This window comes from Balaenoptera physalus (genome assembly GCF_965194825.1).
Source record: "Balaenoptera physalus genome assembly, chromosome: 15".
NCBI classification, from domain to species: domain Eukaryota; kingdom Metazoa; phylum Chordata; class Mammalia; order Artiodactyla; family Balaenopteridae; genus Balaenoptera; species Balaenoptera physalus.
This window is the reverse complement of record NC_138894.1, coordinates 27140574-27428931: the sequence shown is the minus strand read 5'-3', so window position 1 is coordinate 27428931 and position 288358 is coordinate 27140574. Positions and strand designations below refer to the sequence as shown.

The window sequence follows — 288358 nt, the reverse complement described above, 5'->3', positions numbered from 1 at the left end:
CAAGTATTAGAGTGGGACTGTACAAAGTCCATCTGGAGGAGGGGATTCTAATATTGTGCACTTATGCCAGTGGACTAGCTATGGCCATGTAAGTATAAATGGAATTCTTGCACCTGGCAGGCCACTGTATTTGCTGATACATAATGAGGGTGCTCAAACTTAGATTGTGTATTCCCTAGAGTCTCATTAAACTAAATATACTTGCCTTAAGCCACCTGCCTTTGGGCATTTTCAATAGAAATAAAATCAGATTCTTTTCCCATCTTGATAAATTGGCATTAACTTCTACTTTATCTGAAATAGGTTCAATAATTAGTGTCTCTGATTACATGGAGAAAACTGTTGAAACTTTTAGAATGCTTTTTAAAAAAATACAGTCTTTCTAAATTTGGTTCAGTTGAGGGAGGGGATTTGAAAGCCCTGAGCCAGTCATAACTGTGATTAGTGTCATTAAAATAGCAATCTTTTTTTAGTAACTCATCTTGTCCCAAATAAATGTGATTTAAGAGTATGGGAACAACTCTTCTAGGGTGGCAATTTTTACCTCACGGCTCTAATATCCATGAAGGCTGTGAGCTAGGGAGAAACACATGGATATTAAGAGTGAAATGTCTAATTCAAGAATTAAGAGAAAGGATCCCTAGGAAATGGACTGTCCTAGAACCATGGCCCAATTATATGTCGAGTGTATTTATTACCAAATAACTCACTTCAGATATATTTCCATCAATAACTATTGCTCATATACGGTGAGCTGAGAGTTGTTCAGACTCTGGGGCAGGTCTCCCTCAATGTTGAGGGAAGTTGTTTCCCACTTGGGTCTTGCCAGCTTTCCAGAAGGCAGACATAAAGCAGAACCAGGTCCTTGCTGCTCCAGGGTCCCACAAAACTTTACCTTCTGGCCTCTTCTCTGCTAGCCCAGATGGGATTTCTATTTAGACTATAGGAAACACTTCTTGCATGTTTCTTAAAGCTCTGTTCAACACCACACAAATTTTCCTAAGGCCTTTGACTTATGTCAAGAGACTGGCCAGATAATTCTGCTATCCTGCTCACCATATATTATACCTACCTGCCTTGGAGAAATAGACACAGAGCTCTGACCATAGGGAGACATGTTGCAGGCTGACAAGAAGAAATAATTTGCAAGTCCCCTGAGTACAGAGAAAGAAAAAAAGGATAAAAATAATTATAGGAGAAAAAAAAAGTAGATTTTCTCTTTTTATCAAACCAATGTTAATGATAATGCTAATAATAAGAGCTAACATTTCTTGAAGACTTACTTGGTTCCTGGCTATGATAAAAAGTGCTATAACTAGAGTGATTAAAACTTCATATCAATACTAATGAAGTAGAGAATGACTATGTTACTTGGCCCTTGGGAGAGAATAGTATCTTCCCCAAGTGAGTGGCAGAATAGGGATTGAAATGACAGTCTCTCTGACCCCAGAGGCTTGGCTCAGCCCCGGGGGTGACTTTGGTCTCTGTGTTTACACTATGATGAGGTCATGGACATTGTTCTGAAGGAATGTGGAGACTTTGCTAGGTTGCAAGAGTGTCTGTGATACAGTAAGACTTTTTGACATTTACCTGGTGATTATATGGACAGCGATTTAGAAAATGTTTAAATTGGATATGAGATCTGTTATTTCAACAGCCAGCATGGTGATCTGAGCCTGAACAGGGATAATGATAGAGGTGTCTGAGAAGAGTAAATTTATTTAAAATATGTTTATAATGCAAAAGTTAAAGGATTTGGTGAGTCATTTGATTTGTAAGCTGAGGGAGAGGGAGAAATTGAGTATTTCTAGACCATGGCCTTTCTAGAAAACAGTAAAGAACTACTATTTAATTCAAGATGACAGAGTTTTGAAAGTATTCACATTCAGTCTTCTAGATTAGAGTGCTGTGTCTGAAGGGCCTTTAACCTCTCTTTTGGTGACAGATCATGTTGTCACAACAGCAGGTCATGTGAATCTGAAGGGCCAGGAGACTCTGAGAGAATCCTCCAGAAGCAGGCTTTGGATACTTATCTTTGATTTACTCTGTTGCAATGCTTGCCTTATTTGGGGATTGTACAGACTTGTTTAACTGACAAATCAAAGCTTAGACCACTCTCTTCCCAAGAGAATATTTTGGAGCTACAACAAAATAATGGATGAATAAATAGTCTTTAGTCTAAATTCTGTACTCAGGAAGAATTTTTATTTGTTTTTGGCTTGTTAATTTATATATCTTTCAGAAAATAGTGAAAGCACATTTCTCAGAGTCCCTAAAAGGAAAGGACAAGTGGAGACAGTCAGAACCAGAACCTGATCTGGTTCTGACTGTCTCAGCACATGCCCAAGACTGCACCCAGTGCTGGCTTCAGCATCTTTTGCTTCAGTGCTTCTCCCTTCTGGGCTGAAGGTGCCATTGCTGTGAAAGAGAGAGTGAACAATTAGATGGAAAGGAACCAGCTCAGATGCAAACCTCAGGTCTTCTGTGCCAGCACTTTAGGGCCTGACCTTGTCCCCAAGAGGGTGGTGAGGGCCACTGAGCATAGGAGAAGCCCTGGCTCATACCTGACTCTGGCTTTGTCCCCTCCATCTCCAGCCCCACTTCTCAAGATGGCGATAGGTGCCAGCAGACTCTGGGGGAAGACACGACTACTTCTCACTTCAAATCCAACTCTCCCAGCAAAGCTGCTGAGCACACATAGATTGTATAGGGAAGCTCCCACACAAGGACACCACTTAAAGACGGTGATAGGTAACTGTTTCACCTAATTTCATAAAGACAGAAAAAGCTAAACAAAATGAGAAGACAAAGATATTTGTTTCAAATGAAAGGACAAGGAAAAAACCATAAAAACTAATGAAAAGAGATAAATAATGTACCAGGTAGAGTTCAAAATATTAGTAATAAGAATACTAACTAAACTTGGAAAAATAATAGATGAACACAGTGAGAATTTTAACAAGGAACTAGAAAATATAAAAAGAACTACTTAGATCTGGAGAATACAATAACTGAAATGAAAAACACACTAGAGGGATATAAAAGCTGATTAGGTGATACAGAAGAATGTATAAGTGACCTGGAAGGTAGAATAATTGGAATCACCCAATCAGAACAAAAAGTAAAACAAAACAAAAAACATGAGGGCAATGTAAGGGACTTTTGGCACAGCATCAAGCATACTAACATCAATATTAGAGGGGGCTCAAAAAGAGAAGAGAGCAAGAAAATTTTGAAAACGTATTTGATAAAATTATGGCTGAAAGCTTGCTGAACCTGAATAAGGAAACATATATCCAGGTACAGGAAGCACAGACTCCCAAACAAAATGAACCCAAAGAGACCCATACCAAGGCAGAAATTAAAAATAAAGAGTGAAGTCTAAAGACAGCGAGAGTTAAACAAAGAGTCACCTACAAGAGCACCCACATACGGCTATCAGCTGAATTTTTGCAGAAACTTTGCAGTCCAGAGAGAGTGGCATGATATATTTAAAGTGCTGAAAGAGAGAGAAAAAACCCTGTAAGAGTGATTTTCTTCTATCCAGCGAGATAATCGTTTAGGATAGAAGGAAAGATAAAGAATTTGTCAGACAAGCAAAAACTAAAAGATCTTATCGTACTAAACTGACTCTAAAAGAAGTGTTAAAGGGTCTTCTCTAAGTGAAAAGACAAGACTATGACAAGAAGTAAGAACTTACAGGGAAAAAAATCCCTCTAGTAAAGGTAAATATATAGTAAAGGCTGTGGATCAATCACTTAAGGAGCTAGTACAAAGATTAAAAGACAGAAATTATAAATTCAACTGTGACTACAATAAGCAGTTAAGGGATAAACATGACATCAAAAACATGTAATGTGAGGGAGGAGATGAAAATGTAGATCTTTTAGAAAGTGTTTGAACTTAAAAGATTGTCAGTTTAAAACAAGTATATGTAGTTACAGGTCAACATATATGAACCTCGTGGTAACCACAAATAAAAACCCTCCAAAAGAAACACAAAGGCTAGAGAGAAAGGAACACAAACAAAACACTAAGGAAGATCATCAAATCACAAGGGAAGAAACAAAGGAAGAAAAGAATATAGAAGAACTACAAAAACAACTGGAAAACAAGTCATAAAAAAAAAACATATAGACCTATCAATAATTACTCTAAATTTCAATGGAATAAATGCTCCAATCAAGAGACATAGGAAGGCTAAGTGTATTAAAAAAACAAACCCATCTAAATGTTGCTAACAAGAGACTAACTTCACAGCTAAATACACACACATACTAAAAGTGAGGGGATGGAAAAAGATATTTCATGCAAATGGAAATGACAAGAAAGCTGGAGTAGCAATACTCATATCAGACAAAGACTTTAAAACAGTCTATAACAAATGACAAAGAAGAGCAGTATATAATGAGATCAAAACAAGAAGAGAATATAGCATTCATTAACATATATGCACTTAATATAAGAGACCTAAATAATAATACAATTGTAGCAGAAGACTTTAATACCCCACTTACATCAATGGACACTTACATCTAGACAGAAAATCATTAAGGAAACAGTGGTCTTAAATGACACATTAGACTGATTGGACTTAATAAGAGCCAATGGGACATTCCATTTCAAAACAGCAAAATACTCATTCTTTTCAAGGACACATGAAACATTCTTCAGGATATATCACATACTAGGCCACAGAAAAAGTCTCAACAAATTTAAGAGGATAGAAATTATATCAAGCATTTTTTATCTGATCACAAGGATATGAAACTACAAGTCAACTATAGAAAGAAAAATGGGAAAAGAGCAAACACGTGGAGAGTAAATGACATGCTACTATAAAACCAGTGGTCAATAATTGAAATCAAAGAGGAAAACCAAAAGGAAAATAAAAGGGAAGACAAAGGAAAATAAAAAAGCAACTTTCCAAAATCTATGGTATGCAGCAAAAGCAGTTCTAAGAGGGAAGTTCATAGAGATACATGGTTTTCCTCAAGAGACAAGAAAAATATCAAATAAATAACCTAACGTTACATCTAAAGGAATCAGAGAAAGAAGGACAAAAAAAGCCAAAAGTCAACATAAGGAAGGAAATAATAAAGATCAGAGAGGAAATAAATAAAACAGAGACAAATAGAAAAGATGAATAAAACTAAGAGATGAGGTTTTATTTTTATTTTTATTTATTTATTTATTTTTTGTGAAAGATAAACAAAATTGATAAGTCTTTAGCCAGGCTCATTAGCAAAAAAAAAAAAAAAAAAAGAGAGAGACAGTGAGAGAGAGAGAGAACCCAAATTAATAAAATAAGAAATGGAAGAAGAGAAATTGAAATCACAAAATTTTTGAATATCATAAGGTGATTCTACAAACACTTATATACCAACAAATTGGACAAGCTAGAAGAAATAGATACATTCCTAGGAGCATACAATCTTCCAAGACTTAATCAGAAAACAATAGAAGTCTGAACAGATCAATCAGTAATAGTGAAATTGAATTTGTAAATTAAAAAATCCCAGAAAACCAAAGTCCAGGACCAGTAAGTCTCACAAGGGAACTCTATCAAACATATAAAGAAGAATTTATACCTATCTTTCTCAAACCATTCCAAAAAATTGAAGAGGAGGGAACACTCCCAAGTTCATTCTATGGCACCACAATTACTGATACAGAAACAAGGCAAAAACACTACTAAAAAGAAAATTACAGGCCAATATGTCTGATGAATATAGATGCAAATATCCTCAACAAAATATTGGCTAAACGAATTCAACAATATATAAAAGGATCATACACCATGATCAAGTGGGATTTATTCTAGGGATGCCAAGATGGTTCAACATATGCACATCAGTCAATGTGATGAATCACATTAACAAAAGGAAGGATAAAAATCACATTATCATCTCAATAGCTGCAGAAAAAGCATTTGACAAAATTCAAAGTCAATTCATCATGAAAACACATCAAAGTTGTTCTAGAGGGAACATACTCAACATAATACAGGCCTTTTATGACAAACCCATAGCCAACATTATACTCAATAGTGAAAAGCTGAAATATTTCCTATAAAATCAAGAACAAGACAGCAAGACATGGATACCTGCTCTTGCCACTTCTGTTTAACAAAATATTGGACGTCTTAGCCACAACAATCAGACAAGAGAAATAAATAAAATGCATCCAAAATGGATGGAAAGAAGTAAAATTATCACTATTTGCAGGTGGCATGATACTATAAATAGAAAACCCTAAAGTCTCCACCAAAATACTGTTAGAATTAATAAATGAATTGAGTAAAGTTGCAGGATACAAGATTAATATACAAAAATCGGTTGCTTTTCTATACACTACTAATGGACTATCATAAGGAGAAATCAAGAAAACAATTTCATTTAAAACTGAATCAAAAAGAATAAAATACCTAGAAATAAACTTAGCCAAGGAGGTGAAAGTTCTATACTCTGAAAACTATAAGATATTGACAAAGGAAATTGAAGTTGATACAAATTAATGGAAAGATATACTGTGCTTATGGATTGGAAGAATTAATATTGTTAAATTTTGATACAACCAAAGCAATCTACAGATTTAATGCAATCCTTATTAAAATACCAATGACATTTTTCACAGAACTAGAGCAAATAATCCTAAAATTTGTATGGAATCACAAAGTACCCTGAATAGCCAAAGCAATCTTGAGAAAAAAGAACAAACCTGGAGGTATAACTCTCCCAGACTTCAGACTATACTACAAAGCTACAGTAATAAAAACAGCATTATATGGACACAAAAACAGACACAGATCAATGGAACAGAATAGAGAGAAATAAACCCATGCACTTATGTTCAATTAATCTATGACAAAGGAAGCAAGAATATACAATGGGGAAAGAAAATATCTTCAAGAATTTGTGCTTGGAAAACTGGACAGCTACACATAAAAGAATGAAATTATAGAATTTTCCTCACACCATACACAAAAATAAACTAAAAATGGATGAAAGATCTAAATGTAAGAATGGCAGCCATAAAACTCCTAGAAGAGACCATAAGCAGAACACTCTCTAACATAAATTGTAGCAACATTTTTTTTTCTTTGGATCTGTCTTCTAAGGCAAAGGAAACAAAAGCAAAAATAAACAAGTGGGACCTAATTAAAATTAAAAGCTTTTACACAGCAAAAGAAATAATCAACAAAACAAAAAGACAACCTACTGAATGAGAGAAAATATTTGCAAATGATATGATCAATAGGGGATTAATATCCAAAATATATAAACGTTACTTACAAAACAATTTCAATAAACAAGCAACCAAATTAAAAAATGGGCAGAGAATCTGAATAGATATTTTTGAAAGAAGACATACAGATGACCAACTGGCACATGAAAAGATGCTCAACATTGCTAATCATCAGAGAAATGCAAATCAAAGCCACAATGATATACCACCTCATACATGTCAGAATGGTTATTATCAAAAAGAACACAAATAATAAATGTCGGTGAGGATGTGGAGAAAAGGGAACACTTGTACACTGCTGGTGGGAATATAAATTGGTGCAGCCATTGTGGAAAGCAGTATGGAGGTTCCTCAAAGTCTAATAATAGAACTACCATATGATCTGGCAATTCCACTCCTGGGTACATATCCGAAGAAAATAAAAGCACTAATTTGAAAAGATATATGCACCACAATGTTCACAGCAGCATTATTTACAATAGTCAAGCAATTTAACTGTTCTTCAACAGATGAATATAAAGATAAAGAAGTGTGGTTTATATATGTAATGGGATATTACTCAGCCATAAAAAATGAAATTTTGCCATTCGTTAAAACATGAATGTACCTGGATGGTATTATGCTTAGTAAAACAAGTGAGACAGAGAAAAGGCAATACCATTTGTTATCACTTATATGTGGAATATAAAATAATGCAACAAATGAATTAATATAACTAAACAGAAACAAACTAACAGAAAAAGAGAACAAACTAGTTGTTACCAGTGAGGAGAGGGATATGTAAAGGAGCATGATAGGAGTAGCGTATTAAGAGGTACCAACTACTATGTTTGAAATACGTAAGCTACAAGTATATATTGTATAGCACAGGAAATATATTCAATATTTTATAATAACTTGTAAACGAAGTATAATGTATAAAAATATTGAATCACTATGTTATATACCTAAAACTAATCTATTATTATAATACAACTATACTTCAAGAAAAAATTGTTTCCTTTTTAATGCTTTCCTAGAAGAATATTTGAATTAAAAAAATCCATTCCACAATAGTTTGAACACATGCCTATTAAAGTATTTACATTATTTATAATATATGTCTCAATGCCAGGCTGTGACCTAGGTTGTGACTTTATTACTATTACCTTTGTATTTCTACACATTGAACAGTCCTCAAAACATGGAAGATCCTCAGTAACTGTCTGTTGAATAGTAATTCATTTTCATTCCTATTTGAAAGTTTTGGTTACAGATGAAGGTATCAATCTGTTTTCTCCTGGGGGAAAAATGTCCTCTCTCTTTATACCTTTCTGGATATTAAACATTTTTTTAAATTGTAAGTTGATGCTAAATATAAAAGCAGGGATTTTTGGCTAACTGAAGTAGTAATCACATGAGTTATGTTTATAAAAAACTTTTCACATGGTAGCTTATTCTCATCACTACACTTAAGTTCACCTCATTACCTCTACTTAAATTCTCCATTTTCTTTGCCCTCTTGGCCTTTCACTTTTTGGAATAAATGTTTACTCTAGTAGATATTTGAAAAATCTTGCATTGTTGCCAACATTTATATTTGAAGGTTATTAAATGTAATTAAACTGTTAAAAACTGTAATGTCTATTTATATTTTAGAAGAATGACAAAATGAATGGACTCAAAAATTTGAGACATACATAAGAAATGAAATTAAATGTATTGCTTTTCTTGCTGTGGAGTGTAATACTCACCAACAATTTCAGTGTTTTCTTTGCCAGCATTGGACTCCCCAGGAGAGAAAATTGTATTAGCATTTTTTTACTGTCACATGCTCCAATTGCCAACACTCTTCTCATTTAGTGATAAGAACTAGCTATGCAGTCTTATTCTACAAATTTTTCTCTCACATTTTTTGTTGAGGTAAAACTTGTATACAGTGAAACGTACAGGTATTATGTATGCAATTTGGTCAGTTTTGACAAAATACACCTATCAGTATAACGAATATCCCAATGAAGATATAAAATTTCATTGACTCCAAAACATTCTCATCTGCGTCTTTCTAGTTAATCTCCAACACCCAAAGGCAACACATGTTTGATTTCTAAGACAATAGATAGTTTTTGGGTTATTGTAGATTTCATATAAATGAAAGCATACAGTATGCACTGTTTTGCATCTGTTTTGTTTGCTCAACATAATGTTTTTCAGACTATGTTGTTGTATACAATTTTTTTTAAAACATCTTTATTGGAGTATAATTGCTTTAAAATGGTGTTCGTTTCTTGTTGTATACATTGATTAATTTTTTAAATGGATGTGTATATTCCATTGATTTTTATTGTTGAATATATAACACATTTGTTTATCCATTCTCTCAATTCTTAATAGTCATTTGGGCTGCTTCTAGTTTTACAGCTAGTATAAGTAAGGTTACTGTAAGTATTCTTCTATGTCTTTTTGTGACCATATGTTTACATATCTCTTGCATACATACCTAGGATTGGAATTGCTGGGTCATAGGATAGATACACATTTAAATCTTTAAGAACTTGCCAAAGACATTTCCAATGTGATTTTACCATTTTACACTCCTTGCAGCAATGTACAGGAATTCTATATAGTTACTGCATAGTCTAGTTTGGTATTATCAATCTTTTAAAAAATCTTAGGCACTTTAGTGGTTTCTCATTGCAGTTTTAATTTGCATGTCCCTAATGACTAATGATATTGAGTATCTTCTCATGTGCTTGTTGGCCATTCACACATCTTCTTTTTTGAAATGTTTATTCAGTGCTTTTGCTTAACCTTTTAATTAGTTTATTTGTTTTCGTAAGAGTTTCATATGTATTCTCGATATGTACTATATCAGAACATAGTAGTGAAAATATTTTATCTCAGTCTGTACTTTGTGTATTAATGATAACTATATCATTTGATAAACAGAATGTTTTCGTTTTGTATGAAGTCTAATTTATTTTGTGGTTAGTATGTTTTGTGTCCTCTTTAAGAAGTCTCTATTCCTAGGTCAAGAAGATGTTCTACCATGTTTTCTTCTAAAACCAGATGGTCTGGGTTTTTTATGTGTATAATACCTCTCAAATTATTTTCTGCATATGTTGAGATGTAGGCTTATACTTATTCTCTATATATTTACTCAGTTGTTACTCCACCATTTGTTAAAAAGACTTCCCTTTACCTGCTGAATTTACTTGGTACCTTTGTTAAAAAATCTGTTGAACAGTGGTTCTATTTCTAAACCTCTATTGTGTTCCTATGACATAGTGTTCTAACCTAATGCCAGTCCCACAGTGTCTTAATTACTCTGCGTTTATAGTAAAGCTTGAATTCAGATAGTGTGAGTCCTCTAACTTTGTGTCTTTTTTTTTAAAGATTATTTGGCTGTTGTATATTCTTGATTTTTTACACACATTTTAGAATCAGTGTGTTTTTTTCTTCAAGAAAAGATAGTGGAATATTGAGAGTAGGTGTATTGAATCTATGTACCAATTTAGAGAGGATAGACATTTTAAAAATACTGAGTTTTCTGATCCATAATTATAGTTTTACTTTTTTAGTTTATTCAGTCATGTTTTATAATTTTCAGTATAGATGTTTTCCACGTTTTGCTATATTTTTTCTAGAATGTGATGTTTTTTATGTTAATATAAGATTTTTTTCCTAAAATTTGTTTTCCAATTCTTTGTTACTAGTATGTGGAAACATTAGTGGATTTCATATATTGACTTTGTATCCTGTGGTCTTGCTAAATCCACATAGTAATTTTTGTAGATTCCTTAACATTTTCTATTTAAATGATCATATTTTATGTAAATAATGACAGCTTTACTTCTTTTTCAAACTTAATTATTTTTACTTTTTTTGTCATCTCACTGCACACATTAGGACTTTTAGTATTGATTATTAACAAAAGTGGTGAGAGTGAACATACCCTGTATTGTTCCCAATATTAGTAGAAGAGCATTTAGTCACAGTTAAATGTAATATTAGCAGTAGGTTTTTCATTGATTCCTCTTATAATGTTGAGAAATTTTCTTTATTACGAGTTTTCTGAAAGCTTTTATCATTTATTAAAGTGATTATATGGTTTTCTTGTTTTATTTATTTATTTTTATTCCAACATTCCCCTACACTGTAAATCCTTTGGCATCACCTTTCAGTTCTCAGTTCCTTATCAGCTATCTCTGCTATGGTTTGTGCAGTCCCACCTTCCAAATATTCAACTCAGCCTCAGCTAAGTATCTGCAGTGAATATCCACGTGTACTTCTGCCCTCACTTTCACCCTGCATAGCTCTTCCTCTCCAGTGTCCTGCCTTGCAAATGCCAGTCCTTCAGTGTCTTGAAACTCTTTTCTCTACCTTTTCAGCTCTGAGAGATTCTTGGCTCTGCCTGAGCCAGTAGCCATAAAATGCCCCAAGATGGAAAGCTAAAACAATCTTGGGGTTCTGTTTATGTGTTTCTATTCTATCCAGGACCAAAGTCCTGTGCTGCATGTTGTTCAATACCTTTCAAAAATATGACCACTAGTGGAAGAGAGTGTGAAAGGGAAGGAAATATAGAAGAGTAAAATGAGCCTCAAACATAAAAAAATATGTGAGCATGTGGAAAAATCTGATGTTTAACTAATTATAGTATGAAGCACATAGTTATGAGCATTTTGAAGCTTATAAGAGTTGTACTTGATCATCTCAGCATTGTCTAGTAATTTCAAAATAGCAGAATTTTATCATATGTGGTTTATCATGGTAATGCTATATTATAGAAATAAAGTGTGGAAAAAATTAATACTGGTTTTGGAAGCAAATAGATACGATTCTAAGAAGTGGCAAACATAATTTAATATGTTGGAGTTCAATTTTATTATCTGTTAAATAAGGACACTATTATTTTCTTTTAAAGATTGCTTTGAGTATTCAAGATAACAATGTTTGTAAAAGACTCAACATCATTGTTTGCCTGGAATTTAGCAGGATATCATTAGTTGAAGCTAATGATAATAATAGTGATGAAACAGTCATTGTTAACTTATAAACTAAAAAAAAAAGTGAACTTTCTGGGAGTATCTGCTTTGAGGAAGGGTCAGTAACTTATTTACAGTTTTCCTGGCACTGCATGAGAAACTGGTAAAAATGCTATCTGGAGGAAACCCATGGAAATCTTTTTAACTCTGCTCCTGGCCTATTTAATCAATTCATCATGGAAAGTGCTTTATGGAAAGCAGCGGTAATGCCATTATCCCACATGGACAATCCTTCTTTCATAATTTGATTCCAAAAATGTCACATCTTTGATGACTTTAAAAATAATCTTTATGGGAAGTGCATTGCTTAATATACAATACTGAAGAAATCTCCCCCTTCCCAACAATCATACATTTATGGTGAATAAAGGGATGTTCTTTCTTTCTCTAAACAAAAAGGGAACACAAAGCTGAGGAATGAATATTTCTAGAGAAGTGAGGTAATTAGAACAATTAGAAGCAAATGCAGAGTAATTGCAGTACATTTTTCTTTCAGCTATTTATACAGTAAAAGTTCTAGGGCAAGAACTATGCTTTACATGTGCTAGCTTTAGCATTGGGTGCACTATTGGTATTACATTTAAAAAAAAAAAAAGGTTGCAAGTAAACTTTGTTAATATTTCCAAAGAAAATTCACTAGAAAAAGAGCATTGAACTTATATAGCTTAATAAATATTGCAATTTCTACAATATTGAAAAACTGATTTTAATCTTTAGGTTATTTCACTGAAAATCATAATTTACTACTCTTGAAGAAAACTATTTTCTCTGAGATCCAGATGTTTGTCAGATCTTTGATGTGTGACCTATGATTCAATAGGAAAATAAGTAAAGGTAAAACATTATATGTATCTCTGTGTGTATCTCTATTTGTTTATTTATAATTTATACAGTACAGTTTATATAACACAGTCTTCAAAAAGGATTTCAAAGAATTGTGATCAAGATTACAAAGTAAGAGGACATGGAGATCACCTCCCCCTACAAACACTTTGTTATACAGCAGAAACTCACACAACAACGTAAAGCAATTGCAGTCCAATAAAGTTGTTAAAAAAAGTACATCTACATGTGGAATAATTCTCTTGGGAAACTAACTTTAAACTGGCAGAAGAATTCCTATACAGCTAAGACTGCAAGAAAGAGTCTCATGTAATCAGATGGGATAGGAAGAAAAGCATCTGGTCAAGACCTGTGTCCCTTTGAGGGGTCTAGGAGGAAAAGGAAAATTGCATGGGCAGGCACTCACCCTCGGGGGTAAGTGGGTTGAGCCATGGACTGGGCATCCCAGTCCTGGAGTCCTGTGCATAGGAGACAAGCCCTTGGTTGCCTAGAGAACCACTGGACAGATAAAAAGTCTAGAGAAGCCTAGACTCCACTCATGAGAAGTGTGAAAATGCTGGCTTGCCACCAAGCAGGGTGGAGACAAGTCTACCTTAGTGGCTGCTGCCTCACGCCACTCCACAATCTGAACTGAGTGAAACACCCTGGCCCCATTCACTTCATGCCACAACTTGGCACTGGACCTAGGGCAGCCAGGTCCTGGGAAAAGATTCAGTGTAGGGACACAGAGGCAGACTTGGTGCCTGGAGTGTGGCCTAGGTGGTGGAGAGGCAGCCATTGTTGGTGCTTATTCACAAAGCACTACAGAAAAAGCCCAGATTTCTGAAAGCAGTGCAACTGGTTCAATTCCCACAACCACAACACTGTGATCCCCAGTCACAGCCTAGTAAGTGCTCCATTCCTGCCTACAGTATGCCACAACCTTGCACTAGATCTGGGATGACAACAACAGGGGAAAAGATGAGAACTTGGGCTGCATCTGAACAGAGCCACAGACACCTACACAGGCAACTCATTGGACCTCTGTAAGTACACGAGCCCCACTTACTTCAGCACTCCCATCCTGTGGGAGGAAATAAAACAGACACTTAGCAGAACAGAGCCAACTTGAGCCAAACCCTCAGGGCTTCTGCTCCAGCAACTTGAGAGCAGAGCCAACCCTGGACAGGACAACTGACACTGAGCAGAAAGGAAGTCTCCCTTCATACCTTGTGCATGCTCTAGCTGCTCCAACACCAGCCATGTGCCTTATCAAGTGGTCAACACACTATGAGGAAACACATGGCTGGTGTCCACATCAAATCTAGCCCTCACACCAAAGACACTGGACATACATAGTCTACACAGGGATGTTCCCACATAAAAACACACCTTCAAGACCACAGCAGATAATTGTTTCACCTAAATTCATAGATGCAGACAAAGGTAGGTGAAGTGAAAAGGTAGGCAGACTACTCTCAATTGAAAGAAGTTGGTAATAAAAATGTTAGCTGAATTAAGACAGAGAATTGCCCTAAACACAGATCATTTTAACAAAAAATTAGAAACTATAAAGAAGACCTGATAAAAAATAGATAATTCAATTTCTGAGATAAAAAGCACTCTAGAAGCAATGAATAGCAGATTAAAGACACAGAAGAATGCATAAGTTTTCTGGAAGATAGAGTAATGAAAATCACCCAATCAGATCAGGAGGCAGAAAGGCAAATTAAAAACTGAAAATGACATAAGATATCTAAGGGATAAGATAAAAACATGCCACATCCACATTATAGGGGTCCAAAAGAAGAGAGAGGAGGGGATCAAAATGCATTTGCAGAAATTATGGGTGAAAACTTCCCAAATCTAAGGAGGGAAACAGATACCCAGGTATAGGAAGCACAGAGGGTCCCAAACAAGATGAACCCAAACAGACCCACACCAATACATATCATTATCAAAATGGCAAAAGTTAAAGATGAATAAAAAATTTTAAAGGCAGCAAGAGAAAAAAAAAAAGGCATATACAAAGAAATTCCCATAAGGATATCAGCTGATTTCTCTGCAGAAACTTTGCAGGACAGAAGGGAGTGGCATGATATATTCAAAGTCCTGAAAGGAAAAAATCCTGCAAGCTAGGATACTCTATCCAGCAAGATTATCATTTAGAATAGGAGGAGAGGTAAAAATTTTTCTCAGATAAGCAAAAACTAAAAGAAGTCAGCAATACTAAACTTATCCTAAAAGAAATGTTAAAGGGTCTTCTCTAAACAGAAAAGAAGCAAAAATCTATAGAAAAGGTGAAATACCAATAGGAAAGGCAAATATAGAGTAAGAATTAAAGATCACTTATATAAGCCAACATGTAGATTAAAAAAACAAAAAATGTAAAAGCAAATATAACTACAATAAACCGTAAAAGGATAATGATGAAGACATAAAATATGACATTAAAAACACAAAATTAGTAGAGGGGAGTAAAAAATTTGTATCTTTTAAAACGTGTTTGAACTTAAATGATTATCAGTTTAAAGTAAGTAGATATAATTATGGGTCAACATATATGAACCCTATGGTAACCACAAATTAAAAACCTACAATGGATACACAAAAACCACAAAGGAACTCAAGCATACTACAAAAGAAAATCATCAAATCATAAGAGAAACAAAAAGAAGAAATAAACAAAGAAGAACTACAAAACAACTGGAAAACAAGTAATAAAATAGCAATAAGTACATACCTATCAAAAATTACTTTAAATGTCAATGGATTAAATACCCCAAACAAAATACATAGTGGCTGATTGGATTAAAAAAGACCCTTCAATATGCTGCATACAAGAAACTCACTTCAGGGCAAAAGACACACACAAATTGAAAGTGTGGGGATGAAAAAAGATATTTCATGCAAATGGAAACAACAAGAAAGCAGGGGTAGCAATACTCATATCAGACAAAATAGACTTTAAAACAAAGTCTATAATGAAAAATGAAGAATGGCATTATATAATGATAAAGGGATCAATACAAGAAGAGGACATTACACTCATTAACATATACATACCCAATATAGGAACACTTAAATATATAAAGCAAAACCAACAGACATAAAGTGAGAAATTGACAATAATACAACAATAATAGGTGACTTTAGCACCCCACTGACATCAATGGAAAGATCATTCAGAAGGTAAATCAATAAGGCAAGAGAGGTTTTAAATGACCCAATAGACCAGTTGACTTAATTGATATCTATAGGACATTAAATCCAAAAAAAAAAGCAGAATACACATTCTTTTCAATTGCACATGGAATGTTTTGCAGGATAGATCACATATAGATCACAAAACAAACCTTAACAAATTTAAAAGGATAAAAATTATATTCTGCATTTTTTGTGACTACAATGGTATGAGACTACAAATCAACTACAGAAAGAAAAATGGGAAGAGAACAAATGTGGAGATTAAGCAGCAACAACAACAAAAAAACCCCACAAAAACACAATGTGTCACTGATTAAATCAAAAAGGAAATCAGAAAATACCTTGAGAAAAAGAAAAATAGAAACACAACTTTCCAAAATCTATGGGATGCAGCAAAAGCAGTTCTAAGAGGGAAAATCATAGGGATATGGGCCTTCCACAAGAAACAAGAAAAATCTCAAATAAACAACCTAACTTACCACTTAAAAGAATTAGATAAAGAAGAATAAACAAAGCCCAAAGTCTGCAGAAGGAAGGAAATAATGAAGGTCAGAGAGGAAATAAATTAAATAGAGTTTAAAAAAAGAAAAAAAAAAAAGTAGAAAATATCAGTAAAACCAAGAGTTGATTTTTTGGAAAGATAAACAAAATTGAAAAACCTTTAGGCAGGCTTACCCAGAAGAAAAGAGAGATGATCCCAAATAAACAAAATAAAAAAGAAAGAGGAGAAATAACAATGAAACCACAGAAATACCAAGAGAATGTTATGAACAGTTATATGCCAACATATCGGACAACCTAGAAGAAGTGGACAAATTTCTAGAAACATACAGCCTGCCAACACTGAGTCAGGAAGAAACAGACAATTATAACAGACTAATCACTAGAAATGAAACGGAATCTGTAATTAAAACAAGACAAAACTCTCAGCAAACAAAAGTCCAGGACCCTAGACAGTTGCACAAGGGAGTTCTACCAAACTTATAAATAACATCCATGCTTTTCAAACTATTCCAAAATGTAAAGAGGAGAGAACACTCCCAAAGGGTAACTATAGTTACCATGTAGATATTTATATCCTTCCAGAAAAAGAAACAAAAAAACAAACAAAAAATAATAATATTTCAAATTGCTTTAAAATGCCAAATGGCAATTAGGCCATGTTATGAACTAATCCCTTGCCAAAATTAATGTTTTAATTAGATATGCCCTATGAGAAAAGTAACTCAAGCCAGTAAGTATTGGTTTTAGTATTAATGAAAATGAAACTGGCTAAATCAATCATTTTGGTTTGCAAAATCTCCCTTTTCACCTTCACCATATCAGGGAAATTCCATCTCAGCTTGTGTATGAGTCAAATTTTATACTAGGATACAAATGTTAAAATATATCAACTGTCTCAAATTGATTTTTTTAGGTAAAATAAATCAAATCTCCCCTTCCTTTTAAAATGAGAAATGCCTCAAAAATGCTGTTTTTATAATGATTACTACCTGGTATAGAATTTGTGAGAAATGTCTGGTGATGGCATCATAAGAAGAGTGTCAAATTTTAATTCACATTTGGTGACACAATGAATAGCATGGCTTAGTCAGGAGCACAGGTTTATATATCAGGCATATTGAAGTTCAACTCATCTGTACTAGCTGAGCCCTTGGTGGAGTCATTAAGCATATGTGCCTCTGCTTCTTCATCTGAAAAATGAGGTCTGAATGACCTTTGGCCAAGATCAATGTTGGAGTGAAGGGAAACACAATACATATGTGTGTGCATGTGTGTGTGTGTGTTTGTGTGTGCACATATATAAATATCTGACATGGCACTTAATAATAGGAATGCAGATTAATTCATAGCCATTAAGTAGTCCAACATTTAATATTTCTTTCCTTCTTTCTAATGATACTGTTTTTATTTTTGATGACTATGACTAAGACCTGTGATTGATCCATATAAAAAAAAACTACCATAAATTTTTTATAGTGAGTTCAGGTAAACTTTAGCTTTGTGTGTTATAATCACAATTTAAATAAATATGGAAACAAACAAACATATAAATAAATAGGTCAGTATATATATATATATATATATATATATATATATATATATATATATATATATATATAATATATAGTTTTTAAATTAGCAATATACAAAAAGAAGTGTTTACTAAATTCACCCAAAATACAACCTGCTAATTTTGGATGGTAAAATATGGGTGATTGTTAGATTATTCTTTTTTTTTTAATTTTCAAAAATTTTCCAAAAATAAAGGTGCCAGAGTTTAATTTTGTCTTGATGTATTTTACTGTTCCATATATTCATATTTTAAAAGTTATCTCTGCAAGATTGGAGGTTCTTATCCTTTGTGTGGATGCAGTTAAATTCATATTAAATTTACTTTGAAAACAAGAAATTGAATTAAATTAAATTAATTGGAAAATAGGAAAAATGGTAAATAATATTTATTGAAGAATCAGAGACAAGAATATATTTGGACAGTTCTTGGAAGGCATGGGACAGAGTATCAGATCATTGGGGCACTGGGTCCAGCAGTGAGACCTGGTAGGTTGGCTGTGAGGAGCCATTTGAAAGAAGCAGATGGCTCCTTTCTAAGGCTATGAGAAAAATATGTTCATTTCACTGTTTTTGTAGGAGTTACCCTGCTTGATATTCTCCTCCTCAATAATATTCATTTTTTTCCACAGTGGAAAAGTGAGAGAAGCTTATCTAATTGAAGGTCATCTGTAGGATATAAAAAGGTAAAGGATACAATCTGTGATACTGAGTTGTCTTGGTACACACTGCAAGTTTAAATTTGGGTTCTGATATTACCTTACTGTAATGCATATATAAGCAGATACGGAAAGGTAGTAAATATGTGTGGAAACAAAATAAACAAAGAAATGTGGTATCATTTATTTATCAAGCACCAAAAACTTTGAGACATAGGACAAGTAATTAATTTCTAAATAACCACAGTAGATCAGACAAAGGGGAGTGACAGATAAAAGAGGTGAAAGATAAAAGCTAGAGTTCTACCCAGTTTACCCTAAATATCTGATGCAGTCTTTTATGTAATGTTGTGGCTTTAAGGAGACTTTAAAAATACAGTATAAACTCCCCAAAGTGTCACTGTGCATTTAGCCAATTGCCCCTCTCTGAGACCTTGGATATTGATATACAGGGTTTGGTTTATACTTTTGACATCACAGCCAAAAAAATGTCATGAGACTCTGTGAGAAGTTTCTGAAGTTAGCAAAGTGAAATGTTTAACACTTAAGTATATTTTAATGTAAGAAAAAGAATCGAGTTGAGGCAATATTATAACTGGCTTCAGATTCTACTTATTTGGTTTGTCTATGGTTTATTATTGAGACTCTGATTTGAAGTACTCATAACAAGAATAACTCGTGCAATGAAGAATTTGGGAAATCTCTGAGAAAGTACTGAGCAAATACTCTTCATTTAGTTGAGATTAAGTTGCCTCATTATTGTTTCAAGTTGATTATTAACTCTCATGCACATTTCATTTTAGCTCATTCCTTTGGACAGAATCCTTTATTAACACAAGAGACCATTAACCTTAGAGTTTAAAAATTTTTAAATTATTTTTAAATGTGATTTCTGCTGACATTTAACAATACACAGCAAAGGTGTTTATTTTCTCTCCTTTTGGGATACATGGAAGAGTCATCTAATTGGTAGTGTTTCAGTCAGGGAAAAACAAGGTAATTACACTTTGATTTTCCCATTTGATGACCCTGATTTCATATACATAAATTAGTAGCTAGCTAGATATATCTTGTTTACATATATTGTTTTCATGTTCCTGAACATCAAAGAAACTACATTGTACTGTACACATAAATCAACCAAAACATCCAACAAGTAGCATCATTTTCTTATTGAAGATACTCCTATTCATTCAAGATATGCCAGTGATGGATAAGTGGAGGTGGGCATATCCTTTCTCTTACCTGCAGCTCAGACTGCTGGAGCCATAATCATTGAACACAATGGATCTGTAAAGAAAGGAACGTGGCTCAGGGTAGGAAAAATCTTCATGTAAATTGAAGACTTTGTTTGCTCAAAGTCTGGCAGTCAGAAGAGTCAGAGAAATATTCCTGAGTCTGACAGTGATTTTGCAGAGGTGTGGCACAGACAGTGAGGAGAGAGATGAGAACTAGAAAACTAATAAAATAACTGGTCCTTTAGTGACAAGTATTTCCCTGAATATAAGCCCAATGTTAATTGTCTGAGTCATCAATCCCTTAGTCATCAGTTATGAGGTGTAGTGTGTTTGTATATATTCAGTTTAGTAAGACTGTGTTTTTTTGAAAATTCCTGTCTCAAAAGACTTAAGTAAATCTTTTGACATTTAAAGAGCTAAATTTGAGTTCAACTGACACCACACGGCCTGAAAAGATGAGGAATTCCCATACTCTATAACAGTTTTACAAGTACTGTCCACAGTTTGTAAAAAATCTTGGTCAGGAAAATAGGAAATGGCTTTTCCCATCTCTTTAGACAAACCACTCCTTCATTCAAGCTTAATTTGTTCTTAGTCTTTTGACTTATTATTATTATTTTTGTAGAAGTAAACCATAGCTGAACAGCAGGAAAAAAAACCAGAAAAAAAATACATGAACAAAAATAAAAAATAAGCACTCCATTTTCAGGCAAATAGAGCTAACTCAGAAAAAAAAAAGTTTACATTTGTCATTTAAATGAAATTATTCATCAAATCACCACCTGGTTTTATTCTTGGATAGGTATTAAATAATTCTTATTAAGCTCTTGGATAAGAATTAAGTTTTGCCCTTTTCTAAGTATATTGTATCCTAACAAGGAATTATTGAAATATCTGTCAAAACTTGAAGAAATAAATAGAATAATTGTCAAAGCAATGTTTCTAAAGAAGTTGGTAAGTGAAAGCCCCGTGTAAGGGTGAGAGCTTTGCGTGAGGTTACATAATCAGGAATACCCAGAGGCTTTTTCAAAGTACACTCACCTAGCAACACCCTTCCGCATGCCACCTGGGCCCTCTAAACAAGCACCTTAAGGTGAATCAGAGTCAACAGTGATGAAGGGGAAATTGCTGGGAGATGTATATTTGAAAAAATATTTTATAATCAAAAAAAATCAATGTGAAGAAGCTCTAACTGTGGTTTGAGGTTCAGATTTGTTCCTCATTCAATCTTTAATCCTGTCCTGCTTGAGATAAACTGCTCAGACAGGAGGGTAAGGGATTGAAAAACACAAACATTTCAATCATTCTCATTCATCATGTTATTAAATAGCAAATTTTTAGCAATCACTATAAAATTTTGGCATTTATATCACACCTGGCAGTGGGCTGGACGTTTCACAAGTATTGTCTCATCGAATGTTCGCACACGTAACATGAAGTGAATGTTTTTACCCTCTTGTTTCACAGAAAATAAATCTAAAGTTCAGAAAGATTCCATTACCCTTAATCACAAAACAAAGTCCAAAGTTTTCTTCCCTGGATTTTTTTGTAGGATCAAAGAAATTTCCATCAACTCTTGGAAAGCAGCTATGTATATATTAACAGATAACAATTCATAAGTGAGGATTCTGAGTTGTAGCATGTACTTGGTTGTCCCCAACAGCTCACATCCTGAATTAACACTGGAATACATTTTATTAGAAGCATTGGATTTTGTGTAGCACCATTATTACCCCATTTTTTATGCAGTGGTATAATAGATAGATATTAGAAATTAATAAATAGAGACTTCCCTGGTGGTCCAGTGGTTAAGACTCTGGGCTTCCAGTGCAGGGGGTGTGAGATCGATCCCTGGTCAGAGAACTAAGATCCCACATGCTGTGTGGCATTGTCAAAAAGTAAAAATAGAAAAAAAAGAGAAATTAATAAGTATATCATTTTTCTTGCATTATTAAAAAAGTTTTCTGAATACCCATTTTTAAGATAAAAATGTTAATTGTTTATGCAGCATACGATATTCACCATTGCTTATCCTTCAAATCTATTTCCTTTTTGCTTTAATCATTTTAAATTTATTCCACAAATACTTATTGTGTGCCTGTGAGGCACCACACTAAATTCTGGGAATCCTTACATGAAAAAAACAAGCCTCTCCTTTCAAGTGACTTGCATTCACATGGGAGTAGATTGAAAGGTAAAATGACAACTGGGTATGTGTTAGGCTTGCATTTTGCCAGTAAGGTATTGGTCATTTTGGGATCATGAGTTTAACTGGTACATTGAGCTCATTTTGGAATAGGTTAGGTAGAGAGAAGATTTTAATTGAACTTAAAAATATATTTTTTACTGTCAGTTTTTGGAGTAGAAAGGGATTGGCTTACTGGTTTTAATATGATTATTTATCTAACTATCTAGCTATAATTTATATACTTATGTGTTTTTGTGCAGGAGATTTTCTATAATAATTGCAGTAGAATATGGTTAGGCACATTTATATTGGAAGATCACATGTTAAGCAACTAGAAGTACTGGGTTTTCACTTACTGAGATGGGTGAGACAGCATAAAAAGTATATTTAGAGAGCTTTTATCAAGAGGTTGCTTTTTGGCAATGTTAGGTTTGTGATGGAATTTTGGGTTCAGGTGGGTTGTCCAGTGAACAATTGGATAAATGAGTTTAGAGTTCCTGGGAGAACCCTGGGTTAGTGATAAAAATTTAGAAGCTTATAGTTCATATTTATAATCATGGGGTAAGTATATATAGACCAGAAAAGATGGGAATGAAAGAAGAGATGTTTGAGAACTGAGTTAATATAAAAGGGTCAGCATTGGGTGGGAGAGGAAGGGGAACCAAAAAAACACATTCAGAAGGAGCAGCCAGTGAGGCAGGAAAACTGAGGCTGGCAAACCAAAAATCAAGTGAAGAAACTGCTTCAAAATCGAGGGGTGATTACCCAGGCCAAATGCTTCAATAAAATGGGGGCTTGACCAATGGATTAATGAGCAACCTTGACAAGAGCAGTTTCAGTGCTATGAGGTGAAAGCTTGACTGGTGTGAGTTTAAGAGAGAATGGGAGAAAGAGAAACTGAAGCAGAGAATACAGACAATTTTGCATTCCATGTGTTCTTCCATTACAACATCAATGATGACAGTGAAAATGATTTCAGTGGGCTTATGTTAATGTGCAATAAAAGTACAGACACTTTAGAAATGGAAACAGACCAGATGGGTGCTGTCTGCTTATTTGGACATCCATTTTAATTCCACTGAGCTCAATTATGACTCCCTAGTAAATCTCTCAAAATATGCATTTCATGACATTCTTACCAATGTGAAAAATATGTTTTACATGTGTTTTTTATTAGGGAAAAGTCCTGTCACCTTTCTTCACTTTCAAGTTATGTCATATTTTGTATTGATTTTATTACTCTTTAATACACTAATGGTTTATCTTGAGAGGCAGCATAGTTTCATTGTGATTAACAGTGCAGACTATGGGGTTTCAAATCCCAGCTCAGCTTCTATGGGTTTTGTGGCCTTGAGAGGTTTATACCCCAGTTTTTTAATTGGTAAATGAAGATAATTATAATGCATACCTCATAGTGTAGTCTCAGGGGGCAAATGAGTTAATACATATTAAAAAAACTTAGAAAAGTACCTGGCATGTAATAAATACTCAATATGTATGTTTTTATTAATAATTATCAGTAAGTCTTTTAAATAATAATATTTATACATAATAAACTGGCAAATGAGAAACAAGTAGACTGGGCTCTAAAGATTTGAAATAGAACTGAACCAATTTGAAATACTGTGCTTTACAAATTGAGAAGTTCTTTTTATGTATATATTGAAATTGTCAAATTTCAAAATCAAATAAGTAATAAACTTGCAATAAAAAATTAGTGTCCACCCCTGTAAATTGGAGAGATGAAGGGTATTACATGGCCTACCTCATAGAATACTTGGAAAAATTAAGGGATATATCACATGTAAAGTATTCAGCACAGAGCTTTGAATATAATAAACACTGAAATCTTGGCTATAATAATAATTATTATTATATTAATTTTACTTTTATTATTTTATTATTAATATTGTTATTATTATTCTTTCCTTCTGTAGATGATTTTCTCCTTGGTCTTTTTTACAACATCCTTACCTATAGTGTTGTGGCAGAGGATGCTAAGGTACCATCAGTACTAATGTTTTCCTTTTGGTAATAAAACCTTCTGAGTTTTAGTTAGGCACACATCTTCCTAGCTAGAGATTACATTAACCACTTTCTCTGCAATTAACTGTGGTTATATAAGCAAGTTCTTGAATAAGACATATGTGCAAAAACATATATATATATGTTATATATTATTACATATATTATATATATATGTAAGTTCCAGGTCTTTCCATGAAAACAACTGAGCAGAAGCATTCCCCTTTCTTTTTATCCCTTTCCATGGGCTGTGAAGGATAAAACATTCTGATGAGTAGTTTGGACCAGGCAGAGTAGGCCAACACTCTAGGACAGTGGTTTGTAAAATGTGGTCCTTAAAACAGCAGCATCTGTTTCCTCTAACATGTGGGAACTTGTTATAAATGCAAATTTCTGGGTCTTATCCGAGACCTACCAAATCAGAAACTCTGGGGGTGAACTCAGCAATCAGTCTGACAAATCTTGCAGGAGATTATGTTACATATATTTTTCAGAACCACATCCTTAGGGAATAACAGAACATAAGGTAGAAGGCCCCTGGGTCTCTGGATGACCTCATAGAGCAGAACCACCTGACCTCCATAGACTGTCTATCTTTACATGAGAAAGAAATAAGTTTCTATTTTGCTTGAGCAACTGGATTTTTATGACCTTTTGTTGCAGCAGCTTAGTGGATGCTCTATTTAAAATAATAGGGTAGTTTTTTAAGTAACCTCCATATTGTTCTCCATGGTAGCTGTATCAATTTACATTCCCACAAACGGTGCAAGAGGGTTCCCTTTTCTCCACACCCACTTCAGCATTTATTGTTTGTAGATTTCTTTGATGATGGCCATTCTGACCAGTGTGAGGTGATACTTCATTTTGTTTTGATTTGCATTTCTCTAATAATTAGTGATGCTGAGCATATTTTCATGTTTTTGCTGGCCATCTGTATGTCTTCTTTGGAGAAACATCTATTTAGGTTTTCTGCCCATTTTTTGACAGGGTTGTGGTTTTTTTTGATATTGAGCTGCGTGAGCTGTTTATATATTTTGGAGATTGATCCTTTCTCATTTGCTTCATTTGAAAATATTTTCTCCCATTCTGAGGGTTGTCTTTTTGTCTTGTTTACAGTTTCTTTTGCTGTGCAGACTTTGAAGTTTCATTAGGTCTCATTTGTTTATTTTTGTTTTTATTTCCATTACTCTAGAAGGTGGGTCAAAAAAGATCTTGCTGCGATTTACGTCAAAGAGTGTTCTTCCTATGTTTTCCTCTAAGAGTTATAGTGTCTGGCCTTACATTTAGGTCTTTAATCCATTTTAAGTTTATTTTTGGGTATGGTGTTAGGGAGAGTTCTACTTTCATTCTTTCACATGTAGCTGTCCAATTTTCCCAGCACCTGTTATTGAAGAAACTGTCTTTTCTCCATTGTATATCCTTGCCTCCTTTGTCATAGATTAGTTGACCATAGGCCAACAACCCCACTACTGGACACATACCCAGAGAAAACTATAACTCAAAAAGACACATGCACCCCAATGTCCACCACACCATTATTTACAATAGCAAGGTCATGGAAGCAACCTAAATGCCCATTGACAGACGAATGGATAAAGAAGATGTGGTACATATATACAATGGAATATTACTCAGCTATAAAAAGGAATGAAATTGGGTCATTTGTAGGATGGACCTAGAGACTGTCATACAGAGTGAAGTAAATCAGAAAGAGAAAAACAAATATCATATATTAACGCGTATATGTGGAATCCAGAAAAATGGTACAGATGAACCTGTCTGCAAGGCAGAAATAGAGACACAGACATAGAGAACAAACATATGGACACCAAAGTGGGAAAGGGGGGTGGGATGAATTGGGATCTTGGGACTGACATATATACACTAACTAATATATATATAAAATAGATAACTAAGGAGAACCTGCTGTATAGCACAGGGAACACCACTTCACTATACAGTAGAAACTAACACAACATTGTAAAACAAATATAGCCCCTCAAAAATGTATTTGAGCCTGAGGAAATGATAAAAATAAATAAATAAATAAATAAATATTAAAAATAAATAAAATGGTAAGGTACTTTTTGGTCTCTCTGTTTATTATCAGCTAGTAATGGGCACTAACAAGTAATATTTTACATGAACATATATTAATAATCAAATATGATTTATTGAAGAGTGGGAAACATTGACTGGCTTTCAATTTGCTGGACCTACTAATCAAAAACACACTATATACAAGAGGACATTGGACACTGGAAAGGACAGCAAGGATCCCTGCGTGGCTGGGTAGGATTAAAGAAAGAAGAAGGGAAAAAGAAGAAGAGAGGGAACAGTACAGGACCTGGGCCCCTGGGGGGGAGCTGAGGAGGGAAGATGCTCCCACATCTGGGGAAGCCCCCTCACCAATGGGGGAATCAGTTGGGACAGAAGAGGAGAATCTGTGGCTGTCAGGGAAGGGTGAAACGGCTTGTCTGTGACAGACAAGACAGAGTGACACCTACACAGACAGTCCAGGCCACAGCCCTGCACACCCCAGACTGGGATGTGTGTCTGCCGGTGCACACAGGGGCTGGGACCTGGAACATGGGTATTGGAGAACAAATCCAGGGAGAGGACTGCTGTTGGCTGTGAGGACACAGCCTGAGGGAATGGCAGGGAGGAAATCTGCAACTGAGAATGCTTGTGAAGGAAATCCAGGCTACCATAGAAACAAGGTGCCACTGCTGAGTGATACACAGGGAGTGGAGCTGCCATTGCAGCCTCTCTCTCCCCACGAGCCAGCCCTGCTCCCCCCAGGTGCTAAGAAAGGCCCCCACCAGGGTTGGCTTTCATGCACCTGCTGCTGGGCACTAAGAAAGGCCCCTACTAGGGCTGGCCCACACATGCCTGCCACTGGGCACTAGGAAAGGACCCTGACAGTGCAGGCCCACACATGCCTGTGGCCAAACACTAGGAAAGGCACCCACTGTGGCTGGCCCTCCTGTGCCTGCCACCAGGCATTAGGAAAGGCTCCCACTCTAGGGATAGATCTCTCATGCCCATGGCAGCCTGCTTCCCCACACACCTCTTCATTGACGGGACCAGATCTTTCGTGGCCACTGACTCCCCCATACACCTGTTGCTGTTAGGGCTCCCACAACCCTGGAAGCCATACAACCTCTGGGACCCATCCTCACTTAGGCAGACATGAGTGCTCCAGGGCAGCCTCAGGAGCAGTCACCTGTGGGTGGCCCAGATGCAGAGGTGGGGCTAAAACCACTGCTTAATCCCAGGGGCAGGGCAACTAAGGAAGAGGAACAAAAATCTTTCTGTGCTCCTGCACAAGCCACAGATTAAATCCTCATGATTGGCTTGGTAAACCCTGTGTCTATGGAATATCTGAACGGACAATGAGTGTTCCCACAAGTTAGAATTGTCTAGCCCTAGCAGTTGTGGAATTTGGAAGCAAGCACATGTGGGAGTTGGGACAGGTCTGAGTTGAGCTTCCCTCAAAGTTCCCACAGCAGGTCCAGAGGCCTACCTAGAGGTATTGGAGGGCCTCGGGGGAGGAGGAGGTTGGCTGTGGCTCACTATGAGGACAAGGACACTGACAGCTGAGACCCCAGGAAGATATTATTATTATTATTATTTTTATGTTTTTTTTTTGTGTTGTATATTATTTACTTTTCATATATTTTTATTTTTCTATTTTTACTTTTTTATTGTTTTGTGTTTTTTATTTTTTCTTCTTTGTTCTGTTTTATCTTTTTTGATCATTTTTGTGTGTTTTTTTATGTTTTCTTTGCTTTTCTTAGTTTGCATTCTGCTTTTGTTTTGTTTTTATTTTGTTAGTTTTGTTTTGAATTGTTTGATTTTGTTTTTGAGTTCTTTTGTTTGGTTGTTCTCTTGTTTTCCTTTGCTTTTCTTTTGTTTCTTTTGTGTGTGGGTGTGTTTCTCTGTTTTTGTTTTTATTTGTTTGGTTTTGCTTTTACCATTTGTTTTGGGGTTTGGTTGTCTGTTCATTTGTTCCCTTTTTTAAAATTATTGTTGTTCTTTATTTTTGTCATTGTTATTTATCTTGCTCTTTGTTTCTCTGTTTATTCTCACCCCACCCCCCCTTTTTTTTTCCACACTGTGTGGCTTGTGGGGTCTTGTTTCTCCAGCTGGGGGATGGGCCTGAGCCTCTGGGGTGGGATTGCCAAGTCCAGGACACTGCACCACCAGAGAATTTCCAGCCCCAGGGAATATTAATGAGCTAGAGCTCTCCCGGAAGTCTCCATCTTGACTCCAAGACCTGGCTCCCCCCAACTGCATGTAAGCTTCAGTTCTGGATGCCTCACACAAAACGATAAGCAAGACAGGAACACAAACCCACCCATCAGGATACAGGCAGCCTAAAGTCATACTAAGCTCACAGACACCCCAAAACACACCACCTGTTGTGGCCCTGACCATCAGAAGGACAAGATCCAGTTCTGCCCACCAGAGCACAAGCACAAGTCCCTCCCACCAGGAAGCCTACACAAGCCACTGGACCAACCTCACCCACCAGGGACAGGCACCAGAAGGAAGAGAAAATATGACTCTTCAGCCTGCAGAAAGGAGACTTCAAACACAGTAAGTTAGACACAATGAAAAGACAAAGAAATAAGCTACAGACGAAGGAGCAAGGTAAAAACACATAAGACCAAATAAATGAACATAATATAGGCAATCTACCTGAAAAAGAATTCAGATAATGATAGTAGACATGATACAAAGTCTCAGAAATAGAATAGGGGCATGGATATAGAAAATAAAAGAAATTTTAACAAGGACTTAGAAGAACTAAAGAACAAACAAACAGAGATGCACAACACAATAACTGAAATTAAAAATACACTAGAAGGAATCAATAGCAGAATAACTGAGGCAGAAGAGCAGATAAGTGACCTGGAAGATAGAATGGTGGAAATAACTTCCAAGGAGCAGGATAGAGAAAAAAAAATGACAAGAAATAAGGACAGATTTAGATACCTCTGGGACAACATTAAGTGCAACAACATTTAAATGATAAGGGTCCCAGAAGAAGAGAAAAAGAAAGGCTCTGAGAAAATATTTGAAGAGATTATAGTCAAAACCTTCCCTAACATGGGAAAGGAAATAGCCATCCAAGTCCGGGAAGCACAGAGAGTCTCATACAGGATAAACCCAATGAGAAACACACAAAGACACATATTAATCGAACTAACAAAAATTAAATACAAAGAAAAAATATTAAAAGCAGCAAGGATAAAGCAATAAATAATATACAAGGGAATCCCCATAAGTTTATCAGCTGATTTTTCAGCAGAAACTCTGCAGGCCAGAAGGGAGTGGCAGGATATACTTAAAGTGATGAAAGGGAAAAAACTAAAACCAAGATAGCTCCAACCAGCAAGGCTCTCATTCAGATTTGACAGAGAAATCAAAAGCTTTACAGACAAGCAAAAACTAAGAGAATTCAATACCACCAGACCATCTTTGCAACAAATGTTTATGGTAAGTCTCTAGGCAGGAAACACAAGAGAAGAAAAGAGATCTACAAAAACAAACACAAATCAATTAAGAAAATGGTAATGGGTACATACATATTGATAATTACCTTAAATGTAAACGGATTAAATGCTCCAACCTAAAGTCACAGGCTGGCTGAATGGATACAAAAACAAGACCTGTATATATGCTGTTACAAGAGGCCCACTTCAGACTTAAGGATACATACACAGTGAAAATGAGGAGATGGAAAAAGATACTCCATGCAAATAGAATTCAAAAGAAAGCTGCAGTAGCAATACTCATATCAGAAAAAACAGACTTTAAAATAAAGACTGTTACAAGAGACAAGGAAGGACACTACATAATGATCAAGGGATCAATCCAAGAAGAAGATATAACAATTATAAATACTGATGCACCCAACATAGGAGCACCTCAATATATAAGGCAAATGCTAACAGCTATAAAAGGGGAAATCAACAGTAACACACTAATAGTGGGGGACTTTAACATCCCACTTACACCAATGGACAGATCATTCAGACAGAAAAATAATAAGGAAACACAAATGACACTTTAGACGAGATAGATAAATTGATATTTATAGGAAATTCTATCCAAAAGCAGCAGAATACACTTTCTTCTCAAGTGCACATGGAACATTCTCCAGGATACATCATATCTTGGGTCACAAATGAGGCCTTCGGAAATTTCAGGAAATTGAAATCGTATCAAGCATCGTTTCCAGCCACTACTCTGAGATTAGAAATCAATTACAGGAAAAAAAACTGTAAGAAACACAAACACATGGAGGCTATACTACTAAATAACCAAGAGATCACTGAAGAAATCAAAGAGGAAATCAGAAAATGCTTAGGGACAAAAGACAATGAGAACACGATGACCCAAAACCAATGGGATGCAGCAAAAGCAGTTCTAAGAGGGAAGTTTATAGTAATAGTATCCTAACTAAAGAAAAGAGAAAAATCTCAAATAAACAAACAAAACGTACAACTAAAGCAACAAGAGAAAGAAGAACAAACAAAACCCAAAGTTAGTAGAAGGAAAGAAATCACAAAAATCAGAGCAGATGAAATAGAAACAAAAAAACAGGAGCAAGGATCAGTGAAACTAGAAGCTGTTTCTTTGAGAAGATAATCAAAATTAATAAACCTTCAACCAGACTCAACAAGAAAAAAAAAAAAAAGAGAGAGGGCAAAAATAAATAAAATCTGAAATGAAAAAGGAGAAGTAACAACTGACACAGTAGAAATACAAAGGATCAGAAGAGACTACCAGAAGCAACTCTATGCCAATAAAATGGATAACTTGGAAAATATTGACAAATTCTTAGAAAGGTACAACCTTCCAAAACTGAACCAGGAAGAAACAGAAAATATGAACAGAGCAAACACAAGCAATGAAATTAAAACTGTGATGAATCTTCCAACAAACAAAAGTCCAGGACCAGATGGCTTCACAGGCAAATTCTATCAAACATTTAGAGAAGAGCTAACACCTATCCTTCTCAAACTCTTCCAAAAAATTGCAGAGGAAGGAACACTCCCAAGTCATTCTATGTGGTTGTCTTCACCCTGATACCCAAACCAGACAAAGATATCACAAAAAAAAGAAAATTACAGACCAATATCACTGATGAGCATAGACGCAAAACTCTCCAGAAAGTGGGCACAGAGGGAACCTCCCTCAAAATAATAAAGGTCATATACAATAAACGAACAGCAAACAACATTCTCAATGGTGCAAAACTGAAAGCTTCTCCTCTCAGATCAGGAACAAGACAAGGATATCCACTCTCACCACTTTTATTCAACATAGTATTGGAAGTCCTAGCCATGGCTACCAGAGAAGAAAAAGAAATAAAAGGAATACAAACTGGAAAAGAAGTGAAACTGTCATTGTTTGCAGATGACAGGATACTATACATAGAAAATCCTAAACGTGCCACCAGAAAATTACTAAAGCTAATCAATCAATTTAATAAAGTTGCAGGATACAAAATTAATACATAGAAATCTCTTACATTTCTATACACTAACCACAAAATATCAGAAAGAGGAATCAAGAAAACAATCTCATTTACCATTGCAACAAAAAGAATAAAATACCTAGAAATAAACCTATCTAAAGAGGCAAATACGTATACTCAGAAAATTATAAGATACTGATGAAGGAAACAAAGATGATGGAAACAGATGGAAAGATATACCATGTTCTTGTATTGGGAGAATCAATATTGTGAAAATGACTATACTATCCAAAGCAATCTACAGATGCAATGCAATTTCTATCAATTTACCAATCGCATTTTTCACAGAATTAGAGCAAAAAATGTGCAGTTTGTGTAGAAACACAAAAGACCTGAATAGCCAAAGCAATCTTGAGAAAGAAAAATGAAGCTGGAGAGATCAATCTCCCTGACTTCAGTCTATACTATAAAGCTACAGTAATCAATCCAATATGGTACTGGCACAAAAACTGAAATATAGATCAGTGGAAAAGGATAGAAAGTTCAGAGATAAACCCACACACCTCTGGTCATATAATCTTTGACAAAGGAGCCAAGAATATACAATGGAGTTAAGACAGTCTCTTCAATAAATGGTGCTGGGAAAATTGGACAGCTACATGTAAAGAATGAAATGAGAACACTCCTTAACACCATACACAGAAATAAACTCAAAATGAATTAAAGACCTAAATGTAAGGCTGGACACTATAAAGCTCTTAGAAGAAAACATAGGAAGAAAACTCTTTGACATAAATCACAGCAAGATCTTTTTTGACACACCTCCTAGAGTAATGAAAATAAAAACAAAAATAAACAAATGGAACTTAATGAAACTTAAAAGCTTTTACACAGCAAAGGAAACCATAAACAAGATGAAAAGACAACCCTTAGAATGGGAGAAAATATTTGCAAACAAAGCAACTTACAAGGGATTAATCTCCAAAATATACAAGCAGCTCATACAGCTCAATAACAAAGAAACAAACAACCCATTCAAAAAATGGGCAGAATACCTACATAGATATTTCTCCAAAGAAGACATACCGATGGCCAAGAGACACATGAAAATCTGCTCAACATGAATAATTATTAGAGAAATGCACATCAAAACTACAATGAGGTATCACCTCATACCAGTTAGAATGGGCATATCAGAAAATCTACAAACAATAAATGCTGGAGAGGGTGTGGAGAAAAGGGAACCCTCTTACACTGTTGGTGGGAATGTAAATTGGTACAGCAGCTATGGAAAACAGCAAAAAACTAAAAATAGAGCTATCATATGATTCAGCAATCCCACTCCTGGGCATATATCTAGAGAAAACCATAATTTGAAATGATACATGCACCCCAATGTTCATTGCAGCACTAATTACAATAGCCAGGACATGGATGCAACCTAAATGTCCATCAACAGAGGAATGGATAAATAAGATGTGGTATATATATACAATGGAATATTACTTAGCCATAAAAAGGAATAAATCTGGGTCATTTGTAGAGACGTGGATGGACCTTGAGACTATTACACAGAGTGAAGTAAGTCAGAAAGAGAAAAACAAATATCGTATATTAACTCATATATGTAGATTCTAGAAAAATGGTATAGATGAACTTATTTGCAAAGCAGAAATAGAGACACAGATGTAGACAATAAATATATGGATACCAAGGGGAGAAAGAAGCAGCAGATGGATTGGAAGATTGGTATTGACATATACACACTACTATGTATAAAATAGATAACTAATGAGAGCAGACTGTATAGTGCAGGGAACTGTACTCAGTGCTCTCAGGTGACCTAAATGGGAAGGAAATCCAAGGAAGAGGCAATATATGTATTCTTCTGGCTGATTCACTTTGCTGCACAGCAGAAACTAACACAATATTGTAAAACAATTATACTCCAATAAAAAATAATACAATAGCCAAGACATGGAAGCAACCTAAATGTCCATCCACAGAGGAATGGATAATGAAGATGTGGTATATATATATAATGGAATATTACTCAGCCATGAAAAAGAACAAAATATTGCCATTTGCAGCAACATGGATGGACCTAGATATTGTCATACTGATTGAGGTAAGTCAGACAAAGACAAGTATCATATGATATCACTTATATGTGGAATCTAAAAAAAGGGTACAGATGAACTTATCCACTTCTACATATTTTTATCTAGAAGTAATTTCAAAACTGTGCAGCTGGTCTCAAAATTTAGGAACACATTTTTATGTACAGTCAACAATGTGCAAAAATATGTAAGTTTCTGCTTGAAACTAATGCTATACGTTTCCAGCTCCGATTCTTCATCCTTTTCAGCTATTCTTCTCAGAATCTATAAAAATAGGTGTGTACACATTGAATTAATGTAGTTACTGGATTTCACAGGAAAGTCATTGAAATGAACTTAAACATATGTGTAGCTGATGAATCACAATTTTTCTTTAAAATAAAAAGAAGCAAAATTGTCAAGTAGTGAAAGGATTGTGTCTGAACAGAGAGGAACACTTCCTTTAGAAAGCCCACAGGTGGAGTAGCAGTCATAACTGAATTCGAATATTGACAATAGTTGGGTTTCTTTAAAGGCCATAAGATGGCTTAAGACTGTTTATCATTATTTGTATTTGTCTGATAAAACTCAATTCCAAGAAAACTCAGAGGTAATTGCTTCCACGTTTGAAATTTGTGTAATAAATTGCTGATTGAAAGTTAATGACATTCACATGTCTGATTATTTTCCTAGGCCAGTTTCTTTGAAGATGTATTGATGTTGAAAAAGTGATTCAAAACTTTGAATGTAATTCAACATTATATATGCAATTCTCAGTTCATTGAAGCAGAATTGAGCTCAAATATGTGGATTGATATTTAAATCTATAGGCAGGGGAATGTCTGCCTTTCTCTTTTAGGTTTTAATGTACAACGTATTTTGACTACTTAGATACATTTCTCTTAATCAATTTTGAAGATAAATTAAATCAAAACTTTTGCTAAAATTATTGGAAACTTTTAAAATCTATTTCTGATAAAGAACTTGACTCCCTAATGGATATCAACATAGTAATAAAGGATACTTAGTATTTCTTGAGAGAAAAGCGGAGACTATATTTGTAAACAACCACTCCTAATAATTTAAAATATATGTAAAAACAATTAAAAAACACACTATATACAATCATAATCACTCACAGAAACACATTACACTTACATTTTTCAATAATAAAAATGTACTTCTCATAAGTAATCCAGAAGTAAATTACATACAATCAGAATGATACTCAACTATATTTAAATAATTTTACAAATAATATCTTACAACTGAAATTTACATTCTTATTTAATTCATTTGATTCTGTGAAATTCAATAAACTGCAATAAATATTTTATAAGAGGATTTTATGTTTCAGAAACTATAAAAAAGCAGTGGAAAAACAAAGATGATTAAGACATGAAAACTGCCTTAACAGAGCTTACAGTCTCAAGAGATGATTGCCATTGCATTCCCAGAAGCAAATTATGAATGACATGCTTCACAACACCCTCCCTAGCCCATTCATTTTTAAATCTTTGTCAAAGTAATATGTAAAAAAAAAAAAAAAAAAACTTAATTTTTCCATTAATTTTCTTTAACACTTACTGATGGTACATATTTTTGCATCTTACTGTATCTTATAATTAATATTAATTAATATTTTGATTGAGGTGTCATTTATATATGATAAAATGTCCCCATCTTCAAAATGTATTCCTAAACTGAGGTAATGCTTGAGAGTGTGGTATAATGGGTTAAAGTGAATTTTGCAAAGATTTTGAATCCTAGCTCTGATATTTACTGTGTGGTCTTGGACAAGTTACTTAACCTCTACAGTTTGTATATCCCTAAAATGATGGCAATAACACGTAACTTCCTTTGTGTATGTGTGAGAACTAAATGCCTCAGTTGCTGTCCCTTGGTGTTTACATTTCCTTATGTCCCATTTATTACAGTGGATCTCATTCCCATCACCACACTGAAATTCTCCTCACTAAGTCAGCCTGCCCTCCAGGTTGAAAATCAATGGGCATGTGTCAGTCTTTTTCATATGTGAACTGTCTAAAACACTCCTCATGAAAGTCACCCTAGTTTCCAGGTTTTTGGAATAAATGGACATATTTCCATCTTTTACTGTGTTTGAACATGCTGAATCATCTGGGATCTCCTTTAAAAGAGACTCTTTTCTCTTTAGTTTTTGTGAGCACATCCTCTTGTTTTTCCTATGTATCTGAATGTTTCTTCTTACTCCTGCTCCTCTCCCTGCCCTTCAGTGTTTATGAATAGGGTTTTTTCCCTTGAGGTGCTCTTGGCTTGTTTTATCCTAACTTGTCTTTTCTTCCCCCTTCCTCCTCTTCTTCTATTTCCTCTTCCTCCATCCCTTATTTCTCTCTGCCTCTCTCCTTACATCAGTCTAATTCTAGAGGATCTCATCTATTCCCATTGTTATAGACAGCATACTACAGACTCTCTATATTGCTATCTCTAACCCAGTGCTTCTTTTGGATACCAGATATGTCCATTATATTGGCTATCTCCATTTTTTTTTCTCATAGGATATTCAAATTCAACAAGCCCCCACATTAAATATATTATCTTCCTCCTAAGACCTCTTCTTCACTTGCCAGTATTCTTTTTTCAGTATGTTGCACTTGTAGTTATGTAATTGTTTAAAACCCAAATAGTGATCATTTTCATTCATCTATTTCTTTTACTTTGCAAACTCTTGTTGGGACTGTGGTAACACATTTGCTGATTGTTCTCCCTGTGTGGACTCTACCCAACATTCTAATTCAATCTCTACCATGTGGCAAGAATAATTATTTCATATTTGTTTATTCATTTCTTTAAATTTGTTTATTTATATTATTTATATACTTATTTTATTTATTATTATATATATCACCATTTCATGCTCTCTGTGAATCCAAAGATTTCATGCTTTTTGAAATTTTGGGGGATGGATGTATGCTATCAGAGTCATGTGGGTTCTAGTTCTTGTTTTGGCAGAGGCTGTCTCCTTTTTACTTTAGGTTACTCAGATGTGAAAATTGATCCTTTAATTCCCATCAAATATCCTATTTCCCACTACAAGAAGTGTGTGTATAGCGATAAAGATGGTAGAGTAGGAGGATGCTGGGCTAAGTTCCCCTCAGGAACACATCAAAACCACAACTACATATGGAACAACTTTTGCTGAAATCAAGCTGGGGACTAGCAGAATGGCTCTTTACAACCAAGGCTGTAAAGAAAGATCCACAGAGTCTGATAGGAAGAGAGGAGAAGCAATCTGATCAAGACCTGTACCCTTATTGGGTGAAAGAGAAGAAGAGCAGGATATCACAGGCTTGGGGATCCTTTCCAGGGAATGAGGGTTTTGAGGTAGCAAAAAGAAAAACAAATTTTAAAAAATGAGAATAGTTTAAGGGACTTCTGAGACAGCATCAAGCATAATAACTTTTGCATTATAGTGGTCCCAGAGGGAGAAGAGAGAGAGAGAGGAAGTTGTAGAAAATGTATTTGGTGAAATTATGGCTGAAAATTACCCTAACAAGAAGAAAGAAACAAATACCCAGGAATAGGAAGCACAAAGGTCTCAAAGAAGATGAACTCAAACAGACCAACACCAAGACATATCAGAATTTAAATGGCAAAATATAAATATGAAGAGAGAATTTTTAAAACGGCAAGACAAAAACAAAGAATAACATACAAGGGAACACCCAAAAGGCTAGGAGCTAATTTTTCAGCCAAAAATTTTCAGGTCAGAAAGGAGTGGCATGATATATTTAAAGTACTGACAGTAAAATACCTAAAACCTAGGATGCTCACCAAGGTCATCATTCAAAATTGAAGGAGAGAGAAAGAGTTTCTTAGACAAGTGAAAATGAAGAGTTCATCACTACTAAACTGACTTTACAAGAAATGTTAAAGGCTCTTATTTAAACAGAAAAGAAAAGGCTACAACAAGAAATAAGAATTTATAGGAAATTTAAAAATCTCACTAATAAAAGCAGATATATAGTAAAGGCTGTGGATCAACCACTTAAATAAGCCAGTACAAAAGAAAATAAAATCACCTATAACTACAATAAACACTTAGGGGATAGAGACAAATATGTAAAGTATGACATCAAAAATACAAAATGTGGTGGGGAGAAGTAAAACAATGTAGATCTTTGAGGATGTGTTTGAACTTAAATGACTACTAATCTACACCAGTAGATATAATTATAGGTCAATATATATGAACTTCATGGTAATCACAAATCAAAAACTTACAATAGGTATACAAAAATTAAAGAGAAAGAAACACAAACACAACACTAAAGAAAATGATCAAACCACAGGAGAAGAGACTAAAAGAAAAAGAACAGAGAAGTACTACAAAACAACCAGAAAGCCAGTAACAAAATGGCAACAAGTACATACTTATTAATAATCACTTTAAATGTCAATAGACAAAATGGTCCAATCAACAGACATAGTTTGACTTACTGGATGAAAAAAACAAGACTAAATAACGCATCACTTTGGAACTAAAGACATACACAGACTGAAATTTAGGGTATGGAAAAAGATATTCCAAGCAATGGAAACAAAGAGAAATCTGGATTAGCAATCCTCATATCAGATAAAGTAGACTTTAAAACAAAGTATTTAGTAAAAAACACGAAGGGCATTATATAATAATAAAGGGATCAATACAGGAAGAGGATATAAGATTTATAAACATATATGTCCCCAATATCATAGTGCCTAGGTATATAAAGCAAATATTAACAGCTATAGAGGGAGAAACTGACAATAACACAATAATAATAAGGGACTCTAACACCCCACTTACATTGATGGTCATCCAGACATAAAATTCATAAAGAAAGAGTAGTCTTAATTGATACCTTAGACCAATTGGAATTAATACATATATACGGGACAGTCCATCAAAAACAGTAGAATACATATTTTTTCAAGTGCACATGGAATGTTCTTAAGGAAAGATCACACGTTAGGCCACAAAACAAGTCTCAACCAAGTTAAGAGGATACAAATTATATGAAGCATCTTTTCCAACTGCAATGGTATGAAACAAAATCAACTACACGAAGAAAAATGGGAAGACAATAGTAACACGTGGTGACTAAACAATAGACTACTAAAACACCAGTGGGCCAATGAATAAATCAAAGAGGAAATCAGAAAATGCCTGAGACAAATAAAAATACAGACACAACTTTCCAAAACCTATGAGAGGCAGCATAAGCAGTCTAAGAGGAAATTTTATAGCAACACAGGCCTATCTCAAAAAAACAAGAAAAATCTCAAATAAAAAACCCACTCTACCATCTAAAGGAATTTTAAAAAGAAGAACAACCAAAGCTCAAAGTTAGCAGAAGGAAGGAAATAGTAAAGATCAGAGAGGAAATAAATAGAGACAAAAAAAAGAAAAATAATAGAAAAGACCTGTTTTTTTTGAAAAGGTAAACAAAACTAATAAGCCTTTACCTAGGCTCATTAAGAAAAAAAAGAGAGGACTTAAATAAATGAAATAAGAAATAAAAGAGGGGAATTTATAATCAAATCACAGAAATACAAATAATCATAAGAGAATACTAAAAACAGTTATATGCTAATAAATTGGACAACCTAGAAGAAATGAATAAATTCCTAGAAACATAGTTTTTCAAGATTGAATCAGAAAGAAATAGATAATTTGAACAGACCAATTACTAGTATTGAAATTGAATCAGTAATAATAATTAAAAAACTCTCAACAAACTAAAAGTCCAAGACTGGACAGCTTCACAGTGGATTCTAACAAACATATAAAGAAGGGCTAATGTCTATCCTTCTCAAAGTATTCCAAAAAATTGAAGAGGAGGGAACATTTCCAAATATATTCTACAAAGCAACAATTACCCTGATACGAAACTAGAAAAAGACAATACAAAAAACAAAATTACAGACCAATATCTCTTATGAATACAGATGCAAAAGTCCTCAACAAAATATTAACAAACGTAATTCAACAACATATAAAAAGGATCGTACACCATGATCAAGTGGAATTTGTTCTAGGAATGCAAGGATGACTCAACATCCACAAATCAATCAATGTGTACACTAGATTAACAAAGTGATAAAAATCACATGAGCATCTCAATAAACACAGAAAAGGCATCTGGCAAAATTCAACACCCAGTCATGGTAAAACCTCTCAACAAATTTTGTATACAGGGAACATAGCTCAACATAATGAGGGCTATTAATGACAAACCCACTGCTAATACCATACTCAATGAGGAAAAACTGAAAGCTTTTCCTCTAAAATCAGGAACAAGACAATGATACTCACTCTTTGATTATAACATAGTATTGAAAGTCCTAGAAGAAATATTTTTTAAAAACTTTTATTCCAAGAAAAATAGAAATAAAATGTATCCAAATTGGAAAGAAGGAAGTAAAGTTGTCATTATTTGCAGATGACAACAGAAATGACCAACAGATGACCAACAGAAAACTGTTAGAACTAATAATAAATTCACTAATTTTACAGGATACAGTATCAGTATACAGAAATCTGTTGCTTTTCCATACACTAATAATAACTGTCAGAAACAGAAATTAAGAAAACAATCTTACATACAACTGCATAAAAAAAGAGTAAAATACCTAGGAATAACTTTAATGAACAAGGTGAAAGACCTGTACTCTGAAAATTATGACCTTGCTGAAAGAAATTGAAGATGACACAAATAAATGGGAAGATATACTGTGCTCAAGGATTGGAAGGATTAATATTGTTAAATTTACATACAACCAAAGCAATCTATAGATTTAATGCAATCCATATAAAAGTACCCATGACATTTTTCACAGAACTAGAGCAAATAATCCTAAAATTTGTATGGAACCACAAAATACCCTGAATAGCCAAAGCACTCTTGAGAAAAAGAACAAAGCTAGAGGTATCAAGACTTCAGACTATACTACAGTAATCAAAACAGTGTGATACTGTCATAAAAACAGACACATAGATCTAAGAAATAGAATAGAGAGCCCAGAAATAAACCCACACATGTATGCCCAGTTATTATATCACAAAGAATGTAAAAATATACACTGTGGAAAAGACAGTCGCTTCAATAAATGATGTTGGGAAAACTGGACAGTTACATGTAAAAGAGTTAAATTAGAGCATTTTATCACACCCTATACAAAAATAAACTCAAAAGTGATTAGAGACCTAAATTTAAGACCAGAAACCATAAAACTCCTAGAAGAAAACATAGGCAGTACACTCTTTGACGTAAGTCTTAGCAATATTTTTTTGGATCTGTGTCCTTAGGCAGGGGAAATGAAAGGATTAAAACCATGGAACCTAATTAAACTTATATGCTTTTGCACAGCAAAGGAAACCATCCACAAAAAGACTATACAACCTATAGAATATATTTGCAAATATTATGTCTAATAAGGGGTTAATATCCAAAATATATAGCTCAAATAACTCAATATCAAAAAAAAATAATAATCTTAAAAGCCCAATTAAAAATGGGCAGAAGACCTAAACAGACATTTTTGAAAGAACATCCGATGGCAAACAGGCACATGAAAAGATGCTCAACATTGCTAAGCATCAGGGAAATGCAAATTAAAACCACATTGACATAACCTCACACCTGTCAGAATGGTCATCATCAAAAAGACAACAAGTAATAAATGTTGGCAATTATTTGGAGAAAAGGGAACTCATGTACAATGTTGGTGGGAATGTAAATTGATACATCCATTATGGAAAACAATATAGAGGGTCCTCAAAAAATTAAAAATAGAACTACCATATGATTTAGCCTTTCCATTTGTGGGTGTATATCCAAAGAAAATAAAACCACTGATTTGAAAAGATATATGTACTCCAATGTTCAGAACAACATTATCTACAAGATGTGGAACCAACCTAAGGGTCCATCAACAGATGAATGAATAAAGAAAAGGTGGTATATATATGCAATTGGATATTACCTAGGCATAAAAAGAAAAAAATTTTTCCATTTACAACAACATGGATGGACGTGAAAGTTTTATGTTTAGTCAAGTAAGTCAAACAGAGAAAGACAAATACTGTATGTTTTCACTCATGAAATCTAAAAAATAAAACAAATGAATATAACAAAACTGAAAAAGACCCATAGATACAGAGAACAAACTAGTGGTTTCTAGTGGGTAGAGGTGTAGGTAGAAGAGCAAGATATCAGAAGGGGATTAAAAGGTACAAAGTACTAAGTATAAAATAAATAAGATACAAGAATGTAATGCACAGCAAAGGGATTATAACTAATATTTTGTAATAACTTTAAATGGAGTATAATCTATAAAAATATTGAATCACTATTTTGTACACTTACAGATAATACAACTTTGTAAATCAACTGTATTCCAATAAAAATAAAAAAAGAAGTGTGTGTGTGCACATGCGTGTGACTGTGATTGAATTTACTAAAGGTTCTCATGAATGTGAGAGGTGGTAGTGATGAAGAGCAAGGCTTAATTTATAGTAACTCATAGTAATCAAATTGTGTATTAGTCTTTTGAATTTTCAAGTTTTCTCCCCCTCTTCATACCTGAGGTTCTCATGAATCTGTAAATCTCTATAGTCTCAAATATTTATAATTTGGTTGATTTAACAGTAGATACTACTGTGCCCTATGCAACATTGTCATAGTACCTGGTATCATGCAGATGTGGTGGATAGCTCTGTGAATCTTTTCAAGATGTCGCATTTTTTGACTTCAGGCTTTCTCCAGTGTCTTGGGAAGCTGCTCAGTCTATGTGCAGAAGGAGGAAAAAGTGTAGGGTGTTAACACTCTTGAAGGAAGCTTTTAACAGAGATCTTCTGAGATGTATTCTTCAGCGTTTCTCAGAGAATCCTGGCAGGATGCAACATGGTTACACATCATAGCTATCAAGTCAATAACACTCCTTTTATTGGCTTTCCTTCCTTACCCATTCCCATCCACTCCACTTCCTTAGTCTGTTTTCTGAAATCACCTCCCAAATAAACTCCCATGTTTAAGACCATGTCAAGAGACCTGCTTTGGGGAAATGCAACATAAAACAGTTTATTTGTCCTCTCTTTCTTCTATACACTTTTCTTCTCATATCTTCCTTATTATACCAAGAGAAAAAAAGAAAAAGGTAAAAAGAGCCCCACTTTCTCCTCTGCCTTCAGTGGCTTCATCTCCATATCTACTGGCTAATCAAGGGTCTTCTCCAGACAAAGATATTTTCTTTCCCAGAAGGCACTCTGGTACCAGTTAAGTAGGATATTATTCATCTATTCACACATTGCTGAAAATGTAATTTGTAATATTTCCTTGCCTCCTTCATAGATTCATATAAAATGCCCCATTCCTGTATTCATTCTGCCCTAGCAAGACATGTTGATTTAGTTTAGTTCCTTAAATGTAATGGTCTTTTTCACATTCTGTTACAGATGCCCACAACTCCTCCCTGCTTGACCAATTCTTATACATTTTTCAAATCTCAGCTTAAATATTACTTCATCAGGGAGTTATTTCTTGACCTCCTTAACATATGCTTCCATATCATATAAACTTTCACAACCCTCATTCCACTTTTATTTTTTTCACACTCAATATAAACTTCATAAGCAAAAAAACTCATGTGCACTCTAGATCCCATTGCCTGGTGTATAGCAAATGTCCAGCCAACACTGTTGAATGGAAATGGATTAATAAGTTTTAACTGAATTGCAAGAGAGAAGACTAAGATTAAAACCAAATTTGATGGGCCTCTTGCCTTCCAAGATGGCCCACACTCTATGGAGTGTGTATCTCCCTGAATAAACACTGTTTCAATTTACTATGGCATGCTGTTGAATTATTTCCTGTGCAAGGCCAAGAACCCACACTTGGCGGCCGTCCCAGGGACTCGTCTGAGACTTAGGATGTAACCATCCTCTCCAGCCCAACGTTCTTTCCTGCAACATCTTTTCTGGTGCCCAATGTGGGGCCTCAAATGGCATAATCTTAATCCACCTATTGGACTACCGCTCCCCTCTAGAGGGTGGCTGGTACTTGTTTCGGACTGTGTAGATTCAAGTAGTCCCTTGGGAGGTGACTGATGCTGCCTGCAGGATCAAGCAGAGACCAGTTCTCTGGCTGTGAAGTAGCCCACCAAGGTCAAGCCTTTTCTCCTCTTGATCTTTCTCATTCTCCTATTGCTCTATCTCTTTGGACTTGGGAAGATCCACCCAGATGACTAATGGACATCCAAATTAAGACCAGGTGGCAAGTGATTGACAATTTGCTTGTGTGAGTTTCCCCTGTCATTCCTTGAGGCCAATTCTGACCTCCCTACTCGTTCTTAGTCCCAGTCTGGTTCTGGTATGCTGCAACTGTGTCAGAGGCCCAAATTTGGGGTCTCCGTGAGCCCTCTAGATTTGAGGCCCAGCCCTCCCTGAGTGCTCTAGGGGCTTATGGCCTTATTGCACCCCCAAACAGATATTGTGGGTGAGCACTTCCCTCAAGAGGGTTGCAGTCCCTTCCCTCCTAGAAACGTCATGGCTGTGCACATTCTTAGTCACACTCAGTATTCTTCCTTATTTCAACTCCTTCTTTGACTGTGATGCCAAGCTGGGCATCATGCTCCCTCTTAAGGGTCATATCTTGTGGGGAGCCCAGACACTCCTGAGTGGAAGTGTGGGAGAGAACTTCTCTCATGAGGTTGCAGGTGGACTTTATCAACACCTGAGCAGAGGTAGTGGGCGAGCACCTTTCTCAGGGGGCTTATGAATCTCTGGCCTGGGAAGCATCATGGCTGTATACCTTCCCTCCTGTCCTAGATTTTCCTTATATCCTCCTTCTATCCTGACTTCTTGGACTGTCTATTGATCCTTGAGCCTCCTTGCCGGCTTTGCCAGAAGATTGGGTGTTGCCTCTTTTACTTCTGTGGAGAGGTAGCCCTCCTCAGCATCACAAGGACCATATCCAGAGGGGAGATTTTGCCTTGTATTGTTATCACTGCCTTGTGGTGCTCCAGCCTTACGCTTTGGTTATATTTGTTTCTCTTTCTTTTGTTACAGTGATAAAGGTAATCTGTTTTGTTGGTTCAGGGCATAGTTCTCCTCCTTGCCTCTCTGAAGGATTTAGGTCTTGGGACTCTGGTTGCTTTTTCTCCCTCTGGCTCTTGTTCTTTTCCTTGACTAATCCAAGGGGCTTCCTCAGGCTTACTGACCAGGCAGATTTTGGGTGCTCACAGGGACTCCATTGTTGACACTGGGAAAATGCCAGGACAAATAACTCCCATCTGGCCAGGATCCATCAGACACCTGTCTTGTCAAGACACCCCAATAAAAAAATGGAGGCAACTGCAAGCATCCCAAAGGACTCCCTGCTGAGATACATATTAGCAAATTGGGGAAAATTAAGACAGGATGGTTTAAGAAAAAATAAATCAATATTCTTTTGCAATACTCCATGGCCCCAAGACTAACTAGGGGACCAAGAAATCTGGCCAGAAAATGGGTCATTGAATTACAATACCACCCTGCAGCTGGACCTATTTTGTAAAAGGAAAGGCAAAGGGGGGAAGTCTCATCCATGCAAATGTTCATGACCCTATTGCAAAACCCAGGTCTAAAGAACTCCTGCTGTGTGTGCCTGGTTCACATACCTTTCAAAGTAACTTCTATCCCCACAGGAGCCCGATGTTTTAGAGGATGTCCTTATAAGTCAACCTCACCAAGGCCCACAACTGGGAACACCTACCTCCCCCAATTCTGAGCAGGGACCATCTTCCAGACCATTTACCCTTAATGTCCAATCTGGGGAGCTAGAGACCACAGCCCCTCCTTTAAATCAGCTCATGGATTTGGCCTTTGGAGTATTTAACAATAGAGATAAGGTTGAAGAGGCAAAAAGGATTCAGGGACAACAGCTAACAGCACAATTACTGGAGGCAGTCCTAACACTTGCACCACCTCAGGGTTACCATCCCTTGCGAACACACATGATGAGGAGAGGATCCAGGAAGCCTGAATTAGAACCACTGTCTCACTGAGAAAATATCTCTTTTAAGTATGACCAAGAGGGCCACTGGAAGAATGAATGTTCCCTGCATGGGAAGAGTCCACTGGGATCCTGCCTGATATGCAAATGAGAGGGCCACTGGAAGCAGGACTGCCCCCAGTCCTGAAGGGGCTCAGGGTTCCCAAACCAATGATGGCTGAGAGGACTGTAGACTGATGGGGCCTGGGACCTTCCCTGGCTCCCAAAAACACCTGGTCATTTCTCCAGAGGAACCTCTGGTAACCCTTGATGTGGCACAGTTATTATTGTACGCACAGTCTGATGTTCTTAGAAAAGTGTTTCATCTTCAAGAAGATTCACAGGAAGGCTACAGAAGCAGTTACAACAGTTCCACATCAAGATGATAGCTATGCAAGGATTCCAGCCTACACTGACTCAAAACAAGAAGCTATACTGCCCCTGGGACCCCTAGATCAAACATGCAGAGATTTTTACTCCCTGACAGGCAGTGTCAATGCCCCTACTCAATCCTAAAGCAGCTACAGAAGACAGACTGTTGCCCTTCTGCTTCCCATAAGATTATGGGAGTAAAATCTCTGAGTGGGAAATGGGACAGGGAGAGGGCAGAGCACAACTTTTAAAAGAATCAAAGTCATTGAGGACACGACCTAAACTGCTTAAAACCAAGTCTAAGATGGCAGACGATTGACTTCCACTCACCTTGAATCTCAGTATACACTCACTGTAACACATCAGCAAGCTAAATGACATACCCACAGGTGCCATGACAGTTCCGAGGCCAACCATAAAAGGCCAAAAATTGGACAGTGACCCAATTCCTGGGAATCCTGCCCCTTTCCAAAAATAGTGGGAATAATCCTCCCACTCATTAGCCTATGAAATTACCTACCCTTATAAAAATTGGCAACCTTGTACCCTGGCACCTCTTGTCTTTTGAGATGGCCCACACTCTGTCTCTGGAGTGTGTATCTCCCTGAGTAAACCTTCTTTCACTTAAAAAAATTTTTTTTGATGGTTGCAAAAGTAGTCTTTACATCATAATTTCTTGTGAAATTTTTAAAAGTAATGTTCCGCAAAAAAATAATTTAAAAAATGAAAGGAAGGAATGGTGATGTTTGCAAAGGTAAACAAGCAAATGGAATCCTGTGAACAGAAGCAAGAGAAGGATCTTGTTAGGAGGTTGTCAAATAACAATTCTCTTCTCCAAGTTAAGTAATTTTACTTTTGACTGCATGAAAACCTGTTTCTATTTTAACTACTAGCTTTGTTGCATCTCTCTTTATTTCCACCAATAGTTTCTTATTTAAACACTCTGAGATCCCTGAAACAATTACCCCAAGTTGTGGGACTCTTGTGATAACTGGTTACTTAAGAAAGAGGTCAGACAGAGAAGAGGAAGAAAATAAAGAGTTGTCATACTAATTAAAGTTCTGTGAATCTAATTTATGTTCGTAAGTGATTTTTCTCTACTAGAAGTAGTCTTTCTTGGCAGAACAATGCTTAATTACAATTATGCCTTGGGAAAATTATTCTGGGCATTTGGACACTGTAAGAAACAGATGAGATGAAAGGACACTGAATAGAACAATTATTGCCTTCTGACTTATAATTAGTGGATATCATGGTTATTTCCTTTAATCAAATATTTCTTTCTCCTAACACATATTAATTTTCCTGATATTTTGGACTTTGCCAGTAAATCCTAAGCATTAACATCACACAGTGCAAAACATTTCCATTTCAATTCTTCAATGTTATTAGCTTGTTTAAACTTCAATTTATACATTTTTCAAAAGAACATTTTACTTTTTGTTAATGATAGATTGAGCATGAAAATGACCCAAAGGAATATGAAAGTAACAACAAACTTTTCATTCTGAAGATCAGACAAAGAAGTATGGTGTTAGTGTGCCAGAAATTGTTAGGAAAATGTATATAAGACGTATTGCAAGAAAGGCAAGAGTGAACTATGGGAGCTTATACCTAGTGATATGCCACATAAGGCATTTCTTGAAATGGATACAAAAATGCTCATAAGTATTTTTAAGATTCTGCCTGAAACGGGGTTAGATGAATGAGGTGGTAGCAGGAAAGAAAGTGGGATCAAAAAAGACTTATGCAGATGATTCAGTGGAGAAGGGGGAAAAAGATGTGAAAGATAGAAAGAGGGAAAGACTGAGCATAGAACTACAGGTGCCAAAAGGTAGGCAGTTGTGACAGGAGCTTATGGAGAGTCTTGTCTCATTGTTTCAATTTTCCATAAATGAGAATATGAGAAATAGTGTTTGGTGTTTGAGAAAGAAGTGGTATGAGGTAATTGGGTTTAAGAGTGGGAACATGAAAAAGCTTGAAAATATTACAGAAAGTTTAAGTGAATGATGAATAAGACGTATATATATATATATAAAACTCAGAAATATAAAATTAGGTGAACAATGCAAGGTACAGAAGTATACAGAGTAGAGTATTTATGAAAATTTAAAACATTTATCCATGTTCATAGGAAGATGTATATGAGTGCAGAAGTATTAAAAACAAAAACAAAAACTTCTTGCAGAATACATACTCAAATGATGGCAGTGATTGACTGGGTAGAGGAGGGCATCCAGGTAAAGGACCATGCAAATGGTGAGAAGGTGGATGCAAAGAAGTGAGCCTAAAGATTTAGCTGTTTCTGAAATGTTTTATTTCTTTAAAAAAGATTTGTAGCAAAAATGTCAAAGATGGACAACTATGAATTCAGATCACAGAGATAAAAGTATTGAAATATAATCTATTTTATATATTTTGTTATCTTTTCAAACTAAAATGCGTATAAAATGGAAAGAAAAGTTGATAGAAACAGAAAAATCAAAAATTTTACATTAAACTTTCAATTTTAAAAATATCCAAAAGACAAAAATTAAACAAGTATTTAGTTATTCAAGATAGTATAATTAACTGTTAATTTATGAAATAGTTGTTTCACATGTCCCTGGTTTCCTTATAGTAAACATTAGATCCTTAGTAAATTGTAAAAGTCAAAATAGTACAGACCATGTCTTCTTGAAAACATGCAAATAAAATATTTTTTTAATGACACTGCTATAAACAATAATTTAAAAATTCAATTGCTCAGAAATTTTAAAATACTTCCCCCACAAAAATAAGACAAGATAAAACAAAATTCTTGAGTATAAGAGGAAAACAAATTGTAAATTATGAACTGTCTAAAAAATCATGTTAATGGAGACAACAGCATGTCAAAATGTTTGTAATGTAGCCATATTTGCACTTATAAGCATACTAATGGTCTTATCTTGTTTTCTTTTTAAATAAGAAAATCAAGAAGAAGAGGAAGAAGGAAAGAAATGAGGGAGGAAGGAAAGAAAGAAAGGAGAGCAGTAGGAAGGACTGGCTTTCATATCAGTTCAGAAAACAAGGAACAATGAAACCACCTCAAGGATGTAGGCAAATGTGTTAATATCAATACAAATTTGGCTTAATGAGTTAGAAACATAGGAAGAAGATAATAAATAATATACAATTTCAAGATTCATAACATCAATGTATTTATGTAAATTGACAAATATTTATTAAAATTAATTAAAAATAAAATAGCCAAATAGTGAATATTAGAAATGAGACATTACATTACACTGAAGTATATGTTCCTTGAGTGTGAAGATTTTTGGCTAAGTGCCTCAGATCAGTGCTGACACATAATAGGCCCTTAATACATCTTTGTTGGATAATTGTACATCAGATTTTAAACATAAAAGGGAAACCTAACATCAACTCTTTATGAATAACTATTGAAATTTAGATGTAAATAGTAATATTAAAGAAGAATATAAATCACCTACAGAAGTAGAGACATAAAACACAATAATAATGGCAAAAATTATTTAAAAACTATTGTCTCAATGACAGGAATTGGGCTGAGAAGGTCTTAGGGTCTTTCTTCTTTCAAACTTTTAAGAAACATAATTTCCATGCTTTGTATATAGTTACAGAACTTTGAAAAAATGGAAGCCTTTCTAATCCATTCCATGAAAGTAGCTTAATGTGGACACCAAACCCTGGAAAATATTGCAAAGACATGTGGGAGTAAGTATCAATCTTATTATAGTATGTAAAGGCAGATTTTCCAAATAAAATCTTAGGTTTTTAATATTTAAAAGAGAAATTGAAGTAAAAAGAACACTTCAAAAAAAGATTATTCTTTCTCCAGTACCTCTCTTGAGTAAGTATGCTCTAAGTCTTAAAACTGTTGTGGTACTCTATGCAAATTGATTGGACAGTTAAGGAAAAGTTGTCTCTGTATTTTCCTCTCTGTCTCTGAGTCTCTCTTTCTCTCTCTCTCTTTTCTCTTGCTGTCTTTCTCTGCTTCTCTTTCTCTGTGTGTGAGTGTGTGTGTTTAATGTGTGTGTGCTCACAGGTGTGTGATGAGAAATGGTATTCTATACCAAGGACTCAAGTCTGCATCTGCTGCACTTTATTCAGTCTCTATTTGAAAAAGCACCCCATATCACCAAAGACGTGAAACAATGTTTATTCATCCATGTACTGACATTAAGTGAGGACCTATCATCAATAGCTGCCAACATGCAATCCACTGACTGTCCAATAAGATTGATATATATCAATAACAATCTCAGTGACTTAGGCTGCTAAAAAAGCCTTCTAAGCCACAATTTGAGGATTGTTGGTGGTGTAGAAGGAAAAGCTTCAACCGCTGTGACCCCATATCTGTTTTTCTAGGTTACTAAACATACCTAGCTTGAGATCACATGACAGGGCAATGTTGAAGCACATACATGACAGAAAAGAGAATAGTGGTTAAGATGCAGATTCAAGGTTTTATTTCAAATCACAGCAGGCCCATTTACTAGATGTATGCAATCTTGAAAACATTACTGTACCTTCTTCTACCATCAATTTTTAATCTAAAATGAGAGTACCATAGGATTGTTTTTAGAATTAAGAGAGTTAAACACTTAGGAAAATGTAAGTTCTCATAGAATGTAAATTAATGCCTTATTACGTTTTTTCCATTAAAATTATAATATACAGAGAGATTTCAGTGGCTTTACTTTAACTTCAGATTCCTGACTTAGATTTCTTTCTGAATTACTATAACATAGAGAAGAAAGAAGTAATTTATATGTAGTTTTCCCATTTCTTTTATGTCTATCTCTTACCTTCAACATGCATCTCTCAGTGGTGTTATCTTTTGGGTTTTGGCCAGACTTCTCCACTTCCTAAGAAAACACATTTTGATATTGGTTCAAAATGGTGGAGTAGAAGGACGTGTGCTCACTCCCTCTTGCAAGAGCGCCAGAATCACAGCTAGCTGCTGAACAATCATTGACAGGAAGACACTGCAACTCAGCAAAAAAGATACCCCATATCCAAAGACAAAGGAGAAGCCAAAATGAGAAGGTAGGAGGGGCACAATCACAATGAAATCAAATCCCATAATCGCTCAGTAGGTGAATCACAAACCAGAGAACAATTATACCACAGAAGTCCACCCACTGGAGTGAAGGTTCTGAGCCCCACGTCAGGCTTCCCAACCTGGGGGTCCAGCAACAAGAGGAGGAATACCCAGAGAATCAGACTTTGAAGGCTAGCAGGATTTGCTTGCAGGACTTTGGCAGGACTGGGGGAAACAGAGACTCCACTCTTGGAGGGCACACACAAAATAGTGTGTGCATCAGGACCAAGGGGTAAAGAACAGTGACCCTATAGGACACTGAACCAGACCTACCTTCTAGTGTTGGAGGGTCACCTGCAGAGGCAGAGAGTGGGTATGGCTCACTGCAGGGACAAGAACACTGGCAACAGAAGTTCTGGGAAGCACTCCTTGGTGTGAGCCTTCCTCGAGTCTGCCATTAGCCACACCAAAAAGCCTGTAGTCTCCAGTGATAGGTCACCTCAGGCCAAACAACAAACAAGGAGTGAACTCAGCCCCACCCATCAGCAGACAAGCAGATTAAAGTTTTACTGAGCTCTGCCCACCATAGCAACAACCAGCTCTACCCACCACCAGCCCCTCCTAACAGGAAGCTTGCACAAGCCACTTAGATAACCTCATCCACAAAAGGGCAGACAGCAGAAGCAAGAAGATCTACAGTACTGCAGCCTGAGGAACAAAAACCATATTCACAGAAAGGCAGACAAAATGGAAAAGCAGAGGGCTATGTACCAGATGAAGGAAAAGGTAAAACCCCAGAAAAACAATTAAATGAAGTGGAGATAGGCAACCTTCCAGAAAAAGAATTCAGAATAATGATAGTGAAGATGATCCAGGACATTGGAAGAAGAATGGAGGCAAAGATGAAGAATATGCAAGAAATGTTTAACAAAGACCTAAAAGAATTAAAAGAACAAACACCTAGAAGAAGTAAAGAACAAACAAACAGAGATGAACAATACAATAACTGAGATGAAAAATACATTAGGAGGACTCAATAGCAGAATAAAAGAGGCAGAAGAACGGATAAGTGACCTGGAAAGCAGAATGGTGGAAATCACTGCCATGGAACAGAATAAGAAAGAAGAATGAAAAAAAATGAAGACAGCCTAAGAGACCTCTGAGATAACATTAAATGCATGAACATTTGTATTACAGGGGTTCCAGAAGGAGAAGAGAGAGACAAAGGACCCAGGAAAACATTTGAAGAGATTATAGTCAAAAACTTACCTAACATGGGAAAGGAAATAGCCACCCAAGTCCAGGAAGCTAAGAGAGTTCCAGGCAGGATAAACCCAAGGAGAAACATGCCAAGACACATAGCAAACAAATTGACAAAAATTAATGACAAAGAAAAATTATTAAACACAGCAAGGGAAAAACAACAAATTACATACAAGGAAACTCCCATAAGGTTCACAGCTGATTACTCAGCAGAAACTCTACAATCCAGAAAGGAATGGCACGATATTTTTAAAGTGATGAAAGGGAAGAACCTACAACCAAGATTACTCTACCCAGCAAGTATCTCATTAAGATTCAATGGAGAAATTAAAAGCTGTACAGACAAGCAAAAGCTAAGAGAATTCAGCACCACCAAACCAGCTCTACAAGAAATGCTAAAGAAACTTCTCTAAGTGAGAAACACAAGAGAAGAAAAGGACCTACAAAAACAAACCAAAAACAATTAGGAAAATGGTAATAGGAACATAGATATCGATAATTACCTTAAATGTGAATGGATGAAATGCTCCAACCAAAAGACACAGGCTGGCTGAATGGATACAAAAACAAGACCCATATATATGCTGTCTACAAGAGACCCACTTCAGACCTAGAGACACATACAGACTGAAAGTGAGGGGATGGAAAAAGATATTCCATGCAAATGGAAATCAAAAGAAAGCTGGAGTAGCAATACTCATATCAGATACACAAGACATTAAAATAAAGACCTTTGCAAGAGACAAGGAAGGACACTACATAATGATCAAGGGACCAATCCAAGAAGAAGATATAACAATTATAAATATATATGCACCCAACATAGGAGCACCTCAATACATAAGGGAAATGTTAACAACCATAAAAGGGGAAATCGACAGTAACATAATCATAGTACGGGACTTTAACACCCCACTTTCACCAATGGACAGATCATCCAAAATGAAAATAAATAAACACAAACTTTAAATGATACATTAAACAAGACGGACTTAATTGATATTTATAGGACATTCCATCCAAATATAACAGAATACACTTTCTTCTCAAGTGCACATGGAACATTCTCCAGGATAGATCATATCCTGTGCCACAAATCAAGCCTCAGTAAATTTAAGAAAATTGAAATCATATCAAGCATCTTTTCTGACCACAGCACTATGAGATTAGAAATAAATTACAGGGGAAAAAACGTAAAAGACACAAACACATAGAGGCTAAATAATACATTACTAAATAACCAAGAGATCACTGAAAAAAATCAGAGGAAATTAAAAAATGCCTTGACACAAATGACAATGAAAACACAACAATCGAAAACCTATGGGATGCAGCAAAATAAATTCTAAGAGGGAAGTTTATAGCAACGCAATCCTACCTCAAGAAACAAGAAAAATCTCAAATAAACAATCTAAACTTACACCTAAAGGAACTAGAGAAAGAAGAACAAACAAAACCAAAAGTTAGCAGAAGGAAAGAAATCATAAAGATCAGAGCAGAAATAAATGAAATAGAAACAAAGAAAATAATAGCAAAGATCAATAAAACTAAAAGCTGGTTCTTTGAGAAGATAAACAAAATTGACAAACCATTTGCCAGACTCATCAAGAAAAAGAGGGAGAGGACTCCAATCAATAAAATTAGAAATGAAAAAGGAGAAGTTACAACAGACACTGCAGAAATACAAAGCACCCTAAGAGACTACTCAAAGTAACTCTATGCCAAGAAAATGGGCAACCTGGAAGAAATGGGCAAATTCTTAGAAAGGTATAACCTTCCAAGACTGAACCAGGAAGAAATAGAAAATATGAACAGACCAATCACAAGTAATGAAATTAAAACTGTGTTTAAAAATCTTCAAACAAACAAAAGTACAGGACCAGATGACTTCACAGGTGAATTTTATCAAACATTTAGAAAAGAGCTAACATCCATCCTTCTGAAACTCTTCCAAATATTTGCAGAGGAAGGAATACTCCCAAACTCATTCTACGAGGTCACCATCATCACCCTGATACCAAAACCAGGAAAAGATACTACAAAAAAACAAAATTACAGACCAGTATCACTGATGAATATAGATGCAAAAATCCTCAAAAAAACACTAGCAAAGAGAATCCAACAACACATTATAAGGATCATACACCATAATCAAATAGGATTTATTCCAGGGATGCAAGGATTCTTCAATATACGCAGATCCATCAATGTGATACACCATATTAACATATTGAAGAATAAAAACCATATGATCATCTCAATAGATGCAGTAAAAGCTTTTGATAAAATCCAACACCCATTTATGATAAAAACCCTCCAGAAAGTGGGCATAGAGGGAACCTACCTCAACGTAATAAAGACCATATACGACAAAACCCACAGCAAACATCATTCTCAATGGTGAAAAACTGAAAGCATTTCCTCTAAGATTAGGAACAAGACAAGGATGTCCACTCTCACCACAGTTATTCAACATAATTTTGGAAGTCTTAGCCACAACAATCAGACAAGAAAAAGAAATAAAAGGAATCCAAATTGGAAAAGAAGAAGTAATACTGTCACTGTTTGCAGATGACATGAGAATGCCCTAAACATACATAGAGAATCCTATACATATACATACATACATGTTTAGAGAATCCTAAACATGCCATCAGAAAGCTAGTAGAGCTACTCAATAAATTTGGTAAAGTTGTAGGATACAATTTAATGCAAAGAAATGTCTTGCATTCTTATGCACTAAAAATGAAAAATCAGGAAGAGAAATTAAAGAAACAATCTCATTCACCACTGCAACAAAAAAATAAAATACCTAGGAATAAACCTACCTAAGGAGGTAAAAGACCTGTATTCAGAAAACTATAAGACACTGATGAAAGGAATCCAAGATGACACAAACAGATGGAGAGATATACCAAGTTCTTGGATAGGAAGAATCAATATTGTGAAAATGATGATACTACCCAAAGGAATCTACAGATTCAATGCAATCCCTCTCAAATTACCCATGACATTTTTTACACAACTAGAACAAAAAATCTTAAAATTTGTATGGAAACAAAAAAGACCCCTGGTAGCCCAAGCAATCTTGAGGGAGAAAAACGGAGTTGGAGGAATCAGACTCACTGACTTCAGACTATACTTCAAAGCTACAGTAATCAAGAAAATATGGTACCATCACAAAAACAGAAATATAGATCAATAGAACAAGATACAAAGTCCAGAGATAAACCCACGCTCCTATAGTCAGCTAATCTCTGACAAGGGAGGCAAGTATATACCATGGAGAAAAGACAGGCCCTTCAATAAGTGGTGCTGGGAGAACTGGACAGCTACATGTAAAATAATGAAAGTAGAACACTCCCTAACATCATACACAAAAATAAGCTCAAAATGGATTAAAGACCTAAATGTAAGACCAAACACTATAAAACTCTTAGAGGAAAACATAGGAAGAACACTCTTTGAAATAAATCACAGCAAGATCTTTTTTGAAACACATCGTAGAGTAATGGAAATAAAAACAAAAATAAACAAATGGGACCTAATGAAACTTAAAAGCTTTTGCACAGCAAAGGAAACTATAAACAAGATGAAAAGACAACCCTCAGAACTCGAGAAAATATTTGCAAATGAATTGACGGAGAAAGGATTAATCTCCAAAATATATAAACAGCTCATGCAGCTCAATAACAAAGAAACAAACAACCCATTCAAAAAATGGGCAGAATACCTACATAGATATTTCTCCAAAGAAGACATACAGATGGCCAAGAGACATATGAAAAGATGCTCAACATCACTAATTATTAGAGAAATGCAAATCAAAACTACAATGAGGTATCACCTCATACTGGTTAGAATGGGCATATCAGAAAATCTGCAAACAACAAATGCTGGAGAGGGTGTGGAGAAAAGGGAACCCTCTTGCACTGTTGGTGGAAATGTAAATTGTTACAGCCACTATAGAGAACAGTATGGAGGGTCCTTTAAAAACTAAAAATAGAATTACCATATGACCCAACAATCCCTACTGGGCATATACCCAGAGAAAACCATAATTCAAAAAGACACATGCACCCCAATGTTCATTGCAGCGATGTTTACAATAGCCAGGTCATGGAAGCAACCTAAATGCCCATCAACAGACAAATGGATAAAGATGCGCCACATATATACAATGGAATATTACTCAGCCATAAAAAGGAACAAAACTGGGTCATTTGTAGAGATGTGGATGAACCTAGAGACTATCATACAGAGTGAAGTAAGTCAGAAAGAGAAAAACAAATATCATATTTAACGCATATATATGGCATCTAGAAAAATGGTACAGATGAACTGGTTTGCAAGGCAGAAATAGAGACACAGATGTAGAAAACAAACGTATGGACACCAAGGGGGGAAAACGGTGGTGGGGGTGGTGGTGGAGGGATGAATTTGGAGATTGGGATTGACATATATACACTAATATGTATAAAATAGGTAACTAATACGAACCTGCTGTATAAAATAAAGAAATAAAGAAGTAAAGAAAAGAAAAGAAAAAAATAAAACACTGTTTTCCTCAATGAGAGTTTTAAGTTAGTCTTTGATTTCTTCTTTCACTTTGGTTATATTCACAGAAACTCCTCTAATATCTTTGAAAAATCATATCATTTGTTTAACAAATATTTTTTATGTTGACAAAATATTAATCAATAGTCTAAGAAAGAAATGGACAACTTTATTTGAGCCAACCTGAGGATTATAACCCAGGAGACAGTCTTTCAGAAATTTCTGAGGACTGTTCTGTCAGTTAGAGGTCAAAGCAGAGTTATATAAGTTTTTGAGATAAAGTAACATATTGACAGTTCAACAAGATAAGTAAGGGGTCATAGTGACCCCTTATAGAACTGAGAAAGAAATGATATCTCTTAACAAGTTACCTTGTTGGCAACAGGAGAAATTTTCTTTTTTTGTAGCAAGCAGGTATTCCTGTGTCTTCTAAAGGAATCTAGTCAGTGTATAATGCACATGCACAATACACACTAAAGTGTAGGGAGTAGTGGCTCAAAAGGTAGAGAAAATTTTATCTTAAATTTTTCTTGCCCTGCCTTAAAATAACTTTGTTTCATCAAGTATATACGATATGACTGGTACTAGAGAACAATACTAGAACAATAACTGGTACTAGAACAACAAGACTTGCCCTCATGGAGCTTACACTACAATATTGCAGACAAACAATAAACTAGTTAACTAATATATAAATATGAAAATATTTAATCATTGTATGAGTAACATAAATGTTTTGCTATGATAGAGGATAGATTGATACAAGAGTAGGGGGGATGAGTTTCTTAATTGGGGAAAGATGGTCAGAGGAAAAACTCTTTGAAGACGTGAGATTTTATCTGAGAACTGCAGGGCGGAAGGGTAGTCCAGATTACAAGAAGAGACTATTAGCACTTGCATGTTGCCAGAAATGGGAAAGACTTTGGTGTGCTGTAGGATCCAAGTCTGGTATAAATGGACAACAGTAAGCTAACAGAATAGCTCCACTTGAGGTTGGCAGATTTGGTGAGTCAAGTCACACAGAGCCCTGTAGTCAAGTGTAAGGAGTTGGATGCTTTTATAAGTGTGATAGGAAGTCACTAAAATAGTTTAAATATTGATGTAATGTTATTCAATTTATATTTCAAAGATATAATGCTGGCTGTTGTATGGTGAATAGGTTATAGGATGATGTGTTTGGACATCTATAGTCTTTGTCTAGGAGAGAAGGGATGGTGTTTTAGGCTAGTATGATCACAGTCAGAGAAAATTGGATTTTTGATTTAAGTCTATGGAATCAGTAAGATTTGAAAATCAGTTGGATGATGGGCAGAGGGAAAGGAAAGAATCACTGCTTCTTTCTAAATTTCTTGCTGGGTCAAGATGGAGCTATCATGTGGTAAGATGAGAAGGATCAGAGAGAAACATGTTTTCTGAAGAAAGAGAAGTAAACCTTTAAATCTTGGGCATGTTAACTTTGAGATTCTTATCAGACATTTGCACCCATTTGTATTAATTGCTCTCAACAATATGCTGTCCCTTCCTGTGGGAAGGTTGTGTTCTTCTGTTCCACTGTTATCAGCATTGGCCATATGATTTCGCTGATGAAATGTGAGTAGAAGTGACATATGCCACTCAGGACAAAAGACTTTAAGAGTTATTGTGTGGTTTCCCCATCATTCTTTCCCCTCTATCATGAGAGCAGCATACCACAGATAATAGTCATGATTCAAGGATAAAAAAGACACATGGATTAAAACACTTCAGCTAACAAAGAGGCATTTAATGAGGGTGTAAATAAACCTTTGGTGTAATATGCTGAGATTTAAGTGTTGTTTGTTACTATATTGTAACTTAGTTTAAGCCAACTAATTCAGTATCCTAGTGGATATGTTATGTTGGAGATACAATTTTGGGTCTTAAGGAAGAGGTCAGGTTTGGAGACATAAATTTGGAATTCAACAACAAGTAGATCTTATATAAAGCCAAGGTATTATATAAAGTCATCTCATAGATGATTTTATGTGTGTTCATAGAAAAATGAATGGGTGGGGAACTCAGTTCCAGTTGCTATAACAGAATACCACAGACTGGGTAGCTTATAAACAGAAATTTATTTCTCACAATTCTAGAGGCTGGGAAGACCAAGATCAAGGTACTGGTGTCTGGTGAGGACCCACTTCCTGGGTTATTCACAGCCATCTTTTCACTGTGTCCTCAGATAGTAGAAGGGATGAGAGAGTTCTCTGGAGTCTCATTTACAAAGACAATAATCCCAGTCATGAAGGCGCCACTCTCATGACCTAATCATCTCCCAGTGGCCTCATCTCCAAATACCAATCACATTGGGAATTAGGTTTCAGCCTATGAATTTTGGGGGACATGAACACTCTGTCTGTAGCAGGAACTGAGTCCAGTGACATTCCAACACTAAAGTTTTAAAGAAGAGACATAGTTGCAAAGAAGCCTGAAAAGGAGAACATAATGAAAAAGCAGAAGATAAGATAAATGATTCAGCTGTGTTTAAAGCTGCAGAATAGTTAGAAAATAGAAAGTGTCTTTTTATTTATTTTTTATTTTTTATTTTTCACACACACACACACTGTATTTTATTTTTACAAGAGATAAATAAACTGACACCAAGCATTGTAAATGGAGAAAGTGTCTTTTTAGCTCAGAATCATGGATGTCATGTCCTTTGTGAACCTGAAAAGATCAATTGTATTTGAGAGGTAGAAATAGATTTAGACTGGAGTTTACTGATTGTGTGATGCAGATTCCCCCTATTTGGATACTGTATATCTTTTGGTCATTTCAGTTAGGATTTAGGACATGAATAGTGACTATTTTCAAGCCTCCAGTTAAATTTACCACAAAACAAGGAATTTTAAATGTATTAGCAGGGTGGCATAATAACCTTTGGAAAACTCCCTTTGTCAATATTTTGTGTATGTATTTTTCTAAATAAAAATGGTTATTAGGGGGTTTTGGAGAAGATGGCGGAAGAGTAAGACGTGGAGATCATCTTCCTCCCCACAGATACATCAGAAATACATCTACACGTGGAACTGCTCCTATAGAACACCCACTGAACGCTGGCAGAAGACCTCAGACCTCCCAAAAGGCAAGAAACTCCCCACGTACCTGGGTAGGGCAAAAGAAAAAACAGAGACAAAAGAATAGGGACGGGATCTGCACCAGTGGGAGGGAGCTGTGAAGGAGGAAAGGTTTCCACACACTAGGAAGGCCCTTCGCGAGAGGAGACTGCGGGTGACAGAGGGGGGAAGCTTCAGAGCCGCGGAGGAGAGTGCAGCAACAGGGATGCGGAGGGCAAAGAGGAGAGATTCCCGCACAGAAGATTGGTGACGACCAGCACTCACCAGCCTGAGGGGCTTGTCTGCTCACCTGCCGGGACAGGCGGGGGCTGGGAGCTGAGGCTGGGGCTTCGGTTGGATTCCAGGGAGAGGACTGGGGTTGGCGGCTTGAACACAGCCTGAAGGGGTTAGTGCACCACAGCTAGCTGGGAGGGAGTCTGGGAAAAAGTCTGGAGCTGCCCAAGAGGCAAGAGACGTTTTTTCCCTCTTTGTTTCCTGGTGCATGAGGAGAGGGGATTAAGAGCGCTGCTTAAAGGAGCTCCGGAGACAGGCGCGAGCCATGGCTATCAGTGCGGACCCCAAAGACGGGCATGAGACGCTAAGGCTGCTGCTGCCGCCACCAAGAAGGCTGTGTGCAAGCACAGGTCACTCTCCACACCTCCCCTCCCGGGAGCCTGTGCAGCCCGCCACTGCCAGGGTCCTGTGATCCAGGGACAATTTCTCTGGAAGAACGCATGGTGCACCTCAGGCTGCTGCAACATCACACTGGCCTCTGCTGCTGCAAGCTCACCGTGCATCCGTACCCCTCCCTCCCCCTCTGAGTGAGACAGAGCCCTTGAATCAGCTTCTCCTTTAACCTCCTCCTGTGTGAGTGAAGAACAGACGCCCTCAGGCGACCTACACGCAGAGGCAGGTCCAAATCCAAAGCTGAACCCCGGGAGCTGTGCGAACAAAGAAGAGAAAGGGAAATTTCTCCCAGCAGCCTCAGAAGCAGCGGATTAAAGCTCCACAATCAACCTGACGTACCCTGCATCTGTGGAATACCTAAATAGACAACGAATCATCCCAAATTGAGGAGGTGGACGTTGGGAGCAAGATGTATTATTTTTTCCCCTTTTCCTCTTTTTGTGAGTGTGTATGTCTATGCTTCTGTGTGAGATTTTGTGTGTATAGTTTTGCTTTCACCATTTGTCCTAGGGGTCTGTCCATCCGTTTTTGTTGTTGTTGTTGTTGTTTTTTTATGACTTAAAAAACGTTTTTTTAATAATTATTTTTTATTTTAATTATTTTATTTTATTTTGTCTTCTTCTTTCATTCTTTCTTATTTTGCTCCCTTTTATTTTAAGCCGTGTGGATGAAAGCTCTTGGTGCTCCAGCCACGCATCAGGCCTGTGCCTCTGAGGTGCGAGAGCCAACTTCAGGACACTGGTCCACAAGAGACCTCCCAGGTCCATGTAATACCAAACGGCAAAAATCTCCCAGAGATCTCCATGTCAAAACCAAGACCCGGCTTCTCTCAACGACCAGCAAGCTACAGTGCTGGACACCCTATGCCAAACAACTAGCAAGACAGGAACACAGCCACATCCATTAGCAGAGATGCGGCCTAAAATCATACTAAGGCCACAGACACCTCAAAACACACAACCAGACATGGACCTGCCCCCCAGAAAGACAAGATCCAGCCTCATCCACCAGAACACAGGCACAAGTCCCCTCCACCAGGAAGCCTACACAACCAACTGAACCAACCTTAGCCACTGGGGACAGATACCAAAAACCAAAGGAACTATGAACCTGCAGCCTGCAAAAAGGAGACCCCAAACACAGTAAGATAAGCAAAATGATAAGACAGAAAAACACACAGCAGATGAAGGAGAAAGGTAAAAACACACCAGACCTAACAAATGAAGAGGAAATAGGCAGTCTACCTGAAAAAGAATTCAGAATAATGATAGTAAAGATGATCCAAAATCTTGGAAATACAATAGACAAAATGCAAGAAACATTTAACAGGGACCTAGAAGAACTAAAGAGGAAACAAGCAATGATGAAGAACACAATAAATGAAATTAAAAATACTCTAGAAGGGATCAATAGCAGAATAAATGAGGCAGAAGAACGGATAAGTGACTTGGAAGATAAAATAGTGGAAATACTATTGATTCTGCTACTAGTGGAAATATTTATTGATTCTGCTACTGCAGAGCAGAATAAAGAAAAAAGAATGAAAAGAACTGAGGACAGACTTAGAGACCTCTGGGACAACATTAAACACACCAGCATTCGAATTATAGGGGTCCCAGAAGAAGAAGAGAAAAAGAAAGGGACTGAGAAAATATTTGTTAGAGATTATAGTTGAAAACTTCATTAATATGGGAAAGGAAATAGTTAATCAAGCCCTAGAAGCACAGAGAGTCCCATACAGGATAAATCCAAGGAGAAACACGCCAAGACACATATTAATCAAACTCTCAAAAATTAAATACAAAGAAAACATATTAAAAGCAGCAAGGGGAAAACAACAAGTAACACACAAGGGAATCCCCATAAGGTTAACATCTGATCTTTCAGCAGAAACTCTGCAAGCCAAAAGGGAGTGGCAGGACATATTTAAAGTGATGAAGGAGAAAAACCTACAACCAAGATTACTCTACCCAGCAAGGATCTCATTCAGATTTGATGGAGAAATTTAAACCTTTATAGACAAGCAAAAGCTGAGAGAGTTCAGCACCACCAAACCAGCTTTGCAACAAATGCTAAAGGAACTTCTCTAGGCAAGAAACACAAGAGAAGGAAACAGCCTACAATAACAAACCCAAAACATTAAGAAAATAGGAATAGGAATATACATATCAATAACTACCTTAAATGTAAATGGATTAAATGTTCCAACCAAAAGACACAGACTGGCTGAATGGATAGAAAAACAAGACCCATATATATGCTGTCTACAAGAGACCCACTTCAGACCTAGGGGCACATACAGACTGAAAGTGAGGGGATGGAAAAAGATATTCCATGCAAATGGAAATCAAAAGAAAGCTAGAGTAGCAATTCTCATATCAGATACACAAGACATTAAAATAAAGACCTTTGCAAGAGACAAGGAAGGACACTACATAATGATCAAGGGATAGATTCAAGAAGAAGATATAACAATTGTAAATATTTATGCACCCAACATAGGAGCACCTCAATACATAAGGCAAATGCTAACAGCCATAAAAGGGGAAATCGACAGCAACACAATCATAGTAGGGGACTTTAACACCCCACTTTCACCAATGGACAGATCATCCAAAATGAAAATAAATAAGGAAACACAAGCTTTAAATGATACATTAAACAAGATGGACTTAATTGATATTTATAGGACATTCCATCCAAAAACAACAGAATACACATTTTTCTCAAGTGCTCATGGAACATTCTCCAAGATAGATCATATCTTGGGTCACAAATCAAGCCTTGGTAAATTTAAGAAAAGTCAAATCGTTTCAAGTATCTTTTCCGACCACAATGCTGTGAGACTAGATATCAATTACAGGAAAAGATCTGTAAAAAATACAAACACATGGAAGCTAAACAATACACTACTTAATAACGAAATTATCACTGAAGAAATCAAAAAATACCTAGAAACAAATGACAATGGAGACACGATGACCCAAAACCTATGGGATGCAGCAAAAGCAGTGCTAAGAGGGAAGTTTATAGCAATACAGGCCTACCTCAAGAAACAGGAAACATCTCGAATAAACAACCTAACCTTGCACCTAAAGCAATTAGAGAAAGAAGAACAAAGAAACCCCAAAGCTAGCAGAAGGAAAGAAATCATAAATATCAGGTCAGAAATGAATGAAAAAGAAATGAAGGAAACGATAGCAAAGATCAATAAAACTAAAAGCTGGTTCTTTGAGAAGATAAACAAAATTCATAAACCATTAACCAGACTCATCAAGAAAAAAAGGGAGAAGACTCAAATCAATAGACTTAGAAATGAAAAAGGAGAAGTAACAACGGGCACTGCAGAAATATAAATGATCATGAGAGATTACTACAAGCAACTCTATGCCAATAAAATGGACAACCTGGAAGAAATGGACAAATTCTTAGCAATGCACAAACTGCCGAGACTGAACCAGGAAGAAATAGAAAATATGAACAGACAAATCACAAGCACTGAAATTGAAACTGTGATTAAAAATCTTACAACAAACAAAAGCCCAGGACCAGATGGCTTCACAGGCGAATTCTATCAAACATTTAGAGAAGAGCTAACACCTATCCTTCTCAAACTCTTCCAAAATATTGCAGAGGGAGGAACAGTCCCCAACTCATTCTACGAGGCCACCATCACCCTGATACTAAAACCAGACAAAGATGTCACAAAGAAAGAAAACTACAGGCCAATATCACTGATGAACATAGATGCAAAAGTCCTCAACAAAATACTAGCAAACAGAATCCAACAGCACATTAAAAGGATCATACACCAGGATCAAGTGGGGTTTATTCCAGGAATGCAAGGATTCTTCAATATATGCAAATCAATCAACGTGATACACCATATTAACAAATTGAAGGAGAAAAACCATATGATCATCTCAATAGATGCAGAGAAAGCTTTCGACAAAATTCAACACCCATTTATGATAAAAGCCCTGCAGAAAGTAGGCATAGAGGGAACTTTCCTCAACATAATAAAGGCCATATATGAAAAACCCACACTCAACATCATCCTCAATGTTGAAAAACTGAAACCATTTCCACTAAGATCAGGAACAAGACAAGTTTGCCTACTCTCACCACTATTATTCAACATAGTTTTGGAAGTGTTAGCCACAGCAATCAGAGAAGGAAAGGAAATAAACGGAATCCAAATCAGAAAAGAAGTAAAGCTGTCACTGTTTGCAGATGACATGATATTATACATAGAGAATCCTAAAGATGTTACCAGAAAACTACTAGAGCTAATCAATGAATTTGGTAAAGTAGCAGGATACAAAATTAATGCACAGGAATCTCTTGCATTCCTATACACTAATGACGAAAAACCTGAAAGTGAAATTAAGAAAACACTCCCATTTTCCACTGGAACAAAAAGAATAAAATATCTAGGAATAAACCTACCTAAGGAGACAAAAGACCTGTATGCAGAAAATTATAAGACACTGACGAAAGAAATTAAAGATGATACAAATAGATGGAGAGATATACCATGTTCTTGGATTGGAAGAATCAACATTGTGAAAATGACTCTACTACCCAAAGCAATCTACAGATTCAATGCAATCCCTATCAAACTACCAATGGCATTTTTCACAGAACTAGAACAAAAAATTTCACAATTTGTATGGAAACACAAAAGACCCTGAATAGCCAAAGCAATCTTGAGAACGAAAAATTGAGCTAGAGGAATCAGGTTCCCTGTCTTCAGACTATACTACAAAGCTACAGTAATCAACACAGTATGGTACTGGCACAAAACCAGAAATATAGATCAATGGAACAGGCTAGAAAGCCCAGAGTGAAACCCACGCACATATGGTCACCTTATCTTTGATAAAGGAGACAAGCATATACAGTGGAGAAAAGACAGCCTCTTCAATAAGTGGTGCTGGGAAACCTGGACAGGTACACATAGAAGTATGAAATTAGAACACTCCCTAACACCATACACAAAAAGAAACTCAAAATGGATTCAAGACCTAAATGTAACGCCAGACACTATAAAACTCTTAGAGGATAACATAGGCATAACACTCTATGACATAAATCACAGCAAGATCCTTTTTGACCCAACTCCTAGAGAAATGGAAATAAAAACACAAATAAACAAATGGGACTTAATGAACCTTAAAAGCTTTTGCACAGCAAAGGAAACCATAAACAAGACCAAAAGACAACCCTTAGAATGGGAGAAAATATTTGCAAATGAAGAAACTGACAAAGGATTAATCTCCAAAATTTACAAGCAGCTCATGCAGCCCAATAACAAAAAAACAAACAACCCAATCCAAATATGGGCAAAGATCTAAATAAAATGAAATCCTATCAAACTACCAATGGCATTTTTTATGGAACTAGAACAAATCATCTTAAAATTTGTATGGAGACACAAATGACCCCCATAGCCAAAGCAGTCTTGAGGGAAAAAAATGGAGCTGGAGGAATCAGGCTCCCTGACTTCAGACTATACTACAAAGCTACAGTAATCAAGACAATATGGTACCTGCACAATAACAGAAACATAGATCAATGGAACAAGATAGAAAGCCCAGAGATAAACCCACACACATATGGTCAACTAATCTATGACAAAGGAGGCAAAGATATACAATGGAGAACAGACAGTCTCTTCAATAAGTGGTGCTGGGAAAACTGGACAGCTACATGTAAAAGAATGAAATTAGAACACTCCCTAACACCATACACAAAAGTAAACTCAAAATGGATTCAAGACCTAAATGTAAGACCAGACACTATAAAACTCTTAGAGGAAACATAGGAAGAACACCCTTTTACATAAATCACAACAAGATCTTTTTTGATCCACCTCCTAGAGTAATGGAAATAAAAACAAAAGTAAACAAATGGGACCTAATGAAACTTCAAAACTTTTGCACAGCAAAGGAAACCATAAACAAGATGAAAGGCAACCTTCAGAATGGGAGAATATATTCGCAAATGAATCAACAGGCAAAGGATTAATCTCCAAAATATATAAACAGCTAATGCAGCTGAATAGTAAAGAAACAAACAACCCAATCCAAAAATGAGCAGAAGACCTAAATAGACATTTCTCCAAAGAAGACATACAGATGGCCAAGAAGCACATGAAAAGCTGCTCAACATCACTAATTATTAGAGAAATGCAAATCAAAACTACAATGAGATTTCACCTCACACCACTTAGAATGGGCATCATCCGAAAATCTACAGACAACCTATGCTGGAGAGGGTGTGGAGAAAAGGGAACTCTCTTGCACTGTTGGTGTGAATGTAAATTGATACAGCCACTGTGAAGAACAGTATGGAAGTTCCTTAAAAACTAAAAATAGAATTATCATATGATCCAGCAATCACAGTGCTGGGCATATACCCAGAGAAAACCATAATTCAAAAAGACACATGCACCCCAGTGTTCATTGCATCATTATTTACAATAGCCAGGTCATGGAAGCAATCTAAGTGCCCATCGACAGACGAAAGGATAAAGAAGTTGTGGTACATATATACAATGGAATATTAGCCATATAAAAGAACGAAAATGAGTCATTTGTTGAGATGTGGATGGATCTAGAGACTGTCATACAGAGTGAAGTAAGTCAGAAAGTTATAAACAAATATCGTATATTAACACATGTATGTGGAACCTAGAAAAATGGTACAGATGAACCGGTTTGCAGGGCAGAAGTTGAGACAGATGTAGAGAACAAACGTATGGACACCAGGGGTGGCAAACTGCGGTGGGGTGGGGATGGTGGTGTGCTGAATTGGGTGATTGGGATTGATACATATACACTGATGAGTATAAAATTGATGACCAATAAGAACCTGCAGTCTAAAAAAACAAACAAACAAACAAAAACAACTAATACTAAACTTTCTTTGGTTTATTTGTATGGAATTATGTTAATATAAATGTTTCAGACATTATGTGAACTTTCTAAAAATCTTATATGTTCTGCTATAATGTTATAAGTCATAATTCTAGTTATTACGTTAAAATGTATATCTCAGAAATAACTAAATTTCCTTGTCAACTGCATTATTATGAACTTTCATCAAATCTTTAACCGTGGTCATTTTTAAGACTTTTGTCATTTACAGACAGTTCTGGGTGTACTCTGATGCTTTTGCAAAAATGTTCCTATAAAAGGTTTTCATCTTCAAGGAATTCATGGAAAAGACTGACAAGTACAGGTTTCTGGTAACTGACTATACTGCTGAACTAAATGAATAAACATTTTCAGAACTCTAATGGAAAACTGATGAATTCATAAAAGTGCTAACAAAAGATCAAGATGAACAAAAGAATTAATTACATGGGACTGATTGAACTGATGAGGATGATTATAATTTTTGTGACTTTCTGTTTGAAATAAAAAAAAAAATCCCACAAGGATTGAGAGGCCAAAAATATACAAATCAATTTTCACTGCAAAGTAAAGAAGCTGTTAAAGTGGAGGATTACTGGACTGAATGTCAATATTATGACATTGTATGAGTGTGTTTCACGTTTGGTAACTGCAATCATTGTTGCTTTTGTTGTGGTCATCCATTTACAATGCTTGGTGTCAGTTTATTTATCTCTTGTAAAAATAAAATACAATGTGTGTGTGGGAAAAAAAAAAAAGAAAATGAAAAAGTAAGCCACAGACTAGGAAAAAATATTTGCCACATGTTGACAAGGATATTACATGCAGATTTAATTTTTTAAACTCTTGCAGTAATTAGAAGAGAGAATCTTAAAAACAGTGAACAATTTTGAACAGACACTTCAAAAAAGGAAATATATTAATGGCCAGTAAACACATAAAAATATTCAACATTGACTATCATCAAGGAAATGCAAATTAAAATACTTTGAGATATCTCTACACAGTCATTAGAATAATTAAATACTGGCAATACCAAGGGTTGATGAAGAAGTATAGCAAATGGAATTCTCATACACTGCTGGTAGGATTGTTAATTTGTCCAATCATTGTGGAAAGCAGCTTGAAAGTTCTTTATAAAGTTAAAATACATCTATCATAAAACCCAGCAACTCCATTCATTTATCTGGGAGAAAGGAAGTTATATTTTCATGCAAAGACTTTCACTATAATGTTCATAGCAGCTTTATTCATAACCTCAAACCAGAAGCAACCCAAATAGTTATCAAGAGTTGAACTGATGAATAAATTGTGGTATGCATAAAGTGGAATACTACATCAATTAAAGTGAAGAGACTACTGACATATGCAGCGACATGGACCCAAAAGATTTCACAAACTGTATAATTCCATTTATATGACATTTAAGAAGTATTGAATACAGTTAAGCAGACTGGTGGCTGCTTGGGGCTAAAGGTGAGGAGTATTGTTTGCAAAGGGGCACAAGGGAACCTTGTAGGGTTATAGAAATGTCTTAAATAGTTACTATGTTTGGAATTACATGATTGTATATGTTTGTCAAAACTCATCAAACCCGACATTACAGGGATTCATTTTATTTTATATAGACTATACCTCAATAAATTTGATTTAAAAATATGTATATGACTTGAGTCCTTAAGATCCTTTCTTGACCAACCAGCCCTAATCTTCAGTCAACCTTTTCTGATTCTGATTTATTCATGTCCTATTAATCTTGCGTATCCTTCAATATTTTTCCATCTTTGAAAATTTGGCTTACTTGTATCTCCAGTCACTGACCAGTCTTTAATCTTTCAGTTCAGTTCAATTCTGTCTTGTCTTTAAAAGACTCACTTTGGAAACTCAAATACGGTGGCCAAATGGATTTGGTTTAAATTGTAGGATGTTAGATTCTGATGAAAATAGAGGCTCAAACACCAAGTATATCGATTGAAAAAATTAGTTTAAAAATTTGTATGGCATTTGCACTATGTGATTTATGGGAAATAGTTTAATTTTTTAATTGTTTCAAACTTTTAGTGCATACCAGAATCATCTGGAAAACACCTTACAATGAAGGTGGTCTTAGGTAGGTTCTGAAATGTTGGTTTTTAACAAGTCTCCCAGATGATTTGAATGATTTAAAATATGGTTTTCTGACCATATTTTAAAAACACTGGTTTACTGGAAAGAAGTTAACTTGGCCTGTTTGAGGGTAGAATGTGTGTGTGTGTGTGTATGTGTGTGTGTGTGTGTATGGTGATCCTGAGGGTTAGGGAGTATTTTACCCTCTAAATTCATATTCCAGCTCTGCCATTTTCAAGTTGAGATACATTGATAAATCACTTAAACTCTTTGAACATGTTTCCTTCTTTGTGAGGGAAAATGATTATACTTATTCTTGAGGTTTGTTGTACTGATTAAAGGTGTGATGTCTGTTAGGCACACAGAACTCTGCCAAGCATATAATGCATATTAGATATTACTTACCTTCCTTCTTTAGTTTGTGGTAAAGACATGTGCGTTCTTAAACTTTGTTCAGGTAATTAACATGGAGATGGTACCTACATTAAAAATATTTTATTTCTATATAGTTAGCCATAAATTTCAAATTGAGGAAAAGTAATAATTTTTCCTTTGTTATCAGCAGTACCTCTTACCTGTTTTACAGTGAAGAGTGTCTATTTTTTGTGATATAAATGGCTAAGGTATGGAATGGCTGAAAAAGACCTTTCATTTCCTCTCTTTTTCTTTCCTCTCCTCAGGTTTCCTCTTCTTTCCTTTCCCTCTTTCCCTCTCCCAACCGTTCTTTCCTTTCTTTTCTCCTTCTTTCCTTCTTTCCTTTCTTCCTTCCTTCCATTAATTAGTCTGAATAAAATTTGAACTATGATCTAAGCCTCCTTGTTTCCAATTCTCTTTAGCACAACTACACTGAAGATTGAATGATGATGCCACTTTTCTATTTTTGCTGGCATAACACTACCCAGCAGGTACCGTCCTGGTACTGGTCAAGCCCTAAAAACAATTCATATAGATTATTTTATCTATGCTGCATAGTAGGTTTATTGAAACCCACTAAAGTGATATTTCACAGCCATAAAATGAATATATAGTAGAGTTATGAATTCACCCTAAATTCCTCAATTCAGACTTTCGCTCGGTTTCCAAACACTTTTATAAAATCTAGGGCAGAATATCATTGCCATTACTAAATTTGGATTTCATTTCATTCACCTTCAGGTGCTTATTTATTTCCTATTTATTATTATTATTTGCTTTTGATTCAGGCTTATTTTTCACTATCCAGTAATCGGCACAGTCAAGTTTATCTATCATCAGTCACTCTACATACATCTTTTCTTCCTGCTTCCTTGTTTTGAGTCATGCAGTTTCTCCAATCTGGGATAATCTTTTTTGCCAGTTTAAATTCTTCCCATTACTCAATATGCTATTCAATCTCCACATTTCCTCTGGGAAACTTTCTTCAATTATGCTAACCTTCTGAACTCCTGCCGCGGTTATAGACAGATCTCAGTGCAGCATTCTAATTACACACAGAATGTCAGAGCTGGAAGGGACCTTAGGAATCATTAAGCCTAATGCCTCTGTTCACAGAGAAGAAAACAGAGTGCAGGATACAATCTGGCAAAGTGAAGAACATGATTTTAGAGAGTGGGTAGGGGTAGGGACAAGATTTAGATGTGACACTGATGCTATATGTTATGATTACAGTCTGGATGCAAGAGGGAAGGAAGAGTAATCAAGGTTAGATGCATACAGGAGGGAGAAATGGGACTGGTAGTTAACTAGAGATGCACTGGTGTTTGGAGAGGAACATTGAGGTTTGGATGATGATCTGTATGCCCTGCCAGCCACAGTAACACTCTAGAATGTTGGCACCTTACTGACAGTGTCAGAATTATGCAGAAGCAGAGGGCAATGACAAACAGGTTCACTGGACATATTTACCCTTTTTAAAGAATCATATTTTAGAGCTAGGTGTTTTTCAAGTCAATCATTCCAATTTTCCAATCAATATTTGTTGATGGAATATAACCAAATTTACAAAGCTGTAGAAGTAGAATTTCAAGTAGAGAAAAAATAAGGAAAATCCATGGAAGAAAACATCATTCGGTCCAAGGGAAGACAGTCAAGCTAGCTCAGACTTGAAGAGGATCCAACCAGAATGGTGTAAAAGAGGAAGCCAAGGACTTGGACTGTATTTTTAGGTCAAAAGCAATCCATTGAGTGTAATTTAGCAGAAGAGTGATAAAGACACAAATGCACTTTACTCTGTGTGGGCTACCAATAAAAGGGGGACAAAACAGGGACATTATCATACAAGTGAAGAGATGTTCAACTCCCTGGACCTAAACCACTTTCCTTTTGGTTTCTATGACATCACTTTGCTGGGTTTCCTTCCACCTTCCTGGTGCCACCCTCTCAGTCTCTTTCCTGAGTCCTCAGCCTGTGTTTATTCTGTGTTTAGAATTCTTTTTTTATCCTCTAGCTCTATTCTTTCTCTAAGTGAAACTCTGTAATACTAAATTTTAGAAATGAAAATTAAAAATTGTCTGTATGCTAAATATTCACTGTTGTATATCTTTACACCTGGATTCATCTCAATACAAGGCAGTTATAGATACAACTGCTCTGTTAACATACTCAGTTGAAAATCTCTTTAGACATAATAAGCTTTGATGTCTCTTCTGAAAAATCTTGCTGTGCCTTTATCATTTTAGTAAGAACACTGCATCCATTATAACCAGAAACCAAAAATTTATCTTTGATTTCTCCCAGTTCTTAATTCCTCATATCCAATAAATTAGCAATCTTGTCTATCTCTAAAATGTATCTTCAATTGGTCTATGTATCTCCATCTTCCCTGATACCAACCTAATCCAAGTCCCTCTCATATTTTTCCTGCAGGGCTCTACTAGCTCCATACCTAGCCTCACTGCTTGCACTATGACCCCTCTGCAATATACTCTCCACAGTACTGTCAGAGTACTCTTACATAATACTTCTTATTATCATTTCACTATCCTATTTAAAACCCTTCAACAGCTTCCCATTGCACTAAAGATAAAGTCCAGGCTCAATACTCTAGCTTAAGAGGCCAACCTGATCTGGCCTACTGTGTCTGTCCTTGATTCTAATAAAGTTCCATTCAGGCCTGCTCTCTCATTCTTCAACAACTCAGTTATTGACTGTCTCAGGACTCTTGAACATGATATTTCCTCTACTTAGTGTGTTCAACTTTTGGTGCTTCTCATGGCTAACTTCTTCTCACACTTCAGATCTCAGTTAAAACATCATCATCTTTTGGAGAGGGCATTCCTGAGGGCCCTTTCTTAAGGTTGGCATCCTTACCATACACATATACACACAAAGTTTTTCCCTATCACCATTCTGCTTTTTCCCTGCAGGGCACTTATACAAGTCTTCAATTATCTTATTAACTTATATATTATATGTTTCTCCTGAGTATAACATAAGCTTCGTAAGGGACTAGGTTCATCTGTTTTGTTCACAGAGACATAAAACAGAGCCTGAAACAAAGTATCTGCTCAGTAAGTACTTAGTGAATGAATTGGGAAGCCACGAGCTTCCATTTTAGAAGAAATTTTGACAAGAAAACTTTGGCATATACAATAAAAGCTAGAAACAGGAAGCTAAACATGAAAACAACAGAAGTGGATTTGAGCTTAAACTTACTTTAATATGAATTACCTTATTTTTAAAACACCAGGCAAAACTTTTATTAACTAATGCTGAAGGATGCAGCTAAATGGAAAAGTATTGAAAAAGGAGGGGTTACCGCATGTATTTTAAGGCTTAAAAGAAGAGGTTCAAGATATGTCTTGTATAAGCCACTTGCCAAATGTCAAACTGCAAAGTTCTTTGAAGGGGGTCCCATAGTTAACTTACAGGGACCCAAGAATCCACAATTCTTTATTTACCCTGAGGACTCAAATCAAGCACCCGTAGCTCAAAATTTCTTGTGTTTCTATTCTATTAAGTATTACCCAACCCCAAACATTTTTGGACTTCTTATAGCCATGTACCTATGGCTTAAATGGATGCAAAGTGGAAATGCCCTGTGAAGGTTAAGCCACACTATGAAAGACCAGCAACTTCTCTGGGAATAGGCTGTCCAGAGACCCATCTGCACCAGCAGGTCAGGCCTCTCTGACACTCTGAGGGCAAGGAAATCTCTCCTTTCCCTGTGGGTTAGCCTTGGTATGAGCAGGACCTAGGAGTAGACGGGCCTTACTACAGGCTTGATTTAAAGATGGTGGCAATAAAAATGTTCCTTATTTGAAATACGGGATGCATAAATCATTGATTGTCTCTGGATTAAACACAACTCTGAGGTCAAGATGATTTGTGGCTCCTTGCCCGAATAGCAGTTACCCTTTGGTGGCTGCCTAAGACTACACATTGAATATTTGTTGAACTGCATTAAGATTTTTTTTTTGTTTTTGTTTTTTTGGTAAACATATTGTAATTCTGATATGGTGTGATAAAAAGTTTCTTGTAGAAGAAAAGTTAAAATTTTTTCTTTATTTTGTAAAAACCTTTTTATTATAGATAATACCAGTTACATACAAAAGTGGAACAAACATAATGAATTTTTATGTATTTATCTGTCAGGGTAAATGATTTATCAATTTATGTTTACTCTTATTTCATTGGTACACTGACCAGCTTCTCCCCTCTTCACCAATAATTTTGAAGCAAATCCCAAATACAACTTTATTTTATCAGTAAATATGTCAGTAGTATATCTTAAAGACAAAACTTATTTTAAAAACTCACAATACTATTAACCCACCTAAATAAATAAATTATTTAATATCAGGAAATATTAATTAACATGGTTTTAAACATAAGGAGGAGATTCTATCTGAAGTAGAGCTCACAAACATTTAGGAACAAAGATTCTCTTCTTCTATGACCTCCTAAGTTTGATGTCTCTGTTGAAACAGAGGCATAATAAATACTCATATTTATAATAATAAAAACGCAATCTTTTATTATAGAGTTGTTGTTTCTCATTTCATGGAGGTAAGGTTTATTTATTTTCCAACAGTGTGGAAACATTTTAAATCTAGTTAGTTCTTGGAAAATTGTGGTTGCCAATAATTAATTAGTGAGTTCAATTGGATGAAGTCATAGAGAGTCACAAACAGGACATGGAAGTAAGTCACATACAAATTCATATGTTGTCAGTATGTCAGTAGACTGGCTAAATGTCTTGGGGAAAAAAAAAGGCAACAAAACAAAACAAAACAAACAAACAAAACTAAGAGCTTTGAATTGCCAGGGGCTAACGTGATGAAGATAAGGTTCAAAGTTATCAAAAGGAAAAAGCCCACTCATCATGTTTTTTTTTTTTTTTTTTAACATCTTTATTGAAGTATAATTGCCTTACAATGGTGTGTTAGCTTCTGCTTTATAACAAAGTGAATCAGTTATACATATACAATATGTTCCCATTTCTCTTCCCTCTTGCATCTCCCTCCCTCCCACCCTCCCCATCCCATCCCTCTAGGTGGTCACAAAGCACCAAGCTGATCTCCCTTTGCTATGCGGCTGCTTCCCACTAGTTATCTATTTTACATTTGGTAGTGTATATATGTCCATGACACTCTCTTACCCTGTCACATCTCACCCCACCCCCTCCCCATATCCTCAAGTCCATTCTCTAGTAGGTCTGTGTCTTTATTCCCTTCTTGCCACTAGGTTCTTCATGGCCTTTTTTTTTTTTTTTTTTTTTTCCTTAGATTCCGTATATATGTGTTAGCATACTGTATTTGTTTTTCTCTTTCTGACTTACTTCACTCTGTATGACAGACTCTAACTCCATCCACCTCATTACAAATACCTCCATTTCATTTCTTTTTATGGCTGAGTAATATTCCATTGTATATATGTGCCACATCTTCTTTATCCATTCATCTGTCAATGGACATTTAGATTGCTTCCATGTCCTGGCTATTGTAAATAGAGCTGCAATGAACATTTTGGTACATGACTCTTTTTGACCTATGGTTTTCTCAGGGTATATGCCCAGTAGTGGGATTGCTGGGTCGTATGGTAGTTCTATTTGTAGTTTTTTAAGGAACCTCTATACTGTTCTCCATAGTGGCTGTATCAATTTACATTCCCACCAACAGTGCAAGAGTGTTCCCTTTCCTCCACACCCTCTCCAGCATTTATTGTTTCTAGATTTTTTGATGATGGCCATTCTGACCGGTGTGAGATGATATCTCATTGTAGTTTTGATTTGCATTTCTCTGATGATTAATGATGTTGAGCATTCTTTCATGTGTCTGTAGGCCATCTGTATATCTTCTTTGGAGAAATGTCTATTTAGGTCTTCTGCCCATTTTTGGATTGGGTTGTTCGTTTTTTTGTTATTGAGCTGCATGAGCTGCTTGTAAATCTTGGAGATTAATCCTTTGTCAGTTGCTTCATTTGCAAATATTTTCTCCCGTTCTGATGGTTGTCTTTTGGTCTTGTTTATGGTTTCCTTTGCTGTGCAAAAGCTTTTAAGTTTCATTAGGTCCCATTTGTTTATTTGTGTTCTTACTTCCATTTCTCTGGGAGCTGGGTCAAAAAGAATCTTGCTGTGATGTATGTCATAGAGTGTTCTGCCTATGTTTTCCTCTAAGAGTTTGATAGTGTCTGCCCTTACACTTAAGTCTTTAATCCATTTTGAGTTTATTTTTGTGCATGGTGTCAGGGAGTGTTCTAATTTCATACTTTTACATGTACCTGTCCAATTTTCCCAGCACCACTTATTGAAGAGGCTGTCTTTTCTCCACTGTATATGCTTGCCTCCTTTATCAAAAATAAGGTGCCCATATGTGTGTGGGTTTATCTCTGGGCTTTCTATATTGTTCCATTGATCTATATTTCTGTTTTTCTGCCAGTACCAAACTGTCTTGATTACTGAAGCTTTGTAATATAGTCTGAAGTCAGGGAGCCTGATTCCCCCAGCTCCATTTTTCGTTCTCAAGATTGCTTTGGCTATTCGGGGTCTTTTGTGTTTCCATACAAATTGTGAAATTTTTTGTTCTAGTTCTGTGAAAAATGCCAGTGGTAGTTTGATAGAGATTGCATTGAATCTGTAGATTGCTTTGGGTAGTAGAGTCATTTTCACAATGTTGATTCTTCCAATCCAGGAACATGGTATATCTCTCCATCTATTTGTATCATCTTTAATTTCTTTAATCAGTGTCTTATAATTTTCTGCATACAGGTCTTTTGTCTCCTTAGGTAGGTTTATTCCTAGATATTTTATTCTTTTTGTTGCAATGGTAAATGGGAGTGTTTTCTTAATTTCACTTTCAGATTTTTCGTCATTAGTGTATAGAAATGCAAGAGATTTCTGTGCATTAATTTTGTATCCTGCTACTTTACCAAATTCATTGATTAGCTCTAGGAGTTTTCTGGTAGCATCTTTAGGATTCTCTATGTATAGTATCATGTCATCTGCAAATAGTGACAGCTTTACTTCTTCTTTTCCGATTTGGATTCCTTTTATTTCTTTGTCTTCTCTGATTGCTGTGGCTAACACTTCCAAAACTATGTTGAATAATAGTGGTGAGAGTGGGTAACCTTGTCTTGTTCCTGATCTTAGTGGAAATGGTTTCAGTTTTTCACCATTGAGGACAATGTTGGCTGTGGGTTTGTCATATATGGCCTTTATTATGTTGAGGAAAGTTCCCTCTATGCCTACTTTCTGCAGGGCTTTTATCATAAATGGGTGTTGAATTTTGTCGAAAGCTTTCTCTGCATCTATTGAGATGATCATATGGTTTTTCTCCTTCAATTTGTTAATATGATGTATCACGTTGATTGATTTGCGTATATTGAAGAATCCTTGCATTCCTGGGATAAACCCCACTTGATCCTGGTGTATGATCCTTTTAATGTGCTGTTGGATTCTGTTTGCTAGTATTTTGTTGAGGATTTTTGCATCTATGTTCATCAGTGATATTGGCCTGTAGTTTTCTTTCTTTGTGACATCTTTGTCTGGTTTTGGTAACAGGGTGATGGTGGCCTCGTAGAATGAGTTTGGGAGTGTTCCTCCCTCTGCAATATTTTGGAAAAGTTTGAGAAGGATAAGTGTTAGCTCTTCTCTAAATGTTTGATAGAATTCACCTGTGAAGCCATCTGGTCCTGGGCTTTTGTTTGTTGGAAGGTTTTTAATCACAGTTTCAATTTCAGTGCTTGTGATTGGTCTGTTCATATTTTCTATTTCTTCCTGGTTCAGTCTCGGCAGTTTGTGCATTTCTAAGAATCTGTCCATTTCTTCCAGGTTGTCCATTTTATTGGCATAGAGTTGCTTGTAGTAATCTCTCATGATCTTTTGTATTTCTGCAGTGTCAGTGGTTACTTCTCCTTTTTCATTTCTAATTCTATTGATCTGAGTCTTCTCCCTTTTTCTCTTGATGAGTCTGGCTAATGGTTTATCAATTTTGTTTATCTTCTCAAAGAACCAGCTTTTAGTTTCATTGATTTTTGCTATTGTTTCCTTCATTTCTTTTTCATTTATTTCTGACCTGCTCTTTATAATTTCTTTCCTTCTGCTGGCTTTGGGGTTTTTTTGTTCTTCTTTCTCTAATTGCTTTAGGTGCAAGGTTAGGTTGTTTATTCGAGATGTTTCCTGTTACTTGAGGTAGGCTTGTATTGCTATAAACTTCCCTCTTAGCACTGGTTTTGCTGCGTCCCATAGGTTTTGGGTCGTCGTATCTCCATTGTCATTTTTTTCTAGGTATTTTTTGATTTCCCCTTTGATTTCTTCAGTGATCACTTCGTTATTAAGTAATGTATTGTGTAGCCTCCATGTGTTTGTATTTTTTACAGATCTTTTCCTGTAATTGATATCTAGTCTCATAGCGTTGTGGTCGGAAAAGATACTTGATACGATTTCAATTTTCTTAAATTTACCAAGGCTTGATTTGTGACCCAAGATATGATCTATCCTGGAGAATGTTCCATGAGCACTTGAGAAAAATGTGTATTCTGTTGTTTTTGGGTGGAATGTTTTATAAATATCAATTAAGTTGATCTTGTTTAATGTATCATTTAAAGCTTGTGTTTCCTTATTTATTTTCATTTTGGATGATCTGTCCATTGGTGAGAGTGGGGTGTTAAAGTCCCCTACTATGATTGTGTTGCTGTCGATTTCCCCTTTTATGGCTGTTAGTATTTGCCTTATGTATTGAGGTGCTCCTATGTTGGGTGCATAAATATTTACAATTGTTATACCTTCCTCTTGGATCGATCCCTTGATCATTATATAGTGTCCTTCTTTGTCTCTTGTAATAGTCTTTATTTTAAAGTCTATTTTGTCTGATATGAGAATTGCTACTCCAGCTTTCTTTTGATTTCCATTTGCATGGAATATCTTTTTCCATCCCCTCACTTTCAGTCTATATGTGTCTCTAGGTCTGAAGTGGGTCTCTTGTAGACAGCATATATATGGGTCTTGTTTTTGTATCCATTCAGCCAGCCTGTGTCTTTTGGTGGGAGCATTTAATCCATTTACATTTAAGGTAATTATTGATATGTATGTTCCTATTCCCATTTTCTTAAATGTTTTGGGTTTGTTATTGTAGGTGTTTTCCTTCTCTTGTGTTTCTTGCCTAGAGAAGTTCCTTTAGCATTTGTTGTTAAGCTGGTTTGGTGGTGCTGAATTCTCTCAGCTTTTGCTTGTCTGTAAAGGTTTTAATTTCTCCATCGAATCTGAATGAGATCCTTGCTGGGTAGTGTAATCTTGGTTGTAGGTTTTTCTCCTTCATCACTTTAAGTATATCCTGCCACTCCCTTCTGGCTTGCAGAGTTTCTGCTGAAAGATCAGATGTTAACCTTATGGGGATTCCCTTGTGTGTTATTTGTTGTTTTTCCCTTGCTGCCTTTAATATGTTTTCCTTATATTTAATTTTTGACAGTTTGATTAATATGTGTCTTGGTGTGTTTCTCCTTGGGTTTATTCTGTATGGGACTCTCTGTGCTTCCAGGACTTGATTAACTATTTCCTTTCCCATATTAGGGAAGTTTTCAACTATAATCTCTTCAAATATCTTCTCAGTCCCTTTCTTTTTCTCTTCTTCTTCTGGGACCCCTATAATTCGAATGTTGGTGCATTTAATGTTGTCCCAGAGGTCTCTGAGACTGTCCTCAGTTCTTTGCATTCTTTTTTCTTTATCCTGCTCTGCAGTAGTTATTTCCACCATTTTATCTTCCAGGTCACTTATCCTTTCTTCTGCCTCAGTTATTCTGTTATTGATCCCATCTAGAATATTTTTAATTTCATTTATTGTGGTTTTCATCATTGCTTGGTTCCTCTTAGTTCTTCTACGTCCTTGTTAAATGTTTCTTGCATTTTGTCTATTCTATTTCCAAGATTTTGGATCATCCTTACTATCATTATTCTGAATTCTTTTTCAGGTAGACTACCTATTTCCTCTTCATTTGTTAAGTCTGGTATGTTCTGACCCTGTTCCTTCATCTGCTGTGTGTTTTTCTGTCGTCTCATTTTGCTTATCTTACTGTGTTTGGGGTCTCCTTTTCACAGGCTGCAGGTTCGTAGTTCCTGTTGTTTTTGGTATCTGTCCCCAGTGGCTAAGGTTGGTTCAGTGGGTTGTGTAGGCTTCCTGGTGGAGGGAACTAGTGCCTGACCTCTGGTGGATGAGGTTGGATCTTGTCTTTCTGGTGGGCACGTCCACATCTGGTGGTGTATTTTGGGGTGTCTGTGGCCTTATTATGATTTTAGGCAGCCTCTCTGCTAATGGATGGGGCTGTGTTCCTGTCTTGCTAGTTGTTTGGCATAGGGTGTCCAGCACTGTAGCTTGCTGGTCGTTGAGTGAAGCTGGGTCTTGATGTTGAGATGGAGATCTCTGAGAGATTTTTGCCGTTTGGTATTACGTGGAGCTGGGAGGTCTCTTGTGGACCAGTGTCCTGAAGTTGGCTCCCCCACCTCAGAGGCACGGCTCTGATGCCTGGCTGGAGCACCAAGAGCCTTTCGTCCACACGGCTCAGAGTAAAAGGGAGGAAAAAATAGAAAGAAAGAAAGAAAGAAAGAGGCTATAATATAGTGAAGTAAAATAAAGCTATTGTAAAGCAAAGCTATACAGACAAAATCGCACCCAGAAGCATATACATATACACTCACAAATAAAAGGAAAAGGGGAAAAATTAATATATCCTGCTCCCAAAGTCCACCTCCTGAATTTGGGATGATTCGTTGTCTATTCAGGTATTCAACAGATGCAGGCACATCAAATTGTTTGTGGAGTTTTAATCCGCTGCTTCTAAGGCTGCTGGGAGATATTTCCCCTTATCTTCCCTGTTCGCACAGCTCCTGGGGTTCAGCTTTGGATTTGGACCCGCCTCTGCGTGTAGGTCGCCTGAGGTCGTCTATTCCCCGCCCAGACAGGATGGGGTTAAAGGAGCAGCTGCTTCGGGGGCTCTGGCTCCCTCAGGCCGCGGGGAGGGAGGTGTACAGAGGAGGCGGGGTGAGCCTGCGGCGGCCGAGGCCGGCGTGACGTTGCACCAGCCTGAGGCGGGTAGTGCGTTCTCCCGGGGAACTTGTCCCCGGATCACGGGACCCTGGCAGTGGCAGGTTGCACAGGCTCCCAGGAGGGGCGATGTGGAGAGTGACCTGTGCTCACACACAGGCTTTTTGGAGGCGGCAGCAGCAGCCCCAGCGTCTCACGCCCGTCTCTGTGGTCCGTGCTGATCGCCGCGGCTCACGCCTTTCTCTGGAGTTCGTTTAGGCGGCACTCTGAATCCCCTCTCCTTGCGCTCAGCGAAACAAAGAGGCAAGAAAAAGTCTCTTGCCTCTTCGGCAGCTGCAGACCTTTTCCCTGTCTCCCTCTCAGCCAGCTGTGGTGCGCCAACCCCTTCAGGCTGTGTTCACGCCGCCAGCCCCAGTCCTCTCCCTGCGATCCGACCGAAGCCCGAGCCTCAGCTCCTAGCCCCGCCCGCCCCGGCGTGGGAGCAGACAAGCCTCTCGGGCTGGAGAGTGCTGGTCGGCACCGCTCCTCCGTGCGGGAACCTCTCCGCCTTGCCCTCCACACCCCTGTGGCTGCGCTCTCCTCCGTGGCTCCGAAGCTTCCCCCCTCTGCCACCCGCAGTCTCTGCCCGCGAAGGGGCTTCCTAGTGCGTGGAAATCTTTCCTCCTTCACGGCTCCCTCCCACTGGTGCAGGTGCCGTCCCTATTCTTTTGTCTCTGTTATTTCTTTTTTCTTTTGCCCTACCCAAGTACGGGGGGAGTTTCTTGCCTTTTTGGAGGTCGGACGTTTTCTGCCAGCGTTCAGTGGGTGTTCTGTACGAGCAGTTCCACGTGTAGATGTATTTCTACTGTATCTGTGGGAAGGAAGGTGATCTCCGCGTCTTACTCTTCCGCCATCTTCCCGAGGCCCCCGACAGAACACTCTCATCATGTTTTAAAATAAATATCACCAATAATCTAGAAAAGTGCTTGTCACATAGTGATTATTTAATAATGTTATTAATAGATTGATAAATTTAAAGTACTTTTAAAGATGCAGAAAGTGTATGAGAAATTACAAGACATTGACATTAAATGTATGAGTCAGTAATGTCTTGGGAAATGTCCTAAAAGGAGTAACAAAAATTTAATGAGCTTTTTGTGTTTTACTATGTTTTTGGTGTACGTTTGTATGCACTTAACATGTGAATGGGTTAGAATAACTAATGCCACAATCAGGCTACCAAAAACATCAGCCCAGAAAAAATCTGTCAAGGTACACCTCAATACTCACACCCTTCCCTGAGCCTAGCCCCAGGATCGAATGTGTATTCCATAACCATAGTTTCATACTTTTGAGAATGTTTCGCAAAAAGAGTCATACAATATGCAACTTTTGAGACTGCTTTCTGACACTTGAATCAATGCATTTGAGATCCATGTTGTTGTGTGCATCAATAGCTTGTTCCTTTTCACTTCAGAGTAGTATTTCATTGTATGGATATATCACTGTTTACCCATGCACCCACTGAAGGACATTTATGTTTTTTCCTGTTTTGAGAAATTGTAAATAGAGTTGTTATAAACATTAATGTACAGATTTTTGTGTGAACATTTTCTTTTAATCTAAGGTAAATACCCAGAAGTGGGTTTGCTCAGTCATATGGTAAGCAATATTTACTTGTTTTCTTTTGGCCGCGCCACATGACATGTGGGATCTTAGCTCCCCGACCAGGGATCGAACCCTGGCCCCCTGCATTGGAAGCACAGAGCCTTAACCACTGGACTACCAGGGAAGTCCCAGCAATGTTTAACTTTATAAGAAACTGCCAAATTGTTTTCCAGAGCTGCTGAACTATACAGCATACTTTTCAGCAATGTAAGACAATTCCAGGTGCTGGCCAAAACTTAATACTTTCTATTTTAGATATTCCAATAGGTGTGTAATTGTGGTTTTAATTTGTATTTACCCAATGACTATTGATATTGAGTATCTTTTTGGTGTGCTTATTTGCAGTCTTCACTGCAAATGAAGTGCAAAGTGAAGTGTATATTCAAATCTTTTGCCCATTTTTGGAGCAAACTGGGTTGTTTCTTTTCTTACTGTTGAGTTTTTAGAACTCTTTATATGTCCTGGATACAAGTCCTTTGTCAGATGTGTAGCTTGCAAATATTTTCTACCAATTGCTGTCTTGACTGTTCATTCTCTTTTGCAGAGCTAAAGCTTTTATTTTGACAGTATCCAATTAACTTTTTTTTTTCTTTTATGGATCATGCTTTTAATGTTATACCTAATTTTTTTCACCTAAACCTGGGTGATTAATATTTTCTCAAGTGTTTTATTCTAAAAGATTTATGGTTTGACATTTTACATTTAGATCTATGATTCACTTTGAATTAAATTGTGCATGAGATTTGAGGTTTAGTTCAAGGTACTTTTTTGTTTGTTTTTTGTTATATGGCTGTCCAATTGTTCCACTGGCTTTTGTTGAAAAGATTATCCTTTCTTCACTGAATTGCCTTTAACTTTATCAAAAATAAATTGGTATGACATACACATAGGGAAAAAGTTAGGATGCAAATATGATAACATGCCAATTGGTGTTAACCCTGAGTGGGGAAATAGGTAGGCTGTAGTATTCATTGTACTTTTCTGCAAATAAACCTTTTCCAAAACAACAACAACAAAAAAATTGGTATGTTCATATGCATCCACTTACGGATCCCAATTTGTGTCATTGATTGATGTGTCTACCTTTTTGTGAATTTCATACTTTTTATTATTATAACTTTTTGGTAAGTCAAAGTCAAGTCAAGTCGTATGATAATTCCAACTTTATTTTTCTTTTTTTCAAAATTGTTTGCTCTCTTCAAATTTCTTTGCTTTTCCATGTAAATTTTAGCATAAGCTTGTCAATACTACAGAAATCCTGGTTGAATTTTGACTGCAACTGCATTTAGTGAATAGATAAATTTGAGGAGAATTGACACCTTTACTTGTTGACTCAAAATTTATGAGCAAGATATGTTTCTTAATTTATTGAAGTATTCTTTGATTTCTTTGATCAGCTTTTGTAGTCTTCAACATACAGATACTACATGAGTTTATTAGATTTATAACTACATCTTTGAGGGGATGTTATTCTATTGGGTTGGCCAAAAAGTTCATTCGGGTTTTCCATGTTACAGAAAAACCCGAATTGACGTTTTTGCCAACCCAATAAATAACATTAAAAAAAATTTTTTTTCCAATTGTTCACTGTTAGTATATAGATTTTTAAGAGTTGACCTTATATCCTATGACATTATGAAATTCATTTATTAGTTTTAGATGATTTTTGTAGATTCTTTTTCTTTTTATCTGTTATTTCTTCTCTATTGATTTCTGGCTATATCAAGGGTTTGGTAGACTGTAGATTCTTTTGGATTGCCTATGTCCACAATCATGCTGTCTGTGAGTAGGGATGATTTTGTCTCTCTACTCCAATCTGCATGCTTTTTACTTTTTTTTTTTTTTTTTGTAGTCTATTGTATTGGCTAAGACTTCTAATATGATGTTGAACAGTAGTGGTGAGGGTGGACATCCTTGCCTTATTCTCAGTCTTAGGAGAAGAGCATTCAGTCTTTCACAATGAAATTGTTAACTATAGATATTTTAGAGACACCCTTTATCAGATTGAGAAAAATACTTTGCATTCCTATTTTTTCAGAGTTTTAATCATGAATGGATCTTAAATTTTGTTAAATGTTTTTTCTATATCAATTTATATGATCATGTAGTGTTTCTTCTTTAAACTGGCAATATAATGGATTGCATTGATTGATTTTTGTATGTCCCACCAGCCTTGCATTACTCAGATAAACCTTTGTTTATTATGGTATATTGTTCTTTTTCTACATTGCTATGATTTATTTTCAAGGATTTGCTTTTTGTGTGTGTCTGTGTTCATGAGGAATAATGGTCTGTAGTTTTATGGGGGTTTAAATAACATATATTTAACATTTTGCAGAATCAGGTCTTTCTGAATAAATTTTGCCAAGAACATGGCATCCTGGGGAAAGAGCAAGTCTTGGGAAGTTAATTTTGAATTATATAGATAGAGTGAGATCACCAGAGGGATTTACCTAACTCTGCAGGTATGTGCTTATATTTCCTGGGACCTTGGACAAGGTTCTATGCTGTAAAATCTGGAGACACCAGGGATTTCCTGGCCTTGGGAGGGATGTGTTAACGTATTGTGTGTAACTGTAGTTCATTACTTTTTATTGCTGAGTATTATTTTACTATATACACACACTTACACCACAATTTGTTTATCCTTTCATCAGTTGATAGACATGTGAGTTATTTCCTGTCTGGGGTTATTATGAAAATAATCTTTCTTCTCAATAGTTAATTACTTAATTTGTTTTGTTGTTGTTGAAATGTGAATCATCTCATTTTATTCTTAAGCATTGTGATTCTGTAGCATTTCCTGAAAGGACTCATTGCTTTCATTCTAGAATAATTTTCCCCACCTTAATGACCTTAATTAAGATGTAACCATCACCTTATCCAATTTCCAGCTTAAGTTCCATATTACATTTTCTTTTCTGGTGTTCTTTTTTTTTTTTTTTTTTTTTCTATTCTTGAAACGATTAAGTCTTCTGACTTCTCTCTCATTTGATTAAAATACATGCCCTTTTGGGAGGGGTAAGTGGGATACTCTCAGATAAATTTACCTAGGTACCTTATACAGTCATGCTTGGACTGTGAGGTGCCTTGTTGTATGCTTCCAGGCCTACACTAAAAAAATACATTCCATAGGTCTGGGATCCCCCAAGTTCCCTTGGGTTAAATTGTTTCTTCTCCCCCCAGATCTTTCCCAAGATATTTAAGCAGGAGTAGAATAGGTTGGTAGGTTTATACTTTCTAAGATCTTCCTTAATGTCTACACCCAACTGTCCTTCACATATTATTCTCTAGTCTATATCAGAAGAAAATTACATGGGTCAAGTTATCTAGAACACGATTAAGTTACATGAAATAAACGAAGTCTTTCTGTCTTGGATTTGGACCTGAGATTTTAGCATGTGAAAGCTAGCTATATTTTTGGTTACTGCCCACCATGAGGCAAAATGAAACTTATTTCTCTATGTCAAAGGGGGCAGGCCCTAGAATTAAATATATGAAAACATATAATACTCTACACATCATCCTGCCACAATTATAAATAACTGGTGATAGTATTGCTAAGGTGTATTGAGTGCATATTCAAAAGTTTTTTATATGTATAAATTCTTTTAATCCATACTGTAACCCTATGAGGTAGGTAATATTTTCATGGCTATTTCACAGATCAGGGCACTGCATTAATGTTGCAACCTAGATTCAAACATTGGCATCTGGCTCCAGAGCTTAGGTTTTTAGCCATTATTCATTAAAGTACTGTCTCTATAGATAGAGCCATACCTGGATACAGGTATCTCCTTGCTGTTTCAAAACCACGTTATCAACATTCAGACATCTCAGTAAGGATATGGTTTATGGGGGATGATTAGCTTTTCTTCTTTCTCTCCAACCTCAGAAAGGATATTTTTCTTTTGTTTGATAATGGATGAAGAAAATCAGCAATAATTCTTGGAGAAAAAGAGTGTTTGGAGTATTTGAACTGTACAGAAGATCAAGAAATATATATGTTGGGACCAATAAAGTCAACGTCAGACTTGAATCAGGTCAGATTTTCTGTGTCCAGGGTTCATTGTTTACAGAGAAAACATCAAGCAGGCTTATAAATAGACTGTGTTTTTGCTTGAGAAAACACAGAAATATAACAACTTATAAGAGGAGAGAGAGAGGGAGGGAGGGAGGGAGAGACTATAGTCTGAATAAATTGTTTGAGAGGAGATAAATATTTGAATAAAAACCTTCTCTTTTGAGGGGATTTTGATTTTTCACTGTGAATACATTTGTCCTGACCTAAAAATGCCCACTTACCTGGAACTCATAATTTATACAGTGTTGAGATGCTCATACATTGAACATTGTATGAGAACGTTGATAATGTATGAATTCATTTACATTCAGGGCTGTTTCAAGGCTTGAAGGAAAAGGAGAAATGTAAAATGTGAATGGTCATTAGACCCAGAAAAAGAATGTGTGCCAGTGCTTTATTTTTTTTTTGAATTTATACAATATTTTCCTTACATTATTTTTTTCAGCTTTATTGAGGTATAATTGATTAACCAGTGTTTTAATAGAAAAGAGTGTGAGAGTTTGTAAAAGGGAATAAAAAAAAACAGGTTTTGAACTTTCAGAGACTGAATCTCACTGATGGCATAAAGGTATTTGTGCACACGAAGTAACCAGTCAATTACCATGCCAGCTCTATGTCAACCCTATTTTCAATGATGTAAAAACATCATTTATATCTAATAATGGTGATTTAAAAAAAATATTAAAAACAAAAACACAACAGATACAATCTACTTTTATATTTTATTTTTTTAAAATTTTTAACATCTTTATTGGAATATAATTGATTTACAGTGTTGTTAGTTTCTGCTGTATAATAAAGTGAATTAGCTATATGTATACATATATTCCCATATCCCCTCCCTCTTGCATCTCCCTCCCACCCTCCCTATCCCACCCCTCGACGTGGTCACAAAGTATGGAGCTGATCTCCCTATGCTATACGGCTGCTTCCCACTAGCTATCTATTTTACCTTTGATGATACCATCTACTTTTAATTTAAAATGTTTCTCCAGACATTCTCTAATTGCTTAATTATTCTGTATTTTTATCTTTCCCCATTCTTCCTTCATGTAATTCAATAGAGTTACTATCTCCTGAGGTGAGGGAGGGATAGTGCTGTAAGGGTCACATGGCCCAGGCTAAAACTAGTCAGAATATTGTGTTGTCTCTGGCTTGACATTATGTAAGTGAGCTTGTCAGAAGCAATAATATTCAATGGGACTGGTACTGGTGATTCTTGTTAAATCTATCTGAAATAACTCTAGAATCAAAAAGAAAATATATTGCATTGACAATTTATGAACAATGATAGTGATCTATTATATATTAACATTTATGGACTATATGAGGGAAATAGGGAGATGTTGGTCAAAGGACACATAGTTGGAGTTATGTAGGATTATTAGATCTTATGTATAGCATGATGACTATAATAGATAAGCTATTGAATACTGGAAATTTTCTAAGTTCATACATTTCAGGTGCTCTCACTACACACACACACACACACACACACACACACACACACACACATACACACATACATGCACACAGAATGGTAACTATATGAGGAGATGGATATGTTAATTAGTTTGACTATAGGAATGATTTCACTATATATATGTATAATAAATCATCATATTGTATACCTTGAATATATACAGTTTTTATTAAAAAATAAATTTAAAAAAATGAATTCTGAATTAAGAGCACTGCAGAAGATAAAGTCTGGTACTGTACTGAGTTGGAAATGGTTGGGGAAGGGGCTGTCTTAGCTAAGATAGTCATGGAAGATGTCTCTGGAGAGCTGACATTGACTTCAGATTGAGTAGGGAGTTGGAAGTCATGTCAAGGTCTGTGGAAGTAATGTCCCCAGCAGGAGTGGCAGCAAGGCAGAGGCTATAGTATAAAATAATCATTCTGTGCTTAATTGCCAACAAGAATGTCACTGTGGCTAGAATATGGAGATTGAGGGAGTGAGGCACAAGGGATTACCAGTGGGAGCTCCCCTGGCATTGGAAGCTGGCCTGACATTCACCACTAGACTGTAGTGTCCTTTTTTTGAGCATTAATAATTTCAGTGAACACCAACAGCAAACAAGGTTTCTCTATGACAATAAATGGAGGAATAGAGAAACAAGTCTACTCCATAATATATATAATTACAGCTGAAAACAAGAAAACTGTCCAACCCACAAAAATGACCCACAACCATCTTTCCTGGCTAACATGAGTGGCTACTGCTTCTCACCAGTCACAGCTTTCACCCTGATTTATTCCTCTTGCCTCCTTCTTAAGATTCATTGAGATACCCAATCATAATAGAATCAACCCTGCCTGTTGATAGCATCTGGCATAGAACAAAGCCATGCTTTCTTAAACACTCTTCAAAATCCTGATATAAGACAATATCCTATATCGTGTCATATCTAACACCTTCTTACTGAAACATTCCATGGTTCTCCATGGTATGTTTTCTTTCTTACTTTAATGAGTCCATAAAATCAACTTTGTTCAAATATAGGTGGATTTGGGCTAGATGGTACCAACAAGATTCTGTTGATGGAAGAGATTGGCTGAAATAAGAAAGAGATTGGTGACAAGTGAGAGGCAGTTTTAGTTTTACTAAAATTTTGATAAAAGTATTTTCTACTTATTAGCAGATAGTAAACAGAAAATTGACAGTAGATAGATAGATATAGATAGATAATCTTGAAGAATGTTACTCCTCCCCTTCCCTATAAGAGCAATATTCTTTACATTTATCTTCTGCCATTATCACCTATTGAGCTTAAAAACAAAACAGAGGCAAAACAATACTTGGGTACCTGTCCCTGCCAACCCTCAGAGATTGTCTGAAGAGAGTCCTGGACATTCTAGTGCTCAAAAGCTGCCCAGATGATTCTAGTGTGTAGCCAAGGTTGAGATCCACTGCTCGAGAAGAAGATGATGGTATATTCAAAGCTTAATTACTGCCTTACAAATTGTGATTTCAAAGCTTCTACAGGTTTTGAAGTAACTATAAGAGTAGTTATTTAAGAGGAATGCTCTGCAATCTACAGATTCAATGCAAACCCTATCAAACTACCAATGGCATTTTTCACAGAGCTAGAACAAAAATTTTCACAGTTTGTGTGGAAACACAAAAAAACTCGACTAGCTAAAGCAATATTGAGAAAGGAAAATGGAGGTGGAGGAATCAGGCTTCTGGACTTCAGACTATACTACAAAGCTACAGTAATCAAGACAGTATGGTACTGACACAAAAACAGAAAAATAGATCAATGGAACAGGATAGAAAGCCCAGAGATAAACTTATGGTCACCTTGTTTTTGATAAAGGAGGCAAGAATATACAATGGGAGAAAAGACAGCCTCTTCAATATGTGGTGCTGGGAAAACTGGACAGCTACATGTAAAAGAATGAAATTAGAACCCTACCTAACAGCATACACAAAAATAAACTCAAAATGGATTAAAGACCTAAATGTAAGGCCAGACGCTATAAAACTCTTAGAGGAAAACATAGGCAGAATACTCTATGACATAATTCACAGCAAGATCCTTTTTGACCCACCTCCTAGAGAAATGGAAATAAAAACGAAAATTAAAAAATGGGACCTAATGAAACTTCAAAGCTTTTGCACAGCAAAGGAAACCATAAACAAGATGAAAAGATAACCCTCAGAATGGGAGAAAATATTTGCAAATGAAGCAACTGACAAAGGATTAATCTCCAAAATTTATAAGCAGCTAATGCAGCTCAATATCAAAAAAACCCCAAAAAACCCAATTCAAAAATGGGCAGAAGACCTAAATAGACATTTCTCTAAAGAAGATATACAGATTGCCAACAAACACATGAAAGGATGCTCAACATCCCTAATCATTAGAGAAATGCAAATCAAAACTACAATGAGGTATCACCTCACACCAGCCAGAATGGCCATCATCAAAAAATCTACAAACAATAAATGCTGGAGTAGGTATGGAGAAAATGGAACCCTTTTGAACTGTTGGTGGGAATGTAAACTGGTACAGCCACTATGGAGAACAGTATGGAGGTTCCTTAAAAAACTAAAAATAGAATTACCATATGACCAGCAAACCCACTACTGGGCATATACCCTGAAAAACTATAATTCAAAAAGAGTCATATTCATTGCAGCTCTATTTACAATAACCAGGACATGGAAGCAACCTAAGTGTCCATCGACAGATGAATAGATAAAGAAGATGTGGCACATATATACAATGCACTATTACTCAGCCATAAAAAAGTAATGAAATTGAGTTATTTGTAGTGAGGTGGATGGACCTAGAGTCTGTCATACAGAGTGAAATAAGTCAGAAAGAGGAAAACAAATATCATAGGCTAACACATATATATGGAATCTAAAAAAAAAAAGGTTCTGAAGAACCTAGGGGCAGGACAGGAATAAAGATGCAGACATAGAGAATGGACTTGAGGACATGGGGAAGGGGAAGGGGAAACTGGGATGAAGTGAGAGAGTGGCATGGACATATATACACTACCAAATATAATATAGGGGAGCAGCCACATAGCACAGGGAGATCAGCTTAGTGTTTTGTGACCACCTAGAAGGGTGGGATAGGGAGGGTGGGAGGGAGATGCAAGAGGGAGGAGATATGCAGATATATGTATAAGTATAGCTGATTCACTTTGTTATAAAGCTGAAACTAACACACCATTGTAAAACAATTATACTCCAATAAAAGTGTTAAAATATATGTATATATATATATATATACATATATTTAAAAAAGCTAAAAAAAAAAGAGGAATGCTGTATAATAGTGGCCCAGTTTCCTTATTCTCAGAGCAGGGAAGAAGAAACTAGAGCACTGGTTGCAATAAGTAGTATAAAACTCCCTGCTCTGGGAGTGTAATGGCCTTGCAAACCACTGCATAATTAGAAAAATTATGGGCTTTGTGGGCTGGTTGTATTTTTTCTGGGAACTACTGTTTGTCCTTAGGAACTATGTGACTGATCCAATAGTTAATAGCTGGAGGCTTAGTGGTAAAAAGAATTATATCCCCTATTCATACCTGCAGGAAGAACTTAAAAGTTTCCTTACCATGCCCTCACTTGTGAATTATATTTCATACATTTCCTTTAGTTTCCTGGCACCCTTTATGAAAGCCAGGTGCATCTCTCTAACTTTGTGCGGTGGTGCTGTAGAGGCTACATATTTGAGGCTGCCAACACACTTTGTCCAACTGCTTATTAGTCCCCAAAATAGTGAATAAATGTGTTCACTCAGTCACTTATTAGTAAAGCTGATAATTCACTGGCAATTATGATAATTCACTGGCAATTATATCTTTTGTGAAATCTCTCTTTCATAATTTTCTCCTTTATTTAAAGGGGATGTAATTTTTTTTTTTAAAAATCAAGAAATTCATGCATATTAAATCTGCTAACACTATCTTCTTTATAGGTATTCAAAATATATTTTTCTGTTTGTCACTGTTTTTGAAACTCATATTTTTGGTGAGATTTTGGACACTGTTTTTATATAGCCACATCAATTAATATTTTCTTTTTTTGTTTTGGACTTTGGGTCAGTATTTTATTAGACTAAAATTATACAGGTATTTATATATATTTTATTTTTGTGATTCTATGTTATTTTTGAATTTGGAAAATTTTATGCTATTTAGAAATAAATTTTAGTAAACAACAAAAAAATCAAGTAGTCTGTGAAAAATATTTACGACACATGAAAAGGGGATAAGTTGGAAAATATATAAAATATATTTCATTTTAAAAAGGAAAATAAAATAATAAATATTTCAATAGAGAAAAGTGGTTCTAAGATATAAATAAGCAATTAGAAAAAGAACAAATTAATATATTTAATGATTTATTCAGTAAATATATATTAACTATTCACTATTTGCTTTGCTCTATGATAGATCTTGAAATGGATAGTAGTATACAGTCAAACTCATTGATCTCATGAAGTTTACTAAAAGTCATTAACACATGGGTAAATGTTTAGCCATGCCTAAATTCAGTTATATTCAAACTATATCATTAGTTATATGTATTTTTCCCAAATAAAATTTGTAAAAATGAGAAAAAAGGAATAGGCTATAATATACAAAATTGGCCACTCAGTGGGAAGCTATCTCAGTAAAATCTTTCTGGCCTGCAATTTGATAATGTTATTCAAAATAGTATAAAGTCAGTTGATTTTGAAAATGTATCCTAGGAAATAATAAACATAAACTATATAATATGTCCATTAAAATAACTTTTATAAATATATAATAATATATTTATTCACATATAGAGAAAAAGCAGTTTTTACAAAATATATAATATATTCACTATGCTTTGCTTTATTTCTTTTGCTTTTATTTTATTTTCATAGGAACTTGTTATCCCCCCTTCATGGTTTACCATTTCAGACATATTCATGTGACTAAACATGAAAGGGGTTGGAATATTGTCCAATAATGATCTTGTCCTTAGGGAAAGTTAGTAGGCTTGATGCTGTTTTGAATATATATTCACAAAAGAACTGAAAATCCATCAATCCACCACTAAGTACTTATAAACTTTACTATATGTTTACATCGATACATGAAATCTACATTTGCACTTTTTAGAAGACAAGGTTTGCTGATTAACCCAAAGCACATTCCCAATTATTATCTCTCTTATCCATCTCCTACTATACAATATGAAAGAGTGATATACTGATTCTCTCATCATCTTTTGTAGCCAGGGGTGATAATATGACCCAATTTTGGGCAATGACATTTTCTGGGGGTTTCTGGAATTTTTTTTTTTTCTTGGTTACATGCACCCTCCATCTGGGCTTGGAAATATCAGGATGTCTGGACCTGTGGCAGCCATCTTGAAATCTCATGTGAAGGGACATACATGAGCAATAAAATCCATGATGCTATGGATGTTAGAGAGGAAAGATAGAATCTAAAACCTTGAGAGCATTGCTGAGCCAGTGAACCATTGACAACACTGCCTACTCCCAGACAATTTTTGTGAGAAAAGTAAACTCCTATATTTTAAGCCACAGTTCATCAGTTTTTTGTTACTTATATTTAAACACTGTCTTAATTGGTTACCTTCCTTAACATTCATTTGTTAAATAAATATATGAGCATCTACCAAGAACAAGGCATTTTGCTTGCCCTTATGTTTGTGATTGATTATTAACAGACCTGAGTCCTCATTTCAGGAGTGTTTAAGAGGTTATATATTAATATGAGAATTGTCACTAAATAAATCAGGACACAAAGAGATCCTATCACAGAGAGAGGTAACACATAAATTGAAATCTGCAAGCTGACTAGTACCTGGCTAGGCAGATACTGAAGGGGAAGTATTCCAGGCAGAGGGCAGCATATGCTCAAGCATGAAAGTCCAGAACAGGAAGGAACTTAGCAAATTTTCAGAGAAGAAAAGAAAAGTAATATTGCTAAGTTAGACATAAATATATCATTGTTTATATGGCAAGAGCACATTCATTAAGTAATAGGAAACTATTCAAATTAATGTATTCTCAATATAAATAATAGAGTTAGAAGAGAATTTTGGTCTTAAGTGCTTTTTTTAAGATGGAGGTATATTTACGTTCCTCCCTTAATAAGAATATCTTGAAATGAAAGAAAAGAAGGAAAAAGTTCATAAAAACAGTGCTAATAGGAGAGGTAATATGAGACAGCAACAGAATATTACAATATAGTTGTTACAATCCTCTATACACCTAACTCTAATGTGTATCTAAGTTATATTTTATTTTTAAACAATTTCATGACTTTAATAAATTTCCTCCTGAGTCCTCATTCCAGTAGATTGGAGATGTGGAAAAGTGAGTTCAACCTATCCGTTAATACTATCTTATGTGCAGCATAAACACAGAAAAGTGCACGAATCTTAAACACACAATACAAAAAATTACAGCAAAGTAAATATACTCATGTAACCACAACTCAAATTAAAAAAAAAACACACACAGAATAATCACAACACTGTAGAAACATTCTTTATGCCTCCTTCCAGTAACTAACCCCACAACTTTATTTCTAGATTTCTTTGCTTTTGAACTTGAAGGAAAGCACATAATATGTATTTTTTATTTTTGCATTTGGATATTTTTTCCTTATCATGTTTTTTTTTGTAGTAGTAGTTCACTCATTTTCCTTGCTATATAAAATGTAAGAAATTGAATAAATAGAAATTTATTTATCCATTCTACTGTTGATGGGCATTTTGTTTCCACTAATAGATTTCAAATATTTTCAGTAATCAGCTATTACAAACAATGCTACTATTAATGATACTGTACATATGCATATTGTTGGGTCATTGTGCTAGGATTGGTGGGTTATGATGATTGAATACCTTCAACTTCATATAAAATACCCAACTATTTTCTAAATGACATCTACCAATATACTTTACTACCAGGAAGATTTGAGACTCTGGTTAATCCATATTTTTGTCAACATTACTATTGTCAATCTTTACATTTTAGCCATCCTGAAACATGCTTAGTAGTATTTCAATGTGGTTTTAACTTGCATTTCTTTGATGACTAATGAGGTTGAGCACTTTTTCATTTGACGTTTGTCCATTTGGATAGACTCTTGTGTGCATATTCTGTTCAAATATTTTGCTCATCTTCCTATGGGATTGTCATCTTACAAATTCATAGCTTTTTATTTTTAATATTCTGGATAACAGTACTTTTTGGGTTATGTATTATAAATGTTTATATATATAAAACATCTTCTTTATCCATTCACCTGTTGATGGATACTTAGGTTGCTTCCATATCATGGCTATTGTAAATAATACAGCTATGAACATTGGGGTGGATGTATATTTTTGAATTAGGAATTAGTGTTTTCTTTTGTTTTTCAGATTTATACCCAACAGTGGAGTTGCTGGATCTTGTGCTAGTTCTATTTTTAGTATTTTGAGGAAACCCAGTAATATTTTTCATACAGACTGCAACAATTTACAATCCCACCAGCAGTGTTTTACAGTTCAGATTTCTCCACATTTTCACCAACATTTGTTATTTGTAGACTTTTTGATTATAGCCATTTTGACAGGTGGGAAGTGATATCTCATCATGGTATTGATTTGCCTGTTAGTGATTTTGAGCATTTTTTCATGTGCCTATGGACATCTGTATATCTTCTTTGGAAAATGTCTATTCAGCTCTTCTACTCGTTTTTTAATTGGGTAGTTTTTTTTTTTTTTTTTTGATTTTGAATTGTATGAGCTCTTTATATAGTTTGGATATTAACCTTTTATTGATCACACCATTTGAAAATATGTTCTCCCATTCAGTAGGTTGTCTTTTCATTCTGTCAATGGTTTCTTTTGCTGTGCAAAAGCTTTTGAGCTTAATTAGGTCTCATTTGTTTATTTTTATTTCTACTTCTTTTGTCTTAGGGAATTAATTGAAAAAAAATCCAAGAAAATATTGCTATGGGAGAGACCTTCAAGAGGGCAGAGGAGTAAGACATGGAGATCAGCTTCCTCCCCACAAATACATCAGAAATACATATACATGTGGAACAACTCCTACAGGACACCTACTGAACTCTAGCAGAAGACCTCAGACTTCCCAAAATGCAAGAAACTCCCCACATACCTGGGTAGGGCAAAAGAAAAAAGAAAAAGAATAGGGACAGGACCTGTACCTCTGGGAGGGAGCTGTGAAGGAAGAAAAGTTTCCACACACAGTGAAACCCCTTCACTGGCAGAGACGGGAGGTGGTGGGGTGGAAGTTTTGGAGCGACGGAGGAGAGTGCAGCCGTAGGGGTGCAGAGGGCAAAGCGGAGAGATTCCTGCACAGAGGATCAGTGCCGACCAGCATTTACCAACCTAAGAGGCTTGTCTGCTCACCAGCCAGGGCGGGTGGGGGTTAAGAGCTGAGTCTCTGACTTTGGAGACCAGATCCCAAGGAGAGGACTGGGGTTGGCTGCATGAACACAGAGTGAAGGGGGCTAGTGTGCCACAGCTGGCTGGGAAAGAGTCTGGGAAAAAGTGCAGAACTGCCTAAGGAACAACAGACCATAGGTTCAGGGCGTGCAAGGAGAGGGGCTTCAGAGCCATGTCTAAAAGAGCTCCAGAGATGGGTGTGAGCTGTGGCTATCAGCGCAGACACCAGAGATGGGCATGAAATGCTGAGGCTGCTGCTGAAGCCACCAAGAAGCCTATGTGCAAGCACAGGTCACTATCCACACCTCCCCTCCTGGGAGCCTATGCAGCTTGCAACTGGCTGGGTCCTGTGGTCCTGGGACAACTTCCTGAGGAGAACACACAGTGCACCTCAGGCTCTTGCAACATCATGCTGGCCTCTGCCACTGCAGGTGAACCCCGCATTCTGTACCCCTCCCTACCCCTGACCTGAGCGAGCCAGAGCCCCCTAATCAGCTGTTACTTTAACCCCATGCTGTATGAGTGAAGAATAGATGCCATCAGGTGACCAACATGCAGAGGCAGGGCCAAATCCAAAGCTGAACCCCAGGAGCTGTGCGAACAAAGAAGACAAAGGTAAATTTCTCCCAACAGCCTCAGGAGCAGCAGATTAAATCTCTACAACTAACTTAATGTACCCTTCATCTCTAGAATACCGGAACAGACAACGAATCATCCCAGAATTGAGATGGTGGACTTTGGGAGCAACTGTAGACTTGGGTTCTGCTTTCTGCATCGAATTTGTTTATGGTCTTATGTTTATCTCAGTTTAGTATTTAGAGTTTATTATCATTGGTAGATTTGTTTATTGATTTGGTTACTCTCTTCCACATATATATATATATATATATATATATATATATATATATATATATATTTCCTTTTTCTCTTTTTGTGAGTGTGTATGTGTATGCTTCTTTGTGAGATTTTGTCTGTATAGCTTTGTTTTTACTATTTGTCCTAGGGTTCTCTCTGTTCCTTTTTTTTTTAAATAAGTTTTTAGTGCTTGGTATCATTGGTGGATTTGTTTTTTGGTTTGGTTGCTCTCTTCCTTCTTTCTCTCTTTTTTTATTACTTTTTAATTTTAATAATATTTTTTATTTTAATAACTTTATTTTATTTTATTTTTTCTTCCTTTCTTTTTTCTCCCTTTTCTTCTGAGCCATGTGGCTGACAGGGTCTTCGTGCTTCGGCCAGGTGTCATGCCTGTGTCTCTGAAGTGGAAGAGCCGAGTTCAGGACACTGGTCCACCAGAGACCTCCCAGCTCCAAGTAATATCAAATGGGGAAAGCTCTCCCAGAGATCTCCATCTCAATGCTAAGACTCAGTTCCACTCAACAACCAGCAAGCTACCAGGCTGGACACCCTATGCCAAACTACTAGCAAGACAGGAACACAACCCCACCCATTAGCAGAGAGGCTGCCTAAAATCATAATAGGGTCACAGACAGCCCAAAACACACCACCAGATGTGGTCTTTCCCACCAGAAATACAATATCCTGCCTCATCCACCAGGACACAGGCATAAGTCCCCTCCACCAGGAAGCCTACACAACCCACTGAACCAACCTTAGCCACTGGGGGCAGATACCAAAAACAAAAGGAACTACGAACCTGCAGCCTGCAAAAAGGAGACCCCACATACATTAAGCAAAATGAGAAGACAGAGAAACACAAAGCAGATGAAGGAGCAAGGTGAAAACCCACCAGACCAAACAAATGAAGATGAAATAGGCAGTATAACTGAAAAAGAATTCAGAGTAATTATAGTAAAGATGATTCAAAATCTTGGAAATAGAATGGAGAAAATAAAAGAAACATTTAACAAGGACCTTGAAGAACTAAAGGGCAAACAATGATGAACAACAAAATAAATGAAATTTAAAATTCTCTGGAAAGAATCAATAGCAGAATAACTGAGGGAGAAGAACGGATAAGTGACCTGGAAGATAAAATAGTGGAAGTAAATACCACAGAGCAGAATAAAGAAAAAAGAATAAAAAGAATTAAGGACAGTCTCAGAGACTTCTGGGACAACATTAAACACACCAACATTTGAATTATAGGAGTCCCAGAAGAAGAGAAAAAGAAAGGGACTGAGAAAATATTTGAAGAGATTATAGTTGAAAACTTCCCTAATATGGGATAGGAAATATCAATCAAGTGTAGGAAGTGCAGAGAGTCCCATACAGCATAAATCCAAGGAGAAACATGCCAAGACATATATTAATCAAAATATCAAAAATTAAATACAAAGAAAAAAATATTAAAAGCAGCAAGGGAAAAACAACAAATAACATACAAGGGAATCCCCATAAGGTTAACAAATGATCTTTCAGCAGAAACTCTGCAAGCCAGAAGGGAGTGGCAGGACATATTTAAAGTGATGAAAGGGAAAAACCTACAACCAAGATTACTCTACCCAGCAAGGATATCCTTCGATTTGACAGAGAAATTAAAACCTTTACAGACAAGCAAAAGCTAAGAGAATTTAGCACCACCAAACCAGCTTTACAACAAATGCCAAAGAAACTTCTCTAGGCAGGAAACACAAGAACAGGAAAAGACCTACAATAACAAACAAAAAACAATTAAGAAAATGGTAATAGGAACAAACATATCAATATCTACATTAAATGTAAATAGATTAAAAGCTCCAACAAACAGACATAGACTGGCTGAATGGAACAAAAACAAGACCCGTATATATACTGTCTACAAGAGACCCACTTCAGACGTAGGGACACATGCAGACTGAAAGTGAGGGGATGGAAAAAGATATTCCATGTAAATGGAAATCAAAAGAAAGCTGGAGTAGCAATTGTTACATCAGACAAAATAGACTAAAATAAAGACTATTAAAGAGACAAAGAAGGACACTACAGAATGATAAAGGGATCAATCCAAGAAGAAGATATAACAATTGTAAATATTTATGCACCCAAAATAGGAAAACGTCAATGCATAAGGCAAATGCTAACAGCCATAAAAGGGGAAATCGACAGTAACACAATCATAGTAGGGGACTTTAACACCCCACTTTCACCAATGGACAGATCATCCAAAATGAAAATAAATAAGGAAACACAAGCTTTAAATGATACGTTAAACAGGATGGGCCTAATTGATATTTATAGGACATTCCATCCATAAACAACAGAATACACTTTCTTCTCAAGTGCTCTTGGAATACTCTCTAGGATAGATCATATCTTGGGTCACAAATGAGGCCTTGGGAAATTTAAGAAAATTGAAATTGTATCAAATATCTTTTCTGACCACAATGTTATGAGACTAGATATCAATTAGAGGAAAAAATCTGTAAAAAATACAAATGCATGGAGGCTAAACAATACAATACTAAATAACCAACAGGTCACTGAAGAAATCAAAGAGGCAATCAAAAACTACCTAGAGCAAATGACAATGAAAACACGACAACCCAAAACCTATGGGATGCAGCAAAAGCAGTTCTAAGAGGGAAGTTTATCGCAATACAATCTTACCTCAAGAACCAAGAAAGATCTCAAATAAACCACCTAAACTTACCCCTACAGCAATTACAGAAAGAAGGAGAAAAAACTCCAGTTAGCAGAAGGACAGAAATCATAAAGATCAGATCAGAAATAAATGAAAAAGAAATGAATGAAACAATAGCAAAGATAAATAAAACTAAAAGCTGGTTCTTTGAGAAGATAAACAAAATTCATAAACCATTGGCCAGACTCATCAGGAAAAAAAGGGAGAAGAATCAAATCAATAGAATTAGAAATGAAAAAGGAAAAATAACAACTGACAATGCAGAAATACAAAGCATCATGATAAATTACTACAAGCAAGAATATGTCCAAAAAATGGACAACCTGGAAGAAATGGAGAAGTTCTTAGAAAAGAACAACGTTCTGAGACTGAACCAGGAAGAAATAGAAAATATAAACAGACCAATCACAAGCACTGAAATTGACACTGTGATTAAAAATCTTCCAAAAAACGCAAGCTCAGGACCAGATGACTTCAAAGCTGAATTCTATCAAACATTTAGAGAAGAGCTAACACCTATCCTTCTCAAAAACTTCCAAAATATAGCAGATGGAGGAACACTCCCAAACTAATTCTATGAGGCCACCATCAACCTGATACCAAAACCAGACAAAGATGTCACAAAGAAAGAAAACTACAGGCCAATATCACTGATTAACATAGATTCAAAAATCCTCAACAGAATACTAGCAAACAGAATCCTACAGTACACTAAAAGGATCATACACCATGATCAAGTGAGTTTTATCCCTTGAATGCAAGGATTCTTCAATATACACAAATCAATCAATGTGATACATCATATTAAAAGATTGAAAGATAAAACCAAATGATTATCTCAAAAGATGCAGAAAAAGGTTTTGACAAAATTCAACACACATTTATGATAAAAACCCTCCAGAAAGTAAGCATAGAGGGAACTTGCCTCAACATAATAAAATCCATATATGACAAACCCACAGCCAACATCATTCTCAATGGTGAAAAACTGAAACCATTTCCTCTGAGATCAGGAACAAGACAAAGTTGTCCACTGTCACCACTATTATTCAACATAGTTTTGGAAGTTTTTGCCACAGCAATCAGAGAAGAAAAAGAAATAAAAGGAATCCACATTGGAAAAGAAGAAGTAAAGCTGTCACTGTTTGCAGATGACATGATACTATACAAAGAGAATCCTAAAGATGTTACCAGAAAACTACTAGAACTAATCAATCAATTTGGTAAAGTAGCAGGATACAAAATTAATGCACAGAAACCTCTTGCATTCTTATACACTGATGATGAAAAATCTGAAAGAGAAATTAAGGAAACACTCCCATTTACCATTGCAACAAAAAGAATAAAATACCTGGGAATAAACCTACCTAAGGAGACAAAAGACCTGTATGCAGAAACCTATGACACTGATGAAAGAAATTAAAGATGATACAAATAGATGGAGAGATATACCATGTCCTTGGATTGGAAGAATCAACATTGTGAAAATGACTATATTACCCAAGGCAATCTACAGATTCAATGCAATCTCTATCAAACAACCAATGACATTTTTCAGAGAATCAGGACAAAGAATTTCACAATTTGTTTGGAAACACAAAAGACCCCGAATAGCCAAAGCAATATTGAGAAAGAAAAACGGAGCTGGAGGAATCAGGCTCCCAGACTTCAGACTATACTACAAAGCTGCAGTAATCAAGAGAGTATGGTACTGACACAAAAACAGAAATATAGATCAATGGAACAGGATAGAAAGCCCAGAGATAAACCCACGCACTTCTGGTCACCTTAGTTTTGTTAAAAGAGGCAAGAATATACAATGGAGAAAAGACAGCCTCTTCAGTAAATGGTTCTGGGAAAAGTGGACCACTACATGTAAAAAAATGAAATTAGAAAACTACCTAACACCTTTCACAAAAATAAACTCAAAATGGATTAAGGACCTAAATGTAAGCCAGACACTGTAAAACTCTTAGAGGAAAACATAGGCAGAACATTCTATGACATAAATCACAGCAAGATCCTTCTTGACCCACCACCTAGAGAAATGGAAATAAAAACAAAAATTAAAAAATGGATCCAAATGAAACTTAAAAGCTTTTACACAACAAAGGAAACCATAAACAAGACGAAAAGACACCCTCAGAATGGGAGAAAATATTTGGAAATGAAGCAACTGACAAAGGATTAATCTCCAAAATTTACAAGCAGCTCATGCAGCTCAATATGAAAGAAAAAAAAAACAGTGCAATCCAAAAACACATAGAAGACCTAAATAGACATTTGTCCAAGGAAGATATACAGCTTGCCAACAAACACATGAAAGGATGCTCAAAGTCAGTATTCATTAGAGAAATGCAAATCAAAACTTCAATGAGGTATCACCTCACACCAGTCAGAATGGCTATCCTCAAAAAATCAACAAACAATAAATGTTGGAGAGGGTATGGAGAAAAGAGAACCCTCGTGCCCTGTTGGTGGGAATGTAAATTGATACAGCCATTTTTGAGAACAGTATGGATGTTCCTCAAATAACTAAAAATAGAATTACCATATGACCCAGTAATCCCACTCCTGGGCATAAACCCAGAGAAAACCATACTTCAAAAAACACATGCAACACAATGTTCATTGCAGCTCTATTTACAATAGCCAGGACATGGAAGCAACCTAAGTGTCCATCGACAGATGATTGGATAAAAAAATGTGACCCATATACAATGGAATATTACTCAGCCATAAATGTAATGAAATTGAGTAATTTGTAGTGAGGTGGATGGCTTAGAGTCTGTTATACAGAGTGAAGTAAGTCAGAAAGAGAAAACCAAATACATTTTGCTAACACATATTTATGGAATGTAAAAAAAAAAAAAAAAAAAGGTTCTGAAGAACCTAGGGGCAGGACAGGAAGAAAGACACAGATATAGTGAATGGACTTGAGGACACCAGGAGAGGGAAGGGTAAGCTGGGACAAAGTGAGAGAGTGGCATGGACATATATACAATACCAAATGTAAAATAGATAACTAGTGGGAAGCAGCTACATAGCACAGGTAGTTCAGCTTGGTGCTTTGTGACCACCTAGAGGGATGGTATCGGGAGGATGGGAGGGAGACACAAGAGGGAGGAGATATGGGGATATATGTATATGAATACCTGATTCACTTTGTTATAAAGCAGAAACTAACACACCAATGTAAAGCAATTATACCCCAATAAAGATGTTAAAAAACCAAACAAACAAGAAGGCAGTATCATTGTTATTAAAGTAAATTTGAAGAGGTATAATGGTGATATAATGCAAGTGTAAAAAAATAAAAATAGGGCTTCCCTGGTGGCGCAGTGGTTGAGAATCTGCCTGCCAATGCAGGGGACACGGGTTCGAGCCCTGGTCTGGGAAGATCCCACATGCCATGGAGCAACTAGGCCCGTGAGCCACAATTACTGAGCCTGCGAGTCTGGAACCTGTGCTCCACAACAAGAGAAGCCGTGATAGTGAGAGGCCCACGCATCATGATGAAGAGTGGCCCCCGCTTGCCGTAACTAGAGAAGGCCCTCGCGCAGAAATGAAGACCCGGCACAGCCATAAATAAATAAATAAATAAAAATAAATAATTTTTTAAAAAAGTGAATGGGAAAATTCCTCTTATTTAAAAAAATAAATAAATAAAATAAAAATAAAAATAAATAAATAAATAAAAATATTTCTCTTGTTCATCCACTATACACCCCCCTACTAATTTTGTAGAATTTATTATATATTTAAGATTCAAAGCTCATGATAAAACTAAAAAACAATCCTACAATATTTATTGAATTTTAAGAAATTAAGAAAATATCAAAGAAAAAAATTTACTTTTGTTTAATGCTTATAAGTATAAACGCAATGATGCATATTAAGCATTTCATTAAAGAAGTCATGTGACTCAGCCACAAAAAAAAAAAAGAATTATTGCTATGTTTTATGTCAAAGAGTGTTTTGCCTATGTTCTCTTGTAAGAATTTTTTGGTTTTAAGTCTTACAGTTGGGCCTTTAATCAATTTTGAGGGTTTTTTTGTATATGGTGTGTGGAAATGTTCTAATCTTATCTTTTACATGTAGCTGTTTTGTTTTACCAGCCCACTTATTGAAGACACTGTCTTTTCTCCATTGCATATTCTTGCCTCCTTTGTCATAGATTAATTGAACATCAGTGTGTGGGTTTATTTCTGAGCTCTCTATTCTGTTCCACTGATCTATTTGTCTGTTTTTGTACCAATTCCATGCTGTTTTGATTACTGTAGCAGTGTAGTATAGTCCAAAGAAAGGGAGTTTTATACCTCCAGCTTTGTTTTTTTTTTCTCAAAATTGCTTTGTCAACTCAGGATCTTTTCCGGTTCCACATAAATTTTAGGATTATTTGATATTGTTCTGTGAAAAACGTTTGGGGTATTTTGCTAAGGATTGTATTAAATTTATAGATTGCTTTGGGTAATATGCTCATTCTAACAATATTAATTCTTTCCATCCAGGGACATGGGCTATCTTTCTATTTCTTTTTATCATTTTCAAATTCTCTCATCAGTGTTTTATAGTTTTCAGAGTATACGTGCTTTCTCTCTCTGGTAGTTCATTATTAGAGTATACAGAAGCAACACATTTCTGTATATTAACCTTGTATCCTGCAACTTTACAGAATTCATTTATCAGTCCTAATAGTTTTCTTGGTGGAGACTTTAGGGTTTTCTATGATAGTGTCATGTCATCTGCCAATAGTGACAGTTTTAATTCTTTCCTTCCAATTTGAATGCTTTTTATTTTTTTTGTTGTCTGAGTGCTGTGGCTTGGACTTCCAATACTGTGTTAAATAAAAGTGGCAAGAGTATGCATTTTTTTCTTATTCCTGACCTTAGAGAAAAAACGTTCACCTTTTCACATTGACTATGTTGTTGGCTGTGGCTTTATCGTATGTGTCATCATGTTGAGGTATTTTGCCTCTATACCCATTTTTCTATGTTTTATTATAAATTAATATTGAATTTATTAAAAGCTTTTTTCTGCATATTTGAGATGATCTTATATTTTTATTCTTTCATTTCTTAATATGGTATATCACATTGATTGATCTGTGGATATCAAATTATCCTTACATCCATGGGGTAAATCTTACTAGATTGTAGTGTATAATTCTTTTAATGTATTGCTGAAGTTGGTTTGCAAATATTTTGTTGAGGATTTTTGTATCCATGTTCATCAGTAATTTTTCTGTGTGTGAGTGGTGTCTTTGGTTTTGGTATCAGGGTGATGTTGGCCTTGTAGAATTCATTTGGAAATGTTCCTTATCTTCAATTTTTGGAATAGTTCAAGAAGGATAAGAGTTAATTATTTGCTTTGTAGAATTCACCTGTGAAGCCATCTGGTCCTGCATTTATGGTTGTTGAGAATTTTTTTTTTTGATTACTGATCCAATTTCATTGCTCCTAACTGTTCATATTTTCATTTTTCTGTTCATATTTTCTATTTCTTCCTGATTTAGTCTTGAGAGATTGTATGTTTTTAGTAATTTATCCATTTCTTCTTAGTTGTCCATTTTATTGGCATAGAATTTTTTGTAGTAATCTCCTGTAATCCTTTGTATTTCTGTAGTGTCCATTGTAATTTCTCCTCTTTCATTTCTGATTTTATTTATTTGGATCCTCTCTCTTTTTTCCTTGATGAATCTATCTAAAAGTTTATCAGTTTCTTTATCTTTACAAAGAACCAAATTTTGTTTATATATAAAACTCTTCATATTCTGAATGAAAAACTTGCCAGGTAAAATATTCTTAGTTGTTAGTTTTTGTGTTTTTGTTTGTTTATTTTTTTTGTTTTTTTCTTTCAACACTGAATATATTGTGCCACCCCTTCTTGCCTGCAAAGTTTCTGCTGAAAAGTCAGCTGATTATCTATATGCTTTATAGGCGCCCCCTATGTGGGCTGTGTGGGCCCTTCTGTTGTGGTGGGGCTGACTCCTGCAAGCATGCTGGTAGGTGGGCCTGGCTTTCAACTTGTTTGGCTGTAAGGCCGTGCCTCATGTCGTGTCTATGGACCTACTGGAGGGAAGGTTAGTTTCCCTGCAGGGTTGGTTGAGTGTCTTGGAATGGGGGATTCAGCACTGGGGCTGGCCTGCTGGTGAGTGAAGCTATGTCCCAGGCTCTAATGGGCTAGATGCAGGATTCCAAAATGTTGCTTGCCAGTGCTGGTGTTATTGCCATAATATGAGCTCCCAAAAATGGCTACTGACAGCCTCTCCATCCCCAGTGGGAGTGTCAGTTGTCTCCTGAGTCTCTAGGCAGCCCTCAAAGATCAGCAAGTGGGTCTAACCCAGGTTCCTTTCAATCCACTGCCTCTGTACTGAAAGTCAGAGTGTGTAAGATTTTGTGCTTGATCTTTAAGAGTGGAGTCTCTGTTTCCCAAGACATCTGGCTCTCCTGAACATAAGCCTTGCTGGCTTTCAAAGCCAAACTTTTGAGGGATTCATCTTCATCAGGCAGGATCTGCAGGCTGTCAGCCCAATGTGGGACTCAAACCTTTCAATTCTTGGGGAGACCCTCTAAAATTGTGATATCCCTCCTATTTGTGTGTTGCCAGCCCAGGGTTGTGGGTCCTAACTATACCATGTCTTCACCTTTCTTACTCATCTCATGGTTTCTTCTCCATGTCTTTAGTTATGGAAAATATTTTCTGCTGGTTTTCAGGTCATTCTCATAGATAGTTGCTCTGTAAGTAATTTTAATTGTGGGAGAAAGCGTGTTCATCTTTGCCACCTCCCTCATGTTATCTTTCTTAGTAGAAGACTTAATTTTGCTCTTTTCAGGAAATTGGGTTTTGGGAAAATATCTTAATTGAATAATTTGAAGATGGATTCAGACTTTGTAAGATCTGATCTCTTTCTGGTTCAGTCTTAATACTAGTTTTGTCTCATTGGTGTGTTAGGATTCTGCAGCACTTGACAGAGCTCTCTTCCTTGTAAGGAACTCTAATTTTTGCTCCCAAAGTCACAAAATTAATCAGAGGAAGAAAAATAATTGTAAAATATTTAAATGAATTAGGATATTTGGAAGATAATAAGAAGTCACAGCATATCACTTCAGTATGAAATTACAAAGAAGGAGAGAAAATTATTTTAACTGATAACAATGGATAATATCCTAGAGTTGCTGACTTAGATCCTTCTGATTAATAAAATACCAAAAGAGAACATTTGGATTATTTTATAACCATTAAATAATAGTAATAATCTACCCATACATCTATGATCAACTTATTTTTGATATGGGTGCCAAGTCCATTCAATGGGAAAATAATAATCTCTTAAAAACTAGTTCTCAGATAATGAGATTTCTACATGCAAAGAATGAGTCTGGACCTCTATCAATATCATATAAAAAATTAAGTCAAAATGGTTCAATAACCTAATTATGAGGTAAAATTTAAAAACTCTTAGAAGAGAACATGAATTGGTCTTCATGACCTTAGAGGTGGCAATGTATTCAGAGATATAACACCAAAAGAATGAGGAACAACAACAACAAAAATAGATAAATTGAGCTTCATGTAAATTTGTTTTGTGCATCAAGTAAAGCTAATAATATAGTGAAAGGACAACCCATTGAATAAAAAAATTTACAAATACTGTATCCAATAAGAGTCTAATATTCAGAATAAATAAAGAAACAATGCAACTCACCAACAAAAAGACAAACAACACAATTGAAAGATGGGCAAATAATTTAAATAAATTGCCAATAAGCATATGAAAAGATGCTCAATAATTTTAGTCATTAGGAAAATGCAAATCAAAACTACAGTGGAATATTACTTCACACGTACTAGGTGGCTGTAATTTTTTAAGAAACAAAAGAAAACCCAGAAAATAACAAGTGTTAGCAAAGATTTGGATGAATGTGAACTCTCATACATTGCTAATGGGATTGTAAAATGGTGCAGCTACCATGGATGCAGTTTTTGATTTCTTAAAAAGCTAAACATAGAATTAGCTTATAACCTAACAATTCCACTCCTAGATATATACTCAAAATAATTGAAAACAAGGACTCAACAGATACTTTTATACCAATGTTCATTGTGCACAAGAACCAAACAGTAGAAACATCCAAATGTCCATCAACAGATGAATGGATAAACAAAATGTCATATAAACATACAATGGAATATTATTTAGTCATCAAAAGAAATGAAACTATGATACATGCTACAAAATAATGGATCTTGACAATTTGATGCTAAATGAAATAAGCTGAACACAGAGAAAAATATTGTATGATTTTATCTGTATTAAATACTTGGAATAGAAAAAGTCATAGAGACAGAAAGTATATTAGAGGTTACCAGGACCTGAAGTAGTGGGCAATGGGGAGTTATTCTTAATGGCTACAAATTTTCTGTTTGGGGTGATGAAATAGTTTTGGCACAGCACAGTAAATATAATTAATGACACTAAATTGTACACTTAAAAATTATTAAAATGACATACTTTGTTATATATATTTTCCATAAGTAAAAAAAAGGAGAAAAAAGAATGGTGACAATCTTTGCCTTACTATATGTTCCCACTTCCCCCACCTGCCCCCCAAATGTAAAAACTGTAAACAAATAATTTTACTTATTAGTTTAAGAAAAATGCAAGTAATAAATAATCTTATTTAGTAAATAATATTAATTTTAATACAAACTCTAACAAATGGGGAAAATGAGTGATGTATATAAATATATATATAATATATGTATATATTTTATATATATATATTATATGTGTATATATATATAGTGCAATGTATGAAGACAGCAAAACTAGATGGTGACCTTAAAAAAAAAGGAAAATCACAAGCTCATTTAACACTTGAACATAAGCATACAAATTATAAATAAAATATTAGCAACATTATTGCAGCTTTAGCTGTAGCATTTATTCTATCCTAGGAATGTAAAATTAGTTTAAAGTGGTTAGACAATTAATATCATTCACCACATATACAGGTTAAAGAAGAAAAAACATTGCAAAAATAAATAATTTGATCAAATTTGAAGATTTCTGAGCTTTGCTCATTTCAATATTTGATGTGTAGTCTGCCTATGTGCTCCAACTAATGTATCCTAATATTAAAGTTGCCAGTTGATGTAGCTGTCGCCGCCCACCTATATAGACACACAAATTTACTTAGACACAAATCAGATGTATAAAGACATTCCATCATTTTGTGAGTGAGTCATTTGTTGAGAGAGTCTTCTATCTTGATCTAATCTTATGAAACAAACATGAAGCTAATCTGGTGACTAATCATTTTACCCATCCCTTGACCCACTTCACATACACCCCTTAACCATGAGAATTCATGATGAACCACTTATTTAGAAGAGACCAATTAAATCAGAGGAAATTCATGGTAGCCATTTAATAATTATCACAGTACCTTATACATTAATAGGAAAATATGATCAAGCTGCTCCATATTCCAGATTTTGAGTAAAACTAGCAACACAAAAGCAAAGAAATACAAAAAAAAGTAAACCAATATGTTACCTTGGAGGAACCTAATAATGCAGAACATAGAAATAAATTGAAAAACTCAAAAAATTAACATGCTCAGAGAAATTTGAGAATTTTGTACATAAAAGGATAGATTTCTATAGTAATCAAATTTTAAAAATCATGGAGAGTAAAGATATAATTGCTGAAATAAAATTTTTCAGTAAAAGTTTAGAATAATTGAAGAACATTTTTAGAATGCTGAGTTAAAAACTGTGGTAAAGATACAGTAAATTTGATGTTTAGAGACAAGATAGAGGACTAGGAGGACATGAGCTTACCTCTTCTTATGAAAAAAACCACAACTAACTGCTGAACAACCATTGATAAAAAATGCTAGAACCAACCAAAAATGTTACCCTACATCCAAAGAAGAAGCCACAACAAGATGGTAGGAGGGGCACAATCACAATAAAATCAAACCCCGTACTTGTTGTGCCTGTAACCCATAAACTGGAAAATAATTATACCACTGAAGTTCTTCCACAGAAGTGAAAGTCCTGAGCCCTATGTTAGGCTCCCAAGCCTGGGGGTCTGGCAATGGGAGCAGTAGCCACCAGAGAATCTAGCTTTGAAAGCCAGTAGGATTTGAGAGCAGGAATTCCACAGGACTCAGGGAAACATAAACTCCACACAAGACATTGTGTGCACCAGGACACAGGGAAAAAAGCAGTGACCTCATAAGACACTGATCCAAATTAACCTGCTAGTATTGGAGGGTCTCCTGCAGAGGTGGGGGACAGGTGTGGCTCACTGCAGGGATAAAAACACTAGTGGCAATAGTTCTGAGGAGTACTCATTGGTGTGAGTTTTCTGGGAGGCTGCCATTTTCCCATGAAGACCTGGCCCCACCCAACAGCCTTAGGCCCCAGTTCTGGGAACCTTAGGCAAAATAACCAACGGAGCAGGAACATAGCCACACCCATCAGCAGACAGGCTGCTTAAAGTTGTCCTGAGCACACAGCTGCCTGCTAAACACACCCCTTTACATGGCCTAGCTCACCAGAGGGACAAGACAGAGCTCCACACACCAGTGGGCAGGAACCAGTTTCTCCCACCCAAGAGCCTGCTCAAGCCTTTTAGACAACCTCACCCACAAGGGGCCAGACAGCAGAAGCAAGAAGAACTACAACTCTGCAAACTGTGGAAGGAAAACCACAATCACAGGAAGTATGACAAAATGAGACAGCAGAGGAATATTTTCCAGAAGAAGGAACAAGATAAAACCCCAGAAGAACTAAATGAAGTGGACATAGGCAATCTACCTGAAAAAGAATTCAGAGTAATGATAGTAAAGATGATACAAGATCTCGGAAGAAGAATGAAGGCAGATTGAGAAGATAAAAGAAATGTTTAACAAAGACCTAGAAGAACTAAAGAACAAAAAACAGAGATGCACAATGCAATAACTGAAATGAAAAATACAATAGAAGGAATCAATAGGAGAATAACTGAGGCAGAAGAACGTATAAATGAGCTGGAAGACAGAATGATGGAAACCACTGCCACAGAACAGAATAAATAAAAAAGAATGAAAAGAAATGAGGACAGTAAAAGAGGCCTCAGGGACAACATTAAACACATCAAAATTTGCATTTTAGGGGTCCCAGAAAGAGAAGAGAGAGAGAAAAGACCTGAGAAAATATTTGAAAAGTTAATAGCTGAAAACTTCGCTCACATAGGAAAAAGAACAGTCACATAAGTCTAGGAAGTGCAGAGAGTCCCTGACAGGATAAACACAATGAGACACTTACTAATCAAATAGACAAAAATTAAAGACAAAGAAAAAATATTAAAAGCAACAATGGAAAAGCAACAAATAACATAAAAGGGTATTCACATAAGGTTATCAGCTGATTTCTCAGCAGAAAACCTGCAGGCCAGAAGGGAGTAACAAGGTATATTTAAAGTGATGAAAGAGAAGCACCTACAACCAAGAATATTCTAGCCAACAAGACTCTCATTCAGATTCAATGGGGCAATCAAAACCTTTGCAGACAATGAAAGCTAAGAGAATTCAGCAGTCCCAGACCTGCTTTGCAACAAATGCTAAAAGAACTTCTCTAGGCAGGAAAGAAAAGATCATAATTAGAAATAAAAAAATACAAATGGAAAAAGCCACTGATAAAGGTAAACATACAGTAGAAGTAGGAAATTACCTGCACACAAATATGATATGAAAACCAACAATTTTAAGAAGAGGAGAGAACAAATACAGGATATTGGAAATTCGTTTGAAATTAAAAGACCAGCAACTTAAAACAATCTTGTTAATATATAAACTGCTATATCAAAACCTTATGGTAATGGCAAACTGAAAATCTACAATAGATACATACACAAAAAGAAAAAGGAACTCAAACACAAAACTAAAATTAATCATCAAGTCAACAGAAGAGAACAAAAGAGGAAGGGAAGAAAAAAGAACTAAAAAATAAAAAATAAAAGCAGCCCAAACAATTAACAAAATGACAATAAGAACATACATGTCAATAATTACCTTAAACATATAAGGATTACATGCTCCAATCAAAACACATAGACTGGCTGAATGGATACAAAAATAAGACCCATATATGTGCTGTCTACAAAAGACTCACTTCAGATCCAGCGACACATACAGAATGAAAGAGAAGGGATGGAAAAAGGTATTCCATGCAAATGGAACTCAAAAGAAAGCTGGAGTAGCAATACTCATATCAGACAAAATAGACTTTAAATTAAAGACTGTTACAAGATACAAAGCAGGACACTACATAATGACCAAGGGATCAATCCAAGAAGATATAACAATTATAAATATATATGCACCCAACATAGGAGCTCCTCAATATATAAGGCATATACTAACAGCCATAAAAGGACAAATCAACAGTAACAATATAAGAGTGGGGAACTTTAACACCCCACTTTCATCAATGGACAGATTATCCAGACCGAAAATCAAAAAGGAATCACAGGCCTTAAATGACACATTAGAACAGATGGACTTAACTGATATTTATAGAGCATTCCATCTGAAAGCAGCAGAATACACATTCTTTTCAAGTGTGCATGGAATATTCTCCAGAATTCATCGCATGCTAGGTCAGAAATCAAGCTTTGGTAAATTAAGAAAATTGAAATCATTTCAAGCATCTTTTTCGACTACAATGCTATGAGATTAGAAATCAACTACAAGAAAAAAACTAAAAAACACACAAACACATAGAAGATAAACAATATGCTATTAAACAACCAATGGATCATGGAAAAAATCAAAGAGGATATCAAAAAATACCTAGGAACAAATGACAATGAAAGTATGACCATCCAAAACCTATGGGACACAGCAAAAACAGGTCTAACAGGGAAGTTTATAGCAATACAACCTTACCTCAGGAAACAAGAAAAATCTCAAATAAACAAGCTCTCCTTACACCTAAAGCAGCTAGAGAAAGAAGAACAAACAAAAGCAAAGGTTAGTAGAAGGAAAGAAATCATAAAGATCAGAGCAGATATAAATGAAATGGAGATAAAGTAAACAATAGAAAAGATCAATGAAACTAAAAGTTGGTCCTTTGAAAAGATAAACAAAACTGATAAACATTTAGCCAGATTCATCAAGAAAAAGAGGGATAGGACTCAAATCAATAAAATTAGAAATGAAAAAGGAGAAGTTACAATGGACACCACAGATATACAAAGGATCATAAGAGACTACTACAAGCAATTATATGCCAATAAAATGTTCAACCTAGAAGAAATGGACAAATTCCTAGAAAGGTACAATCTCCTAGGACTGAACCAGGAAGAAATAGAAAATATGAACAGACTAATCACAAGTACTGAAATTGAAACTGTGGTTAAAAAACTCCTAACAAACAAAAGTCCAGAACCAGATGGTTTCACAGACGAATTCTATTAAACATTTAGAGAGAGTTAACACCTATCTTTGTGAAACTCTTCCAAAAAATTGCAGAGGAAGGAACACTCCCAAACTCATTCCACAAGGCCATCATCACCCTGATACCAAAAGCAAATGAAGAAACCACATAAAAGAAAATTACAGGCCAATATCATTGATGAACACAGATGCAAAATCCTCAACAAAATACTAGCAAACAGAATCCAACAACACATTAAAAGGATCATACACCATGATCAATTGGGATTTATCCCAAGAATGCAAGGATTTATCAATATCCACAAATGAATCAGTGTGATATATCACATCAACAAATTGAAGAATAAAAACCCTATGATCATCTCAATAGATGCAGAAAAATCTTTTGACAAATTCAACACATATTCATGATAAAATGTCACCAGAAAGTTGGCATAGAGCAAAATTACCACAACATAATAAAGGTCATATATGACAGACCTACAGCTGACATCATAATCAATGGTGAAAAGCTGAAAGCATTCCCTTGAAGATCAAGAACAAGACAAGGAGGTTCACTCCCACCACTTTTATTCAACATAGTTTTGGGAGTCTTAGCCACAGATATCAGAGAAGAAAAAGAAATAAAAGGAATCCAAATTGGAAAAGAAGAAGTACAAATTTCACTATTTGCAGATGATATGATACTCTAAATAGAAAATCCTAAAGATGTTACCAGAAAACTACTAGAGCTCATCAATGAATTCTGTAAAGTTGTAGGATACAAAATTAGTACACAGAAATCTGTTGCGTTTCTATGTACTAACAACAAAAGATCAGAAAGAGAAATTAAAGAAAGAATCCCATTTACCATCACATTAACAAGTACAAAATACCTAGGAATAAACCTACTGAAGGAGACCAAAGACGTGTATTCTGAAAACTATAAGGCACTGATGAAAGAAACTGAAGATGACACAAAGCGATGGAAAGACCTATCATGTTCTTGGATTGCAAAAATCAATATTTTCAAAATGACTATAGTGCCCAAAGCAATCTACAAATTCAATGCAATCCCTATCAAATTATCAATGGCATTTTTCACAGAAGTAAAACACAAAATCTGAATATTTGTATGAAGACACAAAAGACCCCAAATAGCAAAAGCAATCTTGAGAAAGAAAAACGGAACTGGAGGAATCAGGCTCCCTGACTTCAGACCATACTGCAAAGCTCCAGTCATCAAAACATTATGGTTCTGCCACAAAAACAGAGGTATAGATCAATGGAACAGGATAGAAAGTCCAGAGATAAACACATGTACCTATGGTCACCTAATTTATGACAAGGAAGAAAGAATATACAATGGAGAAAAAACAATCTCTTCAATAAGTAGTGCTGGGAAAACTGGACAGCTATATGTAAAAGAATGAAAGTAGAACACTCCCTAACCCCATACACAAAAATAAACTGAAAATAAAGATCTAAATGTAAGGCTGGATAGCATAAAACTCTTAGACGAAAACATAAGCAGAACACTCTTTCACATAAATCACAGCAGTATTTCTTTTTTGATATGTCTCCTAGAGTAACGGAAATAATAAAAAAAAACAAACAAATTGGATCTAATTAAACTCAGAAGTTTTTGCACAGCAAAGGAAACCATAAACAAAAGGAAAAGGCAGCCCACAGAATGGGAGAAAATATTTGCAAATGACGTGATTGACAAGGAATTAATCTCCAAAATTTACAAAGAGTTCATGTGGCTCAATATCAAAAAAACAAAGAACTCAATCAAAAAATGAGCAGAAGACCTAATTACACATTTCTCCATAGAAGACATACAGATGGTCAAGAGGCACATGAAAAGATGCTCAACATTGCTAATTATTAGAGAAATGCAAATCAAAATTACAATGAGTTATCACCTCACACTGGTCAGAATGGCCATCATCAAAAAGTTTACAAGCAATAAATGCTGGAGAGGGTGTGGAGAAAAGCAAACCCTTTTAAAGTGTTAGTGGGAAGGTAAATTGGTACAGCCACTATGGAGAACAGTATGGAAGTTCCTTAAGAAACTAAAAACAGAGCTACCATATGATCCAGCAATCCACTTCTGAGCATATATCCAAAGAAAAACATGGTTCAAATATATATATGCACTTCAGTGTTCATACTGTTTACAATAGCAAAGACATGGAAGTAACCTAAATGTCTACCAACAGAGGAATGGATAAAAAGTTGTGGTACATATATACAATGGAATATTACTCAGCTATTAAAAAGAATGGCATTTGCAGCAACATGGATGGACTAGGATATTATCATACTAAGTGAAGTAAGTCAGGCAGAGAAAGACAAATACCATTTGATATCACTTATATGTGAAACCTAAAAAAAATAATGATTCACATAAACTTATTTACAAAACAGAAACAGACTCACAGACTTAGAGAACAAACTTATGGTTACCAGCAGGGAAGTGTAGGTGGGAGGGATAGATTGGGAGTTTGAGATTGACATATACTCACTGCTATATTTAAAATAGATAACAAACAAGGACCTATTGTATAGCATGGAGAACTCTGCTCATTCAGAGTCCCAATTAACCTCTAAATTTGTTGTTTAGAAAAAGTAGTGAGGTCAAAAGAGAGAAGCTACATGTTAGGTGTTTAAATTTCACTTTCTTCTTTTGGCACAGAAAGCAAACTAGACAAAAAAGAAAAAAGAAAAAAATATAATAACCTTTATGTGTAAATAAGAAGAAGAATTTGGCTTAATCATCATAGGGGAAAAACATTCTTTATTAGACTTATCAGGGTGAATTCTGTTTTCTGAGGAAAACATTATTGTTCAAATATTTTTTATGTTCCTTTTTCTTTTTCTCCTCCCTATGGTATTCCTATTACATGTATGTTATACCTTTTGTAGTTCTCCTCTTGTCCTTGGATATTCTGTTCTGTTTGGGGCTTTTTTTTCTTCCATCTTTGTTCTCTTTCCTTTCTGGTTCTTAAATATTCTATTGGTATATACTTTAGCTCAGAGATTCTTTTTATAACCATGGTTTCTCTGCTAGTAAGCCCATAAAAGTCAGTCTTCATTTCTGTTACAGTATTTTTAATATCTAACATTTCATTTAAGTTTTTTTTTTATAGGATTTTCATCTCTCTGCTTACATTGCCCTTCTGTTCTTGAATGCTGTCTACTTTGTCCTTTAGAGCCCTTAGGATATTAATCATAGTTGTTATAAATTCCCATTCTGATAATTCCAACACCCCTGCCATGTTTGGTTCTGATATTTGCTATGTCTCTTCACTTTGTGTTTTTCACCTTTTGGTTGTTTGTCCTGTAATGTTTTCTTGATAGATGGACATGAAGACACAGTAAAAAGAGCTGCTATAGATAGGCCTTTAGTAGTGTAGTGGTGAGGTGTGCAGGGAAGAAAAGCATTCTATAGTCCTATGATTAGGTCTCTGTCTTTTAGTGAGCCTATGCCCCTGCACTGTGAACTTCACAAGTGTCTCTCACTTTTTTTTCTCCCTGGTTAGGTGGAACAGAATGGCTAGAGTTGTCTGGAGTTCAGTATTTCCATTCTCCCAGGTGGAAGGCTAGAGACAGCTGTAGTCATGTATTTCCCATCCCTGCCTAACCCCAGCAGGTTAGGCTCTGATTAACTTGTTTCCCTTGAGGACAGGCCTTGTTAAGAAAAATACCTGGTGTATTTCAAAGTGGTTCCTTTTCTCCTACCCATGCTGAAAGTAGAGGAGGAATTTTTTTTTCTCTATATTTACTGTGTGGACCTGGTCAGACTACTGAAAGTAAATGGGGGGTCCCTTGGAGATTTTATCAATAACTCTGAGTTGTACTCACTGAGCTTCCAGCAAGTTTTTAATTACAATTCATGCTTTTCTATCCTGTCACTGGTTCCTGTGAAGGTTTTCCCTTGTGAGTCTCTGCTCTGGGAAGCCAAGACTCCCAGTAATGCCTGCCTGTCTCTTCAGTCTTGGGAGCACCAGTTTGCCCTGTGTACTTCCTTCTTTCATGGATCTAAGAAAAGTTGTTGATTTTTCAATCTGTTCAGCTTTTTACTTGTTGTTAGGACACAGTGGCAACTTCCAAGCTCCTTACACGTGGAATTGGAAAAACAACCTACACTGATTTTTTTTTTTTAATAAATTAATTTATTTATTTTTGGCTGTGTTGGGTCTTCGTTTCTGTGTGAGGGCTTTCTCCAGTTGCGGCGAGCAGGGGCCACTCTTCATCGCGGTGCGCGGGCCTCTCACTGTCACGGCCTCTCATTGCAGAGCACAGGCTCCAGACGCGCAGGCTCAGTAGTTGTGGCACACGGACTTAGTTGCTCCGCGGCATGTGGGATCCTCTCAGACCAGGGCTCGAACCTGTGTCCCCTGCATTGGCAGGCAGACTCTCAACCACTGCGCCACCAGGGAAACCCCTACACTGATTTTTAATATTAAAAAATTTAACTCACCAAGAATTCTTTGGGTATGAGTTGGGTAGAAAAAACTGTTTTAATAAAATTTGCTATTTTAAATGTCAACCTACTTTTTCTGTTATATAACATGTATTATTATAGAATTATACATCAACGTCTAAGGAAGTAGAACACTAATCTACTCATAAAATTTTTTTTATAGAAATCAAAGAAAAATATCATGGGCTGCCAGAGCACTGTTAAGTGGAATAGCATTGCCTTCAGTTTTCTATTGCTCATGCTGATTTTTATTTTATTTTGCCTGGATCCCTTTAACCTAAATTTGTTGTATCTTTCCCCAAAAATGCTTAAAATTTTGAATCACAGAATTTTGTTTTTGAATTTTAAAATACTGTTTTGTGTAGCACGTTCTGCATTTGCAATAAAGAAAACAAAGCTTTTAAAAACTATTTTTCGTAACTGCCACTTAAGTCATTAATATATTCATCTGATAAGATAGACACCTTATGGAAGTAAAAGCCAGAATATTTACTATGGTGTATAATAATGTTTTTAATCTGCCTTTCCCCTTCCTCCATCTCTCTGAACTCATATCCTAATCTCTCCCTCTCCAACCTACTTACTGTAATTACTGTGGCCTCTTTGTTGTGTCTTGAACAAGCCAAGCAAAATACTTTGCATTACCACTTCCTATACTTTGGAATTCTACCCCAGGTACCAGATTGGCTCACTCCTCACTTCCTTCCTTATTTCTCTTATCCAGGGAGATTTTTCTGACCACTCTCTTGACATTGCTCCTATCCCACAGCACATATTAACTGGGCCCTGCTACTCCCACTCTTCCTTAACCTGCTTTAATTTTCTTCCAGCACTTATCACCTGATATTGTATATTTGTTTTACCTACTGTCACTTTCCTCCTATTAGCATGTTAACTCCATTTGAGCAGATGCTTGGTTCACTGCTTTGTGAAATGATGAAAACCAGCATGATAGAGAATGCTCAGTTTCCCCCTTACCCCTCCTACCCCATCCCCTCCTTTTCCTCTCTCTCCATCTTCTCTCTTTCTTTCCTAAGTGATTGAATTACACCAATAATATCAAGTAAGGGGCTTGAAAACAGGAGCAAGGGCAAGTTTGGATTAAAGACAAAAATAGCTTACAGAGCCCAAACCACAAGGACATGTATTTGACTTTTCCTTAGTCCATAAAAACACTGCTCTTGTATTAATCTTGAAGCCTCCTGGCCTTTGGGTGTCCCCATAGATATCAGTTGAATGTGTTGCAAATATATTTTTATTGTGTTGCCTGACTTTTAATATTGTTGGCAGCTTTTTTCCCTCTAATTGATTCTTAAGTTTTTATTACATCAAATCTGTCCACTTACTTTGTGATTTCCCCCCTTAGGCATTTTGCCATATGTTCAGGCTAGCTTCTTCCATCTACTGCACATTGTATTAGTCTGCTTGGACTGCCATGACAAAACACCACAGACTGGGTGGCTTAAACAACAATTTATTGTCTCACAGTTCTGGACACAGAAAGTCCAAGATCAAGGTACGAGCAGTGTCAGTTTCTGAGGAGAGCCCTCTTCCTGGCTTGCAGACTGCTGCCTCCTCACTGTGCCATCACATGACCTTTCCTCAGTGTGCTCATAGAGAGAAAGATCTCTAGTGTTTCTTCTTTATATAGGACAAAGAAGACAGATCTGTCCTATCAGATTAGTCTCACCTGTATGACTTTATTTAATCATAATTACCTCCTTAAAAGCCCTATCTCCAAACACAATCCCACTAGGGATGAGAGTTTCACCATATGAGTTTTGATGGGGGAGGGGCAGAATTCAAGACATAGCACACATATATTCATCTACATTTTCTAATTGCATTTTTGTCATCAGTGACTTAAATTTCTATTTCTCATCTATCTGAGAATTTTTTAATGCATTTTAGTTCACCAGCTTTTTGTTGTTGTTGTTGTTCCAATATGTATAACTGAATAACCCAGAATTTTTCTAGTTATAAAAGCCATCTACACCATTAATAAATTTTCTCACTCTGTTATTCACACATGTGTTTCTTATCTTTTTTAACTGATCTATGGATTTCCCCAGAACCACTACCTTGTTTCAATTATTATTGTAGTATAGCTCTTAAAAGTCTTTCTCATTATTTAAAAAAAAAAAAAATTAAGCTTTTCTCATTTCAATCCTTTGCTGTTCCAGATGAAAACTTAAATTTAATTAGATATCTTAATCCCACTACAATTAAAAATAACTTTTGTTTTAGAAAAGCAATACATTCTTATTATACAAATAAAAGACAAAGGAAAATAAAGGAGAAGAAATATTCTTAATCTAATCTATCTATATCTATTTATATATCCTTGTATCTATGTATCTATATTTCCAAAATGAATTTTTGTTTAAAACTTCTTCCCCCAAGAAATAACACTGCAGACCTAGATGGCTTTATTATTGAATTGTTCAAATATTTAAGGAGGAAATAGTCTCAATACAAACATTTTTTTCAGGAAGTAGAAAAAGCAAAACAACTCCTCAATTTATTTTATGAGACCAAGCTTACTATGATACTAAAACCAGACAAAGACATTACAGGAAACTTAAACTTCAAAATGAGAGCTCTCTTAAACATAAGTGCAAAAGTCTTCAACAAAATATCAGTGAATACAATCCAGCAATATAAAAAAGGATAATGCATCACTACAAAGTGAGAGTTATCCCAGGAATGCAAAACTAGTATAACATTTGAAAATTAATCAATGTAATTAGCCATATCAATAGACCAAAGAAGGAAAAACTGTATAATAATCTGAATAGATCAGAAAAATTCTTCAACAAAATTCAATATCTAAGTAGCTTGATAAAAATTTCCAGTAAACTAGAAATACAAGGATAATTTCTCAACCTGATAAACAGTATTCATGAAAAACCTACAGCTACCACCATACTCAAGGCTAAAAGAACAAAAGAGTTTACCATAAGAATGGAAAAGGGAAATTATTTCTTCTCTTATCCTCCTATTTAACACCTTAATGGAGCTCTTAGTCAGTGCAAGGAGGTAAGAAAAAGAAACAAATGGATACTGATTTTAAAGAAATGTATAAAATTTCCTTCATTCATAGATGATATGATTTTCTATGTAGAAAATCTAAAGGAATCTACAAAAAAGTTCCTAGAACAAAAAACTGAGTTTAGCTATGTCATAATAGATATAGTCAACAACCAAAAATCAAGTGTGTTTCTCTGTATAAAGAATGGTTAATTGGAAATTGAAATACAAAAACAGTATTAATGAAATAACAATGATAATACAAAATCTTTCAAAATATTTACCATGTCTGTGTGTTGAAAATTACAGAACACTGATTAAGAAATGAATTGTTTTTATAGATGGAGAGATAAGCTGTGTTTATAAATTGGAACACAATATTGTTAAGATGTTAATTCTCCCCATATTAATCTATAAATTCAACAAAATTGCATTCAAATCCTCAGAAAAAAATATTTTATAGCTGATTCTTAAATTTATATGAAAAGACAAAATAACTTATTTATAGCCCAAATAATTTTGAACAAGAAGAACAAGATCAGTTATTTACCGAATGCCGTTAGCTGGATGTCTCTGGCAAAAAGTTTACTTATAGTACAAATAGAGAATTTATGAAGCATGATTCTCTTAAAAATATCACATCAGATACATAATTTCTGAGGTATTAAATAGAGGTATTTAATAACTTAAATGTTCCCTGGATGTGAGGAACCCTGTAAAACCTCATGTATTATTCTTTGGCAGAGAGTATGTGTCTGATGTGGGAAGGAAGAATTCAAGAGCTCTCTTTCTTTGATTTTTCTGTGCCTCTTAATTATCTACATCTTAAACTATTAATAAAGATTAATATTGGGTAAGTTCTCTGATTCCTATGACTCTGATGTGACAATATGATTCTTTATATCAGCTCACCTGGTGATTCTATTAAAAATAATACAGAAGGAGTAAAACATAGATAAATAGACAAAAACAAAGTGAGCAGAGGTGGGCTGTCTTCAAATGAGAAACATTAACACATTCCTGAAAGACAGAAAACTTATGGTGGAGTGGAGCGACAACCAGAGATTCTGTTACTCACTGTACTTGTGGAGTGGATTATAGTGAAAGAAGTTAGTTTTGTTTCTAAAATATCAGGAAGATGTGGACTATGAAAACATTGATATTATGGAGAAAAGTTAATTGAGAATATTTTATAAGAAAGAGTTGATCCCTTCACTTTATTGTCCCACATTTATCCACAGAATTCTGAGAAGCCAGTATCAATAATAGCAACATCAGTAATAGCAGCAACCTCTCATCTAGTGCTTACCATGTGACCAGCAACGTTATAACGCGTTATGTATGTTAAATTTAATCTTCACACTTTCTAAGGTAGGTATTATTATTATTATCTAAAGCTCAGAAAACTGAAGCACAAAGAAATCACATAATGCAACCAATAAGTAGATGAACTATAATTTGAACCCAGGTAATCTCACTCCAAAGTCAAATCCATGTGCTTCACCATGATACTATTTGTGACTCTATTCTCTCTGTACTCTAGCAGCAAAAACGGTGGGTATTTTATTTGACCACCTGTGATGGTTAGTCTTTTATGTCTAATTGACTAGGCAACAGTCCCTAGTTATTCAATCAACCACTAATCTGGGTGTTGCTGTTATGGTGTTTTGTAAATGTGATTAACATCTATAATCACATCTATAAATGTGATTAACATCTATAATCAATTGATTTGAAGGAAAGATGATTACCCTTGATAACCTTCAATCAGTTTGAAGGTTTTAAGAGCTTAACTGAGATTTCCCTGAGGAAGAAGTTCAACATATGGACTACTATAGCTTCAGCTCCTGTCTCAGAGTTTCCTGTCTGCCCCTTCTGATATCCTGATGGTCTCTCCTATTTCAGACTTGCCTAGCCAATGGCAATTGTGTAAGCCAATTATTTCAATAATCTCTCTCTCTCTCAATTTTCTAAATTTTAATATAAAAATTTTGAAATATTTTTAAAAGATGCTAAAATAAAATATTAATGAATATCCAAGAATCACAAAACATTCCAAGAAAACTAACAAACTAAACATAAGATTAAATAGAACAAAGACCTGAACATCAAAGGATGCAGAAACTGAATTCAGGAAATTGAAAAAAATAACATAAACTTTAATACCCTTTAATTAGTATCCTCACAGAGTCAAAAGTATGTTGAACAATGGATATTGTGATTTATAATAAGAAATATATATTTAGTTTCTTCCTGTTTCTGGCACAGAGCTCCCAGAACTCTTGAAATCTCCTGTAATGAGCCTGATAAAGATGCACGTTGTTCTGTTAATGAGATGAGCTTTAAAAAGCACCTAAGGGTGGGGTTGGTTGCAAGTGGAGCCAACAATGTGATTGCAGTATTGTAATTTTCAGCCCCACTTCCTGAGCTCTGGAGAGAGGAGAGGAGCTGAAGATTGAGTTCATTCACTAACGGCCAATGATTTAATCAAAAACACCTATGTAATGTGCCTATGTAAAGTCTCCATGAACATCCAAAAGAACAGAGTCAGAGAGCTTCCAGGTTGGTGAACACGTGGAGGTGCTGGGAGAGTGACATGCCTGAAGACGGCATAAATGCTCTGTGACTTTTCCCACAAGACTTGCCCTATTTATCTTTTCCATCTGGCTGTACTGAGTAATATCCTTTTACAATAAAATGATAATCTAGTAAGTAAAATGTTTCTCTGAGTTCTATGTGCTGCTCTAGCAAATTAATCAAACCTAAAAAGAGGGTCTTTGGAACCTGTGATCTATAGCTGGTCAATCAGAAGCCCAGGTGACAACCTGGACTTGTGATTGGCATCTGAAATTCAGTTTCGGGTGCAGTCTTATAAGACTGAGACATTAATCTGTGTATCTAATGCTAACTACAGGAAGATAGTGTCAAAATTGAGTTGAATGGTAGGACACCAAGTTGGTGTCTGAGAATTGTTTGGATGTGTGAGGAACCCCCCTCTCCAACACACACACACATCAGAAGTGGTGACAGAATTTTTAAACAATAAGAGAACAAAGGGGAACTCTTGGACATTAAAATATGGTTGTAAAATAAATATGCAATGGAATGTTCAAAATATCAAGTTGAAGAAATTTATTTTTATACAATACAGCAAAACAAAAGGGCAGGAAATATGAGAGAAAAGGAGATAAACTTGATATTAACCCATGGGTCTAAATTTACACTAATGCTTTGCAGAAAGAATTGAATAGGGAAGACAGTGAGGAGAAAATTATTAAAGCTAAAATACAAGAAACTTCCTAGAGCTTAAGGACATGGTCTTAAGATTCAAAAGAGGCCACTGAGTGTTTAGATTAATGAATGAAAAAGACAAGGAGCTGGACACATTACTGTGAAGATTAGAGGTAGAGAAAATAATCTAAAAGAGAGAAAAATGTTGAAAGCAGTGAGGGGAAAATAAAGCAGTTTGCCACAAGACACTAGTATCAGGCAGAGATTTTTATTTTCTTACCAGCAGCACAATGTGCACTAGAAAAATGAGAATCAAGCCTTCAAGTCTTAAGATAAAGTTATTTCTACATTCAATTCCATACTTGCCAAAAAATTATAAATATATTCAGGCAGGCAATAATTGAGGAAAAATACCTTCTAAGTACTTTATAGGAAGTTTCTTAAGCCTGTGCTCTAGTGACACAGAGGAGAAAGGTAAGAAAGAAGAGAGACTGTGATTCAAGAAACATGGCACCCACCCTGGAGAACAAAGAAGGCTGAAAGCAACGCAGTCAACCTGGAGAACACTCAGCCCAGATTAGAGAAGGTTTATCTGTTCAGATTCTGTCTGGTAAGATTCAAGCAGGAAGGAGATGTGTCTGGTACTGCCGAACCACATTCTGTAACAACCGACATGCAGGAAGGACAAATTCTCTGGTTGCTTTTATTGCTCCAACTCTGTATACAGTTGAGATCCCTTCCTCATGCCCAACCACCTCACTTCTTTATGCCCTGCCCTTTCTCACAAGCCTGACGATGGTTTTTCTGGGGACTTTGACCAGTAATCTCCCAGAAAGTCTTTTGCTTTCTTTATTTTCATAGCATTTATTTCCCTCAATCTGGTCTCATAAAGTTTTTTACAAAAAATTCTTAATTTGGTAATACCAGCCTTTCCTGATTTCTGATGTTACAGATATTCCCCTTGCTCATTTCCTTAGTAAATTTAGTGAATAATTGACAGCAAGTGTATTTAAATAAATGAACTCAAATCTTCAACTTAAATGAAGAAATTAGTGTTGGAGAGACAGTCAAGATGACAAAATTACTTTATAAATGTGTACGTTGATTGTTAGTTAATTTCCTTGAACTCTTTTACTAATAAGGTAGTTGTTTTCATATAAAAATATATATATTACAGAAAAAATATTCATCTGTCTTTATGGTAACCTCAGTGCTTTGGAAAAACTATGTTAACCGATGGCTTTGCACAGTGGTGCTGAAAACATCCTCAGTCCATTCTCATTTACTGAAGCCATATTGCGTATATCATTTTTGTTTTAAATCTTTTTCTTTTTGTTAGGGCAAATTTCTTCATTCTCTTATTTCTACTGGGGTTATTATTTTTATTTTTGCTACAAGTCAAACATGTAAAATAAAGTTTTAATTTTTAAAGAGAAAACACATAAAACCAGATGGCAAAAACCAAAATCTAAGGGAAAAAAATATATATTTGAACCTAAGCACACATTCCAGTATAATGAACCATATAATTAGTCTAAGAACAGAAGGATAAAGCCCCTAATCATACACATATTCAGCTGGCTCTTTGTCAATTTGGTTACTAACTCAACTGTTTCATTTAACACTCTGAGTTAATGAGGGATCTCTTATTCTAACAAGATGAACATTACAGGATTTTTGCCTTAAGCCCAAGGTTCTCATAAGCCTGGAGAGCAAGTATAAGTAGTGATTAGAGAAGTGTGTGTGTGTGTGTGGGGGGGGGGTCTGTGCACATAATGCATATGATGGTCATTTGTATATTTGTATTTATATGAAAGTCTGCTACATAATGGTTAGAAAAATATTATGTAAGGGCAAAATTTGACACTTTAGTTCTGTCCTTAGGGTGACAAAACACAACTTATATAATTGAGTAGAATACAAAACAACTAAGTGCTGAAGGGAAATAAAACTATTAGAGAAAATTTGAAAGATTGCTTAAGGAAGAGAGTCTTATAAATAATGTTATCATAGGTAGAGGCTATGGTTAGGTTATTTTTTATAGATGGTATGGTAAGAGCAAAGTTATAATGATATCATCAAAGAATAGTAAATATAACAACTTGGCTAGTTTTATGGAATAGTGAGATAGAAAGCTAGAAATTTAAACCTAAACAAGGGTCATAGTTTTATTCATCTTAAATAAGAAATAATCAGCAGTCATCTGAAAGTCACTGGAAGATTTTTAGCAGAGGAAGGTCACCACTAAAGCAATGCTTGAGGTTTCACGTTCCAGAGAGAGGGGGTGAGAGACCGGTGATAGGGAGGTCATTGACAGTATTACAATACCCTAGATTTCCACAAATGAGAGTTTAAATTTGAAATATGTTGGCAACTAGGAATAGAGAGAAAGAATATTTATGGGAGATTGAAAAAAAAGACTGACAAAAATTGATGATATGTTTGTCATGGGGAATGAAGAAGAGGCTCAGCTGTATCATTAGGCTTCAAAATTTGATGAAGGGAAGAGCGTCAGATTATTAAGTGAATATAGAAACCAGGAATATAAGTTGGATTTGTTCAGAAAGGAAAAGAGAAAAGGAAGAGAGGAATGATGAATTGGAAATGTAAATTATTATATGTCATAATTTCAGAAAGATTTTATTCAAAATTATCATTTCCTTTACTACACTGAGTTTTTGAATTCGGAAGTTGTACAAAATTACTCTATCATTGTTTCCAATCACCTAAATATTGATGAGACTGCTTGTAAGTGAGAAATGAACCAGAGTGTAATAATATTGACAGCTGTCTCTGTGGCCTTTACTATTTGACTATATAACTTCATTAGTCCAATTGAATATATATTTTGAAATGAAGTGATATAATGATTCAGCTGAATACATAGACATTTGCATAAATTATACAACATTCACTTATGTAACAGTGTATTGGAAATAGTAGAATAGTGTCATTGTTAATTTATCTGTATTAATGGCAACAAAATGTGTTCCTGTGTCATGAGTCAGGAAGGAATGTCTGGCTTGAAATAGTGTGGTTTATTCTTATTTTCCTTTTGGGATACACTTCGTTCCTAAATATCCTATCACACATCCAGAAGAGAGCAAGGGGAACTCTCAGCTGGTTTCAAAGCCAGAGTCGGGTTTGCAACATTACATAAGTAGATTACTTTTCCACTTTGCAAAAGGTACAGCAATGGTACATAGATGAGTGTATCACTGTCCCTCCCTGCCACCTCAAATACATTCATGGGAAGTAACAGGAAAGCAATAAGCACAAGAGCAAACTGGTAGAAAATGTTTTTCCTCTCAGAAATATTATTGGAGTAATGTACTATAATTTGTGCTAATAGATTTATAAATTATTACATATGTAGTATATATATGAGAGTATTTATGGGATAGATATATTACTCTGACTTTGACTAGTATGTATTTATAACAAATGGAACATTATTTTTTATTGTTTATTTGTCTCATACATCTTATTTTCCAAAACATCAAGCAAAATCAATGAGTTCCACAATTCTTTAACCATTTACAAAATAATTGATTTTCATACCATTTGGAATTTCAGCATGTTTAAATTCTTATTACAGGAAGATCATCAGGCTTATTATGTCTGTATAAATATCTGTGTATGCCAGTATGTTTTATTATACAGAAAAAATGATTAATATTTTTTGTTTTCTTAAAACAAAGCCATACACAAAGAGAACTATTATTTACAAACTATTCAGGAAAAATAATAGTTTAAAACATCAAATCTTTGTCCTAGAGTCACATTTATATTACCACTTTAGTGGGAAATGTTCCTATATAGCTCTTTAAACTATTCTCTATATGTCTATTAATATAGCTGAAAAGATATTTTCAATTTCTGCAACTGAATTACATTGAATCTATTATTTTAGGAGTTTCCAACAAAATATAGAAGGAAAAGAGGACTTCAACTTACTTGAATATGTATAATAAAATGTGTGTAATTTTTTTTAATTATTGAAGTATCATTAGTTTATAAAGTTATGTTAGCTTTAGGTGTACAGCAAGTGATTATATATATATATATATATATATATATATATATACACACACATATATATATATTCTTTTTCAGAATCTTTTTCCTATAGATTATTACAAGATATTGAGTATAGTTCTCTGTTCTACACAGTAGTTCCTTCTTGGTTATCTATTTTATATTTAGTAGTGTGTATATGTTAATGCCAAACTTCTAATTTATTGCTCCTCCCCTTTCCCCATTGGTAAACATAAGTTTGTTTTCTCTGTCTGTAATTCTTTTCTGTTTTGTAAACAAGTTGATTTGTGTCATTTTTTAAGATTCCATATATAAGCAACATCATATGATATTTGTCTTTCTCCGTCTGGTTTACTTCATTTTGTGCTTAATATTTTAAATGTGTAAATTCATCCAATCCTTCCAAAACTTGTGAGGTACTTTTTCTATTGTCATCTAATAGATGAGAAAAACGTGAATAACTATTATACCAGAGCTGAGCTTAAACTGCAGGTAAATGCCATTCTAATCAGAGTAGCATTTGCTAAAACCCTCAGCCCCTGTATTTGAACTCATTTTTATCTTATTCCTCTCTTTTTATGATCATAATAATCTATGATTATTAATGATAATTCTCAAGTACATGTATAAAATGGCACTAAAATTCCTTACTTTGTGCTCACATGAAACTGTATATCTTAGATAATTCTTTTTCAAATACTACTTTCTCAGAAGAATATTTGTTAGGACGTTGGATTTATTTTTTATCTTCCACATGTTCATGTTGTTTCTACGTTGTAGTAACTGTGTCCTGTGTCCAAAAAATTCACCAAGCAAATAATACATAGGACTCTAACCTATTTAACCAAATTTGTTGGGATCTCACGGATTAGTGGCATGAATAAATCTTTTCTGTTTCTTATATTTTACAATGACAATTTCTCATTGCCCTTAGATATTAGACAAAACAGATATTACTAAAGAAAAAAAATCCTGTTGACTTTACCATACATAACATAACATGCATGCTATTTATTTAAAAAACATTTTTTGACATCTTTTTTGGAGTATAATTGCTTTACAATGGTGTGTTAGTTTCTTCTTTATAACAAAGTAAATCAGCTATACATATACCTATATCCCCATATCTCTTCCCTCTTGCGTCTCCCTCCCACCTTCCCTATCCCACCCCTCTAGGTGGTCACAAAGCACAGACCTGATCTCCCTGTGTTATGCAGCTGCTTCCCGCTAGCTAGCTATTTTACATTTGGTAGTGTATATATGTCCATTCCACTCTCTCACCTCGTCCCAGCTTACCCTTCTCACTCCCTGTGTCCTCAAGTCCATTCTCTACGTCTGCGTCTTTATTCCTCTCCTGCCCCTAGGTTCTTCAAAACCTTTTTTTTTTTTTTTTTAGATTCCATATATATGTGTTAGCATACAGTATTTGTTTTTCTCTTTCTGACTTACTTCACTCTCTATGACAGACTCTAGGTCCATCCACCTCACTACAAATAACTCCATTTCATTTCTTTTTATGGCTGAGTAATAGTGCATTGTATATATGTGCCACATCTTCTTTATCTATTCATCTGTCGATGGACACTTATGTTGCTTCCATGTCCTGGCTATTGTAAGTAGAGCTGCAATGAATATTGTGGTACATGGCTCTTTTTGAATTATGGTTTTCTCAGGGTATATGCCCAGTAGTGGGATTGCTGCATCTTATATGCATGCTATTTAAAAGACATCTCTTAGAAATAAAAGTGTGTATATTTAGAAAGATAAATATGAGCAGAAGACCAAACCCATGTGCTTAGGCAGGTTAAGAGGGAACACTTAAGAGGAATTTGGTCTTTTTTATTGTATCCCAAATGTCTTCTGGCTGGATGGAGAATAGAGTGGTTTTCTAGTTGACTAATTTCATCATTAACATGTATCAGGAATAAGAAGAAAGTTGAGGAGATAAAAATAATAAATGCAGTATCATTAATATTTATTCTGTGCTTTAGTCAGCATATCATCATGGAAATGTTCAACAATCATGGAATTCAGAAAAGAGGCTCTGACTAGACATAAATATTTGTAAGCATCCTCATATGGTTGATCATGAAAGAAACAAGGAATATAATGTGACAAGAGAAAACCTAGAGTAGAATTCCTAATCTGATTATTTGAACTCCCAGTTGCATAAAAAATAAAGGCTGATGTTCAAACCCCTTTACATGGTACATAGGGCCTCTCCTATCTTGTTGTCTTCATCCTAAACTCTTGTTGCTCTCCTCCTCCTTATACAGTTTACATTCTAGTCAGAGAATTGCTGCTTAGTTCCCTAAAGAGGTATATCTTTGCATATGATAATCCCTTTACCTTTAGTAGTAATTATTTATTTATATATAGAATCCCTTACTTTTCTTTAAATATGCAGATCACCTACTATCTTCCCTGAGCATTCTTCCTTGACCCATCAGTTAGAAGTCATCTTTTTTTATTTTTGTCTTAGTGTTTTATTTGTTATACTTTTATAGAAACAGAGACTATATTACATATACCTACATACACAAAATACATCACACAACTAAAATATAAACCTCAGAGGACAGATGAAGACGGCAGAATAGGAAGACCTGGAATAGGAGCTCTACAACTGGGAATGCTACTGGAAGAAGCCTGGACTGTCATAGAAGTGAAGCACCATCGCTGAGAGATGTGTGAAGGACAGTACCACCATCACAGTCTCTCTCCCCACACACTAGTCCCTGCTTCTGCAGGCACTGGGGAGGGAGGCTCCCACTAGAGTGAGTGCATGCTCCAGTCATTGCTGCCTTATTCCCCTCTTGCCTGAGTGAGCACCCACACCCCAGTCAGTTCCCACCTCCATCCAGCTCCTGCCTTTGCAGGCACTAGGGGAGATTCCACCAGAGTAAGCAAGTGTGCCCCAGTCCTGGCTGCCTCATCCCCCTCCCACCTAAGAAAGTGCTCGTGCCTCAGTCATTTGCTGCCCCACCCCCTCCTGCAGAAATGGGCAAGCTTTCCCCCAGTTTCGGCCTTCGACCGCTCTCGCCTGGGTGGGAAACAATGCCTAAGGGTGGCCCACACACAGAGGTGTGACCAAAACCAAAGCTGAGCACCAGGGCCTGTGTGATTAAGGAAGAAAAACCGAAATCTTTCCTCGCAGCTGCACAAGACGTAGATTAAACCCCCATGATTGGCTTGGTAAACCCAGTGCCTATGGAACATCTGAAACAGGTCTAGCTTTAGCAGCTGTAGATTTTGTGGGCGTGTACACACAGGAATTGGGCCAGTTCAGAGTTTGAGCTACCGTCACAGTGCCCACAACGTGTCCAGAGACCTACCTTGAGGCCTTGGAGGGTCTTCTGGGGAGGCAGGAGTTGGCTGTAGCTGACCATGGGGGGAAAGACACTGCTAGTGGGGGCCTTAGGAAATTTGCTGTTCTTGTTTTATTTTTTTATTTTTAATTTAATTTATTAAAATTATAATATATTTTTACAGTTTTTATTTTTTGTTTGTTTTAAATTTTTTTTTTCTTGTTTTTTGTTTTCAGTTTTTTTAGTTTTTGTTACTTTTGTTCTTATTGTCTGTTTTGGTTTTTGTATTTTTTAAATTTGTTTGGTTGTTTTATTGAGGTTTTTTGTTGGTCTTGGTTTTTGTTTGTCTGTTTGTTTGCTTGTTTATTTCCCATGCCATGAGGTTTGTGGGATCTTGATTTCCCTGCTGGGGGTCGAACCTGAGGCCCTGCAGTGGGAGTGTGGAGTCCTGGATGCTGGACCACCAGGGAAATTCTGGCCCCAGGGAATATTAATCTGCATGAGATCTCCAGGAGGTCCCCATCTCTGCACCAAGACCCAGCCCCATCCAGCAATCTGCAAGCTCCGGTGCTGGAATGCCTCAGGCCAAACAACCAGCAAGACAAGAATATAGCCCCAACTATCAGCAGACATGTTGCCTAAAGTTGTAAAAAGCTCACAGACACCTCAAAACACACCACTTGACACAGCCCTGACCACCAGAAGGACAAGACAAGACCCAGCTCCATAACCAGAGGGCAGGCACAATTCCCTCACACCAGGAAGGCTACACATGCCCCTGGACCAACCTCACCTACCAAGGGCAGACACCAGAAGCAAGAGGAACTACGACCCTGCAGCCTGCAGAAAAGAGACCAGAAACACAGTAAGTTAGACTTACTGTGATGACAAAAATGAGATGACAAAGTAATATGTTGCAGAAGAAGGAGCAAAGTAAAACCTACAACACCAAATAAATGAACAGGAGATAGGCAATCTGCGTGAAAAAGAATTCAGAATAATGATAGTAAAGATGATCCAAAATCTCGGAAAAAGAATGGATGCACAGATTGAGAAAATACAATAAATGTTTAACAATGACCTAGAAAAATTAAAGAACAAATAAACAGTGATGAACAATACAATAACTGAAATGAAAAATACACTAGAAAAAACCAACAGCAGAAAAACTGAGGCAGAAGAACAGATAAGTGAGCTGGAAGAAAGAATGGTGGATATCACTGCCCCAGAAAAGAACAAAGAAAAAAGAATGAAAAGAAATGAGGACAGTCTCAAAGACCTCTGAGACAACATTAAATGCACCAAAATTTGAATTATAGAGGTCACAGAAGAAGAGAAAAGGAAAGGGACTGAGAGAATATTTGAAGAGATTATAGTTAAAAAGTTCCCTAACAAGGGAAAGGAAATAGTCACTCAAGTCCATGAAGTGCAGAGAGTCCCATAAAGGAAAAACCCAAGGAGAAACACACTGAGACACATAGTGATAAAAGTAACAAAAATTAATACAAAGAAAAATATTAAAAGCATCCAGGGAAAAACAATAAATAACATACAAGGGAATTCCCATAAAGTTATCAGCTGATTTTTCAGAGAAACTCTGCAGGCCAGAAGGGAGTGGCAGGATATATGTAAAGGGATGAAAAGGAAAAACCTACAACCAAGAATACTCTGCCCAGCAAGGCTGTACTTCAGATTTGATGGAGAAATCGAAAGCTTTACAGACAAGCAAAAGCTAAGAGAATATATGCTGTCGACAGGAAACCCTCTTCAGACCTAGGGACACATACACACTGAAAGTGAGGGGATGGAAAAAGATATTCCATGCAAATGGCAATCAAAAGAAATCTGGAGTAGCAATACTCTTATTAGATGAAATAGACTTTAAAATAAAACTGTTACAAGAGACAATGAAGTACACTATATAATGATCACGGGATCAATCCAAGAAGAGGATATAACAATTGTAAATATTTATGCACCCAACATAGGAGCACCTCAATATATAAGGCAAATGCTAACAGCCATAAAAGGGGAAATTGACAGTAATTGACAATAATAGTGAGGGACTTTAACAACCCACTTATGCCAATGGATAGATCATGCAGACAGAAAGTTGATAAGGAAACATAAGCCTTAAATGAAACGTTAGACCAGATAGACTTATTTGATAAATATAGGACGTTCCATTCAAAAGCAGCAGAATACACTTTCTTCTCAAGTGCACACAGAACATTCTCCAGGATAGATCACATCTTGGGGCACAAATCAAGCCTCAGTAAATTTAAGAAAACTGAAATCACATCAAGCATTTTTTTCTGACCACAACTCTATGAGATTAGAAATCTATTACAGAAAAAAAAAAAAAAAAACTGTAAAATACACAAACACATGGAAGCTAAACAATATGTTACTAGATAATCAAATGGATGGATCCCTGAAGAAATGGATCCCTGAAGAAATCCCATCCCTTCAGATGGATCCCTGAAGAAATCAAAGAAGAAATAAAAAAATACCTGGAGAAAAATGACAATGAAAACATGACAATCCAAAAACCTATGGTACACAGCAAAAGCAGTTCTAAGAGGGAAGTTTATAGCAATAAATCTTACCTCAAGTAACAAGAAAATCTCAAATAAACAACTTAACATTACACCTTAAGCAACTAGAGAAAGAAGAAAAAGCAAAACCGAAGGTGAGTAGAAGGAAAGGAATCATAAAAATCACAGCAGAAATAAATGAAACAGAGATGAAGAAAACAATAGCAAAGATAAATGAAACTAAAAGCTGATTCTTTGAGAAGATAAAAAAAAAATTGATAAACCTTTTGTGAGACTCAAAGGAAAAAAAAGAAAGAGGACTCAAATCAATGAAATTAGAAATAAAAAAGGAGAAGTTACAACAGGCCACAGAAATACAGAGGATCATAAGAGACTATCAGAAGCAACAGTACACCAATAAAATGGACAAGCTAGAAGAAATGGACAAATTCTTAGAAAGAATAAGAATAAACCCTACTGGGGTTTACCCAACCCCACTTGATCATGCTATATGATCCTTTTAATGTGATGCTGGATTCTGTTTGCTAATACAACCTTTGGACAAATTCTTAAAAATGTACCACCTTCCAAGACTGAACCAGGAAGGAATAGAAAATATGAACAGACCAATCACAAGTACTGAAATGGAAAATGTGATTAAAAATCTTCACACAAACAAAAGTCCAAGACCAGATGGCTTCACAGACAAATTCCATCAAATGTTTAGGGAAGAGTTAATACCTATCCTTGTGAAACTCTTCTGAAAAATTGCAGAGGCAGGAACACTCCCAAGCTCATTCTATGGGGCTACCATCACCCTGATAAGAAAACCAGACAAAGATATCATAAAAAACAAAATTACAGATGAATATCATTGATGAACATAGACGCAAAAATCCTCAACAAAATATTAACAAACTGAATCCAACAAAACATTAAAAGGATCATACAGCCTGCTCAAGTGGGATTTATCCCAGATATGCAATGATTTTTTAATATCTGCAAACCAATCAGTTTGATACACCACATCAACAAATTGAAAAAGAAAAAAACATATGATCATGCAGTAGATGCAGAAAAACCTTTTGACAAAATTAAACACCAATTTATGATAAAAGCTCTCCAGAAAGTGGGAACATAGGAAACCTACCTCAACATAATAAAGGCCATATATGACTAACACACAGCAAACCTCATTCTCAATGATGAAAAACTGAAAGTATTTCCCTAAGATCAGGAACAAGAGAAGAATGTCCACTTTCACCATTATTATTCAACATAGTTTTGGTGGTCCTAGCCATGGCAATCAGGAAGAAAAGGAAATAAAATGAATCTAACTTGAAAAAGAAAGAAAACTGTCACTGTTTGCAGATGACATGATACTACACATAGAAAACTCCAAAGATGCTACCATAAAACTACTAGAGCTCATTGAGGAATTTGGTAAAGTTGCAGGATACAAAATTAATACCCAGATATCTCTTGCATTTCCATACACTAACAACAAAAGATCAGAAAAAGAAACCAAGGTAACAATCCCATTTACCATCGCATCAGAAAGAATAAAATACCTAGGAATAAACCTACCTAAGGAGGTAAAAGAACTGTACTCAGAAAACTGTAAGATACTGATGAAAGAAATAAAAGATTGCACAACCAAATGGATAGATATACAGTGTTCTTGGATTGGAAGAATCAATTTTTTGAAAATGACTATACTACCTGAAGCAATCTACAGATTCAATGCAATCGCTATGAAATTACCAATGGCATTTTTCACAGAACCAGAACAAAACATTTTACAATTTGTACGGAAACACAAAAGACCATGAATAGCCAAAGGAATCGTGAGAAAAAAAAAAATGGAGCTTGAGGAATCAGGCTCCCTGACTTCAGACTATACTACAAAGCTACAGTAATCAAAACAGTATGATACACACACAAAAACAGAAATATCGATCAATGGAACAGGATAGAAAGTCCAGAGATAAACACACACACCTATGGTTAACTCATCTATGACAAAGGAGGCAAGGAAATACAATGGAGAAAAGACAGTCTCTTCCATAAGTGGTGCTGGGAAACCTGGTCATGTAAAAGAATGAAATTAGAACACTCCCTAACATCATACACAAATATAAATTCAAAATGGATTAAAGACCTAACTGTAAAGCTGGAAACTATAAATCTCTTAGAGGAAAACATAGGCAGAACACTCTGTGACATAAATCACAGCAAGATGTTTTTTGAACCACCTCCTAGAGCAATGAAAATAAAAACAAAAATAAACAAATGGGACCTAAGTAAACTTAAAAGCTTTGGCATAGCAAAGGAAACCACAAACAAAGAAAAAACAACCTTCAGAATGGAAGAAAATATTTGCAAAAGAAGCAGCCAACAAAGGATTAATCTCTAACATATACAAACAGCTCATGAAGCTCAATAACAACAACAAAACAAACACACAAATGAAAACAATCAAAAGTAGCAGAAGATCTAAATAGACATTTATTCAAAGAAGACATACAGATGATTAAAATGCACATGAAAAGATGCTTAACATCACTAATTAGAGAAATGCAAGTCAAAACCACAATGAGGTATCACCTCACACCAGTCAGAATGGCCATCATCAAAAATTCTACAAATAATAAATGCTGGATAGGGTGTGAAGAAAAGGGAACCTTCCTACACTGTTGCTGGTAATATAAACTGGTACAACCACTATGGAGAACAGTGTGGAATTTCCTTAAAAATCTAAAAATAAAGCTACCATATGATCCAGCAATCCCACTCCTGGGCATATATCCAGAGAAACCCATAACTCAAAAAGATACATGCACCACAGTGTTCATTGCAGCACTATTTACAGTAGCAAGGAAATGGAAGCAACCTAAATGTCCATCGACAGATGAATGGATAAAGAAGATGTGGCACATATATACAATGGAATATTACTCAGCCTTAAAAAAGAATGAAATAATGTTATTTGCAGCAACATGGATGGACATAGAGATTGTCATACTGAGTGAAGTAAGTCAGACAGAGAAAGACAAATATCATATTATATCTTTTATATGTGGAATCTTAAAAAAGGGTACAAATGAACTTATCTACAAAACAGAAATAGAGTTACAGATGTAGAAAATAAACTCTGGTTACTAGGGGGTAAGAGGGGGAGGGCTAAATTAGAAGATTGGGATTGACATTTACACACTATTATATATAAAATAGATAACTAATAAGGAGTTCTTGTATAGCATAAGGAACCCTACTCAATACTCTGTAATGGCCTATATGAGAAAATAATCTAAAAAAGAGTGGATATATGTATATGTATAGCAGATTCACTTTCCTGTACACCTAATACTAGCATAACATTGTAAATCAACTATACTCCAATAAAAAATAATAATAAAATAAAAATAAAATTTATTGAGCACTAAAAAAAATGTGAACCACCCCAGTGTAAATATTGTTCAAGGGCTTTATACATAACTAAAATGCCAGACAGTAATTGATGGAACATGAATCAATCTAGTAGAAGAAAACAATTTTAGTTTATGCCACCTTTGAAATATGACCTAGCTTTCCAGATTTGAACAAGTCACTTCACCTCTTCGAATTGCAATTAATCCAATTTTGAAATAAAGTGGTTGGTAAAAATGCTACCTAACTTTTTTAAAATTAAAAATTCTCTAATTCCACTGATGTATTTCCTCTTGGCTAATTAATCTATTGGCAGGCAGCACTTTATAACCAGAAGCAATAGAAAAGACAAACAATTATTATAATTATTTATTTTTATGACAGTATTTTGAGAAATTTAACCCATGTTGTTGAAAGTATAGTTTTGTAATAAAAGCATCAGAATGAGATAAATATGTCTAACAAATTTTTAAAGTCCAGCTAGGCAGAAATTTTCATCATGTTAAATAGCATAGAGTCAGCATCTGTAAAAGAGGAATTAGGTGAAATAATAGTTTCATAAATAAAATATACATTTGCTAACATGTATTGAATCTTTAAGTCTAGAGAAATATAAAGATTACTTTTTATCTCCTCTCCTCAATGGAGGGCAAATATTAATTTATACTATTCTACATCTAAATATAGTCTTTGAAAAAGGCAAGGAAAAATCAGAGTAGAGAGAAAAATTCTGACTGGATTAGAATAAGAAATAATCTATGAGGAATATTGAAAAGATAAAGTTTTCAGTCTGATTCTCTCACTAAAGCTTATATATAAGAAAAAAATAAAAATCATTGAAAGCTTAATACAAATAGGAAGTAAACCAACTGAGTTTTCATTAATTATGGTATTAGAGGAGATTGTAAATGCTCTGAATATTTTTAAAGTACTATGTTGAGGAAAAACTTGTTTACCTTCACCTTAAAAAAACAACAACAAAAAAATCTATAGTAACTTGGTATGGAAACAGCTTTCTGGAAGATCATAATATTATTCCAACACATTCTCTATAGGCCCTATAATTATATTTATTATTTGAAGTTTCACACGAACAAACCCCATATGTAGAGACATGATTTTGAAAGTAATGAATTTTGAGATTCTCCAAATTTATGTTTTTTTTATTTTCATAAAAATTACTAATTAATAAACTGTAACATATTAACTTTTAAGCTATCTCCTGATTGTTTTAAAAGTTAAAATATATCACGATTTTAGTTATATTTCTATCAAAACAATATTCTTCTATTATGACTAAAAAGGCATAGTTTGAATCAGGAGATTCTGTTATCTGGAGAATCTAAAGATTCTGATCTCTGAACTGCTGCATTATATATGGTGTTAAAGTCTTCAATCCAAGTTAATGACCACTACAGGTGAGCATATGTGCTTTCTAGATGTGACATGTATGTTTAGAGTTTTGATAAAATCAGCTAATTAAGTAGTACAAAGGAAACTCCAATTTAACATAATTCCCCTGCCAGGCAAACAAACATCCTTTGATGGCCAGTAGACTTTGTCCATCCAACTTTTAAATCTTTAGCAAATGTATTTTGAAAATTGGTGTATATATTGGCAAGGAACAACCCTCAGAGGAAACACATGGGTTGTGATTTTATTAGGAACAAATTTAAGAATAGCAGAAATGAGTCAATGCATATAAATGTTCAGTTTTTGAAATATAAATGAACAGGAGAAAATAGTGATATATCATAAATGACTGAATTGCAATATAGGACATGTAGGGAAACCCTACCTCCTTCCATCAACAGATTAATTTTGCTTTCGAAAATGTGCTTCTTTTCTACTTCTAGTTCCTAGAATTTCTATGAAACAGACTCCATACTTAGCCTCTGAGAAGGTGTGTGATTCAGGCACAGTGTCACATGCCTTGGCAGTAATAGTCCTTTTAAGAATGGGCACCTGACCAGTCAGAGGTAATGAAACTGAGTTTATGAATAATTGTTGAAGTTTTGGGGAGCAGGTTTCTCATTTGTCTACTTGAATATAGAGCATAGCCACTTTATAATCATAAATGGTTAATTTATCTGAGAATGAAGCCAACATATAAGAGAGTAGAAGCTGATCAAGAGACAGACAAAACCAGGTCCTACTTACATTGTTTCATCTCTTGCTAAATTAGGCAAATTCTAAAACCAGCCCTAACTCTGAATTTTTCCAAATTTACATGACCCAAAAGTTTTCTAATGTTTAATTAGAAAACATGAAAAAAGTAAAGTTCGGGTTGAAATTTTAGTCAGTAGCAACCAAAAAGTCCTAATTGATTTGGGAAGGGAATTCATTTGAGTATTCAGGTACCAGAACCAAAAGTTAGGGTCAGAGAGTTCAAGAAATTGATGTATTTTTCCCTATTGCTTTTCCTAGGAATTAGAATAACAGAAAACAGTCTACAGATGGTGTCTGATGATGATATCAAGGCTGCCAGAGCAGTGTGAAGGAGTGGAAAGAACACTGGAACTTCAGGAGAAGTGAAGGATAAGTGACTTGGTGCAGTGATGCTGGGGTCAGAGATAGCTCGAATCATAGTCTCAGCAAGTTGTTTTTGACTATTAAGCCCTAGTTTCCTTTGAGGACTGAATAAACACCAAAGCAAAATGTACAACATGAATGCTATGAGTTTCAGTTTTATTTTGGGATTGCTGAGCACTATAGTCTGGAGACAGCCTCAGATAGCTCTGAGGAACTGCTCCAAAGCTGTAGGGGAGTGGGGAGATCAGTATATATATATGATTTTGGTGAAAGGGGTACATGCAATCAAGCACACATTTTGGTAGAAAGTTGCTGCTAGTCATGAGGAACAAATATCACAGTTATAATTTTCATGTTTTTTTAAGTTTGGGAAGATGCAAGAGTTTGGATTCATAAAAAAATTTTCTACTGAAAATATTTATCTGAAGGCATGTTCTGCCAGTTTTCCCAGAGCACAGAGTGCCTCATTCCTGATCTCTGGCCTAAACTTATTTCAGGGTGTGTTAAAGGTCACCAACTGCAGTATCTATTAAATTAATTCTTGTAGAACCAGATGGTGAGTGACATTTTTTAGTTGTCATCTTGTTTATAAATGAAGAATGAATAAGTTTGGGTCAAGATGGCAGAGTAGAAAGAGCTCAAATCCTCCTACAGGCACACCAAAATTGCAACTCCTTACAGAGAAACTCTCTATGAGAATGATGTGAAGACTAACAGAAAAGATTTTCCACAACTAAGATATAAAGAAGGAGCCACAACAAGATAAAAGAGACAGTGATTCAGTCTCGTCAGGACCCACACACTAGGCATGGAAACCAACAGGCATGAGGGATGTTATAACCACAGAGATTCTTTCTGAAGACTGAGGGGTCTGAGCCCCACATCAGGCTCCCCAACCCAAGGGCCCTGCACCATGAAGATGATCCCCTAAAGTATCTGATTTTTAAAAACAGTGGGGATTATGTTTGGGAGAGCCAAAGAGTTGTAGAAAACTGAGACTCCATTTTTAAAGGGTGCATACAAAATCTCAAATGCTCCTAGTCCCAGCAGAGAGGTAACAGATTGAAAGGTGCCTCCCAGAAAAGCAAGTGGCAGCTGGAGTCCCCCAGAGATGAAGACACAAATGACAGGCGTTTCGTGATCTTGTTTTACCATGCTGACACTTTGCTAGCAGGTGTCATTTGGGAATCCTTCCTCTAGCCTGTTAGCTCCAGGGTTCTTCCTTGCCTACCAGCATGGCTGCAGCAGTTACACAGCTGGGTCTCGCAGCCAACCATGCAGAGATCTTGCCCTGCCGACAAGCATACCTGAAGCAGTCACAAGCCACTGGGCTTCCCAACCAGCCATACCTGGGGATAGTGGACATCCTGGAGCATCTAGCTCTGGGATCCAGAAGATAGCTTACTGCTAGGCCCCATAGGATATCTTCTACATAAGGCCACTTTTCCAAGATTGGAAGATGTAATTAATCTACCTAATACATAGAAATAAATAGAGAGTTAGACAAAAGCAGGACACAGAAATATGTTCCAAATGAAAGAACAAGACAAAAATCTCAGGAAAAGAACCAAACAAAATGGAGATAAGCAAATTACCCATTAAAAAGTTCAATGTAATGATCATAAATTTGCTCACCAAACTTGGGTGTGAACTTCACCCAAGAATCTCTCTTCTCAGTGAGAACTTCAACAAAGAATTAGTAAATATAAAGAAGAACTAACCAGAACTTAAAATATAACAACTAAAATAAAAAATCCACTAGAAAGAATCAGCAGTAGCTTAGATGATACAGAAAAATGGATCAGCAATCTGAAAAACAGAGTAGTGGAAATTACCCAAGCTTAACAGAAAAAAAGAAAAATAAATTTAAAAATCAAAAAGAGTTTAAGGGACCTTTGAAACAACATCAATTGTACTAACATTCTCATTATAGGGATTCAAAAAGTATAAGAGAGAGAGAAAGAGGCAGATAATTTATTTGAAGAATTAGCAGCTGAAAACTTCCCTAACCTGGGGAAGGAAACAAACATTCATGTCCAAACAAGAAGTCTATACTAAGACATATTCATTAAAATGTCAAAAATTAAAGATTAAAAAAAATCTTAAAAGCAACAAAAGAAAATGAACTAGTTACATACAAGGGAATTCCCATAAGACAGTCAGTTGACTTTGCAAGAGAAACTTTGCAGGCCAGAAGAAGTGGCACAACATATTCAAAGTGCTGAAAGAAAAAAAATATCCAACCAGAGTATTCTACACAGCAAGGTTATCATTCAGAATTGAAGGAGAGATAAAAAGTTTTAATGATAAGCAAAGGCTAAGAGTTTATCACCACTAAACAGGCCTTACAAGAAATGTTAAAGGTACTTTTCTAAGTAGAAAAAAAAGACCACAACTAGAAATAAGAAAATTATGAAATGCCAAATATCACTGGTAAAGGCAAATACATAGCAAAATAGTGGATTAACCACTTATAAAGCTAGTAGGAAGATTAAAGGACAAAAGTAGCAAAATAATCTATATCTACAATAAACAAGGAATTCACAAAATAAAAAGATGTAAAATATGACATCAAAAACGTAAAACATGGAAGAGGGAATAAAAACGTAGGGATTTTAAAATACATTTGAACTAAAGAGATTATCAAATTAAAATAGACATGTATATGCACAGGTTGTTATATATGAATCTTGTGGTAACCACAAACTGAAAGCTATAATACATAAACAAAAAATAAGAGAAAGGAATCCAAGCACAACAGTAAGGATAAAGCAGAAAAGAAGAGAGCAAAAAAGAATAAAGGAATAGACAGGAAACATAAACAACCAAAAAACAATTAATGTAATGACAATAAGTGTATACATGTCAATAATTGTTTTAAATGTAATTGGACTAAATGCTTCAATCAAAAAACATAGGGTGACTGAGTGAATACAAATACAGCACCGTCTACATGCTGCCTACAAAAGACTCATTTTAGATCTAAAGATACACACAGACAGCAAATGAGAGAATGGAAAAATATATTCCATGAAAATGGTAAACAGAAAAAGCTGAGGTATCAATACTTAGATGAAATAGGCTTTGAAACACACTGTAACAAGAGAAAAAGAAAGATACATTGTAATGATAAAGAGATCAATCTGACAAGAAATGTAACACTTATAAATACATATGCACCCAGCATAGGAACACCTAAAGACATAAAACAAATAGTAACAGACACAAAAGGGAAAATACAATAATAGTAGGATAATTTAACAGCCTACTTACATCAATGGGTATATTACCCAGACAGAAAATCGATAAGGAAACATTGGCCTTAAGGGACACGTTATATCAGATGAACTTAATAGATATATCCAGAACATTTCATCCAAAAAACAGCAGAATACACATTCTTTTCAAGTGAACATGAAACACTCTTCAGGATAGATCATATGTTAGACCACAAAACAAGCCTTAATAAATTTTTTAAAAAATGGAAATAATATCAAGCATCTTTTCCAAACACAATGGTTATAAGACTAAAATCAACTACAAAGGAAAAAACATGAAAAATATACAAATGCATGGAGTCTAAACAACATGCTAGTAAACAGCCAATGGGCCATTGAAGAAATCAAGAGGAAATCAAAAAGTACCTTGAGACAAATGAAAATGGAAACAGAAACTTTCAAAATCTATGGGACTCAGTGAAGCAGTTTTTTTTTTTTTTATTTTTTTTTTAATTTTTTTTATTTATTTTTTTTTATTTTTTTTAGTGAAGCAGTTTTAAGAGGGAAGTTTACCATAATACAGGCCTACATCAGGAAACCAAAAAATCACAAATGAACAATATAATCTTACACTTAAAGGGACTATTAAAAGAAGAGCATATGTAACTCAAAACTAGTAGAAGGAAGGAAATAAAAAAACATGAGAATGACCAAAAACTAATAGAAAAGATTGATGAAACTTAGGTCTATTTTTTGAAAATATAACCCAAATTGATAAATTTTTAGCCAGACTTATGAAGAAAAAATGAGCAAGTGCCCAAATAAATAAAATAAGAAATGAAAGAGAAGTTGTAACTGACATCACAGAAATACAAAAGATCACAAGAGATTAATATGAACAATTATATGTCAACAAATTGGACAATCTAGAGAAATAGATGAATTCCTAGAAACATACCCTCTTCCAAAGCTGAATCAGGAAGGAATGGAAAATATGAACAGGCTGATTATTAGTAAAGATAATTTCTGATCTAATTGATCAGTAATAAAAAAAAAAAGACTCCTAACAAACAAAAGTACCAGACCAGACAGCTTCACAGGTAAATTCTACAAAACATTAAAGAAGAATGAACACCCATCCTTCTCAAAATATTCCAAAAAATTGAAGAGGAAGGAACACTTCCATACTCATTCTACAAGGTCAGAATTACCCTGATACCAAACCAGATAAATTCACCACAAAAAGTAAAGGTAAAATTACCCTTGAATTTCACTGATGAACATAGATGCAAAAATCCTCAACAAAATATTAACAAACTGAATTTAACAATACATTAAAGAGATCATATACCATGATCAAGTGGGTTTTATCCTATGGATTCAGGATAGTTTAATATTTGCAAATCAATCAATGTGATATACTACATTAATAAAATAAAGGAAAAATGTACATAAGCACCTCAATAGATGCAGAAAAAGCTTTTGACAAAATTCAACATGCATTTATAATAAAAACTCTCAACAGTGTGAAGTTAGAGTCAACATATTGCAACATAATAAAGGCCACATATGACAAACCCATACCTAACATCATATTACTTTGTGAAAAGCTGAAAGCATTTCTTCTAAGATCAGGAACAAGACAAGGCTGCCTACTCTTGCCACTTTTATTCACTATAATATTGGAAGTCCTAGCCAGAGCATTCAGACAAGAAATATAAATGAAAGACATTCAAATTGGTAAGGAAGACTTAAAAGTGTCACTGTTTTCAGAGGACGTGACACTATACATAGAAAATCCTAAAGATGTCACTGAAAAACTATTAGAACTAATAAATGAATTCAGTAAAGTTGTAGGATAAAAAATTAATATACAGAAATCTGTTGCACTTCTATACATTAATATTGATCTATCAGAAAGAGAAATTAAGAAAACAATCCTATTTATAATTGAATCAAAGAGAAGAAAATGCCTAGGAATAAATTTAGCCAAGTAGTTGAAAAACTTGTACTCTGAAAACTATAAGATGTAAGTGAAAGAAATTGAAGAAGACAACACTAAATGGAAAGCTATTCCATGCTTATGAATCGGAAGAATTAATATTATTAAAATGTCCACACTACCCAAGGCAATCTATGGATTCAGTGCAATCTCTATCAAAATATCAATGGCAGTTTTCACAGAACTGGAATAAATAATTCTAAATTTTATGTGGAATCATGAATGACCTCAAGTAGCCAAAGCAATCTTGAGAAAGAAAAACAAAACTGATGGTATACTCCCTGATTTTAAATATACTACAAAGCTATATTAATCAAAACAATATGGTACTGTCCCAAAACAGACACATAGATCAATGGAGAAGAATAAAAACCTAGGATTGAATCCATGCTTATATGGTCAATTAATCTATGAAAAAGGAGTGAAAAATATACAGTGAGGAATAGAAATCATCTTTGATAAATGTAGCTGGGGAAACATGCCAGCTCTGTGCAAAAGAATGAAACTGGACCATTTTCTTATACCATACTCAAAAATAAACTCAAAATGGATTAAAGACCTAAACATAAGACCTGAAATCATAAAACTCATTGAAGAAAATATAGGCAGTATACTCTTTGACATAGGTCTCGGCAATATTTATTTTGGTTTGACTCCTCAGGAAAGGGAAACAAAAGCAAAAAGAAACAAATGGGACTATATCAAACAAAAGCTATTGCACTACAAAAGAAACCATCAACAAAATGAAAGGGCAACATACTGAATGTAAGAATATATTTGCATATGATATATCTGATTAAGTGTTAATATCCAAAATATGTAAAGAACAGCTCAATATCAGAAAAAACAATTTGATTAAAGCATGGGCAAAAGACCTTAATAGATACTTTTCCAAAGAAGACATACAGAGGGCAAACACGCACATAAAAAGATGCTAAGCATCACTAATCATTAGGGAAATGCAAATCAAAACCACAATGATATTACCTAATACCTGTCAGACTGGCTGTCATCAAAAAGACAACAAATAACAGATGTGGACAAGGATGTGGAAAAAAGGGAATCCTCATGCACTGTTAGTGGGAATGTAAATTTCAGCCATTATGAAAAATAGTATGGAATTTCTTCAAAAAATTAAAACTAGAACTATCATGTGACCCAGAAATTCCACTTCTGGATATTTACCTGAAGAAAACAAAAGCACTAATTCAAAAAATTATATTCACCCTATGTTCATTGTAGCATTATTTATATTAGCCAAGATATGGAAGCAACCTAAGTTTCCATCAATAGATAAATATATATATATATATAACTCAGCCATAAAAAAAGGATAAAATTTTGCTATTTGCAACAACATGGATGGACTTAGAGGCTATTATGCTTAGTTAAACAAGTCAAACAGAGAAAAACAAATACTGTAACATCTCACATGTGTAACCTAAGAAAACAAAACAAACAGAGAAAACAAAATGAAAACAGACACTTTGATTCAGGGAACCAACCAGTGGTTGCCAGAGGAGAGGGGGTTGGAAGATTGAGTGAAATAGGTGAAGAGGATTAAGAGCTACAAACTTCCAGTTATAAAATAAGTAAGTCATAGGATGTAATATACAGTGTAAGAAATACAGTGGATAATACTGTAATAACTTTTTATGGTTACAGATGGTTACTAGAGTTATCATGATGATCACTTAATATTGTATTTAAATCTAAAATCACTATGTTGTACATGTGGAACTAACATAATATTGTATGTCAACTATTCTTCAATTAAAAGAAAAAAAAAAAGGAAGTCAGAGCTGGGAGGAGACCCAGAGAGCACCAATGCATGGAATTGAATGATTTTTAGTCATAGGAGCCTTTATCTAAAGATCATTTAAGCAGAAAAACATCCCCTGGCAGAAATGCCCTGGGTGAGGAAGAGGTGAGGCTGAGGTCTGCCTGCTCAGGAAGCATCTGAGCATGAATATCACTATCTGAGATTCATCTACCCAGTTTATATACATGAGGAAACTGGAGCCCAGACAGATAACAAGGCTTGCTTATGTTCATCCAGCCTGTTAGCCAAGAGCCTTTCCTTCAATTCAGTATTCCTTCTGTTCTGTTACATTTAATTCTTTTTCTTCTCTGTAGATGATACATTTTCTAATAATAATAATAAGCTTCATCAACTGAAAACTTACTATACCAGTTGCTATAACAGAGTAGATATTTTCAAAGTGTGGTCATAGGGCCCTTGGTGTCCCTGAGACTTTTTCAGGGAGGTCATGAGGTCCTCTCTTTTCCAGTCACATATCTGTGCAAGGAAAATATTGAAATGCATTAAATGGAATCTAGTCTTCCATAGAATCCAGCCATCTTCTGCTAAGCCGGGTATCCAAGATACTTTCCAAAACATAAATCACTGCCACTCTTCCCATTAATTTTTTTGAAAATAACTATTTTTCATAAAAAATGTTATTTTGTGAATATGAAGTAAATCATTGTTTTTAAATGACAATAAAATATTTTTAAAAGGAAAGAGGGTATAAAATTATAATAGTGGCATAAGCCAGTCAATTAATGCAAAATTTAGCATAAATATTTTAGCATAATACCTGGCAATAGAATAACCTTGATAAATTATAATAATTATTGTTGTCATTACACAACCCAAATGTGAGTCTAATCTTTGTAATTTACTCGGTGTTAACAGTAAGCCTATTTACTTTTTCTAAACTCAAGTGTTTTGACCTGGCAAGTAGGGAGTGACTATTTTTGCCATATCTACTTCATAAAGTTGTTGTCATCAAATATTATACAAAAATGTAGGACAGGCACTGAAAAGCCGTTATGCAACTGAGGTAGAATTAAGGTGATGAGAGCAACTCTAAGATTTTATACATTCTAAAATAGTCTGGGAGACCAAAATATCTTCCTGAAACTCCTAAGGGTAATCTGTCCAATTCTATTGAATCAGAGTCTTCAAAGATTATAGGCTAGGCATATAAAATTTGAAAAGTTTTCACAGGTGTTTCTGAAGTTCATGAAAGTTGAAGGACTGATGCTTTATTGCAGGGATTCTGAATAGTGGCCACTCAGTGGAATCACCTGGGGAACTTTACAAACTATGGATGTCTAGAATCTAGCCTAAATAAATTTAATCAGAATCTTTGGCAGTAGAGCTGAGAGAATCAGTAATTCAAAATGTTCACTAGGTGATTCTAATATTCATCTATGATTGAGAACTGCTGTGTCTGGGCAAAGGGACCATAAATACATTTATTGAGATCACTGTATGCACCAAGCATGGCACTAGTCTTGTGTATATTATCTTATTTAAGCTTCATTTTAAATAAACCATATAAAATAGGTGTTATTTTTATATTCTGTAATTAGGAACTAAGTTCAAACAGGTCAGGTGGCATGTGCAAGGAGCTAGAGTTAATACGTGGTAAAACAGTCATTTCTCTCTTAGCTTAGAAACCCATGCTTCTTTGCATTGTTCCTCCACTGGCTCTAAAATGCCTGTCACCTGAAGTCTGTAAAGGACATATACTTTTTTTTTTTTTAACATCTTTATTGGAGTATAATTGTTTTACAATGGTGGGTTAGTTTCTGCTTTATAACAAAGTGAATCAGTTATACATATACATATGTCCCCATATCTCTTCCCTCTTGTGTCTCCCTCCCTCCCACCCTCCCAATCCCACCCCTCTAGGTGGTCACAAACCACTGAGCTGATCTCCCTGTACTATGTGGCTGCTTCCCACTAGCTATTTTACGTTTGGTAGTGTATATATGTCCATGCCACTCTCTCACTTTGTCACAGCTTACCCTTCCCCCTCCCCATATCCTCAAGTCCATTCTCTAGTAAGTCTGTGTCTTTATTCCCATCTTACCCCTAGGTTCTTCATGACCTTTTTTTTTTTTTTTAGATTCCATATATATGTGTTAGCATACGGTATTTGTTTTTCTCTTTCTGACTTACTTCACTCTGTATGACAGACTCTAGGTCCATCCACCTCACTACAAATAACTCAATTTCGTTTCTTTTTATGGCTGAGTAATATTCCATTGTAAATATGTGCCATATCTTCTTTAGACATTTCTCCAAAGAAGATATACCGATTGCCAACAAACACATGAAAGAATGCTCAACATCATTAATCATTAGAGAAATGCAAATCAAAACTACAATGAGATATCATCTCACACCGGTCAGAACGGCCATCATCAAAAAATCTAGAAACAATAAATACTGGAGAGGGTGTGGAGAAAAGGGAACCCTCTTGCACTGTTGGTGGGAATGTAAATTGATACAACCACTATGGAGAACAGTATGGAGGTTCCTTAAAAAACTAAAAATAGAACTACCATATGACCCAGCAATCCCACTACTGGGCATATACCCTGAGAAAACCATAATTCAAAAAGAGTCATGTACCAAAATGTTCATTGCAGCTCTATTTACAATAGCCAGGACATGGAAGCAACCTAAGTGTCCATCAATAGATGAATGGATAAAGGACATATACTTTTAAATGTACAATTATTTGTTGCTCTTGAAATACTTGCTTACTTTGTTTTCCCTTTCATATTATCAGGTGTTTTTAAAAGCTAAATGGAGATGTTTTGGGGGTTTAAAACTAATCTCTAATAATAAAAACTCAGCTACATTCCATTGGCATTTGGAATGTATTTCAAACAGAAACACAGGTTTTGAAAAAGTTAACAAAAGAGACCTTCAAAACTTGAATCCGTATAAAGCAGAAACTAACACACCATTGTAAAGCAATTATACTCCAATAAAGATGTTAAAAAAAAAAAAACTTGAATCCTTTAGGAATATTAAGAACTATTCTAACAGCTTTAAAATAAGTAGATTCTTATCAGATATTTGACAATACACAGAAAATTTTTACTTCTTGGGAACCAAATTAAGGAATTTAGAAAGTGAATGTTAAATCACTGTATTACCTTAGGGAAAAGAAAGTAAAATTTTTAAATGGTCCCCCAAAGGAACTCTGCATCTGATGATATTTCAAAAGGCACCACTACTTGAATACCTTGGAAAAGTAAGAGAAATTTTTATAAAGGTTTAACAATAGATTCCTACAATTTTTAAAACATGAATAAAAAATCCCAGTGGGAATGGGAGTTAGGTAGGGGAGGAAGTCAGTTCTGAAAACCTGTAAAATTTCACACTGTGAGGAGTTACAGAAATTTTCACATATATTTTGCCATCTCTTTTTTCAAACCAGTGCGTTCAAACTTCACATTAACACAGTTGCAATACTAGCAGCGTATCTATTAATACTGTCTGTTGACCTCAAAGACTGCAGTTGACAGCTTGAGTTAATAATGCAGGATAATTGAAACCATAGAATTCAGATATTAAGTTTCTGGGAAGGCAGTTTCTTAAGCAAAGTGTTAGAGGTCAGATTTACCTCAATTGTCTCCATATGTTGATAACTTCTTGGTGTGTAGACCATGAGATATTTTCTGACTCATGGTCAAAATAATTTAATGAAAAATGTATCTCTTTAAAAAAAAGTAGATTGAAGGAAGAGTGACATGAAAAAAATCCAAAACTATTGACCTATATTTGAAATACAATTAGAAAAAAAATAGTAGAATAGAGCTTATTTATATAAAGCCATGAAGTGTTGGTTGATCTATGATTCCAGTATTGATAATTAATATGTCAATGCTTAGAAAAATATTCAGCAATCATTAACTTATCCTAAGTATTGCTAAAATATCAATTTAGTCCATGAAGAAGTTGAGGACGAATATTTTATATGTATATAATTATTTTGTCATGTATGCCTACCATGATGATTTACTGTTGTATTCTATTTTTGGTCTTGTAAAAAGATTTATTGAAAATTTAACACTAGCAATAACAGGTTGTAAATCAGTGAATCTCAAACTTAAGTGGGCATCAGAATCATTTGGAAAGCTTATTAAATCATGGATTGCTGGGCTCCACCTTATGATTTCTGATTTGGAAGGTCCAGGTTGGGACCAAAGAATTTGCATTTCTAACGAGCATCCCACTGATGCTGGTGCTACTGGTCTAGGGATCACAATTTGAGTAGCACTGCTGTAGATAAAGGGGCATTTGAAGGAAAGCTATTAACAACAATAAAAACCATAGCTCCCACTTGTTAGGCACTTACTCTGCACCTGGCCTGGATCTCATTTAAACCTCACAGGTAAGGAAGCTGCAACCTGAAAGGATTACGAGATTTTCTCAAAGTGAGAACAATTATAAGGAGTCCAGACAGGATTTGAACCCAGTTTGTCCAATTCCTAACCCTTGGAATTTAACAAAAGACCCATAACAATTATCGTTCTATGTTCTGCATTAGCTTATTAATAAAGATTTCTTTCTCTTGTCTAAAATTGGATTTGCTAAACATTGAAAGTGCATGACACCATATGTGTACAACACGTGAAACACTATACCATTATATATTTAATGTTAATCAATTCACAACAACTGAATCAAGAAAACACTGGCTCAAAAATCACATACAGTAAACAGACCAAAAGAGGTTATGGAGGGAATAGAAAGTAAAGAAAACTGACATTAAGACAAATTCTAATACACTGTCTAATTGTTTATTCAATAATGGTATCTGGATGGAAGTGACATGAGTAAGAAGGTAGAGCTGGATATGAAGTAATAAATGAAATAATCTGGGTTCCAGATCAAATCATAGTCCAGACTGACTTCAGGAAATAGGGAACTGAGAAGAAGAATGTAGAAACTTCCCTCACAGTTCTCTCCCATTCTTTCCCATGAATCATGGACACAGAGGAAAACTAATTTAAAAACTGACAGTGACCATTAACTAGCCTCTTGGGTACCATTCTGTGAAGGAACCTGAGAGTTTTCCTTTTTCCTTAAAGCTCCCATGAGACTCTTGAGGAAAAAAACACACCTAGGTGTTTTAATTTTCCTAAAATCCATGTGTTCAAAGTATCAGGAGATCAGAAAGTTAAGATGAAAGATGCCTAAATGAAGCCTTTTAGAACCTGAAAGTGGATAGCTGTTGTGAACATTCACTTGTATATCTGAGAAAAATATCCAGTCACCACATGAGGTAGATAGTGATCCACACCAAGATCCCCCCACTTCCCATACCTGTTAAAAAGTTTGAGCATGCCCAGATGTGTCCTTATTCTTGGATGAAGAAAGACACACACACCTACACACATACCCACACACACACACTCACACACACCCAAGGTAAAACTGAAATGGAGTGGAAGAGGATAACTGCCAACTCTCCACATATTTATGTCTAATATAGTACATAAAATCTATATTATATCATAAATAGTTTAGGAAACATTTGACTAAATATTTGGCAAAAAATTAAGGTAGATCCTTGCTCACATTTCTACCAAGTTAGGTTGTAGATTAATTAGATATTGGAATATTGCTAAAGAAAAACACTATAGAAAAATAAAGGTGACTACTTATGTAATTGGGGGATAGAAAAACTCTAAAGCATAATTCTAACGGAGATAAAATACTGGAACAATTTGATAGATTTTTTTCTCTGTGACATATCCTTTAAATTAATAAAACAAAATCATCAAAAATATCAAATAAATTGGGGAAAATATTAAGAAAATGAAAAAGATAAAAGCTGATATTGTAAACACAGAGACCTATGTTTCAAGTCAATTAGAAATATGAGAACAAGCCAATAGAAATATGGGCAATGAATGTGGATAGACAATTCAAGTTCATCAACAAAAGTGACAAATGATTAATAAATATATAAAACTGTCTTCAATCTATACAGTCATCAAATAAATATAAATTAAACAATGATAAACTTTATTTAATTAACATTTATTGGCCCATCTTGAAAATAATAAAACCCAGAGAATGGTATTCTTTTCCATTTGTGATGACATATAAATTGTCACAGCTTTTTATGAGACAATTGGCAATGCATCAATTTTTTAATCTGCCTATCTATTCATTCAGTAATTTAACCTGTAGGCATTTATCCTAAAAGTTTAATTATTGCCAGGGACAAAGATTTAACTACAAGGAAATGTACTGATTATTATTTAAAATAAGGAAAATGAGAAAATAATTTATCCCAAATAAGTCTATTAATTTGTGAGCATTCATAAAATGTTGTTTCATATAACTATTAAAATATTGTTATAAGAGAGTATTTACTGAATAGAAACATATTTTTATATCTATTTAATTGAAAAGGAAAATTTCAAAACAGTAAGTACAATATTACTCTATTTGTGTAAAAACAAATATGAAGATGATTCAAGTAACAGACTTAGTACATGAATTAATCACCTCACCTTCCTAAAGATGCTTAAAATTATAACAAAGAAATAAAAAGCCTAAGTCAACAATCAACAATATTGAGTACATTAGTGAAAGTAGGAAAGCAGATAAAAGAAGTCACTGGAGAATGACTGCATAAAAATATGAAGTATATCATATACCTGTACTGGGCTGTTGTGGAGGAGAGATTGAAAGGTTTAGAATAAGAAGCCCAGAACTGGGAGGAGTGGGTAGGAAAGAGATATGAAATGGAAAAAGAAATACATATAGTATAAGCAATCCCCTACTTCTCTTCCACCTCCACACGGTCAATGACCCATAGCCAAGCATTTTCTCTCAAGGAAAAGTAAAGTTTCTACTCTAAAAATTGAGTAAATGGTCTAGGGTTTGCTTTGGCACCCAAGAGCAAAACCACCACTCTTACTGATCTTTAGGAATGCCAAGCTTAATGTTCTGGTCTCCTAATTAACCCTAAAGTGGAGATTTTCAGGCATCAAGTCTTTTTAAAGTACTGCTTGGTCACTTTTCTATTCTCTCATTCTTAGAGATAAATGGTAAAACAATAACAATAAAAGTGGGAATAATTAGACATTTGAGGAAAGCTTGGAGAATTAAAAAAAAATCCAACAAGGTGAGAGAATAAAAATTAAAAATTCTTGACTATGTAAGATAATTCAGAAGACAGAATGAAACTTTAAAAACTTCTAGCCAGTATTTTTAGAAAAATTCAAGAACATATTTCACCCATCTAAAAATATCAAGATAAACTTAAAAGGAAAAATTGAGAAATAAATAAATAAATATATATATATATATATATATATATATACACACACACACACATACATATACATATAGTTGACCTTAACAAATAGACTGCCAGCTATTTCTCTAGCAAAATAAAATGGGCTTATTCAGGATCAGCAAAGAATTGCAATTCAAGATCTGCAACAATAGAAAGTCAAGTGCAAGTACATGCACAGCAAGGGAAGGATAACATTTTTACAGAGGGGAAAAGAAAGTTGGGAGGACTATAGTGGACAAAGTCCATGGCTTTTCATCAGCTGAGTTGTTGCCAGAAAAGAAGAGGAGATCTTTCTTTTTCTTCTTGAACTCTGCTTTTTTCGCAGAGCATGACAATGCCCCCTTCTGGTCTCCTACTCCATTTTAATTGAGTTTTCTCTCTTCTCTCTCTCTAACATACACACACACACACATATATATGTATATGTGTATACTAGAGATCTTTCTTTTATTAAATTATATAATTGTATTATATAATTTATATTTATATGTTATATTTTATATAATATACAATAATTATATATAATTGTATATGTATATATTCTATATAATTGTAATCTTACATGTATAATAATATATATGTAATGTATAAGTATACACGTAATAAGAGGAAAAAAGAGAAAATAAAGTTTGGATTTGATTTTCACAAACTCAGTCCCAAGGCTAATAAAGAATACTTTCACAGTTTTAATAGAAGTATTTGGTTCATTCTATGACTTTTGAGCTCAGAATTTGGGGTCCTGAGCTTGCCATTTTTAATTCCAAGTCTCCAGTATACTCAAAAGTTGCCAGCCCAATGCAGAGTCCATATACTTTGGATTTTTGTTCTGCAAAAGCTATGAAGTCTTAAATATTTGCCTTTTATTAAGACTTGGCATCCTAAAGACTTACCTTTTATAGACACTTGATTTGATATAAAGAAAGGAGGGATTTGTTCTTTATAAGAGAAAAATATAGTCATTACAACTTTTTCTTCAGTGAATAATAATTATATAGTGTGGCAGTATTGTTGATATATTGCTAAAACCTACTCTCCCTTCTTCCATAGTAATGTATTTGTGACTGAACATTGGACTGTTCCAGACCAGCTAGAAAATATATTTCACAGCCTTCCTTGCAAAAAGGAATAACCATATGCCTCAGTTCTCACTAAAGGACTGAGTGGAATTGTTACTTATCATGTGAGCCTTAAGTCACTGGATGAACAAGTGTTTGGATACCCTGATAGAGTTTATTGTTGATGGTTGAATTTTTTCTCCTGGTCTTGATTTATATTTTAGAGAATAATTTAATATTTTCTGGAGCAAAGATGGAAACTATCACCAACTTTCAGTGATAATACAGGTGTATCTCCATTATGATGATCCTTTGATAATTTCAATAGAAAAATATAGGAGAGAAGAATTGAAAAGCATGGACCCAAATCAGTATATATTAACCACAGGCTTGCTTTTAGGAACGTATCTAAAGTGCCAAACAGAGATGTAGCCCATACAAATTGAAAATACTCTGAGATCAATTATAACAATTATTTATACATGTCTATCAGGATTTATTAAATTAAATTAAAATTATGTTTTAAAAATAATACAAGGTGTTGCATGTATGATATATATATATGTGTGTGATATATAACTAAGTGTATATATATATATAAAGTATATAGAATTCATATTATATAATAAATAACTATAGGAAATTTTAATTTTCTTTTGTATGCTTACCTCCATTTTCCACTGGATGTTTTCAGTTAGCTTGAATTTATATAAACTAAAAACAAAATTTTAAGAAATTTAGATTTTATTAGCATGTCTGTAGTAATTAACACAATTTTCTTCTGAAGCATTAATATCCAGAGATTTGCTTCTTATTCAAAAATATAGTTTTCAAAGACTTTAAAGACTGCTACAAGAGACAAACAAGGACACTACATAAAAACCAAGGGATCAATCCAAGAAGAAGATATAATAGTTATAAACATATATGCACCCAACATAAGATCACCTAAATACATAAAGCAAATGTGAACAGACATAAAGGGGGAAATCAACAGTAACACAATAATAGTAGGGGACTTTAACACCTCACTTACATCAATAGACAGATCATCCAGACAGGAAATCAATAAGGAAACACAGGCCCTAAATGACACATTAGACAAAATAGACTTAATAAATATATATAAAGCATTCCATCCAAAAGCAGCAGAATACACATTTTTTTAAGTGTCCATGGAATATTCTCCAAGATAGAACAAATGCTTAACCACGAATCAAGCCTCAGTAAATGTAAGTAAATTAAAATCATATCAAGCATGCTTTCCAACTACAATGCTATGAGACTAGAAATCAATCAGAAAAGAGAAAACATGGAGGCTAAAAAATATGTTATTAAACAAAAAATGGGTCCCTGAAGAAGTCAAAGAAGAATTCAAAAATTACCTGGAGACAAACAAAAACAAAAACACAGCAAAGCAAAATCTATAGGACACAGAGAAAGCAGTTCTAAAAGAGGTTTATAACAATAGAAGCTTACCTCAGGAAACAAGAGAAAACTCAAATAAATACCCTATCCTTACACCTAAAGGAACTGGAAAAGCTAGAACAAACAAAACCAAAAATTAGTGGAAGGAAAGATATCATAAAAAGCAGAGCAGAAATAAATAAAATAGAGACCGAAAAACAATACAAAATATTGGTTCTTTGAAAAGATACACAAAATTAATAAACTTTTATCTAGACACATCAAGAAAAAAAGAGAGAGGGCTTAAATCAACACAAGCAGAAATGATAAAGGAGAAGTTACAGCCAACAGCACGAAAATACAAAGGATCATAAGGGACTACTATGAATGACTATATGCCAATAAAATGGAAAAAGTAAAAGAAATGGACAAATTCCTGGAAATATTCAATCTCCCAAGACTGAATCAGGAAGAAATAGAAAATATGAACAGATCAATTTTCAGTAATGAAATTGAATCAGTAATTTAAAACCTCACAACAAACAAAAGTCCAGGACCAGATGGTTTCACAGGTGAATTCTACCAAACATTTAGAAAAGCATTAACACCTATCCTTCTCAAACTATTCCAAAAAAATTACAGAGGAAGGAACGCTTCTGAACTCCTTCTACATGGCAAGCATAACCCTGAAACTAAAACCAGACCAAGATATTACAATAAAAGAAAATTAGAGGCCAATATCACTGATGAACATTGATGCAAACATCCTCAACAAAATATTAGCACCCCAAATCCAACAATACATTAAAATGATCATACATGATCAAGGAGGATTCAACCCAGAGATGCAAGGACTATTCAATATCTGCAAATAAATGTGATACACCACATTAACAAATTGAAGAAAAAATCCATATGATCATTTCAATAGAGAAAAAACTTTTGACAAAATTCAACATCCATTTGTGATAAAAGCATTCCAGAAAGTGGGCATAGGTGGCATATACCTCAACATAATAAAGGCCATATATGACAAGCCCACAACTAACATCATACTCAATGGTGAAAAGCTGAAAACATTTCCCCTAAGATCAGGAATAAGACAAAGATCCCCTCTCTCACCACTTTTACTTGACATAGTACTGGAAGCCCTAGCAACAGCAATCAGACCAGAAAAAGAAATAGAAAGCATCCAAATAGGAGAGGAAGAAGTAAAACTGTCACTGTTTGCAGATGAATGATACTATACATAGAAAATCCTAAAGACTCCACAAGAAAACTACTAGAGCACATCAATGAATTTGGTAAAGCTGCAGGATACAAAATTAATATACAGAAATCTGTTGTATTTCTACACACTAACAATGAATTATCAGAAAGAGAAATTAAGTAAACAGGCACATTGAAAAGAATCAAATACCTAGGTTTAAACCTACCTAAGGAAGTAAAAAGACCTGTACTTGGAAAACTATAAGACACTGATGAAAGAAATGAAATATTGTTGAAATGACCATATTACCCAAGGCAATCTACAGATTCAATGCAACCCCTATCAAAATACCAAGGGCATTTTCCACAGAAACTAAAACAAATATTTTTAAAAGTTGTATGGAAACACAAAATATCCCGAATAGCCAAAACAATCTTGAGGAAGATAACCCAAAAACAAAAAACAGAGCTGGAGGAATCAGGCTCCCTGACTTCAGACTATACTATAAAGCTACGGTCATCAAAACAGTTTGGTACTGGTGCAAAAACAGAAATACAGATCAATGGAACAGGATAGAAAGCTCAGAAATAAACCCACACACCCATGGTCAATTAATCTATGACAAAGGAGGCAAGAATACACAATAGAGTAAAGACAGTCTCTTCGATAAGTGGTCCTGGGAAAACTGGAGAGCTATATGTTAAACAATGAAATTAGAATATTCTCTAACATCAGATATGAAAATAAATTAAAAGTGGATTAAAGACCTAAATGTAAGACAGGAAACCATAAAACTCCTAGAAGAAAACATAGGTGAAAAATAAATCATAACTTTTTTGGGGCTCTGTCTCCTGAAGCAAAGGAAATAAACACAAAAATAAACAAATAGGACCTAATTAAACTCAAAAGTTTTTGCACAGCAAACAAAACTATCAACAAAACAAAAAGACTACCTAGGGAATGAGAGAAAATATTTGCAAATGATATGACCAGTTAAGGGGTTAATATTCAAAATATACAAACAGCTCATGCAGCTCAATATCAAAATATATATATATATACAACCCAATCAAAAAATGGGCAGATTATCTAAATAGATATTTCTCAAAAGAAGACATGGAGATGGCCAACAGGCACATGAAAAGATGCTCAACATCCCATTAATCATCAAAGAAATGCAGATTAAACCACAATGAGATATCACTTCACACCTGTCAGAATGGCTATCATCAAATGACCACAGAAAACAAACGTTGGCAAGGATGTGGAGAAAAGGGAACCCTTGTACACTCTTGGTGGAAATGTACATTGGTGCAGCCACTATGCATAACAGTATGGAAATTTCTCACAAAACTAAATATAGAAATATCATATGACCCAGAAATTCCACCCCTGGGTATTTATCCAGAAAAAAACAAAAACAAAAATATTAAATTGAAAAGAACATGTACCCCTATATTCATAGCAGCATTATTTACAATTGCCAATATATGGAAGTAGCCTAAGTGTCCATCAACAGATGAATGGTTAAAGATATGGTAAATAAAGAGATAGATAAATAAATAAATAAATATGGAAATATTACTCAGCCATAAATAAAGAATGAAGTTTTGCCATTTGCAAAAAATGGATGACCTTAGAGGGTATTATGCCAACTGAAACAAGTCAGAGAAAGACACATACTGTATGATATCACTTATATGTAGAATCTAAATAATAAAAGAAACTAGTGAATACAAGAAAAAACAAACCAACTATAAGACATAGAGAACAAAGTAGTGGTTATCGGTGAGCAGAGGGAAGGGGGAGAGTGGCAAGATAGGGTAGGGGACTTAGAGGTACAAACTACTATGTGTAAAATAAATAAGCTACAAGGATACAGAGCACAACACAGGGATATAGACAATATTTTATAACTATAGATGGAATATGACCTTTAAAAACTGTGAATCACTATTTTCTACACCTGTAACTATATAATATTGTACATCAACTATATTTTAATAAAATAACCAAAAAAAATGAATTTGCTGGTGTTAAAATCCTGGACAGAGAGGTCATTTCTCCATTAATAAAAATCAAGAAGAGTAGAAACAAAATAAATCACTGCTGTTGAAAGAATATATAGAAAAAGAAAACTAGCACTTTTTAAAATTGACTTGAACTTGATCTGAAATACAGGTTTGATAGGCTACAATTTATTAAAGTAAATGCAAATTATTAAGGAATCTGCACAGTACCCTTTAGGTTAAACTTGCTGTAGGGCATCATTTCTAATTTAACAGGGAGCAACTCTCCCAAGAGTAGATCCAATCCACTTCAATGTGTTTCCATGTCATCCTATGCTTATTTCTACATTAATAACTTTTATGTTGTAATGATATAGTCCTCTGAATAGGCATTAGACTGTTACCTTTTTGAGATGGGTGATGGGTCTTGTTCTCTTTTATCCCAGAAAGTGGCATAGTGTATGCCACAGTGTAAGACTTGATAAATGTTAGAGTAAGTAATTTTTGTTTGAGAAAATTATCATGGCAACTCATGGAACCTGGGTAAAAAAGGGGAGAAATTGGAAGAAGAAGAATATTTGGGATTATTACTCTTAAGAAGGGGAGAGATACAGCTAGCCTGATTGAAGGCAGTTGAAGTAAGGTTAGGAAGAAGGCAATGTATTTGAGTGTTTTACTAAGTAGAATCAAAATTATTTGATAATTAGTTAAAAAATGAAGGAAGAAATTTAGATTTTATGCCTGTGTTCTTTCTAGGTGACTATGTGGTTGGGGATGTCATGAATCAGTATCAAGGATGCAAAGGAAGATGCAAGTTTAGAGAATAAGGATAAAGACTTTTTTTCACTTTTAAAATTATTTAATAATTACATTAGTTTCCAAGAGATTATTAAGAATTTTGTGCTAGAATAAAGGTGAAAAAATGTGACATTACATGTCTATAAATAACCATGTTCTTTGCAGGCACACATCATATCCAATTCATTTTTATATCTCCAGGACAGGAATAAAACATTCCCTCAGTAAATACTTGGTCAATAAATCTTAAAACACAGACTTTGACGTGCTAATATAGCTAAATATCTCTTGGGAACACAGACCACCTTGGGAAAAGATCTCATTCAGTTTTCCAGAACAGCAGACCAAGAATATCTTGAACTGGTGTGTTGCTTTATTTTTATTTTTAATTTTATATTGCAGTATAATTGATTTACAATGTTGTGGTAGTTTCTGGTGCAGAGTAAAGTGATTCAGTTATATATATATAATATATAACATATATAATATATATTCTAATATTACACTATGTTAATACTGTAATATATACTATATCACATATATTATATATAATATAATATAATTATAATATACATTATATTAATATATTGATACACTATATTATATCATATATAATATATTTTTATGTATTGTATATAACATATATGTTATACATATTATATATAATATATATTACATATTTATGTGTATAATACATATTACAAAATTATATATCATATATATTATATATATTATATATATTTAATATATAATATGTGTATATAATGATATATCATATATAATGATATATAATATAATATATGAATAGAATATATAATATAATATAATTATGTAAAATATATCATGTTAATATGTTACATGATATATTAATATTATATAGTATATATTGTATTAATGTATTATATATTATTAATATAATATATAATTATAATATAGTATTAATATATATTATATAATATGCTATATATTACTATATATACTATATATTATATATACAATGTATAATGTACTATATACTACTATACATACCATATATAATATATACATATATTTTTAATATAACATATAATATAGTATAATTATATATTAATATAAAATGTAAACTATTAATATGATAGGTTTTATATTTTATATATAATTATATTATATATTACAATATATTGTAAATAATATAATATATATCACATGTATAATATATATGTAAATTATTACATATATAATGTGTATATAATATAATTCTTATATAATACATATATTTTTTCAAAATATGAGTCTGTTTCTGTTTTGTAAATAATTTATTTTGTATCATATTTTTACATTCCACATATGTGATATCATATGACATTTGTTTTTCTCTGTCTGACTTACCTCATTTCATATGATAATCTACAGGTCTATCCATGTTGCTGCAAATGTCAGTATTTCATTATTTTTAATGGCTAAGTAATATTCCATTGTATATAGGTACCACATCTTCTTTATCCATTCATCTGTCAATGGACATTTAGGTTGCTTCCATGTCTTAGCTATTGTAAATAGTGCTGTAATGAAAATTGAGGTGCATGTATCCTTTGAAACAATATTTTTCTCCAGATCTATGCCCAGGAGTGGACTGCTGGATCAAATGTTGCTCTATTTTTAGTTTCTTAAGGAACTTCCAGAGTGTTCTCCTTAGTGGTAGTACCAATTTACATTCCCACCAACAGTGTAAACAGTTTTCTCCATACTCTCTCCAGCATTATGCAAAATTCTTAATAATCTCTTGGAAACTAATGTAATTATTAAGTAATTTTAAAAGTGAAAAAAAGTCTTTATCCTTATTCTCTAAACTTGCATCTTCCTTTGCATACTCTCTCCAGCATTTATTGTTTGTAGACATTTTGATGATGGCCATTCTGAACAGTGTGAGGTGACACCTCATTGTATTTTTGATTTGCATTTCTCTAATAATTAACAATGTTGAACATCTTTTGGGGGGCTTTTCATTTGCAAATATTTTCTCCCATTCTGTAAGTTGTTTTTGTTTTCTTCATGGTTTCCTTTGCTGTGCAAAACTTTTTAAGTTTACTTAGGTCCCATTTGTTTATTTTTTGCTTTTATTTTCATTGCTGTAGGAGGTGGATCCCAAAAGATACTGCTGAGATTTTTGTCAAAATAACTTCTACCTATGTTTTCCTTTAAGAGTTTTATAGTATGTGATTATACATTTAGGGCTTTAATCCATTTTCAATTTATTATTGTGTATGGTGTTAAGAAGTGTTCTAATTTCATTCTTTTTCATGTGGCTGTCCAGTTTTCCCTGCACCACTATTGAAGAGACTGTCTTTTCTCCATTGTATATTCTTGCCTCCTTTGTCATAGATTAATTGACCATGGTGTGTGGGTTTATTTCTGACCTTTCTATCTTGTTCCATTGATCTATATTTCTGTTTTTTGTGCCCATACCATACTGTTTTGATGACTGTAGCTTTATAGTATAGTATGAAGTGGGGGTTCCTGATTCCTCCATCTCCTTTTTTTCCCTCAAGATTGCTTTGGCTATTCGGCATTATTTATGTTTCCATACAAATTTTAAGGTTTTTTCTTCTAGATCTTCAAAATATGTCATTGGTAATTTGACAGTGATTGCATTGAATCTGTAGATTGCCTTGGGTAGTATAGTCATTCTGACACTATTGATTCTTCCAATCAAAAAACATGGTATCTTTCTCCTTTTGTTTTTGTCATCTTTGATTTCTTTCACCAGTTTCTTATAGTTTTTGGAGTACAGCTGTTTTGCCTCCTTAGGTAGATTTATCCCTAGGTATTTTATTCTTTTTGATGGATGGTAAATGGGATTGTTTTCTTAATTTATCTTTTTGAGCTTTCACTGTTAATATATAGAAATGAAACAGATTTCTGTGTATTAATTTTGTATCCTGCAACTTTACCAGAGTCATTGATGAGCTCTAGCAGTTTTCTGATAGCATCTTTAGGATTTTCTATGTATAGTATCATGTCATCTGTGACATGTTAAAGACACGTTTTAAACACAGTAAAACAGCTACAGTTTTACTTCGTATTTTCTAATTTTCATTCCTATTATTTCTTTTCCTTGTCTTATTGCTATGGCTAGGACTTTCAATAATACGTTAAATAAAAGTGGTGACAGTGCACATCCTTGTCTTATTCTTGATCTTAGAGTAAATGCTTTCAGATTTTCACTATTGAGTATGATGTTAGCTGTGGGTTTGTCATATATGGCCTTTATTATGTTGAAGTATGTTTCCTGTATGCCCACTTTCTGAAGAGTTTTTGTCATAAATATGTGGTGAATTTTGTCAAAAGATTTTCTTACATCTATTGAGATGATCATATGGTTTTTATTCTTCAATTTGTTAATGTGGTGTATCACACTGATCAGTTTGTGGATATTGAAAAATCCTTGCACACCTGGGTTGAATCCCACTTGATCATGGTGTATAAACCTTTTAATGTACTTTTGTATTTGGTTTGCTAGTATTATGTTGAGAATTTTTGCAACTATGTTATCAGTGATATTGGCCTGTAATTTTCTTTTTTTTCTTGTGGTATCTTAGGATGAGGTTTTTTGGATTTGTTTGTTTTTTTTTTTTGCCATATATTTTATCCTGGAGCAGTCCCATTTAGTTGTTCATATTAAATGTGTTTAACTTTGTTGCTATGACTGAAAACACCTTTTGTTCTCAACCTTCTTAGCAGTTTCCCAGAGCAAATGTACAGCCAAATCCCAAGGACTACACTAGTCAACTACCTATGGTGGATTTTGATTTAGTGAGTGAGGTGTTGTGCATAACAGTCCCTGCTATCTTCTTAGTGCCCGTTTTCTAGTGTTGTTGTATACAGCAGAGGGCAATGATATGGGAGGGAGACACATTTGAGTTTAAATCTCAGCCTTGCTGTATTCTCTTAATCTCTATGAGCTTCAGTTTCTACAACTGTATTAATATTTTCCTCATCATTTGGCTACAAACCAGAAATAAAATAATATAAAAGGAAGTTTCAGTTACAGATTTCCAGTTTTTGTTTACATTTCGGTTCAATTGCTGCTTATGTTTGTGTTCAAAGATTTTTTTTGTTTGTTTGTTTTTTTATACTGCAGGTTCTTATTAGTCATCAATTTTATACACATCAGTATATGCATGTAAATCCCAATTGCCCAATTCAGCACACCACCATCCCCACCCCACCGCAGTTTTCCCCCCTTGGTGTCCATATGTCTGTTCTCTACATCTGTGTCTCAACTTCTGCCCTGCAAGCCGGCTCATCTGTACCATTTTTCTAGGTTCCACATACATGCATTAATATACGATATTTGTTTTTCTCTTTCTGACTTACTTCACTCTGTATGACAGTCTCTAGATCCATCCACGTCTCAACAAATGACTCAATATCATTCCTTCTTACGGCTGAGTAATATTCCATTGTATATATGTACCACATCTTCTTTATCCATTCGTCTGTTGATGGGCATTTAGGTTGCTTCCATGACCTGGCTATTGTAAATAGTGCTGCAATGAACATTTGGGTGCATGTGTCTTTTTGAATTACGGTTTTCTCTGTGTATATGACCAGTAGTGGGATTGCTGAGTCATATGGTAATTTTACTTTTAGTTTTTTAAGGAACGTCCATACTGTTCTCCATAGTGGCTGTATCAATTTACATTCCCACCAACAGTGCAAGAGGGTTTCCTTTTCTCCACACCCTCTCCAGCATTTGTTGTTTGTAGATTTTCTGATGATGCCCATTCTAACTGGTGTGAGGTGATACCTCACTGTAGTTTTGATTTGCATTTCTCTAATAATTAGTGATGTTGAGCATCTTTTTATGTGCTTCGTGGCCGTCTGTATGTCTTCTTTGGAGAAATGTCTATTTAGGTCTTCTGCCCATTTTTGGATTGGGGTGTTTGTTTCTTTAATTTTGAGCTGCATGAGCTGTTTATATATCTTGGAGATTAATCCTTTGTCCGTTGATTCGTTTGCAAATATTTTCTCCCATTCTGAGGGTTGTCTTTTCGTCTTGTTTATGGTTTCCTTTGCTGTGCAAAAGCTTTTAAGTTTCATTAGGTTCCATTTGTTTATTTTTGTTTTTATTTCCATTACTCTAGGAGGTGGATCAGAAAAGATCTTGCTGTGATTTATGTCAAAGAGTGACCTTCCTATGTCTTCCTCCAAGAGTTTTATAGTGTCCAGTCTTACAATTAGGTCTCTAATCCATTTTGAGTTTATTTTTGTGTATGGTGTTAGGGAGTATTCTAATTTCATTCGTTTACATGTAGCTGTCCAGTTTTCCCAACACCACTTATTGAAGAGACTGTCTTTTCTCCATTGTATATCTTTGCCTCTTTTGTCATAGATTAGTTGACCATAGGTGCGTGGGTATATCTCTTGGCTTTCTATCTTGTTCCATTGATCTATGTTTCTGTTTTTGTGCCAGTACCATATTGTCTTGATTACTGTAGCTTTGTAGTATAGTCTGAACTCAGAGAGTCTGATTCCTCCAGCTCCGTTTTTTTCCCTCAAGACTGCTTTTGTTATTTGGGGTCTTTTGTGTCTCCATACAAATTTTAAGATGATTTGTTCTAGCTCTGTAAAAAATGCCATTGGTAATTTGATAGGGATTGCATTGAATCTGTAGATTGCTTTGGGTAGTATAGTCATTTTCACAATGTTGATTCTTCCAATCCAAGAACATGGTATATCTCTCCATCTGCTGGTATCATCTTTAATTTCTTTCATCAATGTCTTATAGTTTTCTGCATACAGGTCTTTTGTCTCTCTAGGCAGGTTTATTCCTAGGTATTTTATTCTTTTTGTTGCAATGGTAAATGGGAGTGTTTCCATAATTTCTCTTTCAGATTTTTCATCATTAGTGTATAGGAATGCAAGAGATTTCTGTGCATTAATTTTGTATCCTGCAACTTTACCATATTCATTATTTAGCTCTAGCAGTTTTCCGGTGGCAGTTTTAGGATTCTTTATGTATAATATCATGTCATCTGCAAACAGTGACAGTTTTACTTCTTCTTTTTCAATTTGTATTCCTTTTATTTCTTTTTCTTCTCTGATTGCCATGGCTAGGACTTTCAGAACTATGTTGAATAATAGTGGTGAGAGTGGACATCTTTGTCTCATTCCTGATCTTAGAGGAAATGCTTTCAGTTTTTCACCGTTGAGAATGATGTTTGCTGTGGGTTTGTCATATATGGCCTTTATTATGTTGAGGTAGGTTCCCTCTATTCCCCCTTTCTGGAGAGTTTTTATCATAAATGGTGTTGAATTTTGTCAAAAGGTTTTTCTGCGTCTATTGAGATGATCATATGGTTTTTCTTCTTCAATTTGTTAATATGGTGTATCACATTGATTGATATGCGTATATTGAAGAATCCTTGCATCCCTGGGATAAATCCCACTTGATCGTGGTGTATGATCCTCTTAATGTGTTGTTGGATTCTGTTTGCTAGTATTTTGTTGAGGATTTTTGCATCTATATTCATCAGTGATATTGGTCTGTAATTTTCTTTTTTTGTAGTGTCTTTGTCTGGTTTTGGTATCAGGGTGATGATGGCCTCATAGAATGAGTTTGGGAGTGTTCCTTCCTCTGCAATTTCTTGGAAGAGTTTGAGAAGAATAGGTGTTAGTGCTTCTCTAAATGTTTGATAGAATTCACCTGTGAAGCCATCTGGTCCTGGACTTTTGTTTGTTGGAAGATTTTTAATCACAGTTTCAATTTCATTACTTGTGATTGGTCTCTTCATATTTTCTGTTTCTTCCTGGTTCAGTCTTGGAAGCTTATACCTTTCTAAGAATTTGTCCATTTCTTCCAGGTTGTCCATTTTATTGGCATAGATCTGCTTGTAGTAGTCTCTTAGGATGCTTTGTATTTCTGTGGTGTCTGTTGTCACTTCTCTTTTTTCATTTCTGATTTTATTGATTTGAGTCCTCTTCCTCTTTTTCTTGATGAGTCTGGCTAATGGCTTATCAATTTTGTTTATCTTCTCAAAGAACCAGCTTTTAGTCTTATTGATCTTTGCTATTGTTTTCTTTGTTTCTATTTCATTTATTTCCGCTCTGATCTTTATGATTTCTTTCCTTCTGCTAACTTTGGGTTTTGTTTGTTCTTCTTTCTCTAGTTCCTTTAGGTGTAAGGTTAGATTGTTTACTTGAGATTTTTCTTCTTTCTTTAGGTAGGCTTGTATAGCTATAAACTTCCCTCTTATAACTACTTTTGCTGCATCCCATAGGTTTTGGGTCGTCGTGTTTTCATTGTCATTTGTCTCAAGGTATTTTTTGATTTCCTCTTTGATTTTTTCAGTGATCTCTTGGTTATTTAGTAACGTATTGTTTAGCCTCCATGTGCTTGTGTGTTTTACGTTTTTTTTCCCTGTAATTCATTTCTAATCTCATAGCGTTGTGGTCAGAAAAGATGCTTGATATGATTTCAATTTTCTTAAATTTACTGAGGTTTGATTTGTGACCCAAGATGTGATCTATCCTGGAGAATGTTCTGTGCGCACTTGAGAAGAAAGTGTAATCTGCTGTTTTTGGATGGAATGTCCTATAAATATCAATTAAATCTATCTGGTCTATTGTGTCATTTAAAGCTTCTGTTTCCTTATTGATTTTCATTTTGGATGATCTGTCCATTGGTGTAAGTGAGGTGTTAACGTCCCCCACTATTATTGTGTTACTGTCAATTTCCTCTTTTATAGCTGTTAGCAGTTGCCTTATATATTGAGATGCTCCTATGTTGGGTGCATATATATTTATAATTGTTATATCTTCTTCTTGGATTGATCCCTTGATCATTATGTAGTGTCCTTCCTTGTCTCTTGTAACATTCTTTATTTTAAAGTCTATTTTATCTGATATGAGTATAGCTACTCCAGCTTTCTTTTGATTTCCATTTGCATGGAATATCTTTTTCCATCCCCTCACTTTCAGTCTGTACGTGTCCCTAGGTCTAAAGTGGGTCTCTTGTAGACAGCATATATATGGGTCTTGTTTTTGTATCCAGTCAGCAAGCCTGTGTCTTTTGGTTGGAGCATTTAATCCATTCACGTTTAAGGTAATTATCAATATGTATGTTCCTATGACCATTTTCTTAATTGTTTTCGGTTTGTTTTTGTAGGTCCTTTTCTTTTCTTGTGTTTCCCACTTAGAGAAGTTCCTTTAGCATTTGTTGTAGAGCTGGTTTGGTGGTGCTGAATTCTCTTAGCTTTTGCTTGTCTGTAAAGCTTTTGATTTCTCCACCAAATCTAAATGAGATCCTTGCCGGGTAACGTAATCTTGGTTGTAGGTTCTTCCCTTTCATCACTTTAAGTATATCCTGCCACTCCCTTCTGGCTTGTAGAGTTTCTGCTGAGAAATCACCTGTTTACCTTATGGGAGTTCCCTTGTATGTTATTTGCCGTTTTTCCCTTGCTGCTTTCAATAATTTTTCTTTTTCTTTAATTTTTGCCACTTTGATTACTATGTGTCTCAGTGTGTTTCTCCTTGGGTTTATCCTGTATGGGACTCTCTGTGCTTCCTGGACTTGGCTGGCTATTTCCTTTCCCATGTTAGGGAAGTTTTCGACCATAATCTCTTTAAATATTTTCTCTGGTCCTTTCTCTCTCTCTTGTCCTTCTGGGACCCCTATAATGCAAATGTTGTTGCGTTTAATGTTGTCCCAGAGGTCTCTTAGGCTGTCTTCATTTCTCTTCATTCTTTTTTCTTTATTCTGTTCCGCAGCAGTGAATTCCACCATTCTGTCTTCCAAGTCACTTATCCATTCTTCTGCCTCGGTTATTCTGCTATTGATTCCTTCTAATGCAGTTTTCATTTCAGTTATTGTATTGGTCATCTCTGTTTGTTTGTTCTTTAATTCTTCTAGGTCTTTGTTAATCATTTCTTGCATCTTCTCAATCTTTGCCTCCATTCTTTTTCCGAGGTCCTGGATCATCTTCACTACCATTATTCTGAATTCTTTTTCTGGAAGGTTGCCTATCTCCACTTCAGTTAGTTGTTTTTCTGGGTTTTTTTCTTGTTCCTTCATCTGGTATATAGTCCCCTGCATTTTCATCTTGTCTATCTTTCTGTAAGTGTGGTTTTTGTTCCACAGGCTGCAGGATTGTAGTTTTTCTAGCTTCTGCTGTTTGCCCTCTGGTGGTTGAGGCTATCTAAGAGGCTTGATGGGAGGCTCTGGTGGTGGGTAGAGCTGGCTGTTGCTGTGGCGGTCAGAGCTCTGTAAAACTTTAATCCACTTGACTGTTGATGGGTGGGGCTGGGTTCCCTCCCTGTTGGTTGTTTTGCCTGAGGCAACCCAACACTGGAGCCTACCTGGGCTCTTTGGTGTGGCTAATGGCAGACTCTGGGAGGGCTCACACCAAGGAGTACTCCCCAGAACCTCTGCTGCCAGTGTCCTTGTCCCCACGGTGAAACAGAGCCAGCCCCCGCCTCTGCAGGAGACCCTCCAACACCAGCAGGTAGGTCTGGTTCAGTCTCCCCCAGGGTCACTGCTCCTTCCCCTGGGTCCCGATGTGCACACTATTCTGTGTGCGCCCTCCAACAGTGGGGTCTCTGGTTCCCCCAGTCCTGTCGTAGTCCTGCAATCAATTCCCACTAGGCTTCAAAGTCTGACTCTCTATGAATTCCTCCTCCCATTGCCAGACCCCCAGGTTGGGAAGCCTGACGCAGGGCTCAGAACCTTCACTCCCGTGGGTGGACTTCTGTGGTATAAATGTTCACCAGTCTGTGAGTCACCCACCCAGCAGTTATGAGATTTGATTTTACTCTGATTGCACCCCTCCTACCGTCTCACTGTGGCTTCTCCTCTGTCCTTGGACATGGGGTATCCTCCTTGGTGAAGTCCAGTGTCTTCCTGTCGATGATTATCCAGCAGCCAGTTGTGATTCTGGTGCTCTTGTAAGAGGGAGTGAGAGCACGTCTTTCTACTCCACCATCTTGGTTAATCCGCAACCTCAAAGATATTTTTCTTATATAAATTGTTAAATATAGCTTATAAAAATGTCAAAATTCAAAAAAAATATTTCAACAGACTTAAATAGTGAGTTCAAACATCTAATAGGGTAAAAAGTGGAGTTGACAGGTGTTATAAAAGCCTTGGATTTACCTGGCTAATTGAACAGCAATATGGCTGCCTCAAAAAGAAGTTCAATAATAATCTGCATCAGTAGAGAGGGAAGGTCCAGGACAAAGACAGTGCCACCATTGTACTTGTCACTTATCAGACATTATCCATGCAGAGGAAGAGGGAGGAGAGGAGAGCAATTGTATAGGGTGAGATGCAAATGCTGAGTCATCTGATGAGAATATCATTGTATTATGGATACTGGCCTCAAAGCATAATTGAATCAGAATATGTCACAGCAGAATTAAGCATTTTTGTAACCTATGTAGATTTCTTGCACATGGTTAAGTCTTTTAGAGGTAGATTAGTTAATCATAAGGGACTGAATCTCTATCTCATAAGATGATTATAAAAATTAAACTGACACCATATGTGAACCACCTAACATAGTTCTTGCTCAAGGTAGACACTCAATAAAGGTTTTTTATTCCTTGCTTTGTTGGCCAGAAGAGTGGTACAGTAAGTCACCTAAATATGAACGACTTTTTTTCTGAGAGCATGTTCATAAGTCCCATTTGTTCATAAGTCCAACAAAGTTAGCCTGGTACCCAATGAACAGAATTGGCAATATAGTACTGTACTGTAATAGGTTTATAATAGTTTTCACACAAATAATGCATAAAAAACAAACATAAAATATTAAAAAAATTTTAATCTTACAGTACAGTACGTTGTTTCTATCATTATCGCTTGATGCCTCTTAGCAGTACCAGCTACATCACTGCTGCTTTTATGCTTGCTTTGGACATCCTGGGCTTGAAATAAAGATACAGTACTACTGTACTCTATACAGTACTGTACAGTAAAGTACACAAAAGCACAACCACTTGTACAGGATGCACAGAAGTGACAATGTACGCCAGACGTGTGAACTAACTTACACGGACATGCAAACACATGTTCGCATCTTTGAAAGTTCGCAACCTGAAGGTTCGTATGTAGGCAACTTACTATATTTTTCTGTTTATGAACAACCTGTCCCATGCCAGTATGGACTCTCTCAGAGGCCATTAGAATCTACTTGTTACCAAGTAACTTACTTCAGGTTTATAAACACAAACTCGCTCAAATCTCCATCACAGTTTTTTAAAAATTTTATTTTAATTCTTATTGTGATTGTTTGTCTTTAGGCTGATCCTGGGTTTATGTTCATCACAGATTTAATTCCTACATAGGAATTATACATATACATAGCTTCAGCATTTTGCTATTCTACCACAAATAGCAGAATACAGTATACTAGAGTATTCTATTAGCAGAGTTGTATAGCTATATAGTCTTGGCTTACATAATAGTCCCACAGATGATTGTTGAACAAATGCAGGAATGAATACATTTAATAATGAATATTTAAATCTTCATGTATGTTTAAATAAATGGAACTACAAAAAGGCAACTAATACTGTGATTGTCAGCCTGTGCCTCTGCAAGTTGCCTATGGTGATGAACTTCTTTAGATTAAATCTTTAGTAGGCCAGTGAGAGTAAGGCATGGAAGTACATAGCTTTCATGTTCAGTGTGCTTCAGGATGCTTCAGCTCTGGTGCCTGTGAGCCTGGAAGTACACAAACAAGAGAATCCCCTTGGATCCTCTGCTATTAAGAACCCAGCATACTTAATTTATTCTTCTGTTTGTTCTTCCTCTAGTTTTCCTTTTGGAATATATTTGAAACCCAATCATTGGATTGGGAGAGTGATCTCTTAGTCTAGCTTTTCTATTCTCTTTCCTAATTGATAACTAGACAGCCTTTAAATTCTTGATTGATAACTAGATAGCCTTCTTCCCCTCTGTTTGTTTTGAAAGCCTACTTACTCAAATCAAACCTGATCCTTTTGTCTCAGCACTACGAATTAATGTGGATCAAATCTAGGTTTAACATTCTTTTTTGTATCTGGTACCTAGCACCATTGTCTTGATTGATTTTTCTTAGGTCTATCCTGCTGACTCCAAATTTGCTCTCATCTCCCTCGTGGGTACTCCAAATGTGCTGTAAGCCACAGTTACCCCATTTCTGGCAGTAGTGGATTATTCTCACATCAAGATACTTTATGTAAGTAAGTCGAAGTCAGAATGGTGAAGCAATCCAAAGATATTGGCAAGTTGTGCATGTAGTAATCTAGCTGATAAATTTTGTCAAATTATGCTTGTTTTAAACACAAATATTAATGCTCATGTTGTGGGCTATCTACTTGATAATTCTGCACCATCGTTGTAGGAGAATGTTGTTTTTTGTTATTATTTAAATCTGTGTATTTGCTTGTGCTCAAGTCCCTTAAATAATATGTTCAAAATTCAAACATTTATTGGCTATCTGCAACATTCAAAACACTATGCTTCATATCACTCTCTGTAGCACATGGCTACACCAGGTCTAATTTAATCAAACCTAAGCCTAAGTTAATCAGACCTCATCTCTGGAAACCTCCAAATGGCTTAGTGAAAGGTCTAAAATTTCAGAAGCACTTAGGGTTTGGGAGGAGAGTTTCCAAGATTTGCCTCCAGACATCCTTAGGAATACTGCATTGAGGGCATCCTTCTGAGGTTCAGGAGGGATAGTGTACTTCTGTGGATTAAAGAGAGTAGGAAATCATAAAATCTGAGTCTATTCTCATAGAAACCAGGTAGCAAATTAAGATTCCAATTAAAACTGCTTAATCTGAAGGAGAAGATACAAATTCTCCTTACAAATAATGCCTGTAGATATCACTACCAATAACAACTTAGTGTGGGTTACACTTAGTAATTCACTTCCAAAGAATAGAGTACAGAAAGAGAAAAACAATAATGTACAGTGGAGAAAACTGGAAACACCTTAACCAAGTTTTCAACTTTGGCATCATCATCAGTAAGTCATGTTGACATAATGTACCCCTGATATAATTTGATGCAAAGAAGGTCACTACATGTCTGTTATTCTTCCCCAAAGCTTAAAACTACAGTCTAATCAAAAGCAGAAAATTAGACAAATTCAAATAAAGGAACATTCTATAAAATACTAACCAATACTCCTCAAAACTGTGAAGGTCATGAAAAAATAGTAAATTCTGAGGCACTGCCAGAGTATTTTTTTTTTAATTAATAACTATGGACTACTACTAATTTAAATATTTTCATTATTGAGTATTTACAATATGTCAAACAGGAGCTTAAAATACACAGAGTGTTTCTATGACAGGCTAGTGAGGTAAAGATGGGTATAATACTGCCCAAAGGCATATTTTCATGTAGGAGGATATATGAGTTGGCAAATCTCAAAGACCATTGCTTTTAATACAATTATATAAAATAGAAAGATATCCATCTTTACTTCAGTTTCATCATGATATATATCAATGGAGACTTTCTCAGGAATATTACAGAGAATAACTTTCTTAGGAATATTATAGTGATCCTTCTCCATTAAATATTTGAATTCATCATAATTCAAAATATTCTGAATCCAAAAGTTCTTTATATTTGTCTTAGATTAATTCAAAGTGTTTTACATAATATTTTCCCTCAAACTTAGAGACATCCATATTCCTCATGCACAAAAGTAGTCTAGGGTATACTTGAGAGTGAAATATCTATTTTCTGTGTGCCCTAAAGAAATGAGCTGCTGAGGGGGGAAAATAAAAGCAATATGATAAAGTGTAAAGCTGACTTTCTTCCACCTTGTTAAGAGCAGTGGAAGGTTACTGCAGCCATGGCTTCATTAGTGAAAAACTCATCTTGTTGACTGTGTATGATCCTTTGATTCCCCCTGCACATCTTTTCTTCACTTTATTTTCTTCCATATGACATCTGCTGTTGAATCTAACATAGAACCAAAAAAATATGAAATTTTATCTCCTTGGATTTATCTACCTGCAGCTCAGTTATGCTATACCACAATACTCAGCCCAACATGAAACTAGCTTATACTCCTAAGATCCAAAACAAGCACAGAGCAATACTGCTCCTTATTGCAACAAAAGTGGTGCTAGTAAAATGGAACTAAAAATTACCTTTTACAGGATCCTTTTGTCATTTAAAGAAAGAGTTTTAAGAAATCCCTGTAAGTAGGAAAGTTTTCAAATATTTGCTGTTTTTTCCACAAAATGATTAACTTAGCAATATTATTTTTCTTCAAGTTTTTAATAGAATTCTTTCAACTTCTTTGATTACTTGAGAGAAGTTGTCTGAATTAGATACTACCTAAAAAAATCTGCAAAATAGTGTTGAAAGCCTGAATATTCTAGAAAATAAACAAAGATCCTCAAAACACTTAATACATAGGTAAAATTATTTCATAACTTATCAATATTATCAGTTATAAAGTCACTTTAACTAAAAGACATTGCTGACTCTTGATTTCTACCAAATTGCTTTTAGCCAAATCCTTTCTAGATAAACAACGTAATATCTAACAAAGAGCAGTGAGTAATAAAAAACACAGAATGAAGAATTTAAGAACTTTATTTTATGAAAGTGTGTTAAGAGTTTGATTTTTAATAGAAGCAATATCTGGCAGGTTAAATATTTCAAAATATATTGAATTGATTAATTTGAAATCAAAATAAAAACATCTCATAAATCAGAGCAAGGATAAATATATTAAATTTATAAATGTAAAAGTGATAGACTTGTTAAATAGATCTATGGGATTATTAGACTCTGGCTTATTGCAGCAGCCTTCTAACTGGTTTTCAGCTGTTTCCTTGACCCCTATAGTTTACTCTCAACCTAGCATCCAGAATATTTCTTTTAAAACTTAAAATCTTGCCAGTCTTATGTTAAAAAACTCTCTAGTGGGATTCCATCTTTTTCAGTGTAAAAGCTGAAGTCCTTCCAATGGCCTCTGGTTCCCTGATGCCTCTGTGATCTCTTATTCTTCTACTTTCCCCAAACTTATTTCACCCCAACTGTAATAATCTCCTATTGATTTCTTGAATTCATCAAGAAAACTTCTATCTCAGTGTCTTTGCCTTTGCTGCTCTTTCTTTCTGGAACATACTCCCCCCAGATATCCAAGTGGTTTGCTCTCTTATCTTACTGAGGTCTCTGCCCAAAGGTCATCTCTACGAGAACTTCTCTGACTACCTGCTCAAATTTCACCTCCTTTAGAATTCACTAACAACTTTTTTCTGCTTTATTTTTCTTCCCAGCCAAGATGATGTAAGGCAGGGCATAAGAGGTGACTAGCACAACCTCTCATCTCCATCTTTACCATGATTTTCTTTATTAATATCTAAGAAAGATTTTTGTTATTCTTCAGACATATTAAGCTTATCCATGCTTCAAAGCCTCTGTAAGTACTATTTTTTATGCTTCATTTCCTCTTCCAGACTTATTACCCTTCGTTGGTCAGGACTTTGATCAATTGTTCCCTCTCAGATATCATTCTATCTGAGTAAGACTACATTATTTACCATTGTGTCACCATCACTGTTGGCCATTTTATCCTTGTATATTACCTTCACATTTATTTACATGATCATTTTTCACTTATGTATGGTCTGTCCTTTCTATTAAAAAATAAGCTATATGAAGGTAGAAAACTTGTCTTTTTCAAAGTTGTATCCTCATTATAGGACAGCGCCTAACGCAGAATACATGTTAAATATATTTGTTTAATGTTTCCTGAATGAACATATACAGAAGTAAAGGAGGAAAGAAATGAATTATTAGACTATACTTTTCCTGAGATTAAAAAACTCGGATCTCTAGTTGTAAGCAAAATAAACCCAACTCTAGTGGCTTAAACCAGTAAGGGGTTTATATTCTATCATAACACAAAATCCAGAAGCACACAACCACAAGTTGATGTAGCTTGTCCAAAGATAGTTGTTGCACCCTGACGTATTGTCTGTATTCCAGGCAGAAAGAATGAGAAGACCAAAAATGAAGAGCACATGCAGGATGATTCTTCTCTGTTCATAAGGAAGATAATAACCTTCCTACAAGTCACAGTCAGCACACTTCTGTTAACAACTCATTTGCCATAATTGTCACTCTGTCACAAGGTCACCACTATTTTGAAGAGAGCTTTCAAAAATTGAGTTTTTAACTTGAGTTTATCACTGCATCAAATAAATTTTGCATTTTATTATTATTAAAAACAAGAGAAAGTTGGATATTAATAGTGGAGACAACCAACAGCGTTTGCTATATGAGTCTAGACTTACTCTACTTTAAAATAACTCCAAATTTCAGCAAATGAGGGTTAAGGTACTGCTACAAGTTATATTAACTTGGGACACAAGTGAGTATATTTTAAAGTCTAAGGTTCATGAAATCTGACTTCTGATCTAACTTCTAGCAATTACTTGCTCTAGGAACTTGAGAGTGTCACTTAACATTTCTGAGCTTCAAATTTTTATTTAAGAAATGGTGATGTAATATTTGGTATGCCTTACTGAGTTTACATACTTGTGAGAATCAACTGATTGACTAAATACAAAGGCACTTGAAAAATGTAATAAGTCATAACTATGACCCATTTTATTTTCCTTCTAAATTGAAATGAACATGAACTTTTTCCAGGTATTACACTGTCAATGGGACAAATGCCTGAATTATTACATAGGTAAAATTTGGTCATACAATATTCTTTTTATATTAATAATAACCTCTTTGGGATCTAAAAATGCCCTTACTGTATACTGAACCCCATTCAATATAGCAGGGCATTTCAGTCTAACTAGCACACACGAAATAAGCTGGCATATTAAAACTCTTAGCTTATGCTCTAATGGTCCTCAGTTTTATGTCTGTCAAAGCAAAATTCTTTTTTTTTTAATTTTTAAAGTTTTCTAAAATTTTTTATTGAAATATAGTTGACTCACAATGTTTTGTTACTTTCAGATGTAGAGAAAATTGCTTCAGTTATATATATATATATATTCTTTTTTAACATTCTATTCCATTATAGATTATTACAAGATATTGAGTATAGTTCCCTGGGCTATACAGTAGGCCCTTGTTTCTTACCTATTTTATATTTAGTAGTGTGTATATTTAATCCCAAACTCCTAATTTATCCTTCTTCCCACCTCTTTTTGGTAACCATAAGCTCATTTTCTATGCCTGTGAGTCTAATTTTGTTTTGTTGATAAGTTCATTTGTATCATTATTTTAGCTTCAACATATAAGCGATATCATATGACACTTGTCTTTCTCTGTCTGACTTAATTCACTTATATGATAATCTCTCAGTCTATCTATGTTGCTGCAAATTACATCATTTCATTCTTTTTATGGCTGAGTAATATTCCATTGTATATATATACCACATCTTCTTTACTCATTCATCTGTCAGTGGACACTTAGGTTGTTTCCATGTCTTGGCTATTGTAAGTAGTGCCACTATGAATATTGGGGTGCATGTATCTTTTCAAATTATGGGTTTCTCCAGATATATGCCCAGGAGTGGGATTGCTGGATCATATACTGGCTCTATTTTTAGATATTCTAAGGAACCTCCATACTGTTCTCCTTAGTGGCAGTACCAATTTACTTTCCCACCAACAGTGTAGGAGCATTCCCTTTTCTCTACACCCTCTCCAGCATTTATTGTTTGTAGACTTTTTGATGATGGCCATTCTGACCAGTGTGAGGTGTTACCTCATTGTAGTTTTGATTTAATCTAATAATTAAGGATGTGGAGAACATTTTCATGTGCCTTTTGGACATCTGTATATCTTCTTTGGAGAAATGTCTTTTTAGATCTTCTGCCCATTATTTGATTGAGTTGTTTGTTTGTTTGTGTGTTTGATATTGAAATGCATGAGTTTTTTTTATATGTTGGATATTAATCCCTTGTTAGTCGCATCATGTGAAAATATTATCTCCAGTTCTGTAGATTGTCTTTTTGTTTTGTTTATGGTTTTCTTTGCTGTGCAAAAGCTTTTGAGTTTAATTAGGTCCCATTTGTTTTTGTTTTATTTCCATTACTCTAGGAGACAGATCTAAAAAGATATTGTTGCAATTTATGTCAGAAACGGTCCTGCCTAGGTTTTCTTTTAGGAGTTTTATAGTATCCAGTCTGACATTTAGGTCTTTAATCCAATTTGAATTTATTTTTTGTGTATGGTGTTAGAGAGTGTTCTAATTTTATTATTTTAGTCGTAGCTCTTCAGTTTTCCCAGTACCACTTATTGAAGGGTCTGTCGTTTCTCTATTGTATATTCTTGCCTCCTTTGTCATAGATTAATTAACCATATGCGCACAAGTTTATTTCTGAGGTTTCTATCCTGTTCCATTGATCTCTATTTTTATTTTTGTGCCAGTACTATACTGTTTTGATTACTGTAGCTTTATAGTATAGTTTGATGTCAAGGAGCCTGATTCTTCCAGTTCTGTTCTTCTTTCTCAAGGTTGCTTTGGCTATTCAGCGTCTTTTTTGTTTCCATGGAAATTTTCAGATTTTTTTTTTTCTAGTTCTGTGAAAAATGCCGTTGGTAACTTAATAGGGATTGCATTGAATCTGTAGATTGCCTTGTGTAATATAGTCATTTTGACAATATTGATTCTTCCAGTACAAGAACATGGTATATATATCCATCTGTTTGTGTCCTCTTCAATTTCTTTCATCAGCATCCTATAGTTTTCTAAATACAGGTCTTTTGCCTCCTTAGGTTGGTTTGTCCCTAGGTGTTTTACTCTTTTTGATGGAATGGTAAGTGGGATTGTTTCCTTAATTGCTCTTTCTGATCTTTCATTGTTAGTGTATGAAATGCAGCAGAGTTTTGTGTATTAATTTTGTATTCTGCAAGTTAACTGGATTCATTGATGAGTTCTAATTTTCTTCTGGTAGGGTGTTTAAAATTGTCTATGTATAGTATCGTGTCATCTACCAACAGTGACAGTTTCACTTCTTCTTTTCCAATTTGTCTTCCTTTTATTTCTGTTTCTTTTTTGATTGCTGTGGCTAAGACTTCCATAATTATGTTGAATAAAAGTGGTGAGAGTGGACATCCTTGTCTTGTTCCTGATCTTAGAAGGAATGTTTAGATTTTCACCATTGACTATGATGTTAACTGTGGGTTTGTCATATATGGCCTTATTATGTTGAGGTAAGTTCCCTCTATGACCACTCTCTGGAGGGTTTTTATTATAAATGCATGTGGAATTTTATCAAAACCTTTTTCTGCATCTATTGAGATGATCATGCGGTTTTTATTCTTCAATTTGTTAATGTGGTGTATCACACTGATTGATTTGTGTGTATGGAAAATTCCTTGCACCCCTGGGATTAATCACACTTGATCATGGTGTATGATCTTTTTAATGTATTGTTGGATTTGGTATTCTAGTATTTTGTTGAGAATTTTTGCATCTATGTTCTTCAGTGATATGGGCCTGTAATTTTTGTTCTTTGTGCTATCTTTGTCTGCCTTTGGTATTAGGGTCATCGTGACCTCACAGAATAAGTTTGGAAGTGGTTCTTTCTCTGCAAATTTTTGGAAGAGTTTCACAAGGAAAGGTGTTAACTCTTCTCTAAATGTTTGATAGAGATCACCTGTGAAGCCATCTGGTCTTGGACTTTTGTTTGTTTGGGAGTTTTTTAATCACAGGTTCAGTTTCAGTGCTTGTAATTGGTCTGTTCATATTTTCTATTTTTTCCTGGTTCAGTCTTAGGAGATTGTACCTTTCTAAAAATATGTCCATTTCTTATAGGTTGTCCATTTATTTACATATAGTTGCTTGTAGTAGTCTCTTGTGGGTCTTTGTATTTCTGTGTTTTTGGTTGTAACTTCTCCTTTTTCATTTCTAATTTTATTGATTTGAGCTCTTTCTGTTTTTTGTTTGTTTGTTTTGTTTTGTCTGATGAGACTGGCTAAGGTTTATCAATTTTGTTTGTTTTTTCAAAGAACCAGCTTTTAATTTTGTTAATCTTTTCTATTGTTTTTATAGTCTCTATTTTATTTATTTCTGCTTTGACCTTTATGATTTATTTTCTTCTACTAACTTTGGGTTTTATTGTTTTCTTCCTCTGGTTGCTTTAGGTGTAACATTAGGTTGTTTATTTGAGATTTTTCTTATTTCCTGATGTAAGTTTTTTTACTATAAACTTCCCTGTTAGACCTGTTTTTGCTGTATCCCATAGGTTTATATATGTGTGTTTGTGTGTTTTAAGTTGCTGATCTCTTAACTTCTAATGCATTTTAAATATCCTACATTTGTACTCTCCTCCTCCCATGATTATTGGTTTAAATATTATATTTATGTGGATGATTTCCTGCCTTTAGCAGAGAGCTTTCCCATTTCATAATTTTCTTGTTTCTAGTTGTGGCCTATTCTTTTTCATATAGAGAAGTTCCATTAGCATTTGTTGTAAAGCTGGTGTGGTGGTGTTGAATTCTTTTGGCTTTTTCTTGCCTGTAAAGCTTTTGATTTCTCCATCGAATCTGAATGAGAGCCTTTCTGGATAGAGTATTCTTGTTTGTAGGTTTTTCCCTTTCATCACTTTAGGTATATCATGCCACTCCCTTCTAGCCTACAGAGTTTCTGCTGAAAAAACAGCCAATAACATTATGGCGGTTTCCTTGTATGTTATTTGTTGCTGTTTCCTCATTGCTTTTACTATTTTCTCTTTATATTTAATTTTTGTCAATTTGGTTATTATGTGCCTCAGCATGTTCTTCCTTGGGTTGATCCTGCATGGTACTCTCTGACTTTCCCGTACTTGGGTGAGTGCTTCTTTTCCCATGTTAGGGAAATTTTAAGCTATTATCTCTTTAAATATCTCATCAGGCCCTTTCTCACTCTCTTCTCTTTCTGGGACCCCTATAATGTGAATATTAATGTGCTTGATGGTATCCTAGAAGTCTCTTAAATGGTACTCATTTCTTTTCATTCTTTTTTCTTTATTCTGTTCTGCAGCAGTGATTTTCACCACTCTGTCTTCCAGCTCACTATCCATTCTTCTGCCTCATATATTCTGCTACTGATTCTTTCTAATGTGTTTTTCAATTCAGTTATTGTATTCTTCAACTCTGTTTTGTTGTTCTTTATTTTTTCTAATTTTTTGTTAAAAACTTCTTGTAACTTCTCGCTCTGTGCATCCATTCTTTACCCAAGTTCTTGGATCATCTTTACAATCATTACTCTAAACTCTTTCTCAGGTAGATTACCTATCGCTTCATCACTTAGTTCTTCTTCTGGGGTTTAATCTTGTTCCTTTTTCTGGAACATATTCCCCTGCCACCGCATTTTGTCTAAACTTCTATTTGTACTTTTATGTATGTGGAAGTTTAGTTATGTTTCTCAACCTTGGAGAAGTGGCCCTTTGTAGGAGATGTCCTATGTATCCCAGCAGTACACTCCTCTCTTGTTACTTAATGGCCAGAGACCAGTTGGTCCCAGGGTAGGGTCTGACCTGTGTTTGCAGATTCAGTTTCACAGGCTGTGGGACTATATATTTCTTGTTTCTGGTGTCTGTCCCATGGTGGGTGAGGCTGGGCTGGAGACTTGTGCAGGCTTCCTGGTGGGAGGGGCTGGTGCCTGCCTACTGGTGGGTGGAGTTGTGTTTTGGCCCTCTGGTGGACAGGGCCATGTCAAGGGACATGTCTAGAGGTGGCTGTGGGCTAAGGAAGTCTTTAGGCAGCCTCTCTGCTGATGGGTGTTCCTGCCCTGTTGGCTGTTTGGCCTGAGGCATCCCAGCACTGGAGCCTACAGCCTGTGTTGAGTCAGGTCTTGGTGCTAATGTGCCAAGCAAGATGCCAGCCTTCAGATGAGTACTCCCAGATATGTTCACCACTAGCTTTTTTGTCCCAAGGGAGAGCTACACAACTCTTCACCTCCCTAGGTGATCTTCCAAGACCAGCAGGTAGGTCTGGCCCATGGTCCTATGAAGTCACTGCTTTTGCCCTGGGTCCTGGTGTACATGAGACCTTGTGTACATCCTCCAAAGTTTGAGTCTCTGTTTCCTCCAGTCTTATGGAGCTCCTGTGATCAAGACCTGCTGGTCTTCAAAGCCAAATGTTCTGGGGGCTCCTCTTCCTGTTGCCAAACCCCAAGCTGGGGAACCTGACATGGAGCTCAGAACTTATGTGATATAATTATTCTCCAGTTTGTGGGTAGCCCGCCCAGGGGGTATGGGATTTGATTATATCACTAGTACACCCCTCCTACCATCTCATTGTGATTTCTTCTTTGTCTTTGTATGTAGAATACCTTTTGTTGGTAGGTTCCAATCTTTTTATTGTTGGTTGTTCAGCAGTTAGTTGTGATTTTGGTGCTCTCGTGGGAGGAGGTGAGCTCAAGATCTTTTACTCCTCCATCTTGTCTTCTCTCCTTGTTTCTTCAAAGCAAATTTGTTAATTATGTAGCAGAATGAGACAAATATCTTCATCAATATTTATGTAGTGATTAACTATATATTAGTATTGTCATTGGCAAGATTAATGTATTTTGCCTAATTAAGACAATATGTTGTTTCTTTGCAGATTTTACTTATTGAAAATTTACTGATGCTACAACAGAAATCTATGAAATCCAGTCCATGAAGAAACTTGGAAGGTTCATGAATAAAAACAGATCTGTGAGCTCTGATTTTGTGTTCAAACAATAGTGCTTTACCCCAAGAAAGCAGAACATCCTCCAAGTTATGTTTCTCTGCAATAAAATAATTGCTTCTGACTATATTTAGGCTTATGTTTCAATAAGAGTTCTTCTAAAAATCATTCAAAATGTGTTATTTTTTTCATCATATTAAGTATCTTTTACTGAAAACACCAACCTCCATAAGATATTATTTAGCATTTGAGATTGTACAATTTTTATCACTCTAAGTTTTCTTTGGAATTAGTCATATCTCCACAGACATCTTGTGTACATCCTAAGAGAAGGGTCTGCCAGTTTGTAATGGATATTTATTCTCAGTAAAATTTTGACATGAATTTATATATCACTTCCCCACCATAAAGCATCCACTGCCTGTGCATGTGTAGGTATTATAAAGTATCTGTCTGTTCACAACACTGTACAAGTTGCTCTGTGAAGACTATCTTCTTACTTTCTGTGTGATTTTAGTTTTCTAAGGCAAATCCTACAAGTTGATACAAGATATCAATTTGCCCGTTTTAAAAGAGATCAAATAATACTAGATAAAACAAGACAAAATATTTATTTAGGGTTTACATATTTGTAATTTAAAGGCCATACTCCTGATATTTCAGGCTGGATTTTTCTCAATTAGTACATCTGGATACCAAGATTCCTTTTCTCTTATTGTTCTGTCATTTCTGAGGGCATTCTCCTGGCCCACATGGATGAATCTGACTTCCTAACATCTTAGTCCATGAGAAGAAAGAGTAAAAATGAAGATAAAATGCCTTTTTTGATGAATGTGGGCTGGAATTTGAACACATTATTTCAGCCCTTGGGCCCAAATGTAGTGAAAACACGTAATCTAATTGCAAGGAAGGCTGATAAATATTGTCTATATATCTGAAGCCATGTACCCAGTTAAAATCAGGACTTCTGTTACCAAAAGGAAGTAGAAGGAACAGGGACAGTTAGTGGTCTCTGCCTCAGTAGGATTTCTCAGAACTTAGAACTTAGAATCAGCATTTTGACTATTAATGTTAGTTTGATTTTAGGTACCTCTGTTTAATTCACCTGAAAATGTTATACAGGTCAGAAAATGATGAATTAAAAGTAAAGTAATACCATATAATTAGCTATATAATGTTTGTAAAACCAATTAACCCTAGGAAAAATTTGCAACAGTTTACTGATAATACATGGGTCTAATTATAGTGTAGACCAGACGTTAGTTATCAATTTCTCCACAGACTTATCATTTAGGCAGGAAAGGATAAGAGAAATTGATCTGTCCTTGCTTCTTGGTCATTGTCTAGGTTTTGTTAGTTCAATGTATCCCTGAGTTTCAGTGATGCAACCACTTCCTAATCCCATGATGGTTTATGCGTTACTAACTCAAATCAGACTTCCTTACATTATTGAAAGTCCATGTTTTGGAATATAGAATATTTATTAATTGCATTTTCATATTTACCATTATTTTTCCCAAATATCTAACAAAGATATGAATACAAATTCAAAGACCTCCAGAAGTCTAGCTGTATTCTATTGCATACTATAATGGTTACTAGAGGAAAATTCTCTTCTCTCTATGCTTTTTCAGACAAATAGCTTTATGATAAATTTGGGTGAATAAAACAAGTTCAGGACTGGGAAATATTTGGAAATCCCTTATTACTCTGAGGTCCTTTCAATTGGTATTTCTTGTATCTCAGCAGCGGGTTGAAAAATATTTAATTTGTATTTTATATATTTATGATGACTAACACGTGTTATACTTTGAAAGAATTAATTACAGAACTGTAATGATTTTAGAGGAAAATATATCACTCTTACATAAAAAGAGATAGTCACACATACACATGCTTTCTATATACCACAGCGTTGCTAAAAATTTAATAAAAGAAGAAATAATCGTCATAAAATATTTAGAAAATTTGAGATAAAATAAAATATATTACCTGTTCTCTGAGTTTCTGGAAGGGATTCAAAAATAATTGGAAATATTTTGAGAGTCATTTTAAAGAACTACTTAATAAGGTATATACACAAGGACTACAACCTGGGAAGTTGTATTACCTGTTTTCTGAATTTCTGGAAGGGATTCAAAAAAAATTGGAAGTATTTTGAGGGTCATTATAAAGAACTACTTAATAAGGTATATACACAAGGACTACAACCTGGGAAATTTTCAGTAAGTGTCTTCCATCCTTTCAGACATTGTATTGGACACCTCTGAGAACTTTAAATCACTCCAGAAAAATACATAGTCTCCCACCTAAAGAAAATAGTGATTCAAAGAAACAGCCTATGGAAGAAACCAGGTAGCACAGTTGGTAACATCTTCAAAAGTCAAAAAGAGCTTTAACTATTTAATGTAGTAGAAATAATGGTAAGAAAATGGTAGAACGTGTAGCAGACCTATAGAGTGTCTGTATAGACCTATACAGTCTGGAAATACTGTATAGTATAGCAAATTTTAGGTCAAATTCTTCATGAGGTCCCTGTGCTTGAGTGATTAGCAGGTGTGAGATGCAGAAACATGCTCATTTGAAACATTATTTGTATTACATCCCATTATGTTATTGTGTATTATACCTTCTCAAAAGTCAACATGTTCTGGCATAACAGACTATGGTATCTCAGAGAACAACACTCTCACATTTAATCTATTTTCTATTTACTCCAACCACTGATTATCTTTTTTATATTTAGAAAAATAGCTACGATACTTTTCTTGACAAACAAGATTAAAATTCCCAGAGGTCTTTGTTATTTCCACTGACTTCTGTGCTCTTAAACTGGCTTGTCATATCAACTGAAACTGCCTGCCATTTGTTGGAACTATTTAATTGTTCCAATTATTTTTAAATGAAAATGTTCTCACTGTCTACAGATTACACACTTCCATGCATCATATTCATTGCAGCACATTTCTTTATAAAGTTGATAAACAGTTTTGAACTCCAAATTATGCTTTGTGTGTCACAAAGCTGCAGCTGTAAGCACAGCATTAAAATGTGAGCTGAGAGTATTCATCAGAACAAACAAAGTCATCATGAAATAACTGTTAAGATTAGGTTCATTTTTATCATTTGTTAATTGCTCTATCTTTTGGGTTGAAGGGAAAACCCATATGCCATTTTTAGAGAGCTTCACAGTTAATGCAGTATTGTATTTAGCTGGTGGGTCCCTGCTACTTTCTACAGGAAACGAAGGCAGATTTATCCATTTGTCCTACGTGTATCGAGCACCTATTTTGAACAATGCCAGGCATTGTTCTATACATTAGGGTTATATACAAGAGTAGATCATAACCTCTGCTTGCAAAGACCTTATAGTTCACTTACGGAAATAGAAAAGAAACATAGAAGTTTTTGAATAAATGAAAGCACATTTATAAACATCAAAACTTAAAAAAGGAAGGAAGCATCTAATTATTTTTGGTTTTTATTGGTTATCTATAATATTCAAAATCTGACAAAGACATTACTAAAGAAGGGTACATTTTATGTTATCTGTAATAATAGCTAAGGAGTTAGGAATTAAAAAGAATAAAATGTTTGATGCAGCAAAAAATAACAAAAATGTGCATACTGAACACTTGACTTCCACACTTAAGATGAATTTCCTTCCCTGTTTCCATTATAAATAATTTTACAGAATCTTTCTAAGCTGTAACATTCACTGATGTGCTAGAAAAAGAGTGAGCAAAATGTTTTTCACGGGCTCTGTAATGTGTGTGTCTATATAAAGCATGTGGGAGTCTCACTTATACCCTCCAAGAAAGAGTTTCCTTTCCCCTTCCATTACAGCCACTTTTACAAAACCTTTTATTTACATAATAAAGCAGTGGAGATCAGATTGCATTAAAACTGACACATATAATGTGATACATATAATGAACGTAGTGGCACTTGATCAAACAACATTTGATTCAACAAATTTTCATTTCAATAGTTTTCTGGTATTTGTATAATGGGATTTTTGAACTATAAATGAGAAATATCATTTAAATATTCTTTCACTTTTAATTTCCCTTTAGGAAATTGTTAACATGGACAATATACTACTTTGTTCCTTGTCGATATGTCTGAGTAAATACTTTGTAAAGTAACAAAACACTTTTTTGTTGGACTGTGGGGAGGTAATATGATTCCTTTCATTAGATGTCCAATGAGAAACTCCTGTAGGTCTCAATTGACCAGCACTGTTCACCAGACAACTTGGTGTTGGCCAACATAGCTGGAGAAGTTGAGCTCTATTATTGAGTCCAAAGTTATCTTCCATATGGAAGGTGTCATAAAGGAAAATAGGCAATTCCAGTGAAGACAGTTATCTAATAAGAATAGCAATTTACTACTGCTGCTCTATTGATCACTCAACCAAAAATGCATAAAACGATATTTAGGATTCTGGGAATATTTTTACTTAAATGAGATAAATTGCCTACTCTTAATCACCATTAACCATTAGATTGATTTCTAAAAGATATACATGAATACTTATCTTAGAATATAAAACAAATGTGTTATTCCAAATATGTAGTATAATATACTACGTATATATTATGTAGTACATACATATATATGCCATACATACATATGTATTTTGTAGTATGATATACTATAATATTCTGATCATAAGCAAATATTTAGATTTTTAAAGTTGTGACATATTGAACTTCACACATTATTTAACTCATTTACTTATTCAGAACTATCTGTGTGTTTTGCTTGTTCATCCATAATCTTAATGCAGTATAGTAAGATAATTTGATCCCTGTTTCAAGTACTAAAGGGATAATTTTTCCTATTACCTCTAGAGGTAGTGGAGTTTTCAAGGAAAAAGAAGAAACCAGATGATGGAGTTTATGATTTCACATAGTCTTTCCTCTATCATATAATTATTATCATAATTATCAGGAAGACTACTCTAGATTTGGCCTTGGGAAGGAGTCATTTTAGGAGAAGGGAAAGAGGAGACCTTCAGCTCCATGGACCTAAATACAACCAATTACTAGTCCTGTGGATTTGCTTCCCCCTGTATTTCTTGATTCCCTCTTCCATTCTTATCTTTCAGGCTGAAATGATTAGATTTTTATCATAATAACTAGATATAACTCACCTTTTTCTTATCTCCGTTTAATTCCTTCCTAATATTTCTCTTCCAACTTAATTTTTTTTTTTTTTTTGCTGAATTCCCATTACTTATCAATTCTAGCAAAATCTTTTCCCAGTGGATTTTAGGCCCTTCACACAATGCCTGATAAAGCCTTCTCACTCACTAGACCTTACAGACTCCCAAACTAGAAATACAGATTGATTCTCAGATACCAGATTCCTTGCCCATTATTATGATTAGTTTATTCTCTTTCCACTCCCTCAAATATCTACATAAAATGCCAATTGCACCTCTTAAAACTCTCAACTAGCAGCTACCTCATTTTGTATTTTCTGACTGTCCTTGACCAACTTGATGTTAACTTTCACTTCTCTTAACATTTTTAGCATTTCTATAATCATTCTATAATGATTACGAGTTTTAGCTTTTCTCCATCTATGTTATATTCTTCTCGAGAGTGGATTAGGTATCTCATTTTAGTTTTATCATGGAAATATCTAGTATTTGCTCAATATATTATTACACTATTTACTGTTTTATTGAGGAGATAGTCTCATTATTAGAGTATGAAATGACAGGCTATTTTTGTTAATTCCATTTTTTGAAAGTGTAAAGTCACTGTTCATAGGCTAAGGAAAAATAAAAGTGTGTAATGAGCCTGCTATATGTAAGCATGATGATAGAGTAGTAGAAGAGAAGTAGGATATAAAAACACATGATGAATACTTTACTCTCTAGAAGAGAACAATTTTCTTGTTCAAAACAGCACCTCTTTATTATGTTATAAGCTTTAAGAGGACAGAAAATCATGCTCACAGCTGTTTCCCTAGCACCCAGCACAGTGCCAGGCACATTAGCTTTGCTTTGAACATTGCTGTTGAATTAATGAATTACCCGTTCTTTACATATACTTATTGTGACACTCTCTTTACTTATTAAAAAATTAAGTACGAGTTGTGTATTTTACAGGTATAATTAGTTCAGTTTGAAAAGTTCTTGTGAGACATTTTAGGAATCAAATATTTATCAAATCATTGCTTTGGTTTTTTGCTAACATCAAATTTTCTGAAGTTATTACTATGGTAACCAGACAAGGAATTCCCTAGCAACTGTGAAATGTGTCTCTGACCAGAAGCAATTATTCAGTGAGTTTTAATAATCACATTTCTAGAATGGTGGGTGTCTGCTTTCAGTTTATTGAATTACTAGAACTGTGGTGGAAACCACATTTATATAACAAAATGTTTTATAGAGATTAGCCATGAGGTACTAAACAAATGTCATCTATCAGACAGACAAAGTCAGGAAGCCATGGGTGTTGGGAGAGGACACGGAGAAGACGTGACCACCAGTTAACCCAAGAGCTGGACCTGGGCAATTGGAGGCTCCTCAGCCTGTCCCATGTTCTTGGAATGTATGTTTGTCCACAGTTCCCACACTAGGAGCCATTAAAAGATACACAAACTGTCTGTCTCACCATATGTCATATGACGGTAGCCCAAGACCTGTTTATGTTCTCTTTCCCCACAAGTAAAATGATCTCATTACATTGATGATATAATGTTAACATGTGAAGATTTGTCTCTGATACAGGATGCTCAGCAGAATTTTATGGAACATTTGCAAGGAAAAAGGGCAGTGAATACACATAAAATGTAAGACCCAGGCACCACTTTAAAGGTGCAAGTCTTTGTAGCAATTTGGGGGTTGTAGAAGACTTTTATTTCCCAGCTGGCACAGTGCCTCCATTCTTTATATACCACGTGGTAAAGAAAAAGCACATGTGTGACTGGGAATCAGAGCAGCAAGCTGCCTTTGAGCAGGCAAAAATGTTAGAGAAACAGATTAAAGCTCTGGGCATCTCCCAAGCAAGGCTACCATTTGAGATAGATGTATTTGTGACTCCAAAAGGTATGGAGTGCGCACTGTGGCAGAGACAACAGAAAGAGAGAGTATCTCTAGGGTTTTGGTCTCAGTTATGGAATGGGAAAAATATCTGATAAATACCTCCAAAGAGCAACAACTACTAGCAGTGTACACAGTAGTGTACACAGGTAGAGCATCTCACAAAGAAAAAACATATCATGGTAAGAACGTCCTGTCCTATGAAGGGGTGGGTTAAGACTATGATCCATTGGCCCACCTCAGCCATGGCTCAAATTGTCACTTTGACCAAGTGGCACATCTGTTTGTATCAGAGGAGGACCCTGTCTGCCAGCCCCACTGTCTCTAGAAATGTAGGTGTTACTAGGCCATGTAGAGTATATTGATCTTCCAAATGCCCCCACCCCTATTCCTGTGGCAGACCCTGCAGCCTGTAGAGAGAGAGTGGAGGAACTTTCTAATGATGCCTGGTCTGCTGACAAGTCTAGTAGGGGTAACCCACCCACATGAACTGCAGTTGTTATACAGCCCAACACTAAGACCATCTGGATGAAAATAGGAGCGAATGTAGTAGCCAGTGGGCTAAACTCAGAGAGATTTGGCTGGTAATCACTCAGGATCCCTGCTATTACCCTTTCCACTGACAGTTGGACTGTTCTGATGGGATTAACCCATGGCTTGGACAATGGGAAGCTGAGAGGTGGATAATCATAAATAAGCTCTTGTGGGGTCAGGATAAGTGTAAAGATGCTGAGTTTGCCTTTAAGAGCCTGAGGCAGTCCTCATTGTCCTGCATGTCTTGGCTCATAAGGCACTTAAACCAACTGGCATTTAGGAAGCTGATGCTAGCAACTCTCCCTTCAATACATATAGCAGGTTGGGTATACAGGAAGAGTGACCATGGTAGTGCTCAGGTGGAATGGCACATTGCTAAGGAGCCAGATTGCCCTTGGAATACAGTGATTTGGTTAATGCAGTAATAACATGTCCTTTGTGTTCTAAACAAGGCCCAAGGCAACTGCCAAAGGAGTCTGGGGCAATACACTGTAATTTCCAACCAGTGAGGGATTGGTAAATTGATTATATTGCCCCCCTGCCAAGTGAATATTCTAAATATTCCTTGGTCTGTGCAGATACCACATCTGTTCTAACCCAAAGTTTCCACTGTTGCTGTGCAAATCAGGCTGCCATCATTAGGGGATTAGAGAAGCTGAATACCTTCTCAATAGATAGTGATCAAGGGTCACATTTTGAAGGTCATAATATGCAAGACTGGGCAAAAGAACATGACATTGAATGGAGTTTCCATCTCCCCTATAACCTGCAAATTATCAGGGTTGGTAGAAAGGAAGAATGGAATATTAAAGCAATAGGTTAATAACTAACAGGTAAAACTACCTTGGCTGGGTGGACTAAAATACTGTCCTCATCTTTAATACATTTGGTGTCTCCTTGCCCTCTCTGTAAGGGGCCAGTTTCAGGTTTCACCTGGGAAGCTCCTGAGTTTTGAAACAACAATGGGTAAGTCCTATGTGTATCCAGACAAAGAGCAATGCTGAGAGAGTTAAGCCAAAGCAGGTTCCTTAGGTTCAGGCCAACTGGCTGGTACAAGGTCCAGTGTCCTGTGATGGCAGTTCAGGAACAAGGTGGTAGGCAAGTATTGCACAGCAGAACTCATTGGCATTCAGGCTGGGCACTAAGGTAGGGAGAGAAGAATGAGGAAACAGATCTGGGCAACAAGAAGCAGAATCAACCTAGTTATCTGAACAACAAGGATAAAGTTTCAAGAGCATTTGCGGAATTTGAGACAGAAGATTTTTCTTTCATTTTTTTACATTGCCTTATAGTTTAAGCACCCAGAGCCCTTGACTGCAGAATTGAGTGAGAGAGCTGGACAGTAGACAGGGCTCCGACACAAGAGCAGCATTTCAAAGTCAACTATAACTTCTGAGGTCCAAGATTACAAAGAAGGCTACTGGTTCACCAGTTTCACCCACCATATCAAGATTTTGAAAAAAAAAAAAAAAAAGATAATCTCTACTTTCTTCATTGTCTTGTGTCTCTATCATAGTTCCAGAGCTTTTCTGATACCATTGCTTTCAATTTCCCTTTAAACTTAAACTTAACTCTGCTCTTAGGCATGAAGGCCTGAAAAAAATCCAATTAGTATTTTAGTAGCAGGTACCTCTAGGTAAAGATTTAGTGTGACTCTCAGCTGGTGGCCCAGTGTTCACTTGCTGAGATGATAAAGAGAGATCACATATGACTGAACCTTCCCACCAGGCAGGGGAACAGGAGTCTATGCAAAGGGAAGGCTCACTGCAGAGGCCCTAAACACAAGCCACATGTCTGGAACTAACAAAACAACATCTCTCAGAGAAACACCTGTGTCCTCTCCTCTTTGCATCATGTTGAGGAGATTATTTTCTTTCTCTAAAGCCAAAAATGTTCAACAAAGAAAAAGGAAACAGTGTTGTCTGGTCTTGTTCTTTTTGAAAATAGCATGTACTTTAAATTCAGCCTAATAAGCCACAATGCTGATAATATCAAGGTAGCTCAAAGCAGATGGATCATAAAGACCAATTGTCACAGGAATAGAAGCAAAATGTACAGATGGATGAGTAAAAACTATATACCCTTCAGTATGCCATGCTCAGAATGCACGGGCTAAGGAATATTGATCAGTATATTTATACTTTTCTGTGGAAGTATATATAGCGTAGTCATATAAGACCACACATTATTGACAATGTGAACATTTCACTGTATTATCATTATTCGTAACTATAGTTAATTTGTGTGGACAATGAGCTATTTTATGCATGTAATATTCACTTATCAAAAATTCCGGTAATGAAAGTAGCATTTGATAAGCAAGGGAGACAAAAATCATATAATCAGCCACCAATAGGTACAGGTTATATGCATTGTATTAGTGATTTCTTTGAATGACTTGCAACCTGCTTTCCTAAAACCACCTTGAAGGAAATAAAAGCTTATATTAGTCTGGAACTCAATTATTAAATACACTAGATGTTTAGTTTTATAATTTGGGTAGGAGATAAATATGTTATGCAGAGGTTTTGAAATGGGTCAAGAGAACAAGAGGGGCATGGTGGTAATAAACTAACTCCCATGTCCTTCGAATTCTATTTGAGGTCTGGCCACAGTAAAAGATTCTTCAGGACTGAGTGACAAAGGTAGAATTGAACAAGGGTAGAGGGTATTCTTCCACTGCAGAGAACACAGTTCTGCATAGGCAGCCCATCAGTTAGAACCATGCGGGAATCTGTAGGCATCATCTTTGGAGTGAATGTCACTCTTTGAATAATGAGCATCTGAGTGGTGAGGATTCTTCATGCTATTTCATACTGGCAGCCAGAACAGAAAACAGAGAAAAAAGAAGAACGCTGTTTTATATTTTGTTTTGAGTGTGTGTGTGTGTGTGTGTGTGTGTGTGTGTGTGTGTGTGTATGTTAGTGAAAAAGACAAAGATATAATAATTAAAGCTGACTGAATGCTTACTTTTGTACTGGCCCTGCTCTAATCAATTTACATGTAATATTTTATCTATAGTGTCAGTATTATTCTTATCCTTACTATATAGATAAGAAAAAGTAGGCAGAAAAAGGTTAAACAAGTAGTCCCATCCTCATATTTTGAGAAATAAATACCTGTGTTACAATGAAGAGAAGTGGCTAAGGGATATTGAGATAAACAGACAATTGAGTTAGAGAAATATAAATGAGTGATGTAAGAGACAATAGTTCAGAGAATGGTTCAATGATGTCCAAGAGACAGAGTGGTCACTGAAGACTGATAAAAGAGGTAGAATGTAATAAAGGCCCTGTAAAGTGATGGACGGGATGATCTGAGCAAAGGCATAAAAGTGTGAAAGTTCATGGTTTGTGTGGAGGGAACACTGACCAGATTAATGTGATTGCAAAGAAGAGTTCACCCATTTATTAAACTTTTTTTATCATTGTTGTTATTAGACAGTTATCATGTGCAAGCAACTAAGGAATAATGAAAATAATACTGAATGTGCAGGTTGGAGTCATATAGGAAAACTTCCAAATGCAAAACATGACTTGTCATATTATGTTTGTTAATTTTATTATACTTTCTTTCTATATTATAAATTTGAGTTTTTCAAGTCTATTTTTAGCCCTTGCTTCTAATATTTGTAATTCTAGTACTTTGCCTTAAAAACTAAAGTCCTTCCAACTACTTAATGAAGAAAAAGAATAAGCCCAGGAAAACATTTTTTCTCCTCAAAACAGCAGATCATATTTTGTGTCATAACGTCCTCAATGCAACTCTTACATCTAAAAGAGGTCACTTTTAAGGTACTCAGACTTCACAGAATGTTGCTATGTCCTTTGATCCTAAATTTTAACTTCTAAATATTTGAAATTATTAAATATTTGTGTTGCGTTCATAGTACACTTCAAGTTGAAGTCCCTGTTTTCCATTTTCTAAGACCTGCCTCCTTTGGTGCAACTAGGGAGAGGCTAGGTCCTTTGGGAGAAAGTTTTTGAAGACACTTGTTGCTGACCCTCCTGAGACAGGGGCAAGGCAACCCTACCGTTCAAGCTGCCCTCTTTGAGCACATCAGGCGAGTCTATTGTGGCATTGCCTGCTGGAGGCTGGGTGCAGTTTAAACCATTCCCACAGTAGACCTTTTCCACTCTCTCCCCAAGTACCCTTATTTCATCTTACCCAAGTTCTCTGCTTTGTAGACCATGTGGCAGGTCACATGAGTCCAGGACCCTCTGGTGGAGAGCCCCTATATTGTTTCATGACTTTTGCTCTCAACCATCTGGAAACTCAAGGCTTTATCTACTCAAAAACACACTGGGTTTTCTTTCTGAAACCAATTAGGAATACATACTAGTTACTCCTTCTTCTATATTCATGAAGGAAAAAATTACATTAAAGCCTATCATCACTCTTAGATTTTTTTTTAATTTAAATAAAGAATCTCATATTTAAATTAAAAATATCAGATACCTGCAAGAGGAGTTTAAATTACCTAAAAAAGAAATACTGAGGGTTTTTTGGTTCTGTTTTAACACATGCTGAAAGTTTTCTTTCACGGGGTTTAGTAAAAGTTGAATTGAAAAGGGGAGACCTGGTAACTGCTTTGAAAGCTTTGGAAGTAGGCTGATGGTGTTGGTGGCAATTTAAAAGAAAATAGGTAGACAAGAGACAATGGGACAGGAAAATCATTTGAACTTGGAAACTGATTGCTGAAGGGGTGGGAGGCAGAAGAAGAAAGATGAAGATGAGAAGTTTTTTCTTTAAAATTTTCAGACACAAAACAGTGTAAAAATGAGTGCTCTAGGACTTTGATGGGCAATCAGAAGAAGACTTGACATACCAACTTCTTGCCTACAAATTTACAGCACGTGATTTCTCTATACAGGATTCTAATCATGTTACTAAACTTGGTTCTTTTACAGAGATACTGGTAGAGAATATATGTTAAAATGCTCTTTCTCATCTAATATTGGATTGAGATAAAGGGTATCTTAAGGGACAAAAGACTCACAATATATTGCTTTGGGATTAAAATAATTATAATTAAACATCTGGACTTTGTGCCAACTTAATTTTCTCTGCTCTGCAAAACCCCATTAGAGACATAGAAAATTGCAGAGCTGTGAACATATTTGCAAATATCTCAGTATTTAAATCACCTATAAAAGCACTTAATTGTAAAATAACTAAATATGTTTCAATGTACTTAAAGTTTAAATGATCCAACATGTTTCCCATAGAATAGCAGCCATTTTTCTTTTTGTTATTTTTGTAAAACAATCACATTCTTAGATCTATTGGACAGTAACACATGTTTAATTAAATAGTTGTAGCTATAAAATGGCAATTCTGCTCATATGCATGGATTACTCCAAAAAAGACATACATGGTTTTGCAGTTGTAAGAAGCTGTGTTAAAATTGAAAGTATCACTATAAGTACTGGGTTAGACATTCACATATCATAGAAAAAGCAAGTCCTAAAATATATGGATATATTTTTGTGTGTCCTAGAATGAAAGCTCCATGATGATGTGGCATGTGTGCGTGTGTGTGTGTGTTTTAATTCTGTATCCTCAGTGCCTAGAGAAGAGCCTGACACAAAAAGTCATCAGTGAGTTCAGTGGGTTATGTAATTTAAATACATATACATATATATATATATATATATATATAGCCTATATATGGGTGTGTATCTACTAGCATAAATCCATAAACATTTTTGTGTGCATATATATATATACACACACACAACTACACACCCACAGAAAAACATTTTAGAAATATTAATATTTGGATGTGGGATTGTGGATGATTTAATTTTTTTCTATATAATTTTATCAAATTTCCAATATTTTCTAACATAAATGATTATTAATTTTTTAAATTGAACTAAAATAACAGCTCTATTAATAATATACACCATTAAGAAAATCATATGTATAATCAAAAAAGAAAAATTTTATGTTTTCTTCAATGCATGTAAAATACTTAAATTTTTTAGAAAATATCAACAATTAAAATGCATTGGAATTTCTTTCTATGTAATATGGAAACTGCATGGACCATTATCTATTTTAATAACCATTTTATAATTTCTCCAAGATCTTCCAGGGGGGATTAATTTATGAATAATTGTTAAAAGGCTATTTCATTGCCAATTTTCCTATGTCTGGTGTCATTTGAGAGCTAGTGAGCTTTAGATTGGCAATAAGGTCCTAATTTTTGATTGCTGCAATCAGTGATCTTGTGACCTCTAAAGCCATTATAACCTGAAGAAAGAATGACCTAGAAAAGTCACATTATAGATAGAAACTTCATTACCTTTTTTAGTGGAAAATTCAAAATGAATAAAGAGTCAATCCATGCTTTTTTTGCTTTCAACTTATCTAATAACAGCAAAAATTTATATAGTACAGTTACTTTTCTAGGCACATTATATGTAAAATTTTTATTTAATTTTCACAGTTGCCAAAGAAATGTAAATTAATCTATAAATGAGGAAAGTGGAGGTACAGACAAGTGAGGTAAGTTACTCAGTGTTACCTAGTTACTGAGTGTTCAAATCAGGATTTCAAACCAGGCAGTCTGGCTGCAGAGACCATACTCCAGACTGCCAATCCTCCAAATCAGGAGCTTCACAATTGTCTAATAGTAGAATGAGGATTGCCCAGGGAAACAAGTTGGCAGGATTATAATTTTCTATCAAAAGTTTAAAAATTTTCTAATTTTTTCACATTGTCCCTGTAACCTTGGTGAAACTTTTCAACCTTGATTGTTAATGAGCCCATGTGCAAAATGGGGGGCACTTTTATTTGTCTTTCTGGGAAGCACTATAATGTCCTCTGTGATATTTTGCAGGTCATTCTAGGACTAATAATTATGTGCATACTCTTATTATGCAATTCATTGCAAAATCTTCAGAGTGTGAAATACCAGGAGGGTGTATTTGTTAAAATAATTCAAAAAAGATGTTTAGAAAGCCTGAGGAGCACCAGAGGGCAGACAGCAGAAGCAAGAAGAACTACAATCCTGCAGCCTGTGGAACATAAACCACATTCACAGAAAGATAGACAAGATGAAAAGGCAGAAGGCTATATACCAGATGAAGGAACAAGATAAAACCCCAGAAAAACAATTAAATGAAGTGGAGATAGGCAACCTTCCAGAAAAAGAATTCAGAATAATGATAGTGAAGATGATCCAGGACCTCAGAAAAAGAATGGAGGCAAAGATCGAGAAGATGCAAGAAATTTTTAACAAAGACGTAGAAGAATTAAAGAACAAACAAACATAGATGATCAATAAAATAACTGAAACGAAAACTACACTAGAAGGAATCAATAGCAGAATGACTGAGGCAGAAGAACGGATAAGTGACCTGGAAGACAGAATGGTGGAATTCACTGCCGCAGAACAGAAAAAAGAAAAAAAGAATGAAAAGAATTGAAGACAGCCTAAGAGACATCTGGGACAACATTAAACACAACAACATTCGCATTATAGGGGTCCCAGAAAGAGAAGAGAGACAGAAAGGACCAGAGAAAATATTTGAAGAGATTATAGCCGAAAACTTCCCTAACATGAGATAGGAAATAGCCACCCAAGTCAAGGAAGCAGAGTGAGTCCCATAGAGGATAAATCCAAGGAGAAACATGCCGAGACACATAGTAATCAAATTAGCAAAAATTAATGACAAAGAAAAATTATTGAAGGCAGCAAGAGAAAAGCGACAAATAATATACAAGGGAACTCCCATAAGGTTAACAGGAGATTTCTCAGCAGAAACTCTACAAGCCAGAAGGGAGTGGCATTATATACTTAAAGTGATGAAAGGGAAGAACCTACAACCAAGATTGCTCTACCCGGCAAGGATCTCATTCAGATTCGATGGAGAAATCAAAAGCTTTACAGACAAGCAAAAGCTAAGAGAATTCAGCACCACCAAACCAGTTCCACAACAAATGCTAAAGGAACTTCTTTAAGTGGGAAATACAAGAGAAGAAAAGGGCCTACAAAAATAAACCCAAAACAATTAAGAAAATGGTCATAGGAATATACATATTGATAATTACCTTAAACGTGAATGGATTAAATGCTCCAACCAAAAGATAGAGGCTTGCTGACTGTATACAAAAACAAGACCCATATATACGCTGTCTACAAGAGACCCACTTTAGACCTAGGGACACACAGACTGAAATTGAGGGGATGGAAAAGATATTCCAAGCAAATGAAAATCAAAAGAATGCTGGAGTAGCTATACTCATATCAGATAATATAGACTTTAAAATAAAGAATGTTACAAGAGACAAAGAAGGACACTACATAATGATCAAGGGATCAATCCAAGAAGAAGATATAACAATTATAAATATATATGCACCCAACATAGGAGCACCTCAATATATAAGGCAACTGCTAACAGCTATAAAAGAGGAAATCAACAGTAACACAATAATAGTGGGGCATTTTAACACCTCACTTACACCAATGGACAGATCCTCCAAAATGAAAATAAATAGGGAAACAAAAGCTTTAAATGACACAATAGACCATATAGATTTAATTGATATTTATAGGACATTCCATCCAAAAGCAGCAGATTACACTTTCTTCTCAAGTGTGCACAGAACATTCTCCAGGATAGATCACATCTTGGGTCACAAATCAAGCCTCATTAAATTTAAGAAAATTGAAATCATATCAAGCATCTTTTTGGACCAAAATGCTATGAGATTAGAAATCAATTATAGGGAAAAAAACGTAAAATACATAAGCACATGGAGGCTAAACAACACGATACTAAATAACCAAGAGATCACTGAGGAAATCAAAGAGGAAATCAAAAAATACCTAGAGAAAAATGACAATGAAAACATGATGATCCAAAACCTATGGGATGCAGCAAAAGCAGTTCTAAGAGGGAAGTTTATAGCTATACAAGCCTAACTCAAGAAACAAGAAAAATATCAAGTAAACAATCTAACATTACACCTAAAGGAACTAGAGAAATAACAAATAAAACCCAAAGTTAGCAGAAGGAAAGAAATCATAAAGATCAGAGCAGAAATAAATGAAATAGAAACAAAGAAAACAATAGCAAACATCAATAAAACTAAAAGCTGGTTCTTTGAGAAGATAAACAAAATTGATAAACCATTAGCCAGACTCATCAAGAAAAAGAGGGAGAGGATTCAAGTCAATAAAATTAGAAATGAAAAAGGAGAAATTACAAGTGACACCACAGAAATACAAAGCATCCTTAGAGACTACTACAAGCAACTCTATGCCAATAAGATGGGCAACCTGGAAGAAATGGACAAATTCTTAGAAAGGTATAATCTTCCAAGACTGAACCAGGAAGAAACAGAAAATATGAACAGACCAATCACAAGTAATGAAATTGAAACTGTGATTAAAAATCTTCCAACAAACAAAAGTTCAGGACCAGATGGCTTCACAGGCGAATTCTATCAAACATTTAAAGAAGAGCTAACACCCATCCTTCTCAAACTCTTCCAAAAATTTGCAGAGGAAGGAATACTCCCAAACTCATGGTATGAGGCAACAATCACCCTGATACCAAAAACAGACAAAAATACTACAGAAAAAGAAAATTACAAACCAATATCACTGATGAATATAGATGCAAAAATCCTCAACAAAATACTAGCAAACAGAATCCAAAAACACATTAAAAGGATCATACACCACGATCAAGTGGGATTTATCCCAGGGATGCAAGGATTCTTCAATATATGCAAATCAATCAATGTGATACACCATATTAACAAATTGAAGAATAAAAACCATATGATCATCTCAATACATGCAGAAAAAGCTATTGACAAAATTCAACACCCATTTATGTTAAAAACTCTCCAGAAAGTGGGCATAGAGGGAACCTACCTCAACATAATAAAGGCCATATACAACACACCCAAAGCAAACATCATTCTCAATGGTGAAAAACTGAAAGGATTTCCTCTAAGATCAGGATGGACAAGGATGTCCACTCTCACCACTATTATTCAACATAGATTTGGAAATCCTAGCCATGGCAAGCAGAGAAGAAAAAGAAAGAGAAGGAATACAAATTGGAAAAGAAGAAGTAAAACCGTCACTGTTTGCAGATTACATGATACTATACATAGAGAATCCTAAAAATGCCACCAGAAAACTACTAAAGCTCATCAATGAATTTGGTAAGTTGCAGGATACAAAATCAATGCACAGAAATCTCTTGCATTCCTATACACTAATGATGAAAAATCTGAAAGACAAATTATGGAAACAATCCTATTTACCATTGCAACAAAAAGAATAAAATACCTAGGAATAAACCTAACTAGGGAGACAAAAGACCTGTATGCAGAAAACTATAAGACACTGATGAAAGAAATTAAAGATCATACCAACAGATGGAGAGATATACCATGTTCTTGGGCTGGAAGAATCAATATTATGAAAATGACTATACTACCCAAAGCAATCTACAGATTCAATGCAATCCCTATCAAATTACCAACGGCATTTTTTACAGAACTGGAAAAAATCATCTTAAAATTTGTATGGAGATACAAAAGACCCCGAATAGCCAAAGCAGTCTTGAGGCAAAAAAACGGAGCTGGAGGAATCAGACTCCCTGAGTTCAGACTATACTACAAAGCTACAGTAATCAAGACAATATGGTACTGGCACAAAAACAGAAACATAGATCAATGGAACAAGATAGAAAGCCCAGAGATATACCCACACACCTATGGTCAAATAATCTATGACAAAGGAGGTAAAGATAAACAATGGAGAAAAGACAGTCTCTTCAATAAGTGGTGCTGGGAAAACTGGACAGCTACATGTAAAAGAATGAAATTAGAACACTCCCTAACACCATACACAAAAATAAACTCAAAATGGATTTGAGACCTAAATGTAAGCCCAGATACTGTAAAACTCTTGGAGGAAAACATAGGAAGAGCACTCTTTGACATAAATCACAGCAAGATCTTTTTTGATCCACCTCCTAGAGTAATGGAAATAAAAACAAAAATAAACAAATGGGACCTAATGAAACTTCAAAGCTTTTGCACAGCAAAGGAAACCATAAACAAGATGAAAAGACAACCCTCAGAATGGGAGAAAATGTTTGCAAATGCATCAACGGACAAAGGATTAATCTCCAAAATATATAAACAGCTCATGCAGCTCAACATTAAAGAAACAAACAACCCAATCCAAAATTAGGCAGAAGACCTAAATAGACATTTCTCCAAAGAAGACATACAGATGGCCAAGAAGCACATGAAAAACTGCTCAACATCACTAATTATTAGACAAATGCAAATCAAAACTACAATGAGGTATCACCTCACACCAGTTAGAATGGGCATCATCAGAAAATCTACAAACAACAAATGCTGGAGAGGGTGTGGAGAAAAGGGAACCCTCTTGCACTGTTGGTGGGAATGTACATTGATACAGCCACTATGGAGAACAGTATGGAGGTTCCTTAAAATACTAAAAATAGAATTACCATATGATCCAGCAATCCCACTACTGGGCACATACCCAGAGAAGACCATAATTCAAAAAGACACATTCACCCTAATGTTCGTTGCATCAGTATTTACAATAGCCAGGTCATGGAAGCAGCCTAAATGCCCATTGACAGGTGAATGGATAAAGAACTTGTGGTACATATATACAATGGAATGTTATTCAGCCATAAAAAGGAACGAAATTGGGCCATTTTTTGAGAGGTGGATGGATGTAGAGACTGTCATTCAGAGTGAAGTAAGTCAGAAATAGAAAAACAAATATCGTATATTAACGCATGTATGTGGAACCTAGAAAAATGGTACAGATGAGCCGGTTTGCAGGGTAGAAGTTGAGACACGGAGGTAGACAACAGACGTATGGACACCAAGGGGGGAAAACTGTCGTGAGGTGGAGATGGTGGTGTGCTGAATTGGGTGATTGGGATTGACATGTATACACTGATGTGTATAAAATTGATCACTAATAAGAACCTGCAGTATTAAAAAAACAGACAAGCAAACAAACAAACAAACAAACAAAACGAAAGCCTGAAGAAGACTTTATATCAAAAAGAAATAAATAAATGAATAAATTGGAATGAGGTTTAAAAAAAAACTACCTCTAAAAGCTACATTGGTTATTTTTATAACTCAGATTTAGCGAATATTCATTAAAAAATAGGTTCTATGCTATTTACCCAATTAATTTGTTAAATCTGGAATAACCCTACTATCAGGACATGAAAAAGACCACAAAAAGTAAAGTAAAAATCCATCCCATATTCATTGTGTGAAAAATAAGATAAATTAACAGTGAAATAAATTTAACCTCAACCTAAAAAAAATTACTTTAACATTAGAGTTATTACAGTAAGAAAAGCATCTTTAAACATCAGAAATTTCATCAATGTAAGTAATCATTAATAAAAGTAATCAGATAAAGGTAATAAGAAAAACATAATCATCACAATAAGTACTGAAAAACTTTTCATAAAATTCTGCATCCTTTTTGATGAGAGGAATAGATTAATAATATTGTAGTCTAGACATATCTATATGAAACCAAAAACTGCTAGAATCAGAAGAAATGTAGGCATTTAACTTAAGTGGGAAATATCCAATATAGTCTTTAATACTTTCTAGACAAAGAAATAAGACAAAGTAAGGAAGTATAATAGAAAGGAAGGCACTGTGTTAACGTTATTTACAGTTAATGTAACTGTCTCTTGTGGCATTATAATGTGTCAGCTTAGCCAGACCTAATTATAATTCCCAGATTTCCCTTGCCTATAGGTTTCCAGTTAGAGAGATCAACAAGAGATTTTTATGAGAGGTTTAGAGGGCAGAAATAAAGCAGCAGCCGTTTTGTTGTCCACACATGTTACTGTTTGTCTGCTAACTCCCCTCATTGGGCCTTGTCTTAGTCTATTTGGGCTTCTATAACAAAATACCATGCACTGGGTGGCTTATAAACAACAGAAATTTTTCACAGTTCTGGAGGTTGGAAGTCTAAGATTGGGGTGCCAGCATCATGGGCTGAAAGGTCTCTTCTAGTCCCAGACTTCTCATTGTATCCTCATGTGGTAGAAGGAACAAGGGTGTTCTCTGGGGTTTCTTTTATAAGGACACTGATCTCATTCATGGGGACTCTGCCATCATTACCTAATTGCCTTCCAAAAGCCACAACTCATAATAATATTATATTGTGCATTAGCATTTCAATATATGAATTTTGAAGAGAAAATAGACATTCAAACTATAGCAGTCTTGTAACTGCTCTACCTTTCCCTGAACACCCTATTAGCTTGTCTGATACCTGTGCCAGAAGTGATGATGAAGAAACCTGGCTTCTGCAAGATATCCATGCCATCAAAGCCAGAGACAAGAATTAACAAGGATTTTTGTCTGTATTCAAAGTCCCCAACTTGTTTGTGGGGTTCAGCTTGTTTTTGCTCTTCTCCACTTTACATCTATTTCCCCTTCCCAACTGTCTTCCTGTGAACTTCAAACTCTAGCATCAAACCCAAGGACAACAGACTTACAGAGACTGCTTAATCGGCTCCCACAACTGTGTAAGGTCAAATCCTTATATGTATATACTTCCTAATGTTTCAGCTTCTTTGATTGAACTCTGATGATATACTGTCTAACTGGGAAATTTACAAGAATCAATGGAAAATTCAGATGATTGTTGCTCCAATGCACATCTGACAACAAACAAACAAAAGGTTCCAAATGAGGACTACCCAATCAAGCCCTCCTCAAATTCCTGATGTAACTCCAACACCATAATTAAAATACAATGGTTGGGCTTCCCTGATGGCGCAGTGGTTAAGAATCTGCCTGCCAATGCTGGGGACACAGGTTCGATCCCTGGCCTGGGAAGATCCCACATGCCATGGAGCAACTAAGTCCGTGTATCACTACTACAGAAGCCTATGCGCCTAGAGCCCATGCTCTGCAACAAGAGAAGCAAAGCCTGTGCACTATGATGAAGAGTAGCCCCCGCTCAGTGCAACTAGAGAGAGCCCACACACAGCAACAAAGACCCAAAACAGCCAAGAATAAAAACAGATTAAAAAATTAATTAAAAATAAATAAATAAATAAAAATAAATAAAATAAAATAGAATGGTTAATTCCAGTAACTACATTTTGGTGTAATTTGTTATGCAGCAATAATAATTGAAACTATTGTTTTTGAAAAAGAATATAAGGATAGCAAAATAACCTTTCAGTATTTTCTACACCTCTTGGTGCCCTAAAATTTTTACTTCATTGCTTTGTTATAAAATAAGAACAGATTAACCTTAGTTTAAGAGACTTTAATTTTTTATTTTGGTAAGCATCTAAAATGACTGATTTTAAAATGTAACATTTTGTTGCACATAATAACATATCTCATAATTTTCTAATCTCCATATCTGTGTTTTAATCATATTTTATTATTTCTGCTATGTATTTATCATTCTCAGCCTTTGTAGTTGATTAGACAGTATAGTGATTCACCTTATTCAATTTTTCAAAGATGAAGTACTTTACTTTGGTTTATTGTGAATTAATTATTTTTATTTCTGGTGCACTAATTTTTGCTTTCATCTACATTAACATAATTCACATATATCAATATATTTATCCTGCTTTGTTTGCTTTGTTGTCATTTATGTACCTTTTTAAGTTGAATGTGTAAATAATCATTTATCTTTTTAATAAAAGCTAAGTCTATGAATCTGCCTATTATTAAATAAAATTAAATTCTATTGGAAAAAAATATTGGTATTATAGATTTGCTTTTTTCTTGACTCCAAAGATATTTTTTGTTTTTCTGCTATGTCTTCCTTTTTTTAAATTAATTTTTGTTTTTTATAGTAGTTTTAGGTTTACAGTAACATGGAGCAGATAGTACAAAGAGTTGCTTTTTCCTCATCATTATTATCTTTTATTAGTATTATACATAGTTACAAGTGATTAATCAATATTAATATGTTATTATTAACTAAAGTTCATAGTTTACATTAGGGCTCACTATATTGTGCAGTTTTATGAGTTTTTACAAATGTGTAATGTCATGTGTTAACTTACAATATCACACAGAATAGTTTAACTGCCCAACAAATTCCTTGTGCTCCTCCTAGTCATCTTTCCTCCTCCTTCCCTAGCAAACAAAGATGTTTTTATTGTCTCTTTAATTTTGCCTTTTTCAGAATGTTATGTAGTTGAAATCATATAATATGCAGCATTTTATACTGGTTTCTTTCACTTAGTAATATACATTTAAATTTCCTCAATATCTTTTTTTTTTGTCTTGAGAGCTCATTTCTCTTTATTTTTAACCATGGAATAATATTTCATTGTACTGACTGTGCCACAGTATGTTTAACCATTTATCTATTAAAGGCCATACGGCCACTCATATGCAAGTTTTTGTGTTGACAAAAGTTTTCCCCTCTGAATAAATACCTAGCAACATGATTCCTAGATCCCATGGTAAGACTGTTTAGCTTTGTAAGAAACTGTTAAACTGTCTTCCAAAGGGACTACCATTTTGTATTCTTACCAGCAATGAATGAGAGTTCCTGTTGCTTCACACCTTTGTCAGGATTTGGTATTGTCAGTGTTTTGCATTTCGGACCTTCTAATAGGTGTATAATGGTATTTCACTGAATGTTGTTTTAATTTGCAATTCCCTAATGACAGATAATGTTGAACACATTTTTGAATGCTTATTTGCCTTCTGTATGTTTTCTTTGTGAGCTGTCTATTCAAAAGTTCTGCCCATTTCTTAAACGGATTGTTTGTTTTCTTGCTGTTGAGATTTCAGAGATTTTGATACAAGTCCTTTATCAGATACGTGCTTTGCAAATATTTTTACATAGTCTTTGGCTTTTCTTCTCATTCTCTTGATATTGTCATTCACAAAGCAGAAGTTTTTAAATTCTAATGAAGTCTAACATCAATTTTTTTCTTTCATGCTTTTGTTACTCATTGCCAAGCCCAATATTTTCTTTGTTTTCTTCTATGTTATCTCTAGAAGTTTTATAAATTTGTATTTAACATTAGGTCTAAGATCTGTTTTGAGCTACTTTGTGTGACTACGTAGGGTCAGTACCTAGATTCATTTTCTGTATGTGAATGTTCAGTTGATTGAGCACCGTTTGTTGAAAAGACAGTATTTCGTCATTAAATTAACTTTGTTTTTTTCCAGATTTCTGTTTACTATATATTTTAGGTCCATTTCTAGGTTCTATATTCTGTTCCGTTTTGATACATTTGTCTATTATTTCACTAATACCAAATTTCAATTGTATAAGATAGTATTATCAAATATAGTCAATATTTATGTATTCAGTCCTCAGACTTTCTTCATCTTATAACTGAACGTTTGTTCCATTTTACAAACATTTCCCCATTTCTCACATTCTTCAACCCTAGCAACCATCATTCTACTATCTTTATTTATGAGTTCATTCTACTCTTGGTTTCTATGAGTTCAACTTTTTTTAAAATTCGATTCCATATGTAAATGATACCATACAGTATTTTTTTCTATATGGCTATTTCACTTAGCATAATGCCCTCCAGGTTCATCCATTTTATCACAATGGCAGATTTCCTTCCTTTTTCAAGGGTGAATAATATTCCATTGTGTATAAAGTTTGTTTCCATATATTGGCTATTGTGAATAATTCTGTAATGAACATTGGAATATAGATATCTCTTCAAGATAATTATCTTGTTTCCTTACAAGAGTTCTCTTTTCTCCATATCACTTGTTATCTCTTATGGCTCAATAGTGGACATCCTAACAGGTGTGAAATGCTATCTCATTTTGGTTTTGATTTGTATTTCCCCAATGAGCATCTCTTCATTTACCTGTTGGCCATTTGTATGTCTTCTTTGGAAAAATGACTGCTCAGTTTCTCTGCCCATTTTTTAATTGGGTTATTTGGGTTTTTTGTTTTGTTTTGTTTTGTTTTGTTTTGTTGCTATTGAATCATATGAATGTCTTGTATAATGAATTGCATGGGTTCCTTAAAATATTTGCAAACCACATACCCAATAGAAGTTTAATATTCCACTATTGGGTATGTGGTTTGCAAATGATTTCTCCCATTCTATAGGTTTCCTTTTCATTTTGTTGATGGTTTCCTTTCATGTGCAGAAGGTTTTTAGTTTTATGTAGTCCCAATTGTTTCTATTCTCTTTTACCACCTTTGTTTATGGGGTCTAATCCAAAAAATCATTACCAAGGAGTAGTTCCATAAAAATTTTAGGAATGTTTTTTCTATTTCTGTGAAAATTGCCACAGGAGTTTTAATAGGGATTACATTGAATCTGTGGATCACTTTGTGTATTATGAACATTCTAACAATATTAATTCTTCTAATTTGTGATTATGGAACATTTTTCCATTTTATTTGTGTATTCCTCAGTTACTTTCATCAATATCTTGTACTTTTCAGAGTACATATTTTTCATCTCTTTGGTGATGCAATTGTAAATGGAATTTTTTAAAATTTCTTTTTCTGATAGTTCATTATTAGTGTATAGAAATGTATGATTTTTACATATTTACTTTGTATCCTGCAACTTTACTGAATTTCTTTATTACTTCTAACAGAGTTTTGGTGGAGTCTTTAAGGTTTTTTATATAAGATCATGTCTTCTGCAAACAGAGGTAATTTTACTTCTTCCTTTCCACTTTGTATACATTTTGCTTTGTTTTCTTTTCTAATTGCTTTAGCTGGGACTTCCAGTACTATGTTTAATAAAAGTGATAACATGAGCATACTTATCTTATTCCTGATCTTAAAGGAAAAGCTTTCAGAATTTCAGTGTTGGGTGTGATGTTAGCTGTGGGCTTACCCTATATGACCTTTATTATGTTGAGGTATGTTCCCTCTATGCCTAATTTGTTGAGAGTCATTTTCATGAAAGGATGTTGAATTTTGTCAAGTACTTTTCTTACATTTATTAGGATGATCATATGATTTTTATTCTTCATTTTTATTAATGTGGTGTATCACATCAACTGATTTGCATATGTTGAACCATTTTTGCATACAAGGAATATATCTCACTTTATCATGTTGTACAATCCTCTTAACCTACTACTGAATTCAGTTTGCTAATATTTTTTTGAGGATATTTGCATCTATGCTCCTTAGGGATATTGACCTGTAATTTTCTTTTCTTGTAGTGTTCTTGTCTGTCTTTGGTATCAGGATAATGCTGGCCTCATAAAATGAGTTTGGGAACATTTCTTTCCAGGGAGAGTGTAGAAGATGGGCATTTTTGCCCACTCCTTCTGTGCTGAGCCCAGAGGTCCTAGATGTAGGAAGCGCTGTATGCCTATTTCAAGACTACTGGTTATTTAATATTATTCTATGGACTTGTGAATTCCAAGCCCTGTTGACTTTTAGAGCTAGGTGATTTTAGGGTCCATCCATCAGGTGGCAGCCACAAAAGTTGAAGTTCTAAATGTGTGGACAAGCTCCTTTCAAGGAGAAGCCAGAGACTTGGTTTTATTTTGAAGCCAGGCAGAGGGAAAATTCGAGGGAAGTGCCCACTGGCTCTTTGGAGTTTCTAGGAGGATCCCAGTCAGCACATACATGAAAACTTATTAGAAACTAGACCCTCAGGCAGCAGCTGGGAAAGTATTTCTTCAAACTCCTTCCAGGGAGAAATTGGGAAATGAGTGTTTTTTTTTTCCTGCTCCTTCTGTACTGAGCCCAGGGTATAGCCATAGGGAGTGCCCAAGTGACAGTTTAAAACCTGTGTTTGTTTGCTATAGATTGTGGGACTCATGAATGCAAACCCTGTTGACTATCAGAACTAGGTGATTTCAGGGATATCCCTTGGGTAGCAACCTCCAAAGTTGGGGTGCTAGGTGTATGAATAAGCTCCTTCCAGGGAGTTGCTGCTGACTTGGTTTTATTGTTGGAGAGAGCTGGAGGGAGAAGGCTGGGGAGGTACCCACTGGCTCTTTCAGGCTCTGGTGAGGATCCCAGTCCATACCTAGACACGGGCTGGTATGTGGATATCTGATGTGGTATTTTCTCAGTCACCTAAATGTGTAGGAATCAATCAACTAGTTTCTGGATTTCTCTCAGAAGGAATTGATCTGTGTATTAATGTATATTCAGAGTATCTGTGGAAAGAGGGAAAGTCAGAACCTCTTATGTAACTATCTCAGTGACATCCTTAGGCCATGTGGCTGCTTGTATGAAAGTGGAGGCATTGCTGCCAGCAGCTGTGGAACTTGATTGGACTTGCCATGACACTTACTTTAAATGGCTGGTAAATTTCTACATTATTATGTTATTTTGATTTAAAAAAAATTAAAATGTATTGTATTTATATGTTAGGTTTATTTGCAAAATATTTTATAACTGATATATATTTCTTGTGAATAATAACACGCTATATTCACTCTTTGCACTTTTCCTTTTTTTAATGTTATTTATTCAATCTTGCCATTGTGTCTAAGACATTTTCTGTTGTAGTAATTTTATTTTGTGGCTGGTATTGCTTTTAAAGTGGCATTCTCTGTAGTGCTGATTTTTCTTTTATTTCTTTAACTCTGCCAACTTGCTTTTTTTTTTCTCTCTCTTTTTAACTAAATTGTCTCCTTTGACTTGTTCTCTTTCTGAATTGTTTTTAAAATTTTGTTTGTTTTAAAAATTCATGTTCTATGATATCTCTTAGAGAATGAAGAACAAGTTATTTTAAGTCTTCAATTTCCAAGGGTAAACATTGTATATGCTTTTCTTTTAGGTGGCTACAATTATTTTCTTTTTTAAATTTTTTTTAAAAAAAATTATTTTATATTGGAGTATAGTCGATTAACAATGTTGTGTAGGATTGAGGTGTACAGCAAAGTGATTCAGTTATACATATACATGTATCTATTCTTTTTCAATTTTTTTTCCCATTTAGGTTATAGGTTATTACAGAATATTGAGCAGAGTTCCCCGTGCTATACTGTAGGTCCTTGTTGGTTATCTATTTTAAATATAGTAGTGTGTACATGTCAATCCCAAACACCCAATCTATCCCTTCCCCCTACCGGTTCCTCTGGTAACCATAAGTTCATTCTCTAAGTCTGTGAGTCTGTTTCTGTTTTGTAAATAAGTTCATTTGTATCTTTTTTTCTCTTTAGATTCCACATATAAGTGATATCATATGATATTCGTCTCTCTCTGTCTTACTTCACTTCGGATGATAATCTCCAGGTCCATCCATGTTGCTGCAAATAGCATTATTTCATTCTTTTTAATGGTTGAGTAATATTCCATTGTATATATGTACCACATCTTCTTTATCCATTCATCTGTCAATGTACATTTAGGTTGCTTCCATGTCTTGGTTATTGTAAACAGTGCTGCAATGAACATTGGGGTGCATGTAAACACTGTATATGCTTTTAATTTGCCTTTAGTTATATTTTGTCCCCTTATGCTTTATTTTTTTAATTTTAGAAATTTTATTAAAATTATAAATGCACATAGTGTAAAAAGCCAAACAATACTATTATATAAGGAAAAGAAGTTGCCTGTATCACCAACACAAATTTCTCACACTAGAAGCAATCTTTTTCAATACTTGTAAGGTGCTCTTTCTGTTATTTTCTTCCAGAGTTCTGTATGACAACTTTCATCTATCTAAGTGACATTTTTAAACTATTTATTGTTTATTTTTCAATGTTTTAGATTATATAAGACACATTGCATATGTTGTATACACATATATATTACTTTAACTTTGTATAATATATCCCTTTAACTATATCCTGTACCCCTTTATTTTCTTGGGGCCAGCTTACTCTGAAGATTGTAAAGCTATGGCTGCTCCCAGGCTGAGAACAAAATATCTTGGCAAACTTTTTTTGCATGTCTATATAGTTTTGTGGATCTGCTGACATTGGGCAGTACACGCCTCTGTAGCAGATTAAAATCAGTAGTACATATGCTGAAGTTGTTGAACTCCCTCCACACTGTGGTTTAAACATCTTTTCTTCCTGAAACAAAATAGATATAGGTAGATTTTTACATATATTTTATTTGTATATAAATTATATATTTATATAAATATATGCTTATATATAATATTTAATATTATATGTAAATATAATATATATACACATATATGTATATCTCCTTCCATACTCATCACCAAACATTTTTCTGCTCTCACCTCAGAATATTTATTTTTAACACAATTTTGTTAAATCATTATATGGTATTTAATATTATTATGACTATATAAGTTTTTGCATAACTGAGCTGCAAAGTGTGTCAGGAGTATGTTGCCGTTCTTGTACTGTCCTTTTCCTGCCCCTTGGAGTTAAAAATCCTTGACCTTTAAATTTTTTTAAAAAATTTGCCTTAGTTCCTATGCATTTATCATTAGTACAACCTATAATTTTCCAAAATAACAAAATAAAACAAAAACACCAAGCACACCAAGTTAGACCTTCATATCCATATCTTACTCCATATTTCTAGAGAAGTTTTTCCTAGATCCCTCCTTACTTCCACTTTAAAGTAATTTATATATGTAGTAGGAATTTGGCCTCATTTAAAGTGAGGTTTATTTTTGTACTGGCTCCTGGGAGTAGGGCATAATCAATAAATCCTAAGATTTTAACAAATAATAGAAATATCTTTGTTATTTATGGTGGAGCCCTTGGACCACATTTGACAGTCTATGCTAAGAAGGTAACTAGGGGTGGGACTGGACAAACTGATAGTCCTAGGGTGGGGAAGTGTGCTCATTCCAGAAAGACCATACATGTGATTAGAGGTTTGGGACATGAGTCATGTGATATCGTCTGACCTCCAGGAAGGGTAAGGGACTGGAAATCAAGTTTGTCCACATAGGCAATAATTCAACCAATTGACCCTAGGTAAGGAGTAAAAGCTCTGGACAAAAATCTCTGTTGAGCTTCTCTATTTGATGATACTCTTTCAGTACTGCCACACATTGATGCTGAGAGGGTAGCACATCTCTGAGGATGTTGGAAGCATCACTTTTGAGCCCTCCCAGAATATGTTCTATATATCTCTTCCTTTGATTGGTTCTAATTTGTATCATTAATGCTACCAAAAAAATGTAATTGTAAATATAACTCTTTCCTGAGTTTTTGAATCATTCTTGCAAATTATTAAACATGAGGGAGTTCATGAGGAGCCACAAATTTGTAGCCAGTTGGTCAGAAGTGAGAATGCCCCTGGGGACCCCTAATTTGTATCTGGTGTTTGAAGTGAGGGCAGTCTTGGGGATACTGTTCATTCAGACTTTGTAGTTTGGCCAGACTTATTGTAGTTGGAGTCAGAAGTCTCGGACAGACTTGGCAGTCTAGAGGACTGTGTTTTCAACTGGGTCATTTCTAAGTCTATTGCCCTGATGTGGTACAAAGACAGTGGCATCCTAAGAATATTCTTTCCTTCTTTTCTATGTGAATCTCTTCTTTTATGGACACCATGTTTTTTATTTTCTAACTTATTCTCTTATTTAAGTAGGTTCCAGAGGAAGGCTGAATGGGATGTAAATATTTTGAAATCTTTCTTGTCTTAAAATGATTTGATTCTTGGTTCACGTGTAACTATCATTTTAATTTGTATAGCCATCTAGATTGAAAGCAATTTCCCCTCAAACTTCTGAAGGAATTGCTCTGTTGACTTCTTGCTATTACAGTCATCCCATGTTATTGTTGTTTCCCCCTCCTGACAAACTCTTAGTTAACTCTACTCTTCACGTTCTGAAATTTTCACTATTATGTTCTTTGAGTAGGGTCTTTTTTCATTAAATGTGTATGTAGGTCATAGGTGAGTCCTTCAATCTAGGAATGATGTTCTTAAATTCTGGCAAAACTTCTGGCAATTTTTTTTAGAATTTCTTCCCTCAGTCCCCTCTGTTCTCTCCTTTTGGAACAACTATTAATCATTTATTGATCATCTAGGATTGTCATCTAACTTTCTTATATTTCTTTGTCTTTTTGTACTTCTTTAAGAATTATTGGTTTGTGAAATTTTTTTTCAGTCAATCATCATATTTTTTTGTTCCGTTTTAAGTGAAAATATTGAGTTCTTGTTTTGTTTTGATTTGTGTTGTTATTGTCTTGTTTGGTTATAATTTTTCATTTATAAGTTTTAGGAAACTTTAATCCACTTCACTTATTTTAATAAGTGAGATAATATTTAAAACAATCAGGACAAGAAAAACAACAACATGTTAGAATGAACCTTAGAGGTTTATTATACTGTGACTACTAGCTGAATATCAGACATGAAATTTTGTATGTTATCTTGTTATCTCACTTTATGTTTCGTACTCTTTTTTTCTACTTTTGAAAACAGACTTGTCAATTATTATTTTTATTTTATTGTGATGTTATAAACTTATACATTAAAAAAACTAACTGGATTTATATTTCTAAAATTATTCATATCCATGTTAAATGGAATTTACTGAGTTGTTTATATTTAACATAAAGGAATTGAATCAATTTAAATTCTTCCAAAGATTTTTTTTAGACCTCTGAGTTTTGTTGGTGTAATATTGTATAAAAGTGGTGATTTTATTTTCCCATTTTATGTGATTAAAATCTTAAATATCTAATATTGCAAAAAATAAATAAGTACACTTATTTGTCAGCATATTTTCAATAATTTTTTAGACTGAGTTTTAATTTCTGTGTGGAATTAAAGAAAATGGAGTCTAAAGTATATATGCCTCCTCCAGTAATATGCTTTCAAAACTGTTTTTCTTCTATCTCTTGAGTTATATTTACTTATCTTTATGCCATAAATCTTCCTTATGTGCATTTTTCTCACCTTTGAACCATCAGAGTCTCTTCCACACTCTTTATTTGTCCCCCAAATTTACATATTACATTCTTTAAGTGATGCCACACTTTCCCCAATTTATCTTTAATTATATTCCAACTTTACAGGGGCTCCTGTAAATCCTTTACAGGGGCTCATGTCAATCAACTTACTTTCCTTATCAGTAAATTCAAGATAATGATACAAATTTACAAATTGATATAAATTTAAATGTCACACACATGCACATATATAAAATATTTTTCTATATCTACATCTTTACTAAATTATGTTATAGCTATAGTTATTTTCTCTAACACTTCATCTTTTGTTCTTTCCATCTATATCTTAGCCCACTACTCTGTCACACAGGAATTGGGAGATATCTCAGTAAGAAATATGACTGTAGAAAGCTTTTTAAGTTTTATAGGCCTAGACATATATAGAATGGAAAGAATTCATGGCCTGTTACATTTGGGATGAGGGAGAGCAAAAATGCCATTGCTGACCACCTTTGACAATCCTCAAAATAGAAAGTGATTCTCAAGGCCATGGAGAGAGGCAACATCAAAGATATGAAGAGAGTTAGGGTTTTTCAAAGGGGTGCCTGAAACATGATTCCTTGGAAATTGCAAGGATAAGTTTATGAAAATGGAACACAGAGCCTGTCTGGACTTTTTTCTCAGGCTGACTGCTAAAAAGTGTCCTAGTTAGTTCAGGCTGCCTAACAAATACCACAGAGTGAATGCCTTAAATATAACATCTTTTTCCTCAGTCTGGACACTGGAAGTCTGAGATCAGGCTACCAACATGGCTGCTTTCTGGTAAGAGCTTTCTTCCTGACTTTCAGTGTTCTCACTTGATGGAGAGAAGGCAAACTCTCTGGTATTTCTTCTTATGAAGGCAAAACTCTCCTCATGAGGGCCCTACCCTCATCTAAACTTAATTACTTACCAAAGTCCCCATCTTCAAATAGAACACATTGGGGTTTAGGGATTCAACCTGTGAATTGAGGAAGGGGGCAGAATTTAGTGTATAGCAGAATAGAGTCCCCAGAAATATAAATCGTTGCATCAAGTATTTACAGAAGAGAGTATCTTAGAGAGCTTCACAAGTTTCCTTTAACATTGCACAGTATAGGAGTAACAGAATAACTTTCATGTGCCTAATAGCGGCACAGAATTTAGAGTTACTGTACCTGAAGTGGTACTGTAGACCAGAATATGGGAAAATCTATAATTGACCTGTGTGGATCCAAACAGAATATCAGTATGTCAGCGGGGGTGGGGGTGTGTGTGTAAGTAGTAGGCAATGATGATATCAACAGATACCAAAATGGAAAGTGACATCAATCATCAAATGTCCCACCCCCAACAGCTTGACCTTATCTTGGAACCTCAATTCATGGGCATTATATATAAAGCCACTTGGGAAGATGAATAAAGGGGGGAAACAGGAACCAAATTGGATGAAATAAAGTCTTAGTCATTCCTTAAGAATGGTGTTTGAAGTTAGGTTACATTTTAGATAAACTGACAAGCAAAACAAAACAAAACAAAACCATGCATATCTGAGTTGGTAGACTGTTTTAATTAAAAGTTTCATTAGAATTGCTAATCAGACATTATTTTGAACTGGTCTTGATTCTCAACATTTTCAATACATTTGATCTCTGTTTTTGAAATATTTTACATTTATTGAATTGTCCCTTCACTCCCTTTATCAGTTACAAACAATAAAAGCATACCACATTTTACAGTCAATGTATTTTTAAACTACTTTCAAAGATGGAGTGGTTATATATGCTTCAAAGGCAGCTTTCCTCCCTCTTTTTATCATATCAGTATCATTTTCTTTATTGAACTTTTCATAGAGGGGTTGTATTGTAGCAGCCACTACTATTTTTTAGTTAGTGCTATCAAAGGAATTGTAGGAGGAGTGTAATTACCAAACAGTTCTAGCCTGATGAAGTGGATAATGAAAAGTGCAGTGAATGTGCATTTAGGGTGTGTGTATGTGTGTGTGTGTGCACATGCTTGTGTGTTTGTGAATTACCATTTCAATTCTCTTTCATTATTCCTATGCTTCACAAATGAGTCAACTCTGATTTTAACTAAGTAGTGAGGGAGTTCCTGCATGAATTGCATAATGTGAGAGCCTCTCAAAATAAGTCTAAAGCAGACATTGAGTCATGTAAATATTAAGTAGTTTTTAAAGATAAATTTTATCAAGCAACCAAGGGATAGTCAATGTTTTTCCTTATCATAAGAACATTGGACTTCAACTCTTTGCATCTCAACAGTGAGTTCAAATCCTAAAAGAAAGATCTGATTCTTTATTTTACATACCTATCTTGGGTAGAAAATTTTCCTTTAGTCTGTTATCAATTCACACCTTTTGTCAGAAGAAATAAAGACAAAATAGCACAGAATCTTGTTAAACAATGACATAAATAACATGTGTTTCATTGTCTTCTCTGGATTCTTATAAATTCTATGAATTTAATTAGCAAATTGAAAAGTTGTAATATTTCAAAAGGATTTGACAGAATACATTCATACTAGTTTGTCTTATTGATAGTGGTCTCTAGACACTTAGCATGTTTACCATAATTAAACTTTATTATATACAGGAAGGTGAGATGATTGAAGAGTTTTTCTGATCAGTGGCCCATCCCTACACTTCCCAACTCAGAGGTACAAATCAGGTTTTACAGAAATCCAAAATGCTGGTGAGTGTTACTTAGGACAACCTGGGATGAGTAAACTTCTCTTCCTATCACACATCCAGGATGTACACTTCTCAAAGATAGGAAGTATGTGCTCAGAATGCTTCTATCAGGGTGACTTGACACATGTTGGTAAAAGTCACATCTCTTAAGCAGCATGCCTTGGTGGCTGAGCTTTCTTATGCTCAAGGTCCTTTTATGCAGTCTGGTCAGCTGTCCCAATCTGGTAATTGGAAACCTTGAAAATCACATCAGCATGTGCATACTATTGATGTCCATAATTAGGAACATCACTAACATGCTTTGACATATATAATGGTCTGTTTCTTGTATTAAATATTATTTGAGAAGTTTAGATATAATATTTCTTTATCAATATTCAAAGATTTTCAATAACTTCTCTTTAGGGTATATTATGTCTATGAATTTTATATTTCTTGTGGTTGTAAGCATGCAAGAAGGGTAAAAGGAACTTTGATTTAGTCAAATAGATATATAAAATGAGCTGTGCCAAAAGAAAGAAGAAATGATCAGCAGTGGCAAAGCAGCAGAAAAGACCAACAATGTTTCAAAGATAAGTTATTAAAGGGTCCCCAAAAGAGGGCAGAATCCCACAGCTCAACTGCATATCTCCAGGGAGATGGAGCCTCTGATAAGCTCTACTAATTGTAATTAAATCACACTGAAACATAATGATGTAAATAGTAAACAGAGGTAGCACAAGCTGCAACCAAGACTTTATAGTAAACACGGTGAAGATTGAGTTTGAACTTTGTACTGAAATAGTTCTAATGTCTTCAAGTGTATCAACTCAGAAAAACCTCAGAGGCGGGTGCCTTCACGATTTTTATTTCGCAGATGAGTTAACCAAGTCAGACAAATGTTTTCCGAAGTTATATAACAAGTAAAATGGGTGAAGAAAAGATTTGAGCTCAGGCAGTCTGTTCCCAGAGCCTACCAGCTCTAAACTGTAAAAAGTAATAGTTGTTACTTCTGTGTGATTCTTATCTGGTATCAGGAAGAACATGAGCTGACATGTAAACCACAGTCTTAAGTTTGAAAGTTGGAGCTAGTCAACTGGGGACTTTATAGAGGAAACATTGCTTGACTCTAGATCGCCAACCTGAGTGAAAATCAGGAGTAAGTCAACAACATTCCACACTTAGTAAATCAAACTCAAAAAGAATTATCTAAATAATAAAAATCTTAGACAATCTCTATTTTTAAAATGGAGGGAGATGATTTTTACACTTTCAATTACTGTATTTTTGGAAGGGGAAAAAATGATAAAAATCATCTAAAAGATGAGCTAGTACAAGGAAATGACTTATACAAGTCCTTATGGAACCCCATGAGTAATGATGACTTTCCATCTTCACGTTCCACTCCAAGTGTTAATCCTTGGAGTAGTCCTTAGCTGACTACTGTTCTTTACCCAGTAAAATGATTCTAGTGGATATTTATCATTTTGAGGGGTCCCCATATCTATCTCATAATTTCTGATTCTGGGGAACCTCCAACTTTGTATGGTTTGGGTGGGAGACAGGGCTCCACCTCCCATAGTATAAGCTGTAACTCTTTTAATTACATGGCCAATTAAAAGCTCTATTAAGAATGGAATTCTTGGGCTTCCCTGGTGGTGCAGTGGTTGAGAATCTGCCTGCCAATGCAGGGGACAGGGTTTCGAGCCCTGGTCTGGGAAGATCCCACATGCCGCAGAGCAACTAGGCCCGTGAGCCACAACTACTGAGCCTGCGTGTCTGGAGCCTGTGCTCCGCAACAAGAGAGGCCGTGATAGTGAGAAGGCCCGCACACCGCGATGAAGAGTGGCCCCCGCTCGCCAAAACTAGAAGAAAGCCCTCGCACAGAAATGAAGACCCAATACACACACAAATAAAATAAATAAATTTATTTTAAAAAAAATGGAATTCTTTATTGTCAACCAAGATAGCAATGACATCTAACAGGTGGTTATTTAATTTCTTTCTTGACCTTTAGATGCTCCCTTAGTTCTTGCCTATTTTCCAAATTACCTTTCAATATCCCTTCAAATCTATGAGTTCCTGTTATCTCTCTTTTTTTAAATAAAGTCATGTTTTTTCACACTCTATTTGAAATTTAATACGAAGTCCTGACATTTACTACTGGACTTTGCACTAGATTATTTCCTTTTCGAATTTTATTTTATTTATTTTTTTACACAGCAGCTTCTTATTAGTCATCCATTTTATATACATCAGTGTATACATGTCAATCCTAATCTCCCAATTCATCCCACTACCACCCCCACTCCCCACCACTTTCCCCCCTTGGTGTCTATAAGTTTGTTCTCTACATCTGTGTCTCAATTTCTGCGCTCATCAGTACCATTTTTCTAGGTTCCACATATATGTGTTAATATATGATATTTGTTTTTCTCTTTCTGACTTATTTCACTCTGTATGACAGTCTCTAGCTCCATCCACGTCTCTACAAATGACCCAATTTCTTTCTTTTTGATGGCTGAGTAATATTCCATTGTATATATGTACCACAACTTCTTTATCCATTCGTCTGTCGATAGGCATTTAGATTGCTTCCATGACCTGGCTATTGTGAATAGTGCTGCAATGAACATTCGGGTGCATGTGTCTTTTTTTGTTTGTTTTTTTCTTTTTAAACTTTGGGTTTATTTATTTATTTATGGCTGTGTTGGGTCTTCGTTTCTTTCTGTGTGAGGGCTTTCTCTATTTGCGGCAAGTGGGGGCCACTCTTCATCGTGGTGCGCGGGCCTCTCATTATCGCGGCTTCCTTTGTTGCGGAGCACAGGCTCAAGATGCACAGGCTCAGTAATTGTGGCTCATGGGCCTAGTTGCTCCGCGGCATGTGGGATCTTCCCAGACCAGGGCTCGAACCCATGTCCCCTGCATTGGCAGGCAGATTCTCAACCACTGCACCACCAGGGAAGCCCTGCATGTGTCTTTTTGAATTATGGTTTTCTCTGGGTATATGTCCAGAAGTGGGATTGCTGGGTCATATGGTAATTCTATTTTTAGTTTTTTTAAGGCACCTCCATACTGTTCTCCATAGCGGCTGTATCAATTTACATTCCTACCAACAGTGCAAGAGGGTTCCCTTTTCTCCACACCCTCTCCAGCATTTATTGTTTGTAGCTTTTCTGATGATGCCCATTCTAACTGGTGTGAGGTGATACCTCATTGTAGTTTTGATTTGCATTTGTCTAATAATTAGTGATGTTGAGCAGTTTTTCATGTGCTTCTTGGCCATCTGTATGTCTTCTTTGGAGAAATGTCTATTTAGGTCTTCTGCCCATTTTTGGATTGGGTTGTTTCTTTAATATTGAGCTGCATGAGCTGTTTATATATTTTGGAGATTAATCCTCTGTCCATTGATTTGTTTGCAAATATTTTCTACCAATCTGAGGGTTGTCTTTTAGTCTTGTTTATGATTTCCTTTGTTGTGCAAAAGGTTTGAAGTTTCATTGGGACTCATTTGGTTTTTTTTGTTTTTATTTCCATTACTCTAGGAGGTGGATCAAAAAAGATCTTGCTGTGATTTATGTCAAAGAGTGTTCTTCCTATGTTTTCCTCTAAGAGTTGTATAGTGTCCAGTCTTACATTTAGGTCTCTAACCCATTTTGAGTTTAGTTTTGTGTATGGTGTTAGGGAGTGTTCTAATTTCATTCTTTTACATGTAGCTTTCCAGTTTTCCCAGAACCACATATTGAAGAGACTGTCTTTTCTCCATTGTATAGCTTTGCCTCCTTTGTCATAGGTTAGTTGACCATGGGTGTGTGGGTTTATCTCTGGGCATTCTATCTTCTTCCATTGATCTATATTTCTGTTTTTGTGGCAGTACCACATTGTCTTTATTACTGTAGCTTTGTAGTATACTCTGAAGTCAGGGAGTATAATTCCTCCTGCTCGCTTTTCTTTCCCTCAAGACTGCTTTGGCTGTTCAGGGTCCTTTGTGTCTTCATACAAATTTTAAGATTTTTTGTTCTAGTTCTCTAAAAAATGCCATTGTTAATTTGACAGGGATTGCATTGTATCTGTAGATTGCTTTGGGTGTTATAGTCATTTTCAAAATGTTGATTCTTCCAATCCAAGAACATGGTATAACTCTCCATCTGTTGGTATCATCTTTAATTTCTTTCATCAGTGTCTTATAGTTTTCTGCATTCAGGTCTTTTGTGTCCCCAGATAGGTTTATTCCTAGGTATTTTATTTTTTGTCACAATGGCAAATGGGAGTGTTTACTTAATGTCACTTTCAGATTTTTCATCATTAGTATATAGGAATTCAAGAGCTTTTTGTGCATTAATTTTGTGTCCTGAAACTTTACCAAATTTATTGATTAGCTCTAATAGTTTTCTGGTGGCATCTTTAGGATTCTATATGTATACTATCATGTCATCTGCAAACAGTGACAGTTTTACTTCCTCTTTTCCAATTTTATTCCTTTTATATCTTTTTTTTCTCTGATTGCCATGGCTGGGACTTCCAAAACTATGTTGAATAATAGTGGTGAGAGTGGACATCTTTGTCTCGTTCCTGATCTTAGAGGAAATGCCGTCAGTTTTTCACCATTGAGAATGACGTTTGCTGTGGGTTTGTCATATATGACCTTTATTATGTTGAGAAAAGTTCCATCTATGCCCACTTTCTGGAGAGTTTTTATCATAAACGCGTGTTGAATTTTGTCAAAAGCTTTTTCTGCATCTATTGAGATAATCATATGGTTTTTATTCTTCAATTTGTTAATATGGTGTATCACATTGATTGATTTGCTTATATTGAAGAATCCTTGCATCCCTGGGATAAATCCCACTTGATCATGGTGTATGATCCTTTTAATGTGTTTTTGGATTCTGTTTGCTAGTATTTTGTTGAGGATTTTGCATCTACTTTCGTCAGTGATATTGGTCTGTAATTTTCTTTTTTTGTAGTATCTTTGTCTAGTTTTGGGATCTGGATGGTGGTGGTCTCATAGAATGAGTTTGGGAGTGTTCCTTCCTCTGCAAATTTTTGGAAGAGTTTGAGAAGGATGGGTGTTAGCTCGTCTCTAATTGTTTGATAGAATTCACCTGTGAAGCCACCTTCAAAACAAAAGGTCCTGAGCTTTTGTTTGTTGGAAGATTTTAAATCACAGTTTCAATTTCATTACTTGTGATTGGTCTGTTCATATTTTTTATTTCTTCCTGGATCAGTCTTGGAAGGTTCCACCTTTCCAAGAGTTTGTCTATTTGTTCCAGGTTCTCCATTTTATTAGCATAGAGTTGCTTTTCGTAGTGTCTTAGGATGCTTTGTATTTCTGTGGTGTCTGTTGTAACTTCTCCTTTTTCATTTCTAATTTTATTGATTTGAGTCCTCTCCCTCTTTTTCTTGATGAGTCTGGCTAATGGTTTACCAATTTTTTTTAACTTCTCAAAGAACCAGCTTTTGGTTTATTGATATTTGCTGCTGTTCTCTTTCTTTTTATTTCATTTATTTCCACTCTGAACTTTATGATTTCTTTCTTTCTGATAACTTTGGGTTTTGTTTGTTCTTCTTTCTCTAGTTTCTTTAGGAGTAAGATTAGATTGTTTATTTGAAATTTTTCTTGTTTCTTAAGGTAGGCTTTTATAGATATAAACATCCCTCTTAGAACTGCTTTTGCTGCATCCCATAGGTTTTCTTCTTTTTTTTTTTATAATTTCTTTTCATTTTTTAAAATCTTTTATTTTTATTTTATTTATTGTTTTTATAAAGCAGGGTCTTTATTATTCATCAATTTTATACTTATCAATTTATACATGTCAATCCCTATCACCCAATTCATCACACCACCACTACCACCACCACCAACCCCGCCCCCTGCTGCTTTCCCCCCGTGGTGTCCATAAGTTTGTTCTCTACATCTATGTCTCACTTTCTGCCCTGCAAACCGGTTCATCTGTACCATTTTTCTAGGTTCCACATATATACGTTAATATACGATATTTGTTTTTCTCCTTCTGACATACTTCACTCTGTATGACAGTCTCTAGATCCATCCACGTCTCAACAAATGACTCAATTTCGTTCCTTTTTATGGCTGAGTAATATTCCATTGTATATATGTACCACAACTTCTTTATCCATTCGTCTGTCGATGGGCATTTAGGTTGCTTCCATGACCTGGCTATTGTAAATAGTGCTGCAATGAACATTGGGATGCACGTGTCTTTCTGAATTATGGATTTCTCTGGGTATATGCCCAGTAGTGGGATAGCTGGATCATATGGTAATTCAATTTTTATTTTTTTAAGGAACCTCCATATTGTTCTCCATAGTGGCTGTATCAATTTACATTCCTACCAACAGTGCAAGAAGGTTCCCTTTTCTCCACACCCTCTCCAGCATTTGCTGTTTGCAGAATTTCTGATGATGCCCATTCTAACTGGTGTGAGGTGATACCTCATTGTAGTTTTGATTTGCATTTGTCTAATAATTAATGATGTTGAGCAGTTTTTCATGTGCTTCTTGGCCATCTGTATGTCTTCTTTGGAGAAATGTCTATTTAGGTCTTCTGCCCATTTTTGGATTGGGTGTTTGTTTCTTTACTATTGAGCTGCATGAGCTGTTCATATATTTTGGAGATTAATCCTTTGTCCATTGATTTGTTTGCAAATATTTTCTCCCATTCTGACAGTTGTCTTTTCATCTTGTTTATGGTTTCCTTTGCTGTGCAAAAGCTTTGAAGTTTCATTAGGTCCCATTTGTTTATTTTTGTTTTTATTTCCATTACTCTAGGAGGTGGATCAAAAAAGATCTTGCTGTGATTTATGTCAAAGAGTGTTCTTCCTATGTTTCCTCTAAGAGTTTTATAGTGTCTGGTCTTACATTTAGGTCTCAAATCCACGTTTAGTTTATTTTTGTATATGGTGTTAGGGAGTGTTCTAATTTCATTCTTTTACATGTAGCTGTCCAGTTTTCCCAGCACCACTTATTGAAGAGACTGTCTTTTCTCCATTGTTTATCTTTACCTCCTTTGTCATAGATTAGTTGACCATAGGTGTGTGGGTTTATCTCTGGGCTTTCTATCTTGTTCCATTGATCTGTGTTTCTGGTTTTGTGCCAGTACCATATTGTCTTGATTACTGTAGGTTTGTAGTATTGTCTGAAGTTGGGGAGTCTGATGCCTCCAGCTCCATTTTTTTCCCTCCAGACGGCTTTGGCTCTTTGGGATATTTTGTGTCTCCATACAAATTTTAAGGTGATTTGTTCCAGTTCTGTAAAAATGCCATTGGTAATTTGATAGGGATTGCACTGAATCTGTAGTTTGCTTTGGGTAGTATAGTCATTCTCACAATATTGATTCATCCAATCCAAGAACATGGTATATCTCTCCATCTGTTGATATCATCTTTAATTTCTTTCATCAGTGTCTTATAGTTTTCTCCATACACGTCTTTTGTCTCCCTAGGTAGGTTTATTCCTAGGTATTTTATTCTTTTTGTTGCAGTTGTAAATAGGATTGTTTCCATAATTTCTCTTTCAGATTTTTCATCATTAGTGTGTAAGAATGCAAGAGACTTCTGTGCATTAATTTTGTATGCTGCAACTTTACCAAATTCATTGATTAGCTCTAGGAGTTTTCTGGTGGCCTTCTTAAGAACCTCTATGTATAGTGTCATGTCATCAGCAAACAGTGACAGTTTTACTTCTTCTTTTCCAATTTTTATTCCTTTTATTTATTTTTCTTCTCTGATTGCCATGGCTAGGACTTCAAAAACTATGTTGAATAATAGTGGTGAGAATGGACATCTTTGTCTCTTTCCTGATCTTAGAGGAAATGCCTTCAGTTTTTCAAAATTGAGAATGATGTTTGCTGTGGGTTTGTCGTATATGGCCTTTATTATGTTGAGGTAGGTTCCCTCTACGCCCACTTTCTGGAGAGTTTTTATCATAAATGGGTGTTGAATTTTGTCAAAAGCTTTTTCTGCATCTATTGAGATGATCATATGGTTTTTATTCTTCAATTTGTTAATATGGTGTATCCCATTGATTGATTAGCATATATTGAAGAATCCTTGCATCCCTGGGTAAATCCAACTTGATCGTGTTGTATGATCCTTTTAATGTGTTGTTGGATTCTGTTTGCTAGTATTTTGTTGAGGATTTTGCATCTATATTTGTCAGTGATATTGGCCTGTAATTTTCTTTTTTTGTAGTATCTTGTCTTTTTTTTGGTATCAGGGTGATGGTGGCCTCATAGCATGAGTTTGGGAATATTCCTTCCTCTGCAATTTTTTGGAAGAGTTTGAGAAGGATGGGTGTTAACTCTTCTCTAAATGTTTGATAGAATTCACCTGTGAAGCCATCTGGTCCTGAACTTTTGTTTGTTGGAAGATTTTTAATCACAGTTTCAATTTCACTACTTGTGATTGGTCTGTTCATATTTTCTGTTTTTTCCTGGTTTAGTCTTGGACGGTTATACCTTTCTAAGAATTTATCCTTTTCTTCCAGTTTGTCCATTTTTTTTTTATAATTTTAATTCTTTTTTTTTTTATTTTTGTATTTATTAATTAATTTTTTATTTATTTATTTTTGGCTGTGTTGGGTCTTCATTTCCGTGTGAGGGCTTTCTCTAGTTGTGGTGAGCGGGAGCCACTCTTAATCACGGTGTGTGGGCCTCTCACTGTCGCGGCCTTTCTTGTTACGGAGCACAGGCTCCAGACGTGCAGGCTCAGTAGTTGTGGCTCACGGGCCTAGTTGCTCCGCAGCATGTGGGATCTTCCCAGACCAGGGCTCGAACCCGTGTCCCCTGAATTGGCAGGCAGATTCTCAACCACTGCGCCACCAGGGAAGCCCCAGTTTGTGCATTTTATTGGCATAGAGTTGCTTGTTGCAGTCTCTTAGGATGCTTTGTATTTTTGCGGTGTCAGCTGTAACTTCTCCTTTTCTATTTCTAATTTTATTGATTTGAATCCTCTCCCTCTTTTTCTTGATGAGTCTGGTTAATGGTTTATCAATTTTGTTTATCTTCTCAAAGATCCAGCTTTTAGTTTTATTGATCTTTGCTATTGTTTTGTTTGTTTCTATTTCATTTATTTCTGCTCTGATCTTTATGATTTCTTTCCTTCTGCCAACTTTGGGTTTTGTTTGTTCTTATTTCTCTAGTTCCTTTAGGTGTAAGGTTAGATTGTTTACTTGAGATTTTTCTTGTTTCTTGAGCTAGGTTTGTATAACTATAAACTTCCCTCTTAGAACTGCTTTTGCTGCATCCCTTAGGTTTTGTATCATCGTGTTTTCATTGTCATCTTTCTCTACGTATTTTTTGATTTCCTCTTTGATTTCTTCAGTGATCTCTTGGTTATTTAGTAATGTATTGTTTAGCCTCCATGTGCTTGTGTGTTTTACGTTTTTTTCCCTGTAATTGATTTCTAGTATCATAGTGCTGTGGTTAGAAAATATGCTTTACATGATTTCAATTTTCTTAAATTTACTGAGGCTTGATTTGTGACCCAAGATATGATCTGTCCCGGAGAATGTTCCGTGCACACTTGAGATGAAAATTTAATCTGCTGTTTTTTTGATGGAATGTCCTATAAATATCAATTAAATCTATCTGGTCCATTGTGTCATTTAAAGCTTCTGTTTCCTTATTTCTTTTCATTTTGGATGATCTGTCCATTGGCGTAAGTGAGGTGTTAAAGTCCCCCACTATTATTGTGTTACTGTCGATTTCCTCTTTTAGAGCTGTTAGCAGTTGCCTTATGTATTGAGGTGCTCCTATGTTGGGTGCATATATATTTATAATTGTTATATCTTCTTCTTGGATTGCTACCTTGATCATTATGTAGTGTCCTTCTTTGTCTCTTGTAACATTCTTTATTTTAAAGTCTATTTTATCTGATATGAATATAGCTACTCCAGCTTTCTTTTGATTTTCATTGGCATGGAATATCTTTTTCCATCCCCTCACTCTCAGTCTGTATGTTTCCCTAGGTCTGAAGTGGGTCTCCTGTAGACAGCATATATGGGTCTTGTTTTTCTCTCCATTCAGCAAGCCTTTGTCTTTTGGTTGGAGCATTTAATGCATTCATGTTTAAGGTAATGATTGATATGTATGTTCGTATGACCATTTTCTTTATTGTTTTAGGTTTCTTTTTTTAGGTCCTTTTCTTCTCTTGTGTTTCCCACTTAAAGACGTTCCTTTAGCATTTGTTGTGGAGATGGTTTGGTGGTGCTGAATTCTCTTAGCTTTTGCTTTTCTGTAAAGCTTTTGATTTCTCTATCGAATCTGAATGAGATCCTATCCAGGTAGAGTAATCTTGTTTGTAGGTTCTTCCCTTTCATCACTTTAAGTATATCATGCCACTCCCTTCTGGCTTGTAGAGTTTCTGCTGAGAAGTCAGCTGTTAACCTTATGGGAGTTCCCTTGTACATTTTTTTGTCATTTTTCCCTTGCTGTTTTCAATCATTTTTCTTTGTTTTTAATTTTTGCCAATTTGATTACTATGTCTCTCGGCATGTTTCTCCTTGGGTTTGTCCTGTATGGGGCTCACTGCACTTCCTGGACTTAGTTGGCTATTTCCTTTCCGATGTTAGGGAAGTTTTCCACTATAATCTCTTCAAATATTTTCTCTGGTCCTTTCTCTCTCTCTTCCCTTTCTGGGACCCCTATTATGCGAATGTTGTTGCATTTAATGTTGTCCCAGAGGTCTCTTAATGTGTCTTCATTTGTTTTCATTATTTTTTCTTTAGTCTCTTTCACAGCAATGAATTCCACCATTCTGTCTTCCAGGTCACTTATCCATTCTTCTGCCTCAGTTATTCTGCTATTGATTCCTTCTAGTGTAGTTTTCATTTCAGTTATTGTATTTTTCATCTCTGTTTGTTTGTTCTTTAATTCTAGGTGCTTGTTAAACATTTCTTGTATCTTCTTGATCTTTGCTTCCATTCTTTTTCTGAGGTCCTGGATCATCTTCTCTATCATTATTCTGAATTTTTTTTCTGGAAGTTTGCCTATCTCCACTTCATTTAGGTGTTTTTCTGGGATTTTTTCTTATTCCTTCATCTGGTACATAGTCCTCACCTTTTCATCTTGTCTGTCTTTCTGTGAATGTGGTTTTTGTTCCACAGACTGCAGGAGTGTAGTTCTTGCTTCTTCTGTCTGCCCTCTGGTGGATGAGGTTACCTAAGAGGCTTGTGCAAGTGTCCTGATGGGAGGGACTGGTGGTGGCTAGAGCTGTCTGTTGCTCTGGTGGGCAGAGCTCAGTAAATCTTTAATCCACTTGTCTGCTGATGTGTGCAGCTGGGTTCCCTCCCTGTTTGTTGTTTGGCCTGAGGCGCCCCAACATTGGAGCCTCCCCGGGCTCTTTGGTGGGGCTAATGGCAGACTCTGGGAGGGCTCAGGCCAAGGAGTACTTCCTAGAACTTCTGCTGCCAGTGTCCTTGTCCTCATGGTGAGACACAGCCACCCCCCACCTCTGCCGGGGACCCTCCAACACTAGCAGGTAGATCTGGTTCAGTCTCCTATGGGGTCACTGCTCCTTCCCCTGGGTTCTGATGCACACAGTACTGTGTGTGTGCCCTCCAAGTGTGGAGTCTCTGTTTCCCCCAGTCCTGTTGAAGTCATGCAATCAAATCCCACTAGCCTTGAAAGTCTGATTCTCTAGGAATTCCTCCTCCCATTGCTGGACCCCCAGGTTCGGAAGCCTGACATGGGGCTCAGAACCTTCACTGCAGTGAGTGAACTTCTGCAGTATAAGTGTTCAGTTTGTGAGTCACCCAGCCAGCAGTTATGGGATTTGATTTTATTGTGATTGTGCCCCTCCTACCATCTCATTGTGGCTTTTCCTTTGTTTTTGGATGTGGGGTATCTTTTTTGGTGAGTTCCAGTGTCTTCCTGTCAATGATTGTTCAGTAGTTAGTTGTGATTCTGTTGTTCTCACAAAAGGCAGTGAGAGCACTTCCTTCTACTCCGCCATCTTGAACCAAGCTCTTTGCATTAGATTATTTTTAGTCATACATTTTTCTTCTGATTCTTTACAATGTTTCCTTTTCAGATTCTGAAGCCTCATTACTTCATGAGCCTCATTACTTTTATTATTCTTACTAATTCGAAAATAACACAAGATCTTATTGATATTAAAATTTGCTAACAGTGGTGTAACTGGTTTGCCTTCCAGTTCATTTTTTTTTCTATTTGTTCAATAGAAAGACTTCCTATTTCAATTTACAACTTAAGGTCTCTTAACATACATAATTTCTTCTTCAATTTCAAGTTCCTTGTGTACTTTCAACAACAGAAATTCTGACTAACAGGGGTATAATTGTCCCCCTCCTTACTGTCTAAATCTTATCTGGAATTGTGACCCAACATTCCATAGAATAGAATATAGAACATAAATATATTTTTCATACGTGTTATTAGGATTTTTTCCTTCATCTGGGGATAAGTCACACTTATTCCTCCAGGACACTATCTTGTTAGAATCGCATTTTCTCAGTCAAGAGCACACACACCGACAAACACACACACATAAATACACACACAGTAGAGGGATTGAGATGTGATATTTTTCTGCTCAGTTAATAGAGTTACAATGGAAATTCAAGCAGGGACTATGGCCCAGTGCTCCAGTTGTCAGAGGTTTTGTAACTCTGAAAATCTTTGTTTTTCATAATTTTTGAGCATTTGTCTGTTTATGGATAAGCTGTATTTAAGGTTACTTATCAGACCCAAATTCGAGGCAGAATATCAATTTGTCTTTATAATCTCTCTACTCCTCAAATTTCTCAACCAAAGGCAACAATTGATTTATGCTTATGTTAATAAAGCTTATGCCTCAAGGTCTCTCTCTTGCACGGACTCCTTCCAAGATCCTTACTGGGGAGCCTAAAATCTATTCACATGGTCCTTTCAAAATAGGTATTTTAACTGTAATTAAATAAGACCACTGTCTCTTTCACTCTTATTTTCCCTACATAACACACTCTCTCCTGTCTTATAGTATGAAATGGCTGTGGGCAATTTTGGGATCTGGTTTAATAGGAAGTTTTCTTGGGGGAAGTTTACTATGAGTTTATTGGGACATATTTATATTACTTGCATATACAATTAAGTTATCACTCACTGTCTTGGTATAGGAATGGATTCCAGGAATTCTCCCACCACCATCAGGACCAACCCCTTCCCCATCTATGACATGAGGACAATGACAAACTCGTAATGAGTGTAGTCAATTCAAAGGGTGAAAAGTTGTCATTACTTGAGAAATCTTCAAATGTTTTGAAATCTTATAGCTTACATATAAAAGATCCTTGAGAAACCTAGAGGTTTTTCCTAAATTTGATAGCAATTCTAAAATTTTACATTACTTTAGTATAATGAGAGTTGAGCTCAAGTAAAGATTTTTTTACTGTCAAATTACGATTAATAATACTAGAGGAAAAACTAATTTATCTTTCTGTTCTCTTCATAAAAATATAAAATTATTGTTATATGAATGGGTAAGTGATCATAGACTAAGCAGCCAAAAATGTAAGAAAAAAACTAGAGATTAAATTATCTTTTTTTTTTTTCTGGATTTGGAGAACTTGCTGGTGTTTATTATATTTCTACAAATTTAGAAAAAAATCAAATTAACAATATGTCAAGATATCAAAACAATGTGCATAGAACATTCGTACTTAAAAGTTGTTCCTTTTCAAAAAGTAATGAAATATAAGACAAATATAAGTAGTCTTATTTTTATATTGATTTATTTTATTCTAAACTCAAATAAATCATTTTATCATCATTTTTGTTAATTTTATATTTCCTTCTCTTTGCAAAACCTGAATATCAATAATTTAATTGAAATAATCAGCTGCAGGTATCCCACTGCTGGGGAAACAGATGTAGTGTTATCCAGAACAAACAAAACAGTATATTGATCACAAAAGGAATTTATCAGATTAAGTTTCCAGGTGAGGTAAAAAAAGGTGCTTTGCTTCAAGTAAAAAAGATAATTTTGTCTCCTCTTGTCTTACTTTTAAAAAGCATTGTTTTCTGTGGTGAATCATAGAATGTTGTGCCTATTATAACTTTTATTTTTATCAGGTGGTTAGAATAAAACAAAAGCCTCAAGCAACAAAGATTTCATTTTCATGCAAATCTTCCTAGTAATAAAAGATGAGCAAGGAGAAATTAAAATATCTGTAAGGAGTCACCTCCAGATTAAATAACATTTAAACAATTATCATCAACTCTAAAATCTTTTGTATTTGATCTTAGTTGTTCAAAACAGGGAATTTTCTGAAGTATATGTGGGTGCTCTTTCTTTCAGTTGCTATCTCTTTTGGGATCTTATTTGACACAAAGAAATACATTAAAATTGCAAACAAAGTTTGTTTTTAATTAGGACATTGGCAATTAGCTCACTCATTTATATTGCATTTCTTACCTTCATTGGTTTTCAGTTCTGTGTGTCTTCAAATTATCTTTCTATGTAAAAAAAGTGCATCCTTTCTTATTCGCTTATACTGTTATCTCTCACACAATTATGTTAGTATAGTGGAATAATTTTCATTACAATCGAAAGAAATTTTAGTCCTGTCACAGAAGGAGAACTCAATTTTCAGTTGTGAAGATCACTGAAAAAACTATTGCTAAAGACTGATTTATATGCTCTATTGGTAGAAATTGATATTTTCTTCTGGTCTTACTTGTCAGAGGGCACACTTAGAATAAGATTATGAAATAGAATTCCCTACTGAAGCCAAATTCAGCCTTTGTACCCCAACACCTAATTAAATCTCAGAGACAGAGTTTTTGGTGAAGTAAAAAAGAATAGCCTTATTGCTTTGCCAGGCAAAAGGGGCCATAGCAGGCTAATGTCATCAAAACTGTGTATCCCAACCTGGAGAGGGTAGTGAGTTTTATAGTAATGGTTCAAAGAGGGCATGATCATGGACATTCTTATGATTGGTTGGTGGTGAGGTAAGTGGGAGTCAACATCATCAACCTTCTGGTACCAACCGGTCTGTGGTCTACATGTTTGTGGGCAGCATACTGTGGTTAACCATTAACTTCTCCCACCTGGTGGGGGTTTCAATATCTGCAAAACAGTTCAAAGATACTGTTGTTTGTATCCCTTGATGGGGAACCAGGTGTTTACCCCAAGGCTGCACTATTGTTTCTCTTGACTGTTTGTTCCTTCCTTGTCTTACATCCCTTCCCTTACCTAATTAACAATTGCTTGTCTTTTTGTCTTGTTTATGGTTTCCTTTTCTGTGCAAAAGATTTTAATTTTAATTAGGTCCCTTTTTTTTTTTTATTACTCTAGGAGGTGGGTTAAAAAAGTTCTTGCTGCAATTTATGACAAAGAGTGTTCTGCCTATGTTTTCCTCTAAGAGTTTTATAGTGTCTGGGCTTACATTTAGGTCTTTAATCCATTTTGAGTTTATTTTTGTGTATGGTGTCAGAGAGTATTCTAATTTCGTTTTTTACATGTATCTGTCCTGTTTTCCCAGCACCACTTATTGAAGAGACAGTCTTTTCTCCATTGTATATTCTGGCCTCCTTTGTCATAGATTAGGTAACCATAGGTGTGTGGGTTTATCTCTGGGCTTTCTATCCTATTCCATTGATCTATATTTCTGTATTTGTGCCAGTACCATACTGTCTTGATTACTGTAGCTTTGTATTATAGTGTGAAGTCAGGGAGCCTGATTCCTCTAGCTTCATTTTTCTTTCTCAAAATTGCTTTACTATTCATGATCTTTTATGTTTATATACAAATTGTAAAAAATTTTTTTCTAGTTCCTTGAAAAATGCCATTGGTAAAAGACAATGCTCAGAATGGGAGAAAATATTTGCAAATGAAGCAACAGACAAAGGATTAATCTCCAAAATATACAAACAGCTCATGCAGCTCAATATCAAAAAACAAACAACCCAATCAAAAAATCGGCAGAAGACCTAAATAGACATTTCTCCAAAGAAGACATACAGATGGCCAAGAGGTACATGAAAAGATGCTCAGCATCACAAAGTATTAGAGAAATGCAAATCAAAACTACAATGAGATATCACCTCACACCATCAGAATGGCCATCATCAAAAAATCTACAAACAATAAATGCTGGAGAGGGTGTGGAGAATGGTGAACCCTCTTGCACTGTTGGTGGGAATATAGATTGATACAACCACTATGGAGAACAGTATGGAGGTTCCTTAACAAACTAAAAATAGAACTAACATATAACCCAGGAATCTTACTACTGGGCATATACCCAGAGAAAAACATAATTCAAAAAGACACATGTACCCCAATGTTCATTGCAGTACTATTTACAATAGCTAGGACATGGAAACAACCTAAATGTCCATCAACAGAGGAATGCATAAAGAAGATGTGGTACATATATACAATGGAATATTACTCAGGAACAAAATTGGGTCATTTGTAGAGACATGGATGGTCCTAGAGACTGCCATATAGAGCGAAGTATGTCAGAAAGAGAAAAACAAATATCGTATATTAACACATATATATGGAATCTAAAAACGTGGTATAGATGAACTTATTTGCAAAGCAGAAATAGAGACATAGACATAGAGAACAAATGTATGGATATTAAGGGGGAAGGGAGGTGGGATGAATAGGGAGATGGGGATTGACATATATACACTATTGATACCATGTATAAAATACATAACTAATGAGAACTTACTCACAGGGAACTCTACTTAATGCTCTGTGGTGACCTAAATGGGAAGGAAATCCAAGAAAGAAGGGATATATGTATACGTATAGCTGATTCACTTTGCTGTACAGAATAAACTAACACAACATTGTAAAGCAACTATACTCTAATAAAAATAAATAAACAAACAAACAAAAACCAAAAAAACACAACTGCTTGAACCTGCGCATTGGAACTCAGGGAAGGTCATGGAGGCTGAATGAAGCCTATTTCCTGTAATTAAAGAAATGGGGGATACTGGAAGGCTTTTCTGTCCAGGAGCCCCACAGCGTCCTGCTTTGCATCACTATCTTGCTCTCTATAATCAATATCCTATGAATTAACAAATTCTTTAAATTCCAGTCTCTCTAAGGCCCATTTTCCTGTAATTATCCATCTTCCAAAGGTAATTTCTTTACTGGAAACTACAGGCTTTTGGCTGAAGTCCTGCTGGTCACTGCCTGTAATCCATGTCATCTTTTGAATTAAGCCTTGTCCTGAATTCCCTGCCACTGTGTCAGTTTGGATTAGGCTATTTGTCTCTGACTGCTGTTTAGGTCAAATTACTGCCCTAGATCAAGTTGCTTCCCAAATTGAAGTTTCTCTAAGTACATTTAACTGAATCTCTTGTGCCTTCTCTGCCACAGTAAGTATGTGTAGTTCCAAGTTCTAACCTCTCTTTATACATTCCATCCCAGTGGAGTCTTACTGAAAACACAATTCCATCTGGTAAGAGCCCAAATTTGAATATAGGTAGAAGTAAATAATTTCTTTAACAGCTATAAAACCTCTATTGCAAACTTTCATCCTCTAAGAAGAGGACAATTTTTTGAGCTTCTTTAGACAGGTAAATACAGGACACATGTTCTGTAGATTAGAAAATCCTTTATTAGACATAGCTTGATTGACTTATAAAACTATTGGCATCTTGCCCAGCACTATGCTTTCACTGGACAGATTGTGTTTCCAGAACTTTAAGACATTTTGGGGGGTTGACTTGAGTCAGTACACCTTCAGGAAACTTGCAATTTCTTAGCTTAGGTGTTGTGTCTGGAGACATAAATAGAAAATGTCAAAGTCTACTTCATTTATTATTCAGAAGACCAAATAAGATACCATTTTGAAGCATGGAAATCTATCCCGACTAATGCACTGAACCAAAGGACGTTATAGCCAACAAGTAATCTCAGCTGAAGTTCTCTACCCAACCACTTTATGGAGAATAATAGCTTCTCCTTTTCTTCCACCTTCCAAATCTCTTGGGAATTCCTCTCCTAGAAATGGTTACTCTAACCTGGACCCATTGATCTAATGAGATTCTGGGAAATGCTATACTTCTACCAAGAGATTAAGAAGAAAATGAAAGTGGGGACAGGAATAATACTGAGCTGAAAACAAACAGTCCAGCATACATGGATTTTTGGAGACATCTAGAAATTTTCTTTTAGGTCCACCAGAATCAGTTGCAATTCTTTCCTATACAGAAACACTGAACCTCCCTTACAAATTTGGTCATGCTGTGATTTTTTTTCTTTTCTTCCATTTAATTTGGATGCAAAAGTTACATATAGCTTCTCTTCCATAAAAAAAAAAAAAAAAAAAATTCATGAGAAGGGAGGTTGTGGGAATCTTCTCTGATTCTGTAGGGATACAGAAACCATATTGTCAATCTCCAGTACAGCACTTTTATTGATCCAAAAGGACACTTTCACTCTGTTTTAGTAATTTAACTCCGTCTAGGTTTTCTAATTTTCCCTATAGTGTAATAAAGAGACTTAGTACATTTAATAAGACATGATCATATAAAACACATTGCAGTGAAAATTTCACAAAATAAAAGCTCTTCAAACTTATTTGGAACATAAATCACCAACGGCATTAGAAATAATCTTATCCAAAATGATTCATCTCTGATGAATCAAGGCAACAGAGAATGTCTGTACACTTAAACTTTTTACAGAAGGAATAATTAAGAATTCAATGGATATGTAGCCAAAGTTTATACAGTTTCCTTGTCTGTAAAATGAGGGTGAGTTACTAAATAATACCCAAGGTCAATGTCTACAATTTAAAGCCTTATGACTCCAATAAGCACACTACTACTATTCTTGTTTCCTATGTTTAAAATAAGAATTAAATGATATTGGTTCATATCCACATACCATTTATTATTTACTCTTTGTTAGCCACTGGGTCATATTCTTCACATTCTACCAGTTATATATTGTCATCAACTTTTTACATGTAGTGTCTAAGGCTAAGGGACTTACTTTGGGCCCACAATTAGCAAATTGCTATCAAATTCAAACTTGAGTCTGAGTCAAGTCTACTTACATGCTTTCTGCTACAGTAATTTTTGCCTCTGGGGAAGTCAAAGCATTCTCTCATCTCCCATATTTACCTTCACTTTGCTCTCAAAGCTGGGATAGAACCAGTTCAAACATAGTAATGGGTTTTAACTTGGGATTTCCTTTTCATTATTAACCCACAAGGGTGATATGGCAAAGATGGATGAAAGGCTGTTTGGGTACCACCTCACCACAGGAAGATTCTGAGTGGGTGCTTCAGTCTACCTGTACTCTGAGTTTTGTGTGGGACTTTCTTTTCTCTTGTTGCTTTTACGTTTGTCTTTTCTTATTATCAATGACAACATCTAGAGCTATGTTGCCCAATATAGTAACCACTAGTCACAAGTGGCTACTAGGCAATTTTAAAATGGTGACTCTGAATTGATATGTCTTTTAAGTATAAAATACACACCATATTTTAAAGACTTGTTGCAGGGAAAAAAAAAGATTATAAAGTATCTCTTCAGGTGGTTCTGAAGATGGCAGAAGAGTAAGACGTGGAGATCACCTTCCTCCCCACCAATACATTGGAAATACATCTACATGTGGAACAACTCCTACAGAACACCTACTGAAGGCTGGCAGAACGACCTCAGACTTCCCAAAAGTCAAGAAACTCCCCATGTACCTGGGTAAGGCAAAAGAAAAAAGAAAAAAACAGAGACAAAAGAGTAAGGACGGGACTGGCACCAGTGAGAGGGAGCTGTGAAGAGGAAAAGTTTCCACACACTAGGAGACCCCTTCACTGGAATAGATGGCGGGTTCTGGGGGGAAGCTTTGGAGCCACAGAGGAGAGTGCAGCAACAGGGGTGCAGAGGGCAAAGTGGAGAGATTCCTGCACAGAGGATCAGTGTCAAACAGCACTCACCAGCCTGAGAGACTTCTCTGCTCACTCCCTGGGACGGGTGGGTCTGGGAGCTGAGGCTCTGGCTTCAGAGGTCAGATCCCTGGGAGATGACTGGGGTTTGCTCCATGAACACAGCCTGAAGGGGGCTAGTGCACCACAGCTAGGCAGGAGGGAGTCCGGGGAAAAGTCTGGAACTGCCAAAGAGGCAAGAGACTTTTTCTTGCCTCTTTGTTTCATGGGGTGTGAGGAGAGGGGATTCAGAGCACCGCCTAAAAGAACTCCAGAAACAAGCGTGAGCTGAGGCTATCAGCATGGACCCCAGAGACAGGCATGAGACTCTAAGGCTGCTGCTGCAGCCACCAAGAAGCCTGTGTGCAAACACAGGTCACTATCCACACCTCCCCTCCCGGGAGCCTGTGCAGCGGCCACTGCCAGGGTCCCGTGATCGAGGGACAACTTCCCTGGGAGAATAAACAGTGTGCCTCAGTCTGTTGCAATGTCACACAGGCCTCTGCTGCTGTAGGCTCACCCTGCATTCCGTACCCTCCTTCCCCCTGGCCTGAGTGAGCCAGAGCCACCTAATCAGCTGCTCCTTTAACCGATTCCTGTGTGAGCGAAGAACAGACTCCCTGAGGCAACCTACATGCAGAGGCAGGCCAAATCCAAAGCTAAACTCCAGGAGCTGTGTGAAAAAAGAAGAGAAGGGGGACTCTCTCCCAGCAGCCTCAGGAGCAGAGAATAAAATCTCCACAATCAACTTGATGTACCCTGAATCTGTGGAATACATGAATAGACAACGAATCATCCCAAACTGAGGTGGTGGACTTTGGGAGCAATGATATATATATATATATTTTTTTCCTTTTTCTCTTTTTGTGAGTGTGTATGTGTATGCTGTGTGTAATTTTATCAGCGTAGCTTTGCTTTTACCATTTGTCCCAGGGCTGTGTCTGTCCATTTATTTATTTATTTTTCTTTAGTATAGTTTTTAGTGCTTCTTATTATTGGTGGATTTATTTTTTGGTTTGGTTGCTCTCTTTTCTTTCTTTCTTTTTTTAAATTACTTTTAATTTTTTTATTTTTAATAATAATTTTTAATTTTAATAATATTATTTTATTTTATTTTATTTTTCTTTCTTTCTTTCTTTATTTCTCCCTTTTCTTCTGAGCCATGTGGATGACAGGATCTTCGTGCGCCACCTGGGTGTCAGGCCTGTGCCTCTGAGGTGGGAGAGCCAAGTTCAGGACATTGGTCCACCAGAGACCTCCTAGCTCCATGTAATATCAAACAGCAAAAATCTCCCAGAGATGACCATGTCGACACCAAGACCCAGGTCCACTCAACAATCAGGAAGCTACAGTGCTGGACACCCTATGCCAAACAACTAGCAAGACAGGAACACAACACCACCCACAAGCAGAAAGGCTGCCTAAAATCATAATAAGGTCACAGACACCCCAAAACACACAACCAGACATGGACCTGCCAACCGGAAACACAAGATCCAGCCTCATCCACCAGAACACAGGCACTAGTACCCTCAACCAGGAAACCTACACAACACACGGAAACAACTTTAGCCACTGGGGGCAGAAACCAAAAACAATGGGAACTAGGCACCTGAAGGCTGTGAAAAGGAGAACCCAAACACAGTAAGTTAAGCAAAATGAGAAGACACAGAAATGCACAGCAGATGAAGAAGCAAGGTAAAAACCCACCAGAACAAACAAATGAAGAAGAAATAGGCAGTCTACCTGAAAAGAATTCAGAGTAATGATAGTAAAGATGATCCAAAATCTTGGAAATAGAATGGAGAAAATAAAAAAACCTTTAACAAGGACCTAGAAGAACTAAAGAGTAAACAAACAATGATTAACAACACAATAAATAAAATTCAAAATTCTCAAGAAGGAATCAATAGCAGAATAACTGAGGCAGAAGAATGGATAAGTGACCTGGAAGATAAAATAGTGGAAATAACTACTGCAGAGCAGAATAAAGAAAAAAGAATGAAAAGAACTGAGGAAAGTCTCAGAGACCTCTGGAACAACATTAAATGCACCAACATTCGAATTATAGGGGTCCCAGAAGAAGAAGAGAAAAAGAAAGGGACTGAAAAATATTTGAAGAGATTATAGTTGAAAACTTCCCTAATATGGGAAAGGAAATTATCAAGTTCATGAAGTGCAGAGAGTCCCATACAGGATAAATCCAAAGAGAAACATGCCAAGACACATATTAATCAAACTATCAAAAATTAAATACAAAGAAAAAATATTAAAAACAGCAAGGGAAAAACAACAAATAACATACAAGGGAATCCCTATAAGGTTAACAGCTGATCTTTCAGCAGAAACTCTGCAAGCCAAAAGGGATAGGCAGAACATATTTAAAGTACTGAAAGGGAAAAACCAGAACCAAGATTACTCTACCAGCAAGGATCCCATTCAGATTCGATTGAGAAATTGAAACATTTACAGAGAAGCAAAAGCTAAGAGAATTCAGCACCGCCAAACCTGCTTTACAACAAATGCTAAAGGAACTTCTCTAGGCAGGAAACACAAAAGAAGGAATAGATCTTAAATAACAAATGCCAAACAATCAAGAAAATGGCAATAGGAAAAAACATATCAATAACTACCTTAAATGTAAATGGATTAAAAGCTCCAACCAAAAGACATAGATTGGCTGAATGGATACAAAAATAAGACCTGTACATATGCTGTCTACAAGAGACCTACTTCAGATATAGGGACACATACAGATTGAAAGTGAGTGGATGGAAAAAGATGTTCCATGCAAATGGAAATCAAAAGAAAGCTGGAGTAGCAATTCTCATATCAAACAATATAGACTTTAAAATAAAAACTATTACAAGAGACAAAAAAGGACATGGCATAATGATCAAGGGATCAATCCAAGAAGAAGGTATAACAATTGTAAGTATTTATGCACCCAACAAAGGAGCACCTCAATACACAGGCAAATGCTAACAGCCATAAAATGGGAAATCGACAGTAACACAATCATAGTAGGGGACTATAACACCTCACTTTCACCAATGGAAAGATCATCCAAAATGAAAATAAATAAGGAAACACAAGCTTTAAATGATACATTAAACAAGATCAACTTAATTGATATTTATAGGACATTCTATCCAAAAACAACAAAATACACTTTCTTCTCAAGTGCTCATGGAACATTCTCCAGTATAGATCATATCTTGGGTCACAAATTAAGCCTTGGTACATTTAGGAAAATTGAAATCATATCAAGTATCTTTTCTGACAACAATGCTATGAGACTAGATATAAATTAAAGGAAAAAATCTGTAAAGAAATACAAACACACGGTGGCTAAAAAACACACTACTTAATAACCAAGAAATCACTGCAGAAATCAAGAGGAAATTAAAAAAAATAATTAGAAACAAATAAAAATGAAAACATGACGACCCAAAACCTATGGGATGCAGCAAAGGCAGTTCTAAGAGGGAAGTTTATAGCAATACAGTCCTACCTTAAGACACAAGAAACACCTCAAATAAACAACCTAAAGCAATTAGAGAAAGAAGAACAAAAAAACCCCAACTTAAGCAGAAGGAAAGAAATCATAAAGATCAGATCAGAAATAAATGAAAAATAAATGAAGGAAACAATAGCAAAGATCAATAAAACTAAAAGCTGGTTCTTTGAGAAGATAAACAAAATTGATAAACCATTATCCCGACACATCAAGAAAAACAGGGAGAAGACTAAAATCAATAGAACTAAAAATGAAAAAGGAGAAATAACAACTGACATTGCAGAAATACGAAGAATCATGAGACATTACTACAAGCAACTATATGCCAATAAACTGGACCACCTGGAAGAAATGGACAAATTCTTAGAAAAGCACAACCTTCCAAGACTGAACCAGGAAGAAATAGAAAATATAAACAGACCAGTCACAAACACTGAAATTGAAATTGTGATTAAAAATCTCCCAACAAACAAAAGCCCAGGATGAGATGCCTTCACAGGCGAATTCTATCAAACATTTAGAGAAGAGCTAATGACTAACCTTCTCAAATTCTTCCAAAATACACCAGAGGGAGGAACACTCCCAAACCCATTCTACGAGACCACCATCACCCTGATACCAAACCAGACAAAGTTGCCACAAAGAAAGAAAACTACAGGCCAATATCACGGATGAACATAGATGCAAAAATCCTCAGCAAAATACAAGCAACCAGAATCCAACAGCACATTAAAAGCATCATACACTATGAACAAATGTGCCTTATCCCAGGGATGGAAGGAGTTTTCATTATATGCAAATCAATCAATGTGATACACCATATTAACAAACTGAAGAATAAAAACCATACGATCATCTCAATAGATGCAGAAAAATCTTTTGAAAAAATTCAGAACCAATTTAAGATAAAAACTTTCAGAAAATAGGCATAGAGGGAACTTATCTCAACATGATAAAGACGATATATGACAAATCCACAGCCAACATCGTTCTCAATGGTGAAACACTGAAACCATTTCCACTAAGATCAGGAAGAAGACAAGGTTGCCCACTCTCACCACTATTATTCAGCATTGTTCTGGAAGTTTTAGCCACAGCAGCAGAGAAGAAAAAGAAATAAAAGGAATCTAAATTGCAAAAGAAGAAGTAAAGCTGTCACTGTTTGCAGATGACATGATACTATACATGGAGAATCCTAAGGATGCTACCAGAAAACTTCTAGAGCTAATCAGTGAATTTGGTAAACTGGCAGGTACAAAATTAATGCACAGAAATCTCTTGCATTCCTAAACACTAATGATGAAAATTCTGAAAGAAAAATTAAGAAACACTCCCATTTACCATTGCAAAAATAAGAATAAAAAACCTAGGAATAAACCTATCTAAGGAGAAAAAAGACCTGTATGCAGAAAACTATAAGACACTGCTGAAAGAAATTAAAGATGATACAAACAGGCGGAGAGATATACCATGTTCTTGGATTAGAAGAATCAACATTGTGAAAATGACTATACAACCCAAAGCAATCTACAGATTCAATGCAATCTCTTTCAAACTACCTATGGCATTTTTCACAGAACTAGAACAAAAAATTTCACCATTTGTATGGAAACACAAAAGAAACCAAATAGCTAAAGCAATCTTGAGAAAGAAAAGCGGAGCTGGAGAAATCAGGCTCCCTGACTTCAGACTATACTACAAAGCTACAATAATCAAGATAGTTTGGTACTGGCAAAAAAACAGAAATATAGATCAATGGAACAGGAAAGAAAGCCCAGAAGTAAACCCACGCACATATGGTCACCTTATCTTTGATAAACGAGGCAGGAATATACAATGGAGAAAAGAGAGCCTCTTCAATAAGTGGTACTGGGAAAACTGGACAGCTACATGTAAAAGAATGAAATTAGAACACTCCCTAACACCATACAGAAAAATAAACTCAAAATTGATTAAAGACTTAAATGTAAGGCCAGACACTATCAAACTCTTAGAGGAAAACATAAGCAGAACACTCTATGACATAAATCATAGCAAGATCACTTTTGACCCGCCTCCTGTAGAAATGGAAATAAAAACAAAAATAAACAAAAGGGACCTAATTAACCTTAAAAGCTTTTGCATAGCAAAGGAAACCATAAACAAGACGAAAACACAACCCTCAGAATGGGAGAAAATATTTGCAAATGAAGCAACGGACAAAGGATTAATCTCCAATATTTACAAGCAGCTCATTCAGCTCAATATCAGAAAAACAATAATCCAATCCAAAAATGGGCAGAAGACCTAAATAAACATTTCTCCAACGAAGAAATACAGATTGTCGACAAACACGTGAAATGATGCTCAACATCCTCAATCATTAGAGAAATGCAAATCAAAACTACCATGAGGTATCACCTCATACCAATCAGAATGGCCATCATCAAAAAATCTAGAAACAATAAATGCTGGAGAGGGTGTGGAGAAAAGGGAACCCTCTTGCACTTTTGGTGGGAATATACATTGATACAGTCACTATGGAAAACAGTATGGAGGTTCCTTAAAAAACTAAAAATAGAACTTCCATGTGGCCCAGCAATCCCACTACTGGGCATATACTCTGAGAAAACCGTAATTCAAAAAGAGTCATGTACCAAAATGTTCATTGCAACTCTATTTACCATAGCCAGGACATGGAAGAAACCTATGTGTCATTGACAGATGAATAAAGAAGATGTGGCACATATATACAATGCAATATTACTCAGCCATATAAAGAAATGAAATTGAGTCATTTATAGTGAGGTGGATGGACCTAGAGTCTGTCATACACAGTGAAGTAAGTCAGAAAGAGAAAAACAAATACCGTATGCTAACACTTATATATGGAATCTAAAAAAACCAAAAATTGTTATGAAGAACCTAGGGGCAGGACAGGAATAAAATCCCAGACATAGAGAATGGACTTGAGGACACGGGGAGGGGGAAGTTTAAGCTGGGACAAAGTGAGAGAGTTGCATGGATATATATACACTATCAAATGTAAAATCGATAGCTAGTGGGAAGCAGCCACATAGCACAGGGAGATCAGCTTAGTGCGTTTTGACCACCTAGAGGGGGGGATACAGAGGGTGGGAGGGAGGGAGATGTAAGAGGGAAGAAATATGGGGATATATGTGTATGTATATCTGATTCAGTTTGTTGTAAAGCAGAAACTAACAAACCATTGTATAGTGATTATACTCCAATAAAGATGTTAAAAATAAATAAATAGCTACATCACATTTTAAAAATTAAAAAAATAATTAGTCTCCTTAATAATTTTCTATAAGATATAGTGAATGTATTGGGTTACATAAATTATAATTTCACTATTTCTTTTTTACTTTTTTGTACCAGAAAAATTAAAATGTATATTTTAAATGTGAGTTTGGCATTATATTTCTATTATACAGGTCTAATCTAGAGGTCTGATATTAAGGGTATCATCCTAGGAGAAAAGAAGTAGGGTCCTGTTAAGCCTGCTGTTTTTTGTGGTATAGGGCCCACTGGTAGCTATAAAATGAAGTGACATTCTATAATATACTAGTTAATGTAAACAAGACACTAACTTAGGGTTTTGGAGCCAGAGCGTAGGGTGAAAGATTACATGGCCCTGGAGAACTCTATCTATAAACATCCCTTAAAAATAATAGAAAATCTAAATAACAGATTTTGTAACTTGTTATGGGAAGTAAAGTCCTTTGTAGATTGTGAGAAACCCCTGGTACTTCTTTCTTAAATTTCTGACCTACTGAACTATATATCTTACAGAGAGAAAATCAGAAACCAATATTGGAAAAGATAGGGGTTAATTTCAGTGACTTGGGGACACTTTGGTTAAGCAACTTATTTTCACAGGCCAGAATCAAGTGCTGATGCTGTAACTCTTCCCTGGATGGGCACCTTGGGAAGAGTGTCCATCAGGGCAGGTAGGGTGCCAATGGTATTTTGCCAGTGGGTATTTTGACTTTTGGCATGAATTACAATATTTTTCCTGTTTACCCTGTACTGTACATAATGCTGAAAATTTGGCAAAGGGCTGCATTTTAATAACAATCATGAATTTGGAAAATTTAAAACATTGTTTTAACTATAATGGGTTTGTGAGCAGAAAGATAAAAAGGAATGAGACCATTTCTTTCCTGGTGGGGGTGGGAGGTGGGGGAGTGGGTAGGAGATGTTTACTCTTCTTGGATTTTTCAGGAAAGAAATCTCAATGGAAGTGAGGAAATTCAAGACTAAGAGAGAAATATTTAAGCATTTGTAAACATTAAGATTTTAGGAATTTTGGACACTCTGTGTAAGAGACAAAAAAACAATAACAAAGAAAATTTAAGAAGGCTTCACAATTAGGCATGTTTTCACAATTTTTTTCTTTAGGTTTAATATAAATTCTTTAGATTAAAATGGATTCTGGTGCTGAAATTCAAACAAGATTTATGAAAAATAGAGAGGAAAACAATTAGGTTGAGCAAAGTGAATGCTTACATATGGTAGAAAAGGATGGGGATGATCTGAAGTAGTTTGAAAGGAATTTGGGGTCATTAATAGAAATGGAAATGGCTCCCAGAAAAATGAGGGGCAGAAATAGAGAGACTTTCATGGCTTCAGGCATTTAAAGTTGTCAAAAATGCAGTTAGGGAAAGGAGCACATGATACATGATGCAGTACTTTTAATAGCTCCTCAGGGATGCAATCTTCAGTAGTACAAACAATTCCTGTCTGCTTATCTATTGAGAGAGATTTTCTAAGAGCAATAACTGGGAGAGTAAAGTGACCACCTGCCTAGAGGCAGGATTCTCAGACTGAAGGAATTTCAGAGTAGAAAGCAGAAGCAGTAGCCCCCCAAGGCAGAAACATAATAGCACAGAGTCAGAAAGCTTCAGGATGTTTCTAGCGATGGTAAAATAAAATAAGGACAGAAAACTAGGACCATGGGGCATATAATATCATGTCATCTGCTTAGAGAATTGCCTATGAGTAGCATGAGGGATCTTGTATGCATAAAGACTGGTTGTTGTTTCTCCAGTTAAGGCTTATCATTAATCACTGAGGTACAAGAAACACAGGGATCAATTGAAAATGTAAAAGGAAATGGAAGTTTTAAATGTTTGGGGCTGATGGGGCATGGAAGGATGTGATCTCCATAAAGATTTAAGGGATATACAATAAAGCCATTTTAATAATTAAAACAAAAAATAAAAAAAAGAGTGTGTTTGACATGCTGTCTTAGAGAGAGAAGACATTCTAAGTGTTATTTTTTTCTCTCTTAGAATTTTGGAAGCATAGTGTCAAATTATTCCTGTGATAGAAGATTTTTCCCAATCGGATATAAATTTTACAGGTATGGATTTCTGGCTTAACCAGCATGGACTGGCTTACCACTGGTCAAGCTAATTAAAAAGAAAATCTTTTTATTTATTTTCTCATGTTTTCTCTGGGTACTATCTTTGTCCCAAATAATATTATCTGCTCTAGTCTGGTAATATTAGTGTACCTCTAGGTTATAAAGAATTGGATGTTGGAAGCATAAATTCGGCTAGGGAAATGGTGTTTAAGAGCTCGATGCTTGGAATGTTTTCTGTTAGTACTCTGGAACTTTAAAAAAATGGAGTAGTCCTTAAAGGTATACAGCCTGGAGAGCAGTTCACATCCCCTCTGTGATCTAAGTGAGATCCCTCTAAGTGGAACTACGATTGACTAGAAAACAATGAAGAAGATGAGATGTTCATTTGCATCACTTTTTAAAATTAGATTTCACATATAAGTGACACAGATCTCGAAATCAAACATAGTTTTCAAAGGGAAAGAGTGGGGGGAAGTGACAAATTAGGATATTGGAATTAACATATACACACTACTCTATATAGAATAGATAACTAATAAGGACCTACTGTCTGGCACAGGGAACTCTACTCAGTACTCTGTAATAACCTATATGGGAAAAGAATCTGAAAAAGAATATCTATCTATATCTATCTATATCTATATCTATATCTATTATAGAAGATATATATATATATATATATATATGATTCACTTTGCTGTACACCTGAAACTAACACAAAATTTTAAGTCAACTATACACCAATAAAAATTAAAAATAAAAAAGGAAGATGGGATGTTTTATCAATATTCTGTTTCTAAATTTATCTCTGGGGAGGAAGAAAAGCAATTAATTTTGTTTTAGATTTAATTCATCTGTGGGTACTGAGTGAACTTGTTGGTTGAAAATCTGACATATTAGAATTTTATTGGGTGCCGTTAAATAGGAGGTATTGTATATTTTCAGCACTTTATTATTGAGGTATTCACTCTCATTTGGTATAGTTTGTATAACCTGTCTTTAGAACTTGATTGGACAACAGAGCTGTCATAATTTGGACAGGTAGTTTTTCTATGGAGTAAAGGTTGTGCTTTGGGGTAAACTTAACAATCTATAGCTTGATAGATTTCAGAGAATTTGGGTGCAAAAGAAAAATATATTCATGAAAGGTTTTGGAGGATCTGAGGGGTCTTATCCTTTTCCTGGACTCTCAGAGCAAATAAAAGTGGCTACAAAAATTTAGCAGAACTTTTTTTATACTTTGTTGATGTTGTCATTTGATGGGAAAACCCACACCACTGAGTGAGCAATAGAGTCTATACTTTACTTTTTTGTTCTAAGAGGACCCCAATGTTTCTTTACATCATCCATCACCATTACAGGTAAGTTTGGATAGAGAATGAAGATGTATATTTGGCCAAACTCCTAGAGAGTAATTGTTTGGCATTCATTCCCTTTTTTGTTTATTTCCTCCTATTTTTCTTGGCAGCTAGTGTAGTCATATGTATCCATAGTTGCTTTGTACTTAGGAGGTGAAGCCTAGGCTGAACAGCTTTAATTGGCTTTGCCCTATAGATTTGCCAGATCTAACTAAAAAAAAAAATACAGGATATAGATGGAGTGGACATGCTTTTTCTTATTCCTCCATTAATTACAACTAAAAACCCTGGAAATTATATATTAAACAAACATAAACACATTCTGAAAGGTGGAGAGAAGAAGGGAACCCAGGAATGGCATGATGTTGAATTCCCTGATTTCTTTTTATCTCATATATCTCAGACTTATAGCTGAAGAACCTGGCAACCTAGAAAAGCCAATCAGTGCAGAAGGAAAAGGAAAAAAAAAAAAAAAAGCCCCAACCAAAGCCTGCTATCTCCAGTCAAAAGACCAGGTAAAAAGTAACTTAGAAAGACAGAAATATTTTAGATGATAATGACTCCACTGCAGTCAAACATCACAGAAAAAAACAGTCCCCACATCAGCAAAGACTGAGTGGGGAACCTAGATTTTCATCCTCATAGATTGTATCAAGGTACCCTGATATTTCTGCTGGGGTATTGTCAGAGAAGGCCAAGTAGGGAGCCATGAAACTCCTTCCTGCTGGCCATTAAGGAGGCTCCCAAATCCTGTGGTGTCAGTGAAGATCACGTGTGGATCCTAGATGACAACTCCCACATGATAGTAACAAGGTGCCCCTTTGTGCTCACGTGGTGTCAAAGGACTTTCATCATTGCCCAGCAGTAATAAGGCCACCTATGTTATGGTATTTACACTGTTGTCAGTAGAGACCACATAGGTAGGTGAAACTGTCATGGCCCAGAATCAATGAGCTCCTATTCAGCAATAATGAGGAAGAACTCAATCATGGGTGTCAAAGGATGTTAAATATGGAAGCTGGATTTCTATCACCACTTGGAAATAATAAAGTGCCTCCTCTCTTTCTCCAACTACAGTGGTGTCAAGACCAAATAAAACAAAATGCTTAAATAAGATGCAGTAACTCAATATAGTACAAAAATATCCAGATTTCTATGAAGAAGTCATTTACCATTTCAAGTACAAGCAAAATCACACACTTAATAAAAAAAAAAAAATTGATAGATGCTAACACTGAGACGACAGAGATATTAGAATTATCTGACAAAGATTTAAAAACCACCATAATAAAATGCTTTAGTGAACAACTAGAGAAAGCCCTGGCACAGAAATGAAGACCCAACACAGCCATAAATAAATAAATAAATTAAATAAAATAAAATAAAATAAAATAAAAAAGAATGAAGAGGAGGGAACAAAGCAAAGAATAGGTAAACTGGAAAATAGAACAACAGAATTTACTCAGTTTCAACACTAGAGAGAATATAGACTGAAATAAATAAGAAAGAACGGAAACTAATGAATATGTGGGACTATAATAAGAGATCAAACTTTTGTGCTGCTGAAGTCCCAGACAGAGAGGAGAAAACAGTTGGTGTTGAAAAAGTAACTGAGAAAATATGGGTGAAGAAACTCCCAAATTAGGGAAGAGATGTAAATATACAAATTCAAGAAACCAAATTAACTAACCCTAGACAGGATAAAGCTGAAGCTATTCATGCCAATATACATAATTTAACATCTAAAAACCAAAGACAGAGAAAAACGTCTTTAAAGTAGCCAGAAAAAAGGACACCTTGCCTATACGAGGAAAACGATTCAAATTATAGTAAATTTCTCATCAGAAAAGACAGGGTGAGAAGGAAATAGCACAATATACATTAAGTGATTAAAAAAAAAAAAAGAATTGCTAACCCAGAATCCTATACACAGCAAAAAGGATGCTTCAAGAATGAAAGAGAAAACAGATGGAGAGATATATCATGCTCTTGGATGGAAGAATCAACATTGTGAAAAAGACTATACTACCCAACACAATCTACAGATTCAAAGCAATCCCTATCAAACTACCAATGGCATTTTTCACAGAGCTAGAACAAAAAATTTCACAATTTGTGTGGGAACACAAAGACCCTGAAGAGCCGAAGCAATATTGAGAAAGAAGAGCAGAGCAGGAGGAATCAGGTTCTCAGACTTCAGACTATACTACAAAGCTACAGTAATCAAGACAGTATGGTACTGGCACAAAAACAGAAATATAGATCAATGGAACAGTATAGAAAGCCAAGAGATAAACCCACACACATATGGTCACCTTATTTTTGATAAACGAGGCAACAATATACAATGGAGAAATGACAGCGTCTTCAATAACTGATGCTGGGAAAACTGAACAGCAACATGGAAAAGAATGAAATTAGAACACTCCTTAACACCATACACAAAAATAAACTCAAAATGGATGAAAGACCTAAATGTAAGGCCAGATACTATTAAACTCCTAGAGGAAAACATAGGCAGAACACTCTATGACATAAATCACAGCAAGATCCTTTTGACCCAGCTACTAGAGAAATGGAAATAGAAACAAAAATAAACAAATGGGACCTAATGAAACTTAAAAGCTTTTGCACAGAAAAAGAAACCATAAACAATACGAAAACACAACCTTCAGAATGGGAGAAAATATTTGCAAATGAAGCAACTGACAAAGGATTAATCTCCAATATTTACAAGCAGCTCATGCAGCTCAATATCAGAAAAACAAACAACCCAATCCACAAATGGGCAGAAGACCTAAATAGACATTTTTCCAAAGAAGATATACAGATTGCCAACAAACACATGAAAGGATGCTCAACATCACTAATCATTAGAGAAATGCAAATCAAAACAATAATTAGGTATCACCTCACACCAGTCAGAATGGCCATCATTAAAAAATCTACGAACAATAAATGCTGGAGAGGGTGTGGAGAAAAGGGAACCCTCTTGCACTTTTGGTGAGAATGTACGTTGATACATCACTCTGGAGAACAGTATGGAGGTTCCTTAAAAAATTAAAAATAGAACAACAATACGACCCAGCAATCCCACTACTTAGTATATACCCTGAGAAAACCACAATTCAAAAAGAGTCATGTACCACAATGTTCATTGCAGCTCTATTTAAAATAGCCAGTACATGGAATCAACCTAAGTGTCCATCAGCAGATGAATGGATAAAGAAGATGTGGCACATTTATACAATGGAATATGAGCCATATAAAGAAACGAAATTGAGTTATTTGTAGTGAGGTGGATGGACCTAAAGTCTGTCATACAGAGTGAAGTAAGTCAGAAAGAGAAAAACAAATACCGTATGCTGACACATATATATGGACTCTAAAAAAAAATAAAAATGGTTATGAAGAACCTAGAGGCTGGACATGAATCAAGATGCAGATGTAGAGAATGGACTTGAGGACATGGGGAGGAGGAAGGGTAAGCTGGGACAAAGTGAAAGAGGGACATTGACATATACACACTACCAAATGTAAAATAGATAACTAATGGGAAGCAGCCACATAGCACAGGGAGATCAACTTGGTGGTTTGTGACCACCTAGAGGGGTGGGATCGGGAGTGTGGGAGGGAGATGCAAAAGGGAGGGCATATGGGGTTATATGTATACGTATAGCTGATTCATTTTTTTATACAGCAGAAACTAACACAACATTGTAAAGCAATTATACTCCAGTAAAGATGCTAAAAAAAAAAAAAAGAATGAAGGAGAAATAAAGTATTCTCAAATGAAGGAAACCTAAGGAAATGTGTCATTGGCAGAACTACGCACGCACACATACTCACACTTACACACAAACACAAGCTAAAGGAAGTTTTCTAAACAAAAGGAAATGATAAAACAAGGTATTTTAGAATGTTAGGAAGAAAGAAAGAACACAGTAAGCAAAAATATGAATGAATACAATTGACTTTTTCCCTCCTTTAAGTTTTCTAAGTTATATTTGATGATTGAATTAAAAATGGAACCTGCCTGCTGTGTTGTGGTTCTAAATGTATGTAGAAGAAATATTTAAGGCAATCATATTGCCTCATATTAGAGGGTAAGATGGTGTAAAGAGAGGTCAGGCTCTATTATTCAAACAAACTGGTAAATAACAACACAAATAGACTGATATAAATTATCAATATACAACATAGTAGTTATAGGAACCACTATAGAATATATTCAAAGAGATATACTCAAAAACACTGTACACAAATATAAATAGAATTTTAAAAAATGTTTTATTAACCCTCAGAAAGGCATGTATGAAAAATAAATAAAAGAGATAACAGAAAACAAAAATACAATGACAGGCTTAATCCCTAACATATATATAATTACACTTAATGTAAATGTTCTAAATATGCCAGTTAAAGGAAAAATACTGATGGAGAGGATTAAACATGGCCTAACTATACCCAGAAGAAATTTATTTCAAATATAATTATATAGGTAGGTTGAAAGCAAAAAGATGAAAAAATATATATCAATAGTAATTAGTAATCAACAACAACCTAAGAAAAACAGGAATAGCTATATTCATAATCAATAAAGTAAATATTAAAGCAAAATAAAATTACCAGTGACAGAGATGGGCATTACATACTGATAAAATGGTCAGCCAGTTAAGAAGACATAGTTATCCTAAATATGCATGCACCAAACAACAAAGCTAAAGAATGTGTGAAGCAAAAACTAATTGAACTAAAAGGAGAAATAGACAAACACACAGGTGTTGGAGACCTCAACACCCCTCTCTTAATAATTGACAGAACAACTAGACAGAAAATCAGCAATAATATAGAACTCAATAATACCATTAAACAACAGAATCTGAACAACATTTACAGAACACTGTATCCAACAACAGGAGAGTACACATTCTTTTCAAGTGTCACTAGACCATATAATAACATATATATTCCCAGAACTATATTTTGGGACTTAAGGAGAGACAACATCAAAGTTAAAATAATTGAACTCAATAACAGACATAAAGAGAAAACTACCAAACACTGGGAACCAAACAACACTTCTTTTTTGTTTGTTTGTTTTTTGTTTTTTGTTTTCAGGATTTTTTTTAATTGCTTTACAATGGTGTGTTAGTTTCTGCTTTATAACAAAGTGAATCAGTTATACATATACCTATGTACCCATATCTCTTCCTCTTGCATCCCCCTCCCTCCCACCCTCCATATCCCACCCCTCTAGGTGGTCACAAAGAACAGAGATGATCTCCCTTCGCTATGTGGTTGCTTCCCACTAGCTATCTATTTTACATTTGGTAGTGTATATATGTCCATGCCACTCTCTCTCTTTGTCCCATCTTACCCTTCCCCCTCCCCATGTCCTCAAGTCCATCCTCTAGTAAGTCTATGTCTTTATTCCCATCTTGCCACTAGGTTCTTCATGACCTTTTTTTTTTTTTTCCCCTTAGATTCCATATATATGTGGTAGCATACTGTATATGTTTTTCTCTTTCTGACTTACTTCACTCTGTATGACAGACTCTAACTCCATCCACCTCATTACAAATACCTCCATTTCATTTCTTTTTATGGCTGAGTAATATTCCATTGTATATATATGCCATATCTTCTTTATCCATTCATCCGATGATGGACACTTAGGTTGCTTCCATGTCCTGGCTATTGGAAATAGAGTTGCAATGAATATTTTGGTACATGACTCTTCTTGAATTATGGTTGTCTCAGGGTTTAGACCCAGTAGTGGGATTGATGGGTCGTATAGTAGTTCTATTTTTAGTTTTTTAAGGAACCTCCGTACTGTTCTCCATAGCGGCTGTATCAATTTACATTCCCACCAACAGTGCAAGAGTGTTCCCTTTTCCCCACACCCTCTCCAGCATTTATTGTTTCTAGATTTTTTGATGATGGCCATTCTGACGGATGTGAGATGATATCTCATTGTAGCTTTGATTTGCATTTCTCTAATGATTAATGATGTTGAGCATTCTTTCATGTGTTTGTTGGCAATCTGTATTTCTTCTTTGGAAAAATGTCTATTTAGGTCTTCTGCCCATTTTTGGATTGGGTTGTTTGATTTTTTGTTATTGAGCTGTATGAACTGCTTGTAAATCTTGGAGATTAATCCTTTGTCAGTTGCTTCATTTGCAAATATTTTCTCCCATTCTGAAGGTTGTCTTTTGGTCTTGTTTATGGTTTCCTTTGCTGTGCAAAAGCTTTTAAGTTTCATTAGGTCCCATTTGTTTATTTTTGTTTCTATTTCCATTTCTCTAGGAGCTGGGTCAACAAGGATATTGCTGTGATTTATGTCATACACTGTTCTGCCTATGTTTTCCTCTAGGAGTTTGATAGTGTCTGGCCTTATATTTAAATCTTTAATCCATTTTGAGTTTATTTTTGTGTATGGTGTTAGGGAGTGTTCTAATTTCATACTTTTACATGTACCTGTCCAGTTTTCCCAGCACCACTTATTGAAGAGGCTGTCTTTTCTCCATTGTATATGCTTGCCTCCTTTATCAAAGATAAGGTGACCATGTGTGTGTGGGTTTATCTCTAGGTTTTCTATCCTTTTCCATTGATCTATGTTTCTCTTTCTGTGCCAGTACTATACTGTCTTGATTACTGTAGCTTTGTAGTATAGTCTGAAGTCAGGGAGCCTGATTCCTCCAGCTCCATTTTTCATTCTCAAGATTGCTTTGGCTGTTCAGGGTCTTTTGTGTTTCCATACAAATTGTGAAATTTTTTGTTCTAGTTCTGTGAAAAATGCCAGTGGTATTTTGATAGGGATTGCATTGAATCTGTAGATTGCTTTGGGTTGTATAGTCATTTTCACAATGTTGATTCTTACAATCCAAGAACATGGCATATCTCTCCATCTATTTGTATCAACTTTAATTTTTTTCATCAGTTTCTTATAATTTTCTGCATACAGGTCTTTTGTCTCCTTAGGTAGGTTTATTCCTAGATATTTTATTCATTTTGTTGCAGTGGTAAATGGGAGTGTTTTCTTAATTTCACTTTCAGATTTTTCATCATTAGTGTATAGGAATGCAAGAGATTTCTGTGCATAAATTTTGTATCCTGCTACTTTACCAAATTCATTGATTAGCTCTAATAGTTTTCTGGTAGCAGCTTTAGCGTTCTCTATGTATACTATCATTTCATCTGCAAACAGTGACAGCTTTACTTCTTCTTTTCTGATTTGGATTCCTTTTATTTCTTTTTCTTCTGATTGCTGTGGCTAACACCTCCAAAACTATGTTGAATAATAGTGGTGAGAGTGGGCAACCTTGTCTTGTTCCTGATCTTAGTGGAAATAGTTTCAGTTTTTCACCATTGAGGACAATGTTCGCTGTGGGTTTGTCATATATGTCCTTTATTATGTTGAGGATATTTCCCTCTATGCCTACTTTCTGCAGGGCCTTTATCATAAATCAGTGTTGAATTTTGTTGAAAGTTTTCTCTGCATCTATTGAGATGATCATATGGTTTTTCTCCTTCAATTTGTTAATATGGTGTATCACATTGATTGATTTGTGTATATTGAAGAATCGATGCCTTCCTGGAATAAACCCCGCTTGATCATGGTGTATGATCCTTTTAATGTGCTGTTCGATTCTGTTTGCTAGTATTTTGTTGAGGATTTTTGCATCTATGTTCATCAGTGATACTGGCCTGTAGTATTCTTTCTTTGTGGCATCTTTGTCTGGTTTTGGTATCAGGGTGATGGTGGCCTCGTAGAATGATTTGGAGAGTGTTCCTCCCTCTGCAATAGTTTGGAAGAGTTTGAGAAGGATAGGTGTTAGCTCTTCCCTAAATGTTTGATAGAATTCTCCTGTAAAGCCATCTGGTCCTGGGCTTTTGTTTGTTGGAAGATTTTTAATCACAGTTTCAATTTCAGTGCTTGTGATTGGTCTGTTCATATTTTCTATTTCTTCCTAGTTCAGTCTTGGCAGATTGTGCATTTCTAAGAATTTGTCCATTTCTTCCAGGTTGTCCATTTTATTGGCATAGAGTTGCTTGTAGTAATCTCTCATGATTGTTTGTATTTCTGCTGTGTCTGTTGTTACTTCTCTGTTTTCATTTCTAATTCTATTGATTTGAGTGCTCTCCCATTTTTCTTGATGAGTCTGGCTAATGGTCTATCAATTTTGTTTATCTTCTCAAAGAACCAGCTTTTAGCTTTATTGATCTTTGCTATTGTTTCCTTCATTTCTTTTTCATTTATTTCTGATCTGATCTTTATGATTTCTTTCCTTCTGCTAACTTTGGTGTTTTTTTTGTTCTTCTTTCTCTAATTGCTTTAGGTGCAAGGTTAGGTTGTTGATTCGAGATGCTTCCTGTTTCTTGAGGTAGGCTTGTACTACTATAAACTTCCCTCTTAGAACTTCTTTTGCTGCATCCCATAAGTTTTGCTTCATTGTGTCTCCATTGTCATTTGATTCTAGGTATTTTTTGATTTCCCCTTTGATTTCTTCAGTGATCACTTCGTTATTAAGTAGTGTATTGTTTAGCCTCCATGTGTTTGTATTTCTTACAGATCTTTTCCTGTAATTGATATCTAGTCTCATAGCATTGTGGTCAGAAAAGATAATTGATACGATTTCAATTTTCTTAAATTTACCAAGGCTTGATTTGTGACCCAAGATATGATCTATCCTGGAGAATGTTCCATGAGCACTTGAGAAAAATGTGTATTCTGATGTTTTTGGGTGGAAAGCCCTATAAATATCAATTAAGCCCATCTTGTTTAATGTATCATTTAAAGCTTGTGTTTCCTTATTTATTTTCATTTTGGATGATCTGTCCATTGGTGAAATTGGGGTGTTAAATTCCCCTATTATGATTGTGTTACTGTCGATTTCCCCTTTTATGGCTGTAAATATTTGCCTTATGTATTGAGGTGCTCCTATGTTGGGTGCATAGATATTTACAATTCTTATACCTTCTTCTTAGATTGATCCTTTGATATTTATATAGTGTTCTTCTTTGTCTCTTGTAATAGTCTTTATTTTAAAGTCTATTTTGTCTGATATGAGAATTGCTACTCCAGCTTTCCTTTGATTTCCATTTGCATGGAATATCTTTTTCCATCCCCTCACTTTCAGTCTGTATGTGTCCCTAGGTCTGAAGTGGGTCTCTTTTAGACAGCATATATATGGGTCTTGTTTTTGTATCCATTCAGCCATTCTGAGTCTTTTGGTGGGAGCATTTAATCCATTTACATTCAAGGTAATTATAGATATGTATGTTCCTATTCCCATTTTCTTAAATGTTTTGGGTTGGTTACTGTAGGTGTTTTCCTTCTCTTGTGTTTCTTGCCTAGAGAAGTTCCTTTAGCATTTGTTGTAAAGCTGGTTTGGTGGTGCTGAACTCTCTCAGCTTTTGCTTCTCTGTAAAGGTTTTTATTTCTCCATCATATCTGAATGAGATCCTTGCTGGGTAGAGTAATCTTGGTTGTAGGTTTTTCTCCTTCATCACTTTAAGTATATCCTGCCACTCCCTTCTGGCTTTGCAGAGTTTCTGCTGAAAGATCAGCTGTTAACCTTATGGGGACTCCCTTGTGTGTTATTTGTTGTTTTTCCCTTGCTGGTTTTAATATGTTTTCTTTATATTTAATTTTTGACAGTTTGATTAATATGTGTCTTGGCATGTTTCTCCTTGGATTTATCCTGTATGGGACTCTCTGAGCTTCCAGGACTTGCTTAACTATTTCCTTTCCCATATTAGGGAAGTTTTCAACTATAATCTCTTCAAATATTTTCTCAGTCCCTTTCTTTTTCTCTTCTTCTTCTGGGACCCCTATAATTTGAATGTTGGTGCATTTAATGTTGTTCCAGAAGTCTCTGAGACTGACCTCAGTTCTTTTCATTCTTTTTTCTTTATCCTGCTCTGCAGTAGTTATTTCCACCATTTTATCTTCCAGGTCACTTATCCGTTCTTCTGCCTCAGTTATTCTGCTATTGATCCCATCTAGAGTATTTTTAATTTCATTTATTGTGCTTTTCATCATTGCTTGGTTCCTCTTTAGTTCTTCTACGTCCTTGTTAAATCTTTCTTGCATTTCGTCTATTCTATTTCCAAGATTTTGGATCATCCTTACTATCATTATTTTGAATTCTTTTTCAGGTAGACTACCTATTTCCTCTTCATTTTTTAGGTCTGGTATGTTTTGACCCTGCTCCTTCATCTGCTGTGTGTTTTTCTGTCTTCTCATTTTGCTTATCTTACTGTGTTTGGGGTCTCCTTTTCACTGGCTGCAGGTTCGTAGTTCCCGTTCTTTTTGGTATCTGTCCCCAGGGGCTAAGGTTTGTTCAGTGGGTTGTGTAGGCTTCCTGGTGGAGGGGACTAGTGCCTGTGTTCTGGTGGATGAGGCTGGATCTTGTCATTCTGGTGGGCACCTCCACATCTGGTGGTGTGTTTTGGGGTGTCTGTGGCCTTATTATGATTTTAGGCAGCCTCTCTGCTAATGGATGGGGCTGTGTTCCTGTCTTGCTAGTTGTTTGGCATAGGGTGTCCAGCACTGTAGCTTGCTGGTCATTGAGTGAAGCTGGGTCTTGATGTTGAGATGGAGATCTCTGAGAGATTTTCACCATTTGGTATTATGTGGAGCTGGGAGGTCTCTTGTGGACCAGTGTCCTGAAGTTGGCTCTGCAACCTCAGAGGCACAGCCTTGATGCCTGGCTGGAGTAACAAGAGCCTTTCATCCACATGGCTCAGAATAAAAAAAAAAAAATAGAAAGAAAGATAGAAGATAAAATAAAATAAAATTAAGTAAGATAAAATAAAATAAAGTTATTAAAATAAAAAATATTATTAAGAAAGAAAAACTCTTTACGTAAAAAAAAAAGAAAGGACTGATCGAACCCTAGGACAAATGGTGAAAGCAAAGCTATACAGACAAAATCTCACACAGAAGCATACACATACACACTCACAAAAATAGGAAAAGGGGAAAAAATTATATATCCTGCTCCCAAAGTTCACCTCCTCAATTTGGGATGTTTCGTTGTCTATTCAGGTATTCAACGGATGCAGGTACATCAAGTTGTTTGTGGATCTTTAATCCGCTGCTTCTGAGGCTGCTGGGAGAAATTTTCCTTTCTCTTCTTTGTTTGTACAGCTCCTTGGGTTCAGCTTTGGATTTTGACCCGCCTCTGTGTGTGGGTCGCCTGAGGGCGTCTGTTCCCGCTCAGACAGGATGGGGTTAAAGGAGCAGCTGCTTCGGGGGCTCCAGTTCACTCAGGCCGGGGGGAGGGAGGGGTACGGATGCGGGGAGAGCCTGCGGCGGCAGAGGCCGGCATGACATTGCAGCAGCCTGAGGTGTGCCTTGCGTTCTCCCGGGGAAGTTGTCCCTGGATCACAGGAACCCTGGCAGTGGCAGGCTGCACAGGCTCCCGAGAGGGGTGGTGTGGATAGTAACCTATGGTTACACACAGGCTTCTTGGTGGTGGCAGCAGCATCCTTAGCATCTCATGCCCGTTTCTGGGGTCTGTGCTGATAGCCACGGCTCACGCCAGTCTCTGGAGCTCGTTTAGACAGTGCTCTTAATCCCCTCTCTTCGCGCACCAGGAAACAAAGAAGAAAGAAATTCTCTTGCCTGTTTGGCAGCTCCAGACCTTTGCCCAGACTCCCACCCGGCTAGCTGTGGTGCACTAGCCCCTTCAGGCTGTGTTCACACCGCCAACCTCAGTCCTCTCCCTGCAATCTGACTGAAGCCCAAGCCTCAGCTCCCAGCACCCGCCCACTCTGGCGGGTGAGGAGACAAGCCTCTCTGGCTGGTGAGTGCTAGTTGGCACTGATCCTCCATGCGGGAATCTGTCTGCTTTGCCCTCTGCACCCTGTTGCTGTGCTCTTCTCCATGGCCCCGAAGCTTCCTCCCTCTGCCACCCACAGTCTCCGCCCACAAAGGGGCTTCCTAGTGTGTGGAAACCTGTCCTCCTTCACAGCTCCCTCCCACTGGTGCAGGTTCCATCCCTATTCTTTTGTCTCTGTTATTTCTTTTTTCTTTTGCCCTACCCAGGTACGTGGGGAGTTTCTTGCCTTTTGGGAGGTCTGACGTCTTCTGCCAGCATTCAGTGTGTGTTCTATAGGAGCAGTTCCACGTGTAGATGTATTTCTGATGTATCTGTGGGGAGGAAGGTGATCTCCGCATCTTACTCTTCCACCATCTTCCACTAATTCCCCAAACAACATTTCTAAATAATTCATGGGTCAAAGATGAAATGTCAAGGGAAACATATATATATACATAAATGAAAATTTATATATATACAAATGAAAATACAACATATAAAAAATTGTGGGATACATCTAGAGCAGTGCTAAGAGGGAAATTTATAGCATTAAGTACATACAATACAAAAAAACAATAGACTCACAACAATAATTTAAGTTCTACATCAAGAACATAGAAAAAAAAACAAAAGCAAACAGAAGGAAGGAAATAAAGATTATGAATCAATGAAACTGTAAAGGAAAACTGCAAGAAAATAAAGAGTGTTTTCTTTGGAAAGATTGACAAAATATACGAATATCTAGTAAGACTGACAAGAAAAAAGAGAGGACAGAAATGTTCAATAACAGGAATAAAATAAAGGATATCATTACAAATCCTGAAGACATCAAAATAAGGAAATAATATAAACAAATCTATACACATAAATTTGACAACTTAGATGAAATGAACAATTTCTTTAAAACAATAAACCACCACAACTCGTTCATTATGAAATAGATAAATTGAGAAACCTTATTAAGGATATTAAATTTGTAATATAAAATTTCCCATGAAAGAAATTCCTAGGCCCTGAAGATTTCACTGAACAATTCTACCAAATATAAAGAGAAAAACAAACAAGCAGACAAACAAAACACAACACCAATTCAACACGATCTCCTCTTAAAAATGGAATTTATTTTATGAAGCTACTATTCCCCTGATTCCAAAACTAGATGACAGTATAAAACAAGGAAACCAATGAACAACATCTTTCATAAATATAGGTGCATAAATCCTTAACAGAATATGGGCAAACAGAATTATACACACATACATACCTTGTGGCAATAAGGATTTATAGCAGGGATGTATGGTCACTTTAATATTTGAAAGGTAATGTAATCCAATCATATTGAGAAGCTAAAGAAAAAAGTAGCATGATCATATCAATGCAGAAAAAAGCATTTAAGAAAATTCAGCACCCATTCATGATAAAAATTTTTGGAAAATTAGGAATGAAAGAGAACCTCAATTTGTACAAGACTATGTACAAAGACTTCTACAAAGCCTATCTACAAGACTACAATTTGTTAAAGACTATCTAAAGAAGGCTACATCTAGCATTATACTTATGGTGAAAGACTGAATGCATTCTCTCTAAGACTGGGAACAAGACAAGGATGTTCACTTTCACCACTGTTACTCAACATAATGCTGGAATTTCTACCAATGCAATAAGACAAAAAAAGCAAATAGATTGTATAAAGTTTGTATACATACAGGCATACAGATTGTAAAGGAAGAGATAAAACTGTCCCTATTGCAGATGACATGACTGTCTACATAGAAAATACCAAGGGATCTACAAAAATAACTCACTTTACTACTGAGTTCAGGAGCATCACTAAGTATAATATAAAGATACAAAAATAAATATTTCTATATACTAGTAGTTAACGTGTTGGCAGTGAACTTAAAAAGGCAATCATTTCCCTTTTGACTATCTTCGTTTCATTCCTCTACCCTCCACTTACCACCTCCAGTAACCACAAATCTGATCTTTTTTTCTATGAGTTTGTTAATTTGTTTTGAATTCCAGATATAAGTGAGATCATAATGTATTTGTTTTTAATCTGTCTGGCTTATCTCACTTAGCATAATGCCCTCAAGGTCCACCTAAGTTGTCACAATGGCAAGATTTCCTTCTTTTTATGGCCAAATAATATTCCATTTTTACTGAATAGTATTCCATTCCATTATATATAAATCTAATACCAGAAGTGGAATTTCTTGGTCATATAGTAGTTTTGTTTTTCAATTTCTGAGAAAACTCCATAATGTTTTCCATAGTGGCTGTACCAATTTACAATCCCACCAACAGTGTACTAGTATTCCCTTTTCTCCACATCCTCACCAACACTTATTTCTTGTCTTCTTGATAATACAAGTCATAACAGGTGTGAAGTGATATCCCATTGTGGCTTCAACTTGCATTTCCCTGATTACTAGTGATGTTGAATATCCTTTCATGTACCTACTGGAAATTTAAATTTCTTCTTTGGAGAAATGTCATTCCCAGGTCCTTTGCCTATTTATTTATTTATTTATTTATTTATTTAAAAGTTTTTTTTGATGTGGACCATTTTTAAAGTCTTTACTGAATTTGTTGCAATATTGCTTTTGTTTTATGTTTTGGTCTTTTGGCCACAAGTCATGTGGGATCTTAGATCTCTGACCAGGGATCTAACCCACACCCCCTGCATTGGAAGGCAAAGTCTTAACCACTGGACCACCAAGGAAGTCCCTGCTTATTTTTAAAATTGGATTATTTATTTTTTTGTTATTGAGTTTTATGAGTTTCTTATATAGTTTGTATATTAATTCCTTTGCAAATATTTTCAGATATCTGATATATGATTTGCAAATATTTTCTTCCATTCTATAGGTTGCTTTTTCATTTTGTTGATCATAACTTTTGTTATGCAGGAGCTTCTACAATATTATCCATCAATTCAATTTCTAGGTATATATCCAAAGGAAACAAAATCACTGTGTCAAAGAGATATCTGCTCCACCATGCTCATCACAGCATTATTTACAATACCCAGGCATAGAAATAACCTACATGTCCACTGACAGATAAATGGGTAAAGAAAATGTGGAGGCAGGGACACATTATATATGTAAGGAAATACTATTCAACCATTAAAAATGAAGGAAATCCTGTCATTTGTGACAACATGGATGAACCTTGAAGACATTATGTTTAGTGAAATAAGTCAGATAGAGAAAGATAAATAGTGCATGATCTCACTTGAGTAAAATTGAAAAGAGAAAACAAAAAAACTTGTAGAAAAAGATAACAGATTTGTGGTTATAAGAGGTGATAGGTGTTGGGTGGGAGTATTGAATGAAGGTGTTCAAAAGGTACAAACTTCTAGTTATAAGATAAATAAGGACATGACTCACCAACATGGTGGAGGAATAGGAGGATGTGGGGTTCATCTCTCTCCACAAATACATCAAGAATACATCTACAGTTAGAACAATTCTCACAGAACACCAGCTGAACACTAGCAGAAGACCTTGGACACCAGAAAGACAAGAAAGATCCCTGCATAACTAGGTAGGACAAAATAAAGAAGGGGAAAAAAAGAGGAGAAGAGGCAGGATGGGATCTGTGCCCTGGGGGTGAGCTGAAGCAGAAGAGAGGCTCCTACATCTGGGGAAGCCCCCTCACTGACTGGCAAAGTAGTTGGGACAGAAGGGGAGCTTCTGAGGCTGTTGGAGGAGGGTGAAATGGCCAGTCTGTAGCAGACAGGATAGAGTGAGACCTTCACAGATGGTCCAAGCCACAGTCCTGTCCACCCCAGACTGGGACATGTGTCTGCTGGTGCTCATGGGGGCTGAGAGCTGGAATGTGGGGATTGGAGAGCAAACCCAGGGGGAAGACTGCTGTTGGCTGCAAGGAGACATCTTGAGGGGAAGGGAGGGAAGAAATTCGTAACCAGGAATGCTTGTGGAGGAAACCCAGATTGCCACAGAAGCAAGGTGCCACTGTTGAGTGATGCACAGGGGTGGAGCCGCCTTTGAAGCCTCTCTCTCCACATGTCGGGGCCCCTGCCCCACCAGGTGCTAAAAAACGCCCCCTCCAGGGCTGACCTTTTCACGCCTGCAGCCAGGCACAAAGAAAAGTCCCCAACAAGGCTGACTTTCTCATGCTCACCACCAGGTGCTAGGGCCGGATTGATAATGCCCGTGTCCTCTGGCTTTCCCATGCGCCTGTTGCCACCAGGGCCCCCATGACCCAGGCAGTCCTCCATGCCCTGTCCTCACTGGGGCAGACCCGAGTGCTCCAGGGCAGCCTCAGGAGCAGACTCCTGTGGGTGGTCCACATGCAGTGATGAGGCTAAAATCACTGCTGAGCCCCAGGGGCAGGGTGACTAAGGAAGAGGAACAGAATTCTCCCTGCACAGCTGAACAAGCCACAGATAAATCCCCATGATCAGCTTGGTAAACCCTGCATCTATGGAATATCTGAATAGACAATGAGTGTTCCCACAAATGAAACCTGTCTAGCTCTAGCAGCTGTGGACTTTGGGGATTAGTACATGCAGGAGTTGAGCCAGGTCAGAGTCTGAGCTGCTTCCACAGTGCCCACCGGGGGAATGAGACCTACCTAGAGGTTTTGGAGGGCCTCCTGGGGAGGTGGAGGTTGGCTGTGACTCATGGTGTGGGCAAGGACACTGACAGCTGACACCCCAGGAAAATATAATTATTAGTATTTTTCTTATGTTTTGTTATGTTCTGTTGTTGTTGTTTAATTATTATTTGTTTTTATTTTCATTTAGATTTTAAAAATTGTTGTTATATATATATTTCTATTTGTACATTACTTTTTCTGTTCTGTGTTTTTTCCTTGTTTTCTTTTTTCTTTGTTCTATTTTTTTATATCTTTTTTCCTTTGTTCTATTTATCTTTTTTATCTTTTTTCTTATCATTTTCACGTGTTTCTTTTGTTTGCTTTTTCCTTCAGTTTGTATTCTGCTTTTGTTTTGTTTTTTATTTTTGTCACTTTTATTTTTAATTGTTTGATTTCATTTTGGGGTTCTTTTGTTTGTCTGGTTGTTTTCTTGTTTTATGTTTTCCCTGTTTTTGTTTTTGTTTCTTTTTTTTGTATGTGTGTACTTCTTTGTTTTTTTTGGGTTTTGTGTGGTTCTGCTTCTACCATCTGTATGGGGTTTTGTCTGTCCGTTCATTGCTTGTTCTTAATTGTTGTTGCTGTTTGCTTGTTTTTGTCTTTGCTATTTGTCTTGGGATTTTTTGCCTGTTTGTTTTCATTTGTTTTCTTCTCACCCTTTCTTTCTTTTTTTTTTTTTCTTTTTTCTTCTCTCTTATTGCCAAGCAATATGGCTTGCAGGGTCTTGGTTCCCAGGGCAGGGGTTGGGCCTAAGCCTCTGGGGAGGGAGCACGAGTCTATGATGCTGGAACACCAGAGAATTCCTGGTCCCAGGGAATATTAAATGGCGAGAGTTCTTCCAGAGGTCTCCATCCCAACTCCAAGACCCAGCTCCACCCAAGTGCCTACAAGCTCCAGTGCAGAATGCCCCATGACAAACAACAAGCAAGACAGAAACACAAACCCACCTATCAGCAGACAAGCTGCCTAAAATCATACTAAGCCCACAAACACCTCAAAACACACCACCTTATACTGCCCTGCCCATCAGAAGGACAAGATCCAGCTCCAGCCCCCAGAACAAGTCCTTACTACCAGGAAGCCAACACAAGCCACTGGACCATCTTAATCCACTAGGGGCAGAACCCTAAAGCAAGAGGAACTACGACCCTGCAGCCTGTGGAAAGGAGACCTCAAACACAGTAAGACAAAATGAGAAGACAGAGAAATAAGTTGCAGATGAAGGAGCAAGATAAAAACCAAAAGAACAAATAAATGAAGAGGAATAGGTAAGCTGCCTGAAAAAAAATTCAGAGAAATGATAGTAAAGATGATCCAAAATATCGGAAATGGAATGGAGATAATAAAATAAATGTTTAACAAGGACCTAGAAGAACTAAAGAACAAACAAACTGTGATGAACAATACAATAACTGAAATTAAAAATACGCTAGAAGGAATCAATAGTGGAATAACTGAGGCAGAAGAACAGATAAGTGAGCTGGAAGATAGAGTGATGGAAATAACTGCTGCAGAATACAATAAAGAAAAAAGAATGAAAGAATTGAGGACAGTCTTAGAGACATCTGGGACAATATTAAGTGCACCAACATTCAAATTATAGAGGTCCCAGAAGAAGAAGAGAAAGAAAGTGTCTGAGATAATATTTGAAGAGATTATAGTCAAAAAATTACCTAACATGGGAAAGGAAATACTCAAACAAGTCCAGGAAGCGCAGAGACTCTCATAGAGGATGAACCCAAGGGGAAACATGCCAAGACACATTTTAATCAAACTAACAAAAATTAAATACAAAGAAAAATTATTAAAAGCAGCAAGGGAAAAACAACAAATAATATACAAGGGAATCCCCATAAGGTTAACAGCTGATCTTTCGGCAGAAACTCTGTACGCCAGAAGAGAGAGACAGGATATATTTAGAGTGATGAAAGGGAAAAACCTCCAACCAAGATTACTCTACTCAGCAACGATCTCACTCAGATTTGATGGAGAAACGAAAAGCTTTACAGACAAGCAAAAAATAAGAGAATTTAGCACAATGACACCAGCTTTACAACAACTGCTAAAAGATCTTGTCTAGGATGGAAACACAAGAGAAGGAAAAGACATACAAAAACTAGCCCCAAACAATTAAGGAAACAGTAATAGGAACTTACATATAAATAATTACCTTAAATGTAAATGGATTAAATGTTCCAACTAAATGACACAGATTGGCTGAGTGGACAAAAAACAAGACCCATATGTATGTTGTCTACAAGAGACCAACTTCAGACCGAGGGACACCTACAGACTGAAAGTGAGGGGATGGAAAAAGATAATCCATACAAGTGGAAATCAAAAGAAAACAGGAGTAGCAATTCTCATATCAGACAAAATAGACTTTAAAATAAAGACTATTACAAGAGACAAAGAAGGACACTATATAATGATCAAGGGATCAATCCAAGAAGAAGATATAACAATTGTAAATATTTATGCACCCAACATAGGAGCACCTCAATACATAAGGCAAATGCTAACAGCCATAAAAGGGGAAATCGACAGTAACAAAATAATAGTAGGGGACTTTAACACCCCAGTTTCACCAATGGACAGATCATCCAAAATGAAAATAAATAGGCAAACACAAGCTTTAAATGATACATTAAATAAGATGAATTTAATTGATATTTATAGGACATTCCATCCAAAAACAACAGAATACACTTTCTTCTCAAGTGCTCATGGAACATTCTCCAGGATAGATCATATCTTGTGTCACAAATCAAGCCTTCGTAAACTTAAGAAAATTGAAATTGTATCAATTATCTTTTCTTACCACAATGTTAGGAGATTAGATACCAATTACAGGAAAAAAACTGTAAAAAACACAAACACATGGAAGCTAAACAATACACTACTAAATAACCAAGAGATCATTGAAAAAATCAAAGAGGAAATCAAAAAATACCTAGAAACATATGACAATGAAAACACAATGACCCAAAACCTATGAGATGCAGCAAAAGCAGTTCTAAGAGGGAAGTTTAGAGCAATACAATCCTAACTCAAGAAACAAGAAACATCTCGAATAAACAACCTAACCTTACACCTAAAGCAATTAGAGAAAGAAGAACAAAAACCTCACAAAGTTAGCCAAAGGAGAGAAATCATAAAGATCAGATGAGAAATAAGTGAAAAGGAAATGAAGGAAGCAATAGCAAAGATCAATAAAACTAAAAGCTGGTTCTTTGAGAAGATAAACAAAATTGATAAACCATTAGCCAGACTCATCAAGAAAAAAAGGGAGAAGACTCAGATCAAAGAATTAGAAATGAAAAAGGAGAACAAACAACTGACACTGCAGAAATACAAAGGATCATGAGAGATTACTACAAGCAAATATATGTCAATAAAATGGACAACCTGGAGGAAATGGACAAATTCTTAGAAAAGCACAATATTCCGAGACTGAACCAGGAAGAAATAGAAAATATAAAAAGAATAATTACAAGCACCAAAATTGAAACTGTGATTAAAAATCTTCCAACAAACAAAATCCCAGGACCAGATGGTTTCACAGGCAAATTCTATCAAACATTTACAGGAGAGGTAACACTTACCTTTCTCAAACTCTTCCAAAATAAAGCAGAGAGGAAAACTCCCAAACTCATTCTACGAGGCCACTATTACTCTGATACCAAAACCAGACAAAGATGTTACAAAAAAAGAAAACTACAAGCCAATATCACTGATGAACATAGATGCAAAAATCCATAACAAAATACTAGCAAACAGAATCCAACAGCACGTTAAAAGGATCATACAGCATGGTCAAGTGGGGTTTATCCCAGGAATGCAAGGGATTCTTCAGTATATACAAATCAGTCAATGTGATAAACCATATTAACAAATTAAAGGATAAAAACCACATGATAATCTCAATAGATGCAGAAAAAGCATTTGACAAAATTCAACACCCATTTATGATAAAAACTCTCCAGACAGTAGGTATAGCGGGAACTTATCTCAACATAATAAAAGCCATATATGACAAACCCACAGCTAACATCGTTCTAAATGGTAAAAAAAAAAAAAAGGAAATCATTTCCCCAAAGATCAGGAACAAGACAAGGTTGCCCACTCCCACCACTATTATTCAACATAGTTTTGGAACTTTTAGCCACAGCAATCAGAGAAGAAAAAGAAATAAAATGAACCCGAATAGGAAAAGAAGTAAAACTGTCACTGTTTGCACATGACATGATACTTTACATAGAGAATCCTAAAGATGTTACCAGAAATCTACTAGAGCTAATCAATGAATTTAGTAAAGTAGCAGGTACAAAATTAATGCAGAGAAATCTCTTGCATTTCTATACACCAGTGATGAAAAATCTGAAAGAGAAATTAAGGAAACACTTCCATTTACCATTGCAACCAAAAGAATAAAATACCTAGGAAAAAACCTACCTAAGGAGACAAAAGACCTGCATGCAGAAAACTATAAGATCCTGAGGAAAGAAATTAAAGATGATACAAACAGAAGGAGAGATATACCCTGTACTTGGATTGGAAGATCAACATTGTGAAAATCTCTCTACTACCCAAAGCAATCTACAGATTCAATGCAATCCCTAACAAACTACCAGTGGCAATTTCCACAAAACTAGAACAAAAAATTTCACAGTTTTTATGGAAACACAAAAGACACCAAATAGCTAAAGCAATCTTGAGAAAGAAAAATGGAGCTGGAGGAATCAGGCTTTCTGAATTCAGACAGTACTACAAAGCTACAATAATCAAGACTGTATGGTACTGGCACAAAAACAGAATTACAGAAAAATGGAACAGTATAGGAAGCCCAGAGATATACCCACTCACATATGGTCACCTTATCTTTGATAAAGGAGGCAAGAATATACAATGGAGGAAAGACAGCCTCCTCAATAAGTGGTGCTGGGAAAACTGGACAGGTACATGTAAAAGAATGAAATTAGAACACTTCCTAACACTATACACAAAAATAAACTCAAAATGGATTAAAGACCTAAATGTAAGGCCAGACACTATCAAACTCTTAGAGGAAAACATAGGCAGAACACTGTCTGACATAAATCACAGCAAGATCGTTTTTGAACCACCTTCTAGAGAAATGGAAATAAAAACAAAAATAAACAAATAGGATCTAATAAAAGCTTTTGCAAAGCAAAGGAAACCATAAACAAGATGAAAAGACAACCCTCAGAATGGGCGAAAATATTTGCAACGAAGCAACTGACAAAAGATTAATCTCTAAAATATACAAGCAGCTTATGGAGCTCAATATCAAAAAAAAAAACAAAAAAACAACAACCCAATCCAAAAATGGGCAGAAGACCTAAATAGACATTACTCCAAGGAAGATAAACAGATTGCCAACAAACACATGAAAGGATGTTCAAGATCTCTAATCATTAGAGAAATGCAAATCAAAGCTACAATATGGTATCACCTCACACCAGTCAAAATGGCCATCATCAAAAAACATACAGACAATAAATGCTGTAGAGGGTGTGAAGGGAAGGGAAGCCTCCTACACCTTTGGTGGGAATGTAAATTGATACAGCCACTGTGGAGAACAGGATGGAGGTTCCTTAAAAAACTAAAAATAGAAGTACCATACGACCTAGCAATACCACTACTGTGCATATACCCTGAGGAAACCATAATTCAAAAAGAGTCATGTATCACAATATTCATTGAAGCATTATTTATAATAACCACGACATGGAAGTAACCTAAGTGTCCATCGACAGATGAATGGATAAAGAAGATGTGGCACGTATATACAATGGAATATTACTCAGCCAAAAAAGAAATGAAATTGAGTCATTTGTAGTGAGGTGGATGGACATAGAATCTGTCATACAGAGTGAAGTAAGTCAGAAAGAGAAAAACAAATACCATATCCTAACACATATATATGGAATCTAAAAAAAAAAAAAAAAAAAGTTCTGAAGATCCTAGCGGCAGTACAGAAATAAAGCCGCAGATGTAGAGAGTGGACTTAAGGACACAGAGATGGGGAAGGGTAACCTGGGATGAAGTGAGAGAGTGGCATTGACATATATACACTATCAAATGTAAAATAGATAGCTAGTGGGAAGCAGCCTCTTAGCACAGGGAGATGGGCTTGGTGCTTTGTGACCACATAAAGGGGTGATATTTGGAGAATGGGAGGGAGATGCAAGAGGGAGGGGATATTGGGATATATGTACAAGTATAGCTGATTCTCTTTGTTATACAGCAGCAACTAATACAACAATGCAAAGCAGTTATACTCCAATAAAGATGTTAAAAAAAATTTTTTTTTTGCAACAAATAGAAGTCCAAGACCAGTTTGCTTCACAGGTGAATTGTCTCAAACATTTAGAGACAAGTTAACACCCATCCTTCTCAAACTCTTCCAAAATATTACAGAAAGAGGAACACTCCCAAACTCATTCTACTATGCCACCATCACCCTGATACCAAAACCAGACAAAGATATCACAACAATCGAAAATTACAGGCCAATATCACTGATGAACATAGACGCAAAAATCCTCAACAATATACTAGCAAAGCTAATCCGACAACACATTGAAAAGATCATACACCATGATAAAGTGAGATTTATCCTAGAGATCCAAAGATTCTTCAATATGCGCAAATCAATCAATGTGATACATCATATTAACAAATTGAAGAATAAAAAGCATATGATCATCTCAATAGACGCAGATAAAGCTTTTGGCAATATTCAACCCTGATTTATGATAAAAACTCTCCAGAAAGTGGGCATAGAGGGAACCTACCTCAATATAATAAAGGCCATATATGACAAACCCACAGCAAACGTTATTCTCAATGGTGAAAAACTGAAAGCATTTCCACTAACGTCAGGAACAAGCCAAGAATGTCCACTCTCACCACTACTATTCAACATAGTTTTGGAAGTCCTAGCCATGGCAATCAGAGAAGGAAAAAAAAGGAAAGGGTTGCGAATTGTCAAAGAAGAAGTAAAAGTGTCAATGTTTTCAGATAACATGATACTATATGTAGAAAATCCTAAAGATGCCACCAGAAATCTACTAGAGCAAATCAATGAATTTAGTAAAGTTGCAGTATACAAAATTAATGCACAGAAATCTCTTGCATTCCTATACACTAACAATAAAAGAGCAGAAAGAGAAATTAAGGAAACAATCACATTCACCATTGAAACAAAAACAATAAAATACCTAGGAATAAGCCTACTTAAGGAGGCAATAGATCTGTATTCAGACAACTATAAGATACTGATGAAGGAAGTCAATGATGACACAAACTGATGGACAGATATACCATGTTCCTGGATTCAAAGAATCAATATTGTGAAAATGACTATACTACACAAAGCAATCTACAGATTCAATGAAATCCCTTTCAAATTACCAATGTCATTTTTCACAGAACTAGAATAAAGAATTTTACAATTTGTATAGAAACACAAAAGAACTCGAATAGCAAAAGCAATCTTGAGAAACAGAAATGGAGCTGGAGGAATCAGGCTCCCTGACTTCAGACTATACTACAAAGTTAAAGTAATCAAGACAGTATGGTACTGGCACAAAAGCAGAAATATAGATCAATGGTATAGTGTAGAAAGCCCAGAGATAATCCCATGTACCTACAGTCACCTAATCTATGACAAAGGAGGCCAGGATATACAATTGGAGCAAAGATAGCCTCTTCAATAAGTGGTGCTGGGAAAACTGGACAGGTACATGTAAAAGAATTAAATTAGAACACTCCCTAACACCATACACAAAAATAAACTCAAAATGGATTAAAGATCTAAATAAATATAAAACCAGACACTGTAAAACTGTTAGAGGAAAACATAGGCAGAACACTCTTTGACATAAATCACAGCAAGATTGTTTTTGACCCACCTCCTTGAGCAATGAGAATAAAAACAAAAATAAACAAATGGGACCTAATGAAACTTAAAAGCTTTGGAGAGCAAAGGAAACTATAAACAAGACAAAAAGACAACTTTCAGGATGGGAGAATATATTTGCAAATGAAGCAACTGACAAAGGATTAATCTTCAATATATACAAACAGCTCATGCAGCTCAGTATCAAAAAGCAAACAACCCAGTGAAAAATGGGCAGAAGACCTAAGTAGACATTTCTCCAAAGAAGACATACAGATGGCCAACAAACACATGAAAAGATGCTCATATCATTAATTATTAGAGAAATTCAAATCAAAACTACAATGAAGTATCATCTCACCCCAATCAGAATGGCCATCAATAAAAAATCTATGAAAAATAAATGCTGGAGAGGGTGTGGAGAAAAGGGAACCTTCATTCATTGTCATTGGGAATGCAAATTGATACAGCCACTATGGAGAACAGCATGGAGATTCCTTAAAAAACTAAAAATATAACTAACATATGACACAGCAACCCCACTACAGGCCATATACCCAGAGAAAACCATAATTCGAAAAGACACATGCATCCCCATGTTCACTGCAGAACTATTTACAATAGCCAGGACATCGAAGCAACCTAAATGACCATCAACAGTGGAATGGATAAAGAAGATGTGGGACATGCATACAATGGAATATTACTCAGCCATATAAAAGGAATGAAATTGGGTCAATTATAGAGACATGGGTGGACCTAGAGACTGTCATACAGAGTGAAGTAAGTCAAAAAGAGAAAAAAAAAATATCATATATTAACACATATGTGGAATCTGAAAAAATTGGTATAGACACTCTTATTTACAAAGGAGATAGACGTAGTGACACAGATGTAGAGGCACAGACGTAGAGAATAAACTTATAGATACCAAGCAGGAACAGGGGAGAGGGTGGGATGAATTGGGAGATGGGAATTGACATATATACACTACTGGTACTATGTATAAAATAGATAACTAATGAAAACCTACTGTATAGCACAGGGAACTCTACTCAATGCTCTGTGGTGACCTAAATGAGAAGGAAATCCAAAAAAGAGGGGATATATGTATACATATAGCTGATTCACTTTGCTGTACATTACAAACTAATGCAACATCGTAAAGCAGATATACTCCAATAAAAAATAAATTATAAAAATAAGGACTGGGATATAATGGATAACATGATGACTATAATTAACACTGCTGTAGGGTATGTTTAAAAGTTGCTAAGTGATAAGTTTTAAAAGTACCTATCACAAGGAAAAAAACATTTTTTGTAAATGTATGAGGTGATGGATATTAACTAAGTTTACTATGGTAATCATTTCACACTACCATATGTAAGTCAAGTCATTATGCTGTACACCTTAAACTTATATGTGCTGTATGTCAATTATATCTCAAAACAAAAATATAGTGAGAAAAATGCAATCATTTAAAAATGAAAGTAATACTTAGGTGTAAGTCTGTCAAAACATTTTTGGATTTGCATGCTGAAAACTACAAAATGTTGATAAAGTAATTTAAAGATCTATATAAATGGGGAGACATAATTTGTTCATGGATTAGAAGAACTAATATAGTAAAGATATCAATTCTTTTGAGATTAATATCCATGTTTAAGGCAATTCTTATAACCTGCCAAGCAAAATATTTTGCAGGTACAGACAAGATTATTCTAAAATTTATAGGTAAAGTCAAAAGTACTATAATAGCTAACAATTTTGAAAGAGGAGATTAAAGTGGGAAGAATGAGTCTACCTAATTTCAAGACATTATATAGCTAGTGTAATCAAGACTGTATGAAATTGGTGAAAGGATAGACATATAAATGAATGGAATGGAACAGAGAAGCCAGTAAACAGACCTAAGTCACTTTTTGATGAAAGTGTAAAAGAAATTCAATGGAAAAAGAATAGTCTTTTCAAAAAATAGTGCTGGAATAATTGGACAACCATATGCAAAAAGATTAAAAAAAACAAAAACAACTTAAGCCTCAAAACTTATGTAGAAATTAATTCAAACTAGGTCATGGGTTTAAATGTAAAATTCAAAATAATAAAATATTTAGAAAAAAATAGAGTATCTTTCTGATTAATGATTAGCAAAAGATTCTTTATTAAAATTGACACCAAAAACACATCCATTAAAAAAATTGATAAATTGAATGCTATTAAAATTGAAACCTTTTGCTCTGTGAAAGACAAGAAATGAGTGGATAAAATATTTGTGACTACATATCTGGCAAATAATTAGTATCCAGAATATATATAGAAATGTCAAAATTCAACAATTGGATTTTTTTGTTTTTGTTGAGACTTTTTCCTAATAGGTTTATATATGCATATATATTTTACTCTATATGTATGTGTGTATATATATATGTGTGTGTATATATATATATTTATATATAGTGTGTGTGTGTGTGTGTGTGTGTGTATATATATATTCTTTGTATTGCCCCAGTATGTTTGGTAGATGAAACACATAACACATTTACAATTACTGGGACATTTTTTTTTTCAATTCTGGAGTGTGAGGCATATTCCTTTGTGAATGATTATAAATATCTACTTGTGTATATATTTGTGTGCTTGTAAAAGGTTAGGGAGAGCTGAGTGTGTATGTATGCATCTGTGTGCATTGTGTGCATTGGTAAAACACTACAGTGACTCTGATTTACCCTAGAATATGTATCCCTTGTCAAAAAGTTGAGAAAAATTCATCTAGAGGGAAATATATACAGGGAAGCTTTTGGGAAAGGATTGGCCAGGCCACTCTGCCTGTTTTTTTTTTTTTTTTTTTTTTTTTTTTTTAATTTACTTATTTATTTTGGCTGTGCCGGGTCTTAGTTGCGGCACGAGAGAGCTTTGTTGTGGCATGCATGTGGGATCTGGTTCCCTGACCAGGGATTGAACCTGGATCCCCTGAACTAGGAGCACGGAGTCTTACCCACTGGACCACCAGGGATGTCCCTCACTCTGCCTGGTTTTATTTTAGGTCTTTACAAGCTAGCCTAAATAATCAGAATATTATTTCGTCACTGTAGCATGCATTCTCAATGATATCACCCCCAAAGAGGCAAAACTTGGTTCTTTAGGGTCAAAACATTCTTACTTGTTTTATGGATAAAGCACAATTACATATTCAGTACATAAACAGATGTACAGTATATCTGTTGCAAAAAAACATGTAATGGGGATGCCATTAGGTGAAAACAGGCTTTTTGAGATGTGTGATAAAAAGATTGAGAAACACTGTTCTATAGTAATAAACAAAATGAATTGATTCCCTTGCATATATTCATTTGCATCTGTTTTGGCAATAGGTGGCTGCTTAAGGATTTGTGAACACAATATGCAGACCTAATAAAATTTCATGAATCTTAGCTAAAACTTGGCCTAATATTTGAAAATTATATAGTGAATGTTGACTAACATAGGAACAAATAACCTTTACAAAATCCATAGTCAAAGTGATTAACCTCATGATTAAAATAGAAGGTCTTAAATCTTAGATGAGAAGGGGGGAAGGGAGAGACAGAATGAGATTTAAAAATGGGGAGATGCTGCGATGAGGAGTGGGCCCTGCTCACCGCAACTGGAGAGAGCCCTTGTGCAGAAACAAAGACCCAGCACAGCCATAAATAAATAAATAAATAAATTTTTTAAAAAAAGATCGGCAGCTTGAGCCATCTATAAAAAAAATAAAAAATAAAAAATAAAAATGGGGAGATGGACTTCCCTGGTGGCGTAGTAGTTAAGAATCCACCTGCCAATGCTGGGGACGTGGGTTCGAGCCCTGGTCCCGGAAGATCCACCATGCCATGGAGCAACTAAGCCTGCGTGCAACAACTACTGAAGACCGTGAACCTAGAGACCGTGCTCCGCAACAAGACAAGCCACCGCAATGAGAAGCCCGTGCACCACAACGAAAAGTAGCCCCCGTTCGCCGCAACTAGAGAAAGCCTGTGTGCAGCAATGAAGACCCAATGCAGCCAAAAATAAATAAATAAATAAATTTAAAAATAAAAAGGGGGAGAGAGAAAATTCAATTAAAACAGAGTTGGAGTCACTTTATTATACAGCAGAAACTAACACACCATTCTAAAGCATTATACTCCAATAAAGAAAAAAATAAATAGAGTAGGAGACCAGAAGGAGGTATTGTCATGCTCTGCAACAAAAGCAGAGTCCGAAAGAAGAAGAAAGATCTTTTTTCTTTTCTGGCAAAAAAAGACCACCAGTGTAACAAAATCGTTTTGGGGGGGAGTGAGGGAGGAAATGATATTATGTAATTTTCTTTAATATTCTGTTTCCCTCCACCACACATTTGATGATGATCCTCCCACAGAAAATACTGTTTGTTTTTGTTTCCTTTTGCTGTTATTGTTCTGTTATCACAATTCTCTTTTGATGGATATTTCCAAGCAGATAAGAGTAGTCTGAGATAATAACTCAGTGGCAAGCTCAGTAGGAAGGCACACTCTTTAATGACAAGAGCAATCTGACAACATCAAGTAGATGTGAACACTCTGGTAAGGTCTCTAGCTTGCAGTGGAGATCATTCCCTTAATGACTGATATTATGAGATTGTGCTATATTTTGCTTCTTGGCAAGCCCATAAAGAATACTATATATAAATCATTAGCTTGGAGTAATAACTTCACAGAATTTAATTACTTTAAATACTATTTAAAAAGAAGGTGAAAAAGGGTAATCCCAATACAAAAGGGCATTAATGTTCTATTAGAATTCAAATGGTTGTTTCTCATGTAAGTAGCACTAGATATGCCATCTAAGTGATCTGTAACATTACAGATGGCAGCATTATTTCATACAGAAGGTAGATTTACACACCAGGCTAATAGGCAATCAAGGCTTTGAGATAGATATCAATGTGCAGTGGGACAAACTCAAGGAACCCTAATTACATTTACATTAAACAATCAAGTAAAGCAAATTCCAGCAGAAATGTAAAAACACAAGGACAGCATTACAGGCCAATAGATGCATTACAGCATTACAGGCCAAATAGATGAGTAGTAAAATTATTTCAAAATGTAAGCAAGACTCTTCTCCTTCAAAATGATCTCTGATAGTGTTTGTGACATTGCAATTTATAACAAGAAGTATATATTTTGTCTTTGTTCTTTTTTTCCTGGTGCAGAACTCCTAAAATCCTTGGAATTTTCTAAATCATAAAACCAATAAAAGTGTCTTTTGTTATTCATAATAAGCCCTTTTCATCCACAGCTGAGTTTATGTTAATGGAGTAATTTTTGGAAAGCTCCTAGGTAACCAAGGATAGGAGTTGGTTGCTAGGGGAACCAAAGATGTAATTAGAATGCTGTAACTTTCAGCCCTAAGTTTTGGGGGCTAGAGGTTCACTTAACCACACATGGCCAATGATTATCTAACTGTGGCTACATAATGAAGCTCCCTAAAAACCCCTTCAGCACAAGGTTTGGAGAACGTCCTGGTTGGTTAACATGTGGATATTCTTGGGAGGGTGGCATACCCAGAGAGGGCATGTAGGTTCTGTATCCTTTCCTCCATACCTTGCTCTATGCATCTGTCATATCTGGCTGTTCCTGAGTTATAGCCTTTATAATAAATTGGTAATCCTACTAAGTAAACTTGTCCTGAGTTCTGTGAGACATTCTAGCAAATGATGAAACACAAGGAGGGAGTTATGGGAACACTGGATTTATAGTTAATCAATCAGAAGCGCAGATGACAACCAGGACTTGTGAGTGGTGTCTGAAATGGGACAGTCTTGTGGGACTCAGCCCTTACCCTGTGGGATCTGACCCTCTCTCCAGTTAGATAGAATTAGAGTTGAGTTAAATTAGAGGACACTCAGCTGGTGTAAGAGAATTACTTGATGTGGAAAGCCTTTCCACAGATCTGATGTTAAAAGTGAAGTATTGAGAATAGAGGAGAAACAGAGTTTTTCCTTTCAATGTTGAATTTAAAAAGATTGTAAATTGTGCAGGCTTCTTAGAAGACAATACATGGATATCAAAAAATTGTATACTGTCATAGAATAATCATAACCTAGATTTCAGAAGTAGAATGAAAGATCATAAGATTAGCAGGAAAACACTGTGATAGAAACTCATTGAATATTCAGTAAGAACTTAGTTTAACAAATATTTTTGGCTCCTAGACTCTAGAAAATTACTCTATAGAGAGAGAAAAAGGTGAGATATGCACATAATACAAAGGTAATAATAGTAGAGATAAGGAAATTGAGCTAATGATCAAGGACCTGCAGCTTGTAGTCAAAATGACCTGCATTCAAAACCTAGGGAAATTTCTTACAAGCTTTGTGGACTAATATAAGATTAGCAAACTTTTACTATAAAGGACCAGATAGAAAATATTTTAGGCTTTGTGGACCACATACGGTTTCTGACACATATTCTTTGTGTATGGCTGTGTATGTGTGTGTTTACAATTCTTTAAATTTACCAACTATTTAAAAATGGGTCATATGGTATATTAGGCCTATGGGCCATAGTTTGCTAATTCCTGGTCTAGGCAAGTTACTGATCCTTACGATCCTCAGTTTTCTCAATTTATATTGGGAATAATAGCTCTCTTGGAAGTCTGCATTTAATATTAAGTAAGATAATGCTTCCAAAGCATGTAAAATATGGTATCTGTTCAATAAACAGTAGGAACTGGAGTCCTTATGGTAGTAGTCATAGTTGAGCAGTTTAGTTTTCACATTATTATTTTAAGATAATTATTAGTTTTATTAAATCATTACTATTATTATACAATTACAAAATTACTAATTTTTATTCTTCAGAGTGTAGTGGTTGTTTTGGAAAAATATTATGTCTATTTTCAGGGAGGGAAGTCTTTGTGAAGAAAATACTTCAGCTCTGTCCAGTATGTGTAATAAGTAGACACAGAAAGGGAAGTAGTAGATGTAATAGCAAGAGCAAAAGCTATTCAATAGAGTGCTGAGGATTATGTGCAGTGTGCCATTTCTAGCACATATATTCAGTGTGGTATTACATGTAATTTTAAGCAAATACATTCAGTAAAATATGAAAGCGTTTTTCCTGAACCTTAGTCAGGCTCCTTTGATTACTCTTCCCAACTAGGCCTTGGATTCTGTGCTTCCGTGTCCTACTTTACATTGCCTAATTTTAGCAAGAATCCCACTAAGCTGGTTTAGGCAGAATTCCCCACCCTCAGTACCTGATTACCCTTGATATCTGATCAGGTTCTTCATTTTCCATGATCCCCCAGATGATGTCTTATTACCTTGGCCTGCCTTCTGCAAGAATCCTATTCAGTTGGTTTAGCCAGAATTCCTCCTTACCTCTCTTAGTAATTTTCCATCCACTAATCCACACTCTCCCAACACTAACTCTACTCTTTGACTATAAATTTCCACTTTTCCTTGTTGTACTCAGAGTTGGGCCCAATTTCTTCCTCCTACTGCAAAACCCCATGTAGCAGTCCTCCTGAATAAAGTCTGCTTTACTGTTCTTTAACAAGCATCATGAATAATTTTTTCCTGAACTAGTATCACATGCAGGATAAGGTAAGGCTAGATCATAGAGGACTTTTGCAACACTGTAGAGCAGGGGGCATTATCATCTAGGAAAGGATCTAATAGAACTAGGCAAAGGATTTGAAGTATGGGAGTCATATGGGTCTTACTTTTTTATATTGTTCAAATACATGTACAGATATCTTGACCAAGAAAAACAGGTCATTCTGGCTTGAAAGCAAAGAATGAGTTAAACAAGGGTTAGAATGAGAGCAGTAAAAACAGTTAGAAAGTATGCAGATCAGTGATTATGAGTGTCTGAAATGGAAGGAGGAGTGGATGGGCTAGCATTGTGGGCATGATTTAAAAATTTTTTTTTCAAGAAATAGTGCTGGATTTTATCTAGTACATGCTACAGAGGTATGTAGGATGAGTCTTGAGCTTCTGGCTCAAGTGCTACTTGGATGGAAGCACATTAATAGTGATTATGATGACAGGAACAGGCACAGATTGGGCAGAGAACATATAGTCAATTTTGGACATGTTGAGTGCTATGTCTACCATGGTCACATATTCAACAGGTAGTTGTATATTCAAGTTTGAAGGCCAGGTTTGAAGATGTATATTTTTAAGTCATTTCACCTAGGTGAGTTTTTAAACCATGAAAGTGAGTGAATTTGACCAGGAGAATAAGTGGAGCAAAAAGAAACATGGGTAGAAAAAATGTGGGGAAAAAAAAATGGTTTTGTGTTAAAACTTAAAGGAAGTAGTTTGTGTCCCTTAATCCCATACCCTTATCTTGACCTTCCCCCCTTCCTTATCCCCACTGGGAACCACTAGTTTTTTTCTCTATATCTGTGAGTCTGTTTCTGTTTTGTTATATACATTTGTTTGTTTTATAAAATAAATAAGAAACAAAGGTATATTGTACAGCACACGGAAATATAGCCATTATTTTGTAATAACTTTAAGTGGAGTAAAAACTATAAAAATATTGAGTCACTCGGTTTTATAGGTTGAAACTAATACAATATTGTAAATCAACTATACTTGAAAAAAAAGAAACATAAAGGAAGGACTAATTTTGCAGTTGTAGTTTATGTAAACTATGCTAGGAAAAAAGAATGGTGTAAGGAATCATGCAGTTGACGGTTTAACCTGATCACAGTCCCTGAAAATATTTCAATTTCTAAAAATCAATATATCGTAGAATTTCCCCAAATGCACTTTCAGTGTGCATTAACATTAATTCAATTAAGTCTTGAAGTTATAACCCGCATCAAAATGACCCAAGAAGAAATTAGACAAGTGAAATTTCTATTATATGTAGTGTTAAGTAGGAACTGTCTTTTCTTTATGTACTCATTATCTCACATTGTTTTAAAACCAGTTAGGCCAATTAAATGAAGATCTTTCTGTTAATGCAAACAGAAAGACAAGTATTCTCCTTTTTACTGATCACAGGACCTTATTGGTCTTTAAACTGGCATGAAAAAAAGAGGCAGTTGAATCTGTTTGCCAATATCAACATTAATTATGTCAAAATCAGATGGATTGTATTCACCATAAGAAATTGATCTTTCTTAAATAATTCTACATAGCAGGACAAAACATGCAACAATGATGGTGTTCTGTAAGCTACAGGCAGGTTTTTCAATATATACAGCAGTGTGCTGGCATATTTTCTAAAGATTTTGCAGACCCAAAACACTCATATGGCACAAACATTTGCAGTCATGTATATAAATATTGAGATCAACCTGGCAAAGATAATATGCTTCTTTCTTGTCTCAAATGTTCTAAATTAGAGCAGTCAAACAATGTTAGCTGGGAGGCCAGCTGCTTCAAAATAGCACCTGCATACCTTGCTTGATGCTTGGTAACTTTCATTTTATTTGGTATAATTGAATCTGGCTAAGAAAAGCATAATCACCACTACCATAAGCACTTATTAAAATTTTAATTATGGAAGGTAGTCTCCTCCAATCTTCACATGAGTTTACTCATTTAATTCTCACAGCAACTCTATGATTTAAATGAGGTTATTATCAACATTTGTGAAGATAAGGGTGTATAGAAGGTATAAATACTTTGTTCACATGTTTGCCAAATATCAAATATCTAGTAAATAGGAAAAGTGGGCTTTATGCTCCGTGGCATGTTTGCATGGTTCATACTTTTAATCACTGTCTCTCACCACACTAATACTGCCTCTCATCTTACTATAAAGACTTCTTAAAATTATAGAATCAGGGACAGGGAACAACAGGATTCAGATAGGTCACAGGCAGAAGAATGTCAGACCAGCAAAGACTGGGTTAGAATGTTACAAGATTTTCAGCTACTTGGAGAGAGGAAATTAATTCCTTTCTTCAAGGAGGTATCCATTATCAGGAAAATGGAGACAGTTCATTTAATCCTTGCCTTTGAATGAGGAGGCAAAATTCAGTGGAATAAAGGAATTTCAACCATGGCTATTTCAAAAGTCTGTGAATAATGCTGATGGGTAGTTTGCGGCAGGTGAGCTTAGCAATCAGATGTCTCAGAGCCGTAAAGAATATCATGTAGTCTTCAAGTAATGTAACTTCCAGTTTTCTATGACTTTAGACTAGAAACAAGTATAACTTGCCAATTTATTTATAGACATGGAACTTACTGATTGTTTATGCAGATGTGAAAATAAATGAAATTCATCTAAAAGAGTACAAACAGAGGCTGTTTATTCAGAGCTTGTTATAAGATGGGAGTTAGCCACCATCACTTGCATTTGGCAGAGACTCAAAGAAAGGCAGAGTGGGAAAGCTTCATAGTGAAAAATAGAAGGAAGCCACCATTGGTTATGTCTATGCTCTGATTGGAGGTTGTTGGCATGATGATGCTGGGGGAAGGCTAACTAGAAGTACCATTTTATATGATTGTTTGAAAATCATACTTGTCTTTTATCTGGTTTGTCCTGAGTTGGGAACAGGGGCAAAAGTGAAAAAGCTGACCGTCGTTGACCAAGTTCTGAATGTTCTGGGAAGATTGATTCAGAGGTTGTAGGTCAGAGTTCTATTAGTATATTTGGTCTGGTCATTGTTTGTATATTCAGTATCACAGACAAATTTTAAGTAGAAAATTGGGCAGACTTCAGATCTGTGTGGAAAATTTCTTCAGAGGTAAGAATGGTTACAGTGTAAGTGTAATGAGGAAAAGGCCAAGCTCTAACTATTTAGGCACATAAAGCAAGAAGACACAAGATCTGTTCTCTTCGTGCATTTACAAAGATACAAGGTATAGACGTCAGGATCTGGATGGAGCTGTGGTGTTAGCTGCTGCCAACAAATATCCCATCATTGGGCAGTGGTAGGTGTAGACCCAGGTGCTGGTTGTTCTCAGGAGTATTATCTTATCCTCTTTCCATGTGAGGTAATCCTAGCTATCAGTCTATTCTGGGAAGGATATAAAATATAGGAATAGATTACAATGATAGGAATGGCTCTTAACAGAATTTTCATGAAACCAAAGATTAAATAGTCATTGGCAAAGTTAAAAATACATTAATTAGTATGAAAGAAGAATGTTAAGCAATCAAAAGTGTGATGGGGTGGGTTTGTGTGAGGTAGTAGTGGACTTGAGAGTTAGGGTATCAGAGAGCTACAGTAAGCCAAGTAGATGGTGGATAGTAAGAAATTTGGGAGGAACTAAGTAGGGCTCCCATTAAACCTTTAATAACCCACATATTTCCCTTTCACATAAATGAAGAGGACATTTAAAGGAGTAAAACAACATAAGCAGCCATGTTTGGGGGCATAGCACATGTTGAAAAAGACAAAGATGTTGTTACCATGGTTTTCAATAGACAGTTATTAAACACCCAGCTAAAGAGATCCATATAGATATTATCTATTTCTTCTAAGAAGCTGAGGAGCTATACATTAATACTTATGGGAAGTACAATAAATAATAAGAACACTGATCATTCAATCATTCATTCATTATTTTTCTGTAAAGTAGATTACTAATAGCACCTACCTCATAGAATTTTTGTGACCTTTCAATGAAATAATTATGTGAATTTCCAAAGAGTGTCTTACACAGAGAAAAATGCTGTAAAGTACCAGCTATTATTATTATTTTTATAATAATAATAATATTTATTATTATCATTACTATTCAACAAACTTTGAGAATTGTACAAAAGACCAAAGAAACAAAGACAAATAAGACATAGGCCCAACCAAAGAAAGAGAATGAGGCATATAATCAAATCATTACAATACAACTTAAGTGCCATGATTAGTGTTATATACAATGCACCATGGAAACAGAGAGGAGAAAGTCACAATTGGAATACTAAGCCTGGAGCTGGGATACTCTACTGGTGAAATTCTATTAACATCAAAATCATAATTTTGCTTTTCGTTATAAGCGTTCCAGATGGCAGGTGATTAAACTTGACCTGAGTGAACTTTCAAAAAGATGAATTCTGTTATAAGAGACGAGTGAAGGATTTGCTTTTTAAATTTCTAATTTAGAAGCTCTTTAATTTCACATACTTTAAGTCAAACTACTTTAAATTGAGACATGTCTCAGTAGGGCTGGTCTGTATTCATTGATTATTTGCATATGTAATTCAAATTACTTATCTTAGTTACTGCTCCTGGAGATGAAATTAAGTAAAAACAACATTACTATTATTTATTAAGCATAAATATATCACTATAGCCTCTAAATACTCTTATCGTAAGTGTATCATTAATTCCATTTAATAAATTAAGAAGTTTTATATCAAAAGATTGAGTAACTTCCCCCCAAACATTTGTCAATATTTTATTTAAACTCAGGTATATCTAATCTGAAGATAAAATTTTGGCATGATTTTTAAAATTCATGCTGCTTCCTATAACATAAACATCAATAATTATTGTCTAAATTAATACAAATACATATTTATAAAGTTTTTATCTATGGTATTTAGTCATAATATCATGATACACATTTCCATACAATCTATTCTCTCTCTCTCTCTGTATCTATATATGTGTGTGTATACATATATGTGTGTGTGTGTATATATATATATATATATATATATACCATTAACACGTTTCCTTAAATAGATTAAAATTACTTGTTTGCAAGCATCTCTAAGCTTTTTTATTGATGTAGAATTGAAGTACAATATTATACAAATTTCTGGTGTACAACATACTGATTTACAAAATTTTCAGGTTATATTCCATTTATATTTATTATAAAATATTGGCTATATTCCCTGTGCTGAACTGTATATCCTTGTAGCTTATTTAATTTTTACATAGTATTTTGTACCTCTTAATCCCTTACCTCTGTCTTGCTTCTCTCTCCACCCCTCTCCACACTGGTGACCATTACTTTGTTCTCTATACCTGAGTCAGGTTCTTTTTTGTTATACTCACTAAATTATTTTATTTTTTAGATCTCACATATATGTGATATAATACATTACTTATCTTCCTCTGTCTGACTTATTTCACTTAGTATAATACCTTCCAAGTCCATCCATGTTGTTGCAAATGGCAAAATTTCATTCTTTTTTTATGACTGAGAAGTGTTTTCATTGTATGTGTATATATACATATACATATATGTATATATACACCACATCTTCTCTGATTTTTTTAACCGAGATAATGGTAAAGAAGATATAATGTTGTATTAAAAATACATGACTAGATTGAGTGAATGCAAGGGAGGAGGATAATATAAGAAATCCTCATATCAAAGAACAAAAACAAAATTGACCATATTAACGATGCAGAAAAAAATGCTTCTTGATAAAACAAACACCAATACTTTTTTAAAAAAAATTTTTGGAGTATAGTTGATTTACAATGTTGTGTTTGTTTCAGTTGTACAACAAAGTGAATCAATTATATATATATATATATATATATATATATATATATATATATATATATACACACACACTCTTTTTTAGATTCCTTTCCCATATAGACATGACAGAGTACTGAGTAGAGTTTTCTTGTGCTGTACAGGTTCTTATTAGTTATTTATTTTATATATAATAGTGTGTGTACATCAATCTCAGTCTTCCAGTTCCCCCCCCAACCTCCTGGTAACCATAAGTTTTTTTTTTACATCTCTATCTCTATTTCTGTTTTGTAGATAAGCTCATTTGTACCCTATTTTTAGATTCCACATATAAGCCATATCATATCATATTTGTCTTTCTCTGTCTGACTTACTTCACTCAGTATGACAATCTCTAGGTCCATCCATGCTGCTGCCAATGGCATTATTTCATTTTTTTTATGACTGAGTAATATTCCATTGTATATATGTACCACACCTCCTTTATCCATTCCTCTTTTGGTGGACATTTAGGTTGCTTCCATGTCCTGGCTATTGTAAATAGAGCTGCAATGAACATTGGGGTGCATGTATCTTTTTGAATTACGGTTTCCTCTGATATATGCCCAGGAGTGGGATTGCTGGATCATATGGTAGCTCTATTTTTAGTTTCTTAAGGAGCCTCTATACTGTTCTCCGTAGTGGCTATACCAGTTTACATTACCACCAACATTATAGGAGGGTTCACTTTTCTCCACACCCTCTACAGCAGTAATTGTTTGTAGACTTTTTGATAATGGCCATTCTGACAAGTGTGAGGTGATATCTCATTGTAGTTTTGATTTGCATTTCTCTAATAATTAGCAATGTTGAGTATCTTTTCATGTGCTTTTTACCCAAAACCACCAATTCTTGATACAAATATAAGCAACTAAGTATAGAATAAAACTTCCTTTGTCTGATAAAATATATTTATCATAATCTATAGCAAAAGAATATTTAGTGAAAATATAAGAAACATTCATTTTAAAATCAAGAATAAGTTAAGAATGCTATTATCATTATTTCCATTAAACATTTTACAGGAGGTCTAGTAGTTAATTTACCAAGTACTGTGATAAAATATTCAAAAAGAAAATTATATCAAGATAAAGAATAAGATGTCATCAATATTGTAATTGCATCAGTTTCCCTGAAATTGATTTATTGAATAAATGCAATTCTTATCAAAATTGAAACATTTTTATGAAACTTGACAAGCTACTTCTCAATTAATATTGACTAACAAAATTTGTATGGATTTTCATGGAGGAAATATAGAACCCTATGAACTAGGAGAACAGAATCAAGAGCCCAGAAACTTATCTATGCATATCTGGGAGCATGATATGTAATAGAAGATGCATAACACTAGAAAAAATTAAACTGTTTCCTCACAGAAATTATAATAATTCCAGGTAGACCAAAAAAATTTTTAAAAACAGAAATATCTTATAAATGTTAAACAAGACGTAAAAAGAAAAATCCCAAAAGAAAATGGGCTAATTTTAATAAAAAAGTTTTCCTAGATGTTAAAAGATATCTTGAAAAATTACAAACACAAACCACAAGCTAGGATAAGAAATATGAGACCCATATAAGTAAAAAAGAGTTAATACCCATAAAATACACACACACACACACACACACACACACACACACATAGAGAGAGAGAGAGAGAGAGGGAGAGAAAGAGAGAGAACATTAATATCTTTTCAAAGTGGAACAAAAAGCTCAGTAGAAATTGAACAAAAGACATCAATAGGCTTTTCACAGAAAGGACATAGAAATGACTAATAAAGATGAAAATACTTAAAACATTCGTGTTCAGGAAATCCATACTAAAGCTCACTGCATTCCATTTAATGG

General features: G+C 35.3%; 1 long non-coding RNA gene across 1 annotated transcript; it reads right to left on the bottom strand.

The window, feature by feature from the left end:
* Positions 1-98135: 98135 nt before the first annotated feature.
* On the bottom strand, positions 98136-273923 carry LOC309644419. The gene is made up of 2 exons (XR_014254414.1): positions 267828-273923; positions 98136-100435 (listed from the first exon to the last, which is right to left on the bottom strand). It is a non-coding gene; the product is annotated as an uncharacterized lncRNA (long non-coding RNA).
* Between the last annotated feature and the right edge of the window lie 14435 nt (positions 273924-288358).